This window comes from Hemitrygon akajei, chromosome 4 (assembly GCF_048418815.1).
Source record: "Hemitrygon akajei chromosome 4, sHemAka1.3, whole genome shotgun sequence".
NCBI classification, from domain to species: Eukaryota; Metazoa; Chordata; class Chondrichthyes; order Myliobatiformes; family Dasyatidae; genus Hemitrygon; species Hemitrygon akajei.
In genome coordinates, this window is record NC_133127.1 from 120,104,183 (window position 1) to 120,338,542 (window position 234,360).

A 234,360-nucleotide genomic window follows, 5' to 3' on the forward strand; every position below is an offset into this window, starting at 1 on the left:
AAATATCTGCTGTTCTCCTTTTTTTGATGCTGGTTATATTTTCCTCGGGTAGATGGAGCTCATCAGCCTGGGAAGGCAGTCCATCTAAGAGAAGGGAAACTCTGATTTCAAACCTCTGCTGCCTTGCGGCCATACCCACTCACGGGAAAGGCTTCGGGAGTAAACCCTGAGGACAAATCTAGAGCTGGAGTCTCTAAGGCAGTCCGTCATTGCCTTCAACCTCGCTCTGGCAACTGCTGCAACAACACTGGTACCAAGCTGTATCAGCCCTTGCCCTTCCCTTGGACAACATCGGTGGCGTGGAGAGGGGAGACTTGCTGCTTGGGCAATTGCTGGTCTTCCATACAATCTTGCCCAGGCCTGCGCCTTGGAAACCATTCCAGGCGCAGATCCATGGTCTTGCGAGACTAATGGATGCCACTATATATCTTCCTCAGACAATGATTCCCCTTCATAAATCCATGCTGACTTTGCTTGATATAATTATGATTTTCCAAATGTGCTGCAATTACTTCCTTAGTAATTGCTTCTTACAATTCTTCAACAATAGATGTTAGGTTAATGCAAAGCTGATGTTAAAATTGTGAATACTGATGTAAATTTAACCCTGAATAGAGTAAGAGGTATTGAGTTAGATATGTCTGCCTTTTGATTTGTGTGGGTGCTCAAAGTACTATGGTTTATTTTTACTAACTCCTTGATTATATATTTACTGACTTGCTACAATCACCAAGCGATTATTCCCATGGATTAGAGAGATTACAATGCTGTACCATAAATCAAAGTGGAAAGAAGTTCACTTAACTTTAATTACAGTTGAGATGCTGAAGGAGCCATTAGCTATGCATCATACAATCTTTTGGTTAGTTTAATTAGGGATTCATAACTCAGATGATTTTTTATGAGGTTGAATATAAGTACGTGTTTATTTGAAGCCACAAAAAAAAACTTTTGCCAGGATCTTACAGAATCAACTAGTTTTTAAGACAGAAATATGGGATTGGAGGATCAAATTCAACCTGAGGAAAGAGCTAACTGCTTCACATAAGCTTTGAGCTTCTATTAAAGCAGATAATGCTGTATAGAGGGCAATTACTTATAAAGTCTCTTGAAATTCACTTCATGACTTGTTTTGCACTATCTGTACTAATCTGGATGGAGGCTTCAGTGGAACTGTCAGTAAGTTCTATGATACTGCAAAAATTTATACTGATTTTAAACTATTGATGAGAGAAAAAAAACAACTAAAGTCAAATCAATTTTGTGAATGTGGGAACAGGCCCATGACTGAGAGATGACATTAGGTGTTGACCAATGTACAGTTAAAATAATAAATGATTTAGTCTGCATTCATGTGGATAGACTATTTGAATTAGATAGTTCACAGAGACCCAGGAGATTTTCACATGATAGAATTAGATTAGATGGTAGGTTTTCTATTTTCAGAATGTCATCAACCTTGTGTACTGAGTGAAGATACATTGCAAACTCTATGAAAGAATGTCTGAAATCTCCCAACTCTCCTACCATGTTGAGGATAAAACCTCAATTCATTAATTTACCAGACAGAACTATTCAAAAGGTACTGGTTGAGTGAAGATGATTTTCAGAGAAGATAAATATCTATTTTAAAACTTTTTTTTACAAGGATAGTCAATTGAGTAGCTACACTGGTTTTATTAATTCATATCAAACTTTTAGGCAAGTCATTATATGATTCATTACATGATTTGCATCTCTACCAAGTCACAGCAATTATCTAATCAGATACATTTTGGCACGACCACCTTCAGTGTTCAATCATTTTGTTAAAAGGATCCTGGGTTTACATATCTATGATTCAATCTACTTGTTTCTTGAATTGATTATTATGTGAAGAATAAAAAATCTTGAAATTGGTCTTAAACTTGCCTGTCACAAATATGAACTCACGACTGTCATTGATCTCTTGTATCTCAATTTAAATGAATTCTGCAAATTTACAATTTTAATTCACTTCATTATTTTCCATATATATTCACTTCTCGTGTGCCTCTTTTTACAGTTTGCACACTCTTCAACAACGATAACTTACATTTACAATATCAGCAGTAAAGAAATCCCAAAAATACTTCATAGGAGTAATAGAAAATAAAAATGTAGCCACAGGCACATTGGAGTGGTGACCAGATACTTACTCAAAGTGGTAGATTTTAAGTAATGTTCTAAAGAATAACAGAAAAGAAAGGGGTCTTAAAATGATTAAAGGAATTCAAAAGCCTGAAATTCTGGCAGATGAAAGCACAGTCATCAACAGGGAAGCAGATAAATTTTGGGGTGACCAAGAAGCCCGAAGTGAAAAAGTGTAGTTATCTCTCAGAGCTAGAAAGTTGGATGAGCTAAAACTGAAATGAAGGTGTGAGACAGTAGAAAAATTTGAAAATGATTGAGGACATCTTAAGAGCAGACATTAACATATACAGTAATCATCATTATAAGTAATTTAATAATGGGTGAATAAAACATTATTATATTAACTCCTAAATGATTACTTGTCTCTTTTGAGAAACAGATTGATTTTCTTTGAACTGGTGCTCATCCCATAATATCTGTTTTATGCCCCCGCAGTCAATTTTCAATGTCCTTCAGTGCTGCTAATTTAATTAAGAATTTTTTATTGAAATAGACAACAAATAACAAGAAAAGGGCATATAGATTTTGTTTTGGATTAGCATTCACACATCCTTGAGAATTCAAATAATTAATGTCAGCTATGCTCATCTGATCAAATCATACCTGATGAACTACTTAACTGTTCTTTATTAAGAAGTCTTTGGTAGTGTCACTGAACTGTTAATTAAAAAACCTAGACAAATATCTGACAAAGATGAGTTTAACATGGATAATTACTGTTAAACAATGATTCGGCTTTCTAAAGCAGGAAATAGAAAGTTGATATTAAAAATGACCATGGAACTGTCAGGTTGTCAAAACAATACAAACTGTTTCACTATTGTTTTCTTAGGGGCAAATTTGCTCTTCATATCTTATTGACTTATATGTGAGTCCATTCTCAATTCACCATTTACAGTACCTCTTAGTTCCCCTCCAGGGTTGCAGAGAGAACCATTCAGTTTTATGGAGGACGATGCCATCTTCTCAAACAAAACCAAATATAGCCAACAAATACTAGCAATGTTTATACCCTGCATGAAAAAAATATTGGTATTATTATATATCTCTGGATTTCATTGCATAGTGCAATACTTTTATGTACAGAATTGTGTATGAACATCTTTTGCCAGATGTTATCAATATTTCCATGAGTAATGTAAAGAAATTAGTTTTCTGATACACAGTTGCTGGGAAGCAGATGGTTGCATACAGTAACATAAACAATTTGTGATCAATGTCACTATTGCTGCACTTTCTGTTCCCTCACAATGGCTGCCATCAAACACTTGTATACTGTATTTGATGAAGGTACACTTCAATATTTTTAAAAGACCAATCACAGCTTTGATCAAGATATTTGAAATGGCTGCAATGGAAATGACTTCAACCAAGTTGCATTTTCCTTTGTATGAGCTTTACCCTCAGGATTTCAACGGCACAATCCTGTCCAGTGTTCCTGCCTTCAATGGTACAAGATCCAATTGACTCAGACATGCAGGATTTCTTCTTCTCAAGGACCATAACAGATAGATGCTGAGTTGATATGTTCTCTTGGTGTGGTATCTTCTCAAAATAGATGATCGATTCTTCAGGGAAGAAGTGAGAAAAGATTTCTACTTGCAAGTAGTGGTTAATGTTTGAAATTTACCACCTAAGATGGCTGGGGAGTCTTAGTCACTGAGTGTATTGAAGGCAGACATTGATAGATTTTTAAGATTAAGGAAATTAATGGCTATGGGATGAGTGAAGGAAAGTAACATTGAGGAGAAAAAGATGGCCATGATTATATTGAATGATGGAGTGGGCAGAAGAGGTTCAATGTCCTCTCTTGCTTCTAGATGTTCATGTTATGTTCTCATGGTTGTTAGCCGCAACAATCCCATCACACCTGCACCACCCCTCCCCATCTCAGCTCAAAGATGAATACATGAAACATCCTGTTACATATGGTCACTTTCAATAATGCTTGGTTCACCACCACGTAAGTTGTTACACATTGTTGACAGATGAGTTTAATTACTTTATGACTTCACATTAAATTAGTGAGGGCCTTCTTCCTGCAGAGTACAGCTTTAACATGTGTCTCATGCATAGAAGTACTTGTAGCCATAATATTTATGAACTATTGTGGAGAATGGACAAGTGCATATTCAGTGGCATGTGTTAAATGGTATTACCCCTATTCTACTCTCATCTCTAGTAGATTCAGTTTCAAATATATCCCTTTGCATAAGTAATCATTAGAAAATAGGTGTCAAAAAGGTTGAAGGGTTCTTCATTATTGTATATTTCTTTTGAGCATCAGTGCTTATGCGGGCACAAATGCAACCATAGCAGCTCTTGTGATGAGCTGAAAGCTGGTACTCCACTTAATAATCAAACTGGTCATACACCTTTACTTTACTGACAGATCTATCACTTTGATTGCACAACAAGGGGTGCCTCTCTCAGTTTGCCCATGTGGATCTTATTTTTGCAGAGAGAGAGAGAGAGTGTCTCTCTCTCTCTCTCAATCTCTCTCTCTGATGGAGCATATCTTGCTCTTTCTGCTGCAGAATGACAATGGTACAACCATTGACGGTTACTGAACAGCAGGAGACCATTCACCCCACTGATCTCTGGCTGCTCTTTGCAAAACAATCTAAAACTAATTGTGCTCTCCTCCTTCAATCCTTGATCATCTTCTTTCTTAAATATAAATCCAATTTTCCCTTCTAAAGCTTAAAAGTACTCTGTGCTCTACTTGCAATTTGAACAAATAATTTTCAAACTAGATTTCCATATCTCTGATGGGTCAGAATTCTGTGACATTCTGTGACACAGAATTTAATGAAGGATTCCCTTATGATAATGGTTAACCCCTCTTGACTTGCAAGGGTTGGAGCAATTGCTTCAGGAAGTTTTTTTGCAAGTCATAGAGATCTACAGCACAGAAACAGGATATTTGACCCATTGAACCCCCTCTGATCATCACCCACCATATGCACTAGTCCTACATTAACACAAAGTACACTGCAGATGCTGTGGTCAAATCAAGACGTACAAAAGCTGGATGAACTCAGCAGGTCAGGCAACATCCGTTGAGATTCAACAGATGCTGCCCGACCTGCTGAGTTCATCCAGCTTTTTTGTACGTCCTACATTAACCCTACTTTTGATCTTCTCACAATCTAAGCATCTCCCACCCTGCCCCCCCCCATCCCAATATTCTACCACTCACCTATATACTAAGGGCAATTTACAGTGACCAATTAACCTACCAAACTGCATGTGGTAAAAAAGCACCACACCCAAAAGAAACCCACTTGGTCCCATGGGGAATGTGCAACCTCCACATAGACAATACCCAAGGACAGGATTGAACCCTGGACTCTGTCATTGTGAGACAGTGACTCAACAAGCATTGCCACTAAGACTAGGTAGCTTAATGTTCCTCAAACCAGTGTAAGGAGTCACCTGGGATTTTGCACTAGTTTGGGCTTGTTTAGCAACTTTGGGAAAACCTTGCTTCAACTGTGTTCCAGATTGGAGCCCTTTGCTAATACATGTGGCCCTTTGCTAATGATTGACTGTTCAAGGTGCTGCAGCTATTAGAGCTACAATTTGCTCCTCTCAATAGACAGTCTCTATTCACTCATCCCAATCAGCTGAAGCAGTTCTAAGTGTGGGAGTTTTAAAAATAATTTTCTCAATTCTATGATGTTAAAACTATTCAATGATTATTTTTGGTCCATTTCAAAGTGCGAATGTGATGATCTAATGCCATGTTCTATCTTTGGTTAGCCTGCAATGATTTGACTGCCATTATTTATTTTTTGGAGGGTGAGTTTCATTTGGTATATGGGATTATATCAGAATGGTGAGCCTAGTCTGTGTGGAGTTCATGAATAATTTAATTATGGATCTGATATCACTGTTGCTCTTGTGGTACCTTAATAATGCTACTAATCTATTGGAGGAGGGGTTGCTGGAACACTGATATACCATCAAAATCCCTTTGAAAATTGGTTCCTAATGGTATGATGGCAGATATCCAAATTTTCACTGCAGTCTGAAATGTTGAATACCATTTGCCAATGCTGCAGTGAAAGCTACAAAATAGTTGGATCTACAGATTTTGAAATGAGATTGCCCACTATCCTTCATGCTGGAAAGAATGGACTATAGGCTCTCTGCAAAGCCCTGAGCAAGTTAGGATCCATGGTCTCACGCCAGATGGCAATTCACACATGCTTGACAATGCATCAGCATTTTAATGTGTACACCCCATAGTTACATCAAAGTTCCAAACCAGGTTTTCTGTCAGGAACGCGGCCGGATGGACCCAAACGCAGGACGCAGACACTGAAGTACTAGGGGGAGGACAGGATGGGGATGCCATGGCATTTAAGGGTAGAGCTGGGGTTCAGGTCGATAGAGTGTCAGGCAGGCAGAGCGGAGCGGGCTCCCAGAGTCCAGGCAGGCAGACAGATTCCTCATGGCGGGCCGCATGGATCCCTGGCTGGGCCGCCTCCCAGGTGGAAAACAGGGAGGCCTGGGCCAGTTGCGGACACCTGGGCAGGTGCGGGGCACAACCCTTAGGGAGCAATAGGTGGAGGGGGCAGAACCCCCGCTGGGCAGCGGCAGTCCAGCCGGATCCACCTGACGGAGGCAACGGGTAGGAAGCTGGGTCCAGGGTAAGCAGCAAAACTACAGTGATCCACCGGGTACATTGGTAAATTGGAAAAGTCAACTGACAGCATGGCAGCACAAGCAAGGAGAATAAGGTGGAACAGCGGGACCAGCGCACAGGAGGACAACCAGGGTAGGACAGGATTCCGAGCAGGGCAGAACAGGATACAGAACAAAACGACCACCCGCCTGGTCCCAGTCCCAAGGCCCCTTATAAACACCTGCAGCTCAATGAGTTACAGGCATGCCTCCTTGAGTCAGGAGGGTCCTAACTAGATCACGGGTGACGGGAGGGACAACTGCAGGACCCGGAGTCCGGAGCCCTCGGACCGGATCGAGACCCGGAACGCGGATTCCAGACCAGACCGGACCCTGACATTTTCTGAAGCAGAACCCACTAATGCCTGACCTCTGAAAAAAATTGTCCATCCTCTTATCTTGTTAAATTATAACTCAAGGTTGCAAATGCCCTTGAATTGTATTTAGCCAAGACCAACATCTATGTTACCTGTACTGAAATGAATTTACCATGATTTGGTGGCTGTACATTTCTAGGTGGGAGTTCTTGACTATCTGTAAGATAAAAGGCATCAGGACAGGACTACCTTGTGGGAAGGTGAGTCAAGTAGGTAGTCTGGGATAAGCTCATCTCCAGGTTTTACACAAAGAGTTAGTGGGATGAGAGAGAAGTTAGAAATGGAGACATTAGAGAGGATTAGATATGAGCATGCAATCATCGAAAATTCTCTCCATCTTTGCTAGTCTTAGCTATTCAAGTGGCCAGCATATTAAAGTGTTCAAATGTGGTAAACATGTAATTTTCTTTTCAGAAATGAGACAGATTAACATTAGCGAGTATTTCCTAATCTCACTGGATGATGTCAGACCAATATTTTAATGGCTGCCAGATTGTAGAAGCAGTGAGATTTGAATATGGGTCCTGGAGAAGTAATGACCTGCCTGTGAGTGTGCAGTTTGTTAGTTGTCTGGACTGTTGGAATCTGAGGCTAGGTATGCTATGGGGATACATGTCATGCAGCAGTGAGTAGAACTAGTAATATAACTGTTAAAGGTGGAATTTCATGATTTCTTTACTGACCTTGACAGTGTATGTGAAATCATGGTCTTTTTTGTGAAACATATGAAACACCCCCGTTTCCTTGGCTACATAAATCTAGGGAAGACAACCTCCAGCCTCAAGGCGTGTTTGATCCCACCCCAAACCTCGGTTCATGTGGATGCTGTGTCATTTGCTACCCTGCTACAAATTACTGCCACGATAAAACAGACAGTACACTGCATACGATTAAAGGAATTATATTTATGAATCTTAACTGAAGGGTTAGTAAAGAATAACAAAAAGAAAAGGGCCTATTCTAATTAAACAGTCAAATATGCACAAGTTGAGGATCATCTTGAACTCTGTCACTCACGCGTTGCGCCCTCAGTCCACATGAAAGCACACACCACCTTTCGAATGTCGCTTGCAATCCATCTCGAACAAACGGGTCTCCTACCAATCGCATGCTACGACCAGTTCTCCCTAGCGTCTTCTTTCTGCATCTCCTCTGGAACAAAACAAAGCCTAAGCCCAACCTTATTGTCCTTCAGCAAGAAGATCTCCGGCTAATTGAATGGTACACATTCCACATCATCCCTTATCTTCAACACTAACCCAAACAGGCTGAAAACAGAACAGCAGCTCTTACAGAGCTTCTGAATGAAATACCTACAGCATAACAGTAAAGGTGTGAACCAGGGCATAACGCATATTACATCTATGATGCTTTGCTCCTTTCAGTGATCTCATTTATGATCTTCCCCCACTACTACTAACTGGTTTCCTGCAAGTTAAAAAAAAAAAATATCTCACCTTCATCTACTAATGCAAGCGGGGTGAGCTCTCAGGGTTCCCATAATCAGCCTATTCCAGCAAGCTTCAGCTAGCACCTCCTCTATTATTGCTGAAGTTCAGGTTCAATGCTAGCTGCCTTGAATTTGTGCTACTGTGGATCTTTGCCCAGGTCAGCAATAGCACAGCTGACTGGATACCGAAATTGTCGTAATAGGATTGGAGGGGAAATTTTGTAGTAGCCTGCACAGGATCAAACAGGCACACAGTAATGAAATGGTTTGATCCTGTGCAGGATATCACAAAATTTTCAGGTGATTGTAGCATGATAATCACAGTGTATATTTTCCAGTGCTGTCAGATTTAATCCCTAAATCAGACAGGAAAGGGACAAAACAAAATTAATCAAATAAAAGCCCTGAAAGCAAGAATTTTTAGAGAAAGGACAGAAAAATTATTTAGTTCAATTAGTTCAATTGAGATCGTATTGGAAAAATTATTATTATTTGAAGGTATTCCACATTATTCTTTATTAATTTAACTTTTGTAATAATTTGCTTAATAAGACCATAAAACCATAAGACAGGAGCAGACTTAGGCCATTCAGCAGATTGAGTCTGATCATGGCTGGTTTATTTTCCCTCTTTACCTCATTCAAAGTTCTAAGTGAATTTATTATCTAAGTACATGCTGTATATGTCACCAAGTACAACCCTGAGATTTATTTTCTTCTGGGGATTCACGGTAAGTACAAAGAAACACAATAGAATCAATGAAAGACCACACACAACAAGATGTACAAACAAACAATGTGCGAAAGACACCAGACTATGTAAGTGCATAAAGAAAAAAACAAACAAAATAATAATAAAAATAGATAAGCAATAAGAATGGAGAACATGAGATGAAGAGTCCTTGAAAGTGAGTCCTTATTTGTGGGAACAGTTCAGAGTTTGGGTGAGTGAAGTTGAGTGAATCTATCCCCTCTGTTTCAAAAGCATGATGGTTGAGGGCAATAACTGTTCATAAATCCGGTGGTGTGGAGTTTCCTCTACCTCCTTCCTGATGGTGGGGAGAACTTTGCTTGTGCAACACACACAGAATGCTGGAGGAATTCAGCAGGCCAGGCAGCATCTATGAAAAAGAGTACAAAGTCAATGTATCGGGCCAAGACCCTTCATCAGGACTGGAACAAAAAATGAGAAGTTGGTGGGTGGGGGGGAGGGGAGGAAGAAGTACAAGGCAATAGGTGATTTGTGAAAACAGGAGAGGAAGGGGATGAAGTAAAGAGCTGGGAAGCTGATAGGTGAAAGAGATAAAAGGCTGGAGAAGGGGGAATCTGAGAGGAGAGGGTAGAAGACCATGGAAGAAAGGGGAAGTGGTGATGGGCATGTAAGGAGATTAGATGAGAGAGGAAATGGAAATGACAAGGGGGGGGGGGGGCAATTACCAGACGTTTGAGAAATTGATGTCCTTGCCATCAAGTTGGAGGCTCCCCAGAGAGAACAAAGAAGTTGCTCTTCCAGCCAGAGTGTGGCCTCATTGCAGCAGTAGAGGAGGCCATGGATTGACGTTAAACGGGAATGGGATGTAGAATTGAAGTAAGTGGCCATCGGGAGATCCCTCTCTTTCTGGCAGATGGAGCATAGGAGCTTGGAGAAGTGGTCTCCCAATCTACGTCTGGTCTCACCAATTTACAGGAGGCCACACCGGGAGCACCATACACAGTACATGACCCCAACAGACTCACAGGTGAAGTGCCACCTTACCTAAACGGATTAGTTGGGGCCCTAAATGGTAGTGAGGGAGGAGGTGTAGGGGCAGTTGTGGCACTTGTTCCGCTTGCAAGGATAAGTACCAGGAGGGAGATCAGTGCGGAGGAATGAATGGACAGGGGAGTCGCATAGGGAGTGATCCCTGCAGAAAGCAGAGATTGGGGGTGGGGAAGGGAAAGATGTGATTGGTGGTAATACCCCGATGGAGATGGCGGAAGTTACAGAGAATTATGTGCTGACTTTACAGTGATGGACTGGGCTTTATCCACCACTCTTTGAAAGCTGTTCTGTTCAAAGACATTGGTGTTCCCTTAGCAACCAGTCAGTATACTCTTAACCATGCATCTGTAGAAGTTTGTCAGAGTTTTTGATGACATGCCATATCTTCACAAATTTCTAACAAAAACAGAGGGGCTGCTGGACTTTTTTTTTGTAATGGTACTTACAGTAGAGTAGAGCTACTAGGACTTGATGTTTCAATCCCATTGATAAAGTTGGCACTCTCGATGTTGGCAGTAGGCTTGGAGTGGTGACGAGATCATCGGGGTCATCAGGTGGGCACCCTCCTTTTTTGATGTTTCGTTGATAAGCCCACAACATCTCCAGAGGGCTCAACGGTGCTACCTGGCATCCCAGATACACTCCCCTCAGTTCCATACCCTCCTGTCTTCATCTTGCAGCCCAGTTGTCTTTCCTTTTAATCCAAATCCAATTGCTGCTTTCTTCTGCTGCATTTGACAAGGACTTGATTGCTTGTTGGAGGGAGACACCCTTCACCCCCACCTTCTTCTATAGACTGGTCGTAGATGTAGCAATGAATCCCCTGCATCCCACTTCTACAGGGAAAATCTCGGTCTTCCAGCCATTCTGATCAGCTTCAGTTGCCAGTTCAGAGTACTTGGTCTTTTTCCTCTCATAAGCTTCTTCAACGCCATCTTCCCATGGTACTGTCAATTCCACAACATACGCCAGCTTGGCTGTTGTGGACCACAGGACTATGTCTGGCCGAAGTGTTGTAGCCGCAATGTCTGGGGGAAACACAAGCTTTTTCTCCAAGTCCACGTCCATTTTCCAATCCCGAGCAACATGCAGAATGCTTATATCATTTGATGTTACTTGATGCTCTGGAGGTTGGCCTGCTGGTACAAATCGTGTAATGTGGATATTTCCTGCCGATGTACACACAGTATATGCTGGACCCAGGACAGATCATTTGAAATGATAATACCTAGAAATTTAAAGTTGCTGACCCTCTCCACCTCTGATCCCCTGATGAGGACAGGACCTTATGGACCTTTGGTTTCCTCCTCCTGCAGTCAGTAATCAGCTGTTTTGATGACATTGGTTAGGAGGTTGTTGGAGGAGGAGGAGGCACTCGGCCAGATTTTCCATCTCCCTCCTATTTGCAAATTGTCACCGCCTTTGATGCGGCCAGCAACAGTGGTGACATCAGCAAATGTAAATGTAGCATTGGAGTTGTGCTTAGCCTTACAGTTATTAGTATAAAGTATAAAGCATTCTCCTACCTTCTTCCTGTAACCGTTGACACCCTTACTAATCAAGAATCTATCAGCTTTCGCTTCAAATGTATCCATTGACTTGGCCTTCACTACCTTCTGTGGCAATGAGTTTATATTATTCACTATAGTCAATATATCAAGGAAAGGATCTCAAGTTTAGACAGAAATCTATTCTCAAAAATACATATGTTATTACTAGCCTCCACATGAAAGCACTATTAGAAATTGGACACTTTATAGGCAGTTACTGGTAAGCAAAGGATTCCATAAGAAGAATTTAGAACAATACAATATAGTAATAATATATATAATATTTATAATATAATACTGGAAAATACACAAAAATTATTCAATACAGTACAATTCCGATTGTACTGGGGAAAGGCATATACAGTACACTCTTTTGCCCAGCCAATACACCCGAGTCCAACGCAAATCCATCATTTACATTGCTTAAGCCTTATATAGTTTTAATCAGAGTATTTATAAATATCTCCTTCCATTCAAACTGTCAGTGGCTAATGTTTGAACTCTTGATAATGTTAGACCCATTGTTCCCTTCTTAATTTTAGATTTATTGTTATCTGAGATTATTTTGGACCTACTTTACCCAGAATGATTTGAGACCAATATCCAAACTTGACTGTAAAAGACTTCTTCTGAATTGTATTGCATCCATTGTTACCGGCATTATTTTAGACATATTGACCCATCATTGTCCTGGGTCATTTTAGAGCCATTGTTTGATTGTCATTTTGAATGACTTTAGAGCCATTGTTATACTGAACTAGTTTGAGTTTGTTATATAGTTGGATTGAGATGGCATTAAAGTGTAATCGTTAGTTTGGGTGCACAGTAGACAAGCCCTGTCTGGGTGCCAGCTTCGATGGAAGGAAGGATCATGATTTTCCTACAGTCCATTTGTAATAGGAGATACAGTCACCACAGAATACTTGCCGTATATTTTTACCATTTAACTACTGTGCCATACCACAGCCAAAGTATTGTCTACACACAGCCAGCAGGATTTGCTTCTTTATTTGGGGAGTGGGTTCCTATTTCCAGGCCCCATTTTCTGGAAGAAATATTAAATCTCCCTACTATTTTTATTAGGAGCAAAATACTGTGTAGTATCCAGATCACTGTTCATTTCTCAAATAATAATCCTAAAATAGATGGCCCTGGAAATTTTGCAAGAAAATAAATATGTTAAAATTATCTCATAAGAAGGTGTCATGAACTAAGCCATTTGTTCAGCCTCTAATCTGCTTCTGTAGCCCCGGTATTTCTGTGGCTAGCCTACCTTGAGGTTTTGGTCAGTGGTAACACCCAGGATATTGAAGGTATACTGTCATTTGTTGGAGATGGTTATTTCCCAGGCAAGTTCACTTGTGGAGGAGCTGTTTATAGAATTGAACATTGTGCGATCATCGTCCTGCATCTACACACTTGATCTTGTGATGGATGAAAGGTCTTTAATGAAACAGTTAACCATGTTTGGTTTTGCAATAAGAAACTGCATGGATGACTTGGGATTGGGATGATTATATTCAGCATCCACAGTGGTCTTCCAATGGGCAAGGTACAAATTCAAGTACTGGAATGCTTTTCACTTGGTACCCAGGAGAGGAACCATCTCCCAGCACTGCTTCAGTATTGGCTCAGGCAGAGGCAGCTGCTGAATTAACATCAGCTCTTTGGCTTGAATCTGCTTAGAATCATGAATTATGTTTAGAAGCAGATTTAAAAAAAATGTTGCATCATTTCATTGTTGTTTGTGAGAACCTGCTATGTGGAAATTTGATAAAGCATTTTCCAGGTTAAATATATTAAGTGATGGGGAACTAATTGTCTGGCCAGTCAGCATCTATGGAAAAGAACACAGTCCACGTTTCGGGCCGAGACCCTTCATCAGGACTGGAAAATAAAAAGATGAGAAGTCAGAGTAAGGAAGTGAGGGGAGGGGAGGAGGAACCACGAGGTGATTGCTGAAACCAAGAGGGGGGAAAGGAGGAGGGGTGAAGTAAAGAGCTCGGAAGTTGATTGGGTGAAAGGGATACAGGGCTGGAGACAGGGGAATCTAATAGGAGAGGATAGGAGGCCAAGTAAGAAAGAAAAGGGGGGGTGGAGCACCAGAGGGAGGTGATGGGCAGGCAAGGAGATAACATGAGAGGGAAATGGTAAGGGTGAAGGAAGGGGTCATTACCGGAAGTTTGAGAAATCAATGTTCATGCCATCAGGTTGGAGGCTATCCAGACGGAATATAAGGTGCTGCTCCTCCAACCTGAGTGTGGCTTCATCGCGACAGTAGGAGGCCACGGACTGATATACCTGCAAGGGACCTGCCTGTTACTTTATCCTCTGCCAGATCCACAATCTCAATCACCGGTTCGTTGACTTTCCCATGTCCTGCAAGGATCGGAAGATCGCCCACAGAACCTGATGTCTCCATCGCCAGTGGGCACGGACATCTCCAGACTACGACTCCTGCTGCTGACCTCAATGGCTCTAACAATCCCGAGAAGAAAAAAAACCTGGACTCCACTGCTATCAATGCAGGTTCCAACGACCTGGGACAGCTCCTAAGTGCCAATTGCACAACTTCCACCTTCGACTCCAGCCTTGACCTCCAGGCCACTGGAACCCCTGTCTCCCCTTCCCCCACCACTATTCTGCGATCCCATCTCTCTCAGGTCCCTCCGCCAGCTCTTGGGCCCTCAGAGACTCCATCTTCCTCTCACCCCACCATCCCTGAACACTCCAAAACTCCCTTCCCTTCAGACACTACCAAACCCTTTCCCCCCTCCAATCCCAGCTACCATCCACACCGGTTCTTCACCATTCTCTCTGACCTTCCCCTCTCTGAGACAGAACGTTCTGTCCTTAGGAAGGGCCTCACTTTTGTCCCCCTGTGCCCACACTTCAGTGAGTTCAGCGCCTGCCACGAGGCTGAGCTCTTATTCCGCCACCTCCGTCTCCGAGCCTATTTCATTGGCAAGGACTCTCCATCCCACACCAATGACCACTTCTCCCATCTTCAACCCTCAATGCTTCTCCTCTTCCTGGACACCCTGCTCTGGATCTTTTCATTGCCAGCTGCCAATGGGACATTAACCATCTCAACTTCACCACTCCTCTCTCCATTTCCAACCTCACTCCTTTCAAACACACTGCTCTCTGCACTAATCCTAACCTCACCATCAAACCCGCAGGTAAAGGAGGTGCTGTAGTAGTCTGGCGGACTGACCTCTACCTTGCCAAGGCCTAGAGACAACTGTCAGATACCTCCTCTCACATACCACTTGAACAGGATCCCACTAAGGAGCACCAGGCCATTGTCTCCCACACCATCACCAACCTTATTGACTCTGGAGATCTCCACCAACCTCATAGCTCCCACACCCCACACCTCCCATTTCTACCTCCTATCCAACATCCACAAACCTGCTTGTCCAGATAGGTCCATTGTTTCAGCTTGTTCCTGCCCCACTGAACTCGTATCTACATACCTTGACTTTGTTTTATCCCCCCAGTTCAGTCCCTTCCCACCGACATCCATGACACTTCACATGCTCTTGATCTTTTCGATGATTTCAAGCTCCCTTGCCCCGATCATCTAATTTTTACTATGGATGTCCATTCTCTATACACCTCCAACCCCCACAAGGAAATCTCAAAGCTCTCCGCTTCTTTCTGGATACCAGACCCAACCGGTTCTGCTCCACCACCATTGTCCTCTGTCCAATGGAACTTGTCCTCAATAATTTTTCATTTGGCTCCTCCCACTTCCTTCCAACAAAAGGTGTATCCATGGGCACTCGCGTGGGTCCCAGCTATGCCTGCCTTTTTGTCAACTATGTGGAACAAGCCTACACTGGTTTTACTCCCCAACTTTTCCTATGCTACATCAACAACTGCATTGGTGCTGCTTCCTGCACACATGTGGAGTTCATTGACTTCATCAACTTTGCCTCCAACTTCCACCCTAACCTCAAATTTACCATTTCCGTCACCTCCCTTCCCTTTCTTGATCTCTCTGTCTCTATCTCTAGAGACAGCTTATCTACTGGTGTCTATTACAAACTCAATGATTCTCACTGCTACCTGGACTATGCCTCTTCTCAACCTGTAACCTGTAGAAATGCCATCCCCGTCTATCAATTCTTTCCTCTCTGCTGCATTTGCTCTCAGGTTGAGGCATTTCATTCTCAAACTAATGAGATGTCCTTTGTTTAAGAAAGAGGTTTCCCTTCCTCCATCATCAACACTGCCTTCAACCTCATCTCTTCTATTCTCTTCTATTTCACACACGTCTGCCCTCACCCCACTCTCCTGCCTCCACACCAAGGATAGGGTTCCTCTTGTCCTTACCTTCTACCCCACCAGCCTTCATGTCCAGCATGTATTTCTCCGTGACTTCCACAATCTCCAGTGGGATCCCACCACCAAGCACATTTTTCCCTCCCCCCCCAACTTCCTGCTTTCCGCAGTAAGAGACCCTACGAGACTCCCTTGTCCATTCAACTCTCCCTACTGATCTCCCTCCTGGTACTTATCCTTACAAGCGGAATGAATGCTACACCTGCCCCTACACCTCCTCCCTCACTACCATTCAGGACCCTAAACAGTCCTTCCAGGTGAGATGACACTTCACCTGTGAGTCTGTTGGGGTCATACATTGTATCCAGTGCTCCTGGTGTCCCTCTTGGATATCGATGAGACGCGAGACAGATTGGGAGATGGCTTTGTTGAACTCCATTGCTCCATCCGCCAGAACAAGCAGGATCCCCCAGTGGGCACCAATTGAAATTCCACTTCACATTCCCATTCTGACATGTCCATCCATGGCCTCCTTTACTGCCGTGATGAGGCCTCACTCATGGTGGAGGAGCAACACTTTGTATTTGCCTGGGTTGCCTCCAACCTGATGGCATGAACATCGATTTCTCAAACGCTCGGTGATGTCCCCCTCTCCTTCAGCATTCCCATTCCTATTTCCCTCTCTCACCTGATCTCCCTACCTGTCTAGTACCTTCCTCTGGTGTTCTTCCCCCTTTTTCTTTCTTCCATGACCTTCTGTCCTGTCCTATCAGATTCCCCCCTCCCCAGCCCCATATCTCTTTCACCATTCGACTTCCCAGCTCCTTGCTTCACCCTTCCTCCCTTCCCCCATTTCACCCATCACCTTGTATTTCTTCCTCCCCTCCCCCCACTTTTTTACTCTGACTTAGACCTGATGAAGGGTCTCAGCCTGAAACTTCAACTGTACATTTTTCCATAGGTGCTGCCTGGCCTGCTGAATTCCTTCTGCATTTTTTGTGTGCGTTGCTTGGATTTCCAGCATCTGCAGATTTTCTCTTGTTATTCAATATTTGTCTAATAGGTTCCACCTCAGTTTCAAAATATCTGTAGGAAGTTAGTCTGTACATGCTCTCTAAGGAGAGTAGAGCTATTAATTTAAAGACAAAGGGTGGAGCCAATCACAGCAGTACCAGATAATGGACAGCACATGATCTGAAGCCCAGTCCTCCACTTGCTACACCTACGTTTCATTCGTAAACAATTGAAGTCAGTGAACAGCAAATTGGCTGAACCAATGAGACCATGTTTATTTCCTTCAGGGTACCAGCAGAAGAGTTGAGATCTGCTGTACATGTTGATGGGAATGGGTAGATTTAGAATACACTGTGATTAATTATCTCTTCCTTCTCTGCCAGCAGTGGGGATGAAAATTTAACAAAATTAATGTTAAGTTTTCCATTGCAAATTTACTTACCTACACCGTGTCTCCAGTAATATATCTGATTTCACTTACAATATTTTGAGATTGCTCTATTTCTCCTTCCATTTCCGAAGTGTATGCATTTGAGTCTCTAACTCTTTTGCTTCTATACTCCTTTTTTAAGTTTTATCATCTGGTTTACATGTCTTTCCCTATTTCTCTTCCTCTACTGTTCTTTACTGTGCTAAATATCATAAAAATCTATGAGTTACATGCTTTAGGAAATATAGTTGGTGTGCTTGGTTGTGTAGATGCTATTATTGTCGTGGCAATGCTGCCTCTTTGATGGTACATCTGTTAATAGTTCTATATGTTGCCTGTTAATACTGTATATAATTGTTGACTGTTCATACATCTGACTTTCTTTGCATGAATGAATGCTGTTATTTCATCATTGGTACAAGGGCCTACTTGAGAATTTACATTGCTCTGTTGGCTATGTGAAAAATAAAATGATATGTTTGGAGTTATATATCAGTTTTTTTGAGTTGTTTATTTTATAAAGTAGGGAAATATGACAGGTAATTTGCATGCAGTGAAGACCTGTAGAAAGTACCCAGACAAATGACTAGGCAGCCTGCAATAGTGGCATTTGCTGAGGGATAAATCTTACTAATGAAGAGAGCTTCCCTTCATCTGATGGCAATGTAGAATCTTTATCATTTCAAGGACTGATTTTGACTGACAGTACTGCCCTCAGTCAGGAGTGTATTGAAATATCAACCTTGATTATGTGTTCAAGTATAAGAGTGCAAGATGAACTGATGACCTTCTGATTTAAAGTTGAAACTGCAGGCACCGATTCAAAATTATTTTTTTACTCTGACATAGAGATGACTTAAGAAGCCAGAAATCTTTGACCCTGCTGTAAGTGCTAGAATCAGAATGCCTCATCACTACTGTTAATGAATTAAAAGTCAATGAGAGGTTCAACAATTTAAATAATGCTGGCAAGTTCTATTCAAAGGTGATTGCAATTGGAACAAAGTTCAGATTTCCTATTCTATATTCTGATGTTACTGACTTTTCCAATAACCTTGTCTCCTTTTCAATACCTTGGAAAGAAGTCAAGGTTTAGAGAAGGTGAAGAATATATTTTATGGAAATGGTTCCTGAGGTGCAGACTTCAATTATGAGGATAGACAGCAAAATCTAGGATGGTTCTCCGTGGACTAAAGGTGGTAGAAATGATATCTAATACAGTTATTTAAAACCATTAAGGTTATAGACAGGGTTGGAAGAGAAAAATTGGTGGAAGACTCAGTAACTAAGGGACGTAGAATTAAGTTGAAAAAAGAGCAATAAAAGTATTTTTTCTACCCAGTGAATGATTAGGTTTAGAATGCTCAAACAGTAGTCATGTGGCAGTATATTCTACTGTTGCATTCATAAAGGAGCTGGACAAGAATCTGAAATTGTCAGGACTACGGGAAGAGGGCAGGAAGAGGGACTAGTTAGATTGTTCTTATAGAGCTGGTATGAATTTGACACTCATGAGGAAGTATCTAGTCAAATTTTCTGAATGACGTAGAACAACTTGGAAGTGAACAATATCAATATCATAGTTCACAAAATACAATGGCAATATGCTGAAAACAAATTGATTCGTAATTTAGTTTCTTGACATTTTCCCTTGTAGAAGATATCAGAGGATCTAAATTTCTGTCATGGACAAGTACACTCTTGATTAATATTTATCATGCAGTCAAAAACCATCAAAAACTAATTACTGCTTCCCAGAAACCTGCAGGATAAGCAGTGAAGATAAATTCCTCACTGGGATAGTTCAGGCCATAGCACCAATTTGAGCACTGAACATAATATCCACAGCTACTTTATCGAATCCTTCAGATTAGGATATTATGTGAAAGAATTATTTGTAGGGTTTTGCAAAGATGAGGAGTAAAAGAATGATAGGACACACTGCACTAAATTAGCTAATTACATTGGTTTATTGTTGTCATATGTACCAGAATACATTGGAAAACTGGCCTTGCAAACTGTTCACACAGATCAGACCATTACACAGTTCATTGAGACAGAGTAAGGTAAGCCAGTGACAATGCAGAATAAAGTGTAGCAGCTACAGAGAAAGTGCAGTGCAGGTAAACAATAAGGTGCAGGATGACGACAATGAGGTCAAGCGTCTATTTTATCATACTAGGAAACTATTCCTAACAGTGAGGTGAAAGCTGTCCATGAGCTTTCAGGTTTTTATACTCTACCTTCTTCTTGTTGCAAGAGGGGAGAATAGAGGATGTCAGAAGTTCATTTGGTCACCCACAATGATCATGTACCCCCTTTTTCACCACATTTACACCATTAGTAACTGAAGAACTTGTGGCTTCCCCTTGCTACCTGTTTACAATGGGCTCCTGATTGAATTACTACCTGCTAATTATGCAGAAATTCTGACAAATTTAATAAAAAAATAAATCAATAAAAATGCTTTAGAATTTTCACCCTGTGACTAAATAAGGCCAAGGGATTATAATAGCAACAGCAGCACACAATATAATACCCTCTCCACCTGTCCACCTCCTTTGAGTCGAGCCGCTCCTAGGTTCATAACCACCTTGGCAGGGAGAGGAACATCAATCCTCTGCCTCAGTAGTCAACCAGCTGGCATCCGCTGGTGACTAGTTACAGTGCCCTTGGGGACTGGGAGATATTACTTTAAAGGTAAAATTCTTTTAGCCATTAACAACCAGATTTACTGTTTTTCCCTTTGATCAGCTGTATACACTATCTCCACACTACCTCTCCTATCTGGTATCTGTGTCAGCTGCTGGATACCAAAAACAAATTTACAAAGATACAAGATAGAATGTTTACAGTTTTCAATTACCTTCCAAGTAGGCAGAATTTCAATGTTACAATATGTTCCACTTATAATGGGTGTTCACTTCAATAGGGTTTTAGGTGAAACAGTAACTTCAATAAAATTACATATTCTAAATGGAGTTGCATTTCAGGTATCAGCTACGGAAAATAAAAGTTTAGAACATTGCTACATTTTGACATGAAATACCATGGATAAGTAAATATATCCTTAAGGCATACAGGAGAGTTTCCAAATGTTGAATTTTTGTTTATCTAGTTGAAGTGCTCTTTCAAATGGCTTTCAACTTAATAACTCCTGACTATTAGCATTTTAAAGGTGTTTGGTACAACCTTGACATACAGAGGCTTGCTGATTGCTGTATGGTGAATATCTTAGATGTAGACAGTGAAAAACCTCAGGGGGTTAGAGGAGAAAAGACACAATTAATGATTAACAATCCTCTCTCCTCTCTCCCACTCCCACTTGGACATTACAGAACCCTTATTCCTTTATGGCTTGCTGAGATATTGTTATTAGTCAATTTTTGATATTCTGAATCACAAATTGCCCGTGTTCTACTTTAATTGTCCCAGTAATATCAATGCATTTGACCCCCCTTCCTTCAAAGGATTGCATCCTCATGTGATTGAAGCTTTGAGTTCAAGCAACACATACAAAATGTTGGCAAAACTCAGCAGGCCAGGCATCATCTACGGAAAAGAGTAAACAGTCAACATTTTGGTCTGAGAAGCTACATCCGGACTGAAAAGGAAGAGGAGAAGTCAGAGGGGGAGGGGAGGGAGAAGTACAAGATGATAGGGTCAAGGGTCTTGGCCCAAAGTGTCAATTGTTTACTTTTTTCCATCGATGCTGCCTGGCCTGCTGAGTCCCTTCAGCACTTTGTGTGTGCTGCCTGGATTTCCAGCATCTGCAGATTTTCTTGTGTTTGTGAAGCTTTGAATTCTCCCAATCCTGCTGAGGTAATATTTTGTGTACTAGCCTTCTTACCTCAGGCTGGGGCAAGCCTTCTATAATGTTTGCCAATAGATTCAGCCAGTCTTTTCCATCCGTTTCTGGCCCGGATTCCACGTCAGCTCACGCATAACGAGCAGAGGTGTCACAAGCTGAATAATGATGGAATTCTAGTCCACGAACAATTGTCAGTCTTCAACCCAATATGCTACTGTGATGAGTCATCACTCCCTGAGAGATCTTCTTATCAGTGATTTTTATTATCTTGCGTCAGAGTGTAATAATGCTTTTATGACTGGTTAACTCAATTCAGTACTGTACATGGCATTCTTGTAAGGATGAAATCTCCTGTATGAGCCACACAATATAACTTAACTATTCTGGCCTCTCTACTGTCGTCAGACTCACCTGATGATGTGAACACGTGTCTAGTGAAACCTGTGTTCAGAGCTTTCCAAGTTAAACTGGAGAAAGACCAGCAAACAGTCCCAATGTACAGTATCTGGTCAGTTGTATTGCCTCCTGAGCTGGTGTTCTGAGTACATGTTGTCACATGGTATTCATGTTCCACTTTCCTTCTGTAGGCTCACCTTACAAGGAAGCGCTGGCCTGTAGTTATGGTCAGTGATAAGGATCCTGGTCCCACTCATTGATGGTAAATGCTCCATTATATTGTCAAGGCAGGGATTTAAGCAAGGCACACAAAATGCTGGAGGAGCTCGGCAGGTCAGGCAGCATCTATGAAAATGAAACAAATAGTCAAAGTTTCAGGCCAAAACCCTTCTTCAGGACTGGAAAGGAAGGGGAAAGATGCCGGAACAAAAAGGTGGGGGGAAGGGGAAAGAGAAAGCTAAGTGATAAGTGAAGCTGGGTGGGTAGGAAAGATAACGGGCTGGAGAAGAAGGAATCTGATAAGAGAGGAGAGTGGACCACAGGAGAAAGGAAGGAGAAAGGGACCCATAGGGAGGTGGTAGGCAGGTGAGAGGAGGTAAGGGGCCAGAGTGGGAAATAGAAGAAGAGGGGAGGGGGAGGGAGGAGAAGGAGAAATTAATATTCATGCCAAGAGGTTGGAGGCTGCCCAGACAGAATATAAGATGTTATTCCTCCATCCTGAGGGTGGCCATATCTTGGCACAAAAGGAGGCCATGGACCGACATGTCAGAATGGGAATGGGAATTGGACTTAAAATGTATGGCCACCAGGAAGTACCACTTTTGATGGATGAACCGCTGGCACTTGATGAAGAAGTCCCCAATTTACAATGGTCTCACCAGTGTAGAAGAGGACACATCAGGAACATCGGACTCAATAGACAATCCCAGCAGATTCACAGGTAAAGTGTTGCCTCACCTTGAAAGACCGTTTGGGGTACAGAGTGGAGGTGAGAGTGGAGGTGAATGGCCACGTGTAGCACTTAGGCTGCTTGTAGGGATAAGTGCCAGTAGGGAGAAAGTGGGGAGGGATGAATGGACAAGAGAATCACGGAGGGAGTGATCCCTGAGGAAAGGGATCATGGTACTCCACCCACTCTCCAGTGGAGCATGTGCTATATTGTCATCACTGCTTTTTAACTTACTAGTTATGTTCTTATGCTGATAGATTCAGTCCAATTAGACAATACTCCTCTGGTACTAGAAACTTTTTAACTGGCCACCTATTGTTAATATGATCTTATTTGTACCAAGTTTAGACTATTGTAGGGAGAGTAATAATATTTTTAAACAATTAGTTAAATAATCTCCATTAATCCTGTTTAGAGGAAGTGTCTTATCCCTCACTACTCTCATACTGTTTAGGAATTCTGATGGTCACCTTACTGCATCCTCTGTCACATCTTTCCTTCCCTGGAACATCTTCCATGACCATATTTTTCTTAGTTGGGCTAGGACCCTGAAATAATATGTATTTACCCAACCTGGTGGCTTACTCACCTGACTTACAGGTCAAGCTGGAACACCATTAAGCTCTATCAGTTGTTCTTTAAATGGATTACATCTGGTTGGCCCTGTTTGAAATATCTGTTTGAAATTTGTGGTTGTTATTGTTCTATGGTTGAATGAGAGACTGCTTCCCTGAAGACATTCCACCAAAAAAAAGATTAAATCTTCCTCCACATTATCATCTTCACAATCCCACATAATAAATGCATATGATCAATTTGCTTTGGTAGATCGACTGCATACAGCATCCAGTTTTGTTCAGAATACCATTGTGCCCCTTTCAAACACCACTACCCCCACACAGCTCACCAGCATCCTCCATTCTATGGAGATTAGCTGGAGCCAGTTTAGGGAATTTCATGAGACTGAAATTTCCTTGTGGTGTTAACTGATTTAATACTTCCATAACTTTTTCACATGATTGTCCTAACTTACCTCTACTACCTGTTTCACATTTAATGTAGGGACCAGGAAAGGTGTTGGAGTACACATGGGATCTCATTGTTACCAATTCATTTTGAGAGTACTTCATGCCCTGTATTTTTCTGATTCCTATCCCAAATACTATACCTCATCCAATTTATTGAATTGTCCTTCCAACCTTTTAGGAGGGCTAGATTCTAGACCCTCTATGCTCCCTCTCTAATCGCCGATCACTGCAGGTTCTGAACCATGAGCCACTTACAATCCATGCCTAATAATTCCCGAGTAGCCTGCAAAAGCCAGCTGGTAGAATGGCTTTACTGGGCTGACTCTGAGGAGATCACTCCCTGGACCTGTAACTTTATCATCCACTTCACTGCGACTGTTTTGTAGATCACTGCTTCCACCCATGTCGTGACTTATGAACCAGCCATGAAGGCCTCCATCAGTCAGAGTTGACCATGGCTATTGTGTTCTAGCTCTCTAGATACACAAGGCTGCACATTACGACACGGAGAGCAAACTGTTGCCCATGAGATAAGTAACCCCGCTGCACGCCCCTGATGAACCCAAGGGAATGGGAGACACCGATACAGTTCGGTACCAGCAGTGTCACAGGAGTTGCCAGTCAGCATTGAACTCAATGTAGAACTGCCTTAGGGCCTCCAGCTCTGGATTTTTTCCTCGGGGTTTACTCCCAAAGCCTTCCTCATAAGTGGAGATAGCTGCGAGGCAGCGGAGGTTTGAGATCAGAGTTTTCCTTCTCGTAGTTAAGCTGCGGACCACGGCTTACGGGCCTCGTCTATTTGTTTGTTTGTTTGTTTATTTATTGGGTACCCCCTATACCCAATACAGTGCCCACTGAGTCTATGTTCGTGTCTTCTGTTGCTGTAACCCATCCATTTCAGGATTTGATGTGTTGTGCATTCAGAGATGCTCTTCTGCACACCACCATTGTAACACATGTTTATTTGAGTTACTGTCACCTTCCTGTCAGCTTGAACCAGTCTGGCCATTCTCCTATGAATTCTCTCATTAACAAGGCATTTTCATCCACATTATTGTTCCTCGCAGGGTGTTTTTCATTTTTTACACCATTCTCTGTAAACTCTAGAGATTATTGTGCATGAAAATCCCAGGGGAACTGGCTGTTTCTGAGATATTCAAACCACCCGGTCTGGCACCAACAATCATTATACAGTCAAAGTCATTCAGATCACATTTCCTCCCCATTCTGATGTTTGGTCTGAACAACAACTGAACCACCATGCACTTATGCATGGAGTTGCTGGAACATGATTGGATGATTAGGTATTTATATTATCAAGGTATAAGGTATATTATCATATATACAGATGTACCTTAATAAAATGGCCACGAAGTGTATATCTGTTTATATTACCTGGCTTAGAAGTTGGCAAAACACAATAAAATCATGCAGGATGAATGTAAGGTCTCAACCCAAAACACTGACAATTCCTTTTCCTCTACAATTGAGTTTCTCTAGTTTCTTTGTGATTCAATGAATGATTCGAATGCTATAAATTCTTTATATATATCACCTTATCAAAACAAGCAGGCATATGTTCATTTATTGCCTCCTGATTCCTCTCACCATCCATACAAGCTGACATCTCCTACAACTGTCAAAGCTTGACTGCACCTCTCTCTGTTTGAATTTTTGTGCAATAATCAGAATCAGGTTTAATTATCACTGGCATACGTCATGAAATTTGTTGTTTTGCAGCAGCAGTACAATGCAATACATATTAATAATACTATAAATCACAATAAGAAGTACGTATCAAAATCAAATAAATAAATGAAATAAGTGGTGCAAAAAGAAAGGGGGAAATCAAGGAGAAAAAATACAGAGGTAGTGTTTTTGGTTTCATTGCCCATTCAGAATCTGATGGTGGAGGGGAAGAGTTTGTTCCTGAAGTGTTGAGTGTGTGTCTTCGGGCACTGTACCCCCTCCTTTGATGGTAGCAATGAAGAAGAGGGCATATGTTAGGTGATGGGGGTCTTTAGTGAGGGATGCTGCCTTTTTGTTCTTTAGGAAGTAATGCCCTTTATTAACTGGATGCAAACTGTATGTTACAAAGTCACAATTTTGAATTATATTCCAAGTGGTCAGACACAACTTCAGTTGTTACAAAGGGGTTACTCTTAAAACAGGGTTTCATGTCAGTTTCAGAGATGAAGTCAAGTTCAGTAGATTTGCATATTCACAATAGGACTTCATTTCAGGTGGGAATTAAACAAAACTGTCCCCCCTCCCCCCCCCCCCCCGCCGTCCCGCTGTAGTGAAATCTCACCTATTGTGTGAACTGTATATTGACATGAAATGTGACGTGTAAAGAAACAAATCTTTCAAGCGTATGATGTTATTTCCAACTGAAGTTTTTTTTTGCTTATCTTGTATACTCTTTCTGATGGTTGGCATTTGTTAGCATTTCCAAAGACAAGAGCTACAAGACACATATAGCCTTGCTGATTACTCCGATAGGCTTGTGGATAGTTATAAACAGAGGGTTAGAGAAGAAAAGGCATAGTTAAACATTAGTAAATACATATCTGTCTCTCCTCTATTTTTACATCTTGTCCAAATACCATACTTGATGTCATGTCATCCTGTGATGTTAAACATTTGGTTAATTTATTGATCTGTTAGCTGCAAACTGCTTCTACATTAGCTTCTTGGGTCCATCTCTCCAAATTCAGTTTGCATCTTTTCCTCTAAATACGACTACCCAAGTGTTGAATGTCTACCAGATGGTTTTTGTCAAATCATGTTTTCTGCTCCAATTACATGAAAAAAGAATTGATTTTATAGTGGGAAGAGGGGTATGAAGTATTATTTTTAATGGGAACAGAAAGTGCTGCAAATACTCAGCAGGTAATGCAACTTGTGTGGAGAAAAATAATTAGCACTTCATTACAATGATCATTGATCAGTTCTGCTTCTCTCTCACTAGAATGCTGTCTAACCTGTAGAGTATTTCCAGCACTTTCTGATTTTCTTTCAAATTCCTGGCTTCTACAGTTTCATTTTAAAGTGATTTGTGTCGTGAAGTTAGTCTCGCTCAATTACCTGTGAATGTTCCCCAACTATACCGTAGCGAGAGGTACAAGGAGATCTCAGAGATACTCTTCCTTAAATTGGAGTGAAGAAATCTGCTGCTTTCACAAAGACTGACTGCTGGTGTCCCCGTGGATTAGCCGCAGGAGCACACTCTTGGATTCAGTTGAAGATTACTACCAGCAGATGTCCAGCTGAGGACAGGTCAGTAAACTTCATGCTGACTGACCCCATACCAGCCCTCATTTTGTGCAACCTGCTTCAGCAGGTCACTCCTCACAGCCATCGCACACGTAAGGTGCAAGCTTTCATCTTCCTCAGAGCTTCGTCCACCTTTTCACAGTCATCATTTGCTCTCATCCCTCCATCCATTGCTATTGCTCACTCCCAGGATTATATAATCCGATGTGTCAATTGGGCTGGAGGGAGCCAGAGATGGGCCTCTGGAGATCTCACAGCTAACAACTGCAGATGTGGATGTATTGGAAACCAGGGCTGTCTCCATCCTAACTGACTTTAAAGCGAGGGTGGGGAATATCTACCAGGAACAGAATAAAAGATAATGTATATGGGTCTTCTAAGGCTCAATTTTGTTGACTTGATTTTAGCACTGATAGCCTGCAAGTAGTAATCATTCATTTTCTTTTTACCAGGGCTCTTGGAAGAGGAACAGGACTTTCTGAATCTCTGCAACAGTGACTATTCAGAGGAGCTGGTTCCTTCAGTGGATGCACTATCATAGGATTTGTGCCTACCAAGCACCATCTTATATGCTCACAGCTTCAGTGGAACCAGTTAGGCAGTTAGCTGGTGACTCATACCTCACAAGTGAGCAAGAACCACCAAGAATATCTCTGGAAAATCCACATCAGAGAATGTAGCCTCTTCAAACTACACTCTGGTGAACAGTTGCTGAACCCTCAAGCTGTTGATCATGATGGATCATGAATGAACAGCAACAGAGGATGTGTTCATTCCAACATGTTCACTGTGATTGTAAGGAGGATGGAAATATTCACTTCAGTCAGTGGTGGGATGATACCGCAGATACACAAAATCGATCTTCTTGCATGGATAAGGTGGCAAAATGTGCAGAATTAGCCCTGGCTTTCAAATAAGCCATTACATATCCTAACCAAGGAGAGATTTGGAATGCGAACCTGTTTGCCAACTTCTGAATAGCTTATGCCTTTCCCTAGGCTCTGTAACATCTCACCTAACTGGAATTGATTTATTATTATCACAATGTGCCAAGATAGAGCAAAAAGCTTGACTTGCACTCTGTTCATACAGATCAATTCATTACATAGAGATTCATTTAGTATAAGGGTAAACAATAACAAAATGAGAATAGAGTGTAAAGCTACTGAAAAATGCAGTACAAATAAACAATAAATTGCAAGATCATGGCAAGGTAGTTTCTGAGGTCAAAAGCATATCTTATCATACTAGGGAATGATTCAATAGTCTTAAAGCAGCAGGGTAGAGCTAAGCCTGGCTGCTTTACTGAGACAGTGAGAAATATGGACAGAGTCCATGGAGGAGAGGCTGGTTTTCATCATGTGCTGAATTGTGTCCACAACTCTTTTGCAGTTGGCCATACCAAACCAAGACTCATCTAGATAGGATGCTTTCTAAAGTGCAATGATAAAAATTGGTAGGGGTCAATAGGGACATGTCAAATTTCATTATCCTACTGAGAAAGTAGAGACATTGCTAAGGTTTCTTTGCTAGGAGTCCATGTAGTTGGATCAGGACTGGCTGTGGGTGATGTTTACTTCTAGGCCCTTGAAGCTCTCAACCTCAGAGTGGAGTGTTAGTTGTGAAATGCAGTTCATCTCTGAGAGGAATGATGGTGAGTCAGAACATGGAAGTGACTCCTCACAAAGCAATTCCATTTCTTATCACCTGCTCACTGCGCTCACCCAGCCCCTATCTCATTCAGTACCTGGCAAGTTGCCTCTTAATGGTCCAAATGGCTCTGAATAGAGCAGGGGGGTGCAGACTTTGTGGAAGTTTTACAGCTTCAAATCACAGAGCGTGAACTTCAATGCAATTTGATAGAGCAGTGTTGTAACCATATTCCCTCTATACCTACTGAAGTCATACAAGATGAACAAAGGCACAGGAGCCAGAAGTTTTCAAAGAGCAAGACACACTCGAGTATAGAGAGGATGTCATTTTATGAGTCTTATATTTTAATGTGCAAACAGCTTGCCGCAAAAGAATCTGCACCTTGGAACTACCTTACCTGTCATAAAGAGCTTTGGAAGTGTCCCAAAATGAGGAAGTACACATTCTCTGAGTAAGATTTGATAAAAGCTATTGCTTTGTATCCTCTCTCAACTTGCCCATCCTTCATTTGTGTATATCAACTTAGTTCAACATATTGATTCAAAAGAGACTGCAGATACTGGAATCGGGAATATGAAAAAAAAACAGAACACTGGAAGAACTCATGGAGTCAAGAAGGTTCTCTGGGGCAAAAGGTATAAGTCATCCCAGGTGCAAGCAGCTGGAGACTGATTTATCGGCAGATGGAAGCAGATGGGAAAGGGGGAATGTGAGAATGGGAAGATGAACAAGTGGGAAAAGGGAAATAAGTGCACAGGCAAGTGTGTGGCAAAAGAACACTAGGGAAGTGGGTTATCCGAAACTGGAAAGTTCAATGTTAACACCCTTTCAGTAGTAAACTGAGGTGAACTCTTCCATCTCTTTTCCATCCAGTTTCACTTATCACCAGCCAGCTTCTTTCTCACGTCCAATGAGTTCCACCTACCCAACATCTCCTCCACTTTTCAGCTAATAGCTTCTATCCCACACCACCCTAAAACTACTATATGTTGACCATCTTTCTTCTTCTCTCTTGGTCCTGATACAGTGGCTTGGCCCAAAATGTTGACTTGTACCTTTTGCCTCCACAGATGCCTGTCTTCCAGTGTTCTCATTCTAGTTTGACACATGCTGATTTGATGACTGAGTATCATGAGCTGAAAAGGATCTTTGTTTGTGGCAAGCACAAGGAGGGAGGTGCAGCAGAATCTGTAATGTACATCTGGGCATCTGGTTGATGTGGTATTGGAGGTAGGGGTGATATTAAACTGGACGTTGCATAGGGTAACTGGAACATAGGCTGCAATGTGAGTAGCAAAGACTCTACTGGTTTGGTTACCTTGTTCTTCATGATACTTTTTCCTCTGCCTCAGGCTCCATCTATCAATACTTCCCATGCTTCATTCTTCATGGATGAAATGGTTTCACTGGATTCTCATTCGACAATATTTTGCAAAGCAGCCTGGATGCTGTCACCACAGGGCATTTCCTGAGCTGTCCGGAAGCATGAGCAGTGTCTTCAGCATGCTGGCCATTTCCCCACTGACTGTATGGCAGGAGCACTTTTCACTGCATGTTTTGTTTTTGGTGGGTCCAAAAATGTCTCAGTATCAGCCAGCTCATGGAATTATTGTGCCCATCTTAAGAAATGTCCACATTGAAGCCCATTCTGAGCATAAATCCTCGTGGGTCATGTAGGGAAGACCAGTTTGTCTGCTGTGTTTAATCGATGATTTCCTCCATTCACAAGAAGGGAATAGGCCAGCCTGAGGTCCAAGCCTGAGCAGTCATTTCCAGCACCAGTCACTCCAGCCAAAGCACCATTGCATGCCCTTGGAAATAAACAATCAGTAAGTATTTGGATGCTGCCAAGTGACAGTACTCTTTTTCTCTTGTGGGATACAGGCATTGTTAGCAGAGGTAGTTTTTATCTCCTGTCCTTAACTACCTTTGGAAAATGATTATGAGCTCCTTTATTGAATTGCTGTAGTCTGTGTGTTCATGGTCAGGAAGCATCATTAAGTTGTGAGCTCCAGGATTTTAAACCAAGCAGTGATGTAGTAATGGTGATATATTTTCTAGTCAGTATTTTCTGTAACTTAGAGTTGAAGTTACACGTTGTGACAATCCCATGTGTCTGCTGCTTTTGTCTTTCTAGATAATGGGGATCATGGGTTTGTGAAGTTCAATGGAAGGAAACTCAGCCTGTTGGCACAGATTAAGTAGGAATATGGACTGCAGCCACAGTGAAATCTTGGTGAAAAGAATGAAGACTTAGGTTGGTGAGCTACTTAAAGGCTCTTGGAGTTGTATTCATTGAAACAAGTGGAGAGTATTATATCAGACTCCAGGCTTGTTTCTGGTAAACGAATCAGGAAGTGCATCACTTGCATAGGATACCCTGTCCCCGTAGCCACAATCGTATGTAAATGGTTAATTTAAATTTCTAATCAGTGGTCACCCTCAAGCTTTTGATGTTAGCAGACAAGGCAATGAGCATAGAACACAACAGCACAGTACAAACCACTTGGCCAATGATGTTGTGCCAAACATTTAACCCACTCTGAGATCAATGTAATAATTCCTCCCTGCATACATCTTGATTTTTCTGTCATCCATGTGCCCATCTAAGAGTCTCTTAAATGTATCTGCCTCTACCACTACCCTTGGCAGGCATCCCATGCACCCACCACTCTCTGTAAAGAACTTGTATCTTTCCTGTAATAAGGCGAACAGAACTGAACACATCCACTGCCTCTCCTTTGTCCACCCTGCTAGTTATTTCCTCAAAAAATTCTAACAGATTTGTCAGGCCAGATTTCTCCTTACAGAAACCATGTTGACTTTGACTTACTTTATCATTTGTCTTCAAGTACCTCAAAACCTCATCCTTAATAATAGACTCCAACACTTTCACAACCACTGAGGTTAGGCTAACTGGACTATAATTTCCTTTCTTTTGCCTTCCTTCCTTAAAGAATGAATGATATTTGCAATCTCCCAGTCCTCCAGGACCATGCCAGAATCAAGTGATTCTTGAAAGATCATGACCAATGGATCCGTTATCTCTTCATCAACCTCTCTCAGGACTCTGGGATGTAGTCCGTCTGGCCCAGGTGACATCCACCTTATATGATCTTCCAGTTTGCTGAACACTTTTTCCTTTGTAATACCAATGACACTCACTCCTGCTCACTGACTCTCACAGACCTCTGGTACACTGCTAGTGTTGTCCACAGTGAAGACAGATGCAAAGTACCCATTAAGTTCATCTACCATTTCTTTGTCCCCATTACTACTTCACTAGCAACATTTTCCAGTGGTCCAAGATCAACTGTTACCTCCCTTTTATGCTTTATATAACTGAAAAAATCTTTTGGTATCCTACTTTATATTACTGACACGTCTGCCCTCATATTTCATATTTTCTCTTATAGCTTTTTTAGTTGCTTTTTGTTGCATTTTAAAAGCTTCCCAATCATCCAATTTTCAACTCACTTTTGCTACCTTTTAATACCCTTTCCTTGGCTTTTATGCAGTCCTTAATTTCCCTTGTCAGCCACGGTTGGCTACCCCTGCCATTTGAGAACTTCTTCCTCTGTGAGACATATCAATTCTGATCCTTGTGAACTATTCCCAGAAACTTTAGTCACCTCTGTTCTGCCATCATCCCTGCCAGTATCCTCCTCCAATCCACCTGGGCAAGCTGCTCTCTCATGCCTCTGTAATTCCCTTTATTCCATTGCGATACTGATAAGGTGACTTGTGCTTCTCCCTCTCAAACTGCATTATGAATTCAATCATGTTATGATCACTACCTCCTATGAGTTCCTTTACATTAAGCTCCCTAATAAGATCTAGGTTATTACACAACACCCAATTTAAGATAGCCTTTCCCTAAATAGGCTCAAACACAAGCTGCTCTAAAAAGCCACCTCACAGGCATTCAACAAATCTCCTCTCTTGCAATCTGACACCAACCTGATTTTCTCAATCCCCTTGCATATTGAAGTCCCCCATTACCATTGTTCCATTACCATTATTATGTGCCTTTTCCAGCTCCCTTTGCAATCTCAACCCCACATCTTGGCTACTACTTGGAGGCCTATATATGATTTCCATAATGGCTTTTTTCACCCTTGCAGTTTCTTAACTCCACCCACAAAGATTCGACATTCTCAGACCCTATGTCACCTTTTCCTAAAAATGTAATTACATCTTTTACCAATAGAGCCAACCACCGCCTATGCCTTCCTGCCTGTCCTTTTGATACAAAGTACATCCTTTGATGTTAAGCTCCCAAGTATGGCGGCCTTTCAGCCACGATTCAGTGATGCCCACAACATCATAACGACCAGTCTCTAATTCCTCCACAAGTTCGTCACCTTATTCTGAATTCTACGTGCATCTAAATACAGCCCCTTTAGTCCTGCATTCTTTGTTCTTATGAATTTTGCTGCTGTAGTACAATTTAACTCTCTTGCTGTGTCTGCATTTATACCCAGCCATTGGCTTCTTACATTCATGTTACACCCATCATCTCCTTGTAAACCTGTTGGTTAATCCTCAGCTCTATCATAATGGTTCCCATCCCCCTGCCATGATAATTTAAACCACTACCAAAAGCTCTAGTAAATCTGTCCACAAGAATATTGGTCCCCCTTGGATTCAAGTGCAATCTGTCCCTTTTGTACAGGCCCCACCTGCCTGAGAAGAGGTCTCAATGATCCAGAGATCTAAATCCCTGACCCCGACTCCAAATCTTCAGCCATACATTTATCTGCCACCTTATTCTATTCCTATCCTCTCTGTCGCATGGCACAGGCAGTAATCCTGAGATTACTACCTTTGAGGTCCTGCTTCTCAGCTTCCTTCCTAACTCTGTGTGTTCTTTTTTCAGGACTTCCTCCTTTTTTTCTGCCTATGTCATTGGTACTAATATGTACCACAACTTCTGGCTGCTTACCCTGCCTTTACAGGATATTGTGGACGCGTCCAGAAATATCTTGGACCCCGGCACCTGAGAGGCAAACTACCATCCATGTTTCCTTTTCACATCCACCGAATTACCTATCTGTCTCCTTGACTATGGAGTCCCCTATTACTGCTGCCATCCTCTTCATTTCCCTACCCTTCTGAGACACAGGGTGAGACGTATTGCCAGAGGCAGAGCCACTTTTGCTTCCCCCAGGAAGGTCCCACCCCCAACAGTACTCTAAGTGGAGTACTTATTGTTGAGGGGTATGGCCACAGGGGTGCTCTCCACTATCTGATGTTCTCTCTTCCTTCTCCTGACTGTCACCCATTTAGCTGTGTCCTGTATCCTTGGGGTAACTGACTTCCTGTAGCTCCTGTCTATCACTGCTTCACTTTCCTAACAAGCTGAAGGTCATCAAGCTGCAGCTCCAGTTCCCTAACATGGTCTATGAGGAGCAGCATCTCAATGCAGCTGGTGCAGATGTGGCCATCGGGGAGGCTAGGAGTCTCCAGGAAATCCCACATCTGACACCCTGTATAGAACACTGGCTCCATGTACATTCCCACTGTTCTCTCTAGAGCTGAATAAGAAATAAGGAATGAACTTACCTAGCCTCCATCTGTTTTTGCTGAAGCCTTGCTGAGCCAAAGCCTTACCACTCTGACTCAGACAGCGACCACTCCCACAATGACTGCTCCACTAAGCAGTATCCCTCTTTTATAGAGACTGGATTTTTAAAAGCTCTTTTGTCGGACCTGTGCGGAAATGCTCCTGTTCCGTCTGTGCAGTACTCTAATCAATGACTCCCATCATTTTCCAGTGGTCTGATAACTACTCTTGCCTCTCTTTTACTCTTTATATATCTGAAAAAACTTTTTGTGCCTTCTTTGATAGTATTGGCTAACTTACCTTCATATTTCATCTTTTCCCTCCTTATCAATTTTTTAGTTGCCTTCAGATGTTTTTTAAAAGCTTTCCAATCTTCTAACTTCCCTCACTTTTGCCTTTATGTTGGCTTTGACTTCACTTGTCCATCTTGGTTATGTCATCCTCTCTTTAGAATACTTCTTTGTCTTTGGGATGTATCTATCCTGCACCTTTCAAGTTGCTCCCAGAAATTTCAGCCATTGTTACTTGCCTTCATCACTGCTAGTGTCTCCTTCAGATCAACTTTGGGCAGCTCCTCTCTCATATCTCTGTAAATACTGATACATTTGATCATAATCTAATAAAATTCACCCTGCAATTTGAGAGGGAGCAGATAAGTCAAATGTGTCAAGGTTTACCCCACTGCAAGATACTGATACTTTTGACTTTAGCTTCTCCCTCTCAAATTGCAGGGTGAATTCTATTATATTATGATCACTGTCTCCTAAGAGTTAATTTGCCTTAAGCTCCCGGATCAAATCTGGTTCATTACACGACATCCAATCCAGAATAGCTGATCTCCTAGTGGGCTCAACCACAAGCTGCTCTAAAAAGCCATCTCACAGGCATTTGTCTAATTCTCTCTTTTTGGATCCAAAATCAGCACCAACCTGATTTTTCCAAATCTACCTTCACGTTAAAATACCCCATCACTATCATAACCTTGTCCTTTTGACATGCATTTTCTATCTTCCACTGCAACTTGTAGCCCACATCATGTTACTGTTCAAAGGCCTGTATATTACGCATATCAAAGTGTTTTTACTCTTGCAGTTTCTTAACTCTACGCACAATGATTTGACATCTTCCAATTCTATGTCACCTCTTTCCAAGAATTTGATTTCATTTATTTTACCAACAGAGCCACCCCACCCCTGTACCTACCTGTTTCTCCTTTCAATACTTGGATGTTGAGCTCCCAACTATAACCTTCTTTCAGCCATGACTCTGTGATGACCGCTACACCATACCTGCCAATCTCTAAATGTGCTACAAGATCATCTACCTTATTCCATATACTGTGTTCATTCAAATAAATTACCTTCAGTCCTGATTTCATTACCCTTTTTGCTTTTGTCATCCTGTTACACTGCAACTCATCCCACTAACCACAATTTTGCCCCTATTTCTTCCTGACAGTCTCACAACACACTGCCTCTGCTGGTATATCAACTGTCCCATCCTCAGCCCTATCACTCAGTTTCCCATCCCCTGCCAAATTAGCTTAAACTCATAGATGCTGCCTGGCCTGTTGAGTTCCTCCAGCATTTGCTTGGATTTCCAGCATCTGCAGATTCTGTCTTGTTTGTGATTAAACCTTCCCTGTGAGTTCAAGTTCCCCAGAAGAGATCTCAATGATTCAAAAATCTGAAATCCTGTCCTCTGCACCAGTTCCTAAGCCACACATTTATCTGTCAGATTATACTATTCTTGCCTTCTCTGGTGCATGACTCAAGCAGCATTCCAGAGATGACTACCCCGGAAGTCCTGCTTCCTTCCTGGATACACCTGAAAAATTCTGCTCCATCCAAACCTTTTACAGTAAATAGGTACCAATCAATACCAGGGATGTTGAAGTGTCCCATGATGGGTCTCTCTTCCTGCCATTACAGACATTTACACTACATGCTGCATCTGCAAAGCAAACAGCATTATGAAGGACCCCATTCACCCCTCATACAAACTCTTCTCCCTCCTACCGTCGGGGAAAAGTCACCGAAGCATTCAGGCTCCCACGACCAGACTATGTAACAGTTTCTTCCCCCAAGCTATCAGACTCCTCAACACCCAGAGCCTGGATTGACACCTTATTGCCCTATTGTCTTGTTTATTATTTATGGTAATACCTGCACTGTTTTGTGCACTTTATGCAGTCATGTGTAGGTCTGTAGTCTAGTGTAGTTTTTTTCTGTGTTGTTTTTTACGTAGCTCTGTCTAGTTTTTGTACTGTGTCATGTAACACCATGGTCCTGAAAAAACGTTGTCTCCTTTTTACTATGTACTGTACCAGTAGTTATGGTCAAAATGACAAAAAAACGACTTGACTTGATAACAACCCAGTTATTTTAGCACATTTCCAAAATCTGCCTCCCAGTCTGTTTTTTTTGCTATGTGGTGGGGGAGGATGCTGGGTTTATAGAATACTCCCAACAGAGTGATTGCTCCCATCCTGTTTCTGACTTACTCATGCTCTGACTTAGCAGACAATCCCTCCACAATGCCCATCTTTTTCAGCAGCTGTGATACTATCCCTGATTACCAATGCCGCTCCCTCACCTATTTTACCTCTCTCCCTGTTATTTTTGAAACAACTAAACATCGCAGAACATCCAGCATCCATTCCTGTCCTCGTGATTGTCAGTCCTCCATAATAGCTACAGCATCATAGTTCCGTGTACTGATCCATGCTCTAGGTTCATCTCCCTTCTTCCTGATACTTCTTGCATTAAAATAGACACAATTTAACCCATCCAACAGACTGCAATTTTGCCCTATCAATTGTCTATCCTTCCACACAGTCTCTCTACATGCTGCATCTACCTATGTACCAACTGCTCCATCACTTGCTTTCCATCTCCCTGCCAAACTAGTTTAAACCCTCCCAAGCAGCTCTAGCAAAACTGCCCACAAGGACTTGAACCTGAACCCTCAAGTTCAGGTGTAACCTGTCACTTTTATTCAGGTCATACCAGAAGAGATAACAGAGACCCACGAATCTGAAACCCTGTCCTCTGCACCAATTCCTCACCCACACATTCAGCTATTCTTATGATCACTGGCATGCGGCACAGTCAGCAATTTAGTGATTACTACCTTTGATGTGCTGCTTTTCAGCTGCTACTTAGCTCAATGTATTCTCTCTAGGATCTCATCCCCTTCCCTACCTTCTGTATGTCCTTGGTAAGTATATGCACCATGACTTCTGGCCCACCACCCCCACCTCTAGAATGCTGTGGACCTGATCCAAAAGGTCCCCCAACCTGGCACCTGGGAGGCAACATACTACCCGGATGTCTCTTTCACACCCACAGGATCTCCTGTCTGATCCCCTAAATATTGAATCTTCTATCACCACTGTACTCCTCTTCTCCTTCCACTTCTCTTCTGAGCCACAGACCAGATTCCGGGCCAGGAACCTGCTTGCTGCAGCTTTCCCAGCAACCCTCCCCTCCCCCCCCCCCACCCCAAACAGTATCCAAAGTGGATATAGGAGGGATCAGCTACATTTGGACTGTCCTTTCCACCTCCTGTAACTCAGGGGTGACTACATCACTGTAGATCTTACCTATTTCTTCATCATTCTTCTGTATGAGCCGGAGGTCCTCCAGCTGTAGCTCCAGTTCTCTAAAGCAGACTGAATGAACTGCAGCTGGATACACTTCACGCAGATGTAGAGGTCTCACAGAATTGCCACATCTGGCATGAAGAACACACCACTGTCCATGAACCCATATTTACTGCACTGGCTATGCACTAATAGACTAAGAAAGACAGAAAGAAACCCATCAGAAACTTACCTAGCTTTGTTGTTTCTAAAGCCAATGCCTGAAACCCTCCACTCCAACACTGTCCTCTCCCACAACGGCTGCTCTCCTTACATCTAACTTATTTTTACTGGCCTCTGCCAATTGCCTAATAAATCATGATAACTGCAGCCCACTGAAAAGTCTCAAAAGGCTCCAATCTCCTCTTAAATCTCATGATGCCTCACCAGAACAAGAAACTGTTCACAATGACTGAAGCCACCAGAAAGTCCCAAAAGGACTTGCTAACTTTTAAAATCTCGTGCTGACTCTGCTCCAAACAAGCAACTGTACCCAATGTCTGAATTTCACCTGTCCCAGTGGATAGCACTGAACTTGAAATAAGTTAGACTGTCTTGTTGGAGATGATTATTGCCTGGATGTTTATGGCATATGTGTTGCTTGCCACTGATGGGACTTGGTCTTGAATGTATTTCCTTCAGGACCTTGGAAAAACCTAGAGACAATGATGTTGAATTGGGTAGTGCTATTGATAGCCATTGGCAGCAGCTGGCCACCAGGTCTGGCAGAGGCTCATCTTCCAGGAAGTACAAGTGTCCGTGACAAACTGTATTTCAAGAAGCACGACTATTCTAATAGTCCATGGAAACTTCATCTTTATGCTTTGTGTTGCAAGTGCTTGTCTCCTCCAAGATTCGACCTGAAATTAGTATTGTTGACATGTTGTTCCGTCAATGAGAACTTGTAGTTGTAGTCATTTTGTTAATGTGGGTAGTAAATATTGATCTGAATTTTTAACAACACCATCAATTTCTGTTGTATTCTGTCCTTGGTATGAATGGAGATTTTCACAACATCCAGGAAATTTGAGCTGCCCATAAATTTAAATGCCTTAAAATATTGAGGTATTAATTGATGAAGATTTGTTAATGGGCAATCACATTCTTAGTTCAAGATTATTATAGAGGCAGACTAATATGCCAGTTTAGTGCAGAGGCTGATGATCTTACTCAGCTTTGATTGATGTTCATATTCTTGGCAGCTTCAGCCCTATGCCCCAATCTAAACCGGGTGTGGGTTTTGTAACAAAGAATCAATGTTGCATCGATCGGATGTGTGAGTGTTGCTATGTCAGAACAGTGATGATATTTTTGTTTGAACAGAGAGCTGTCAGGCGTTTACTGCTTGAAAAATGTCTGGCAGCTCTTGGTCTGTATTCCCTGGAGTTCAGGAGAATGAGGGGGGATCTCATAGAAACATTTCGAATGTTAAAAGGCCTAAACAGATTATGGCAAAGTTATTTCCCACTGTAGGGGTGTCTAGGACAAGAGGGCACAACTTCAGGATTGAAAGATGTCCATTTAGAACAGAGATGCAGAGAAATTACTTTAGTCAGAGGGTGGTAAATCTGTGGAATTTGTTGCCATGAGTGGCTGTGGAGGCCAAGTCATTGGGTATATTTAAGACAGAGATTGACAGGTTCTTGATTAGCCAGGACATCAAAGGGTATAGAGAGAAGGCAGGGGAGTGGGGATGACTGGAAAAATGGGATCAGCCCATGATTGAATGGCAGAGCAGACTCGATGGGCCAAATGGCCTACTTCTGCTCCTATATCTTGTCTTGTTTATTGCACAGAAACAGACATTTGGCCCAACTTTTCTAATCACTTGGACATGCTCCACTAAGCCTTCTAGCATCCTTATTCAACTATATTTTACCGAGGTACAGTACCTTTTAATTCTTTTCTCCCTCATTTCCATTACATTAATTTTAAATTCATGTATAATGGTTACCATTCTTAACTATTCCTTATAGTAGCAAGTTCCATAATCTAACTCTTCCTGAGTTTCCTATTGAATTTATTAGTGAGTATTTTTAACCAGAACTGTTTACCTCCAACCCTCAGGATAGAAACGCTGGCCTTTGTTTGCTCTTTCTTGCTTGTATTAATTACTGCTTTCAGTTATTTATCTACGGTAGTACAACTGTACCCCTAGGAACTTTTGCTTGCTTCAAACATCACACTAAATGGTCATAATTAAAATTAGGTGTTCCTTTCTTCAGAAGTATGTATATTGTTTAACTGTGTCATGTTTCTGCACTGGCAAGTGAGATGACTGTTATTTTGCTGTTTAGTTTTCTCTGTTATGGAATTGGGAATACAGTCTATTTTTCTCAGTTTTGGTGTGTCAGTTCTCTGGCTTTTGAGTGCCTGTTGTTCTGCGCAAGTGTGTGAGTGATAATATTTTAAAATTGCTGGTGTTTTGTTTTACTTTGTAAGTGATTTAAAAATCAATGGTCAATAAATTGGATCATAGAGACTGTTTTTCGAATCTATGCAATTGCAACTGTATTTAACCCGCACTATGCAGGCATTTCAGAGTCAAATCGTGGTAATGGTGCATCAGATTGAAAGCTACCTTTGTAATCAACAATCAACACAATGACTATTTTGTGATGATTCTCATTATCTCATCCCTTCAGAATCCTAAAACTTGTCATTTAACCTCTCAGCCATGTATTTCCTTATGATCTTGCCCACAATCCCTTACTCAGTTGATCATTTGTGCACTTTGTACAATTTCAGTCATTTTTTTGTTGGATAATTATCAAATTTAGATATAATCCAAACTGCACCAGCATTTTGCAGACTGCTGGTTTATCTCAATTATTTAGCGTATTGATCTTTTCTTACATTCCAGCATCAGACTTGTTTTATTTCATGCTAATGAGAAACACTGTGACTGCTGCAACTTGTCAGCGAGAGCTGTGAGGGTGATCTTGGACTGAGCACCACTCACTGGGTCACAGGAAGCTCTGCAGATGCTGGAAATCAAGGCAACACACACAAAATGCAGGAGGAACTCAGAAGGTCAGGCAACATCTATGGAAAAGAGTAAACAGTTCACATTTCGGGGCTGAGACCCACAGAACCTGTTTACTCCTTTTACATCATCAAAGTGATGATGTTCTAGATCAGAGGTTCCCAACCTGGGGTCCACGGCCTCCTCGGTTAATGGTAAGGCTCCATGGCATAAAGAAGAATTGGGAACCATTGTTCTAGAAACCGATTCTGTTTGCCTGTGTGAGTTATGTTATTTAAAGATCTGTGCTGTTCAGTACAAGTGTATGTATGGTGATATTCTAGGTTCAAGTCTGTGAAAGGCAGTATTCTGGGTTCAGTATTCCAGACAGATGTGGCAGAGGAATTACGTCAGGGGACAGCATTCTGTACAGGTCTGTGAGAAGCAATGTTCTGGGAGTCAGCATTCTGTTTTGGTGTGTGAGAGGACATACTCTAGGAGTCAGTAATCTGTACAGTTATGTGGGTGATGGCTTTCAGAATCAGTGTTGCTTGTTCTTTTTAGAATTCTTCTAGATTTGGTGTTGATCTCTTTGATATTGTGAATTCTGTCATTTTAGTTCAGTTCGAGTGCAAGAATTCTGTTATTTTGGAGTTGATAATGTGGTGAACTACATATACCTGTCTGGACTGCTCCTGTGGTTCCTCCCACAGACCTCTGTATAAAGGCGACTGAGGCCTGTTGCCCAGCCTCATTTCCCCAGGATGTAGTGTTGTTCATTCTTCCAGTCAATAAAAGCCGATACCTCGCTTCCTACATCTCAGAGTGAGTTATTGATGGTGCATCAGATGGGCAGAGATGAATTGCTGGAAAATTAAAGAGAAAGTTCTACTTTGTTCATGATCTAGCTTCATGGTGGTTGCGTGATACAATAAATATGGAGTTGATTAACAATTGAAGTAGCCAATCTCCTTAAAATGCATGTCAACAAATTCAGAAGAGAGCCGAGGACAACCTTTGTGAAATATGGATCCAGAGTTACTTACACTCCTAAGCATATTATGCAGACCATTTGTAAACCTGAAACTTCCCATTTAAGTACCACAAAATATTATTTTATAGAAGAAAACTAGTTAATTGCTTTTGAGTAATTCCACCATTCCCCTTGGGAACCCTTTGAGAATCTATTCTATCAGTTACCATTCATTTTCTAGAGATTATCCCTATTTAAATACTGACTGTGTTTTCTGGTTCTGCTATTTAGGACAAGGTGAACTATCAGCACTCTATTTATAATTCTATAAACAGCACTTAACTTCAGTTTTCTATTTTCCACTTAGAGCATAATCAATTTCCATAACAATCCAATCTTTTTATTGACTGGATTGTTTGACTTTTCCTTTTCCATGTGCTCTCAGCAGTTTTAGTATGTTTTCCTATGTTATAAATAAAAGTGGATATTATTGTTAGTCCACTTGAGCAGATATTCTACAGTGTTCCTGGGCTGCCCCATTTTTTTCCAGCTCAAAGCTCTGTTTCCCGCATCTGATTTGCTTACTGATTGCTGATGAGCAAAGATGTAATTGCATTGATTTACTGTCAATGAAAAAAAAGGCCAAATCAGTTTTTTCTGTTCTCAATATTTTATTACAATCCCTGCTTAGATTTTAGTTAGTCAATATAAGTAGTCCTGTGACTAGGATTAAATCAGGGTTTGCTAGGTGATGCAGCTTCCAGGGCCAGAAGGGTCTAGTCTACACTGCATCACAATAAATAAAATTTCATTGTCAACTTGTGAAGCATTTTGTATTTTACTTTAGTGAACTTAATTTTTCACCTGTCCGCCCAGTTCCGAAGTATATTCAAAAATCACAAAGCTTTAGATAGAGGAAATCCGAAATAAAAGCAGAAAATTCTGGAAACACTAAATGGGCAAACAGCATCTGTAAAAAAAAGTAACAGTTTCTCTTTCCCCAGATCCTACAGCACCTCTCGGTATTTCCTGCATTTTCTGTTTTTATCCGAAGTATATTCAATCCTCTGGTAGTTTTCCTGTTTAGCATCTGAATGTCACCTTCACTGGCTCTGTATCATCTGCAAATTTAGCCAGTGTGCTTGTAGCTTCTAGCTCCTGACTTTTTCAAAAATATTAAACGAAGGTTCCAAAACCATTGTGGCATCTCAATGATAGCATTCTTCTAGGCTGCTTTTGATCCATGTAACACAACATAATGGGTTCTAATGCTCAAGCAATTACTTATCCATTGTTAAATATTTCCACTGATTCCCGCTTTCTTTATTTTCAGTACCAGCTTGTCCAGAGGAACAGTGTCCAAGACCTTACTGAATTCCAAGTATACTTCAACCACAGCCTTACCCCGATCAAGCTCCTTGTCACATCCTGAAAGAAAACCAGTAAGTTAGATTGGAAAGTCTTTCCCTTCATAAGTCCATAATGGATTATTTTATGTCTACATTGTTTTGCCCGGGAGATATGACTGTGGAAGCAGTGTATTTCAATCAGTTATGTGAGTACTGTTGTTAAGATACTGTTTTACTCTACCTAGTTATGTGGGTGATGTAACGTTGATATAAGAGTTACTGGATTTAGTTGTGTGACTTGTTTCGGACTCTGAATTGTTCTTGTTGGACATATGAGTGATGTTCCCTATAGGCTTGAAAGATATTACTCTGGAGATGGTGCTCCTCTTTTTCCAGTATATATAAGGACTGGTGTTAATTTTCAGTCAGTGTTTATCGTTATTTTAGGATTGCTTTAGACATATTTTAGTATAGGTTTAGCAACCTAACTTGTTTGCTGAGCAGGGAGTGAGTGTTGTTATTCAGCATTGCTTTTTCTCTACAGTGGGGGTGTGAAAGGTATTATTTTTTCTCTCTGTGTGTGTGTGTGTGTGTGTGTGTGTGTGTGTGTGTGTGTGTGTGTGTGTGTGTGTGTGTGTGTGTGTGTGTGAGAGAGAGAGTGTGTGTGTGTGTGTGTGTGTGTGTGTAGCTTTGTCTTTTTTGTAGGTATGAATTGTTGTGTATTTAATATTTTCATATTATTTGAGTAATCATGTATATATATATATTTGATCAAGCATTTTTGTTCATTTAAATAATTGATTATGGGTTATATCTACAAATATATGAATTGTATACAACATTATGCTAGCACATTATAGGTGCATGCATCGCTTAAAGTAAAAACACAAATTAAGGCTCACATCTCTCGACTCTCTTGTTTTCCTTTGAATTAGTTTAAGGTTTCGGAATTACAAAACATAACAGTGGTGACAAGTTATTTTTAAAATGAACCCAAGATGGCTACTGACCTGTTGAAGAGCAGTGAGACATTCAAGTTTTTAAAAAAGCACAGTGAAAAACAGTTGAGTTAATAAAAAGAGCAGCATATGTTCTTCAAAAGGGAAGGCACGATCAAATTTTTAAAAAGGCAGAAAATGGGAGATTTCATGGGTTCAAAAACAGTGAGTACCGGGTAACAATAATCATAAAAAAAAGAGCAGAAGTGGTTGCCTACATCGGAAAGATATACATGTTCAATTGCTCAGCTGGGAACTAGCTCATATATACTGAGCTAATTGAACAGTTTATTTTGAAGCAAATGAAACAGCCTATGAGAAATGAGTACTAATTTTCCTAACGCATACAATTTCTTCAAAGTTTAACTGCCCTAACCAAACCAGCAGACATGAGCTTTGCTGACACTGTGAAAGTAATGAGTGTACATTTAGAACCAGGCCATTGTTTATTGCAGAACACTTTAGGTTTCATAAGCAGAATCAAAAGGAAAAGATGTCCATTTCAGTGTATGTGGCCTAATTGAAGAGATTGAGCATTGTCATTTCAATGGTGTGATTAATGATACACTAAGATACCATTTAGTTTGTGGAATCTTACAAGAAAGCATTCAAAAACAGCTCCTAACTGAAGCACAACTTACACTTAAGCGAGCAGTTGAAATTGCTGCATCAATGGAAACAGCAGACGGAGACACAATTAAGTTGCAATCAGGAATGAAAGGAAGCATGAATGTGATTGCAATATCTAAACAGAAACCAGTTTGGCCAAACAAATTGTGATACACTCATAGCAGGGGCTCACATACACAAGGTCAATGTAGATTTAAAAGTGAAACTTGCAGAAAATGCAACAAAGTAGAACTCATTCCAAGAGTATGTCAGGCAGACAACAATAAATGAACTGCATAGGGAAGAAAAAAAGCTAAAATATCAATTTGCAATTTCCAAAAGAGTACAGATCTGCATGTTAATAAAAAAAATCTGATAATGATGAGAGTGACATGGGACTGCCCAGCTTTGAGATTTACCATGTGAAAACTGACTTGAAACAAGAAATATGACTTACACCAGAAGTGAATAGCAAATTAATTAAAATGGAATTGGACACTGGTTTGGCTGTTTCATTCATTCCACAAAATAAGTTTGAATGTCATTTCCAAGATACTGAACTGAAGCCTGCAGATATCGAACTAAAGAACTTATACTGAAGAAAAGATAACTCCTGTGGGAATGTCATTTGTAACAGTGAAATACAGCAACCAACAGGTCACATTGGACAGTATGCAGTAAAAAGAGGAGGGCCAACATTGTGAGGATGTGATTGGCTGAGACAATTACAACTTGATTGGAAATCCATCCACAATTTGCATGACAGATCTCCTACAATAAATTCAACTGAAAGTGAATTCAGAAAGGTACTGGATGATGCCACAAGTGTCTCCATGCTGTACACCATAAACAGTTGCCCAACAGAGGAAAAACAGGTATTGGTGCTAATCTCTGCCTCTGGCTGGAAAGCATATTGGGCCAAGGAAAGAGCACGATGAAAGAGAGTTCAAGGACCTTCGGATTTTGCGGGTATAAAGAATCAGAATTTACTCTGTGTGCTTCAAGGTTATTGCATGAACTTCAAGTGGGAGATAAAAAGCTGTTTGTAAATGTAGATGCAAAGACCAAAGCCCAGCTGAATGAATGGAAGGCATAGAAGGCCAACAAGAAAGGACTCAATGGAGATACGAAAATAGAGGGTTCATCAGATTGTGTTGTAGATGAGGAAACCAAGAGGAGAGATCAGATCGTAAAGGGAGAAATAGAAGGATTATTAAGAGAATACTGCAGTAAACTAAATGGACCTTCCCAAGATCAAGATGCACAAACTAATCAGAAGAGAAAGAAAAGGAGGGAGATAAACAGAGAGCAACAAGACAGGACCATGCTGTCAGAACCACTTCTTGCAATCTCAGAATCAACTCCTACAACCGCCATGGAGGAGTCGCCAGAACCTGAGATTGTTTCCACAGCCGCAAGTCTCACCCGCCAAGCAGAGTGATCCCCATGTCAGGAAAGTTGTTATCCCACAAGAATAAGAAAACCTCCCCAATAATTCAATATTTCAGCCTGAATGAGCACTTTAAACTTTACTATGCGAAACTTTAAAGTAAAGATGTCTATATAGCAGTCGCATTATAGAGTATACATTCTATATTGATTTGGAGTTTATAATTAAGCAGGAAGGAGTGCTATGTATTTAATATTTCAGGGATATCTGAGTAATCTTGTAAACATATTTGATTAAGCATTCTTGTTCATTTAAATAATTCATTATGGGTTATTATGTATAGATATGTAAATTGCATATATCATCACTCTACCATGTGATACATAGGTGCTTCACTTAAAGTAAAAACACAAACTAAGTCTTGCATCTCTCAGCTCTCTTGTTATATTTTGAATCAGTTTAATGTTCTAGAGTTACAAAACAGAACATAAATGTTTCTATGATGAAGCTAGAATTGAAGCTACCCAGATTACAAAAGAGGAATGGAGGATAGCTAATGCTCCGTTGTTCAAGAAAGGCTCTAAGAATAAGCTGGGGAATTACAGGCCAGTGCGCCTGACATCAGTAGTGGGTAAATTATTGGAAGATATTCTAGGGGATAGGATATAAGTATTTGGATAAACAGGACTTGATTAGGGTTAGCCAACATGGCTTTGTGCATGATAAGTCATGTTTGACTAATCTTATTGAGTTTTTGAAGGAGGTTACCAGGAAAGGTGATGAAGTAAAGATAATAGACATTGTCTACGTGGACTCTAACAAGGCCTTTGACAAGGTCCCACATGGGAGGTTGGTCAAGAATGCCAGCTGCTTAGCATTCAGGATGAAGTAGTAAATTGGATTTAACATTGACTTACTGGGAGAAGCCAGGGAGTGATAGTAGATGACTGACTGACTCTCTGACTGGAAGCCTGTGTCTAGTGGACTGTTGCAGGGATCAGTGCTGGGTCCTTGTTGTTTATCATCTGTATTAATGATTTGGATGATAATGTGGTAAACTGGATCAGCAAATTTGCTGATGACATGAATATCGAGGGCTCAGTGGACAACAATGTAACATATCTAAGCTTGCAGTGGGAGCTGGACCAGCTGAAAAAAATGGGCTGATACATGGTGGATGAAATTTAATTCAGACATGTGTGAGGTTGCAGTTTGGAAGGACAAACCAGGGTACAGCTTGCACAGTGAATGGCAGGACACTGAGGAGTGTGATACAGCAAAGGGATCTCAGAATACAGATTCATAAATCCTTGAAAGTGGCATCACAGGTAGATGGGATCGTAAAGAGAACTTTTGACACATTGCCTTCATAGATCAGTGTGTTGAGTACAGGAGTTGGGATGTGATGTTAAAATTGTATAAGACATTGGCGATGCTAAATTTCTGTGTAGTTCTAAAGTTCAAAGAGCATTTATTATCAAAGTATGTATACATTATACAACCTTGAGATTCATCTCCCAACAGGCATCCATAAAACAAAGAAACCTAGAAGAACTGTATATTAAAAAAAGACTGTCGATCACCAAATGTGCAGAGAGAAAAAAAAAACACATCATGCTCATAAAAAAGAACCCATAAAAGAAAAGGTTCCCATATATTGAAAAAATACTTTCAAACACCCAATGTGCAGAGAGAAAAATAGCATTCTGAACCGGAGTCCGCAAGAGAGTCCTATAGTTCAGAAGAGTTCAGCACAGAGCCGAGCAAACTTTATAGAGCAACGATCTGATCCGGTCCATCCTTCGCCTTTGGCCTCAACACCCTGACCTTTTCAATCTAGTCCTGCTCTAAAATCGATGTTCAAACATTGGGTTCAATCTCCTCAATACACTCTGGGACCTGGTTACCTACCTACAGGAAATATATCATTAAGAGTGGAGGAGTACAGAAACAATTTAGATGTTGGTGGGACCTGGGTTATAGGACGGGGCTGAATAGGTTTGGATTTTTTCCCTGGAGTGTAGGAGAATGAGGTGAAATTTGATAGTGATACAAAGAACTATGAGATGCATAGCTAGAGTAAATAAAAGCAGGCTTTTCCCACTGAGTTGGGGCGAGCAAGAAATAGAGGACGTAGTGTAGGTTCAGGGTGAGTGTGAATTTGATAATTCTGATGTCACTGCTATTTTGATGTTTGGAATTAGTTTGGACGTGGTATTGGCTTCTCACTCACTGTAAGTCTTCCAACCAAATTTGATGTTTCCCTGTTTGGGTGTAAACACTGGAACTGACATGGCTCAATTTGTTAATTAATTCTTATTGTTGATTTGTTCCATCGGGAAATGTTCAAACAACTCAATGGGCTGAATGGCCTAGTTCTACTCCTATGTCCTGTGGAGTATTCTGATGCTGGAGTTTATGTTTTTCTTTAAATGTGAATGCTAATATTACTGAGTTAGTGTTGATTTAAGTCTTTTAGTTATGCAGAGTAACTGGTACAGTCTTTGGTCCAGAGTTGGCTTTGCTTAACCTGGCCATATCTAGTTCTCATGCTGTGGTGTTCACTAGTCTGAGATATTCTAGAACTGGGCTAGTGTTGTGTGGTTACACTGGAGTTCATGCTCTTTTCTTGCTGCTCATGGTGTTAAGCTGAAGATTCTGTTGCTCATATTGTGTGTATGCATTATTCTGAAATAAATGTTGCTTTATTTGCATGAATAGTTTTATTGTGACTTGCAAGTTATGCTGTTTGGAAACAAATGCAGTTGTTCTGAAGCCAAATTTTCTTTGTGTGCCATTATTGGTAAACTGGAGTTCCTTATGGTATTTTGGAGGTGAATGCCATTATTCTGGAGTTTGCGCTACTTTCGCAATGAGAACATCTTTTATTCTAGAGTTGTGTTTGACTTGCTCGACTGTGAATACCATTTTTCTGGAAAAGTGACTTGGTTCTTGGGTGAATGCTGGTGGTGTTCTCTTTGAGGAAGAGCCAGTGTGTTATTCTGATTGTTGTTTTCAGTATGTTATGATATTTTGGCATAGATTTTGCCTTGTTCAGTTATATGTGTTATTTTGGAATTGGTAAGGCTGTTACCAGTGTGCATAGTTAATACGCTTAATGGAGCTTTGTGAATACTGTTATTCTGGATTGATGATTCCCAATTTGGGGTCCACGTTAGTATTTTAGATTTGGCCTTGTGTTTAGATATACAGTAACTACTAATCTGGAATCATTGCTATTTTTGATGTTGTTTCTGAAGTGCTGTAGTGAAATTGGAATTGTGTTTGAGCTGTCTGAATGTCTAAGAGAGGTTATTTACTATTTCCATTTGGGTGTACCCTGCCATTATTGAGGAGCTGCTATGGGTTCATACTGTAGCTTTCAGCATGGACAAGTACTTTTAATCTGGAGCTTGTCTTGCTCAGTGTGAGGATGGATATTGTTACTGTGAAGTTTGTGATGTTCAGTGTGAGGATGGATATTGTTATTGTGGAGTTTGTGTTGTACTTTTGTCTTACTGACCAGGTTGTTGCTGCAGCACCACTCCACTAGTTGGCATATCTCACTCCTGTACGCCCTGTCATCACCACCTGAGATTCTACCAACAATGGTTGTATCATCAGCAAATTTATAGATGGTATTTGAGATTTGCCTAGCCACACAGTCATGTGTATATATAGAGTAGAGCAAGGGGCTAAGCACACACCCCTGAGGTGCACCAGTATTGATCGTCAGTGAGGAGGAGATGTTATCACCAAACCGGACAGATTGTGGTCTTCCGGTTTACAAGTTGAGGATCCAGTTGTAGAGGGAGGTACAGAGGCCCAAGTTCTACAACTTCTCAATCAGAATTGTGGGAATGATGGTATTAAATGCTGAGCTATAATCAATGAACAGCATCCTGACCTAGGTGTTTGTGTTGTCCAGGTGGTCTAAAGCCATGTGAAGAGCCATTGACCTATTGTGGCAATAGGCAAATTGCAATGGGTCCAAGTCCTTGCTGAGGCAGGAGTTCAGTCTAGTCATGACCAACCTTTCAAAGCAGCTCACATTATTCTTCTGAGGTACTGGTATAATTTTTGCCTTTTTGAAGCAAGTGGGAACTTCCACCCGTAGCAGTGAGAGGTTGAATATGTCCTTGAATACTCCCCCAATTGGTTGGCATAGGTTTACAGAGCCTTACCAGATACTCCATCAGGACCTTTGCCTTGCAAGGGTTCACTCTCTTTAAAGACAGCCTAATATCAGCCTCTGAAACAGAGATCACAGGGTCATCAGGTGGAGTGATCATTACTTTGTATGGGTGAGTCAATATTATTCCGAAATAGAAACTGCTTGTTGGAAATTGTTGCTGCTCTAATGGATTTGTGTTTCCTTGTCCTGCTGTTCATATCAATCTCATGTAGCTAGCTTTCATTGCATTGTGTTTCTATGATTGGGTGTGGCTCTGAGTGACTATTATCATTAGTTGCCATTGATTTGATTAGATTGGTAAAACTATTATTTCCAGGGTGGTTAGCTTGCTTCATACCTTAATGTGATGTGGGCAACATGGTGAGGGTCACCATTAAATACTCCTGAGAATTAGATGAGGAGTTGCCTTCATGAACCACTTCAGAATCAGAATCAGGTTTATTATCACTGACACCAGGTTTACTAACACTGACTCTGATTCTGAAGTGGATCATGAAGGCAGCTCCTGATCTAATTCTCAGGAGAATTTACCGGCGGCCCTCACCACGTATGGAGTGGGGCTGAGGAGGGGAAAACGAATCAGCATGATTGAATGGCAGAGCAAACTCGATCGGCCAAATGGCCTAATTCTGTTCCTATGTCTAATGGTGTGAAATTTGTTGTTATATGTATATAATTAAATAAGTAGTACAAAAATAGTAAGGTAGTGTACATGGGATCATTGTCCACTCAGAAATCTGATGGTGGGAAGGAAAAAGCTGCTCCTAAAACATTGAGTGCATGTCTTCAGGCTTTTGTACCCCCACTCTGAAGGTAGTGTTATGCCTGCAGCCCCTTCCTTTGTGAGAATCGCAAGATCACTGTTGGGTTGGGTCAGGGGGCCCAGGAAACGAGAGAGAGACGTGCGGAATGTCTCGTTCCCCCGGCGATGTAAAGCTACGGGACACGGCCATTGTCTCCGGAAGGCAAATTTGTGGATTGGAGACTATGCTACGCGAACGCCCTCAGGCAAAGTGGGCTGGTTGAGGGAGGGATTGCATCACCCCCAACCTGATTGACATCTGCGACCCTGCGAGTCAGGATAAAAGAGGGTCTGTGGGAACAGCCCCTCAGACGCACCAGAAGAAACGCTAGCGATCCCATAATAGCGGGAAGCCATTTGAAGGAGGCCACGTGCGTTCAGTTCCGTTGCCTGGGCCTGGTGGCTGGTACCACGGAAAATGGCTTTTAGCTAACAACGGGGAAACCAACTCCCCCGACTCAAAGGATTGGCATCATAAAAGACCTGGGCAAGTTTAAACTGTCTCTCTCTTAAACCCAAAACGCTGCAGCTTGAACAAACTAACAGTGACTGTTATATTTCCATCGGACAATACATTATCCCCTAGACAACGATAGAGCTATTTCTTATTGATTATTATTATACCCGCGTTTTTAGATTTAGTATTGACAACGTATATTATCTGTCTGTATGTTTGCATTAATCTTATTTTTGTGCCCCTTTATCAATAAATACTTTTAAAAATAGTACCATCATACTTCAACGGACCTTTCTATCTTTGCTGGTAAGTGACCCAGTTACGGGGTATGTAACAGTAGTAATTGGGGCACGTCCTGGGTGGAGGGAGTCCTTAATGATGGATGCCACCTTTTTCAGGCATCACATTTCAAAGATGCTCTTGATGGCTAATGTCCATGTTGGAGCCAGCTGAGTTCAAAACCCCCTGCAGCTCTTTCCCAGTCCTGTGCTCCTCCAAGCAGATGGTGAAGCAGCCAGTTAGAATGTCCTCCATGGAATAATGCAGAAATTTACTTAGGTCTTTGGTGTCGTACCTCAGCCGCTGCTATGCATTCTTCATAATTGCATCAATATGTTGGGCCCAGAATAGATCTTCAGAGACGTTGACACCCAGGAACTTGAAACTGCTCTCCCTTTCCACTGCTGATCACTGAATGAGGCCTGGTGTGTGTTCCCTTGATTTCCCCTTCCTGAAGTCCACAATTAATTCCTTGGTCTTACTGACATTGAGCGCAAGGTTGTTGTGAATTATTCAACCAGCTGATCTATTTCAATCCTATGTGCCTCCTCATCATTTTAGCCTTTTCAATAAAGCTACTACCACAGCAGAGTTAACTAGGTACCCAAGTAGAATACTAAATCCAAACGCAGAATCCTCAGTTGTTGCATGGACCAGCTCCTCATCCTGTGGCATCACCTGAGCTGCCAGAGGCAGTATGGGAGAGAACAGAGGCATGGCAACAGTCTGGAATCCACACTGGGATAGGGGCTGCACTCTAGTGTTCACTCTTGGGAAGACAAGCTGTATTCCCTTTTTTCTTGAGGCTGACATAGCACAAGACAAGCTGATTTGCCTTCATCTGCGGCAGAACCAGTGTGAGATGAGGAACTGCTGCATACTTGTTCTTACAGAAATATGGCTCCAGGAAAATATCACATGCACCATCAATCTTCAGACGATGCTACTCAGGGACTTGTGCTAATATTATTTTTTTGTGACTATGTGCTGAGTGTTGTGTGTGACTGCATGTACTGTGTTTTGCACCTTGACCCCAGATTTTGCTGTATACATCTGTATGGTTGAATGGCAGTTAAACTTGAACTTGATACATTGAATGAATCAGCCCCAGAGTAACTGTAATTTGTCTCAGTGACAGTAAAGGAATAAACACGTATTTAATGATTTAGGGGGAAAATTGTAGGTATTAATATTCCCATATGATTTTCCTTCTAGCCAATAGAAGTTGTTTGGGTTATGGTAGGGGTTGTGAAAATGATTAAACAGGATGCTCAGTGTAGCTTTGTTTCACGACTCTGGCGTGTGTTAATTTCCAGTGTTCTAAAATTGCTGCTAATCAGTTTGATCTATGGGCACTTGTTGGCTTGATTTTTTTTGTTCAGTTATGTACTGTGTCCTGCTATTGTTAGAGTTACACTTTTCTGATTAATGCGTTTTGGATTTGGAGTGACTTTCTAACGTTGTGAATCTCAGTGTGATGCATTTTTGCTGCTGTATTCTGGAACATGATTGGCCATTGTGAAACTGCATGGCCAGATATTCTCTCACGCGTACTTTTATATTGTTAACTGATGCGAATGCTTTGATATTTAATCATGGACAACTCCAAAACTTGGTGTGCAGTGGTAAATACTGTACTATTCATGTGTATCATCTTCAAAAGCCTCTCTCCATGACTTCCAAGTATAGAGGTTGGAAGAGAGTGTTAGCATGATTGTATGGAAAGGCTGAGAGACTATGGTTGGGGTCACATGAGGGAGTCAGGGGTCTCATTGTGAGTGGAGGAAACTGGGAGCTTGAGGAGAGACCCACTGTGGGAAATAATCTGGGGTATGATGGTTGAGAAAGAAAACTATCGTGAACGGATAGGCAATTGAGCTCAGGGAGACTGAGGAAAAGTTTGGGTAAGAGTTTGAGGAGGAAGTCAGAACACCAAGGGGAGCAACAAGAAAATCAGAGAAGTGATCAATGGGTGGTGACAATAACATCCAAAGGACTGAAAGGATACAGGCAGAAAGTGTAAAATGGTTGTGAGCAGCTACAGGTAGGAAGTCAAAGCATAAACTCAGACAAAGCAGCGCAAGACCACACACTCCCTGGGACTTCCCTGGAAAGGAATGGGTTTGTATACTCTATTCATACCTTATTTCAAGACCCAGCAGTCTATCAACCATTGGTTTTAAACGATGACACCACCAGACCTCACTGGACATACTGTATATCATGTGTATCATGAAGTAAGTACCTATTTACTTATATTGTTTCATATAGGGTCAGGGTGCAAAGTGATCACCAGTTGAGTGGAATACAGAACCAGGACTGCTCATCCATGACATGGTTTGGAATCTAATCACAGCAATAATGTAGTTTAAATCCAGAATATCAACGAGTATTGGAGATGGGGACTATGAACTTTGGATTATCTAAAATCTTTTATTCATGCAGTCTTTATGAAAGGAAATTTTTCATGCATGCCAAATCTAGCCAATATATGACCTCTGACCCTAAGCCATGTGGTTGCCTTGTAATTGTCTCCTGATCTGGCTGACTAACCCACACAATTAACAGAGCAGTTAGTACTAGATATTATTTACTGACCTTAACAATGACAAGTACATGAAATTATAAAAACTTTTCCAGAGATGGATGCTTTGTTTAGGTGCTAATGTTATTATTATGGAGTGGCTGTTGCTCTGACATTCTTGACTACAGGATGTGCTACTGATCTGGAAAATCAAGACCTCGATATAACATTGTAATTGAGAGATTACTTGGCTTCTCACCCCGGTTACGTGCAACTTCCACCCCAGAAACGGAGAAACTGACCTGACTTTGTAACACAGTACATTTTATCTGCTATGCAACTGATTTTGTCAGCACTCAGTCAACATTGAGTACTTTTATCATATGTACCAGTTAACTGAAGGACAGTCCCCCATTTGGCTCATGCCATTTTTGTGTGATATTCTACCATATATATATATACATATATATATGATTTATAATCCCACAGCATCAGGTCTTAGCTGGAGCATTACAGAATGTTATTTAAAGAGCTCGTCTTTATTTGGACCGCTGCTGGGGAAATTAGCATTGTGTTCTCACCAGAAATGTTTAGTTGTAGCTTATCTTCACCCACTTGTATTCTTGTCCTTTGGATATAACGAGCAGCATTCGAATAGCTTGGGCTATTTTCTATATCTATTCATGACACCTGTTGGTAAATGTGCATAGTTAGACCCCTAAATGTTTTTGGACTTTCACGGCTTCCAGCTTTTCATCATACAGCAAATACTCAGCTCTATCCTTCCTAATGTCACTTTTACCACTGTTTTATCCGTACATTTTTATGAATTTCAGAGCACCACATGTCATTATGCCATTAACAAAATCAGATATAAGGTTGTCTTTGCTACCACCTGATTGTTTTTGAATATTTTGGTACCATAAATCCTTGTGAGCTCCAGTAGTCACGCCCTAGCAAATGGATTTTTCCATCTTGTTGCTTAGCTAATTTCCCAGTCTGATCAATGGTGTTTTATTCAAATAGATGAATTTCAAATTAACTAATATGCAGCATATCACAAAATGCCTGGAAGACCAAATAAATAACACCAATATATATTCCCCGTTTCATTGATTTGGTCAACTCTTCAAAAACGTTGATCAGTTTCATCAGATGAATCTTATACTCTTTATAAGTTCATGCTCAATCTTTAATGAGTTGAACATTCTTTTCCATCATTAGTTGTAAACTTCTGTGACTGTGACTCTCATATCACTTATTCCAAGTGTGAATTCTGCTATTACTTTGCTTGGATGTGAATCGGAAGCTCTGAAATACTGCGTGCAAATTTTGAGTGAGAATGATGGTATTATGGAGCAAGCTTCGTTCTCTTGTGATGTTTGCACTATTACTCCAGGTTGGTTTTCTATCTCCATAATGAATTTGTTCACTTATGGAATGTAGGCTGCTGTTACTTTACTATGTTCAAGTTTATTTCAGAAAGATTGTTGCTAATGTGAGTAGGATTCCTTTTTATTTAAAACATGTATAACTCTGTTCTGGCATAAAAGCTGATAAACTAGAACTGGTGATTGCTTTATTTGTTATTGTGATGTAGGTGTGTGTTGCTAATGCAACCCTCTCACCAGGGCTCATATACAAACTTGGCTTGTTAGGTAACTGTTAACAGCCACATGATTCAGCGGTGGCAAGGCCACCTTTCATAAGCAATATACGTCTAGGGTCGATATGATTTGGGTTCCACCAAACAGGAAAGTTGGGATGTTCTGATTAAGGAACAGTGCTTGTAGTGAATGCTGTATAAATACTGCCCCATGTATAGTTAACGGTCACCAAGAATGACAATCGTACACCAACTTAAAATTATAAAGGAAGTATATTTACCAATTGTCAACTTTATCACTGTTAACAGGAAAAAAGGAAGATAAAAAAGTTGATTACAGTGAAGCTAGTGCAATGTGCACATAAACGTTGCAGCTTATTTCTGAGTTAGTCGGGAGTATTGCTGCACTCTCACGCTGAACCCATGTTTTATGTGAAAGACACGAGCCACAGTTTGAAGTTCCCTCGAAGACCATTTGAATGAATTGGCTAAGTCAGGAGTATTGGCACTTCCTCCCTGGAACAAAGCCCTTCTTGCAAAGGGGTCTCTCCTTCAAATGGCATTCATCTTCCCTTGTGCCTTGCTCTACAGCTCCCACCTACACCAACCCCCACCCCCCCTCAAATGTTCTATGGCATCCCACTGAGCAGAAAGTTACAACATGATACCAAGCCAACCCCGATTGGCTGACACAACATTACTAAGTTGGACAATATGGCTCCTTACCTTTAACCAAAGCCAAAACACTCTTTCCAGCAGGACACATTGCTTTTGCAGAGAACTGCTAAAATACAAATACCTCACAGCATAGCAGTAGAAATTTTAACACTTAGGAAAGTGTTTTATTTCAGATTTGGTCTAACATTTTCTGGATGTGTACTTTCAGTCAGGTGTTAAGGCATATGTTATTATACAATGGTTAGTGTTGTTCTTTTTATGCCCAGGAGTAAATGCTGTCATTCTTTAGTTTGTAGTTCCACTAACATGCAGATAAGGCCTCCTCATGTTAGTGATATACTGAAAGGTTTTTTTATTCCTGTTGTTCTACATTTGCTCTTGCTACATGGATACTTTTGATGTTATTCTGAGGCGAGGGTTGCTCTGTTTCAGTTGTGCACTCAGCCCTTCCATCAGGCTGGTTGCTGGTTAGCAACCATATGACTTTTCTTAGAGAACCATATCTGTGGATTTGTCCACTGATATATCATATAAATGCTGAAGTCCACATTGCACTGGTTTGTTCAGGGGCATTAATTTGGCAATTGAGCAAAAGAATAGGAATATTAAGTGCACCAGCAGGAACTGAAGTTCTTGAGGCTGGGTTAAGTCCTTTACTTGGTGTGTCTCTCGTGGTACTCTCAGTAGTTGTGGGAGGAGGAGTGTTGGGGGTGGTGGAGTGAACACAAGAACATATAAAATAAGAGCAGGAGTAGGCAATCTAGTCCATTGAGCCTGCTCTGTCATTCACTAAGATCATGGCTGACATGATGAGGGACTCAGCTCCATCTCCCTGCCTCTTCCCATAACCGTGAAGTCCACTGCTTTGCAAAACTCTGTTTTCAATACTGTAGAGTTATTGAGGTAGCCTCTACTGTTTCCCTGGAAAAATGAAATACAACAGCACTAATTTACAATTAGGCTTTACAATTCTACCGCCAGGACTTAAGAACTTTTTAAAAGCTATTATTAATGCTTTTTGAGATAGTGATTTAGATGCATATCATATTTTTTACTGAGTTAAGTATTGTATGTAATTAGTTTTGCTACAACAAGTGTATGGGACATTGGAAAAAAGTTGAATTTCCCCATGGGGATGAATAAAGTATCTATCTATCTATCTATCTAAAAGACTTGCATATTGCCCTTGATTGGTCGAGAGAGACTTTTGTGTAAACAAACTCTCCAGAGAAATAGACAAAGAAAAATGTCCCATAGACATGTTGAACATCATGGTTCTGAGAAAGTGGTTAATTTATGAGCTGTAATCTCTCCAATGCCAAATAAACAGACTGAGAGAATTAATATTTTAAAAGCAAAAATTCTCAGGAGTTAGGAAGGGTTTTGTGGTGGGGTTAAGGAAGGACAAACACTGAAAGGAAAAGAAAGGCATGTACAGTAACTGCATTGTGCTCTCATGCTCTCAAACTTTATCATAGTGCTATATCTGCAAAGCATTGGCCCCAACCCTCTTGATGCAACACTCCATCAATAACCTTTCAGTAAGCGTGCGTATCTGAGTTAATGGAAAAAAAAGCTGAAGTTTCCTTCCACTCACAGAGCTGTTGCATGACTATTGACTGGCAATTATGATTCCTGAAGCAACTTGCATGCTATTCATTTCTTTTGCTCCAGGTGGAATGTTGGTTGAGCATTGGGTGCAACCAATTTTCAGTGTTAATGCTGAAGGCATCTATTTGCTCTGTTTTTGTAGGAGAAGGCTGTAGGAGTGGGTGAGGGGAAGCTGAATGACTTCGTGCAAACCCATCAAGGTAAGTGTAACTTCAATCACTTCTACTAGCTAACATCTACCTCTCACTCAGTGACCAACAGGAGATCATGTTTTACTGCAATCTATAATCATGATCTCATTCATCTGCACAGAGCTTGGGCTGCATTCCCTCTGCTCATCTGTGTTCCCTTTCTCTTTGTGTAGGAGTCTCACAAGAGGAAGCTGGAAGCAGAAAGGAAAATGAAGCATGCCCATTGCAAGCACCCCAGATTTCACAAGCACCAGTCACAGGCATATCATTTTTAGGACAATCAAACAAGGGAGTTAGGGGGGAAACACAAGGCAAGATACTTGCTAAAACAGGATCAAGTGAAGGTGAAAGCAGAGGAGCAGGGATAGTTGGGACACTTGAGCAGCTGTTATAGGGTCCACTTCTCCCACCCTTACACGGAATGCTCACTGAACCGCACTATCGAATCAGCAGAAGCTCGTGCAGTCTATTGGGAATTTTGATGGAACGTTGGAAAATGTGGATATGTCTGATACCCAGAGTTTGCAGAGCCCACACAGAGAAAGTGGAAAATCCATGGTACCATGTGTAATGATAGTGGCCCTCTCACCACCACCACTCCTGTATCCAACCTTTCCCAATTGCTCCCTCCAAACAATGAATGCTGATGGTGTTTTACTCGTCAGTGTTGCTACTGCTGCATATGCTTGCGTCCAAATTTACTGATGTGCTTCTTTCCATTTTACAGGGAGTTCTCTTTAGCAGAGATTTTTAATGGGTTGCTTTATTAATAGCAGACAAGGATCTATTTCTACAGAGTTTAAAGGACCTCTGAAGACTATGGTATTACATGAAGTGAGATAGATAAGGGCCTGACATCTTGGGGTGACAATCTATCTATCTATACCTGACAGATCATCTCCTCAGAGGAGATAAGGGAGACCTGTACAGAAAGCAAATGATTGAATGGAGTGGCAGGACCTCAATCTCCAACATGAACACAGCAGCCACATAACAATTCAGTGGTTCCCCACTGGGAAATTAAAATGAGACACAACACCTGCATCCTTCCTGGAAGATAGCTTGAGATTAAAATGTATATGACAAATATTTTACACTGTTCAATGAGCAAAAGCAGAGGTGATGCAAATATTAATGCAGTTTTGTATGGATCTGTAGAATAACGTGCATCTTTTTCAGAGTGCCTGACTAAGGTTTCTTGAGATAAATAGCCCATATGTATGTCGGCATTGCAAATAGATGTGTAGGGTTGGCCATGAATGTTTTGGGACAGGATGCACATTCAGAATCCGGTACAATAAAGTGAAAGTATTTAACTGTTCATAAAGAAACTTGAAGAATGTAGAAAAAGGAACCTGAAGAATAACTGAAAACTCTGTTAAACAGTTCTTGTTGCACCATTTCAACTGATAATGTGTCATCCTTGGCTAACTCTTCTTCCTCTGTATGCTGTAGCCAAGGCTGTCAACCTGCCTTGCTGTATGTTTGGCTGGTTCTCCAGAATCCTGAGAGAGCCATGTGCCTCACTGCACTTTGTTGCTACTTTGGTAAGGGGATATCGGACTGTTCTTCTTATCCAGTGTAGTAAAGTTTGTCCTTGTCCCCCAGTGATTGCTATTCCATTTGGGTTTGGTGCATCACTGGAAAAACCAGTTTATCCCCTTTCAAAAAACTGTTCCAGTTTTTGATGAAGATTCTCTAAGAATCAGAATCAGAACTGCATCAAGCTAAGGAAGGTGGATGATGGGACGGAACTTCGAAGACGTAGTTTACATATACAGGATGCCTTTATCCTTCCAGTTTGTGCAGGTCACAGACATGGGAGGCAGTGTTTATAAGAAGCCTTGCAGAGTTGCTGTCATGCATCTTGTATGTGATACTTCTGCAGCCATAATGCAACAGGGCTGAAAGAATGACGCCTGGACTCTGTAAATTACTTATGACATTGAGCTGTGTTACACAGTCTAAGTATTGTGTTCTCTCTCCACTGAGACACTGATGGATTTGAAACATTATGGCCATAGTAGTGCTTGGTGTTTGATGTCTAATTAAAAATCAACCACAGTCTTAGGAACAAACTAGTGAAAGTGGTCGGCCCATTAAAGTCATATGCTTCATTCTATAGATAGATAGATAGATAGATAGATACTTTATTCATCCCCATGGGGAAATTCAACTTTTTTCCAATGTCCCATACACTTGTTGTAGCAAAACTAATTACATACAATACTTAACTCAGTAAAAAATATGATATGCATCTAAATCACTATCTCAAAAAGCATTAATAATAGCTTTTAAAAAGTTCTTAAGTCCTGGCGGTAGAATTGTAAAGCCTAATGGCATTGGGGAGTATTGACCTCTTCATCCTGTCTGAGGAGCATTGCATCGATAGTAACCTGTCGCTGAAACTGCTTCTCTGTCTCTGGATGGTGCTATGTAGAGGATGTTCAGAGTTATCCATAATTGACCGTAGCCTACTCAGCGCCCTTCGTTCAGCTACCGATGTTAAACTCTCCAATACTTTGCCCACAACAGAGCCCGCCTTCCTTACCAGCTTATTAAGACGTGAGGCGTCCCTCTTCTTAATGCTTCCTCCCCAACACGCCACCACAAAGAAGAGGGCGCTCTCCACAACTGACCTATAGAACATCTTCAGCATCTCACTACAGACATTGAATGACGCCAACCTTCTAAGGAAGTACAGTCGACTCTGTGCCTTCCTGCACAAGGCATCTGTGTTGACAGTCCAGTCTAGCTTTTCGTCTAACTGTACTCCCAGATACTTGTAGGTCTTAACCTGCTCCACACATTCTCCATTAATGATCACTGGCTCCATATGAGGCCTAGATCTCCTAAAGTCCACCACCATCTCCTTGGTCTTGGTGATATTGAGACGCAGGTAGTTTGAGTTGCACCATATCACAAAGTCCTGTATCAGTTTCCTATACTCCTCCTCCTGTCCATTCCTGACACACCCCACTATGGCCGTGTCATCAGCGAACTTCTGCACATGGCAGGACTCCGAGTTATATTGGAAGTCTGATGTGTACAGGGTGAACAGGACCGGAGAGAGTACGGTTCCCTGCGGCGCTCCTGTGCTGCTGACCACCGTGTCAGACCTACAGTCTCCCAACCACACATACTGAGGTCTATCTGTCAAGTAGTCCACTATCCAATCCACCATGTGTGAATTCTTCCTCTACTTCCTAAGTCAGTGAAACTACAAGAAAGCTAATGGGAAACCCATGCTAGCACTGTGCCTGCAGTAAGGAAACTGTTCATATTCAGGCTTTATAGCAACAACAGCAGAATAAAGCCACTGACAATACTGCCTGGTGCTTTGATGGTCTGTCACTCAGCTGGAAACAGTTGTCTGAATGTCGGTCTTCCAGAATTCACAATTTTTTAAAACACTTCTGGTGCACATCTCAACCAATCCTTATTTTATACGGCTCAGCATATGAAGAATGGGACTCACCGTCAACTGGGAGGTAAGGGAGGGGTAGATTTCCAAAGGTTAGCTTGCATCTCCTCAGATAATCTGTAAGGGCAAAATATGTACTTTAGCTTCAGAAATGATACTAAGTCAATGAAAAATCTCCTAACCCTGCAACTGTAAAGACTGTATGGAAACACTAGATATGCAAGAGATGATGTTTTTGCATTTGGGTCTGTATTATTTGACAGTATTTTATTGTAAGGCCAATGGTAATGTAGTGCTGTTGCTGCTCTGTTGTACAAATATGTTTGGTTTATCTGAGCTCTTTTTGTGAATGAGCATTTATTCTCTTGGACTAGTGTACTAGTACAGTTTGCTTATCACCATGTTCTTTGATCACGAGGACAGCACCATTGTGCCCTCCTTGGAGTATGAATGCTGTTGGTGTCGCATTGAACTATTTTTGGTTTATGGATGCTGAGTACTTTCATGTTAGAGCTGCTGAAGCTGTATTTGGCAAATCTCGTCTACTGCCAGTCTGTCATTCTGTTATCCTTCCCCTGTGTCAACTTAAAATATATTGCTCATGTTAAAAACAGAATATAACAACATGGAATTGAACTTCAGGGTACAATGAATGTACATTACCATAACAAGTATTTAGCATGTTTCAGAGACAAATTGGTAACCTTGAATCTTAAATAATCTTTGTTAGCATTTGCAAATCCTTTTGCGTTATGTGAAAATAGTTTTCCATAATGACCAATGAAATCATCTGCAAATGCTACAAATAAAAGTGCTGTTGATTGACTCTGAAGTAACTCTTCTCCATAACCTTACTCAGTTTCTCATTATCCAAATTCCTTGTTCCATAAACATCAGCCATTTTACATTTGTTTGTCTCATATCCCCTATTAATCAAATGCCGACGGATAATGCAGATAGTTTGGAATAAACAAGAACACTGGGGCTCTCTTTCTTTGTCTAGAATATTTATGTAATTGAATGTCACAGGCCTAGACATAAAGGAGTTTAATTTGTTCTCAACCATGTGAAATTATGGTTTAGATACATTTTGGGAATTAATACTATATATCGGCTTATTACCAAGTTTTATCCATTCTCCTGAAACCTGAGGACTTGCACCATGACCTGATGATATTTTGCAGTTTCTGTATTTACTATGGCTTGCACAAGCATGACTTATGAGTGAATAATACCTGTGAAAGTAAAAATAATGGGCTGTAAAAATCTTATTCATTTATTTTATTTGTTTCCAGATACAGTACAGTGCAGAACAGGCCCTTTTGCCTAGCAACCCACCTATTTAACACTAACTTAATCACAGAACAATTTACAATGACCAATTAACTACTAACCGGGCGTCTTTGGACTGTGGGAGGAAACCGGAGCACCCGGAGGAAAACCCACACGGTCACTGGGAGAACATACAAACGGCGCCAGAATTGAACTTTGAACTCCCAACACCTCGAGCTGTAATAGCATTGAGCTACCGTAGCACCACAAGTAATTAGATAGTACCAAATAATTGCCCAAAGCATGAACATGCTGGGAAAGATGAATAAATTTATAAGTGATGTATAGATACATTGATTTAGTCATAGAAAAATGCTAGTTCTCTCCTTTTATTTCATCTTGAAAACACTTAATAATCCATTGACGTCAATTCCTCATTTCTTGCTGCTAAGTTTGCAGTAAATCAGCATCACTATATAGTCCCAGTCTCTGAGTTTATTTGTGGTATTTTGTTCATTTTAAAGTCAGATTTATGTGACGTGAAGAAGCCTGCATTTTAGTCATCTTATTCACCTGTCAGATCTTATGGATCATAGTTTCAAAAGAATCATAATTGAAAAGAGCACACAAATTAATGACATAAATAGTATGAAATACAGTGTGGTGTCACTCACAGAGGAATGCAGTGACAAGCTGCAGAGGATTATAACATGTGAAGTCTTGAACCTAAAACTTGATTGATGCCATTTCCAGTTTAACAGGAAAAATACACACCAAGCTGTGCAGTCTGGGAACATGAGTGCAGACACACGTTTCCTATTTCCCAAAAGAACAACAGCAGGTGATGCCAAAGCTAGTTAAAGGAATATCCAGAACTTACTTTGAAACAGTTCATTTCCATTTCCAGATAGGGAGCTATTTAACCCCCCTTTTCAAAAAGTATATGTCTTGGACTTGGAGTCACCTAAGGCTCTGGAAACTTTGTTTTATGGACTGAAGAGCTGTTCCCTGGCTGTTTGGAGACCCAGAGAATCAATTAGACTTAAAAGAAAGGGCGAGGAATGAAAGTTAATATAATAATAAGACCATAAGATATAGGTGTAGCAGTAGGCCATTTGGCCCATCGAGTCTGCTCTGACATTTCATCACAGCTGATCCATTTTTCCTCTCAGCCCCAATCTCCTGCCCTCTGCCCTTGTCCCTTCATGCCCTGACCAATTAAGAATCTATCAACCACTTCCTTAAATATACATTAGGACTTGTCCTCCACAGCTGCCTGTGACAATGAATTCCACAGGTTATGAGGTACAAATGATATGTGTGTATAATGAAGCCCTGGGTTTCATACTTTGAGCATGAACTAGAGATGAAAGTGGAAAGATAAAATGAAAATAGTTAGCCTATACAGTATGAGTAGTCTTCACATCATCATCTCCAACTCTTTGAGACTTTCTTTTGCCAAGACTGTTAATAGAGTCTAAGTTTGTAATATAGTGAGAATTTTTACTGTTCTTGAAATCCTCTCTAAATGGAAACAGAAAATTGTGTGCCCTGTTTATGAGTTATTGAAGAGAGTGAGGTAGTTGAAATTAATGTAAGGCTGAGAGATATAGGCAATAGTGGGTATCAAGTTATGAGTGAAAGCTGAAGGATGATAGTGAGTGAGTGAGTCTAATAAATTCAAAAACTCGAGTAGAACCCTTAGAACTTTGTGTGAAGTGTGGTATGACAAGACAGCCATTTCTAAAATGCTTCCTTTATACTTAGTGGTATAATTACATAAGAATATTGTTATTCAGATAGTATAAAGACAAAACGTGTTTACTGTGTAAGCATCCATCAAGTAGCCATCAAAAAGATTTATTTTGTGCAAACAGATTTTCAAAAAATCATATGCTCTCTCTCTCTATTTCTCCATCTCTGTCTATCTCAATCTCTTTCACTGTCTCTTTTCACATTTACAGAGGTCTTGATATCTCATTCTGGGATGTCAAATCTTGAGTCCATTTCAGGGTAGGTGGACCAAGGGTGCCACTACAGTACAACTACCTTGTCCTGTTCAAGTAAGTGGCCATTCTGCTTGTAGTATGGCTACACTTTCCTGACCATCTGATATTTTGGCTTGCATTCTGGGGGTGCTCCAGCCAACTGTACGCAACCATCATTCTGCAGCTAAGAGTTGAAGACTGGTCCAATACTAGCTGTAATTAATTTGAAAGAAGCAATATCTGCCACAATGTCAGGAAGACCAAGGAGATGATTACTTACTTCAGGAAGAGGAAACCAGAGGTCCGTGAGCCAGTCCTCAATGGCAGATCAGAGATGGAGAGGGACAGCAGCTTTAAATTCTTCGGTGTTATCATTTCAGAGGGTCCAGCACCAAGTTCCATTACAAAGAAACCACAGCAGCACGTCTACTTTCTTAGAAATGTGAAAGATTTGGCACACTAAAACTCTGACATATTTCTATAGCAGATTACTTCAAGAGTGGATAGTTAGATACAATCAATTTAGCTCTTTAAGACATAAGGCTATAAAGTCCTTTCCATCATATTAAGCTGCAATTCTGACAAAAAGTGCCACTGGAGTTAGGTAAGTTATATAAATCTCCCTTGGATAAAAATAAGATCTTAACACATGGGACCCAGAGTACATTCTAGCTGCATTTTAGTAAACACTCAAAAATCCCACATGTCCTGTTACTCACAAGAGATTCTGCAGATGCTGGAAATATTGAGCAACTCACATAAAGTGCTGGAGGAACCCAGCAAATTAGGTAGCATCTTCCCCCTCGCCTCATCTCACTGATCACCTGCCAGCTTTTACTCCACCCCTTCCCACCAGCTGTTTAGTCTTGTTTCTACCCTCTTCCTTTTCTGTCCTGACGAAGGGTCTTCAGCTGAAACATTGACTGTTTATTCCACGCCAGCATTTTGTGTGTGATGTTCTAATATTCACTGAGGTAATATCAATGCTCTCTCTTTTTTTGTCAAGAAGTCTGCATGTTTTTGTAGTCATTTTTGCCATATCACCATAAGACACAATGAGACCCCAGGTTCTGTATTAAGAACAAAAAATATTTTTGACTTTATAACTCCAGTTACTCAAGGAGGAAATGCTTGGCACCGCTGTAGGATGTGGTGGTACCTGGGGGTGCACCTGGATGACAGACTTGAGTGGAGCACCAACACAGAGGCTGTGCACAAGAAGGGCCAGAGTTGCCTCTGCTTCCAGAGGAGACTGAGGTCCTTTGGAGTATGCAGGCCTCTCCTTCACATGTGCCACCAGTCTGTTGTCACCAGCACAATCTTCTATGCGGTGGTGTGCTGAGGCAACGGCGTCAAAACATTTGATGCCAACAGGCTCAATAAACTGATAAGAAAGGCTGGCTCATTTTTAGGAGTCAAACTGGACACACTGAAGGCTGTGGTAGAACAAAGAACCCTAAGGAAAATCCTGGCAATTCTGGACAATGTTTCTCACCCTCTGCACGCCACCTTGGCTGAACAGAACAGACATTTTGTAATAGCCTAAGACAACTGCGCTGCTCCACGGAGTGCTATATGAAGTCATTCTTACCCTTGACCATTAGTCTCTATGATGAGTTAACCTATAACCAGGGAAGTGATGACCACCACCTCCCCCCCCCCCCCCCCCCGGTTAGACTGTTAGTAGTAACTTATTTTTTTATTCTTTCTACTTCTCTTCTAATATTTATATCTGTGCACTTGTAATGCTACTGTGACACTGTAATTTCCTTTGGGATTTATAAAGTATCTACTATCTATCTAGGAAGAAGAATGACTTCTCCTTTGTCTTATCTTGAATTTTATTGTCACTACTAGAAAATTGGAATTCCTGAGTGTCAGTGTTCCTAACCTCTCTCTTGGCAACTACCTTATTGTTTTTCTACATTGTTCTAGCTATTGCCGGCAGATCTTAGTATATGGCAATGATCATCACAAAATACAAACTTCCACTCTCAATGTCAGCCTGACACTTATTATCCAGCCCCAGGTACCAACAAAGTGTAACGAAAAATATTTTGCATAGGTAATTAGACATGCCTGAAGAAACCATTTATAGGGGAAATGTGACTAATTGCAAAACTATTTCAAAGTGCTCACTACAGCACAAGATCTATTTATCCACTGTCTGATTTTATAAACTACTTAGTAATGAAATGTAGTGCAATATAATATTAGTCTACATGCTAATATTGGCCAAAGCTGAGGAATGTAGTTGGAGTAATTTCAAACTGGAAGGGAAGTTATCTTTATTGCAGAGTTTGTTCGAATGTTAGGTTAACCACACTCTAATTACTGTACTACAGTGTAGACACAAAGGCAGTGGAAAGCATTCAGATTATGACAAAATTGCCAACACCAGATTTTAGACTCCCTGTATATAGAAAACACCACTGCTCGTAGTTACTGTGAGTCTCACTTGAGTAGTTTAGCTGCTCTCTCAATCAATGTGGAAATTGCTGCCTTCAGTTGGTTTCCCATATGCTCAAACATCATGATTAAGTGTATTACTGAAGACCACTGACTGATTTTGGCAGACCAAATGTTTTCCAGCAAGCTAACTGATACTTAAAAATTTTCTCTTTCTCCATAAGTGAAATGGATTTTAAAATTCCTTCATTCTTCCCATTTTTTCAAAAATGCAGTTAAATTATATTATGTATAAAAATGTTGGAGAACACTGCCAAACAATTTTCAGGATGACAATACCTCTTTGATTTAAGTGTCAAATAAAAAACTGTTGATTTAATCTGCACCAAAGAACAAAGGACATTTTGAAATGGTAGATAGTAAAAGACCAAGATCTATTTGTGTAAATGTTAGCATTATATTATCAATGGTGATATGAGACTTGACAGTTATGGGGACAGAGAGCAATTCTGTGGGTGCAATGAAGAAGCAGAATGGTGTGTTACCTTCCAGCTGCTAAGGTTGAGGATGCCTCAGCACAGCTGCAGAAGACTCTCAAGAGGGAGAGTAAGCAGCCAGAAGTATTGGTGCACATTGGCACCAATGACATAGGTAGAAAGCAAGACGAGGTCATGTGCAGTGAGTATAGGGAGTTAAGGAAGAGGCTGAAGATCAGGACCCCGAAGGTAGTGATCTCTGGATTACTCCCAGTACCATGTGCTAGTCAGAGCAGGAACAGGATGATAGTATAGATGGAGAAGTGGCTGAGGAAGTGGTGCAAGGAGCAGGATTTCTGCTTTCTGGATCATTGGGATCTCCTTTGGAGAAGGTATGATCTGTACAAAAAGGACAGGTTACACCTGAATTTGAGGGGGGATGAATATCCTTGCAGGTAGGTTCACTAGAGCTGTTTGGGAGGGCTTAAACTATGTTGGCATGGAGATGGGAACCAGGGTGATAGGGCAGAGGATGGGGCAATTGCTGTACAAGTCAATGCAGTGTGTCATGAGATTGTGAGGAAGGAGAGGCAGATGATAGGGTAAAGTTGCAGTCAGTGGAATGAGCTGAAATGTAACATGGAGGCAAAATCAAAAAGGGTGATAAATACAGAATTGAAGGTGTTATGTTTGAATGAACACAGTATATTGAACAAGGTAGATAATCTTGTAGCACATTTAGAGATTGGCAGGTATGACAGTGTGGGCGTCATTGAGTCATGGCTGAAAGAAGATCATAGTTGGGGGCTTACATCCAAAGATACACATTGTATCTAAAGAACAGGCAGGTAGGCAGAGGGAATAGGGTGGCTTAATTGGTAAAAAATTAAATCAAATCCTTTGAAAGAAGTGACATTGGATCCTTGTGGGTAGACTTAAGGAACTGCAAGGGTCAAAATACCCTGATGGAAGTTATAACAGTAGCCAGGATGTGGGAAGTAAATTTCAATGGGAAATAGAAAAGCCACGTAATAAGGGCAATGTTACAATAGTCATGGGGAATTTCAATATTCACATGGATTGGAAAAATTGGGTCGGAACTAGATTCTAAGAGAAAGAATTTGTAGATTGCCTACAAGATGCCTTTTACTGCAGCTTGTGGTTGAGCGCATTAGGAGAAAGGAAATTCTGGACTGGGTGTTGTGTAATAAAGATTTGATTAGGCAGGTTAACGTAACATGATAGAATTCACCCTGCAGATTGAGAAGGAGAAGATAAAATCAGGTGTGTCAGTGTTATAGTGGAGTAAAGGAAATTACAGAAAGGACCTGGCCAAAGTTGATTGGAAGGGAACACTAGCATGGATGATGGCAGAATAGCAATAGATGGTGTTTCTGGGGGCAATTCGGAAGGCGCATGATAGGTACATCCCAAAGATGAAGAAGTATTCTGAAGGGAGATAAAACAACTGTGGCTGATAAGAGAAATCAAAGATAACATAAATGGAAAAAAGAGGGAATATAGCAAAAATTAGTAGGAATTTTGAGGATTGGGAAGCTATTAAAAACTAGCAGAAGGCAACTAAAAAAACCATAAGGAGAGAAAAAAATAAATATGAAGGTAAGCTAGCCAATAATATCAAAGACGATACCAAAAGCTTTTCAGATATATATGGAATAAAAGAAACGTTGAGTGTGGATATTAGATCACTGGAAAATGATGCTGGAGAGGCAATAATGGGGGATAAAGAAATGGCAGACTAACTTAATAAGTATTTTGTATTAATCTTCACTGTGGAAGACACTAGCAGAATGCTAGAAATGTGAGTGTTGGGGTGGGAGTGAGTGTTGTTGCTATTATTAAGGAGAATGTGCTTGGGAAACTAAAAGCTCTGAAGTCAGATAGGTCAAGTGGACAAAGTGGACTACACCCCAGGGTTCTGAAAGAGAAATTAGTAATGAGCTTTCAAGAATCACTCAATTCTGGAATGACTCTAGAAGACTGGAAAATTGCAAATGTCACTCCACTCTTTAAGAAGGGTGGGAGGCAGAAAAAAGGAAATAATAGCCCAGTTAGCCTGATTTCAGTGGTTTGGAAGATGCTGGAGTCCATTATTAAGGATGAAGTTTTGGGATGCTTGGAGGCACATGATAAAAGTCGGGTTTGTTGCCTTAAGGAGATACCATGCCTGTCAAATATGTTGGGATTTTTTGAGGAAATAACAGGCAGGATAGATAAAGAAGAACTGAAGGATCTTGCTTACTTGGACATATAGAAGTCCTTTGACAAGGTGCCACACATGAGGTTACTTAACAAGGTAAGAGCCCGTAGGATTACAGGAAAGATACGAGCATGGATAAAACACGAGGAAATCTGCAGATGCTGGAAATTCAAGCAACACACACAAAATGCTGGTGGAATGCAGCAGGCCAGGCAGCATCTATAGGGAGAAGCGCTGTCGATGTTTCAGGCCGAGACCCTTCATCAGGACTAATTGAAAAGCAAGATAGTAAGAGATTTGAAAGTGGGAGGGGGAGGGGGAAATGCGAAATGATAGGAGAAGACCGGAGGGGGTGGGGTGAAGCTGAGAGCTGGAAAGGTGATTGGCGAAAGGGATACAGAGCTGGAGAAGGGAAAGGATCATGGGACGGGAGGCCTAGGGAGAAAAAAGGGGGGAGGGGAGCACCAGAGGGAGATAGAGAATGGGCAGAGTGATAGGCAGAGAGAGACAGAAAAAAAGAGGAGGAAAAAATAAATATATCAGGGTAAGAAGGGGAGGAGGGGCATTAATGGAAGTTAGAGAAGTCAATGTTCATGCCATCAGGTTGGAGGCTACCCAGCCAGTATATAAGGTGTTGTTCCCCCAACCTGAGTGTGGCTTCATCTTGACAGTAGAAGAGGCCATGGATAGACATATCAGAATGGGAATGGGATGTGGAATTAAAATGTGTGGCTGCTGGGAGATCCTGCTTTCTCTGGCGGACAGAGCGGAGGTGTTCGGCGAAAGCATGGATAGAAGATTGGCTGACTGACAGGGGGTAAGGAGTCGGAATCAAGAGGGCCTATTCTGGTTGGCTGCTGGTGACTGGTAGTGGTACACAAGGTTCAGTATTAGGACCACTTCTTTTCATGTTCTATGTATGGATGACAGAATTGATGGAGTGTGGCCAAGTTTGCAGTCAATATGAAGATAGGTGGTGTTGAGGAAGCAGAGTCTGAGAAGCATGTGAACAGATTGGGAGAATGGGCAAACAAGTGGCAGATGGAATATAGCATAGAGGGGTGTGTTGTCATGCATTTTGGTAGAAGGAATAAAGGCATCTACTATTTTCTATGCCAATGATATTCCATGATCTCAAAAGAATAAGTAAAAATATATTTCCTTCATTTCCTGACATTATTCCAAAAGAAGATAATTTGCATCTGTTGTCATTCTTATCTTTCTCTTTGAATCTCATTAAAGTTGGATGAGTTTCGAAAGAAATGGATAAAAATGAAATGTTTTCTTTAGCCACACATTCAAAGGGAGAAATGGATTACTTCACAAAACATAGGAGACTTTAATAAGATGATAACCATTTGTTGCTGGGATTGGATCCAATAAAAGTTTGGATCCTTCATTCTGACACTGTTACCCATTGTCTTCACTTTGAGCCATTAACAAAGACATTCAAGTTATGCCAGAATTTTGAGAGGTAGCACAAATGGTTCCATGATTGAAATAGAAGATGCAAGTGCAATCAAAATCAGAGAACCCTTTTCCAGCAAACGTCTTTATTGTCAGAAATGAAGCTGGTTATAACTGTTGGAATAAATCATCTCAACCATTTTTAGTGGAGTTTCTCAATAATGTATCCCTATTCAACTGACAGCTGCTTCATCACTAAACTCTCTCCATGTCAGGGTGAAAAGTGGGGATGTGTGCGGACAGTGTGTTTTCCACTGCCACGCTGGGGAAAGACACTCACTCTCCATACTCCAGGAGAGGAGATTTTTCCTCATTAAAAACTCAGGAAAAAAAGGAGCAGGATTAGGTTACCCAGCTCCTCAATCCAGCCCCACAATGTAATATGATTATGGTTGATCTATGCTGCTATCAACCTTCAATTCCTCAATCTTTCTTTTCTCTATCTTCACCTTAAAAATATCTCATGGTGTAACCCCCATCATCCTCAAGGGCAGAGTATTCCACAGATTCACTGTCCTCTGATAAAACAGGTTTTAAATGACCAGCCCACATTTTGTAACTATATCCTGTTGTCTGTGACTCTCCAACTGATGAGAACATCACTGCATCTGCCATGTCAAGTACACTTTTGAATTGAATTGAATGACCTTTATTGTCATTATACATAGGTACAATGAAACTGTTTGGCTTCCTCTCAGGCAATCAAACAAAGAGGTAGATAAAAACAAGACAGTAATAGAAAAACAGTATTAAATAGATAAGTCGCAGAAAATAAGTTGCAGCAGCACCAGAATATCACAGTAATGCACACTTAGGACCTAGTATGCTCAAACAAGGTAACCCCTCATTTATCTAAACTCCAAGGAACACAGATCCAAACTCTCTAGTCTTGTTTGCATAGTAAATCTCTTTTGGATAACAAGGTGACAAAAACCAGCATAGTGTTCCAGGTGAGGACTCACCAATACCTATACAACTGTGACAAAATCTCCCTAATTTTAAACTCCAATCCCTTTGCAATAACAGCTAAATTCCCATTTGTCTTCTTAACTGCTGGCTGAATCTGCCTGCTAACCTGTTGTGATTTATGCATCTAGATCACTTGGTACTTCACCACTTCCATTCTTTCCCGGGGGTATCCAGACCTAGGGCCTATGGTGGGGGTCCATTGCATTAAAAAGGGTGGGAATCTCTGCTCAAGGTAGTAATCTGCCTTTTGACTTTTCTTACTGAAGTTCATTGGTCTCACACTTCTCCACATTAAATGTCATTTGTCAGATTTTCACCCAATCACTCCAACTATGCAGAAAAACAATGTCCTCAACACCACCTATTTTTGTACCATTGGTTAACTTGGAAACCTTGCATTTCATTTCTTCTTCCAGGTCATTAATGTCAATAGTAAACAATTGAGGGCCAAGACTCAACCCTGCATATTCTGCAGGTTACAGTACATCCAGCCTGAAAAGGATTCAATCCAAATCACCGTTTACAGTGCAACACTGAATAAGTCCATCATGCACTTGTCAAATACCTTTTGGAAATCTAAATATTTTATATCTATGGGTTCCCCTCTATTACCTCTTACATCCTTAAATAAGTTTGTCAAACACGATTTACCATTCATAAACCCATAATGATTAGATTTGATTACATTCACCTCACAGATGTGGGCTGAACAATCATTGGATTTTTCTGGCTTTTCCGTGTGTGTGCGGTCATCAACTACAGGTATATTCTTTACAGAGGCATCCCCTGACAACCTTCCACCAACAGCACCTGTTTATTGGCTTCTGTGGTCTTCCATGGTTTCTCTGGTCCTCATGTTGACACTGCTCTTCTGAGATGTGTTCAGTTTCTCTGCTCGCTCTAGGCATACTCATTCTCCCAAATCCACTGACTCACTAGCAACACTCTGCTGTATTGGCAGAATGTTGCTTGGACAGTGGCATGTTCCTTTAAAACCTGGTTGTGAACAGTTCATGTACTATGTAATGTTGTAACAGAGAGAACCTGAAATGTACCAAGGTTCAATGTTATTATCAAAGTACATATCTGTCACCATATACAACCCTGAGATTCATTTTCTTGTGGGCATAATCAACAAATCTATAGAATAGTAATTATAACAGGATCAATGAAAGATTAACCAGAGTGCAGAAGACAACAAACTGTGCAAATGAAAATATAAATAAATAACAGGAACATGAGATAACAACATAGAGTCCTTAAAGTGAGATCATTGGTTGTGGGAAAATTTCAATAATGGGGCAGGTAAGTGTAGTTATTCCCTTTGATTCAAGAGCCTGAAGGTTGTTCTTGAACCTGGTGGTGCAAGTCCTGAGGCTCTTGTAACTTCTACCTGCTGCCAGCAATGAGAGGAGAGCATGACCTGGGTGGTAGGGATCTCTGATGAGGGAAATGGGGAGAGCAGAGTGAACCTTGTACATCAGGTTCTTGATTTCTATTTCATATTCATAGCAATATTAGGGTGACCCAGTAACATTGGTCAAAACTAATAACAAGATTATATTTCCAAGCTAAGATAGGTTATAGTTTAGGGGAGCTCACAGCTTGTATCATTGCCATGCCTCCATTCGTCCTTCTAATTTGTTGAAATATTAAGCTACCTAAGATGCCTGAGCTTAATGCTGGAATACTTTTACAAATGCTTCACATTGACAATGGCTGAGTAAGTGAATGTTTAGAGTAGTGGTACCAATTGACCTGCAACATTGACTCTGTTACTCTCTGCATAGATGCTGCCTGACCTATTAAATATCTCACCATTTTCAGTTTTTATATTACATTATCAACATCAATAGTTTTTTTGTTCCTATTACTACTTGTCTGCAATTGTTAAAACACATTTCTAGTCCTGCATTTCCATTCATTCATTGTTGCTGGATCCATATACAGTAATTCCTTACCCACCAATGCTGTAAGTGGAGTTTCTGCAGGACTGTAACAAAATTCAAAGTTCAAAATAAATTTATTATTATGCATATGTTACTATATACTACCTTGAGATCCATTTCCCTGCAACCACTTAGAAGAAATAAAACAAAATTTTACAAAAAGAAACTATAGATAAACGGACAAAGAGTGACAATCACCAATGCACAAAAGAAGACAAACTGTGCAAGTAAATACTGGGAACATGAGTTGTAAAGGGACCTTGAAAGTAAGTCTGTAGACCATAGAATCAGTTCAGAGTAGCGGTGAACGAAGTTATCCATGCCAGCTCTGGAGGCTCATGGTAATAACTGCTCATGAACCTGGTGGTGTGGGACCGAAAGCTCCTCTACCTCCTATCCAATGGTAGTAGCAAGAGGACTTGGCCTGGATGGTGGAGATCTTTGATGATGGATGCTGCTTCCTTCTGGCGGCACTCCATGTAAATGTACTCAATAGTGGGGAGGGCTTCAGCTATGATGAACTGGGCTGTATCCATCACTTTCTGTAGGCTTTTCCATTCCTGGTTACTGGTGTTCCCACACCATGCTGTGATACAACCAGTTCACTATGTATTCATAGAAGTTAAGCAAAGTTTTTGGTGCAAACTTGTAAGAAAATTGAGGTGCTGCCATGCCTTCTTTGCAATGAGACTATGTGCTGGACCCAAGAGATATCCCTTGATACAAACGTTAAGGAATTTAAAGCCACTGACCCTCTCCACCTTCATTCCCAAACAAGGACTGGCTCATGGATCTCCAGTTCCTTCCTCTTGTAGTCAATTATTAGCTGCTTGGTTTTGCTGATGTTGAGTGAGATGTTGTTGTGGTACTACTCAAGCAGATATTCAATCTCCCTCCTATATGCCACCACTTTTGATTCGGATAATGACAGTGATTTTGTCAACAAACTTCAATACAACATTGGAGCTGTAGTTAAGCATAATTTGAGTAAAGCATGTGGCCATCCAGTGCACTTGTGCTCATGGTGAGTGTGGAAGAGATGTTGTTGCTATTCTGTACTAAGTAGGGTCTGTCAGGGAGGAAATTAAGGTACCAGTCGTACAGGGAGGTACCAAGCCCAGGTTTTGGAGCTTTGTGATGAGTTTTAAGGGGATGATAGTGTTGAGTATAAACTGCTAACGGAAAGAAACTCACCTCCAACTTCCAGAGAGCGATTAGGGAAACATAATAAATGTAGACCTTACCAATAATACACAAATCTTCTAAATTAATTTTCAAAAGGCTGCCATTCTTCAGAATCAGTATCATGTTTAATATCACAGGCATATGTCATGAAATGTGTTGTTTTGTGGCAACAGTACATCATAATACACAATTAAAAAGCCTAAAAATTGCAATGTATATATAAAATGAAATAGTATTGCAAAAACAGAACAAAGACAAAGAAAAAAAAGGTAGTGTACATGAGTTCATTGCCAATTCAGAAATTTGATGGTGGAGGGGAAGAAGCTGCTCCTGAAACATTGAGAGTGGGTCTTCAGGCTCCTGCACCTCCTCCTTGATGGCAACAATGAGAAGGGGGCAAGTCTTGTGTGATGGGGATCTTAAATGATGAATGTCACCTTTTTGAAGCACCAACCTTTTAAGATATCCTTGATGTTGGGGAAGCTAGTGCCCATGATGGAGCTGGCTGGGTTTGTTATTTGCTGCAGCTTTTTCCATTCCTGTGCAGTGGCCCCTCTATACTAGGTGGGATGCCACCAGTTAGACTGCTCTCCAGGCACATCTGTAGAAATTTGTGAGACCCTTTGGTGACATACGAAGTCTCCTCAAGACCCGAATGAAATATAGCCACTGTCAAGCCTTCTTTGTGATTGCCTCAATATGTTGGACCCAGGATAGATCTTCAGAGATGTTGACACCCAGGAATTTGAAACTGCTTACATTTTCCATTGCTGTTTCCTCAATGAGCAATGCTTTATTAATGAGGTTTTCGCAGAGTCAGAAAGCTGTGAAAAGTGCTGTATGAGTCCAAGTTCCTTCTCTTGTTTACATTCAATTATCTATGTCCTGATAAAATCTTCTTTAAGTGTAGAAACTGGCATTGTGGCAGGATATGTATAGTATCTCAACACTTGAGGGAATGGGAATTTAGTGTTTGGAAACTTTTCAGACAAATACTTTGGAATAACTTTTCATTTATAAGTTCATGCTATGATGAATAGAAATATGTAATATAAAAATAGCTCACTGTGACAGCAAGAGTCTGAAGCATTTATCAAATTGTCAAAATTAATAATTCATGGACCCTTTCAAAAGTCATCATTGCTCAGTTTTCACACAGAAGAATGATGACTGCAGTTGGACCATCACTCATTAAGATGCATCCATATCAGCTTGTCTTTGCTATTAACTTAGTGTGAATCCTTACCGTTAACTGGCAATTTTCAGTCATTCTTATAGATATGTTGTGCAAAAAAGCACAAGCAGCATCTCCAAATTTAAACTTCAAGCCTTTTCAAAACTGAGTGAATGGACCATTTAAATAAGACTTCCCATCTGTTACTCCTACTTCCCTGACATATCTTGATGGAGGCCAGTAGGATACATGATCCAAAGAGATGAAGGGAGATGACAATAATTATTCTGTGATAACCTTTGTTATGCTTGGGGAATAGAAATACTTCTGTAGGCTTTACCAGAATGCCTTTTGTCCTATGCTCTTAATCTTAGCCCTGATCATATCCAGGAAACATACACCAACATTGTAATGTAGCTTTAAGCATAGAAATATGCTATTGATAGTGTATTTTTGTGTGTGCTTGCTGCAATCCTGTTGAACAGCAGAATCATCTAGTGTCTGTTATTTTCAAATAATCAAATAGCTTCACAGATATTCGGTTTTACACCAAGAGCTTAGAAAGTCAACATGTAAATATTGTATCTGGTATGGGGGGTGGGTTACTGCATGGGATCAAAGTAAGCTGCAGAGTTAGAAAATTAGTCAGCTCCATCATGAGTACCAGCCTCCGTAGTATCCAAGACATCTTCAAGGAACAGTGCCTCAAAAAGGCCATATCCATCATTTAGGACCCCCATCACCCAGGACATGCCCCCTTCTCACTGTTACCATCAGGAAGGAGGTACAGAAGCCTGAATCACACTCAGGAACAGCTTCTTCCCCTCTGTCATCTGATTTCTGAATGGACACTGAACCCATGAATACTCCCTCAGTACTTTTAAAAAAATTCTGTTTTTGCACTACTTATCTTAACTTCTTAATATACATATATATATATTTATTGTAATTCAGTTTTTTCTATATTTTTCATGTATTGCATTGTACTGCTGCCACAAAGTTACAAATTTCACAATGTTTGCTGATGGTTATTAAACCTGATTCTGATTTTGCAATTCTACATTACATATTTTGGATTTATTTGCATATCTCAATGTATTCAAGAAGACATTACACCCACTTGCTCATTCCCAAGTTAACTAATGGGATTTTCCTCCTGACTTATGTTCTCACTCACAAATTAGTAGATCCTGTTACTACCATTAAAATGGGAGTCACAGGTATAATTGTGTGGAAAGTTAAACATGATGTATCAATGTAGTACAATTGTATTAATTTACCATCAGAAGAATGAAGTTATGGTTTCAGATAGAAATGAATGGGGTCATGTCGTCCTGATAGGCAAAAGAAAGTGTTTGGATGAAACAACTGGTTAAATATTAGAAATAATTCCAGAGGCCCTAATTTCACAGTCTATTTAAGATTCTTCCTAAATATTACATTGGTTGATTGCCCTGAAATGTCAATCATTTTACAACCCTGAAGTGAGATGCAGAGAATAAAAGTTGTCAAGTTTTGCTGCAACTGAATTAAACTTTGGTCAGACGTTTGGTATATTGGGTGCAGAAGAGGTTTACCAGGATGTTGCTTGGATTGAACAATATTAGCTATAAGGAGAGGTTAGACAAACCTGGACTGTTTGCTCTGAAGTATCACAGGACGAGGAGTGACCTGATAAGAAATATATATAACTATGAGAATCTTAGATAGGGTACATATTCAGAGTCACTTTCCCAGGATGGAAATATCAAATGCTAGGGAACGTGAAAAGGAAACATTTTAAAGAAGATTTCTGAGGCAAGTTTGTTTACTCAGAGACTGGTAGATCCCTGAAATGCACTTCTAGAAGTGGTGGAAATATATGTCAGCAATTTTAAGATGCATGTAGGCAGGTACAAGAATAGGCGGAGAATAGAAGGATATAGACCATCTGCAAGCATGAATTAAATTAAGATGGTTGGCACAGACAGCATCGAGCAAAGGTTCTGTTCCAGTGTTGTACTGTTAGATGTTCTATGATCTATTAATCTCACTTTTCTATAAGGACTTCCTAATTTCCTGCTCTAATTCTAATAACCGGAAGTAGTATAATATCTGGGAGTAGTATAACAGGTAAGAATATTTTCTTAGGATTAATACCAACTCCTGACTATCAAAACCTGCATTGCCATATTGTTGTCACATGCTTTGACTTTTTGTAGAATATTCAAGTGGCCTTCTAATGAAAGGAAATGGCAAACCTGAATCTGTAGTAACACACTCACCCATGTATGTAGATAATATCCACACCCCAGTCCAAATCTCACAGCTCCTCCACTGGATTCAGATAAGTTCTAACCAATCCTCTTTCGCACTCATCACGATTGCATGTGTACACTACAGATATATTATCCAGTGCCAAGTAACCTAAAAATAGCCCCAAATCTGTAAGAACCTTTTCACCCAATGAAAGATCTGTAAACTAGCCCCTCCACCCCCTCCCAGATGTGTCTGCTGAGCCAACTGAAACTTTCAAGACTGACATTGATAGACCTTTTTATTTATTAAGGATAGGAAGAGAAAGGTGAGCAAGTGAAGACGAGGTAGAGTTCAGCAGCGGATTGGTAGAGCAGTTTGAACGCTGAATGCTCTATTTTGTATCTTTATTCCTAAGCATTTGTCCTTTTACTGAACAAAACACACCTTACACAGCAGATAATGAATCCCAGTTTTTCCCCATATAGGCGCCTGAGCATATGTTGAACTTGTGTGAAATTTTTCTCTCTGGTATTCAAACCAGTGAATTATCCTGTTTATTTTAACAGTGCAATGATTTACAGGCTAATTAACTGCTTAAATTTAAATATTGGAAACACTTCATGAAATGTGACTTATCAAATTTGCAGCAGATGTTATAAACCTTAAATTCAGATGACTTTTTTTTAGGAACAAATGTTACAAAATGTTAAATGATAAAAAATAAGCCAATCACAAATATATGCCCTGGATAGATAGCAGAGTACACTACAGGGAACCTGAAGGCTGTCCGTGGTATTCTTCTCTCCCATCTTCTTTAATCTTAGGCAAATGTTAACTTGAAGCTTACTATTACATTCATAAGCTTCAAAAAGCTAAACCAAACATATTAAACATGTACTTAATGAATATCTGTTATGAAGTATTTTCATTGACTTTGTTCAGAATCTATTTTATTTTAATTTCCACATATCAAAGTACAGGGCCCAGGTCCAAGAGCAAGGCATGACTTGAAGCTTGGCTGACTTAAGTGCCAGGTTGGATTGAAAAGGTCAGGGTTTTGGAGCCAGAGCAGAGGGATGGGCTGGTGTTTAGCTCGCTGCTCTGTGAGGTCGACTCGTCTCTGTGCTGATCAAAGGCTACGGTCTGCAAGTAACGGGCTCCTGGACCAGCTGCAGTGACGACTGGCTTCGTGGCTGTGGACTCACTTTCGTGAACTTCAGTTCTGAGAGCTATTTGCTTACTTTTATTGTTTGCACAATGTTTTTTTATTGCATGTTCGATGTTCAGCACAGCATTGTGGGTCGAAGTACCTGTATTGTGGTGTAGGTTTTCTATGTTTGACGGACTGTGTTTTAATGGGTTCTTTGGCTGCCTGTAAGGAGACAAATCTCAAAGTTGTATGTAGTATACATACTTCGATTAAAAAATGTACTTTGAGCTTTAAACTCAGAAAGATGATTGATATTGAACACCCAACCCTAAATGCCCTGGAGAAAGCTGCTGCTGTCTGGAATCATTTACAGTCTGTACTCTGTTAACGTAGGGAGCACTTTGGTACTTATTGATCAACAATGAAGGAACAGAGATAGATTTACAAGTCAGGAAGGGATTTGAAGTAGTGAAACACCCGTATTCTCTCTCCTTCTAGATCAGCGCTTCCCAACCTGGGGTCCACAGACACCTCAGTTAATGGTAGGGGTTCATGACACAAAAAAGATTGAGAACCCCTGTTCTAGATGATAGAGACTGGAAGTTTGTAAAGTGTTATTGAAGCAGCATTGTTGGGATTGTTCCTGTACATTGTAACAATAGTGGTGGTGGGGGGCGTAGCAGGAGAGTGGATAGTGTGTATGGAGTGCTGCTTTGCCTGGACAATATTGAAAGTCTTAAGTATTTATGGACCTGATCTAACTCAGACTTATGTATTGAAGATTGTGGAACAATTTTGAAAAATCAGGAAGTGAGTCTGCCCCTTTCCTCCAGCTATTGGTCTAGATTTGATTTTAATAGGTACAGGAGTATTAACAGATTTGATACGTGCCTTTTATATGTCAAGCAAATGTTTTGGATTTTTTTTCATTGCCATAAGTTATTCTGTCATTAATGATATCCAGAAGTTGTTGGATTTGAAAGTTACACTTATTTCCTTTTGGTGGGAACATATTTGCTCTGTTTATTTTGTGTGGGATTAATCTTTAATAACAAAGCTCTCATTGCAAATTATTACATCCAGTTTCATATTTGCAGAGTTGTATTTTGGGGAAGAACATACAAAATGCTGGAGGATGCCAATGAATCAGACAGCTACTTTGAGGAAAATGCTTCAATTTTTCCTTGTGTATTTAGATCTGCAGTTCCCCTTTGAGAGTAATCTCTATTTAATAAATGCATCATAAAGTTTATCTCAATGTAATATGATTAATTTTGTAATTAGTAATCTTGTTAGTAATTTTGTAGTCAGCATACAGAGAGGAGGTGCAGCAGCTAACAGACTAGTGCAGAGCCAACAACCTGTCTCTGAATGTGAACAAGAGATGGTTGTTGACTTCAAGAGGGCACAGAGCAACCACTCTCCACTGAACATCGACGACTCCTCGGTAAAGATAGTTAAGAGCACCAAATTTCTTGGTGTTCACCTGGCGGAGAATCTCACCTGGCCCCTCAACATCAGCTCCATAGCAAAGAAAGCCCAGCAATGTCTCTACTTTCTGAGAAGGCTGAGGAAAGTCCATCTCCCACCCCCCATCTTCATCACATTCTACAGAGGATGTATTGAGCGCAGCTGCATCACTGCCTGGTTCGGAAATTGCACCATCTCTGATCGCAAGACCCCGCAGCAGATAGTGAGGTCAACTGAGATCATCGGGGTCTCTCTTCCTGCCATTATGGATATTTACACTACACGCTGCATCTGCAAAGCAAACAGCATTATGAAGGACCCCATGCACCCCTCATACAAACTCTTCTCCCTCCTGCCATCTGGGAAAAGGCACCGAAGCATTTGGGCTCTCACGACCAAACCATGTAATAGTTTCTTCCCCCAAGCCATCAGACTCCTCAATAACCAGAGTCTGGACTGACACCAACTTATTGCCCTCTATTTATTGTAACGTCTGCACTATTTTGTGCACTTTATGCAGTCCTGGGTAGATCTGAGTCCAGTGTAGTTTTTTTCTGTGTTGTTTTTACGTAGTTCAGTGTAGTTTTTGTACTGTTTCATGTAGCACCATGGTCCTGAAAAACATTGTTTTGTTTTTACTGTGTACTGTACCAGCAGTCATGGTTAAATGACAATAAAAAGTGACTTGACTTGTGACATCATGCACCATTTTATTTTCCTGACACAAGTCAAGTGCATACATCCCACCCTTGCCATTACCCCAAACACAACCTCAACCAAACCCAACACTAAACACCCAATTTCTATCATTCCGGGGCTTTCTTCAGACTTACTCAGTCCAGCTTTTGCAAGTTATTTGTTTCAAACAATAGCAAATTTCTCTCTCCATTTCAGTTTTGTTTATTCTCAACATCCCCCTTTCTCTCATCCTCTCCCTCACCTTTTTTTTTAAACACAACACTGGCTCTCAGTTTTTTAATCCCCTTTCCTCCCATCCTCTCTCTCACTTTCTCTATTATCTATCATTCTTTTATCTATGGAGAAAAATAGACAGTCGACATTTCAGGTCGAGATTTTTCATCTGGACGGGGAAATAGTCCAAATAAGGAGGTGACGGGAAGGAGAAGAACTAATAAGGACAAAAGTGAATCCAGTTGATGAAGTGTGATGGGCAGATGGAGGAGTGAAGTGAAAATAGCAAAAGAGACCGGAAGGTGACAGGTGGAGTCAACAAAGGGTACAGGTGACAGAATATGATGGTAAAGTAAGGTGGAGCATGGGATCAGATAAGGGAGATGGTTGGCCACATAGGAACAGTGGGTGGAGTGAGCTCAGTGGAAGGATAGGCAGATGGAGGAGGGGGAGGAGGGAAAAGAAACAGGGTGATGGGCAAGGGTGGCTGCAGTGGAGTTAAACTTTAAATGTCAATCAATGAAAAACATCCCTGTTTAGGGACATGATTTCTATTGTATAGCTTATAAAATCATTCTATTACCAGATTGATTATCTAGGCTTGTGACTCATTTTTCCTCCCTTGGTAAATATTTAAAAGTTTAACAAAAATAAATTTGTCATAATGTCTTTTTGACTGTATTGCTAGGCAACAGATAGTGAAGATTTTATCATAATTATTCTATGCATTATATAGACTGTGGTGGGTTCAGATTTCCCTCATTTATCTTTATCATGAATCCTATGATTTGTCATTTTGGGATAGACAGAGAGGTGTGCTATGTGCAAAATCATCTACTTTGTTAGAGAGTCAATGTCTTGGCCACAAGAAGGCTGGTTACTGGTTACAGATATAAAACATCTAATTTTAGTGGGTACAGGAAAGTTTCTCACAAAATTGAGTTCCATGAATGTTTACTGTCTGTGCTCTGAAATCTTACTAATGAAATCACTCAAATGTATAATTTGAGTTTTGGGCCAAGGTGAATCATGAAGCACGCTCCCTGCCGCTTCTCCAGTACTCTTAGTTAGGAAAGACAGTGCATTACTCATTTTTAAATTATTTTGGGGGACCACTCATTTCAATTTACTACCTCTCCCCCACCCTCATCCAATCTTCTGTACTGGTTTCAATATCCACAAAGTGCAGCACTTTAGAATGGAGAAGCAGAGAGTGAGATAAGATGTGGTTTCTACAATGATGAGAGATGTGGAAGTACTGAACTGGAGTATAAAATTAATGAGCCGCCAGAAAGCTTGGAGGTGAGAAGATCAGTGGTAATAATGAATTCTTTAATAATCATTTATAAAATTAGCTATCCGCATTAAATAGATGTTGCTGAACATTGCTAAAAGCAGGTTAATGTTTCACATCAATGATCTATGATCAAAACCAAGAAAAGTTAGGGATGCAAACATGAGGAAATCTGCAGATGCTGGAAATTCAAACAACACACAGAAAATGCTGGTGGAACACAGCAGGCCAGGCAGCATCTATAGGGAGAAGCACAGTCGACGTTTCGGGCCGAGACCCTTCGTCAGGACAGGGATAATGCATTTGCAGTAAACGCTCAAGTTTTAAGTTTGTGAATAACGATAGACCTTGACATTACCATAGAAGCACTAAATTGGTGGAGAACAGATTATGACAGAAGCTGGGGAAGTGTACAATGCCTGAAATACATCTTATGGAAATGTTTGTTTGAAGATGAACTTTAATTTAAAAAATAAATTACAAAAAAAAGAGAATGTTGCTATCAAGAAAGACCACGTCTGACATGATAGCTGCTTAAAAAAAAACAAGCTGATTCGAGTCCTGCCGAAGGGTTTCGGCTGCACTTTTTCCCCATAATGCTGTCTGGCCTGCTGAATTCCTCCAGCATTGTGTGAGTGTGTGTGTTGCTCGGATTTCCAGCATCCGCAGATTTCCTCTTGCTTGTGATTAGGGCTCAAATCCGCCATGTACCAGTGAGGACCAAGGATGTGGATGGCAAGGTAACGGAACTTTAATTAAGGAGAGAAAGGGTGAATTTTGTCAAAAAGGAAAAGAAAATATATATGTGACAGAGCAGGCTGGAAACTCTAATTCTGCCGCTAAGCTTGCCCCTTTGCCCGGGTAGTCACTCCTCGTCCTGTCCCCGGTTGTTCACACTTCAGCCTCCCTGGGAGTTCCCCATCTACACACCCCACAATAAAACAACCGTTAATCAATACAATCCCTTCAGTTACCGTGTTCTACGGGTTTATAACATAAAAATGAGGATCTAGACACCAACTTTCCCAACACTTTCATTTATTTTCACTCACCCCTTTACATCGGTTTGCAGACAGAACGGCCCCGAAAGACCCAGGGGACAGTTTGAGGTGTCCTAAAATAATGCCTGAATTGGTGGGAGCAGGCGCACCACAGCCTACATAGGTAACACCACTGGTGGGGGGGACATCATTCTGTTATATTCATCTGAGCATGTGGACACTGATCTGTGGGTTTAACTAAGGCATTTGTTGTGGAATAACACTATAGAGTGTTAGAATCCCAATTTAAAATGATCCAATTCTGCATCTGATATAATTATTATGGTCTGGTCATGTGATTATTCTCTCCCCCTGCCCCAGACCAACAGTAGAATGCCCCGGTCCTTCTAGGATGTAAACACAGGAAATGGCGGAGGAATGCAGCGGGCCCGGCAGTGTCTATGGGGAAAGTACAGTCGGCAGGACTGGAGAGAGAGAAAATAGATTTAAACCCCCAGTCTGGCTTTGCTACAGAGGTGTGGAGGTTGTATTTGATGGTTGGTGAATAGTTATATTGAAAAGTGTTATGAAAAAGCGTCTGTATATTTGTAAATTTTTGTACATGCATGTTTGTTTTCATTTACCTAGTTGTAAATACTTTCTGCTTCGCAGTTTCTGCACTTTTTTCACCTAGTACTAAATAAAACCACTTGTACTAACTCCGGTTCCGGCTTATCTGTTTATTTTTTAACTGGTGACCCTCGTTCGGCACCCTTACCCACACTTGATAGTGAGGTGTCGCAATATGTAAGATTTAGAAAGCTAAAATTAGACTTGACTCTTGAGAAATGTAAGTAGGAAAAATCAAGCAGGAGCCCAAAGTGGTCAAGAAATGTTCTTGGAAAGTCAGACAGAAGAGAATCCAAAGGCATTTTATACTTACATTAAAAACGACAGGAAAACTGCGGAGCTTTTAGGACCACTCAAGGAGAAGGAATGGAATTTATGCATGGAACCAGAGCATAGGGGCAAGGTACTAAATGAGTACTTTGTGCCAGTCTCCACCAGGGATATGTGGGATACTATCAGTAATGTGAGGCATACTAAGGTGCTGTGGAATTTTGAGAGCAGAAGGAAGTGGCACTGGGTGTCTTGAAGGTTATTAAAGTGGGTAAATTCTTAAGACCAGAGGGTATATATCCAAGGTTCTTGAGAGAAGCAAAAGAAGAGTTTGCTGGTTTCTTGACAAAGATCTTTGTATCTTCACTAATAACTGGTTTGGCCCCAGAGGACTTGAGAGTAAACAATGAATACCAACACAACGCTGGAAGAACTCAGCAGGTCAGGCAGCATCCGTGAGAAAAGAGTTGTTCCTTTGTTCAAGAAGGGAAATAGAGTAATCAAGGAAATTCTAGGGCAGTGAGCCTCACAACAGAATGTCGGAAGCCACTGAGAGCTGTCAGAAGCATAGGGATGGGATTTAGGTGCATTTGAAACACCATGGCCATGATTAGGGTCAGTCAGCATGGGTTTGTGTGGGGAAGGACATGTCTTACAAATTTTGCTGATTTCTTTCAGGAGGTGATGAAAATGATTGTTGAAGGTAGGACAGTGAACATCATCTACATGGACTTTGATAACTTACTTCATGGTAAGATGATTCACAGATATAGATGCACGAGATCCAGGATGAATTGCAAGTTTGGATTCAGAATTGGCTTGGCCATAGAAGACAGATTGCAGTGGTGGAAAGGTGGCTGGAAGTTTGTGACCAGTGGTATTCCACTGAGACCTTTGTTAGAAATTACAATGAGCTGGATGAATATCAACACAGTGTTGGTAAAGAAAGGGGGAAAGGCAGAGAGCGGGGGGGGATCAAAGGGAAAAGTTCACAAAGGAGAACAGGGGAGAGTGAAAGGTGGAAGCATTAGTGGAACCACTTGAGAAAGGGCGGTAAAATATACAAGGCTGCAAAAAATATATAAGCAGGAGCTTGCTCCTGAACCACCATTCAATAAGGTCTATTATTAATTTGTTTTTCAAAGGCCCTTTCCTGAATTCTCCCCTTGAATCATTAAGCATTCAAAACTGTAGCAATCTCGGTCTTGAATGCACTCGGTGTCTGATCCTTCACAGCCCACTTGGGTAGAAATTTCTGGAAGAAAATTAACTCTGCTGTCTTCAGTCCTGGATGTTGGACCCCTTCTCTGAGACTGTGACCTCTATCTTAAGAGCATCTTCCCTGCACTTGCCTAGTAATCAGTTTCAGTGAGATTATCTTTCAATCTTTTGTACTCTAGGCAGACTGCTTAATCTCCTTGCGGACAATCCATTCATCCCCAGAAAGCAAGCTGGTGAACTTATGAGTGGTGTCCAGATTTGGACATGATATTCCACCACATCCCAATCAAGGTAAATGTAAGGATAAATAAATATTCCTTGCATATGTTCAGAATATGTATTCATTACATTGAAGAGAAATATTGCTAAAGTTTTCCATAGATGTAATAAGGATCCATTTTAGAGTGTGATTCTCAGAACTGGATTTAATGCAGAACAAATATTTCTGATGTCATGCATTCTCATAGACAATTACAAGTACTTGGTGGCAGAATTGTGTTGAATTGGCACTGTTATTGAGTGGCAAGCTGTGGGTCTGTGTTATCAACTTCCCTTTAGGATCATGAGTGAATGAGGAGAGAGGAATCAATAGATGAGTTAATGATCAGTTACAATAGAAACTGGTATGGGCTCAGAGCGCGTTGTACCTAAAAGAACTTGAAAATGTATCGCTGTGTTAATAAAATTGTCAGCCTTTCTTTTTTGAAACCTATTTAAACTCCAGTTTAACTACTATTGGAAACCAGTTTTCTTCCTCTCATTACCATTGTGGCCAAACCTACCAAATAGTTCTGCCTAAAAAAACAAGCAATAATTACAAATTGGTGGAAAAAAATGACTCCTTTCAAAAATTAGAAACAAATACAAATCTGTGAAATCTTTATTCCTCACACTCCAGCCTCAATGATGGATATATATTCAAATTCCTAGATCCTACTCCCTGTAATCTCCTCCTTAAACCTTGCTTCCTTCACCTCCTTTGAGACCATCGTTAAAATCTGCTACTTTTGACCAACCTTAAAATGTTAACTAAAGTTTGTGCCTGTGAAATCAATTATAAAGTTCTGAATTGATCAAGCGGTTGATTAGGTAGCAGAAAAAAAAGTAAGGAGAAAAGGTGTGCATCAGTTTAAGAGGAAGTGACACATGGTGCCCACAGACATCAATGGTTGAGTTTCAGCAAGTTCACTGTGTTTAGCTGTGTCTTGGATAATAATATTGAACTCTGTAAATGACCAAAAACCTGCCTTTGAACTCAGGGAATCACGAAGTGCCTTAGAGCCAGTAAAGAATGGACTAATTGTAATTGCTGTTGCAATGTGGTGAAATTGCACACACCAAATTGCCCTAGGTAGCACTGTGATAACAATCAGGAGAGCAGACTTAGTGATGTTGATTGAAGAATAAAAATTGTTTACCTTTGGATAACTTTAAAATCTTTAACATTGGACCTTTTAAGTTGACTTAGTATGTTTGTCATGTCTGTAATGTATTGTGCTGCTGCTGGAGAAAGTAAATTTTCATGGCATTTGTACCATGTATATGTATGCTTATGACAGTAAACTTGACCTGAGAAACATAGTAAATCCTTAGTTTGTTATCCTGAACAAAAGACTATATGACAATGCAGGACCCCCCCCACTGCTAAACTAGAATATGTTGTAGTTTTTTGCCAGAATCTATATCATTGTAGCTTTGAGTTGAAAGTGCACTGACTGAGCCATGGCTGGAGCACTCTTCAGTTTGGAAGAAGAGCAACTAGTACAGAGGAATGCGTCAAACTGCCGAGGATTAATATTTGAAGACAAAATTGCGACAATCAGTTTTATATGAAGCTACACTTCATGGAACAAAATATTCACAAGATTCAGTCCATGGCACCATACTTCTGTATTAATTCACAATGAAACTAGATGGCAAATATCTCTGGGTCGCTCTGGAAAGTTGACATCAATGTAGTTTCCATGGCAGTAGTATATATAATGTTGTAGCGGCGTGCTACGCGCAGCGCTGAAATTACGACACGGAGTCGGTAAACTGCAACCACGGAATAACTTTATTTCAAAAACACAGTCTTGCTTTAAAGCCTGTCTCCCCCCACTCGATACTTCGAGAGGCACGTAACTGAAACTCCTTGAGGCTATGTATCTTTGTCTCTGGCTCTGGCTAATTGTCAGCCGGTTCGAGTGTGCTAGTAATTGGGTCACCACATAACCCCCCCCCCCAGAACCGGCGGTACACCCCCCAATGTCCACAGTCTGGGCCGGGCCCTGTTTGGGAGGTCGGCCTCTGCGCCGCGGTGCCGGAAACTCAACCGGTTGCGCCAAGTCCACGTGGGCCGGTTTGAGTCGGTCCACCGTGAAAACCTCCTCTCTCCCCCCAACGTCCAGCACGAACGTGGACCCGTCGTTTCTGATCACCGTAAACGGCCCCTCGTAGGGCCGTTGCAGCGGTGGCCGATGCCCGCCCCGGCGTACAAACACAAACTTACAGTTCTGCAGATCTTTGGGTACGCAGGTCGGGTGCTGCCCATGCTGCGAAGTGGGCATGGGGGCCAGGGCACCGAGTCTCTCGCGTAGTCTGCCCAGGACCGCTGCGGGTTCTTCCTCTCGCCCCCGTGGGGCTGGTATGAACTCCCCGGGAACGACCAGGGGCGCGCCGTACACCAACTCGGCCGACGAAGTGTGCAGATCGTCTTTGGGCGCCGTGCGGACGCCGAGCAGGACCCAGGGAAGCTCGTCCGCCCAGTTAGCTCCTCGCAGGCGCGCCATGAGAGCCGACTTCAGGTGGCGGTGGAAACGCTCCACCAGTCCGTTCGACTGTGGGTGGTAGGCAGTGGTGTGGTGCAGCTGAGTCCCCAACAGGTTGGCCATCGCTGACCAGAGGCTGGAGGTGAACTGGGCGCCTCTGTTGGAGGTAATGTGGGCCGGGACACCAAAGCGGGACACCCAGGTGGCGATCAGCGCCCGGGCGCAAGATTCGGAGGTGGTGTCGGTGAGCGGGACCGCCTCTGGCCATCTTGTGAACCTGTCCACGATAGTCAGGAGGTGCCGCGCCCCGCGTGACACTGGCAGGGGGCCCACGATATCCACATGAATGTGGTCGAAACGCTGGTGGGTGGGGTGGAACTGCTGCGGCGGGGCCTTGGTGTGTCGCTGCACCTTGGCCGTCTGGCAGTGCAGGCACGTTCTGGCCCAGTCACAGACCTGCTTGCGGAGTCCGTGCCAAACGAACCTGCTGGAGACCATCCGGACGGTAGTGCGGATGGAGGGGTGGGCCAAGTTATGAATGGAGTCGAACACACGTCGTTGCCAAGGTGCCGGGACGACGGGGCGGGGCTGGCCGGTGGCGACGTCACAGAGTAGGGTCCTCTCACCTGGGCCTACGGGGAGGTCCTGGAGCTGCAAACCGGAGACTGCGGTTCTGTAACACGGGATCTCCTCATCTGCCAACTGTGCCTCAACCAGTGCCTCAAAGTCTACCCCTTGGGAAAGGGCGTGAATGTTAGGGCGAGAGAGCGCATCCGCCACGACATTGTCCTTACCCGAGACGTGCCGGACGTCCGTCGTGTATTCAGAGATGCAGGACAGATGGCGCTGCTGGCGGGACGACCAGGGATCGAACACCTTTGTGAATGTAAAGGTAAGCGGTTTGTGGTCCGTGAACGCGGTGAAGGGCCTACCTTCTAAGAAGTACCTGAAATGCCGGATTGCCAGGTATAGCGCCAACAGCTCCCGGTCGAAAGCACTGTATTTGAGCTCGGGTGGCCGCAGGTTTTTGCTGAAAAACGCCAGAGGTTGCCAGCGGCCCACGATGAGCTGCTCCAGTACCCCACCGACTGTCGTCTTAGAGGCGTCCACCGTGAGGGCAGTAGGGACGTCCATTCTGGGGTGCACTAGCATCGTGGCATTCGCCAAGGCATCCTTCGTTTGAATGAAAGCGGCGGCGGACACCTCGTCCCAGGTAATGTCCTTGCCCGGACCGGACAGCAAGGCGAACAGGGGGCACATGATCCGGGCAGCTGAAGGGAGGAAGCGGTGGTAGAAATTGACCATACCTACGAATTCCTGAAGGCCTTTGATCGTGGTGGGTCGGGGGAAATGGCGGACCGCATCTACCTTAGCGGGCAGAGGGGTTGCCCCGTCTTTAGTAATCCTGTGGCCCAGGAAGTCAATGGTGTCGAGCCCGAACTGGCATTTGGCCAGGTTGATCGTTAGACCGTAGTCACTCAGCCGGGCAAAGAGCTGTCGGAGGTGGGACAGATGCTCCTGACGACTGCTGCTGGCTATGAGGATGTCGTCCAAATAGATGAATGCGAAGTCCAGGTCGCGTCCCACCGCGTCCATCAACCGCTGGAACGTCTGTGCGGCATTCTTCAGGCCGAACGGCATGCGGAGGAACTCGAAAAGGCCGAACAGGGTGATGAGAGCCGTTTTGGGGATGTCGTCCGGATGCATCGGGATTTGATGGTATCCGCGGATTAGGTCTACCTTGGAGAAGATCTGCGCGCCGTGCAGGTTGGCTGCAAAGTCCTGAATGTGTGGCACAGGGTAGCGGTCCGGTGTTGTAGCCTCGTTCAGCCTGCGGTAGTTGCCGCACGGTCTCCAGCCCCCTGTCGCCTTGGGCACCATGTGCAGGGGGGAGGCCCATGGGCTGTCGGACCGCCGAATTATCCCCAATTCCTCCATCCGCGTGAACTCCTCCTTCGCCAGTCGGAGCTTGTCCGGGGGAAGCCGCCGAGCGCGGGCATGGAGGGGTGGTCCCTGGGTCAGGATGTGGTGCTGTACATCGTGTCGGGGCATGACTGCCGTGAACTGTAGTGCCAGAACTGATGGGAAATCCGCCAGGACCCTGGTGAAGTCGTTGCTGGACAGCGTGATGGAGCCAAGGTGAGGGGCTGGCAACTGGGCTGCACCCAGGGGGAATGTCTGAAAGGTCTCGGCGTGAACCAGTCTCTTCCTGGGCAGGTCGACCAGTAGGCTGTGAGCCCGCAAGAAATCCGCACCCAGAAGCGGTTGGGCTATGGCGGCCAGTGTGAAGTCCCACGTAAACTTGCTGGAGTTGAGCTGTAGCTGCACCGGATGGGTGCCATAAGTCCTTATGGTGCTGCCGTTCGCGGCCCGTAGGGGGGGACCCGGCGCCCTGCTGCGGGTGTCGTAACTCGTCGGAGGTATGACGCTGATCTCGGCACCGGTGTCGACCAAAAACCGGCGTCCCGACTGTTTGTCCCAGACATACAGGAGGCTATCCCGATGGCCAGCCGTCGTAGCCATCAGCGACGGCTGGCCCTGGCGTTTCCCGGGAACTGGCAAGGCGGGCGACAATGGCGGGCATCTGCGCCCCACCGCTGGTGGTAGAAACACCAGTGTTCGTTGGGCTCCACACCCCGGCCTCTGGGTTTAGCGGGCTCTGCGGCCGGGCCTGGACTGGTTTGCCGCTGGGAGCGTGGCCGGGTGAGCTGTGCGATGGACGCCCCACTCACCTTCTTGGCGTTCCACAGCGCGTCCGCCCGGGCTACCACCTTCCGGGGGTCACTGAAATCCGCGTCGGACAGCGGCAGGCGTATGTCCTCGGGCAGCTGCTCCAGGAAAGCCTGCTCAAACATGAGGCAGGGTGTGTGCCCGTCGGCCAGAATTAACATCTCATTCATTAAAGCCGATGGAGGTCTGTCTCCCAAACCATCCAGGTGCAGTAAACGGGCAGCTCGCTCGCGGCGGGAGAGCCCGAAAGTCCTTATGAGCAGGGCTTTGAATTCCGTGTACTTGCCGTCCGCCGGGGGAGACTGTACGAACTCCGCGACCTGGACCGCTGTGTCCTGGTCGAGGGAGCTCACCACGTAGTAGTAACGGGTGTCCTCTGAGGTTATTTGCCAAACATGGAATTGGGCTTCTGCTTGCTGAAACCATAGGTGAGGTCGTAGCGTCCAGAAGCTTGGCAGCTTCAAGGAAACCGTGTTAACAAACGCAGCGTCTGCCATCTCCGGTCCAAAAAAAATGGTTGGACCGTCGGGGTCACCAATGTAGCGGCGTGCTACACGCAGCGCTGAAATTACGACACGGAGTCGGTAAACTGCAACCACGGAATAACTTTATTTCAAAAACACAGTCTTGCTTTAAAGCCTGTCTCCCCCCACTCGATACTTCGAGAGGCACGTAACTGAAACTCCTTGAGGCTATGTATCTTTGTCTTTGGCTCTGGCTAATTGTCAGCCGGTTCGAGTGTGCTAGTAATTGGGTCGCCACAATGCCACCATTCTGATACAACACCCCAATGGATCTTTACAGAGGAACTTGGATCATATTGTTCCTTGGTGGTATCGTATATCAAACCTAGGCCACTCTCATCCATCAGCAGAGCGCCTGATAGGAACACCTGCTGAGACATTATCTGCTTTCACCTCTGTTGGATTACAGAAAGCCCTCACCTCCTCTCCATTGATCACCTGTTCCCTGACATTCCCAACCCTGTAAACTGTCTGGGAAATCTGCCAGTTAGATCCTTGACCACATGTCAGTATAGATGCACAAACTGTGGTGTGTGAAGGTTTCTTTAGTGTTTCTGCAAGTACTACCATTCTAGTCAGAGATCACAACAGAAATTCCTTAATTGAAGATAGTAATTCTCAAGCTAAACTGCAATGTTTACTTCAAAAATGCATTGAGATTATGTCACGTGGTGTCCTCAGTTCTTAAAGGTATGTTTACACTCACAGAATGTGCATTACTAATACTAGATTATTATAAACTTATTAAATTATACTAATTTAAATTCCTCAGCTTTCTTACCCTAGCCATGATTTTTGCACCTAGAAATTGGTTGTTACCTCAAAAGCCGCATTACTCAGGAGTCAACTAAAAATGGTATTTGTTCAGCGTTATTAGTAAATTGTAAAGAGCACACGTTCCAAAGCGTGGGTTTCGGGAGAGAAGCTCGGATATGGGTGAAATCCTGATATTTATTAGGAAGTCGAATCAGCAGGCAGGGGTGTGGCAGTCGACATGAACTGGAATTACCCTTTGGTGGAGGTGTGGTCAGTGGCGGGCAGAGTGCATTTGGACAGTGTAAGTTCTGAGTCAGCAGGTCAGGCAATACGGAGGGACAAGGTGAGTGTATAACAACATGGGTTAGAGGATTTTCACTAAAGGGGAGTGAGTTACATAGATGCATTATAGGGGATATACCTGGTTCCAGCACAGGCTAGAGATTCTTTAGATCATACAGAAATAATAACAGACACAGTGTTACCTGCCTGTCTAGGAATGGTCTTTGACTGGTGTGGGTCATACACATGTGTTAAAAGATTATGTAGTCTCTATCCAGGCATCCAATGCATTGTTATCGGACATTGCTATGCATTTTCAGTTCCTCTGTGTATCAGCACATAATGTACACAGATAAATCATCAGCAGTGTGAACTATATGACGTTCCCATTCTCAATGGCATTTCATTTCTTATTGACACAGTATGGTATTATAATGAATGAATGGAGCTAACATAAGATCATTAGGCTGAAGGCGTGAATAGACAACAATGCCCCTCAATTTCATACTCATCTTCTACCTCCCATGCACTGTACCGACACTGATCATGAGGAAACACATCTCTGAAGTTTTACTTTTTATATAAATTAATTTCTTTGTAAAGATGACATCAACGGTAGGTATTTGGGAAGTACAAGCTGAGGGGAAATAACAGCAGACTAATTGTGCAATATAATTAACAGAAACAGGTTGGGTTCCTTCATGGTAAACTGCATTTAGACACTAGTGTTAATACAGAGTGAAACCTTAAGTCCAGTTAGAGTACTGTTCCCATGAGCCTATGAACCTGAATAGATTCTATTATTTTCTGCTAATTTAGGTCTGCATTTCTTATTACAACAGAAACAAGAATGTACCACTTTGTAAAAAAGCAACTGCTATCTTATGCCATATTTTATACTGGAGCGAATAAAGCTGCTGGAGATGAAATGTTAATTCTTGGACTGTTTGTTGCACTTCGCTGTGAAAATACTGGTGCATAGAATTTGACTTTTTATGCCTCAAAATGTGTGATACACAAACGAATTTCTATGAAATTCTGACATGTAATGCCAAGAGAATTCCTGCCCAAAAATTGGGATCCAGAGATCTCTACTGTATATTTGAAGCAACTTTTGTCAATTTCATTCACATATGTGTGGCTCAATTGGTCTGCAGGCCAAATGAGGAGAAACAGTTCTCCACTTACAAGAGCACCAGCCTTTACATGATTTAGAAGAGATTTTCCTAAGGAACTCCTAGGCCAGCGCTGGACTCGGATGGGTTCCCATTAAGTGATTTAGTCACCATCAGGTCTCATTCTGCCTCCATTCCAATGATTATGACTCCCAGCATTTCCTCAGCCTAATTTCTGAAATCCTTAGCCAGGTAATGCCCACCACACGCACGCTACATTGGCCACTGACCATTTCATACCAATTTTTGTATTTTGGTCTCCTTTTCAACCAACAATTTCATGCCCCTCCTCATCCCTGAACAATTCCTCTAAGTTGACCCTCACTCTGATCATTTGACCCTCCTCCCCAACCCCCGCGACAGCTCTGTACTTACCTGATTTGCTTCAGCTCACGGGAAAGGCTTTGGGTTTGTGCACAAGTGGCACAGAAATTAAACTCATGTGCCAGCTGCACTGTAGCTACTCGTTTGCTTTTTGCGAGTGCTGACAAAATTCTAGTTCAATTGTAAGGGAGAGAGATTGGCTATATTAAAGGAGAATTGTCACTGATAACAGAGCTGCATTTGCAGTGTTGATCACCCTCTGCTCTCTTAATTGCAGCACTGCATAATTCATCAACTGGGCAGGTTTTCCAGCTTCATTTCTTTTCTAGATGGCTGGTACACTCACTCCATCTGTTGGATTTCCAAAAGGACTTACAGATCTTACCCCCTTTGTTCTCTGCATTTTCCCTTGCCTTAACTATTTGACTCCATAATGGGCCACATTATTATCTAGATAGAGAAGTTCTTGGATGACAGCAGACAAGAATGCTGTGCAAGAGGAATGAGCATTGCCATGCATTTACCCAGAACATGATAGTTAAAAGATGTATAGTACATATATCTTATTTCAATTTCAATATTTGTGCACATACAAGCTCGTTTTGCCTGGTTTCTTTGCGTTTTTGCAGCTTGAGCTGGTATGCGAGGTTTTGGGCCTGCTCCAGCTACTCCGGGGTTCGGATCTGAGGATTCAATATGGCTCAGAATGTTGTTCACTTCAATTGTTTGTGTGATTTGTGTTCTTTTTTTTCTTGCTCATGCACATTGGGTGTTGGTCTTTTTTTTTGTTTAATTGGGTTCTTTCGGGTTTCTTGCTTTGTGGCTACCTGTAAGCAAACAAACCTGAAGGTTGTATAATTTTATATATTCTATGATAAATGTACTTTGAATCTTTGATAGAAGTCTTTGACTCTGCAGCTGCTGTCTGACTGACTGGGTCCCTCCAGCAGTTTTATTTTTGTTTGAGAAACTGATTTACTGGATTTCCCAATGCAGAGATTTCAGAGAATTACTGGGAGGTTCATTTCATGTGAATTCTAGGTGTAAAGCAAAAACTGAGATTTGAAACTTGAGGAGGAGCAAATGAGGGAACAGATGGCTGAATGGATTACAAATCTCTTCAGTTTTTTTTGGAATTAAAATGTTAATTTTGAAATAAATCAGCTGATAGCTTATCCAGGATATAAATTATCAAAGAAAATTTTGAGTGCTGAAGAAATCTAAAAGTAAAAATTGATTGAATTGTCTGAAATATTTAGCCCAGCTGATAACTTATAAGCTACGCTATTTGAGATTGATGCCTCTGGTAATGGTTGGTACCATCTGCTTACATTAGTCAATAGCTACCTGTGTCAGATTTGATCAGTGTAAATAGTATTTCATTTGACGAAAAAAGAGAAAATGTATTTCATAGCTCTCCACTCCAGAAGAATGAGAGCACGTATTGTGACTAAAATAACTCTTCCTTTCACTTTTCAGAACATCTTCAGTTGTTTACATTATAGGTTAAGTCAAGAGAAGTCAAATTTATTGTTATACGGTGACAAAATATAGTGAGGTACAGGTACAATGATAAGCTTACTTGCAGCAGTGTTATTGACACATATTAGTTATTTAATTTCCTGTGCTACATACAAAAAGATTTCTTCCATGAAAACCAGAAAAGAAAATTGTGACTTTCTGCATTGAATTAGGAAGACGTTGGTAGAAAGTTGGACCAGATCACAATTTGCAAGAATTCTTATTAGGTAATATTTCCTAGTGATTATTGGGCTCTTCTGTGATGAAATACTCTAGGAGGCTGGTCATGAAACATCAACTCCTACCTGAAGAGTGACTTGGATCCCTCCAATTTGCCAACTGTTAAACAGCTCAACAGCTGTTCATTGACTCTTCACTCAGTTATGGAATATCTGTACAGTGAAGGGGCATGCATCAGAACGCTCAGCATTCAACACCTTCATCCCCTCGAAACTAACCAATAAGCTCCAAGACTGGGCCTTGATACCTCTTTGTGTAACTGGGTCCTCGATTTCCTCACTTGCAGATCCCAGTCAGTACAGATCAGCCACAACATCTTCTCTGCAATCAATATTAGGACAGGTGCAATGCAAAGCTGTGTGCTTAGTCATTCCCCACTCATTTCATCCTTATGACTGTGAGGCTAAGTACAGCTCCAATGTCATATTTAGGTTTTCTGACAACAGCTCTGTTGTTGGTCGACTGTCGGCATATGGGTGAAAATCTGGTTGAATGACACCACAATAACAACCTCTCTCTCAGATTCAGCAAAACCAATGAACTGATTGCTAACTACAGGAGGAAGAAACCAGAGGTCCATGAGCCAGTCTTTATCAGGTTATCGGATGTGAAGACTCGGTCACTTTAAATTCCTTGGCAATATCATACAGAGGGTCTGTCCTGGGACCGGCATAAAGTGACATTTCAAAGGAGGCATGGCAGCACCTGTACGTACTAAGCACAGTGACGAGTATTTTGACTGGTTGTATCATAGGCTGGTATGGAAATACCAATGCACAAGAATGGAAAGACCTACAAAACATGGTGGATACATGTAAAGCCCTCCCCACCAGCTTGCATATTGTGTGGAGTGCTGTCACAGGAAAGCAGCATCCATCACCAATGGCCCCCACTATCCAGGCCATGCTCTCTTCTCATAGCTGCCATTGGGAAGGAAGTATAGGACCCATAGGTCCCACAGCAGAAGATTCAGAAACACTTATTACCCTTCAACTGCTAGGCTCCTAAACCAGCATGGATAACTTCACTCACCTCAACACTGAACTGATTCTACAACCTATGGACTCACTTCCAAGGATTTTACACGGCATGTTGGCAGTATTGTTTGTTCATTTGCTGAATGTATGCTTTATTTGTTTTTTTTTTGTTTGCACAGTTTGTTTCCTTTGCAGATTGGTTGTTTGTTAGTCTTTGTGTGTAGTTTTTCATGGATTTTATTGCCTTTCTTTGTTCTATTGTGAATGCCTGTTTTGATAATAAATTTGAACTTTGAACTTTATTAAGTTAGCTATTTGGAAGACAGTAATTCATTTAGTAGGCACACAAGACTCCCTGTTTATTTCCCAGGGTATAACTGTTGAGAATATTCTTCGCTTTCTGCATGGATCACTTGTTCATTCATCCGTCCCCACCAGTCTCCATCCTGGCACTCATCCCTGCCAGCGACACTTGCCTGTTCACCTCCATTCGGGACCCCAAACAGTCCTTCCAGGTGAGGCAACACTTCACCTGCCAATCTGTTGTATCCAGTGCTCCTGATGCAGCCTCTTCTGCGTAGGTGAAATCCGATGTAAGCTGGAGGAGCACTTTGTCGAGGACCTCCACTCCATTTGCCAAAAGCGGAATTTCCTGGTGGCAAATCTTTTTTATTGCCTATCCCCATTCCAGTTCTGATGTGTCGGTCCGTGGGCTCCTCTTCTGTCACAACAAGGCCATTCTCAGGTTGGAGGAGCGATACCTCATGTTCTGTGTAAGTAGCCTCCAACCTGATGGCATGAACTTTGATTTCTCCTTCCTTACCTGCCTATCATCTCCCCTGCTGCCCTCCGTCTTCCCTTTCTCCCATGGTCCACTCTCCTCTCATCAGATTCCTCCTTCTCCAGCCCTTTACCTTTCCCACACCCCAGACTTCACCTATCACCTAGCTTGCTCTCCTTCCCATCTTCCCCACCTTTTCAAGCACCACAACCCTATAATCTTCATGCACCATTTAAACTGTGATACCAGATTGCAAATTATATTTTATCCCCATCCAAATATTGGGACACAAATTCTCCCATAGTGACCTGATCTATTGTTTCTCTCTGATGAATCTACTATTCCGCAGTCTCTCATATGCCTAACCCATGATTATTCCCCTTCCATTTCCTGACATGGCAATCTTAAGATCCACCTTTTCACTCTCGCACCTTCTGACATGATCTTAGATGCCACCCCAACCAGAATTTGGGCTATGACTAATGATCCTCAGCCCTGACCTCCAAAAGGAGTATCTGATGGTATGATTCTGCTTTGGATTTTGAGTATAATTACCATTTTCAGCAGAATTACCATTTTCAACTGAATCGCCATTCAGTTTGCTGTGCCAAATGCATACCTCATTGTACACTGCAGCAATTCCAGGCACATATTCTCTGCTGTACTCAGATCAGAATTTCAAAACCATACAACATCATCTCTTCTCCTTTCTGTAAGAAGTAGGGTCACAGTTGTACCCGGCAATTCATAAGACTAATGATGTGGCCTGAGAAAATGAAATGGTTTTGATCTGAAAGCTGTGAAGATTCACAAGAGAACACATTAAATGATGAACAATTATTCTGATGGATTAAAAGTACAGAACAAAATAAAAGAATAGAATTTAAATAGCTCAGGCATCTATTCTGTAAGGGTGAAAACAGTTAATTAGGAAATTTGGCAGTCCAATCAAATAAGCATTTTAAGGAAGAATTTTCAAACCTGCGACCTGAAGCATTAATAAAACAATGGAAAGCTGTAGAACTTCATCCAACATGTCATTTAAAATTAAAGTAAAATGATAAGATAAATCAAACAGCCTTATAATCTCTAAATTTAATTAGTTGGATAATTACTTGGAAGCTAATATATTTCCAATTAATGTATCACAAGTAACTTTGGTCTTCAATGGTTGATGCTTTATATATAAATCACAATTTATGAATCTCAAATCTAATGAATTTGACTTTTTAATGAAGTGTACCATTTATTGTGACCCTCTTGGAGGAGTGGTTGATAAAATTAGTTTTTCAACAGTAAACATAAAGACAAGAGATGCTGGAAATCCAAAGCAACACACACAAAATGTTGGGGGAACTCAGCAGGTCAGGCAGTATCTATGCTGTTACGTATCCCGTAACTGGATCACTTACCAGCAAAGATAGAGAGGTCCGCTGAAGTCTGATGGTACCATTTTCAAACATTTTTATTTATAAAGGGGCACAAAAGTAAGGTTAATACAAACATTCAGAAACCATAAGTCGTCAATACTCAATCTAAAGCGCAGGTATAGTAATAACCAATAAGAAATAAACTCTATCGTTGTCTAGGGGTAATGTATATATTGTCCGCTGTATATCTGAAAGTCTCTTGTGGTCACTGCAGTTCCACTAGCTGCCGTCTGTTGTGGTGTCGCGTTGGTGCACTTTTGTTAGAAAGAGAGAGAGAGATAGAGATTGAATGAAACAGTTACCCGACAGGGTTTCCAACCTTTAGGAGTTTGGTTCGTCGAAGTCTCGTTGGGAAATGGACGCTCATTTGTGGCCTCCCCTGTAGCTAAGCCGTTCTTCCGTGGTGAGGTCGCCAATCCCAGGCAAGGAAAAGACGCACACGAACCCCACCACCGGCTGTCGCTATCAAAACGCTGTCGCAGGATTTCTAGCGTGTCTTCTGGTGCATCTGAAGGGGTCGTCCCCCCCAGACCCTCCTTTATACTTCCTCACGAGATCGCAGGTGTCAATCTCTCTCTCAACCAGCCCACTTTGCCCAAGGGCTTTACACGTGGTCTTCATGAGACAATAGCCAGGGTCGCTTTATTCTGCTTCCCGGTGGAACGTGGTCTTCAGCACGTCTCCCTCTCTCTCCCATTTCCTGTGGCTGTTCAGCACGTCTCTCTCCCTCTTGGGTCTTTGACCCCCCCCCCCTTCACTAGGGCTCTTGCGATTCTCGCAAAGGAGGGGGCTGGTATCATAACACCTCCTCTCTTAAACGTTTTTTACCAGCGGTTAAAAAAAAACAGTGGTATAGAGTCTTACAGGATTTCTTTTTTTTTTACCTACCACCATACACAAACTTTTCTTTTCACAGAGTACTACTGTTATACATTCAAGTCAGTACCTAAACAGTTAACGATTACAGTGTCCCTTTCTTTAATATCTTAACATCGCGTACCGTACTGAAAATCTTGTAGCATCAGACTTCAATTAACCGTCGCCTCTTTTCCGGGGAGTCCCCCCGTGGGGAACTTGAGTAATTTGGCGTGGTGAACTCCCGCCCGTCTCGTTCATCGGGGTCATCTTATCAACACCACTTCGACCATTTCCACCCCATTCTGTAATGTTACCCAGGCGGCTAGCCCTTTTGTCAGGACCATGCAGGCTGATGGGTTTCCGTTCGAACCTTTCCCTCAGGTCGCATTTAAATTTCGGCTCTTGAATAACAACAGCGTGTGGGGCACCTTTATATTCCAAATCAACCTGTAACCGATGCGCAGGCACCGTGTTCCCAAGCCCTCGTTTCTGTAGCTTGGTTGCTTCTTCTGACACCAATCTAACCTTTAAATTTTCTTCATTCGATTTGGGAGCTACAAACTTCCCGTTCCCTTCAATAATGATGTTTATTCCCCCATGGTCGAGTTCCACTTTAAGGTTCACCACCCCTTCGTGTACCAACACCTGGGAACTCTCCCTTCCCCAATTACCAGGGTTAACCCTGTCTTCACTGAACCCAGTCCATCTGACCCACAGTCCTTTTCAACTGACTCAAATACCTCAGACCTTTTCTGAGCTCCATTACTAGGTTCAGTACCACGTGCATCCACATCTTGGACACACTCAAATGGGACATCGGCCTCTTCCAGGCTTTCAATACCCGTACCCTTTTCAAATTCTAACTTCCCCTGATCCTCTCAGTTCCTCTCTGGGCAACTCCCTTCCGGAGTAAACTCAACCCTGCGGGCTGAACCAACCTCGTCTGCCAACCCAGCAGACCTCTCCAAGGTAATGGCATCCTTTTCATCTAGGACTGCCTTCATCTCATTCTTGGGAACACCTTGATAACTCTCAACTTCTTCAAACAGGGCTGCCACCCCCAACAGATCATCTATGTCCAACTCTGGACCTTTTAACAGCTTTTTCCATCTCTCATCTTTGTTTCCTACCTCTAGGACCTTTCTCTTCGCTAAGGGTAGATCTCGCTCCTCTCCCTTAACCCCTTTCACATTACTACTCTTCGGTTTACCACCCTTAGAACCCTCGTGGTACAGGGTCGGTAGGACCGTCTCGGCCAAATCAATACTGGCCAGATTTAAACTGCTCGCTTTCTCAGCTGCCTTTTTCGACAGGCTGCGAATGCTCGCGCCTGTGGTACAGACTGGAGATGCGAGGGGCGGGGCTGCAATCCTCACAGGCTGTTTGAGCCGTGTCCAAACCTGCCCCCCGGCTAAATCATTTCCGAGGAGGACGTCCGCGTCAGTTCTCGGGAATTCTGCTGGCACCCCTATTTCGACTGGTCCAGATACCAGCTCACAATCCATAATTACCTGATGTAGGGGCACCATTTCTATTCTTGTACCTATCCCCTTCACGGCGACCATTCCCCTTCTCCGACCGAAATCTAGTATCTCACGGCGGATCAACGACAGCTCTGCCCCAGTGTCTCGCCAGATTCGGACGGGAATGGGTGGGTCTCCCCCCTTCACGGACATGGTTCCGGGTGACAGCCAAGTCTCTGACCCTTCTCGTACTCTGTCTACCCGGGGCTCTCTCATCGATTTACTGATTACCACGGCACACCCGATAGGGACCGCTGCTCTCCCTTTTCCTGACTCCTTTCTCGGAGCAAAACACCTAGAGGCAATATGTCCTCCCTTCCCACAATTAAAACAGGTCAAGCCCGGAAATCTCGGGCCGCTTGGCCTTTCTCCCTTAACACACTTTGTAACAACGCCACCCACTGCTCTTTGAGCCACTTTTGATTTACTGCCACCTTTTCAAAAAGCAAGAAATAACTATCAACATCCGACTCTTCGAATGGAGATACTACCCTCAACTCCCGACTAACATTAAACCTCTCCTCTCGATCTAACCCTAGATCTCTTCGCTCTTTCTTTAACTTCTCCACCTCCAAGTCATGTTCCCTCTGTTCTCGTCTCTCCTCATACTCTCTTTGCTTTTCAGCTTGTTTGTTCTCTTTCTCGGCTCGTTCCCTCTCTTTCTCGGCTACTTCTAGCTCTTTTAGCTGAATTTCATGCTGTCTTTGCTTTTCAGCTTGGCTCCCTTTCACCTCTAACTCCTTTATGTGGAACACCTGCTCCCTTTCTATCTCTCTCTCAGCCGCTTCCAGCTGCTTCATTTTAAGTTCATGTTCCAACTTTAATTTCTCCAACTCTAGCTGATCCATTCCACTCGCTGGTACTTTTTCAGGGATATTTTCCAAGACCCCAGCTTCAAACACGTTCCTCCCAATGTAGATAGATAGATAGATACTTTATTCATCCCCATGGGGAAATTCAACTTTTTTTCCAATGTCCCATACACTTGTTGTAGCAGAACTAATTACATACAATACTTAACTCAGTAAAAAAAATATGATATGCATCTAAATCACCGTCTCAAAAAGCATTAATAGCTTTTAAAAAGTTCTTAAGTCCTGGAGGTAGAATTGTAAAGCCTAATGGCATTGGGGAGTATTGACCTCTTCATCCTGTCTGAGGAGCATTGCATTGATAGTGACCTGTCACTGAAACTGCTTCTCTGTCTCTGGATGGTGCTATGTAGAGGATGTTCAGAGTTTTCCATAATTGACCGTAGCCTACTCAGCGCCCTTCGCTCAGCTACCGATATTAAACTCTCCAGTACTTTGCCCACGACAGAGCCCGCCTTACTTACCAGCTTATTAAGACGTGAGGCGTCCCTCTTCTTAATGCTTCCTCCCCAACACGCCACCACAAAGAAGAGGGCGCTCTCCACAACTGACCTATAGAACATCTTCAGCATCTCACTACAGACATTGAATGACGCCAACCTTCTTAGGAAGTACAGTCGACTCTGTGCCTTCCTGCACAAGGCATCTGTGTTGGCAGTCCAGTCTAGCTTCTCGTCTAACTGTACTCCCAGATACTTGTAGGTCTTAACCTGCTCCACACATTCTCCATTAATGATCACTGGCTCCATATGAGGCCTAGATCTCCTAAAGTCCACCACCAACTCCTTGGTCTTGGTGATATTGAGACGCAGGTAGTTTGAGTTGCACCATATCACAAAGTCCTGTATCAGTTTCCTATACTCCTCCTCCTGTCCAGTCCTGACACACCCCACTATGGCCGTGTCATCAGCGAACTCCTGCACATGGCAGGACTCCGAGTTATATTGGAAGTCTGATGTGTACAGGGTGAACAGGACCGGAGAGAGTACGGTTCCCTGCGGCGCCCCTGTGCTGCTGACCACCGTGTCAGACCTACAGTCTCCCAACCGCACATACTGAGGTCTATCTGTCAAGTAGTCCGCTATCCAATCCACCATGTGAGAGTCTACTCCCATCTCCGTTAGTTTGTGCCTTAAGATCTTGGGCTGGATGGTGTTAAAGGCACTGGAGAAGTCAAGGAATGTAATCCTCACAGCACAACTGACCCCCTCTAGGTGAGAAAGTGATTTGTGCAGCAAATACGTGATAGCATCCTCCACTCCCACCTTCTCCTTATACGCAAACTGAAGAGGATCCTGGGCGTGCCTGGTTTGTGGCCTCAGATTCTGTAATACCGAGTTATGGCCCCTCGCACCTCCTGCTTTTGCATGGACGACCTCACTTCTGCAAGGTCCAATCCCTTCACCAAATTTAACAAGTCTGATTTGGTGGCCGCCTCTAGCGCCTCCACAGTCGGGTTTTTCATAAATTCATCCACGTCCATCTTTGCTGGTTTCCTGTCTGGCTACCCGCGTACCAGATCCAAATTTTTTTCTTTTTTTTTTGACTTACAAACCCAATTCACTGCCCTCCCAATTTTGTTTTCAAATCTCGAGACGAGGCACCCACGTTGTTACGTATCCCGTAACTGGATCACTTACCAGCAAATATAGAGAGGTCCGCTGAAGTCTGATGGTACCATTTTCAAACGTTTTTATTTATAAAGGGACACAAAAGTAAGGTTAATACAAACATTCAGAAACCATAAGTCGTCAATACTCAATCTAAAGCGCAGGTATAGTAATAACCAATAAGAAATAAACTCTATCGTTGTCTAGGGGTAATGTATATATTGTCCGCTGTATATCTGAAAGTCTCTTGTGGTCACTGCAGTTCCACTAGCTGCCGTCTGTTGTGGTGTCGCGTTGGTGCACTTTTGTTAGAAAGAGAGAGAGAGATAGAGATTGAATGAAACAGTTACCCGACAGGGTTTCCAACCTTTAGGAGTTTGGTTCGTCGAAGTCTCGTTGGGAAATGGACGCTCATTTGTGGCCTCCCCTGTAGCTAAGCCGTTCTTCCGTGGTGAGGTCGCCAATCCCAGGCAAGGAAAAGACGCACACGAACCCCACCACCGGCTGTCGCTATCAAAATGCTGTCGCAGGATTTCCAGCGTGTCTTCTGGTGCATCTGAAGGGGTCGTCCCCCCCAGAACCTCCTTTATACTTCCTCACGAGATCGCAGGTGTCAATCTCTCTCTCAACCAGCCCACTTTGCCCGAGGGCTTTACATGTGGTCTTCATGAGACAATAGCCAGGGTCGCTTTATTCTGCTTCCCGGTGGAATGTGGTCTTCAGCACGTCTCCCTCTCTCTCCCATTTCCTGTGGCTGTTCAGCACGTCTCTCTCCCTCTTGGGTCATTGACCCCCCCCCCCTTCACTAGGGCTCTTGTGATTCTCGCAAAGGAGGGGGCTGGTATCATAACAATGCAAATGAATAAACTGTTGCCATTTCGGGCCGAGACCCTTCATTGGAACTGGAAAGGAAGAAGGAAGGAGGAAGAAGCCAGAATAAGATGGTTGGGAGATGGAGGAGGACAAGCTAGAAGGTGATAGGTGAAGCCAGGTGGGTGGGAGAAGGGTTGAAGTAAGAAGCTAGGAGGTGATAAGTGGAAAAGGCAAAGGACTGCAGAAGAAAGAATCTGATATGAGGAGAGTGAATCAAGGGAGAAGAAGAAGGATGAGGGGCAGCAGGGAGAGGTGGTAGGCATGTGAGGAGAGGAGGTAAGAGTCCAAAGTGGGGAAATGAAGAAGAGGGAAGGGGGAAGTGAAAAAAAAAACCCCGAAGTTGGAGAAATGGATGATCATGCCATTAGGTTGGAGGCTACCTAGACAGAAATAGACGTGTTGCTCCTCCAAACTGACAGTGGCACAAGAGGGGCCCATAGACCGACATGTCAGAATGGGAATAGGGATAGGAATTGAAATTGTTGACCACTGGGAAATTCCATTTATGGTGGATGGAGTGGAGGCTGCTCGACAAAGTGATTCCCCAAACCTACAATCAGGTCTCACCAACACAGAAGAGACCGCTCTGGGAACACCAGATACAGTAGACAACATCAACAGATTTGCATACAAAGTGTTACCTCACCTGGAAGGACTGTTTGTGGCCATGAATGGCAATTGTAGCTCTTCTGCTGCATGCAGGGGTAATTGCCTGGGAGGATATTAATCAGAGGGGATGCATGGATAAGGGAATCATGGAGGGAATAACCCCTGGAGAAGCTGGAGTATGTGGGGGAAGTAAACATGTGCTTGGTGGTAGGGACCTGTTGATGCGCTGAATGATGTATTGGATGCAGAGGCTCATGGAGTGGTAGCTAAAGAACTCTATCACTGTTAAGATGATGGAAAGATGGGCTGAGCGCAAATGTCCAGGAAATGGAGGAGATGCAGGTGAGGGCAGCATCAATGGTGGAGGAAAGGAAACCTCATCCTTTGAAGAAGGAGAACACCTCTGATACCCTGGAAAGGAAAGCCTCGTTCTGGGAACAGATGCAACAAAGACAAAGGAACTAAGAAAAGGGATTGGCATTTTTACAGGGGACAGGATGGGAAGACAAATGCTCAAGATAGTTTTGGGAATTGGAACTGGAAGGTTTATAAAAGATATCAGTAGATAATTTGACCAGTGATGGAGAAATGAGAGAGTGGAGTCAGAAATGGACCAAGTGAATTTAAAGGTAGGGTAGAAGATGGAGGCAAAGTTGATGAAATTGATGAGATAAGCATGGATGCTTGAAGCAGTTGTCAATCTGGTGCAGAAAGAGTTGGAGTGTATTACCAGGGAAGTTTTGGAACATAGTCTGTTCCATGTAGACAACAAAAAGGCAGGCATAGCTGGGTCCCATGCAGGTGCCCATGGCTACCCCTTGAGTCTGAAAAAAGTGGGAGGATCCAAAAGAGAAATTGTAGAGAGTGAGGACCAGTTCCACCAGATGGAGAAGAATGGAAGTGGAGGGGACCTGGTTGAGTCTGCTGTCAGGAAAGATAGCGGAGAGCTTTAAGGCTTTCTTGATGGGGGATAGAAGTATATAGGCACAGCACACCCATGGTGGAAATTATGTGATCAGGGCCAGGGAATTGAAAGTTGCTGAGGAGATTGAGAACAATTCGATTTTCAGCTTTAGTAAAATACATTGGCTTGAATTGTTTACATTTCTTCCCAACTGTGTAACTAACATTGCCAAAAGTGAATTATTCCATTATAAATTCTTGAAATCTTCAGAGATTCACAACATTTAATGCCTTTATTTGATTCATGCAGTTTAACCATTTCTGTAAAATATTTAAAAATTGTTGCATTGAAAGATCAATACTTTATGCACAGGTAAAATAGATCATTGTTAAAATGTTACCTGGTTTCACTTAATACAGTATCATCAATTGTGCATATTTTTGACAATGGCACTTGGGGAACTAAACAACATAGATATCAGTTTGAATTTTATTTTCAAATAAGAATCTTGGCTGAAGTTACAATATTTTGATATTTAAAACGAAAACTCTTTTTTGTTTGTATGATGCCCAAAATAAATAAATAAAATTGCAGTTGTTCCTGAAGCAAGATGCTGCACAAAACATGTGTATGTTGTCACTCAGGATATATTCCCAATATCTCTGGAGAAGGGAGTCCACACTGCTGTCAAAGAGTGTCTTTCATTGCATTACTGCTAAAGGAACAACTACAAGACAATGAAGAATGAGAGATATATGAGAAGGATATGAAAGAGCAGGGTGAGCTGTCTCAACAGCTATCACCTAGTGGTATTCACATCTACTGTGATGAAGTGCATTGAGAGGTTGGTCACGACCAGAATCAACTCCTGCCTAAGGAAGGACTTGGACCCACTGCAATTTGCCTTTCGCCACAATAGGTTGACAGCAGATAAAATCTCACTGACTCTCCACTCAGCCTTGGGTCACCTGGACAATAGTAAGACCTGCTTTTTATTGATTACAGCTCAGTGTTCAACACAGTCATACCCTCAGTACCAATCTACAAGCTCCAATACTTGGGCCTCTATAACTCTCTCTGCAACTGAACCCTTGACTTCTTCACCGGGAGACCACAGTCTGGTGTGAATCAGAAATAACATATTTTCCTTGCTGACAATCAACACTGGCGCACCTCAAGGATGCATGTTTAGCCCACTGCTCTACTCTCTGCTCTGTACACCCACGGCTCAAACACCATCTATAAATTTGCCAATGAGATGACTATTTTTGGCAGAGTATCAGATGGTAATTAGATGTACAGGAGCGAGAGAGATCAGCTGGTTGGATGGTGTTGCAGCAACAGCCTTGCACTCAATGTCAGTAAGATCAAGGACTTCACGAATGGGAAGTCAAGGGAATGCATACCAGTACTCATCGAGGGATCAGAAACGGAAAGTATAGCTTTTTAAAGTTCTTGGGTATCAACTTCTCTGAGGATCTATCCTGGGAGCAACATATTGCTGCGACTACAAAGAAGGCACACCAGCAGCTGTATTTCATTAGGATGTTGAGGAGACTTTGTATGTCACCGAAGATCCTCACAGATTTCTGCAGATGTACTGAGGAGAGTATTCTGACTGGCTGCATTACTATCTGGTATGGAGGATTGGAAAAAGCTGCAGAAAGTTATAAACTCAGCCAGCTCCATCATGGGCACCAGCCTCCCCAGCATCGAGGATACCTTCAAAAGGCCTTCAATATCCATCATCAACGAGCCCCATTCCTCATCAAGGAATTCCCTCTTCTCAATGTTACCACCATGGAAGTGGTACTGAAGCCTTAAAAAAAACACACTCAGGACCAGCTTCTTTCCCTCTGTCATCAGATCTCTTTATGAACACATGAATCAAATCTCAGTATTTTTTTCTCTTTTTTCACACTACTTACTTAGTTTATTTTTATATATACAGTGCTTATTGTAATTTATAGTTTTTATTACGTTTTGCAATGTACTGCTGCTGCAAAACTCATTCTCAATCTTTTCCACACTAACTAAAATGTTCATTTTCTTCCCTTTGATGCTGAGCTGGGTATTTCCAGTAATGCACTTTTAACAGATTTCTGATATCTACTGTATTTTTTTCTGGGAAGATATGAAGTATGTATTTTCATTGAATGAAGACAATAAGACAAAATGTTATTCTGGCTTTATTGCTTTATTTTCTGCTTAAAGTATTGGCATTACTAGAAGGCCAGTGTTTACTGGCCATCTCAAGTTAGCCTTAAGAAGGCAGTTTTAGGAAATACTGATAGTTGTTTGCTAGCAGGCCAGTTCATGGTAGAATGAGATTGGAAAAACATTGCTGTAGGATTCAAGTTGCATACTTGCAAATTCCCCTCATGACCTAGTTTGCTTTTAGGAAAAGTTTAGCAATCAATTTTACTGATGCCAGATGGTTCTCCCTATTTCCAGAGTTTTTTCAAGCTAAATTCAAATCTCAAAATCCCATGATGGTGTTTGAACTCTTATCCTTGGTATCATTAATTCAGCCCCGTAAAACCTTAAGTGTCTAGAATACTGGCACATGCTGAAGTAGACACTATTAACCCTTCATATAATGAAACAATGATAATCTTACTGCCTTAGTATGGTACACATACAGTATCAATCAAGTTATGTTTGAGGTGTCCTTGGCCCATCTCTATTCTCCTGCTGGATTAATGGCCTGCATTATAATAAAAATCTCCATTTTCAATAGAAGCATACTAATCAGAGGAAAATGTAAAATCTAATGTTAGCTGATCCTGTGGGTGGTACTGGGGTTCGCCATATTCTTCAATATATTTGGTAGAACTAGACAAAAGTATTGTGCTGTTGACAGTATGGGACTGCACCTTGTCTGTTGACATCCTGGTTCTCTAGTACAGCAGAATCACTGAACAATACGTATTGTTCATATTCTCATTACTCTGATTGTGATTCCCTTACTCCACTGAAGGAGACCTCTATACCTGCTCTCAGAGTGTTCCCAATTCCCCCTTGTTATCTCTGTTGTCTGTTCTTTCACTAGCTCATCAGCTCTAACCCAGTTCTTCTACAACCCACTGAAACTAGTGCAATTTAGAGTAACCATTTAACCTTCATGTCTTTAGACTGTGGGAGGAAGCTCCACACAGATAGCACCCAAGATTAAGATCAAATTCAGGCTATTGAAGCTGTGCAACTGCAGCTTTTATTGCTCCACCAACTACTCCAGTTCACTGACTAGCAAAGGTGAACTGCACTCCAGATACTTAGATACCTCTTTTCTGTTTTCATCACAATTGATTGGTTAAGGACTGGCTTTAGATAAAATGTTAAAGCCCAATCAATTAACAATATCTCCTGAATATTCCTTCATATATATTATAGTTCATGAATTGGGTCCTTAGATTGGATGGAAAAGGTCTAGGTGATGACTCCTTCTGTTTTTCCTCTCTTATGATCTCCATGACCAGTGTTGCATTTCTTTTTAATGGTCATTCAAGACATGTTGGCTTTGCAGGCTAATCCAACATTTAACTCCCCATCCCTAATTGCTCTTAAGATGGTGGTGAGCTGTTTTCTTGAATCATTGCAGTCCTTTAGGGATAGCTATGTGCACAATGCTGTTGCGAGGAAAGCTCCAGGATTTTGATCCTAAGACAATGAAGGAATGTTAAAATATATGCTTTTCAGGTCAGGATGGTGTGTGTCATGGAGGCAGCTTCCAAGTGATGGCTTTCTTTCTTTTTCAATCTTTTTATTAGTATTAAAAATATTATGAACAAAATACAGTTAATATATTAATAAAGGGATTACAAGCATACAAATTCCCATTACACATGAAGGAATACATAAGCAATGAATACAGTATAAATAAGTTTTCCCAAAACATGAACCATATAGTATATATATGAACAAGGTAAATCTAGATATTTCATAATATATAATATATAAAAAAGAAAAAGAAAAAAATATATATGCAAAATTACTAACCTACTAATCTAATATCTAAGGGAAAAAAAGAAAACAAAAAAAAGAGAAAAAACTAAAGAAAAAGAGAAAAAAAAGGGCTGTTTATAATATCTCACAAGAATACATAAACATCAATGTCGTCAACTCCGATCCTCTCAACATACATACAATTAAAGCTGAAAAAACCAATAAGCTTGGCACAGGGCCATATTACATCATGTGAAAATATTGAATAAATGGTCTCCATATCTTTTCAAATTTAATAGAAGTATCAAATACAGCACTTCTAATTTTTTCTAAATTTAGACATATCATAGTTTGAGAAAGCCAATGAAATACCGTGGGAGGATTAATTTCCTTCCAATTCAACAAAATAGATCTTCTAGCCATCAAAGTGAGAAAAGCAATCATTCGACAGGCGGAAGGAGATAAATGGAGTGAGTCCATCATCGGTAAACCAAAAATTGCGGTAATAGGATGGGGTTGTAAATCGATGTTCAGTACCGGAAGTGATGGTTTTCTATACTCTTGCAGTTCTTATCCTTCTAGCCGGTAGAGGTGATGAGTTTGGAGGTGCTGTCTAAGGAGTGCTGGTGAGCTGCAGTTCATCCAGTAGATGGTACAATTGCTGCTACTTTGCATGGGTGGTGAAGTGAAGTGAATTAATGGCTGTGGATGGGGTGCCTATTAAGCAGACTGTGTGTCCTACACAATGTCGAGTCCCTTGAGTGTTGAAGCTGCGCTCATCCAGACAATTGCTGAGTAACCCATCCCACTCTAGACTTGATCCTTGTAGATGGCAGTCAGGCTGTGGGGGTATTAAGAGGTGAGTTACTTGCTATCCTTTAAGTTGGGCCAAATACAAAGGAAGTAAGGTTTGTAGAAAAACATCCTTGACTGTGAGCTCCCTATAGAGTAAGCACTGGGACTGCGGGGACCAGTGAAGTACTTAAGGCCCTTTACGTAACATGGAATGAAGATTGTTTATTGAGTAGTATGCTCTTGACTAGGATTAAGTTCACATATGAATAAAAATTAATATTGCATTTATTAGTAACATCATAAGGATAAATGTCATCCCAAAACTATAATTATAAGTGCTAACAAACAGAAAATTAAGATTGAATTTATCTCTGAGCATTTGGAGATCCAGAAAAAAAATCACAATTTTACTCTCATAATAAGTCTGCTGGGGGGTCTCAGCAGGCAGCAGGAGGAGAGAAATTATTGATATTTCAGGTCAAAACTCTGCATTAGAATTCCTTACATCCCCAGGGATGCTGCTCAACACACTGAGCTCCCAGCAGATTGTGTGTTGCTCCAGATCCCAACATCTGCAGTGTCTTTTGTTTCCTCTTGAATGTGGAGTTTGGCTGAAATCCCTAATGTATCAATCAGAAGCAAACTGTGAGTTGTATCAGAAATTAACAAGAGAAGCTTACAATTATCCTTACGTTAGGAAGCCACAAGGACTGTCAACTTGACCTCTATTGGCAGGCAATGCAGTGAAGGCGTATGCATAAGACTGTATTGAAGACTGGAGATCAGAGATCTGTGACAACAAAGTGTACAGTTTGTTGTTAGTCCTTTAAAAAGCACAGTTCTAGAAGAAACTGGGTAGGTAAATTCTGACTATTAATAAGAAATTGTTCTTTTAACATCAGTGAGGTTAAAAATGTCACTACAGAAGTAGTTTGCATATAGCATCACTGTTGGGGAAAAGGTGCTCTCTATAATAAGATCAGCAGATGTCAGCTTTTTGGTGTTCTATATAGGTGCTATGATGTTAGCTGAAGCCAAATATACTCAATGGTCACTTAACTAGGTACCTTCTGGCCACTGAGTCTTCTGCTGCTGTAGCCCATCCACTTCAAGTTTCAACATGTGTGTTCAGAGATGCTCTTCTGCACATCAATGTTGTAGTGCATGGTTATTTGCGTTACTGTTGCCTTCCTGTCAGCTTGAATCATTCTGGCCATTCTCTTCTGACCTCTCTCATTCGCAAGGTGTTTTTGCCCTCAGAACTGATGCTCACTGGATGTTTTCCTTTTTTGTTTTTTTGCACCGTTCTCTGTGAATTCCAGAGACTGTTGAATGTGAAGATCTCAGGAGATCCGTTTCTGAGATACTCCCCTTTTCTACAGCACCTCGCTCTGCAGCTGCATCCTTGACTTTCACATTGGGAGACCAGAGACAGTAACATCTCCTCCTCGTTGACAAACAACACTGGCATACCTCAATGATGGGTGCTTAGCCACTGCACTAATCTCTCTTCAGCCACGACTGTGTGGCTAGGCACAGCTGAAATGCTATCCGTAAATTTGCCGATGACACCACTATTGTTGGCAGAATTTCAGGTGGTGGCGAGGAGGCATACAGAAGTAAAATAGATCAGGTGGCTGAGTGTTATTGAAACAATGTCCTTGCACTGAACATCAGCCAGTCCTGTCGACTTCAGGAAGGAGAAGTTGAGGGAACACACATCAGTCCTCATCAAGGGATCAGCTGTGGAAAGGTGAGTAATTTCAGGTTCCTAGCCATCAACAGCTCAGGATCTATTCTGGGGCCAAAACATTGGTGCAGTTATAAAGAAGGCACAGCAGCAGCTATATTTCATTAGGAGTTTGAGGAGACTTGGTATGTCCCCAAAACCTCTTGCAAATTTCTATAGAGGTACTGTGAGATCATTCTGACGAGTTTCATCACCGTCTGGTATGGAGGAGTCATTACACAGGATCAGAAAAAGCTGTAGAAGGTTTCAAACTCAGTCAGTTCCATCACGGGCACGAGCGTTCCCAGTATCGAGGATGTCTCCAAATGGTGATGCATTAAGAAGGCAGTGTTCATCATTAATAACCCCCATTACCCAAGAAGTACCCTCTTCTCACTGCTACCATCAAGGAGAAGGTACAGGAGCCTAAAGGCACACACTCAACATTTCAGAAACAATTCTTTCCCCACTGTCATCAGATTTCTGAATGGACAACTGAGGATCTTAATGTAAGGAAACATTATATAAAAATTACTGTGGTTGGCCTGGGAGCTGTACTGGACTTGATGGACCAAATGACTTTCAGCCATGTTGTAAGGAAATATAAAATATGAAATTACAAGAGGCTCTGTGGAATTCAACAAATACTTCTTTGACAACAACTCCTAATCTGCAACCTAAAAGGGCAAGACAAGGCTGAAAGCACCACTGACTGCATGCAATCTTCGCTCCATTTCACACACCATTCCTACTTTAAAATTTATTACCAATGCTGGGTCAGACCATTGGATCTCCCTTAGTTAAACCAACATGTTTTCACCACGTGGATAGAAATTAACCATCAGCCTCTCAGAACAGCTACTAATGGCAACAAATACAAAGCTGTGATAAACACATCTAATGCAAACAGGAAAATCTATGAATATGAGTTATTGTAATCATTATGCAGACTGGGTGAATATAATTGGCAAACTAGCTTAATGTTCATGATATGTATTTGAGGCAGTCAATGAACAAATTAAGGAACAGGATGTCTTGATTTTTTTTTAAATGAACAATGAGACTGGTTAACTTCTAACCTTAGAGCAGAGTTTTCTGGGCATGAGCTCACAATTTAATGGAATATCATACCAAGTTTGAGACTAATGTGATTAATGCTAAAATTCAGACTTTTCCAATGGATCTTGTTTAATTTTAACAAATCCGCTTTAAAGATTATGAGACATACAATACCTTAAGAGGAAGGGAGAATAAATCAAATGGCTTCTTTAAGGGAAAATGACAAACATTGAAAAAGATTTAAACAATTACTTTTAATTGTACTATACCAGCATTCAGGATTATTTGTTCCTTTGTATTTTTTTTTATCTCAAGAAATGATTGATAAAGAGATCGGAGATCAGTTAAAGATGATATTTATCAATGAATAGCGGTAGGGTGGGATGATCTGATAGATCAAGTATCCCTGTTTTTTTCTTTATGGTGTAATGTTATTATAAAGCAGCTTTGTGATACTGACTCAGTTAAACTAATACGGAGTAACAACAATGGTCTATTTGTGTTTTATTTACTGTGGTGTTCATGTTCAAATCAAGGCATAATCACCATCAAGCTGATGAATTCAGGGATATCACACACCACATTTATTCAAAATATATTATCTGTTAATGGGGCCAAAAAGCTTTAGTTGGCAATGGTTTCTTTGAAGTGCTTGATGTAATTTAATTTTAAAGTTCAGTATAAATATAACATCCCTTTGTATCTCAATGGAATCTGAAAGCCACCCAATGGCATATTTAGTGTGTGGTGGTTATTTACTCCGTGGATATGATGAACTGTTTGTTGATGTGCTATCTGTTTCTGTATGTCCATCTCCATACAGTATTTGATACTAATAACAACCATGAATAGACCAGTATCATCAAATATAGTTATGCCATAAATTTATACAGTGGCAAGGTGCCTTTCTCATCCAAGGGACTTTGGGGTGTGGAATGTTGGGAAGAAACTACAGTAAAATGAATAATTTCTAGCTTGCCATTTAATTATCACTGCTCCTCTCCTTTGCATATGCAAAAACAACTACCGGTAACATAAGTCAGCCCTGACAATGGAAATGACAAGAATGTCGAACAAGGAAGAACATTTGGGATATCTTAGCTCTGCCATCAAGTAAGAGAACTCAGCAGTGAGCCATCCCAAACTCTGGGTGAATCTAGAATTGCTCTTACATTTTTACCTGCAGTCAACTTGTACAAAATCTCTTTCTGACAAAAATTACCTTTCACTTTTTTTGAGGGCCATCCACTTTGTCTTAGTATTATGGTTTATTTTGAAATTTACTGATCTTCATTTCCTTCCCTATGCTGTTTATTTTGTTTGAATTTTGGAAAGGTCCTTTTCAATTCCTGTTTCTTAAGATTTCACTTTGGCCTTGGATCTGCTGTAGCCAGCCTGGAGTCACACTTACACAACATTTCCAAGCCAGCATAATTACTTTGTGGTTTTTAGCCAAAATCACCCGTAGGCCTCAAAGTGTATCATCCACTAAATAACTCTCTAGCGTGATATAGTCACCCATTTTGCATTATTAATCAGTATTCATCACTAATGAGATGAATTCAATGCTGAAAAGTCATCCCTGTAATATCTCGCCTACAGATTTGGTGACTACATTCATACTACTCATAGAACTTCAGTCTTGGCAATTATTTTTTGATGTGTCAGATTCTGCTAAGAAACTTACATTTACTAGACAATTAATCTTCAAATTAACTTTTTTTTATTTTTTACACAGTTTTACACAGTTCCTTCTGATTTATTTTCTTCCCTTTGGTCTGGCATTATCTGTGATATGGCACCTTATGCTTGTTTTAGATCAATAAAGTAGGTTTGTGCTGAACCTGGTGCATCATGTCAGTGTACAGAGAAGCCACTCACAGTCTTTAAGGATCTTGGCACTAGGGTGGGATGTAAAGCAATTTTAAGATTGATGCAAAGTAGAAAAAAAATGGGAGCACATTGCCTGACCTGCTGAGTTCCTCCAGCATTTTGTGTGTGTAGTTGGAAAAAAATTTGCTTTTATTTTTGGACTTAGCTAATTGGAGAAGAAGTGGCATGTGTGTGATGTTTTCTGAAGATCTGGCTATTATAAGTCCAGGATTCGTTTTTGTTTGCACTTTTATCAATTTGAAACTTTGTTTACATGTTGCAAAAATCTACAATAGTTCCAATCCAAGAGTGTGAATATTATATATGATGATTCTATTTTCAAGATTCCCATATGATTGTGAATCTCTATATGTTATTAAGGAGCTTGAAGGTAAAAATATTGAGCTAGATAACATGGGGAATTTCACTTCCTTAAGCAAGTACCATGGGAAATTTTAAGACTATCTTAGTAAATATAAAGGGTCTCAACATTTCCTTGGCACAATTCTGAAGCAAAAGGTCCCATATTGTTAAAAATCTGTCTGATCTGGAATAATAGACCAAAATTGCACAATTCCTGGGAGTCTTAGTGTCTGTTGGGAAACTTGGCTCCTGATTTTTTGGCTATACTTTCATTTGCTCAAGCAGTTTTCTTTCAAACAGGTGACCCTACTCCCATCCTTCATCACAGAAATGAAAATGCCATGTTCAAAACCATTTTCAGCATGATTTTGAATCTCACTGAAAATCTATAAGAATTTTTCATATTCCTGAAATAACTGGAAAAATCAACCAACTTTTTTTAGCAACTTCATTTCCTGAAACTTTTCTATTTAAAGGTTCTTTTTCTCCCCTCAGTGATTTGTAAATTCCCCATCCTCAAATGCAGCCTTTCATGGATGCCTGGACTGCTTTGCATTTTCAGGTCAAGTCATGCTTGCATTCATTTTCCTTGCCTCAGGATCATTCCAGGCTTCTTCTACTGATCCCTGAATGATTTCATAGCTTGTTGGTGTAAAAGGGTGGTTAACCAAATTCAATATTCAAAGAAAGAAGAATGAATATATTTTTACCCTCAAGGAATGGGGAAAAGAGCATGAGGATTTGTTAGAAGTTCAAGCTTCCACAACGTGTAGGCATTGGTAGGCTGCACCCATGTGGAAACAGTGCTTACAGAGATGTTCCTTTCAAGTTCTTCCCAGTGGAGGAGACCATGGTTGTTGTGGTCAGCTTGCACAAAGACCATGCCTCCAAGGAGTCCTTTCTTTACCAGCCTCATCAGATCCCCTGGGAGGCCCCCAAATCCTCCACCTGACCCCTCATTATTAGTGATTCCTTTTTAGGTAGCAATATGGATCAATAATTTCATGTACAACACATTAAGAGCCATATGCTGAAATCTGAGCTGCTGGACCAAATGTCGGCAGCTGTGAGAACTTATTAAAAGAGTGCTGAAGCTCACACTTGAGGAAATCCCACATAACTGAAGACTTCAGTCTTTATGAATTTTTTACATATGATGTTGATTGAAAACGTATCAACATAATGCTTGCGTTTAACAGTGCTTTATCGTTTCTGCTGCACCAAAGTATGGGCATTCAGTGCATGATGATATCATCACTGATGGATCCACAGCTGTCTAATCAATCAGTTCAGTGATGACCTATCATTAATTATCAGAATTTTGAATTGGTGCTTCTGGTAAATTTATCTAACTCTGTGCCTTCTTTGATTCTTCTGTTTGTGTTGAAAATTAACTTTAAAGAAATGAGCACAACAGGTAGTAGACAGATGAAACCATTACAGAATGATTTGACTTCTGTCTGAATTGTAAATCAATAGCAATACCTCCTGAGGTGTCACTCGTTTGAGTTTTTGCAGCATGAGGCAATGAACTGACTACAATTTATTCGTACACACTGAAATGTTTTTTTCTGTGTTAAAGGTGGTAAAATATATTGATGCATATCAATACCTCATTTCTGGTGAAGTCTCATTGCTGTGTCTGGGATTTTATTTATTTGTCAGGGTAGGTCAATGGACAAGACCTACTCAAGACAGACGCCAAGCAGCATTGCATAATATAGAAAAAAAATGACACTTCATTTTATCTTGTTAATCTTTTAGTTCCCCAGGTTGAAATATTCACTGACCACTACAATCCTTGCTACCTATTTAGGTCATACAGTATATCATTGTGGATATGCCTGTGATCAGCAGCTTTGGGATTCTAACGACAGGTTTTGCTGCACTCTTATGTCTGAATGTGTCTCTCCACTTTCCTCTGTTCCTTTCAAGTATATTTCACTTTTTTCTCTCTCTGCTTCAGGTTTCTCTGTTACTCCTTTTCAGTCTCTGTTGTTCTCTTTTTTCTAATCTCTTTCTACATCCATTTGTCCACTTCTCTTCTTTCAGATTCTCATGCATCTTTTCCTCTACTTTTCATTTCTTTGTTCTGATCCTGGAAGATAATCATGAGTAATTGTTTTGCTGGTAAGTTAAGTACAGGAAACTGAACTGCCCTTTGGTGGTAGGCAGAACAACCAACCCTCTTTCAAGAAGCTTGTGGGTGTATACATCAACAAAGGGCACTACCAGAGGCACAAAAAGCATGAGAGTGTTTCCTTCAAACCACAACAAGCTTATCAGTATTAAAACAAAAGCCCAAGATCACTAACTCCATTGATTGACATCCCCCCCCCCCACCAAAAACTGACTATTAATCTTTTCATAATCTTTCAATTTACTCCGTCAACCACCTATCTGCCACCTCTGCTGTGATCTGATTCTCTTCATCTGTCCAGTTTTTAGCTCCCTTCCAATTTGGTCCAACCGGCAAATGTCCGGGTCATCTCACTCTCTGGTCTAGACCCAACTGTGCTGCCATTGCTCATCCTTAGCCATCCTGAATCCACATTCTAGCCACTGCCCACCAATCTCCCACACTACCAAGACACCTGTCCCACTCCCCACAATCCTCTGCCATCTCCACAATGTCTATCTTCATTAGACATTACCCCATCATCAAGAGAATTTTCCTGAACATGCAGCAGCCAAGCATTTAAATCGTGTGGCCTCCAGATGAGTTAATAAGGAAGCCAAGGAGTTAGAACTGTGTGCTGTTTTGTGAAGCCCATTTAGTATACCAATCTATATAAAAATTTTGGTAACATCACTTATGCATGTATAGTTTGCAATATTTGGTCTGGAATCAGAAATAAATTAAAAGTTCTCTCAGGCTCCATTATAGCATGATGCATGAAGGTTTACAATGACAGTGAACTCATGTAGGTGTTCCAAAGGCTTAAAATGGTGATTTTCACTGTTTTCTCAGAAATTCAACAGCACCGCAGACTGATGCTATGATTAATCCAGTCTCATAGGCAATGCCAGTATACTTAGTGATTGGAAATACTTTTGGAAAGATATAGATGATTTCAAATTTGTGATTATGATGTAAGATGGCAGATCTCAGAAGGTCAGTTTGTGCTTCATGTCTTGATGTTTGAGACATATTTATCACTAAAAAGTTATTACCTGAAGAAATATTTCAGCAAGATAGAGGGAGATAGGCTCAAGGCACATTATTACATAGCACTAATATTGTGTTTTACTCTCAGGGACTTTGTTGAAGGATTGGGATCTCATTTTGCCTGTCAAAGTATGAAATTGGATCAACAGATATATTGATAGCTAAACGAATTGAGTTTCTGGGTTGGAGAGTCCATTCCAGTTTCAACTAACAATGCATTTCTTGATCAAGAGAAATTATGACCATTTGCAGCTGCTGCCTACAAATTCCATCCAATCAAGAAGTGCCTTTCTGACCTCACTGTGTAGACACACAGTGTCTATTGTTCTGATCTTAAATAAGTGTTTAAACTGGACATTTGATGAGCATCTGTAAGTTTGTAAATGGATAGAGAAAATAAAAAGAAGCATTCACTCTTTGAGCAAACACGAGGAAATCTGCAGATGCTGGAATTTTAAACAACACACACAAAATGCTGGTGGAACACAGCAGGCCAGGCAGCACAGGTCAGGACGAAGGGTCTCGGCCCAAAACGTCGACAGTGCTTCTCCTTATAGATGCTGCCTGTCCTGCTGTGTTCCACCAGCATTTTGTGTGTGTTATTCACTCTTTGAGATTGTGTTAAGGCATCAAGCATAAAACACGAAGACAGTGAGAAAGAACATGCATATTTGTACATGGCTGAATTATGATGATGGTATTGATTTATTAATAGATAAGTTGTTCTTAATGATGTTGTGCCTGTCTGAGATTGAGAATGAATTGGGTGCTTCAGCAAGGTATTTATGGGCAAGAAAATGTATGATCACATTAAGCAAAGTCATGTTCTTGAAATATTTTATTCTGGCAACATGGCTGCAGTAAAACAATGGCAGTAATTGACTTTATCACCTGAGCTAAATACTGTAAAATACTGTAGAGGCATAAGAGATCCCAAAAGATTGAATGATTTAAGAAAGAGTGTGCAGAAAGAATTGGAAACTAGAGAAAATCTGCAGATGCTGGAAATCCGAGCAACAGACACAAAATGCTGGAGGAAATCAGCAGGCCAGGTAGCATCTATGGAAAAGAGTACAGTTGATGTTTCGGGCCAAGACCATTCGACAGGACTGGAGGAAAAATGCTGAGGAGTGGATTTAAAAGATACGGGGACGGGAGAGAGAAATGCAAGGTGATAGGAGAAACCTGGAGGGGGAGGGATGAAGTAAAAAGCTGGGAAGTTGGCTGGTGAAAGAGACAGACCATGGAAGAAAGAAAAGTGGGGAGGATCACCAGAAGGAGGCAATGACCAGCAAGGAGATGAGGTGAGAGAGGGAATGGGGAATGGTGAAGGAGAGAGAGGGGGTGGGGGCACAACTGGAAGTTTGAGAAATCTATATTCATGCCATCTGGCTGGAGGCTACCAAACGGAATATAAGGTGTTGTTCCTCCAACCTAAGTGTGGCCTTATCCCGACAGCAGAATGGACATATCGGAGTGGGAATGGGAAGTGGAATTAAAATGGGTGGCCACTGGGAGATCCCACTTTTTCTGATATATGGAGCATAGATGCTAGGTGAAGTGGTCTCCCAATCTACGCCAAGTCTCAGTGATATATAGGGAACCACACTGGGAGCACCAGACACAGTATATGACCCCAACAGACTCACAGGTGATGTGTCGCCTCGCCTGGAAGGACTGTTTAGGGCCCTGAATGGTAGTGAGGGAGGAGGTGTAGGGACAGGTGTAGCACTTGTTCTGTTCGCAAGGAGAAGGAAAGATAACATCAGGAGGGAGATCAGTGGGAAGGGAAGAATGGACAAGGGAGTTACATAGGGATGTGATCCCTACAGAAAGCAGTAAGTGGGGGGGAGGGGGTTGCAGGGGGAGATGTGTTTGGTGGTGGGATCCTGTTGGAGATGGCAGAAAGTTCGGAGATTAATGATGTGCTGGATGTGGAGGCTGGTGGGGTGGTAGGTGAGGACAATAGGAACCCTATCACTGGTAGGGTGGCGGGAGGATGGGGTAAGAGCAGATGAATGTGAAATGAAAGAGATGATGTTGAGGGCAATGTTGATGCTGGAGGAAGGGAAGCCCGTTTCTCCTTTGTTCTAGATTGAAAAGCCTCATCCTGAGAGCAGATACAGTGGAGATGAAGGAATTGAGAGAAGGGGGTGACATTTTAACAAGTAACAGAGTGGGAAGAGGTATAGTCGAGGTAGCTATGAAAGTCTGTGGGTCTATAATCGATATCGGTGGATAAGCTGTTTCCGGTGATAGAGACAGAGTGCTCAAGGAAGGGAAGGGAAGTGTCGGAAATGGATCAGGTAAATTCGAGCACAGGGTGGAAGTTGAAGGCAAAGTGGATGAAGTCGACAAGTTCAGCATGGATGCAGGAAGCAGCACCAATGCAGTCATCGACATAGCATAGGAAAAGTGCGGGAGGTCACCAGTCTAGGCTTGGAACATAGACATTTCCATATAGCTGACAAAAAGGCAGGTATAGCTGGGACCCATGCGAGTGCTTGTGGCTACACCTCTTGTTTGAGGAGCCAAAGGAGAAACTATTTAGAGTGAGGATAAGTTCAACCAGGTGGAGGAGAGGTCTGGTGTCCAGAAAAAAATAGAGAGCTTTGAGGCCTACCTAGCGGGGATGGAGATGTAAAGGGACTGGATATCCATAGTAAAAATAAGATGATGGGGGCCAGGGAACTTGAAATCATTGAAAAGATCCAGAGTGTGTGAAGTGTCACGGATGAAGGTAGGAAGGGACTGAACTAGAACTAGATAAAACAGAGTCGAGGTATGCAGATATGAACAAGCAGAAACAATGGGTCTACCTGGGCAAGCAGGTTTGTGGATCTTGGGTAGGAAGTAGAAAAGGGAGGTGTGGGGTGCAGGAACTATGAAGTTGGTAGCGGTGGATGGGAGAAGGATTGGATTTATTAAGCTTATAACAATTTTATAGGAACAAGAGCTTCCTCATAGCAGATCCTGAAAATGTGTCTCCTTCAGGGAAGCCTGGAATTGGGCTCCTATTGTAAAATTCCAGAGTGGATTCTCTCCCTCATCTTCTTCCTCTTCTGTTTGTGCTTGTCCCAATGAGAGATTCCACCAGGCTGGTCTTACTTCATCTCAGCAGAAAAATGACTGATCTTGTCTGATAGCCAATTTATACAGGGTAGACCATAATGGAGTAATAGACAATCCTGGTAAATGTGATAAAGCAGTGCAGACAGCAAGCTGTCACCTACATCAGCCTTACTGCGGTTTCCACTGAGTTTCTGCTGGTAGGCTGTGTTTGGCATAGTGGCGTAGCTCAGCTGGTTCGTTTGGCCCTTCAAACAGAATGAGCAGACATTTGAACGGAGCCCAAAAAGCAATCCCCATGACAGTGTGGTCCTTGAAAGATGGGAGGTTGTGATGGCTCAGAATAAATTATCATTGAGAACTGTAACAGACGATGCTCCTTTCCTGACAGATTATCCAAAGCTCCTGTAAATTAGAACCATCTGAAATTTCTGCTGATCCCAGGCCAAGTGTCTAATTCCTTGTCCTGAGGATATGCTTTTTAATTCAAAATCCGCAAGTTTGCAGCTACAGTCTCCAGGCACCTATCCTACCAGTTCCTCTCTGAATTTTCAATGTCTTGATAGGTCATCAAGAAATGAATGTGTTAATTGCACTTTAATAATAATAAACATAGAATATCTGTATCCCACAAAGGAAATATTTAAAGGGATCAAACTATTCCTGCATACTATACAACATCTTATTGTTTATTGCTTTTTAAATCAATAAATTGTAGGTTTGAAATATTTTATTTTTCCCTCTTTTAATCCTACCTTTTCCTTTGTTTATTTCTTTTTCTGTACCTGATGGCTTTCAAATCTAGTCACATTCTCCCTTATCACTTTGTTACCTTCTGAATCTTAAAATCTCATTAGTTTAGGATATAGATTGATAGTTCTGTTCTTCACTAATGGGACTTTAATGGACCATTGCCTTTGACACCTCACTAACAGCTCACAATGCCAGCATGTTATACACAGACGTCTTGACTTTGATAATGCAGGTGAAGTTCTTAATGACATACTTTCTGAGGTCTTACAAAATTTGGTCCAATATTTTAAATCTTGTTTTGCATCATCCATAGTATTGTATTTTCTGTGACATTTGGTTGCGCCATCTTCGTTTGGTGTTATTGATTCCGTTAAGATGTTGACAGAGATTGGGGTTTGTTTCTTGAAGGTATTGATTCCTATAGGGCTGCAGTTGACTGTAAGTGCTTTGGGAAATAGAATGCTGGTTCGAGTTCCATTATCTTGCTTTTATTTACAGGCTATTTGTAGTAGTTTTACCCTTATTTGAGGTGCAGGAAGTTTTGATTTTTATCATTAAAATCATTTATTCATCTTGACTCTTACTAATTTAAGTGTTTGACTTGTCATTGTTTTCAGGACTGTAGTTTTAAAGGTCCCTGTCCAGTAGCAATGAGCGGGTTGAGATGCAGTACATTTTATGTCTTGTGATAAATTTTACACTGTTTTATGCATTAATTTTACACAGCATTGGAGTCAATGAAGCAGAAAATGACAAACCCATGCAGTTCTGAATGGGAAAGGGGTGAGGTGAAAATTGATTTGTGGCTGTTGCTGGAAAGGAGCATATTCCCACTGAAGAAGGTGTCAAATGGCATGTATTCTCAATCACAGATTGATCTGTCTTAACATGTGTTCCTCTTTCATCATTTCTGTTTAATTTCTGTTCTTTTTAATACTCCTCACTCCCCACTATAATTAACAGCCTAGTGCCTGCAAATCCATCTGTCCACTTTAATTGTTACATATCTACTGGTTGACCATTCTGTTCAGTTGAACAAGTTCAGCAAAGTTCAGGAATTGCTATGAACATTGCAAGGACTGCATCAGGCTGAAAGGAAACTTCATTAAACAACCTTGCAACCCAGATAAAGGCAGTCATCTTACTCTGCACTTAATGAAGTGTTACGTATCCCATAACTGGGTCACTTACCAGCAAAGATAGAGAGGTCCATTGAAGTCTGATGGTACTATTTTTAAAAGTCTTTATTTATAAAGGGGCACAAAAATAAGATTAATACAAATATTCAGATAATATATGTCGTCAATACTCAATCTAAACGCGCGGGTATAATCATAATCATCCATAAGAAATAGCTCTATCGGTTGTCTAGGGGTTACTGTATTGTCCGATGGAAAACTAAAAGTCAATTGTCATTCAAGATGCAGCTTTCTTTTGGGTTGTAGAGAGAGACAGTCTTAAACTTGCCCGGGTCTTTTGATGAGGCCAATTCGTTGAGTCGGGGGAGTTGGTTCCCCGTTGTTAGTTCAAAAATCATTTTCCGTGGTACCAGCCACCGGTCTCCAGGCAAGGGAACCAAACGCACGTGGCTTCCTTCAAATGGCTTCCCGCTATTACAGGATTGCTAGCGTTTCTTCTGGTGCATCTGAGGGGGCTGTTCCTACAGCCCCTCTTTTATCCTGACTTGCAGGGTTGAAGATGTCAATTAGGTTGGGGGATGATGCAATCTCTCTCTCAACCAGCCCACTTTGCCCGAGGGCTTGCACGTAGCATAGTCCCCAATCCACAAATGTGTCTCCAAGAGACAATGGCCAATGTTGCGTTATTTTGCATCGCCGGGGAACGAGGCATTCGGCACGTCTCTCTTCCATTTCCTGGGTCCACTGACCCAACCCACTAGTGCTCTTGCGATTCTCACAAAGGAGGAGGCTGCGGGCATAACAGAAGTAGCAGACATGAAGGACATATTATCCTTTTACTACCCATAATAGCCATATCCAATACTTGTTTTTTCACAGGAAATTCAATACTTGGAAATGTTGAAATGTGCTTTTGTCAGGTAGGAGTTGTTAGGGTGCTCTAAGTCACATATGTTTATATTAGTTTAAGCATACTATTAATCTTCCATCTTTTTTGAATATACTTCAAAAGGTTTAGATGGGTCAGAATTTATTTGATCTGTTCAGGAAGAATTTCTAACACAATATGTAGACAGGAAAACTTAGAGGAGAGGCCATACTGGATCTAGTGCTCTGCAGTGAACTAGGTTAGGTGTCAGACCTCTCATTGGGTGAGCATTTCTGTGACAGTGATCACAACTTCCTGAACCTCCTGAACTCCCAGAAGATGGTCCTTCAAGCATCATCCACCATAACCTTGGAAAGTGATAGGAGCAGACAGTATGGGAAAGTAATTAAATGGGGGATTGGTGAATCATGATGCTATTAGGCAGAAACTTGGGATTGGACATTGGGAATGGACGTACCCAGGTAATTGCACTACAGAAATGTGGATGTCATTTAGTGAGCACTTGCATGGGGTTCTGCATAGGGTTGTCCTGTTGTGGCAGAGTGACAAGAAATGTGGAACATCTAGTCTCAAGAGGAAGAAGGAAATTTACTTAATGATCAGAGATAGGGCTCTAGAGAGTTACTAGGTAACTAGGGAAGAGCTTAAGAATGGACTTAGGAGAGCTAGAAGGGAACATGAAAAGGCTTTAGCAAACAGGATTAATGAAAACCACAAGGCTTTCTACACATGTGTGAAGAACAGGTGGGTGACGAGAGTGAAGGTAGGACTGATTAGGGAATGAAGAGGAAATGTGCCTGGAGTCAGAGGAGGTAGGGGAAGTCCTTAATGAATACCTTGATTCAGTATTCACCAGTAAGATGGACGTTGACATTTGAGAGGGCAGCATAAAGCCGGCTGATATGGTGGAACATGGTGATGACACTGAAAGACAATGTGCTGAAACTTTTGAAAAACATTAGGATAGATAAGTACTTGGGGCCGGACTGAATGTACCCCAAGTTACTACAGGAAAGTAGGGAAGGGATTGCTGCACTTTTGGCAATGACTGTTGCATCCTCACTGGCCACAGGAGTAATACCTGAAGACTGGAGAATGGCATATGTCATTCCTTCGTTCAAGAAAGGTAATAGGGATAGACAGTGAGTCTTACATCAGATGGCGGAAAACTATGGAAAAGAATCTAAGAGACAGGATTTACAAGCATTTTGAGAAACATAGTCTGATTAGGGAAAGTCAACATGGATAGTGCAAGCCGGTCATACCTTATGAGAAATGAGTTGGAATAAATATAGAATTACAGACCAATGAGGCATAATTCAATGATGAGCAAGTTATTGGAGAAAATTCTTAGAGATAAGATTTACAAGCATTTGGAGAAGCAATGTCAGCTTAGTTTTTTAAGGGGCAGGTCTCACCTTACAAGCCTTACTAAATTGTTTGAAGATGTTGCAAAGCACAAAGTTCTTGATTAAAATAGACCATGTAAGTTGTGTATATGGATTTTAGTACGTTGTTTGATATTGTTTCCCATAGTATCCCTATTACCATTCAGACGGCCAGGAGGCATAGGATGCAGAGAAATTTGTCTGTGTGGATTCAAAATTGGCTTGTCCATAGAAAGCAGACAGAATGTATTCTGCCTAATGGTTGGTAACCATTGGTGTTCCACAGGGATCTGCTCTGGGACCCCTACTCTTTGTGATTTTTATAAATGGCTTAGATGTGAAAATAGAAAGGTGAGTTAGTAAGTTTGCAGATAGCACATAGGTTTATGGTGTTGTGGATAGTGTGGAAGGTTGTCCTAGGTTACTTTGGGACATTGACAGGATGCAGAGCTGGGCTGAGAGTGGCAGGTGGAGTTCAACCTGGAAAAGTGTGAAGTGATACACTTTGGAAGGTCGAACTTGAAGACAACATACAAGATTAGTGGGAGGATTCTTAGCAGTGTGGGGGAACAGAGGGATCCTGGGGTCCACATCTACAGGTGGCTCAATGTTGCCGTGCAAGTGGATAGAGGTGTTAAGGTGAATGGTATGTTGCTCTTCATTAGTCAGGCTTGAGTTCAGGAGCTGCGGGGTAATGTTGCAGGTCCATAAAATTCTGGTTAGACCACACTTAGAATAATGTGCTCAGTTCTTGATCGCTTCATTATAGGACGATGTGGAAGCTACAGAGAGGGTGCAGAGGAGACTAACCATAATGCTGCCTGGATCAGAGAGAATGCCTTTAGAGGATAGGTCGAATGAGTGAAGAGGATAAGAGGTGATGTGATAGAGGTATGGATCGAGTGGATGGCCAGAAACTTTAGCACAGGGCTAATACTTGGGGGCATCATTATAAGGTGATTGGAGGAAAGTATAGGAGCGATTTCTGAGTTAAGTATTTTTACAGAGAGTGGTGGGTGCATGGAATACCCTGCCTGGAACTGTTCTGGTGGTATGGCATTTTATACTAATGCATTTTTGGCTGATGGTAGCTGCAAAAATATGGAATGCACCAGATGATGGGAATTTTTGATGATAGATATTGCTCTTTGAGGCAATACCTCATATAGATACTACCAGTGGTAGGGAGGGATATGCCCATAATGCATTGCATTGAGTCCACTTCTCTCTGCAGCTTCTTATATTCCTGCACATTTGAATTGCTGTACCTGGCCATGATGCTACCAATCAGGATACTTTCAACAGTACAAATAAATTACTAATTCATATAAGCTCTGCATTTAAGCTTTCAGTGACCACCATATAATTTAGCCTGATCAGGTAAGATGAGCTTTTATGTTTGTTTGTTCATTATGTGTCGTGTCATATGACATGGTCGATCATGGTCTTTCCATGATCATGAATGTTCTTGGAAAATTTTGCAGAATTGGTTCGCCATTGCATTCTTCTGGGCAGTGTCTTTAAAAGATGGGTAACCCCAGCCATTATCAATACTGTTCAGAAATTGTCTGCTTGGCGTTAGTGGTCGCACAGCCAGTACTTGTGATTGGCACCAGATGCTCACATGAACATCCACCACCTGCATCCATGGCTTCACAGGATCCTGATTGGGCGTGCTAAACAGGTACTACACCTTGCCCAAGCGTGACCTGCAGGCTAACAGAGGAAAGGAGTGCCTTTGGTAGAGACATATCTACACACTGCCACCCAGAGCTTTTACGTAGTTGCTAAGAATTCATATTGCTAAGGATCCCAGGAGAGAACTTCAGTAAATAGTTTGTAAAACTATTTTCATTTTATATCGATCATCATAAACTATTTATGAGCCAAAAGCCACAAAGTATGATTCATTTACATCAAAGTACAGTTTTCAGCCTGGTAAAGCGAGCACATCACATTTACAGTATTCCCCTCCAGTTCTGGTGTGCCTGACTGCATTCAAATCTAGTGTGATTGACCTAAGCTAACTGCAGTCCCTCAGGTTTCAACGTGTACACAGAAAATTAAAGTACACCTCTGACTTTTTTTGCAAACTGCTTTATACAAATTCAGCTGATGGTTTGAAATCAGAAGTCATACTGTCTTTATACAAATCTCTATCTTTGTGTTATAAAGTTGAACATAGTGTATACTTTTTTCTCCCACACGAGTTGCCCATTAGTTTGAAAGGACAAAACTGATCACATTGCAACCAACTTATTTATAAATAGTTTACAGAGATGTAATGGTATAGTGACTTTGCAATAATTTCTGCACATACTGTATGATCTTATTTGTGCCTTTATAGATTGCTTCTAGTTTCAAAAGGAACATAATCTGTATAAAAGCTTAATATTGCTGTGTTTTACTTTACTGTGCAGTTATGGTATAAAGAAAAATTCTAATGTTCCATGAAGAAACAGTCTGCATGGATATCTTGTTAAAATCTTTTTGCTGCACTCCTACACTTTATAAGTAGTCACTAAGATTAAGTCACTTTGCATTCAACAAAATGTATAATTGGGGAAAAAATGTGCATTGAAGTGAGAAACTGTTGGATATTGTTATTACTGATATGTATCCTTGATTGAATATTCAAAAGGCATCATTATTATTACTGCTGTTTCTCAAGCTGCTTGAATATATTAATACATAAAGGAGAATGCAAAAACAGTTCCACAGTCAGTGAAGTCAAACAGCTTCTTTCCCTCTGCCATTAGATTTCTGAATGGTTCATGAACTCATAAACACTACCTCATTATTCCTTTTTTGGGCACTATTTATTTACTTCTGCACTTTATAGTAATTTCCTATCTTTTCACTGTACTGCAGTCACAAAACAACAAATTTCACATCATTCAAGTCAATGGTAAGTCCTAATTCCAAAGATGATAGCTTGACATAGAAGAAAAGCATCTGATTTTGGTACTCATTTTCATGCATCACCAGAACCAGTTGGCAAGGAGTTAAGTACTGATTCATGAGAGCAGGCTTTTTGTTAAAAAACCTTGCAGTCTGTGGTTCATTTCAGCATTCTTCTGATATCTGAGAGCCTGTACCAATGTTGTTCAATGGCGGAATCCCAGCTGATGTATAAATTGAGCACAATGCAATGATATTTGTGTCCATACTCTTCTTCCCTCTTTTGTGTTTATCTGGGGAAAGAGCAAAGGCATTTTCAATGGACAGGGGGATCGTTGAATTACCTTTTAATTCTTCTTGTGGCTTAAGGTATAGCTGTATTGTTAATTAGCATTTGGATAAGGCATTAACCTGAATTTCCATTTGCATTCTTAGGTAGATATAAGAGTCCATAGCACCACTTCTCAGAAAATCAGAATTAATCTAGTAACCACATGAACAGCAGTCCCACCCATCCTTCTCTGTCCCTCCACTTGACACCATTCCCCTCATATCCCCCTCAATCAACATCTAAACCCATAAAATCAAAGTGATGGAGAAACTCAGCCTGTCAGACAGCATCTGTGGACAGAGACACACTGACTGCACAAGGTAAATCCTGATCAGATCAAGGGATGTGAGAAAGTTAAAGAGCAATGTTAAATATCAGAGAAGTTGAAAGGGACAGAGGAAACAAAAGAAAATGGATTAGCTGGTGGCACTTCCTGTGCACAAAATATTCACCTTTACATTTCGAAAGGAAATTACATTTGAAATGTGCTTCACCAGCAGAAGGTGCTGAAAGACATCAAAAGGTCATCGAATGAATGCAAACTTGTTCTTCTTTTATAGGTTTTGCTTTGCCGAAGTCTATGAGAGTGTGTACTCTAGAATGTCGGTTGCAGGATACAGAGAGGATTGCAACTTCGGACCTCTGCATTCCTAATAAGATATCAGCAGCAGAGTAGTTGAATTTTCCCAGGATACAAGATGGGGTTATGCACAGAAATCTTAAAATGAGGGTTTCAGTAGCAATGAGCTGAAGTTGGTGAATAGTCAATGTAAATGCAAAACATTTGTTTCTGGAAAAGATTAATGAACAGAAGGCCAATTCAGAGTGAAAGTCAGCTAAGCCTCAAACAGTAACTGGGTCTATGGCTTGGAAGTCGGGAATTGAAGATGATGGATTCAAACTACCCAGTATTTAATGAGAGGATAGTTCTGTTTATTTAGTATAATAAAGAGGGTTCAAATGAAGGTGCATTTATATGCCTGAAGAGCAACCAATAATTTGAGTAAAATCAATCGGGTTATACCTGGCAAGAACAGAAACCCTAAATCTGTTAATAGATGTTAGTAATCGAGGCTACATCATCCAAAAAGTAACATAAAGACACCATTAAAGATTTGTTCTCTCTCTCTCTATCTCTCTATCAATCTCTATCTCTAATGGTTGCAGGGTGACCAGGGTAGGGAATAAAATGTTACAAGGTATGTGTTTTTGAGGAAAAGGTAGGCAAAGCATAAAAGGAAGCAGGACATGATTGATCATAAAGAATGAGGTAAAATTCATAGTAGGAAAGGATTGTGCCAAGAAAATCCAAATGTAGAATCACTATTGCAGGAATTAAGAAACTACAATGTGGGGAAAGCATTGATGCAAATGGTTTGTGAACTCCTTAACATCATCATATCTAGACCCAGGGAGTCAATTACTTCCTCTGCAAATGGATCCTTGGCTTCCTGACTAATAGACGCAATCAGTAAGGATAGGCAGCAACAACTCCACGATGATTATCGTCAACACTGGTGTCCCACAAAGCTGTGTCCTCAGCACCCTATCCCTCAATATCAGAAAAACAGAAGAGCTGGTCATTGACTTCAGGAAGGGTGTAGTGCACGTACTGTTGTCTACATTGCCAATAGCTTGTCCTGGCCCAAACATGTTGAAGACTTGGCCCAGAAAGGTCACCACTGCCTTCACTTCTTCAGGAGGCTGAACAAGTTTGGCATGTCTTCCAGTTTATTCAGCATGACAAGCAACATAATTAAAGATCCCACCACCCCAGAAATTCTCTCTTCTCCTATCTTCCATTGGGCTGAAGATACAAAAGCCTGAAAGCATATACCACCAGGCGCAAGGATAGCTTTACCCCAATGTTTTAAAACTATTGAGTGGTTCCACAGAACAATAAAATTACCTTACTATCCAATTATGATCTTGTGCTTTATTTACCTGCACTGTACTTACTCTGTAGTGGCAACACTTTATTCTGCATTGTTACTGGTTTCCTTTGTTCTAACTCAATGCACTGTGTAATAATTTGATCTTCATAAACAGTATGTAAGACAAGCTTTTTGCAGTATCTTGGTACATGTGACAGTAATAAACTGAATCTAATTCCAATTCTAATTTTAGATAAATTATAAATCTGCAAATTAAAGGAATGTTTAAAGCAATTCAATAATCCTGGGGACTTCCAACTGGGCAAACTAAATCAAGCAATATAGAGGATAAATTTATGAAATGCACTTGAGATAATTTATAGAACAATATATTGGGGAAATAACAAGGAAACAGGCTATTTTAGATCTGATATATATAATATAGGACCAGATTAATTAGTGATCAACTCATTAATTATAATGTGTCAGCACATTTTCTATACAAAGTGTATTTATTTCCCCATGAATGATAATGATACCCACAGTTCTTCCACACCTCAGTCACGATCCCTCTTTAACCCTAAAGTATCCAGCCAATACTGAGTATTGAAAGAGCAGTAATTTCCTCCAGGTATATTCTGGGAGGATGAAAACCATCAACCTTGTCCTGTTCTACAGGAGGAATGGAGACAGGCTAACCCCTATAGAGATCAATGGATCTGGGGTTGAGAGGGTGAGCAGCTTTAAGTTCCTCAGCATACACGTCACCGAGGATCTCACGTGGTCTGTACATACGTGCTGTGAGGTAAAAAAGGCACAACAGCCCTTCTTTCACCTCAGGTAGTTGAAGAAGTTGGGTATGGGCCTCCAAATCCTAAGAACTTTCTAGAGGGGCACATTTGAGAGCATCCAGACTGGCTGCATCGCTGCCTGGTATGGGAACTGTACTTCCCTCAATCACAAGACTCTGCAGAGAGTGGTGTGGACAGCCCAGCGCATTTGTAGATGTGAACTTCCCACTGTTCAGGACATTTACAAAGGACAGGTGTGTAAAAAGGACCTGAAGGATCATTGGGGACCCAAGTCACCCCAACCACAAACTGTTCCAGCTGCTACCGTCCGGGGAATGGTACCGCAGTATAAAAGCCAGGACCAATAGGCTCTGGGACAGCTTCTTCCACCAGGCCATCAAACTGATTAAATCATGCTGATACAACTGTATTTCTATGTTATATTAACTGTCCTGTTGTACATACTATTTATTATAAATTACTTATTGCACATTTAGACCGAGATGTAAAGATTTTTACTCCTCATGTATATGAAGAACATAAGAAATAAAGTCAATTCAATTAAACTCCTTCGTGAATATAGTCTAAGGCTAAACTAGACTGTATGCAAGTTCAGCATTATATTTTGTTCAGAGGTTTGAACTACCTGTCTACCTCATCATTTAGATCCCATATTCCCACCTATGTAGTCATTCAATGTCCAGCACAAATATTGCAAATGCATTCTTCCTTGCATTTGGCATTCTATTCCAACTCACTCTCTCATTATATAAGACAAACTTAAAGTACTTTATTGCTGGTGTCCAGTTTACCCACAATGCACCTTTGCTCAATGACTTAATTGATTCTCGGTTTAACGTTGCTCATCCTTTTTAAATCCCTTTGTGGCTTCACACCTCATAATTAAATTTTCTCAATTCCTATGGTCCTCATTAGCTATTACATACTGTATCTCAGTAATAAACAAATGTGTGCATACATACTCTGCTCATTCATCTGCTGACCTTTTGAGCATTCTTTTAGCCAGTCATGCCTTATGGTTGGGGGAGAATAATAATGTGGGAAGATTAAAAGGTTTGGTGTAAAAATGTGTGTTTGATTTTTGACCTACACCAAAGAGCCTGCCTTCATGCTACAGTCTATCTCTCTCTGACTCAGTGAGTTTCAGTGGTAACTGTTCACACAAATTCCTTTCCTAAACTATCTGCCTTTCTATCTTTCCACCATCTGCACTAACATCTACTCTGTGGCTCGATGTCAATCTTTCCTTGATGATGGTCCTGTGGGGCATTCTGCTGCACAATAACGAATTGTGATTATTGCTCTTGGCCATTTAGGGGGGAAAAGTCAAAGATAACATGTGGATGTAGCAAACAGTAAGGAAACCAAATGGATTGCCAGCCTTGACAACAAGGATTGGGAGATTATGATAAGAGAGCATTCCTGTAACAAAAAGAGCTTGTTGAGGTTATTTATAAAATACTGTATACAGTTCGTTCTCCTTCCCTAATGTATGATATCAAAGTTCATATACAACTTTGAGATTCATCTTGTAGGCAGCCACTAAACAAAGAAACACAATAGAATCCACAAAACCTGATGCACCATCAATAACTCTCAGAGACGGGAGGCCAACGATAGGCTTTTATTAGCAGCAATAGAATCCACAAAACCCGATACAACCAAGACCAATTGATGCACCATCAATAACTCTCGGAGACGGGAGGCCAGCGATAGGCTTTTATTAGCAGCAAAATGGAGCACAGCATCTCAGAGACTGAGGGGGGAGCAGTGCCTCCAATCGCCTTTATACAGGGGTCTGTGGGAGGAGCCACAGGAGCAGTCAGCAGAGGGACGTGTCCAGATAGGTATTCATAGTTTACCACACCAACAAACACTCAAAGTGCAAAAAAGAAGAAATTGTGGAAACAATTTTAAAAAATTAAACAAACAATTCAGAGAACACAAACCACAGAGTCCTTGAAAGTGAGCCCACAACTGCGAAGCCACCTTAGCACGAGGTGAGTGAAGCCCGTCCAGGAGTTTGACAGCTACAGGGAAAAACCACTTACGAACCTGGCAGTGTGGAACCCAAGATCCCTACACTAGTGTAAATTAATTCTTATTATCAGAGCACTCTCCAATGAGGATAAACTGAATAGAAGCTGCTTATTGCTTATAAGAGAGACAACAATCTCATCAAACTGAGGTCTTAAGAGCTTGAAAGGGTAGATAGTGAGAGTTCCTTTCCTTGCCTAGGGTATACAAACCAGGACATGTTCGTTTAAGAATAAGAAAGTAGTAACTTAATGGATGACTTTGTTTTTCTAATTTAGAAGTGGTAACTGTCAGGGATTGTTAAATTCTGAAATTATTAAATGTTCATACAAGGTAATTAGAGGATGTGAGGAAAGAACAGGAGAATGAAGTCGACACAGAAGGTCAGCTGTGATCTTACTGACTCAAAAAAAGGGATGCTCGAGAGCTATTCGCAATCTTATTAGGAGGGTTTAAATTTGTGTGATGTAGGGTGGGACCTAACGATGAGAAAGACTAAACAAATCTACAGGTTAAAGTAAGCAAGTCTGGTAAGGACGGTCAAGACAGGGAGCATGGAAGGCCTGATAAGCTAAGTTTCATTTATTTTAATGCAAAAGGCTTCATAGTTATGGCAGATAAACACAGACAGTACTGTGCAAAAGTCTTAGGCACTTAGCTAAGACTTAGCTATATGTGTATAGCTAGGTGCCCAAGACTTTTGCACAGTACTGTAGTAATTTTTTGTATTGCACTGTTCTGCTTCCACATAAAAAGATATCATGACAGATGTGAGTGATGGTAAACCTGATTCTGATATGGATCTCTATTGTGGACTGAGAGTTGGGAGGTGGGAAGGGGACAGGGACAGGGTTGGGAAAAGAAGGAAGTGTGAAGGGAGCAGGAAGCTCCAGAGGGACATTCTGTAATGATCAATAAACCAACGGTTTGGAATCTAATGATGTCTCAGGGCTGGGTGTGTCTACACCCTGCCCCTGCACTCCTTGTCTGCTACCTGCCCCACAAATCCTCCTGTTGTACTCTACCCCCAGATTTACAAACTTGCTCTCTGCTCCACGTTGACGAATATAGTACTGAGCAAAAGTCTTAGGCACCTTAGCTATAGGTATGTGTCTAAAACTTTTTCACGGTATGGGAGCTTGGATCAGCACAAAGATTTTGATATTATAGCTGTTACAGAAACAGAGCTGAGGTCTGGGTAAGCTCAATGTTCCGGAGAACCACTGGTCAGGTGTGACAGAGGTGGAGGTAAGGAAAGAAAGATTAGCTTTATTTGTCCATGTACATCAAAACATACAGTGAAATGCACCGTTTTACATCGAATCAAATCAATGAGTATTGTGTTGGGCAGTCCGCAAGCATCACCGGGCTTCTGGTGCCAACATAGCATGCCCACAACTCACTAACCCTAACCATACATCTTTGCTTTTATGGACTGTGGGAGGAAACTGCGGCACCCAGAGGAAACCCACATGGCCTCAAGGAGAACATACACAGTGGCAGAAATTGAACACCGATTGGTGATCGCTAGTGCTGTAATAACAACACGCTAACCACTACATGACTATGCCAGAGGGGGAATCACACTAACAGTTCTGGAGAAACTATGTCTGTATTAAAGATGACCCTAGAGCCAAGTCCAACAAGGTCATGTGGGTGAAACTTAAAACTGATTTATACTTGTGCAAATGGGCTATGCCATAGGCCTGATTTTCACTTCTTTTCTTTTTAAATCTTTTTATTAATTTTTAAGCAAACATAAATGAAACATGAATACAGAGAGTTTGAGAGTACATAGTTAATAGTTTAAATAGACATTCAAATATATGATAATCAATATATAATAACCTCCCAAACTCATAGTATTTATGAACAAAAGAAATTTTTTAAAAACCCCAGAATAAGAGAGAAAAAAACACTAACCAACATGGGCCATTGCATAATGTTAAATATATACAGTAGTGCCAATAACTCTGAACCTCCATCCAAATAATTAAGGATAATAAAAGTGAGGTTTAGGAAAAGACAATTTAACTCATATGAAAATGTTGAATAAATGGTCTCCAAGTTTCTTCAAATTTAACTGAAGGATCAAAGACAACACTTCTAATTTTTTCTAAACTCAAACAAGAGATAGTTTGAGAAAACCACTGAAATATAGTTGGATTAATTTGTTTCCAATTCAATAAAATAGATCTTCTAGCCATTAATGTAACAAATGCAATCATTCGTCGAGATGAGGGGGATAAACGACTATTATCCACCATTGGTAAACCAAAAATTGCATTAATAGGATGCGGTTGGGGATTGATATTCAGAACTGTTGAAATAATACTGAAAATATCTTTCCAGTAATTTTGCAAACAAGGACAAGACCAAAACATATGGATCAATGAAGCAACATCAGAATGACATCTGTCACAGGTTGGATTAACATAAGAATAAAATCGAGCAAGTTTATCCTTAGACATGTGAGCTCTATGTACAACCTTAAATTGTATTAGGGCATGTTTAGCACAAATAGAAGAAGAATTGACTAATTGTAAAATTTTCTCCCATTGCTCAGTGGATATAAGACAATAAAGTTCTTTTTCCCATTCCTTCTTAATTTTTTCTGATACTTCTGGCTGTATTTTCATGATCATATTATAAATGACAGCTACTAAACCCTATTGACAAGGATTCAGAGCTAAAATTCTTTCAGTAATGTCCGATGGACATAGTTTCGGAAAAGACTGTAACTCATTATTCAAAAAATTTCTAACTTGCAAATATCTAAAAAAATGAGTTTTAGGTAAATTATATTTATTAGATAGCTGTTCAAAGGACATAAATCTATCATCTACAAATAGATCACGAAAACATGTTATACCTTTTGTTTTCCATAAAACAAAGGCTTGATCCATAAAAGAGGGCCGAAAAAGTAAGTTAGATAGTATAGGGCTTGATAAGATGAACTTATTCAAGTCAAAAAATTTACGAAATTGAAACCAAATTCACAATGTATGTTTAACTATAGGATTAGTTATTTGTTTATTCAATTTAGATAAAGAAAAAGGAAGTGAAAATCCTAAAATTGAAAACAATGAAAAGTCTTGTACAGATTTACATTCCAAATTTACCCATTGTGGGTAATCGACTGCTATAGTCAATTCTTGTGTCCAAAATATTAAATATCGTATACTAACTGCCCAGTAGTAAAATCTCAAATTTGGCAAAGCCAAACCGCCCTCCTTCTTAGGCTTCTGTAAATATTTTTTGCCTAGTCTAGGATTTTTATTCTGCCACAGATAGGAAGATATTTTGGAGTCAATAATATCAAAAAAAGATTTAGGAATAAAAATTGGTAATGCTTGAAATAAATATAAGAATTTGGGTAATATCATCATCTTAATAGCATTAATTCGACCAACCAATGACAAAGATAATGGAGACCACCTGGTAACAAGTTGCTTAATTTGGTCAATTAAAGGTAAGAAATTAACTTTAAATAAATCTTTATGTTTTTTGGTAATTTTAATACCCAAATAAGTAAAATAATCTGTGACAACTTTAAATGGTAAATGTTTATAAATTGGAACTTGCATATTTAATGGAAATAATTTGCTCTTATTAAAATTCAATTTATAACCAGAAAAGTTACTAAACTGAGCAAGCAAGGACAAAATAGCAGGAATAGATCTCTCAGGGTCGGATATGTATAGTAACAAATCATCAGCATATAATGATAACTTATACGTCCCTTCCCCACGAGTAATACCCAAAATATTAGGTGATTCACGAATGGCTATAGCTAAAGGTTCCAAAACAATGTCAAATAGTAAAGGACTTAAAGGACAGCCTTGCCTTGTACCATGGAATAACTGAAAGAAAGGAGATCTTTGATTATTGGTAAAGACCGAAGCCAAGGGTTTATAGTATATTAATTTAATCCATGATATAAATTTTGAACTAAAATTAAAATGCTGCAATGTATTAAATAAATATGGTCATTCAACTCTGTCAAATGCTTTTTCAGCATCTAAGGAAATGACACATTCTGGTATTTTAGGTGAAGGAGTATAAGTAATATTAATTAATTTTCTAATGTTAAAAGATAAGTAGCGGTTTTTAATAAATCCAGTCTGATCTTCAGAAATAATTTGAGGTAATATATTTTCTAATCTAGTAGCCAAAATTTTACTAAAAATCTTAAAATCCGTATTCAGCAAGGATATAGGCTGATAGGATGCACATTCAGTAGGGTCTTTATCTTTTTTAAGAATTAGAGGCTTCATAAAAAGATTGTGGCAATTTGCCTATAATTAACACATCTTTGAAAATTTTACAAAGCCAAGGAGAAAGTATAGAGGAAAAGGATTTTAAAAATTCTACAGTATAACCATCCGGACCAGGAGCTTTACCGGAATTCATTGAAAAAATAGCCTTTTTTATTTCAGTTTCCGTAATAGGTGTATCTAGGAATATACTATCCTCTACTGTTAATTTTGGAATATTCAATTTTCTTAAAAATTCATCTATTATAGAAGAATCCTCAACAAATTCTGATTGATATAAAGAATTATAAAAATCTTGAAAGGCTTTATTTATCTCTTTATGGTCGATCGTCAGAGTGCCATCTTGTTTACGAATCCTAGTAATCTGTCGTTTAACTGAAGCAGTTTTCAATTGATTAGCCAATAATTTGCCAGACTTATCTTCATGTACATAAAACTGGGTTCTAGATTTAATTAACTGATTTTCAATTGAAGAGGATAATAACAAACTATGCTCCATTTGAAGTTCCACTCTTTCTTTATAAAGTTCTTTGCTGGGGGTCACTGAATAAATCTTATCAATTGCTTTGATTTTATCAACCAATGTTAATATTTTAGAATTAGTTTGTTTCCTAACTCCAGCAGAGTATGAAATAATCTGTCCACGAATAAATGCTTTAAAAGTGTCCCATAAAATTCCACTAGAGATCTCTGCTGTAGAATTTGTTGAGAAAAACAAATCAATTTGTTGTTTAATAAAATTAACAAAGTCTAAGTCCTGCAATAAAATAGAGTTGAACCTCCAAGATTTAGCATTAGTAGATGAGTCCATTGTCTTAATAGATAGCTTCAAAGGTGCATGGTCAGAAATGGTAATGGAGTCATACTTACAATCGAATAACATCTGTAAGTAAATGGTGATCAATGAAAAAGTAATCAATTCTTGAATAATTATGATAAACATGAGAAAAGTATGAAAACTCTTTGTCATTGGGGTGTAAAAAATGCCAAATTGCGGAAATTGCAGAATCTGATTTTCACTTCTGCGTAGGCTCTACGCTGCAGCGAGCATGTGTTGGTGTGCGCCAAAACGCTAGTTGGCGATGGGGTTTCTACGCCACTGTGTTGAGTTTCTTTGTGAGAGATATGGACGAGGAAATGCATTTCAAACATTTTCGCATGTTGGCAGGTAGATTTGACGATTTGGTTCATCTATTTTCATTGGTGTACAGACATGGCAGAGAAGAAGCAACTGGAAATGCGTAGGAGCAAATGCAAGTGGACCAATCACAGTTGTTGCAGTCTATGTCACCACAATGCGTGAGTTGCTGTTTTGGGAAGGTGCGCATCACCCTACGGCGTAGATGCGACGCAGAAGTATAAATCAGGCTTTAGGAACAAAAAAGGAAAATTACTTTTATAGTATTAGACTGTAAGAAAATACCTGTAGGGAAATCACAGAAGCTGTAGGAATAATAAGGTTGTAATAGTAGGTGATTTTAACTTCCTGAACATTGACTGGCTTCATATGATGAGATTAGAATTCATTAAGTATTTCCAGGAAAGTTTCTAGTCTTTCTAGAGAAGGGGCTACGCTTGATCTCCTCTTAGGAAATGTCAGTAAAATGAGTGTCATGTCAGTGGGGAAGAGTTTGGTTGTAAAAGATATGATTAGTCAACAAGTTGAAGTCCTAAATTAGGGGAAGGCTAATTTCGATGCATCAGCCAGAAATGCATAAACTTTGATAGCATGGGTATTTTTGTAGGTAAAGGGACATCTGGCAAGGAGAGCTGAGAGCTTTTAAAAGTGAGATAAGAAGAGTTCAGGGCCAGAAAGGTTATTAGGATTAGGGACCCTTTGCTGATGAGGAATATTGAGCTGCTGATTGGGAAAAATGAAAGAAGCACATGCTGTATGTATCAGACACAGAGATAAAAGGGGATTTGGAAATGGAACAGGAGTTTGCAAGGACAGTGAAATTAAATTTCATTTGTTTGAGGAAGGAAGTGATAATGGGTGAGGACAGGAAGGACATTTGGGTGGGTGGTAGATTGATTGTAATAGGTTTGAAAGAGCAGGAGCCAGGTATTATCAGACTAGGTGAGATGTGAAAAGCCATGATGGGAAATATAGCAAGAGAGAATCATGGATTGTGAGCCTAGTGTATTGCTGCTGGGAAGAAGACAAATGCCAAACTGAAGAAATCGTCTTTGTGATCAGAGAGCTATTCATTTCCTTGCACTTGAAAGGCATGGAAGAAACACAAGCTTAACAAAAGTGATTGTATTTCAGAAGATAAACTGGGAGAGTTCTCCTGAAATAGTTTTGACAGAGCAATTCAGTGCCTAATATTTATTTATATAAGGAAAACTGAGATTACTAAATTACGAATAAGGTCACAAAAATACAAACTGTTTTCCCCATTTTATGTATCATAATTTCACTAGAAGTTATTTGGAAGATCAGAGGATTATGTTAAAGCTGTTTTTCTGTAATGTCTATGGGGTTTCTACCATGATAATGATAATAAATTTTCATATTTACTGGTGAGAAGCTGATTATCCTGGGCTCAAAGTTTTACAGTAAGTAACCATTCCATGGTGAAATGGCTCTGACTTCACTTTTGGTATGATAATAAGCTGAAAATAGCTTATTTACAAAAATAAATATGTTGATAACATGTTGATAGAGAAAATGTTGTTGATGTAAAAATTGTTTATCCCTTCACCGTGCAGATTGATGTTTCAGTAAAGGAGCACCCTCTGCAGGCCATACGTTGCAGATTAATCCCCCATTTAGCAATAGCAAAGCAAAAGTCTGTGGATTCTCACAATTATTACAGCATAAAATACTCAGCAAGTCAAGCAGCCCCACTGGAGGTGAAAATAAGATTTCAATTCAATGACCTTTCATCATTTTTAAGATCAAATAGAAGTCAAATATATGTTAAATGACACTAAAGAAGGGGGATTTGAGACAACAAAGCGAGCAACTGTTACAGGGTTGAGACAGACTGAATGACTCAAGTGGTGTTATTGACAAAAAGAGAGTGGTGAAAGCTTACCCGATCTGTTTACAGAAAGAGATAAGTGAAAATACAAGAGAAAGAAAATATAATAATGCTGGAACTGAGAGATTTAAAAAAATACCCCTTTTGCTGGAATTTCCTCCTTTTCTCACCAACATTCACATTTTTTTGCTATTTAGCCGCATATTCCAAACAAGTGTGGATATTTTCTAATCCAAGAGCCATTTTTTGTAACATGATTTTGTAAAGCTCTTTTCCGTTTCTCTATTTCCAGAGAACATTTGGATGCATTGTTTTTAATCATATATATTAAGTGAACTTTACAATTTGAATATGAACATAAAGCCAGTATTTCATGACCCATTCAAACATAAAAGGTCACTTGTGTTTTTGAAATCCCAGCCACTTTAGTTTAGAGCTGTTTCATAAAAAAAAGTATTTGGCTAGCTATCTACAATACAGAACTCCGTGCAATGATGCCCATGTTAAATTGAGATGATTTATCATATCAGACACTTAGCTGCCATCCCATCATTATGACATTTAATGACACAATTAAACCAAATTAGAGCAACAATCAAGCTGAAATATCACACATGAGGAACCAGGGTTATCAATTGTTTTTATCCAGTAAATGTCACAAAAAATTTTCTTGTCCTTCCATGCCTGACCTTCAGGGTGGCAAGTGGCAAAATCACTTTTGCCAGGAAATGCAGTCACGTAGTCTTGGATTTTAAATGCTGTGCAATTAATTTCATGTTTAGAATCAAAACATAGTCAGGGGTTAATTGCACATTCTGTACAGTATATGGACCTGATTGGCAGCTTCTGTGTGCATGACTTGTCAGTGTCAGCAGCATGTAAAATTTATTATCAGAGTACCTACATGTCGCCACATACAATCTTGAGATTCTTCTTTCTGTGGGCATATGGATTGCACGTCAATTCCAACGCACTAACTTATATGAAATTGAGTTGTGTAAATATAACCAACATTCAATGTGAACCATGCAGAGGAATGCTAATCCCAAGGAGAGGGATAAACTCTGCTAAGGGCCAATAAGTAGCAAGTAACATCTGTGCACAGATGTGCAAGGTAATGACCATCTGTCACAAGAGAAGCTCACCATTTACCCTTGACATTCAGTGACATCTCCTCATCATCAGCAGCCTATGGGTTCCTATTAACTCAACTATATCAGTCAAATAAACATCTGCTGATCAGAGCCTGAGTATCCAATCTTATTCATGTCCCAAAGTCTTTTCATTATCAACAAAGCGGAAGTCAAGTGCTTGAGGTAATCCTCTCTACTTGCCTGGAAAAGTTAGCTCCAACAACACTCAGGAGGTTCAGTGCAATCCAGGGTAAATCATCATCCCATCACCCAGGAAACCATAGACCACTGAGTCATCCCTCAGTGGTTGGTAAGTTGATGGTGAAGATCCGGAGAAGCATAATATGATTAGGAATAGTCACCGTGGCTTTGTCAAAGGCAGGTCATGCCTTATGAGCCTGACTGAATTTTTTGAGAATGTGGCTAAACACATTGATGAAGGTAGAGCAGTAGATGTAGTGTATATGGATTTCAGCAAGGCATTTGATAAGGTACCCCATGCAAGGCTTATTGAGAAAGTAAGGAGGCATGGGATCCAGGGGAACATTGGCCCGAAACGTCGACAGTGCTTCTCCCTATAGATGCTGCCTGGCCTGCTGTGTTCCACCAGCATTTTGTGTGTGTTGTTGTTTGAATTTCCAGCATCTGTAGGTTTCCTCGTGTTTGTGCTTTACAAGGATGTTGCCTGGATTGGAGAGCATGCCTTACAAGAATAGGTTGAGTGAACTTGGCCTGTTCTCCTTGGAGCAATGGAGGATGAGAGGTGACCTGACAGGTGTACAAGATGATGAGAGGCATTGATCGTGTGGATAGTCAGAAGCTTTTTTTCAGGGATGAAATGGCTAACATGAGAGGGCACAGTTCTAAGGTGTTTGGAAGTAGGTACAAAGGGGATATTAGGAGTAAGTTTTTTACACAGAGAGTGGTGAATGCGTGGAATGGGCTGCCAGTGATGGTGGTGGAGGCGGATACGATAGGGTCTTTTAAGAGACTCCTGGACAGGTACATGGAGCTTAGAAAAATAGAGGGCTATGAATAACCCTAGGTAATTTCTAAGGTAAGTACATGTTCCGCACAGCATTGTGGGCCGAAGGGCCTGTATTGTGCTGTAGGTTTTCCATTTTTCTATGTAGATACTCACACTATCCACTGCTAAGGTATCATGGCTACAAAATGTACCATTCACAGTCAGTTATCTTGTGTACTTGGACAACATCCCTAACTTTCCCTGACTTCACCATCCAGAACAACAAGGGTAGCATCACGAATCTGTGGATATGACAAATTCTGTGGGAACCAGACAATAGCCCGTCTGTCCTGCCAATATCCAGAATGTCCTATTTATAAAAAAACAAGAGCAAATCCATTCTGGCTAATTTACACCACAAACAGCCTACTCTCAATCATCAGCAAAATGATAGAGACAGTCGTAAAAATTGTTATGAAGTAGTGCTTCTTCAGCAATATTCTGCTTACCCTTGCCCAGTCTGGGTTTGGCCAGGTGCTTTCCCTCTGGCTGTCATTTCACTCAAGTAGAGACCAAAAATGTGGAAGACTGAGGGGAGGTTTGATAGAGGTATACAAAATTATGAGGGGTATAGATAGTGTAAATACAAGCAGGCTTTTTCCACTGAGGTTGGGTAGGACTGGAACCAGCAGTCATGGGTTAAGGGTGAAAGGCGAGAAATGTAAGGGGAACATGAGAGGAAACTTCTTTACTCAGAGGGTTGTGAGAGCTGCTAGCGTAAGTGGTGCACACAAGCTCGATTTCAATTTATAAGAGAGGTTTGGATAGGTACGTGGATGGTAGGGGTTTGGAGGGCTATGGTCCCGGTGCAGGTTGATGGGATTGTTCTGCTTGGACTAGATGGCCTGAAGGGCCTATTTTTGGTGCTGTCTTTTTCTATGGCTCTATGACTCTCAAGAGCTAAATGTGAGGTGTAGTGAGACTAACTTCCCTTGATATCAAGGCAGCATTTGACTAAGAGTGATACAGTGCCCTGGTAAAACTGAAGTTAATAGGTATCAGGAAAAATCCTCTTCTGCTTGGAATCATTCCTCGTATAAAGGTCGTTGGTTGTTTGAGTTCTTCATTGCAGCCCAGGCCATCACTGTATGTGTTCTTCAAGACTGCACTTTAGACCGAAGCACAGCTGCATTATCATGCCCCCTCTCATTGATACTGTCGGGAAGTTACTCAGTAACTCAGCAACAGTTTCTTCCCATCTGCCATCCAACTAAATTGACATTGGAACCCATGAACACTACCTCACCTTTTTATTTCTGTCTTTGAATTACTATTCTTAATTTAACTATTTAATATACATATGGTATATATAATTAATGTAATTCATTTATTTATGTTTTTCTGTATATTTATTATGTATTGCATTGTACTGCTGCCACTAAGTTAACAAATTTCATTACCAAATTTTACTACCAGTGATAGTAAACCTGATTTTGATTCAGATTCTGATCAATGACTTCCTCTCTGCCCAAATATCAGAAATGTGGATGTTTGCTGATTCTGCACCAAATTCAGTTCTATTCACAGCTCCTCAGTAAATGGTTCATTTATTCATGTAGTAAGGCATAGACACCATTCAGACATGAGCAGGTAGGTGACAAGTAATGTACGCTCCACAAACTTTGATGGCACTACAATGTTCTAAAGGAGCGGTGTACAAGCAGTTCCACCATCCTCTGCATCCATGATGTGGCAGTTGCTTCAAGGGGACAAGGAAGTATTCAGACAAATTGCTGAAATGCCAAAAAATAAACTAGAAATTGCTGTTGTTGCATTTCACTCCAGGAAAATGATTTCCAGCTGTATGAAAAGAACTGAAATTAATTGAGGCCACAAACCAGGCACGCCCGGGATCCTCTTCAGTTTGCGTATAAGGAGAAGGTGGGAGTGGAGGATGCTATCACGTATTTGCTGCACAAATCCCTCTCTCACCTGGATGGGGTCAGTGGTGCTGTGAGGATTACATTCCTGGACTTCTCTAGTGCCTTTAACACCATCCAGCCCAAGATCTTAAGGCACAAACTAACGGAGATGGGAGTAGACTCTCACATGGTGGATTGGATAGTGGACTACTTGACAGATAGACCTCAGTATGTGCGGTTGGGAGACTGTAGGTCTGACACGGTGGTCAGCAGCACAGGAGCGCCGCAGGGGACCGTGCTCTCTCCGGTCCTGTTCAACCTGTACACATCAGACTTCCAATATAATTCGGAGTCCTGCCATGTGCAGAAGTTCGCTGATGACACGGCCATAGTGGGGTGTGTCAGGAATGGACAGGAGGAAGAGTATAGGAAACTGATACAGGACTTTGTGATATGGTGCAACTCAAACTACCTGCGTCTCAATATCACCAAGACCAAGGAGATGGTGGTGGACTTTAGGAGATCTAGGCCTCATATGGAGCCAGTGATCATTAATGGAGAATGTGTGGAGCAGGTTAAGACCTACAAGTATCTGGGAGTACAGTTAGATGAGAAGCTAGACTGGACTGCCAACACAGATGCCTTGTGCAGGAAGGCACAGAGTCGACTGTACTTCCTTAGAAGGTTGGCATCATTCAATGTTTGTAGTGAGATGCTGAAGATGTTCTATAGGTCAGTTGTGGAGAGCGCCCTCTTCTTTGTGGTGGCGTGTTGGGGAGGCAGCATTAAGAAGAGGGATGCCTCACGTCTTAATAAGCTGGTAAGGAAGGCGGGCTCTGTCGTGGGCAAAGTACTGGAGAGTATAACATTGGTAGCAGAGCGAAGGGCGCTGAGTAGGCTACGGTCAATTATGGAAAACTCTGAACATCCTCTACATAGCACCATCCAGAGACAGAGAAGCAGTTTCAGCGACAGGTTGCTATCGATGCAATGCTCCTCAGACAGGATGAAGAGATCAATACTCCCCAATGCCTTTCGGCTTTACAATTCAACCGCCAGGAGTAAGATATGTTAAAGTGCCGGGGTTAGGACTCAATGTATTTAAGTAAACTACTTAAGAACTTTTTAAAAGCTATTATTAATGCTTTTTGAGAGGGTGATTTTAGATGCATATCATATTTTTACTGAGTTAAGTATTGTATGTATATAGTTTTGCTACAATAAGTGTGTGGGACATTGGAAAAAATGTTGAATTTCCCCATGGGGATGAATAAAGTATCTATCTATCTATCTATCTATCTATCTAACTAAAGTTCAGGCAAGTGCATCTTTTTAATCAAAGATCAAAAGCAGAATAGAGTACTGAAAGAATCATAGATGCCTACTACTGACGTTAGTAGAAATCCTCCATTTTATGTCAACATCAAAGCAGCAACAATTTTCACTGTGTCACTCTTTGAAAATCATGTGTACGTTCCAAGAGACTAATAATCCCACACTACACCTTGGTTAGCTACAGATCTAAAATTCTAATTCATCATAATTTTTTAAATTTATAAGGTCCCTTTCATGTTGTAAGATATCCAGAGCTATCTCCTGGAAATGTAATCAGGCAAAAATTGGCACTGAAGCCAAAGGAGGAAATTTAGGGGTATGTGATGAATGGCTTGGTTTGGAAATTGAATGGATTAGTTTAAGAAGGTAATTGTAGAACTTACAACAGAATAGATAAAGGCATAGCTTCCAATTGAGGCCACGAAAAATAAGTAATGGATCTAAGTTTTTGGAGAGCATCAGCTTGGAAGAAGTTAAATGGGCAAAGAAGAGGGAAGGCAGGGAATTGATGGAATGCATTTTAAATGTGAGTTGTTGATGGATTGGAAGCCAATAGTGGTCTCATATCCTGTGAAAGTTCTTTTTTTCTTCTTACCTCCAAGGTTTGAATGCTGATAACAGTTCCCACTTCTGTGGTTTGAGATTTTAGACTGAGGTTTGATCTATCTTGCAGTTTTGGATCAAAACAAACAATAAATGTATTTGTTTAATTTACTTGTATAGCAATGACCAATAGAATTAATTTGCACAAGTGTGATTTATTTGTTTTAATGATGATGGAAACAACTTCATACCAATCATGAACTTGCCTAATGTAACCATCACAGGAAGAGAAATTTAAATAGTGTACACTGTATTTCGAATTATGAATTAAAAGTCGGAATTTCAGCACCATTAGTAACACCTCTTATTGATCACCCATTGCTGCTCTTAAGGAGGTAGTTATGGACTTACTTCATGAATTATTGCAGTGTATGAAGTAATGTACCTCACCTAGAAGAAATTTAATGATTTAGGCTCAGTGGCAAAGAGGGTAGTGTTTACCCTCACGGAATGTTGTGCGAGTTGAAGAGTAAACTTGGGGGTGAATGCAACATCCACCCTTGTCCTTTCAGTGAGGGAAGGATATCAATTATTTGCACCAATCTGTAGCTTCTTTACTGAGCCGATAAGAAACACTCCTAAAAATTCAATTTGAAGGAGGGTCCTGGCCCGAAACTTTGTCTGTTTATTCATTTTCATAGATGGTGTCTGACCTGCTGAGTTCCTCCAGCGTTTTGTGTGTGTGTTGCAAAAATTTCTATTGATTATTTGAAAGGAAAAACTGTATGTTTATAGTAATAATATAAGGTGTAAGAAAAAAGTCAGCAGTGAAGGTAAGAATAGAATGAATTGGCAGATGAATGGGTTATACCAGAAGTTAGGGGGAGACAATATCCTTGTGGGCAGGTTGGCTGGAGCTGGTGGGAGGCTTTAAACTAGCTTGGTAGGAGAAGGGAGCCAGAGTGATAGGTCAGAGGATGGACCTGTTGCTGCAAAGGTAAATGCAACATGAGAGAGATTGTGAGAAAAGATGGGCAGTAGATAGGGCATAGCTGCAGTCAGGTTGGATGGGTTGAAATGTGTTTATTTAAACGTAAGAAGTATCAGGAACAAGGGTGATGAACATAGGGCATGAAGCAGTACACGGAACGATGATGTTGTGGCTGTTCCAGAGACTTGGCTGACACAAGGGCAGGAATTGCTGCTGGATATTCCAGGTTTGAGACATTTCAAAAGGGACAGGGTGGAGGAGTGGCATTGATAATTAGGGATAGTATCACAGCTGAAGAAAGGGAGGATGTAATGGAAGGATTGTCTGCTGAATCAGTGTGGATCAGAAACAGGAAGGGAGCAATCACTCTGTTGGGAATATTCGCTGAACTACCTCACCCTCAATAGCAACAGAGACACTGAGGAGCAGATCAGGAGGCTAACTTTAAGGAGGTGCAAAAGGACTTAGAAGGAGTGGATTGGGACAATTTGTTTTATGGGAAGGATGTAATAGAGAAACGGAGATCATTTAAAGGTGAAATTTTGAGGGTACAGAATCTTTATGTTCCTGTTAGGTTGAAAGGAAAGGCTAAAAGTTTGAGAGCGCCATGGTTTTCAAGGGATATTGGAAACTTGGTTCGGAAAAAGAGGGAGATCTATAATAAATATAGGAGTAAATGAGGTGCTTGAGGAATATAAAGAATGTAAAAAGAATCTTAAGAAAGAAATTAGAAAAGCTAAAGGAAGATACGAGGTTGCTTTGGCAAGTAAGGTGAAAATAAATCCAAAGGGTTTCTACAGTTATATTAACAGCAAAAGGATAGTGAGGGATAAAATTGGTCCCTTAGAGAATTAGAGTGGATTGCTATGTGTGGAGCCGAAAGAGATGGTGGAGGTTTTGAACAATTTCTTTTCTTCGGTATTCACTAAGGAGAAGGATATTGAATTGTGTAAGGTAAGGGAAACAATTAGGGAAGTTATGGAAGCTATGACAATTAAAGAGGAGGAAGTACTGGCACTTTTAAGGAATATAAAAGTGGATAAATCTCTGGGTCCTGACAGGATATTCCCTAGGACCTTGAGGGATGTTGGTGTAGAAATAGCAAGGGCTCTGAAGAAATATTTCAAATGTCATTAGAAACAGCGATGGTGCCGGAGGATTGGCGTATTACTCATGTGGTTCCATTGTTCTAAGGGTTCTAAGAGTAAACCTAGCAATTATCGGCCTGTAAGTTTGTCGTCAGTGGTGGGTAAATTAATGGAAAGTATTCTTAGAGATGGTATATATAATTATCTGGATAGACAGGGTCTGATTAGGAATAGTCAACATGGATTTGTGCATGGAAGGTCATGTTTGACAAATCTTATTGAATTTTTTGAAGAGGTTATGAGGAAAGTTGACGAGGGTAAAGCTGTGGATGTTGTCTATATGTTGTCTATATACAACATAAGGCCTCTGACAAGGTTCCACATGGAAGGTTAGTTAGGAAGGTTTAATCGTTAGGTATTAATATTGAAGTAGTAAAATGGATTCAACGGTGGCTGGATGGGAGATGCCAGAGAGTAGTGGTGGATAACTGTTTGTCAGGTTGAAGGCTGGTGACTAGTGATGTGCCTCAGGGATCTGTACTGGGTCCAATGTTGTTTGTCATATACATTAATGATCTGGATGATGGGGTGGTAAATTGGATTAGTAAGTATGCAGATGATACTAAGGTAGGTGGCGTTGTGGATAATGAAGTACGTTTTCAAAGCTTGCAGAGAGATTTAGGCCAGTTAGAAGAGTGGGCTGAACGATGGCAGATGGAGTTTAATGCTGATAAGTGTGAGGTGCTACATTTTGGTTGGAATAATCCAAATAGGACATACATGGTAAATGGTAGGGCATTGAAGGACGCAGTAGAACAGAGTGATCTAGGAATAATGGTGCATAGTTCCCTGAAGGTGCAATCTCATGTGGATAGGGTGGTGAAGAAAGCTTTTGGTATGCTGACCTTTATAAATCAGAGCATTGAGTATAGGAGTTGGGATGTCATGTTAAAATTGTACAAGGCATTGGTAAGGCCGAATTTAGAGTATTGTGTACAGTTCTGGTCACCGAATTATAGGAAAGATATCAACAAAATAGAGAGAGTACAGAGAAGATTTACCAGAATGTTACCTGGGTTTCAGCACCTAAGTTACAGGGAAAGGCTGGACAAGTTAGGTCTTTATTTTTTGGAGCGTAGAAGGTTGAGGGGGGACTTGATAGAGGTATTTAAAATAATGAGGGGGATAGATCGAGTTGACATGGATAGGCTTTTTCCATTGAGAGTAGGGGAGATTCAAACAAGAGGACATGATTTGAGAGTTAGAGGGCAAAAGTTTAAGGGTACACAAGGGGGAATTTCTTTACTCAGAGAGTGGTAGCTGTGTGGAATGAGCTTCCAGTAGAAGTGGTAGAGGCAAGTTCGGTATTGTCATTTAAAGTAAAATTGGATAGGTATATGGACAGGAAAGGAATGGAGGGTAATGGACTGAGTGCGGGCCACTGGGACTAGGTGAGTGTAAGCGTCGGCACGGACTAGAAGGGCAGAGATGGCCTGTTTCCGTGCTGTAATTGTTATATGGTTATATATAGGAGGCAGATTTGGGAATGTTGCATGAATAACAGGTTTGTTGTCATGGGTGACAATATGTGGACAGGCCGGCTACAGGAGTGGCCATACTGGATCTAGTACAAGGCAATGAACCTGATCAGGTGACAGATCCCTGATTTTGGTGACAGTGACTACAGCTCCCTGACCATTAGTACAGCCTTGTACAGGGATAGAAGCCGACAGTATGGAAAATAATTTTTTCACACTTCACATTGCTAAGGATCTTGCCATTAACCTTGTACTCCGCCTGCAAGTTCCACATTCAAAGTGTATCATTTCACACTTTATCTGTTACCTTTCTTGAACAAAAGAATTACCGGAAGGATGCAGAAGTTTCAGAGATATTTACCAGGATATTGGCCATGCTGCCTGAATTAGAGGGCAAGTCTTATGAGGAAATGTTGAGCAAACTAGGGTCTTTTATCTCTTTGGAGCAAAGAAGAATGAGAGGTGGCTTGATAGAGGTGTATAAAATGATAAGAGGCATAAAGTAAACAGCCAGTGTCTTTTTCCTGGGGCAGAAATAGCTAATACAAGAGAACATAACTTTAAGGTGATTGGAGGGATGTATAGGGGGAATGCCAGAGGTAGGTTTTTTTACATAGAGGGTATAGTAAGTGCATGGAACACACTGCTAAGGGTGGTGGTAGAGGCAAATATGTTAGGGACATATAAGAGACCCGTAGAAGTGCAGATGGATGAAAGAAAAAATGGGGTTTATGTGGGAGGGAAGCATTTGATTGACTTTGGAGGAGGTTAAAAGGTTGGCACAACATAGTAGCCAAAAGGCCTATACTGTGCTGTACTGTTCTATGTTCTATGTTCCCCATTCCTTTCCTCAAGCCTAGTGTTTGCACTTCGATCCTTTGATCTGTAATGGACCTGACTGCCTCAACACCCCGATCCTGTAGTATCCAAGGCCATTCTGCCACCCAAATTGATAGCTGAGCTCTTCCAGTGCTCTGATTCAAACTTCAAACCCACAGGGGCCCTGATGTTCTAATTCCCCAGTTTCTTTTCATTGCCTGATGTTCCAAGTTGCATTGTCTTCTAAGGCCCCAACTCCTGAGGCCTTGAATCTTCATCCTTCCCTCAATCACCTACACTGCCACTATTTCCAATTGCAGTTCTCAATCTTCTTTGAAGACCATTTCCAACCACCAAAACCCTTTCTGGCCACTTACCACCTGGCCTCAGGTCTGTGCCCTTGTCCTTCCGCTGATGGATCTTTTCCCTACACTAAACCCTGAACTAGACCTCTGTTCTGAGCAGCGCATTTTCATTAACAAGAAGTGCAGCTCATGTCAGTAATTTCAATAAGGTCTGCACCAGAAGGCCCACAGCCATTAATCATTACCATTTTGCACATCCATTTGAATGCTGCTGTTGTTCATCCAAAGCAGATATACCATCGTTGTGATGTACTGATCTTGTCATTAACATCTGTCATACATATGACAGTTTTGAGGTTGTTCTATGATATTGGCTTGGAATTTACAGTAAGAAGTAAAAGCTGTAGCTTATCAACACTGAATGTTATAATGGAAGAAGTCTGACAGCAATACGTAACGATGCACATGCATCACTAAACACTTAAATCCATTACTTACCGCCATGATCCCCTGCTTCTCTGCAGACTGGCTGTTGTCATTTCCTTCAGTGTAATCTACTCTAATCAGTGACTGAGACATTAAAGACCCAATTTTGCAGCAATATGAGGGAGAAAATGGTAATGTTTGCTGTTCATTTTACAAAATTAAAAGAAACGTAGTGATTTTCAGAATTGTGCCGAAAAACTGACATTACTATTATCAATTCAGCACACTTCTGCAGAATTCAGCCTTCTGCAGAATCAAACTGATATTATTTTACGCTATTTACTATTAAAGCCATATACTGCACTGTATATCATGAAAACTTCATGCTTACTGACATAAACTTTTGTTTTAAATGGTGAAGTAAGCCATATTTATTGATTAGTAAATAATCAGTTTATAAAGCAACAAACACAAAATGTTGGTGGAACGCAGCAGGCCAGGCAGCATCTATAGGAAGAAGTACAGTCGACGTTTCGGGCTGAGACCCTTCATCATGCTTGAATTTCCAGCATCTGCAGATTTCCTCGTGTTTGCATTTAAAAAATCAGTTTATGAAAGTCACTTTATCCAACTTTGAATAATTCAAATGAATAACAGACTTTAAAACATTAGTATACGAATGTTGGAATTCTTTATAATGCTGGAAAAAGTTATTTACAATTGCAAACACAAGGAAATCTGCAGATGCTGGAAATTCAAACACACGCAAAATGCTGGTGGAACGCAGCAGGCCAGGCAGCATCTATAAGGAGAAGTACTGTCGACGTTTGTCAGGATGAAGGGTCTCGGCCCAAAACGTCAACAGTGCTTCTCCTTATAGATACTGCCTGGCCTGCAGTGTTCCACCAGCATTTTGTGTGTGTTATTTACAATTGCAATTTGGTTTCTCCTTGATTGTGAGAATACCAGATCACAATTGGCTTGCTTCATGCTTTTGATTGCTTTGTACTGTAGCTCTAAGATATCAGAGGCCCCATTGAACTGACATCTGACACTAGCTGGTATGGAAAAAGAGGAACGCTTACCCGCAGATCTCACTGAAGCTATGTTGCAATGTTTTCTGAGGTCGAAAGCAAGTTTGGTCTCTGCCCATTCATTCTAAACATGATTTTTGCATGATGTACAATTGTGTTTTAAGGCCTTGCTAAGAATAATTACTGCATAACAAACTGCCTGGTCCTGTGTGCGATTGAACTGACGTTCTCTCAAATAAATATTTCAATATCCCTTACATGTTTAAAATAACTTTGGTTTTTATTTTTCTAGTTTGTTACCTTAACAGCTACCATAATTCTGTGTGTTTGTACTCTGTAAGATATTTTTAAAATATATGATTTTTACATCCTGGTTTGCAGATTGTGACAATTCCACTTGAATTTTATTTGTGGTGGGTACCAATTCCTGCACCTATTAAATGAAATAGGTATTTCTCAATACTTAATTGCATCAGAGAGCTTCTGATTTACTTCATGGTTCAGGTAGCACTGTTACAGGGGCCTGCACTTACAGTCTTGCCACTGGAGCACCACATGTATTGCTTTTTATATTGATCAATGCAAGAAATGTGTATGCAGTGTATAAAACCAATCATCTCTTGGAAAAGCAATTGATATTATTGACATAGTTTTGCTTTATTCCAAACACTTACGGCACCAGTGAACAATGCTACCAAGGGTGACATCCTCTGGATGTTTCACAAAGTTACTTCTTTCACTTCTTTTACATCTTTTTTCACAAACATGGTTCTGCTGCTGTTGGAGGCTGTGGTCTACAGTTTGGTGGTGTGTTTTTGGGCCAATTGAGCAATCTGGCACTTTCATGTCTACGCAAGGGCTCCATAAGGCTGCAAGCAAAGTACAAGGCCTGAAGGCCAAGAGGCTTGGAGACGGGGTGTGAGTCTTTGATCAACTCCATTTCTTACTGATCTCGCTGATTAAAGCACAGTGGAAGATTAAAATCATGGAGGCAGATGTGGAAGGCATTCAGCACTGTCTACCAGCCTGTTGTTCTCTGCTCCTGAGGGAAGGTCCCTGCGTTCAAATAGTCTCTCTCTCTCCTTCGATGCTGTTGGAGGATGGTGCCAGAGCAAGTTTAATCAACGTGGTTTGTGGATCAGACTCTGTAATTCACATTATGATGTGTTTCTGGGTTCTGGTCTTTCCTTTTTTTTTTGTAGTTGCTGTTTTGGGTTATTTTGAATCAGGGTGGCCTGCGGATAATGAACACTGAGCTGAACTGAAATATGTCTGAACTCATTGAATTTTGTGTTTTAAGTTCTGTAGTTTAGCTCATTTATGTTGTTGCCATTTGCACGGTTTGTGTTTTTTTTTGCACGTGGGGAGGAGTTGATGTTTTTCTTTGAATGGGTTCCATTGTTTTGTGGCTATCTGTTGGAAAGAGTACTCTCAGGGTTGTATGCTACATATGTACTTTGATGATAAATGTACTTTGAATCTTTGAATTTGGGTAATTTGTTCCAATTTGAAAATCAAAAACTGTAGACACCATGTATCTGAAAAAAAGAGAAAATGAATGAAACATTCAGCAGACCGGGAAGCATCTATGGGAATATAAATAAAGCTAATTTACATATCTGATGAAGGGTCTTTGGCCTGGAATATTGTCTAGGTTCCTCTTTCCATAAGTCCTGACTGACCTGCTGAATGTTTCCAAATTTTTCTGTTTTTGTTTCCATTCCCAAGTTCCCTAGACACCTGAAGATCCATTCTAATCGGTAAATTAGTTTATTATTGTTACTTGTATTGAGGTACAACTGAAAACTGTTTTGCATGCCACCCATACAGATATTTCTTCATATCAGTACATTAAAGCAGTACAAGGGAGTAATGGAATGCAGAATATAGTATTGCAGTTACAGAGAAAGTGAATTACAAGGAGGCAATAAGGTGCAAGGCCATGACAAGGTAGATTGTGAGGTCAAGAGTCCATCTTATCATATATGAGGTCTATTCTTTGGACTTAATATATAGAATAGAAGCTATACTTGAGCCTGGTGGTACATGTTTTCTGGATTTTGTATCTTCTGTCCGATGAGAGAGGGGAGAAGAAAGTATGTCTAGGATGGGTGAGGTCAACACGGACAGAGTCCATGGAGAAAGGTTACATTTTGTGAATTGCTGAGGTGTGTCCATAACATGCAGTTTCTTGTGGTCTCAGGCAGAATAATTGTAATACCAAGCTATGATATATCCAGGTAATTTGTTTTCAATTATGCATTTATGAAAATTGGTGAAGATCGATGAAGTCATGTCAAATTTCTTTAGCCTTCTGAGGAAATAGAGGCACTGGTGAGTTTTTCTGACCATGCCGTCTACATAATTGAACCAGGATAGGCTATTGTTGATGAGGTAAAGCTAAAAGTAATTGCACAAACCATATGTAAATGCAAGAGCAGCACAGTCATGCAACAGGTAGTGGTTCAACTGATACAGGTTCAATGCCGACCTCCAGCATTGCCTGAGTGGAGTTTGCATATTGTCCCTCTGTCTGCAGAGGTTTCCACTAGCTTCTTGGTTTCCTTGCAAGTCCCAAAGATGTCCTGATTGTCAGGTTAATTGACAACCATAAGTTAGCCCTGTTGTAGGTGGATGGTATGAAAATCAGGCTGGAGTTAATGGGCACGTGAGAGAGAATGGGTTATAAGAAAATGGGTGGAGAATAGGAATGAAGAGATTCCTCTAATAACATCAAAAACCAGATGGGCAGAATGGCATCCTTCTATATTGTATGAAACAATAAAATGAATATTAACTTAAAACTGCCTCGTGCACCAGAAAGTACAAGAACCCATATCATTATTATTTCATTGGAGTTTCTGAATCCAAAATCGCTGCAAAATTCTCATGAACTGGGGGTCATAACTTAGGAATAATTTTTTGCATTGCCTTATCTTCAGCTGTGTTAATACTTCTCACATACCAAAGCCTTTAACTAAGGCAGCTCTGACAACTTATTTAAAAGCACAAGCATGCCTATGGAATGGTAGAAAACCATCACTATACAGTCAGCCCTCCGTATCCGCGGGTTCCACATCCACAGATTCAGCCAACCGCGGATCGAGAAAACCCGGAAGTTCTCTCTCCAGCACTCGTTGTTTGAGCATGTACTAACTATTTTTTTCTTGTCATTATTCCCTAAACAATACAGCATAACAACTATTTACATAGCACTTACATTGTATTAGGTACTATAAGTAATCTAGAGATGATTTAGAAGTACAGGCAGTCCCCGGGTTATGAATGAGTTCCGTTCCTGAGTCCGTCTTTAAGTTGGATTTGAAGTCAGAACAGGTGCATCCGGTATCATTTAACATCAGTTAGTCAAATGTTTGTCTTTGTATATAGTATACATTTTTACCTTTCTATGCATATAAAACACTTAAGAAACATGTGTATTTCAATAATTAAACCACTGCTTTGCTTAGTAATAATTGTGGCTTTCATTGGGGCAGGGCCTTCACATGCTCCATTAAATTGTTCCAATCGTTGACCGACTGCAGCCTAACGCTTTTCCGATGACCGATAGTGTTTCACCTCTTTCTGATCGCTTTATTATTTCCACTTTATTTTCAAACGTGATCGTGATTATTTTCGTGAACAGGAACACTGCGGATTCAGAGCTGCGCCGGGTCCTAAAGACCACTGCACCGAAACAGGTTAAATAAGGTCCGAGGTTCTGTTTGGTATCCACGTGGGGTCCTGGAACCAATCCCCCATGGATAAGGAGGGCCCACTGTACTTTTATTTTTCTCAGTGACATCACTTGTGTTTCTTTTCTTCCCTGATGTTTTTGCTCTCTGATGGGATGTTATTGCCGTTAGTATTGGGAACTGAAGACCTTCCATTTGAATCATTCAAATCCTGGAATTGTTGTGTTACTCTAATATTATTGTGTTTCATAGCAACAAAAATATAAAAAAAAGATTAAAGCAGATTGGCTTTGTAACATTGAATCAAAATATCTCAGGATCTTAAAATCACTACACACATAAATTGAAGAAAAGTGTTTTTAACATGAAAATTAAAAAGTGACATTTAGAATTTTTTTGGTGTTCTGTGTTTCAAAGTATTGTATTTGTGGCATTGATATGCCAATCTTTAATTAAACAAATTATTTCTTAATTTACACAAGTAAATCGTAATCTCCTGTCATAGCAAGATTCCGGGTATTAAGCCACAAGAATTTTAAAAGTCCCAAGTTTATACCAAACTTTTATCTATTCGTCAAAATAGTTAGATTTTTAGACTTAGTGAGCTGAGCAATTTCCTTTTGTGCCAAAACTATGTTAGGTTTCTATGACTTTCAATGAACGCTTATTACTGCCTATCCAAGACTACTCTTAACTACCCAAATTACTGTGGAAGATATTGGCCATGTGTACGACAGACCAAATCAAAATAACAGATTTTTTTTTTAATATTTTGGCCAGCAGACAGTTTCACTTTTGCCGTTATTAGGATTTTCATTTCTAGTTCTAAACTAAACATCTTTGTAAGAATGATGAAACTCACCCTTTCTAGATTATGAGAGTAACAACCACACCAATTTACACCCAAGTTGCTTAGCATCATAAAACACAGCAATTTCAGGACAAAATGAAACTAAACCCTTGGCTGGAGCAGAGAAACATCATTCAGTGATGCTGTGCCTCATATGAAGCGTATAATTTACAACTTAATCCCACTCTGCTCCTGATCTATAGAAATAACACTGCCACTATCATATCATGCATTTAACTGTACCAAGCGTGGATAAATTTCATTATGTGATGCACTCTGTGGACAGCCGGATGGCATTCCTCACGTGCCGTTTTCCAAGCGTGTAATCATTTTCTCACTGCCATCTCTGCGAATCAGAAAACCATCCTGTTACTTCCTCTCATGAAAAAACAATTGTCCTCTTGTCATAACTGATCTGTCATTACTGAAATAAGCAGCATTAGCCATTGATTTTAACAATTTTATTCACTTTTATTAAGTACATCTGTTAGGCATCTTAAAGCACAGATATGAATATCCCATTCTTAGTTTAGCTGGACTTTATTCTCAATAGGAAGGAGTGCTGATCTTTAATGATTTCGAGCTTTCAAGTAATGCCAAGAGGAAGGTTAATTTGCAAACTACTTCTGATACTTCATAAGATGGATAATTTGCAACTGAATTGAAAGCACAAGGTGCTATTCAGCCACAGATCAGCAACCAGCTGACCCTTGAGAGGAGCGCCAAAGAAAACTGGAAAGGCCAACACACTCTCCTCAGAACCCATGGAGCTTCATCTTTCTCCCTGTAAAATAACTGTCAGATTCAAAACCACGGATATCCTTCAGAAAGAGATGCAATTAAAGTATCTTCAGCAATGCCAAAGCAGCAGTTTTGGAGCAGATGGTCACAGGACTTTATTAAGCTAAAGTGGTCAGTGATGGATCTGGCTTGGGACATGTATTGACTTTGAGGCAATAACCAACAGCAATTAGTGATCTAGAGAACAGTTGAAATCTGATTAGCTCTCTCTAGGTAATAAGATAAATATTCTTAAATTGTAGGTGCCGTTGGGTGTATGTAATCGCTGTCAATGGAAAAATCTGTAATTGGTCACTGAGCAAAATTCTTAGTTTGATCATTCAGGGAAATCATAAGTATCTATTTTATGCAGATATGTAGGACTGATACTCGTAATCAGTGGCAAAGGAAGTGCATTTGCTGCTGACCTTAACGATGCCTAACCACAAAGATGGGTTAAGTGGTGTTGGTTTCCCCTTTCCCAATTGATTTGCAGCTTGCTGGAGCTTACTGACAGCCAACAGCATCAATCAAGCTGAGCGACCAATCAGATTGAAAAATTTCCCCTGACATCAAATAAAGAGTTAAAATACACTCTTTTTTAACTTTATAAATATTTTGCAATCAAAAAGACTGGGATAAAGGCAGAAGCTGAAATACAAAAGATCAATTGTATCTTGTTCAAAAAACTTAATATTTTAATGGCTTTTAGAGTGAGAAAGGTGAGTAAGTAGTTGTCAGATTGCTGAGAAGACTGAAACAGGGCGCCCTCTGGAGGACTAAAGCTTCAATGAAAACAATTTCCACATGTGCGGCTTGGTTGCAGTCTCATAAGACAATGAAGATTACACCATCATTACACTGCAAATTCTGAATCTGACCTGTAACAATTCATGTACTATCTTTAAAGTTCCAAACAGAGAAGGAAAATTATAGTTATCTCATTAATGGGTTTGTTCAGAGTATTATCTAAAAAAAGAGAGTAAATGTAGAGTTAAAGTGCTTTTTTGAACCGTGTATTTATATCAGAAGGGACATCATGAACTAAATTATTGCTCAGATGATTACTTACTGTTCTCTTAATATTTTTGAAGATATTGTGGTCTGAGATTTCAAGGAATGCTAATAAAAAGTGGTTATACTGAATTACAACAAAAGAATTACCTGAATACAATCTTTCATCCAAATGTTTTAGCCTGATATTAATTGTTTTGGGAGAAAATCTAAACCCAGTAACTAATAAGCATTTTTATATTGAAAGAATTCTTTTGTGAGGGAGCACAAAGAATATCTAATCATTTTTAAGTGGGCCTGGGCCAGAATATTGGGATTACTCCAGTTTGCTGCAGTGACAGCCTCCCCTGCTTCGTCGTCAGCAGAGTGACACATTGGGAACATCTGGAAAAATCTTTACTTGCAGATCCTCTCAATTTAGAATTGGACTTCAAAATGGATGTTGTTTATTATCATCACTCGTACCAGGTACAGTGTAAAGCCAGTCTTGCATACTGCTCTTACAGGTCAAATCATTACATGGTGCACTGAGGTAGAACGAGGTAACAGAATAACAATAGTACTGAGAGGGTGGAATTACATACAGAAAAGCTTGAGATATATGATTGATTGAGAGAAGGCCTTTTTGGAAAAGAAGAAGAAAATCAGAAATGTGCAAATCTGTGGCATCATTGGCTATGATATTAACAGGGGATCCCTGGCTTATGGAAGATCTGATTTATGGAAATCTGATCTTACATAAATACTCCTAGAATCAGACTTTGGATACTTTTCCAGAATATCTTCACCAGGAAGCAATGCAGAGGTCACCCTCAGAGACCAGAAGAACAATTTATGTCAGGAGCCTGGGGACATGAGTGAGTAGGACATGAAGGCTAGAGAGATCTGCTGATATTCTGGAAAACGTTGGTATCAGGAAGGAGGAGGTTCTGGAAATACTGAGCCACATTGGGGCCAGGTGGAATCTATACCCAGGGTGCTAAGGGTAGCAAGAGGGGAGATTACTGAGACTCAGGCTACATCCACACTGCACTGGATAAATCCATAACCGAAGCTTTTTCTCTTTGTTTTTACCCTTCGTCCTCACTAAAATGGTGTTTTCGTCCCCCGAAACCGGAGCTTCTCAGAAACGCTGTCCAAGGTGTGTACTTTTGAAAATGCTGCTTGGGCAGATCAGTGTGGACAGGGTATCCGGAGAAATCTGAAAACGCTGTCAGGCAGCAGCGTGCCATTTCATTGTTTTCCTGAACGCAACCCCCCACACAATCTAAAAATTTCAGAACAGACGGCGATGAGACTGAAGCCAGAAGAGTTAGAAATGTACTCACCAAATACTTTGACCCATAACTTACTGAATAAATAAGGATACTCACTTTGCCCTGTTTTCTGTCCTTGCTCGTATGAAGGTGGTTTACCTATTTATGCAAGTACTTCTCTGACCATAGATGTATAACAGCCTAATGTAACATTGTATGGAAATACAAGGTAACACTGAAACAGACATGGTTTACACATTTAACAAGGTGCTTTATTAATGCTACAGAGTTAGTCAGTTTTTCAATATTCGTTGTCAACCTGTTCATACTATTTGTGAACTTCCTGTCGGTTGCCTCCATACGCTCCAGTATTTGTATTTTTACTTTTAAGTCCTCCTGCGTGAGAGCCAACAGCTCCCCGTTGTTTAAGTTTTTCTAGTCTATAACTGCACAAACGCTCACTTTCACAGCGAGATTCGACACCAAACATGTCGCTTGTTTTCGGTAGATGTGTCCTGTGCATGCGCAGTAGGAGGAGATTTGCCGAAATCTCCGTTTCAATGTGGACGGAGATTCTTTTAAAAATGCATAGTGTGGATGCCGATCGTTTTTACGCGAAACCAGCGTTTTCAAAATTATCCAGTCTAGTGTGGATGTAGCCTCAGATAGAGATTTTTTTTTTGCACCTTGTTAGACATGGGCGAGGTGCCAAACACTGGAGAAAAGCTAACGCTGTCCCTTTGTTCCAAAACAGCAGTAAGTATAAGCCTGGAAACTACAGGATGGCGAGCCTTTCATCAGCAGTAGGGAAATTGTTGGAAAGATTCTGAGGGACAGGATTTATGTCAGATTGGAAAGGCAGCATGGTTGAAATTATCTATATGTACAGATAATGGAAGATTTTTCACAAGGTCTGTGTGGTAGTCTGCTCCAGAAAGATAAGGCAAAAGTGATCTGAGGTGTGTTGGCAAACATCTAGTTAAGTACATCAGCACTGGAAGCTGAGGTGTCTATTCTTACTGAAAATCTGTGACAAATAGTAGTTGGGACCTTTGTTGTTTTATACATAAATGATTTGGATAAGGATATAGGGGATATGATTATAAGTTTGTAGATGAAAATTGGTGGAGTTGCCAATAGTGAAGAAACATGTTTAAAGTGGGACATAGATCAGCTGTAAAGTTGAGAAGAGAGGTGATAGATGAAGTTTAGTCCAAACAAGTTTGAGGTAATGCTCCTTAGGAAGTCACATACATCTTAGGAAATTGATGTTCAGGGAGACTTTAGGTGCAAGTCCATAGATCCCTGAAATTGGATCAAACAGTGAAAAAAGGTATGCAGATATACATAACATTGGTTAGGCCACAGTTAGAGTATTGCATTGACTTCTGGTCAGGTCATCGTTCTACTGGAAGGACGTGGTAGCATCGGACAGAGGCGATTCACCAGGATATTGCCTGGACTGAAGAGTTGAAGAGATTGGATAGGCTAGGTGTTTGTCATTAGAAGATAGGAGACTACGGGCAGATTTTACAGAGGTTTATAAAATTAGAAGGTGCATAATAAGATAAGTAGTCAGAATATTATTCCCAATGCAGCAGAGTCTAGAGCATAAGTTTCAGGAGAGAGGGAAGAAATTGGTAGGAGATCTGAGATGTTGGTTTTTCCACAGAAAGGATAGCAAATATCTCAAATGTGCTGTCTAAGACAATAGTGGAGGCAAGTATGCTTGTAATCTTTAAAAGGCATTTTGACAGGTACTTGGATATGAAAGGAAAAGAAGGATACAGGCCTAATGCAGGCAAAGTGGATTAGTGTAGATAGGATTCATGGTCACCCTGGATGAAGTAGCATAAGGGCCCATTTCTTTTTTTTTTGTAATTTATTTTTTATTGAAAAGGGACCATTTCTGTGGTGTACATCTCCATGATAATATACAGTATTAGCAACTTGCTCCACATACTGGCCTCCGTGGCAGGCTTCATTCTATCTTGGGTGCTGGAATTCCGGCACAGAAAGTTCCTGCATTTCAGTCAATTTTAAGGGTAATGTGGATGCCTCATTCCTCATGAGTGATGAGGAAAAGAGTTTCTCTTGGCAGAATAATGGTAGGAAACTAAAGGAATGCCAAAACATTCAGCGTTGGGTCAATGTTTCTTGCACTTTCAGCATCTGTCAGCTACTTAGACTGTTACAATAAGAAACACAGAAAATAGATATACAGTGGCTTAATGATTCTCAGGACATCAGAAAGCCCTTAATAGGCAGTGAATTAACTTTCAATATAGTCCCTGCTTAAATCAAAGAAATAACTCAGAGACTATCTGCGCTCAATATCCTAGAAAAATAAGAAAATAACCTGTAAGCTGTAAATTGAAATGGTACCTTCTCTATAGAATAGCACTACTTGAGTTGTAGCATGTCCTTTACACAGGGCACCTCTCACAGTGGTGCTCTCCCTCACTGCAGTATTAAAGTAACAACTTAGGTTGTATGACTAAATATGCCAACTTCTAACTTAAAGATAAAAATGATATTATGAACCAAAATTATTGATCAAATTTTCAGAAAAACTCTTTATTCATCCTGAAACATTCTTCTATCTATTAATTTGCTTAAAAAAAAAAGGGGGAGAAACTGGCAAAATTGTTATTGAACATCAAACTGATTTTCTTTCTTGTGTGTGACCTATAGGATATAAAACAGTGGTGTCTGGAAATTAGAGTTCAATGTTTTGGTGCTGCCTATGATGTTAATATCTAATGCGAACTAAAAAGTTCTTCGCAATCAGGTGATAGTGCAATTATGTGCTAAAAATGACTCCTGTTGTTCCATTTGGACCTCTATCCATATAAGATCTAACATATAAAGAGGCTTTCAGGAAAGAGAAGCAGAATAAAGGGTGTAAAGGTACTAAGGTAGAAGGGCTAAAGTGCATGTACTTCAATGCAAGAAGCATCAGGAACAAAGATGATGAACTGAGAGCTTGGATACATACATGGAATTATGATGTAGTGGCCATTACAGAGACCTGGCTGGCACCAGGGCAGGAATGGATTCTCAATATTCCTGGATTTCAGTGTTTTAAAAGGGATGGGAGGGGGGGAGGGGACGAGGGGTGGCATTACTGGTCTGGGATACTATTACAGCTACAGAAAGGGTGGGTAATGTAGCAGGATCCTCTTTTGAGTCAGTATGGGTGGAAGTCAGGAACAGGAAGGGAGCAGTTTCTCTACTGGGGGTATTCTATAGGCCCTCTGGTAGCAGCAGAGATACCGAGGAACAGATTGGGAGGCAGATTTTGGAAAGGTGCAAAAATAACAGGGTTGTTATCATGGGTGACTTTAACTTCCCTAATATTGATTGGCACCTGATTAGTTCCAATGGTTTAGACGGGGCAGAGTTTGTTAAGTGTGTCCAGGACAGATTCCTGTCACAGTATGTTGACAGGCCAATTAGGGGGAATGCCATACTAGATCTAGTATTAGGTAGCCAACTGGGTCAGGTCACAAATCTCTCAGTGGGTGAGCATCTGGGGGACAGTGATCACCGCTCCCTGACCTTTAGCATTATCATGGAAAAGAATAGAATCAGAGAGGACAGGAAAATTTTTAATTGGGGAAAGGCAAATTATGAGACTATAAGGCTAGAACTTGTGGGTGTGAATTGGGATGATATTTTTGCATGGAAATGTACTATGGACGTGGTCGATGTTTAGGGATCTCTTGCAGGATGTTAGGGATAAATTTGTCACGGTGAGGAAGATAAAGAATGGTAGGGTGAAGGAACCATAGGTGACAAATGAGGTGGAAAATCTAGTCAGGTGGAAGAAGGCAGCATACATGAGGTTTAGGAAGCAAGGATCAGATGGAGCTATTGAGGAATATAGGGTAGCAAGAAAGGAGCTTAAGAAGTACATTTTTACATTCTACATGGTCTTGTTCTAAAATTCAGCCTTTTTGGACAAATTTAAGACTTTTACTGGAACAAATTACGGGAATACAACTTCCTCATAATCCAATATTACTTTTACTAGGTGATATTGAAGGGATAAAACCGAAACTCAAACTAAATAAATATCAGAAAGAATTCATAAAAATTGCACTGGCAGTAGCCAAAAAGGCTATTGCAGTTACTTGGAAATCGGATACATATTTAAGTATAGATTGTTGGAAGAAAGAAATATATGGCTGTATTCCATTAGAGAAAATTACTTGTAATTTAAGAGATAAATATGAAACATTTTTGAAAATTTGGTGCCCTTATTTACAAAAGACAGGATTAAATATATAGGTGCTCTGAAGATGAAACAATTGGTTACTTGGGGAAATAAATAAATATATATACTAAAGTTATTAAGAACTCCATGGAGCATGTGGAGATCTTCCAACAACCAGGCACTCTTTCTTTTTTTTTCTTTCTTACTTTCTCTTTTTTTTATATAGGGAAGTTAGGGGGGAGGGGTTAGGGGGAGGGGTTAAGGGGAGGGGGGAAGGGATATATACATTTTTTTTCCACTCTTGTAATTACTTAAAAATGCAATTAAATTTAAAAAAAATTAAAAAAGAAGTGGCTGAGGAGAGCAAGAAGGGGGCATGAGAAGGCCTTAGCGAGTTGGGTAAAGGAAGACCCCAAGGCATTTTTCAATTATGTGAAGAACAAAAGGATGACAGGAGTGAAGCTAGGACCGATTAGAGATAAAGGTGGGAAGATGTGCCTGGAGGCTGCGGAAGTGAGTGATATCCTCAATGAATACTTCTCTTCAGTATTCACCAATGAGAGGGAAATTGATGACGGTGAGGACAATATGAGTGAGGTTGAATTTCTGGAGCATGTTGATATTAAGGGAGAGGAGATGTTGGAGTTGTTAAAATATATTAGGATGGGTAAGTCCCCGGGGCCTGATGGAATATTCCCCAGGCTGCTCCACGAGGCGAGGGAAGAGATTGCTGAGCCTCTGGCTAGGATCTTTATGTCCTTGTTGTCCACAGGAATGGTACCGGAGGATTGGAGGGAGGTGAATGTTGTCCCCTTGTTCAAAAAAAGGTAGTAGGGATAGTCCAGGTAATTATAGACCAGTGAGCCTTACGTCTGTTGGAAAAGATTCTTAGAGATAGGATCTATGGGCATTTAGAGAATCATGCTCTGATCAGGGACAGTCAGCATGGCTTTGTGAAGGGCAGATCATGCCTAACAAGCTTGGTAGATTTCTTTGAGGAGGTGACCAGGCATATAGATGAGGGTAGTGCAGTGGATGTGATCTACATGGATTTTAGTAAGGCATTTGATAAGGTTCCACACGGTAGGCTTATTCAGAAAGTCAGAAGGCATGGGATCTAGGGAAGTTTGGCCAGATGGATTCAGAATTGGCTTGCCTGCAGAAAGCAGAGGGTTGTGGTGGAGGGAGTACATTTGGATTGGAGGGTTGTGACTAGTGGTGTCCCACAAGGATTGGTTCTGGGACCCCTACTTTTCGTGATTTTTATTAACGACCTGGATGTGGGAGTAGAAGGGTGCATTGTCAAGTTTGCAGATGACACAAGGGTTAGTGGTGTTGTGGATAGTGTAGAGGATTGTCGAAGATTGCGGACAGACATTGATAGGATGCAGAAGTGGGCTGAGAAGTGGCAGATGGAGTTCAACCTGGAGAAGTATGAAGTGGTACACTTTGCAAGGACGAACTCCAAGGCAGAGTACAAAGTAAATGGCAGGATACTTGGTAGTGTGGAGGAGCAGAGGGATCTGGGGGTACATGTCCACAGATCCCTGAAAGTTGCCTCACAGGTAGATAGGGTAGTTAAGAAAGCTTATGGGGTGTTAGCTTTCATAAGTCAAGGGATAGAGTTTAAGAGTCGCGAGGTAATTATGCAGCTCTATAAAACTCTGGTTAGGCCACACTTGGAGTACTGTGTCCAGTTCTGGTCGCCTCACTCTAGGAAGGATGTGGAAGCATTGGAAAGGGTACAGAGGAGATTTACCAGGATGCTGCCTGGTTTAGAGAGTATGCATTATGATCAGAGATTAAGGGAGCTAGGGCTTTACTCTTTGGAGAGGAGGATGAGAGGAGACATGATAGAGGTGTACAAGATATTAAGAGGAATAGATAGAGTGGACAGCCAGTGCCTCTTCCCCAGGACACCACTGCTCAGTACAAGAGGACATGGCTTTAAGGTAAGGGGTGGGAAGTTCAAGGGGGATATTAGAGGAAGGTTTTTTACTCAGAGAGTGGTTGGTGCGTGGAATGCACTGCCTGAGTCAGTGATGGAGGCAGATAGACTAGTGAAATTTAAGAGACTACTAGACAGGTATATGGAGGAATTTAAGGTGGGGGGGGAGTTATATGGGAGACATGGTTTAAGGGTCGGCACAATATTGTGGCGCAAAGGGCCTGTACTGTGCTGTACTATTCTATGTTCTATGAATAAGAGGTGTTTTTCCTCCAACCTGAGAGTGGCCTCATTGTGGCAGTAGAGGAGGCCATAGACCAAAATATAGGAATGGGAATGGAGATTGGAATTAAAATGGTAGGCCACCAGGAATTCTGCTTTTTTCAGATGGAATGAAATTGCTCGACAAAGTGGTCTTCCAATCTACGTTAGGTCTCACCAATGCAGAGGAGTCCGCATCAAGAAGATCAGATAGAGTAGATGAACCTAAAAGATTTGCAGCTGAAGTGTTGCCTCACCTAGGTGGACTGTTTGGGGCCCTGAACAGAGCTGAGGGAGGAGGTGAATGAGGAAGCACAGCACTTCTTCCATTTGCAGGGATACATACCAGGAGGGAGATTACTGAGGAGGAGGAAATTGACAAGGGAATCACAGAGGGAGTGATCCCTATAGAAAGTGGAGAATGGGGAGAGGTAAAGATGTGTTAATCAAACTTAAGATGCTTTGCCCATGGCCAGCAACAGAAAGGATTTGCATGACATGAAGAAAATGTGTAGAAATAGGTATTGTGACTGTAACTGTCTCCACTGCTGTCCTTAAACCAATGAACGTGTTCAATTGACTCCAATGCATGGCCCCAGTAACAGTAAGGTACTAGTTTATCATTCTGGAGGACATTACAACATGATGCAATGAAGTTCATAACATAAAGATATTGCAACCACCAGGGTATCTAAGTACCACGCTGGCACAGACAGATTGATCATGGAAATACGAGAATTGCCAAAGCTGTGAGTGGCATTTCACATTGCTTAACCAATCTGCTTGTGCTTTAGTGCTTAATAAACAAGCATCAGAGGCTGTACGAAAATCTACTGATTTGTTTGGCAGATGTAGAAATATTTACCATGTACCGATGCAGGGCTAATCTTAAACACACTTAAGGAGCCCAGAAATACCTGGGCCGATTTCCCAAGTGTTGCCGACAACCAGAAAACGCTTGCTGTCACAATTATGCAAAGTACCTTGTGAATAAAATATAGTGAATATAGTGAATAGATGTTAATTTCAAAAATACTGTGTTATTGGTTTTATGTACAGGAAACTAGAAGCACAATATTCAAGGACATCAGCTCATATTATCTTGCTTGTTCACTCAACGGTTATCTGAATATATTTTCAGTCGCTTGTTTTGTTATTATCTGTCTCCCGAAGGTGAATTTTGAATCACATAATTTTATGCCAAGATTGAAAACAATTCATTCACATTTTAGTATTAAATTACCTACTTTAGTCACTGATGTTTCATAAATTAGTTTTTATATGACTGAAGGAAGTGGATCTTGTTGTATTTGATGAGCTTCTTACCATGCTTTATTCTAAGGCTGCAAAATAGTTTTAATCAGTGCAATGAATACTGATTTACTTCTTCTTGATACCAGGGTTGTCCATTCGGGCACTAACAACCCATAACACAAAGAATCTGGTACTTAATAGTGCAAGCAACCTCACCAAATCAGCACTTCCATCACCACATCTGGAGTACTTAAAATGATCCTCAATGACGAGCACATATTGGTCATTGATCTGAAATTCAGGGATTCAAGGGGACATCATTAATTAATTGAAATGAAGGAATAAATTCTGTTCATAGAGGGCCATAGCTGGGCCTGAGCTGTGGTCTCCAGTTATTCCTTTAGCTATCTACCAGGATTGGCACAAATGGTTGACTTGGTGGCTCTTCCACAAGGAGATGGAGCAGCCCGCAGAGCAGGGCAGCCTGATAAATAGATCTCCCCAGCTCAAGTCTTCATGTACCAGCTGGCCCAACTGACAGATCAATGTTTTTGAAGACGTAAAAAAAAGCTGGATGAACTCAGCAGGTCGGGGAGCAGTCAATGTTTCGGGTCGAGACTCTTCGTCAGAACTAAAGAAGGAGGGGGCAGGGGCCCTATAAAGAAGGTGGGGGGAGGGTGGAAAACCAATCAGAGGAAAGATCAAGGGGTGGGGGAGGGGAAGCAGGGAGGGGATAGGCAGGAGAGGTGAAGAAGGAATCTAAGGGTAAAGCACTATGGGTAGTAGAAGAAGGCAGAGTCATGAGAGGTGATAGGCAGCTAGAAGAGGAGACAGAGTGAAGGTGGGATGGGAGAAGGGAGAGGGAGGGAATTACCGGAAGTTGGAGAATTCGATGTTCATGCCAAGGGGCTGGAGACTACCCAGACGGTATATGAGATGTTGTTCCTCCAACCGAAGTTTGGCCTCATCATGGCAATAGAGGAGGCCATGTATGGACATATCCGAATGGGAATGTGAAGGAGAGTTGATGTGAGTGGCAACCAGGAGATCCTGTCTGTTGTGGCGGACGGAGCGTAGGTGCTCGACGAAGTGGTCCCCCAATCTGCGTCGGGTCTTGCCGATGTAGAGGAGGCTGCACCGGGAGCACCGGATGCAATAGAGTACCCCAACAGACTCACAAGTGAAGTGTTGCCCCACCTGGAAGGATTGTTTGGGGCCCTGAATGGTGGTAAGAGAGGAGGTGTAGGTGCAGGTATAGCACTTACGCTTGCAGGGATAATGTTTTTAAAGACTACATTTTTAAGGTAAGACAGAGATGCTGTATGTTTCACTCTTCAGGTACAGTGACATCTGGACTTATCTGCCTATAACAGAAACTCGTGTAGACAAAGAAATCAGTCAATGCTTCCCATTGGCAATGCCTCCTCAGATGTGGGGAGAGTTTACAGTTTTAAAAGCAGAGTTTATGGAAAGGAGTGAGGTGCAAGACAAATACCCATATAGAGATCAGTTTAGACCTATCAGGCTGGTGACGAGTACCTACCAGTAGTGAAGCATCTTAATGTAATTGGGTGAGAAGAGGTCACAAGCATGACAATGGAAAGCAAGGTTGCAAAGTGCCTTGAGAGAAGATAAGATCTGGTTCCTCTAGTTCACGTTGGGCTTCAGGAAAGGTCAAAATGGGAGTGGGATGCAACAGGAAGCTTTGGATCACCCCTGTGGACTGAGGACAGGTGAGATCACCCAATCTGCTTTTGGTTAATACTTGTACTCCTTATCTCCTGATCTTCCTGAACCTCTATGGGATCTTGTTACATCTCACACCACCCCTCTCCCCACCCCCCCAGCTGTGCTTGAAAGCTCCAATCCCTTTGTACTCCTTTAGTTCTGAGGAACGATTGCTGACCTAAAATAGTGGGCAATTTCTCTTCTAGATGCTGTTTAACTGGTTGAGTTCTTCCTGCATTTATATTTTTGTTTCAAATTCCAACATCTGCAGTTTTATTTGGTTTCCAATATTGGCCCATAATAGGTGTCATTGGTAGGTGAGTGATGCAATCAATTGTTTGGAGCTGTGTGGGAACCCACTCTACAATTGTTCAGAGGAGGGATTTGAATCGCACAAAATGCTGGAGGAACTCAGCAGGTCACGCAGCATCTATGGAAAAGAGTAAACAGTCAATGTTTTGGGCCAAAACCCTTAATCAGGACTGATGAAAGGTCTCGGCCCGAAACATCAACTGCTTGCTCTTTTCCATAGACGTTGCCTGGCCTGCTGATTTCATCCAGCATTTTGGGTGTGTTACTTTGATTTCCTGCATCTGCAGATCTTCTCTTACTTTTGAATCATTTTCCTGCCTGTCACAGCACAGATAAAGAAATTAAACTCAACAGCATCAGAAATGCATACAGGAATAGGGCAAGTTGTATTTTAGGCTCTCTCTAATATTCAGCAAGATCAGGTCTAATCCAATATCTCATGCCATGTTTCTGAACCAGTCTTCATACTTTGTGACATACTGTATCCCTCAATTCCCTTTGTGTCTACAAATTGATCAATCCAAGCCTTGTGTATACAGGTTGAACGGCGTATTAGTCTGGGGAATAACAGCAAACTGTTTATCATTTTTATCAAAGCCACAACCTGTGAAACACTCCCCCATATTGTGTGGCACTACAGATCATAGCTGCAGTCTATTGATATAGATGGGATGCAAAACATGATTTCCTTTTCCCTTTCATTTTTTCTCCACTGCAAATTTCCTCTGTATGAACTTAATGGGATAGATGCAGGACTTTTCTGCACTTAAGGCTGTCTGAATAGAAATCTCAATTTTATAGCTATTGAGAACGTAGCTATAAAATTGTGCTCCCATACTCCTCCGCATGAAGATTCTCTGCCTGAAACATCAACTGTTTACTCTTTTCCATAGATGCAGGCTGGCCTGCTGAGTTCCTCCAGAATTTTGTGTGTGTTCCTTTGATTTCCAGCATCTGCAAATTCTCTCTTGTTTGAGAAAATATCTTCCTGCATCAGAAAAAGCTAATCACACCACAGCAGATGAATTGGCTGGTGAGGATTTTTCATGCACTAAGAAATTTCCAAAACACATTATCTAATAAATTGGAGAATACCGGTAGCAATAGTACATCAGATATTACTTACTTCAAACCCTCCTCCTTCTTTAATGAAAGGCAGATTACAAAGCTTCCAAAGATTATGATCAGGCTTCTCATCCCATTAGCAGTAAAGGATAGAGATGCACATAGAAATAAATATGAAATTGCATAGGATACTGCTTCCCACCTTAAAATCATAACTATAGAGAATTTTGAAATAAGGTATAAATGTGCTTCTACTAACATGCTCAAACGGGTCCATCCAAGGTTAAAATATGACTACACTGATAATTCAGTTAAAGTTTATACCTTTGATATGACTTGGTTAGAATCTTATCATTTTGAGTATGAGTCATAAAGTCACGTTGCAGCTCAATACAACTTTGATTAGGCCACACTCAGGTGTGATTCTGGTTGCCCAATACGGGAAGGATGTGGAGCTGTTGGAAAGAGTCCAAAGGAGTTTTACCAGGATGTTGCCTAGATACGAGGGTGTCAGTTGAAAGAAGAGTTGAAGAAATTTGAGTTGCTTTCTCTAAAGTGTTGGTGGCTGAGTGCGGGGGGGGGGGGGGGGACTTGATAGAAATTTGTTATTAAAATTACGAGTAGCATGAATAGGGTCAAAGTTTTTTTTTTCTCTCTGAGTCAAACTGCCAGATACTAGTGGGCATGTGTTTAAGACAAAAAGGAAAAGGTTTATAGATTCACAGGGCAAGTTAGACAGTCACATGATTATGCAGAGAATGGAAGGACTGGATCATGTACAGGCAGATGAGATTCAGTTTAATTTGATATGATGTTTCTGAGCTGTACTGTTCTATGTTCTATTCTTTGACCTCAGAAACAAAGCAAGTTGAGTTAGGAATTATTTTTCACATTGGATTTATTTACTTCATTCATAAAATGTGTTTACATAGAACATAAAATATTGCCCAGCATATGACCATGACCTTCAGTCCACAACCTTGTACAGGACTAATGAAGCTTTTGATGCCTAATTGCACTAATCACTGAGCCGTCATACCTGTCCATTCTCTTGATCTAATCTCAGAGAAAACTAATTGAAAGAAAAATGCAATTAAGAAGGAAGTTTGAGAAGTACAAATCCCAGAGTTCCACTCATCTGTTTTGGTCATGCTCCTGTATTCCCTAAAACCCTCTTTTCATACAAAAGTTCCTACTTTTATTTATCATGATTCCTTGATCATACCATCTAATGCAACTGTTATGAATGCAGCAGCAATGAATATGAAACTCAGACAGGGTTTAAAACAAATCCCAAGATTTATTAACCTCTGCTCAAAACTTAGAAAAGTAAACAAACGACTAACTTAACCGGAAGTTAACAGTTAGGCAGCACAAACATTCAAACTTAGAAACTGTTCTTAACGAGTTCTCATCCAAGCACAAAGTGATAAATTCAAAAGTCTCTAAGTTCTCTAACTTCTGTTAATGTGAACATTGACTTTTCTAACTTCCGTTAATGCCCCTCCTCCCCTCCTTACCCCATCCTTGATATATTTTGTTTTTCCCCCCTCCTTTTTTTTCTCTCTTTCTGCCCATTACTCTGCCTGTTCTCCATCTCCCTCTGGTGCTCCCCTCCCCCTTTCTTTCTCCCTAGGCTTCCCGTCCCATGATCCTTTCCCTTCTCTAGCTCTGTATCCCTTTTGCCAATCACCTTTCCGGCTCTCAGCTCCACCCCACCCCCTCCAGCCTTCTCCTATCATTTTGCATTTTCCCCTCCCCCTCCTACTTTCAAATCTCTTACTATCTTGCCTTTTTGTTAGTCCTGATGAAGGGTCTCGGCCCAAAATGTTGACAGTGCTTCTCCCTATAGATGCTGCCTGGCCTGCTCCGTTCCACCAGCATTTTGTGTGTTTTGCTTAAATTTCCAGCATCTGCAGATTTCCTCGTGAATTCAAAAGTCCATGTGATTTATGGACTTCCCCGAAACAAACGATTCCTTCGAAGTATCAATGATCTGCCGATCCCACAGCCGGGAGATGCCTTGTTCGAAGAAATCACGAGGAAATAAAAGGAACTGACCTTTTGACTGGAGGGTGGTCACTGCACAAACCTTCCTGATCTTGCAGGGGTTCAACTCAAATATGCATGCCACAATTCCTGAACGAAGTAAGTAAAAAGTCAATCATTCCCAAGAGGCTGAACGACATTAACTTTATCCAATCCTTTGAACTCTGATAACTCCAGTAATGCCTTCACTCTCCGATACTGGACTGTAAGGGAAAAATAAACGTGCAACAAACAAAACCGGTGGAGCCTCCACACCTCCGACCAGCAACAACAATGTTGTATCAAAAATAAAAATGAGAACTCCGTCACAAACCGCAGCTTGGTTTAAATACTGTTTGGAACATGCCATCACGCGACATAACATCACCCCACGGTCGTAAGACAATTACATCATCCCACTGTCCCATTTCAAACTGTGAGCATGTAACACAACACAGACAAAATGCTGGAGGAACACCATCCAAAGCAACACAAACAAGATGCTGGAGGAACTCTGTAGGTCAGGTAGCATCTATGGAAAGGAATAAACAGTCAATGTTTCAGGCCGGGACTTTTCATCATAACATCTCAAGCTGCCTTTGTGCTCCCATTGTCTTGAGCACATTAAATGCATTGAAGTCCTGACAATTGCAACTGCTTGGCTTCCTTCCTGCTCTACTGCCTCCCCTAATTACCTCAGACAAAAGCCCCTTCATTTACAATTACACTTTCAAACATCTGCCAATGCTTTCAGAAACAAGGAAGATGATTGATGGCGTGCTGAGGGATATTTTTGCACTTTTGTTAGCCACAGATCAGGTTAACTAATGAAGTTAATTAATGTTGCTCTATTTAAGAAGGGCAGCAGGATAAGATGGGTAAATGCAGACTGGTGACATGTCAGATGTAGGGAAATTATTGGAGAGTGGGCACCATGGTAGTGAAGGGATTAGCTCAAGGTTATTACAGCTTGGTATGTCGGAGTTAGGAGTTTGATTCTGACATCGTCTGTGAGGAGTCTGTACATCCTACCTGTGAAATGTGTGGGTTTTCCCCAGGTGCTCCAGTCTCCTCCCACAGTCCAAGGACGCACCACTTAGTATGTTAATTGGTCATTGTCAATCGTCCTATGGTTAAGCTAGGATTAAGTCAAAGATTTCTAGGTGGTGCAGTTCGAAGGGCTCAAGAGGAGGTATTGTGCGATGTGCCTTAAATTAATAAAGGGACTGGATCTATGTCCATACAGAAAGAAAGTGACATATATAGGAGTTCAAAGATTGTTTTTTTTTTCTGATTGAAAGCCTGTAACTACTGGTATACCTCAGGAATCATTGTTGTAATATTTGCTGTTTCATATACACATATATAACCATATAACAATTACAGCACGGAAACAGGCCATCTCGGCCCTTCTAGTCTGTGCCGAACGCTTATTGTCACCTAGTCCCACCGACCTGCATTCAGCCCATAACTCTCCGTTCCTTTCCTGTCCATATATCTATCCAATTTTTTTTAAATGACAATATCAAATACATGTCTGCATATACAAACGTATTTAAGGCAAGAGGATTGAGCTTTAAAGGGGCTTTGAGAGGAAGTTTTCCTTCATCATATGAAGAAAGTATGATGAATTCTGAGGCTTATATCTGCTGGGAATGAAAGGAACAAGATGGAGCGATTGAGACCTGAGGTCCTGAAAGAAATATGAAAATATAGAAAGAATTGTATTGAATTTCCTGCTCTTTCCCCATTGCCCTGTATCTTTTCACCTCAAGCTCATATAGGAGCAGAATTATGCCATTCATCAAGTTGTTACTCAACTCAGTTATGACTAATTTTATTTCAACTCTAATCTTCTGCCTTCTCTCTGCAACACTTAATGCCCTTTTAAATCAAGAACCTATTAATCTTTGCCTTAAATGCACCCAATCACTCCATCACCACTGTGGCAATGAATTCCACAGATTCACCACCCTTTTGCTGCAAAAAAATTCTTTTCATCTCAGTTTTAAAAGGTTGTCCCTTTATTCTAAGCCCATGCCCTGGGTTTCTAATCCCTCCTGCTAATGGAAACACCCTCTCTATGTCCACATCTGACAGTATCTAATAGGTTTCAATGAAATCTCCCCTCATCCTTCTGAACTCCTTTGGATAAAGGCTCAGTTATATTAAATGTTCCTTTCAGGTTAAGCCTTTAAATCCTGGGATCATTCCTGTGAACCTCTCTAGGACCAGTACCTCTTTCCTTAGATACAGGACTCAGAACTGCTCACAATCATCCAAATGTGTTCTAACTAACACCTAATGAAGCCTTTACATTCTGGTCTTCCTGAAATGAATGCCAGCATTGCATTTGCCTCCTTTACTACCGACTCAACCTGCAAGTTCATCTTGAAATAGGCATCCTAAACTCGGACTCCTAAGTCCCTTTGCACTTCCAATTTCAGAAATCTTTTCAGACTTAGAAGATACTCTACACCTTTATTCCTCCTACTAAAGTGCATAATTCTACACTACCCGATGCCATATTCCATCTGTAACTTCTTTCACCACTCTCACAACTTGTCCAAATGTTTGCAGATTACCTGACCCTATGGCACTAACTGTCCCTCTATCTATTTTGGCCATAATTGCATCAGTTGCTTCATTCAGCTCGTTAGTGAAAAGTTCCAGTTCCAACACTGACCCCTGTGGCACTTCAATAATCAGTGGCAATCATCCTGATTCCCACACTTATTCCCACACTTCGACCTGCCAGTCGGCTAATCTGTCCATGCCAGTACCTTACTTCTAACTTCAAGAGCTCTTATATAGTTCAACAGTCTTGTGTGCGGCACCTTTAAAATGCAAGTAAATAACATCCATTTTCCTTTGCCTAACCTGCTTTTTAACCCCTCAAAGACTTCAAGCGTATTTGTCGGACAAGATCTCCCTTTACTAGAACTGTGATAACTTTGCCCTATTTTATCCTGTACTTCCAAGTGCTCAAATTTTGATCCTTAATAAAGAACATAAAAATCTTCCAACCCTAAAGTTCAAACTAACTGGCCTAAATTTCCTTGTCTTTTACCTCCCCCTTTTCTTAAATAGATGTGTCACATTTATAATTTTCAGTTTGCTGGGACTCTCCCTATCTCTAATGATTCTAGAAAGATCACTAATAGTTCCTCCACATTCTTATTAGTTAACTCTTACGGAAACTTAGGGTGAAGTCAAGCCTTTCAACTTCCCCAGCACCTTCTCCTTAGTAATGGAACAACACTCACCTCTGTCGTTGTCTCTCTTGAACTTCTGGTTTGTTACTGGAATCCACCACTGTGAAGACTGACACAAAGTATTTATTTTGTTCCTTGTCATTTCTCTGCTCCTCATTAATACTTCTTCAGCTTCATTTTAAAGCAATGGAATATCCACTTCAGCCACAGCCATAGAGACAGTGCAAAGGAGATTTACAAGGATGTTGCCTGGATTGGAGAGCATGTCTTAATAGAATAGGTTGAGTGAACTTGGCCTTTTCCCCTTGGAGCGACGGAGGATGAGAGGTAACCTGATAGAGGTGTACAAGATGATGAGAGGCATTGATCGCGTGAATAGTCAGAGGCTTTTTCCCAGGGCTGAAATGGCTAGCACGAGAGGGCACAGTTTTAAGGTGCTTGGGAACAGGTACAGAGGAGATGTCAGGGGTAAGGTCTTTTACGCAGAGAGTGGTGAGTGTGTGAAATGATCTGCCGGTAACGTGGTGGAGGCGGATATGATAGGGTCTTTTAAGTGATTCCTGGATAGATACATGGAGTTTAGAAAAATAGAGGTCTATGGTAACCCCAGGTAATTTCTAAGGTAAGGACATGTTCGGCACAGCTTTGTGAACCGAAGGGCCTGTATTGTGCTGTAGGTTTTCTATGTTCTATGTTTGCTTTGCTGTTTCTTTGGCAAATGCCTTGTGCACTGCTCCTCTGTTTTCACCCTGTGCACTGTTGCTGCTCCTCTGTTTTCACCCTGTGCACTGTTGTGCCTGCTCTGTTTTCACCCTGTGCACTGTTGTGCCTCCTCTGTTTTCACCCTGTGCACTGTTGCTGCTCCTCTGTTTTCACCCTGTGCACTGTTGTGCCTGCTCTGTTTTCACCCTGTGCACTGTTGCTGCTCCTCTGTTTTCACCCTGTGCACTGTTGTGCCTGCTCTGTTTTCACCCTGTGCACTGTTGTGCCTGCTCTGTTTTCACCCTGTGCACTGTTGCTGCTCCTCTGTTTTCACCCTGTGCACTGTTGCTGCTCCTCTGTTTTCACCCTGTGCACTGTTGTGCCTCCTCTGTTTTCACCCTGTGCACTGTTGTGCCTGCTCTGTTTTCACCCTGTGCACTGTTGCTGCTCCTCTGTTTTCACCCTGTGCACTGTTGTGCCTGCTCTGTTTTCACCCTGTGCACTGTTGCTGCTCTTCTGTTTTCACCCTGTGCACTGTTGTGCCTGCTCTGTTTTCACCCTGTGCACTGTTGCTGCTCCTCTGTTTTCACCCTGTGCATTGTTGTGCCTGCTCTGTTTTCACCCTGTGCACTGTTGCTGCTCCTCTGTTTTCACCCTGTGCACTGTTGTGCCTGCTCTGTTTTCACCCTGTGCACTGTTGCTGCTCCTCTGTTTTCACCCTGTGCACTGTTGTGCCTGCTCTGTTTTCACCCTGTGCACTGTTGCTGCTCCTCTGTTTTCACCCTGTGCACTGTTGTGCCTGCTCTGTTTTCACCCTGTGCACTGTTGTGCCTGCTCTGTTTTCACCCTGTGCACTGTTGCTGCTCCTCTGTTTTCACCCTGTGCACTGTTGTGCCTGCTCTGTTTTCACCCTGTGCACTGTTGCTGCTCCTCTGTTTTCACCCTGTGCACTGTTGTGCCTGCTCTGTTTTCACCCTGTGCACTGTTGTGCCTGCTCTGTTTTCACCCTGTGCACTGTTGCTGCTCCTCTGTTTTCACCCTGTGCACTGTTGTGCCTGCTCTGTTTTCACCCTGTGCACTGTTGTGCCTCCTCTGTTTTCACCCTGTGCACTGTTGTGCCTGCTCTGTTTTCACCCTGTGCACTGTTGTGCCTGCTCTGTTTTCACCCTGTGCACTGTTGTGCCTCCTCTGTTTTCACCCTGTGCACTGTTGCTGCTCCTCTGTTTTCACCCTGTGCACTGTTGTGCCTGCTCTGTTTTCACCCTGTGCACTGTTGCTGCTCCTCTGTTTTCACCCTGTGCACTGTTGTGCCTGCTCTGTTTTCACCCTGTGCACTGTTGTGCCTGCTCTGTTTTCACCCTGTGCACTGTTGTGCCTCCTCTGTTTTCACCCTGTGCACTGTTGCTGCTCCTCTGTTTTCACCCTGTGCACTGTTGTGCCTGCTCTGTTTTCACCCTGTGCACTGTTGCTGCTCCTCTGTTTTCACCCTGTGCACTGTTGTGCCTGCTCTGTTTTCACCCTGTGCACTGTTGCTGCTCCTCTGTTTTCACCCTGTGCACTGTTGTGCCTCCTCTGTTTTCACCCTGTGCACTGTTGCTGCTCCTCTGTTTTCACCCTGTGCACTGTTGTGCCTGCTCTGTTTTCACCCTGTGCACTGTTGCTGCTCCTCTGTTTTCACCCTGTGCACTGTTGTGCCTGCTCTGTTTTCACCCTGTGCACTGTTGTGCCTCCTCTGTTTTCACCCTGTGCACTGTTGTGCACTGCTCCTCTGTTTTCACCCTGTGCACTGTTGCTGCTCCTCTGTTTTCACCCTGTGCACTGTTGTGCCTGCTCTGTTTTCACCCTGTGCACTGTTGTGCCTCCTCTGTTTTCACCCTGTGCACTGTTGCTGCTCCTCTGTTTTCACCCTGTGCACTGTTGTGCCTCCTCTGTTTTCACCCTGTGCACTGTTGTGCCTGCTCTGTTTTCACCCTGTGCACTGTTGCTGCTCCTCTGTTTTCACCCTGTGCACTGTTGTGCCTGCTCTGTTTTCACCCTGTGCACTGTTGTGCCTGCTCTGTTTTCACCCTGTGCACTGTTGCTGCTCCTCTGTTTTCACCCTGTGCACTGTTGTGCCTGCTCTGTTTTCACCCTGTGCACTGTTGCTGCTCCTCTGTTTTCACCCTGTGCACTGTTGTGCCTGCTCTGTTTTCACCCTGTGCACTGTTGTGCCTGCTCTGTTTTCACCCTGTGCACTGTTGCTGCTCCTCTGTTTTCACCCTGTGCACTGTTGTGCCTGCTCTGTTTTCACCCTGTGCACTGTTGTGCCTCCTCTGTTTTCACCCTGTGCACTGTTGCTGCTCCTCTGTTTTCACCCTGTGCACTGTTGTGCCTGCTCTGTTTTCACCCTGTGCACTGTTGTGCCTGCTCTGTTTTCACCCTGTGCACTGTTGCTGCTCCTCTGTTTTCACCCTGTGCACTGTTGTGCCTGCTCTGTTTTCACCCTGTGCACTGTTGCTGCTCCTCTGTTTTCACCCTGTGCACTGTTGTGCCTGCTCTGTTTTCACCCTGTGCACTGTTGCTGCTCCTCTGTTTTCACCCTGTGCACTGTTGTGCCTGCTCTGTTTTCACCCTGTGCACTGTTGTGCCTGCTCTGTTTTCACCCTGTGCACTGTTGCTGCTCCTCTGTTTTCACCCTGTGCACTGTTGTGCCTGCTCTGTTTTCACCCTGTGCACTGTTGCTGCTCCTCTGTTTTCACCCTGTGCACTGTTGTGCCTACTCTGTTTTCACCCTGTGCACTGTTGTGCCTGCTCTGTTTTCACCCTGTGCACTGTTGTGCCTACTCTGTTTTCACCCTGTGCACTGTTGTGCCTGCTCTGTGCAGCTCCTTACTTGTGCCTGTGTGATCTCTGCTGCCCTACGCATATTCACAGCCTTTTCCAGCATCTAATCTTTTTCACGCAACCATCTTTCTCCAAAACCATTATCCAGGGTTCTGCAAGCTATTCTGTCTCTTACTATTGAGTCTCACAAATCTCCAAACTCACAAGACTTACTCAGTTTGAGAAGCTCAACTAAGTATTGGTCAAAGCTGACACCTTGTTTCTGGTCTCAGGAAAAGAACTTGTATTCTCAATCATGATGCTTTTACCTGCAACAAAATACTCCTCAAATGTTGTCATCAGAATGGCCAGTGTAAAAGCTGTCTCGTCAATGTGAAAGCTGTTATAGATGTCCAAGGTATCTTTGCCAATTACTTGTAGAAAGATGGACGCTTTAAATTTTTCATCAGTCTCTCCTGCTCCACTGGCAGCTACATATTTATTGAATCACTGTTTGAAGCGTTTCCAGTTATCCATTAGTTTGCCAGTGAACTGCATTCACCCCCTGACCACTTGCCTGTCTTTTTGATAAGATGTGTACACTTGGATGTTTAGCTCCCAGACCTGATTTACTTTCAGTCACAGCATTGCACCCACCAATTTGACTCTGCAATGTAAAGTAATTTATCTTGTTACATATTCAGATGCATTCAGATACAGCCTTCTCGGATGTATATTCACTGCTTCTCTTCTCCTGTTGCCTAAAGTTAGATTTCTGAACTCTGTCCCTTAAGTTAGTGTGGTAACTTTTAATAACATCTTCTGGACTCTGCTTCCTATCCTCAATCCTCCACACCATTTAACCTCCCTCCCTTGCCATACTACCACTGCCACAGGCCTACCCTTCCCATGTCTGTTTAGTTTAAAGCCCCATCTACAGCCCTAATGTTGTGATTCACAAGGACTCTGATTCCAGCATGATTTGAGTGGAACCTGTTCTATCACAACAGCTCCCTCATTGCCCAGTACTGGTGCCAGCAACAAATAAATTCAAACCCACATTTCCCATGCCAGTTTCTGAGCTATGAACTTACCTCTTTAATCTTGACTCCGTGCCATTCAGCTCATACTCAAGTAGTAATCTAGAGAATACTTAATGATAAAGATACACTCAGTGCCCACCTTATGAGATACATCTGTTCATTAATGCAAATATCTAATCAGCTAATCATGTGGCAGAAACACATTGCATAAAAACATGCAGACATAGTCAAGAGGTTCAGTTGTTGTTCAGACCAAACATCAGAATGGGGAAGAAATGTGATCTAAGTGACCTTGACCACGGAATAATAGTTGGCGCCAGTTTGGGTAATTTGAGCATCTCAGATTTTCACGTAGAACAGTCTCCAGAGATTACAGAGAATGGCACGCTAACCATAAAATATCCAGTGAGTGGCAGTTCTGTTGGCGAAAACACGTTGTTACTGAGAGAAGACAGAAGAGAATGGCCAGAGTTGTTCAAGCTGACAGGAAGGCAACAGAAACTTAAATAGCCAGATGTTACAACATTGGTGTGCAGAAGAGCATCTCTGAACACATCATACATTGAATGTTGAAGTGGACGGACTACAGCAGCAAAAGACCATGAGCGTACTCTCAGTGGTCACTTTATTAGGTACAGGAGGCACCTTATAAAATGACCACTGTCTGCATGTTTTGGTGTTACTACTGGACCACCGTTAAAGACAATTCATATTGACTCACTGGGTTAGAACATGCTGACAATTTTCCCATTGATTCCAATTTTGACTGCTGACAATCAGCTACTTAATTAGTTCAAACTCATATTTCCAAGGGCATGCTATGAAATTCGAAAGCCTGGAACATGCTGATAGGTTTCAAAAGCTACAGTTATCTGTTTGCTCCTTGCTGGGTTTCCCTGGCATTAAAGCTGATCTGAAACCTAAAGAAATTCAGTTGAAGATTGTAAGCTTGCAGGTTTGGTGGGGGAGAAAATACAAGGGTACTTTCTGAATTATTTTGTTTTGCTTTGTGCACTTAATTTTGTAGTTTATATACATCTAATTATTTTCAGAAGCATCAAAAACCTATTAAAGTGACAGCTGATCGAGAACTGTCCTGTGCTTTATCAGCTATTTCGGTTATCAGAGTGTGACCTTTGCCCTTTTCCACCTGACACCTTTGGACACCACTGTTCAGTGTATTCAGTCATTGTGTTTTAAAAGATTTCTCATTGTCACCTCTGGTTCTTTTGTCAGTCACCTTAAATTTGGAACTACTGAAAAATGTTACAGATGAGCATATGAATTTAAAACTCCAGAAATCAGCCTGTCACCTGTTCCACCTTTAGTAAGATCATACCTGATCTCCTTATATCCTCCACTCCACATTCTTGTCTACTTGCTGTAACCTTCCATCTCTTTGTTAATTAAGTATCTGTCTATTTCAGTCTCTAAGATGCTGTTTCACTGCTGTTTGAGAGAGAAAGTTCCTAAGAGTCATGCTTGGTCATAGAAAAAATGTTTTTGTCTCTCATATCACAAATGGGCAATCCCTTATTTTACAACATAGTTCTAGAATCTCTTGCATGCAGAAACATTCTCTCCGCAACCCCCTATCAAGCTTTTCAATATATTTTATGTTTCAATGACCCCTCTCATTTCTCCAAACTCCAGCAGATGCAATCAGACCTATCTAATCTTTCTTCATAAAAACCTACCCATTGCAGATAATCGTCCTGTAAACCATTTCTGAACTGCTTCCAACACTTAAACATCCTTCCTTAGAGTTGAAGAAAAACGTTATACAGAGTTCTCAGGAGGTGGTCTCACAATTTCCGATATCCTCCCTACATTTGTAAAGCATTTCCCAAGCAATAAACAATAAATTCAATTTATTTTCCTAATTGCTTTCTGTACTGCATACTAATCTATTGTGAGACAAAGACTCGGTTCCCCTGCATCTCCCAGATCTGAAATCTCTCCTCATTTACATATTATTACTTGCATTTTCATGCAAAACTGGATGATTTCACATTTCCCCATGTTACACCTCAGATCTTAAGGCAAATGAGAAAAATGCTGGAAATATTCAGCCCTTGCCAATCCTGAAGAAGGGTCTTGACCGAAACGTCAACTGTTTATTCCTTTCCATAGAAGCTGTCCGACCTGTTGGGTTCCTCCAGTGTTTTGTGTGTGTTGCTCTGGATTTCCTGCATCTGCAGACTTTTTTGTGTTCATGGAAATGTTCAGTAGGTCAGGCAACATTTGTGAAAGAGCAACGGTTTGAAAACCCTTAATGAGAACTAGCAAGGAAACAAAAGTTTAAAGCAGCTGCAAGGTGGGGGAGAAGGATAAATATCTTTGATAGGGTGAAATCATGGTTGCCATGGAAATAAGCTGTAAACATGGTTGTCTGGTCAATGAGTGAATGGGAGCAGTTAAGAGAGTGAGAATGTAGAGACGCAAGAACATCATAAAATGCAGGCTTTGCAAAACACAGAGCAGGAAGACATTACCAACAGGTCAGCGTGGTCATATCATCCACTCCCAGAGGAAATAAAAGAAGAAGAGGGAGGCATGGTAGTGTAGTGGTGAGCACATCACTGTACACTACCAGGGACCTGCGTTCAATTCCTGCTACTGCCTGTAAGGAGTTTGCATATTCTCTCCCCTAACAGCGTGGGTTTCCGGTTCCCTGCCACAGTTCAAAGGTGTACAGGTTGGTAGGTGAACTGCTGATTGTAAATCATACCATGATTAGGCCAGGAGGAGTAAGTCAGAGAATTACTGGGCAGTGTGTCTCAAAGGTCCAGATTGGCCTATTCCATGCTGTATCTCAATAAAATAAATAAATAAATCTATATATATATATAAAAACTAAGAAGCTGAGCCAATATCACAGATGGATAAGTGATATTGACAGAAATTAAGTTATCTAAAATTGTAGAATTCGATATTAAATTCAGAAGGCTGTAGCATCCCAGGCAGAAGAGCTGTTCCTAAAGCTGCATTGGTCCTCATTGTTACAGAACACTTGCAGATTTCTACAGATGTACTGTAGAGAGCATTCTAACTGGTGCATCATCATCTGGTATGAGGGGGGGGAGTGTGGGAGGCACTGCACAGGATCGGAAAAAGCTGCAGAAAGTTGTAAACTCAGTCAGCTTCATCATTGGTTCTAGCCTCCCCAGCAAAGAGGACACATTCGAAAGGTCAGCATGCTCATAAGTCAGCATCCATTGTAAAGGACCCACATCACCCAGGATATGCCCCATTCTCGTTGCTGCCATCAAGGAGGAGCAGGAGCCTGAAGACACACACTTAATGTTTCATGAACAGCTTTTTCCCTTCTGCCATCAGATTTCTGAATGGACAATGAATCCATCAACACTACCTCAGTATTTTGCCCTCTCTTTTTGCACCACTTATTTACATTTTAATATATACTTGTGATTTATATTTTTCAATATGTACTGCAATGTACTGCTGCCGCAAAACAACGTATTTCACAACCTGTGCCAGTGATATTAAACTTGATTCTGATTCTACAGATCAGTTTCTAGGGTGGAGGATTAAGCTGGCAAGCAGTGGATGCTCAGGATTGTCCCTGTGGACTGAACAGGAGATAGTTAGATCCACATCACAATTTACTTTCACTGCCTCCTGTCAGCATCACAAGTATGCATACTCTCAGTGTCTTCATCATTTGTAAGAAGTAAAGGACACTGTGGCACTCCAATTGTTACATCTTGGTAACCAAAAATATTACACTTCTTACACGTCCTCTGTTTTCTGATAGCTGACCAATTCTCTATCTGCTCTCTTGCACCATAAGGTTTTATTTTCTGCAATAATTTTTGTTGTGGCATCTTACTGCTTTCTGAATTTCAATATAGAATATTCATCAATTCCCATTTTATTCACTACATAGGTTACTATTTTAGAGAACTCTGGAAAAATTGGTCGTATGTGATTTTTCCATTAACAAAACCAAGCAGACTTTGCCTGATTACCTTGATTTTTTTCTTTGTGTCCTGTTATAATGTCTTTAATAATATCTTTTAATATTTCTCCTTAATTTTGCTATTAATCCTTTCTTAAATTTAATTTCCTCCTCCTATCTTTTCCTGCTCTTAAGAATACAGCAGTCTACAAATGAAAATTGTCCCCTAGTCCTGTGAAGTGTATAAATCTATGTGGTGCTGGCTTTCAAGTGGCTCACAGAATGGAGAGATATGGATATTGTGTAGGCTAGTTTAGGTAAGCATTTAATTACTAGCTTAATTAGTTCAGGAGAATGTCATGGGTTGGAGCCTTTCTTGTGCTCGACTTTTCTAAGCTCAATGTGTTCAGAGGCTTGCTATCCTTCCTAGCTTTGAATACTGGGACCTAACCAGACTTTATAAAATTTTTACACAACTTCCTTATGTTGGCATTCTACCTTCAATTAATAAAGCCAAACATATTGTGTGCTGCCTTGAACTTCCCTTTCATTACATTCTCTCTATCGCCATATCAGTAACAAGGTCCTTGCATGCCATCTATCTAATTGTAGTCACTCATGTATATGAGTGCTGCAGCAGGATGTACCATTGATGATCTCAGCTTTGTTAATAACCACATACCTGCTTCTAAGTGTACATTGATAAGTACTGTAATTCATCCATTGATTTCCTCTGTACCTTCACCTTAGTTCTGGATAAGCTGATTTTTATTTATTGTTGTTACATTTGTAAGGTTATAAGATTGACGTCATTAAACTTTGCCATTCACACCATGCCTTCACCATTCTCACTCATGAAGACTTGTTCAATACTGAGCTAAACCTCTAACCACAAATCATCTCAAATACAAATTTCTTGACTTAGGCCTCAACATCATTATCCATCTGCTCGTCTGCTTCATTACACAGACACCTAACCACATCTCATCCATTAATTTTTTGTAAACTGTGTGATGCACCATCAATAACTCTCGGAGACGGGAGGCGAACAATAGGCTTTTATTAGCTGCAAGAAACGACCACGCAACATCCTGGAGACTGAGGGGGGAGCAGTGCCTCCAACCGCCTTTATACAGGGGTCTGTGGGAGGAGCCACAGGAGCAGTCAGCAGAGGGGCGTGTCCAGACAGGTATATGTAGTTCACCACACTGTGACCCCTATCTGGTCTCGCACAATGGTGAACTCACCTGTCACTTTTCCCCTTGCTGATCTACTTTATCCCCTGTTCTCTTAAGTTTCCAATTTATTATTCTCACATTCAGCCTTCATGGCGTCTTTGACTTCCAGTCTGAACTTTCTCAGCGTACGTTCCATTGCTCTAAATCTGAAATCTTCTGCATTCCCTTCCATTTTAATCCAACAGTGGCAGCAGCTCATTTTCAAATCCCAGTTGGTTCCCATATCCTCCCAAAGCCCACTCCACCTATCTGCCTCTATTCTCTAACAGTCTTATCTCCACCTGACGTCATTGCACTTATTTATGTCTACCTCTGAGAAGTGCGTTAAATGTTTTCTACATTGAAATAGCTATATATGTGATTGTCAGTTTTTGTTGTGGGTTCGACTATAGTTAATATTAAACTTTAGAAAGGAACTGATGTGCAATCCCTCTCTATAATGTATAATTCCTTATGCCCAAAGAATAATAGCATGCCAGCTCTGTTATTATTCCCAACCCATATTATCAGATTTAAAAATCGGTTTTAATTGATGGTGATTTGATGGCTGACATCATAAATGGAAGTCATATAATAGCAAGTCTATCAGATTAACGAAGCAATGAGCCAATGTTTGTGATGATGGCTATATTTTCATTTTGCTACCTAGCAACCATCCATTAAAATCAATCATAACTCGCAGTAGGGCAAATTACAAAATCTTCTCCACTGGTAAAACCTAATGTTCTGAATCCTGATAGCTTCACTTAAGTGGAAAATTCCTTCAGTCATATTGAAATCAGAATGTAACTTGTTCCCACTTGTAGAGTTACAGAGTGAGTCAATCAAATGGACAGAATGCTATCCTTCTGCTCATCCACTAAAAAGCATATTTGTGTTGCCATTACGTGAAAAAGTAATGAGCACAAAAATATGGTTCAATTACCTTCTGCACCCTAATTAACTGGGTTGAACCTGCAACCACATGTGCTTTCCATTCCAAATACCACCTCAATAAAGTTACTCTGCTTTCTCCAGTGACTGAACCTCCTTATTCCTGATTTTGTAACCTCTTCATTATAATGTTTCAGTGCTCTCTGAGTTAGTCATAATCACCAACTCCCACTCTCCTACCCACCTAAACACCAACCTTCATCTTCCTCATTGATTGATTTGAAGTTCATCCAAAAGTTCATCTTCCTGGAAGTTCCCTTTCACTCTTCTCCCTGAGTTTGTGTCCCTTAAACTTAAAAATCTTGTACTTGTGTTCAAACTTCCCTGTATCCATGCACTGCACTGTCACTGTAATCAGGTCTGACCTTTGAAATCTTTGTATGTGTCTATTTCTGCACTCTTGTTCACCTCCCATCTCATCCAACTCACTATCAACGGTTGTGCCTTCATCTACCTCAACCCTCTGCTCTAAGATAGGCTCCCTATATCTCCACCTCTCTCCATCCTTATAGTGTAATCCCTGTAATTTTGCCCTTCACCAAATACTTGGTCAAATGCCAATAGCTTCTTTCAGAGATTATTATCAATCATTCTCTGATTATGTTTCCAGAAAGCACCTTGTGATGCTTCACTGTAAAAGTGGCTATATAAATGCAAGTTGTGTTTTCTTTCTTCACTACTACAATAACTATATAGTGCTACTGGGGACAGGATGAGATCAAGTAGAGCAGGATAACTTTTTATACAGAAAATAATTAATGGAGTGAAATATTTTAAGACACTTTACCGAGAGATGATCTCACAAAAATGGAGACAAATGTCTCTGTCTGAAAATGAAACACATTTAGTCCTGTGTGACACAACACCATTAATTCCAATGGTGTACTGATGTTTATTGGGGTCTATGTGGAGTTTGCAAAGTTTTGTTCCCCATGTCAGATATTCAGTTGGCTACTGAAAATTATTACTAGTCCATTTTGGTACCTAGCAACCATCCATTAAAATCAATCATAACTCGCAGTAGGGCAAATTACAAAATCAGAAGGATCAGAAGGGGTTGGTGGATTTCTGAGGGAGAATAGATTACAGGGGAATGAGACTGATGGGCAGTGCAGTATTCAACTTAAGACCATAAGACACAGGTGCAGAATTAGGACATTTGGGCCAATCGAGTCTGCTCTGCCATTCAATCATACTGATCCCTTTTCCCCTCCTCAGCCCCACTCCCTGGCCTTCTCCCCGTAACCTTTGATGCTGTGGCAAATCAAGGACCTATCAATGTCTGCCTTAAATACATCCCAACAACCTGGTCTCCACAGCTGCCTGTGGTAACAAGTTCCACAACCCTCTAGCTAAAGAAATTTCTCCTCATCTCTGTTTTAAATGGACACTCTCTATCATGAGGCTGTGCCCTCTTGCCCTAGACTCCCCCACCAGGAGAAACATCTTTTCCACATCTACTCTGCCTAAGCCTCTCAACATTCAAAATGTTTCAATGAGATCCTCCCTCATCCTTCTAGATTCCAGTGAATAGAGATCCAGAACCATCAAACGTTCCTCATATGATAATCCTTTTATTCCTGGAATTATCCTTGTGAACCTCCTCTGGACGCTTTCCAATGCCAGCACATCTTTCCTTAGATAAGGAGCCCAGAACTGTTCACAATATTCAAGGTGAGGCCTCATGTGCCTTATCAAGCCTCAGCATCACATTCCTGCACTTATATTCTAGACCTCTTGAAATAAATGCTAACATTGCATTTGCCTTCCTCACCACTGACTCATCTGCAAGTTAACCATTAGGGTATTCTGCACAAGGACTCCCAGGTCCCTTTGCTTCTCAGATTTTTGGATTTTCTCCCCATTTAGAAAATAGTCTGCACATTTATTTTTTAACCAAAGTACATGACCATGCATTTTACAACATTGTAGTTCATTTGCCAATTTTCTTACCCATTCTCCTAATCTATCTAAATCCTTCTGCAACCTTCTTGTTTCCTCAACACTACCTGCCCCTCTACTAATCTTCATATCATCTGTGATCTTGGCCACAAAGCCATCTATTCCATCATCTAAATTATTGATATATACCTTACAGAGCTACTGCCTCTCAGCCCCAGAGACCGGGTTCATTTCTAACCTCTAGTGCTGGCGAATGACTAGAGTTTGCTTGTTCTTTCTATTACTGTAGGAGTTTCTGTTGGAAACTCCCAAAGGCAAGCAGGTTGATGGTTTAGTTAGTTATTGTAAATTGGTCCTAGTGCATAGTTGAGTTGATGAAAATGCGAGAGTTGAAGGGAATATTGAGGTTACAAGGATAATTAATGGTGACCTGGATGCTTGACATTTCGTAAGGAAATATGGAATTATGGAAATAATCTGAGAGCTGGCATGGGATCAATGGTCTCAATGATCTCCCTCAAAAGTTGTAAGAAAATAAGAGAAGTACGTTGTGGGAGGCACTCATTTGAACATGCGTGAAATGGCATTTTTCCTATTCTCTGCGATTTTTTTGATATTCTATATTGTCCACCAATTAATTATTAATTTTTCTTTAGAACTGTAATATAGCCAATGCCATTATGACAACAGCAACACAAAATCAATGTGGAAAATATTTAATTTAGGATTACCAGCTAGAAAGATAATAAAGTTTGGTGATATGCTTGCACCTTTCTTGAAAAACATTCAACATTGCAACATACTCACGGACCTCTGGAAAGCTGTACTTATAACCATTGAAAGCAGAGAAACAACATTTGAAAGGTGTTGAGAGCCTCCAATGCATTCACTGAGAGCACAAAAGAGGCCCTGTATAAGTTGCAGAACCTTGCATACTCCCCACCCACCTGTCACATCACCCACAAAAGCAGAGTGGAAGCAAATCAGCCTTGAGCTAAGTAGAAGGTAGGACACTTTAATTCCCACTGCTGCCTGGAAGGACTTTGTACATTTGTGGATTTCCTCTGGTTGCTCCAGTTTCCTCCCACAGTCCAAAGACGGTGAGTATGTTAGTTGGCCATTGTAAGTTGTCCCATGATTAGGCTAGAGTTAAATTAAGGGATTGCTGGGCATGGCTCAAAGAACAGGAAAAGCCTATTTAGTGCTGTGTCCTATGTTCCCTTCCAAGCTGTGCGCGTGTGTGCACGCACACACATTTTTCAACCAGAGCACAACGGAAATTAATGTGCGCACAAAAGGTTAGTTATTACTTATTATTACTTTACTTTATTGTCGCCGAACAATTGATACTAGAGCATACAATCATCACAGCGATATTTGATTCTGTGCTTCGCGGGCCCTGGAGTACAAATCAATAGTAAATATAATAAAAATTTAAATTATAAATCATAAATAGAAAATAGAAAAGGGTAAGTAAGGCAGTGCAAAAAAAAAACCGAGAGACAGGTCCGGATATTTGGAAGGTAAGGCCCAGATCCGGGTCAGGATCCGTTCAGCAGTCTTATCACAGCTGGAAAAAAGCTGATCCCAAATCTGGCTGTACTAGTCTTCAAGTTCCTGAACCTTCTCCCTAAAATAATGTAGTTACCTAAAATAATGTTGTAATTAATAATTATACTTATTGAAAATAATCTTTTAGCTAAATATTTCTGTAAACTAGTTTGTCGGTTTTTAAAATACAGTGCCACAATGCACATCACTAATTTACGTCACCTCACCTTTCCTGTTCCAGTTTGTACAGCTGCATTATGGCAGCAGACATCTTTGACGGACAGTGTTCATATCATAAATTTCACATTTGGCGATGAACAATTTAATGCCTTATGTCTAAAATATCATGATTTTCTTGCTGAAAATACTGTAATAGTTAGACAGTTTAATGATTTCAAATTTTCCGTACAAGAAAAAATTAAATCCAAACTGATTTCAAACTTTGCTCAAATGGTGGCATTTGTACTTCAAAATGAACAGTTTTGCAACCTTGCACAGTTGACGGACATTGGGGGAATCTTTCTTGCGTCTAGTGCGGACTGTGAGCGAGGTTTTAGCCTAATGAATCAACTCAAAAACAAGCTGAGAAACCATCTAGGTGAATATAATTTGGATATGTTAATGAGAATCAAAAGCTATCAATTGGATGGAAGTTCTATTAGTCTAGATAGAGTTTACAAAGAATGGGTAAATGCCAAAGACAGGAGAGAGAAAAAAATAACTGAGTGACTTAAATATGTATGTTATTTTGTTGTTATTCTGTGCAGTTTTATGTCATATTTTGTATATCTACATAAACTGTGCCATGTGTACATTCAGTGAGCTCATACTTTTGTCACAGGAAAAAAAATCTGCACAACCTAAGATTTTTGCGCACACTGACTACTAAAAATTAGAGGGACCATTGGCTGTATCTCAACTAATTAATAAATTTAATTTAATTTAATTTAATCGGTTGTAGTTGTTACATAGTAACCATTGGCTAGAATACCACAGGAAATTCCTTTCTTTTTCATTAAATTTACCTTCCCTGATCTTTAATGGTGAATTTAGAAAATTTAACTTAATTTTACCTTCTTATCCAAAAGCAATAGCTTTGACAGTGTAGCAATGAAATGCCAGCCTTAATCATCTGTTCAACTCTCTTTGGCAGAGCTAACACCTCAGCCTTCTGACTCAGGCATAGATACTGACTCAAAGCGTTCATGGCTGCTGTTTTTCACTGGGACTATGCATGTTTTAAAATAAAATTAAGTTTCTGGACAAGTAGCAGTGAAGTCCAAGGCAAAACATGACTTTCAACTCCTTTGGAACAGCATTTCAAGATAAAGATTATCTGAAGAACTGTTGTTTTATGATGAGTGAGTCAGGACGTAGAAGCAAAATTGCTAAAAATAATCAACAGGTCAGGGGACGTGGGGAGAGACAAACAAAACTGACTTTTCAGGTCCATGGCCTTTAATCAAAATCCGGTCATTTCTGTGGCCTTTTATCAGAAGTCAATGCCTAATTTTATGGCATGCTAAGATTTTAACAGTGCAATGGTGTTCTTGATACTCAATAGTATGAAAGCAAATGAGAAAATCATCTTTTGTGGTGGAACGGATCCAAAAGGGTGACCCAGAGTCAGCTGCTTAAGTGTCCATTCATTACTATTTATCAATTTCATTTACCAGCTAGAATTTACAGTTGTGATATCTTGACTTGATTCATGATTTAAACTTGGGCAGACTGAGAGAAATTTAATGGCATGGAAGCTTCCCCTTCCACTGAATAAGTTGGACTATTCATTCTCCCTTGGTGTGGCCATTAGCGGTATAAGGTAATGGAAAGATTGAACAAAATAATCAGGGGCTTTTAAAAAGTTAATAAAGAGAAATCATTTCTACTGGCATTAGCTATGAGAGAGCATAACTTTAAACTAATTGGCAACAAATAAAGGGGAGAACCATGTGATATGTATGCATACCTAAGGGCCTAAAAAGCTTACCGTCTCCCATGAAAGCAGATCACAGGTGAGGGAGCTACCAGCAAAACCACATCATGGATTATTTAATGCAAAGAGGAGCTTCCACGAACTAATGTTCACACATTTTCATATCTAATTACTATTGTCACATTTACCTCCTCATTCTATGAAATTTAGCTTTTCAATCCCAAATTCATCTGACCTGTAAAGGTGTCACTAAGTAAAAACACTTTCTGATGCTTCCTATTTACAACAAAATGTCAAATTATAAAACTCCAACCATATTGCCTTTCCTTTACATCAGAATCCCACTGTGCCAGTGCTATCTTGCTAGCAAAACTAAACTGAAATACAGAACATTTTGGGGAGAATATTTCACTGCTCTTGAAAGCTGTTGAAATTTGAATAATTAATATGAATGCCTTATCATGTAAATTGTAAAAATGCAAGAAACTAATAATAAGAGTTTGTCACTTTTTCCATTAATCCCTAACTGTGCTTGATTACTAAGAGTCTCACTATCCTGAAACACTTATCTTCAGTTCATGTATTTGACTTTGTTGCTTCAGCTTGAAGGAAGCAACAAGAAGTAACATTTAACTGGATAAACTTCAATAAATGTTAGTAGACATAATTTCAGTAATTTTTTTCTTGGATAATAAACTGGGTATAAAGAGGTCAACCACACGTTAAGCAAGTTTCCTAGCTTTAATGTAATTTGATTTCAATGAGTTTATCCAAGGTCACTCATCATACACAATCCTTCTGGAGGTTGTCCATGAGCTAGAGGGAATGACTACGCACCTAACCTTGGATTCAGCTTAGTGAAAAGGCATAGAAAAAGAATGTGAATACACAGAGTTAGAATATCACCCAGAATTCAGGATGAATTCCTCAGATGCACTTAGCAAGCAAAAGAACTGTTCCTTTGTTCTTTTATGATTCAGAGTCTCTTTGGATAACTTGAGGACTCTGGTTATTTGCTTATTGTAATGTACATAATGTGCACTTGCCTGTGTTCCTTACTTTAACCATGAGTTATCCAGAATTGACAGAGAAACAGTTAAAGTAGGTTAGCTCAGAAACACTCAGAAGTTAACTTGAACATGTGCAGCTGAGTTTTTGAACTTTGCGTAATTACGTGTACATGCACAGTGTAAACATAAGATACTCCTGCTTCGTCTATGTGTTGGAATGTGGCGATGATTTTAACCAACAGGTCCATGGCCATCCCAGTACTGTCTCGTGTTAGGAAAGGCTGTGCAATTGTCCCATTCTTTTCTCAATCATTCTTACCAAAATGTGTCACTTTACTTCCAATTGTTGGCGTGAAAATAACCTGCAGGACAAATGGGAAACCTTAATCTGTATCACTTCCACTACAGAATGTAGAGTATTCCAATCTCTGACACTGAACTGTATTTCCAGGGTGCTGTTAATCCTGCTGAGGATATCAGTACATGAAGGACAAGATCTCAAATTTTAATAGTCTACTGTAGAGTAATGATCCCTGTGTCCATCTGCTTTAGTAATGTGTACTACTCAAAGCAAACACATCAAAGTACTACAAGTTACACCTGCAATGTCGCCATGTCTACTGGCAGGATAAGTGAACCAAAATCAGCTGTAGGCAAATATGTCCAGCATCAAGATTCTAGTTACAATCAGTCATATTTACATCCAGTACCTGATGCCTGAAATGGAGATGTGCCTCCAAATTTTGACATGGTAAGAGACTACCGGGAGATCAGAAGAAATGATTCACAGAAGCTCTCAAAGTCTTACCCTAAATCTATGTCTTTGAGTTCTTGATTCTCTAATCCTGGGAAAAAGATGATGCAAATTCACTAACTATGCTCCTTGTGAAAACTGTGTCCCTTGATCCTGGAAACCTCCTTGTAAGTCTCCTCTGCACTCCTTCCAGCTAAACACAATATCCAAAAGCAGACTCTCAGGCATCTCAAACATCTGCAACGTAACATCTATACTCAGTGCCATGACTGATGAAGAGCGGTGTGACAAAATCTCAGTGTGACTAACTCTCCCTGGATCCCATGAGATCCACTTACTGTTGGTGCAGAATTTGCCTGTTCTTCCCGTTGACTTCATGGGTTTTATTTCCAGGTGCTGCAGTTTTCTTCCACATCCCAGAGGTGTGGTGTGGGTTGGTAGATTAGCCAGCCACATGAGTTGTCCCTTTTGTGCATCATAGCCACAGGAACTTGAGGGGTTTGTTTGGGAATGGGGGCAGCAGGGTGGCAAAGAGCCTGTTTCCGTAATCCCTCTCCCTTTCCCTCTCTCTCTGATTTTCTGAGCTGATAATATTTGTTTATTAAGTAATTATTTTGATTTATCAGCTTTCCTTCATCACAAACTTGCCTCCTACTGGCACTGCAAAGTTGGTGTTATCCAGTAAAGTCTTTGTCTGTACTGGAACTCTGCTCTGTTCTGAAATATCCAACTTCCTGGACCCTGTTCTTTAGTATGAGTGAAAGGTTGAGGCTAACAGTTCTGTAAATGGCTTGATATGAGTATTATAACTTGTAAATCTGATCTGGGTGCGCTGGAGTATTTTTGCATTATTTTCCATTTAAAGCACATCTTTTCAACTGGGTTTAAATTTTCTGACCAATATAATCACCTACAACAACTGGCAGTTCTATCAGCCAACTGTTGTGATGCACAGAGTGTCTCACCTGAATATGTTTTCACAGTCTTCATCAGCGATGCTGAAGTGTACATAATTAGATCTGTATTGTCACCTATGCTCATGCCAATGCACTTAACCATATTTTGTCTTGAAACCTTACTGCGTTCCACTTTTGCCACTAGTGGTGCAAATGCCACATAAGCACAATTCTCAATTTTTCAAATTCTTTTCAATTCTGGTGAGAATTGATCTTATTTATTTTGTAATTATTGGTAGCATTCAATGAAGCAATCTGATTCCAGAACACAGGGAACAATGCATGAATAAAAAGAATTAAAATACAACATTGCAAGCAGACAATTGAGATTTAATTTTGGACTTCTTCGTTGTTTAATATTTCACCACATAATTAGTGTGAGACTTGCATTGTAAGCCCCTCTTTGCTTCTACAGCAGTTGCGTGCTGAAGCAAATAAGTACTATTATTACATATTGAACTTACAAAAGCTTAAATGATGCAGTAATTATTTTTTCTCTAAGAAATATTGATTAAATACTTGCTGGCAGATAGAATGTTACATTTAATTTACATTTGCTTTACATTTTTAAATAGTTTTTCTTTTAGTAGGGAGATTTCTAATTGTGCAGCAATGGAAGCTGGTGGCATCTTACATCAGACTGTTAGGGGTGGTAAGTATGCTGCTTCACCTGCTGTGCAGGGTCCGAATGCGTCCAAACATAGTCCATAGAAACAATAGTGAATTTCTCAAGGGATTGTAAGAGGTAAATGACAAGAGTTGCTATTGAAAAGCTGGAATATGCAGCATCAATTACTTGTATCTTAAAGTGGCTTTGAACTGTCACTTAGCCTGTGTGTAATTGTGTGTGCATACATGTGGACCCATGCTCCTGTGCATTTGTTTCCATGTTAGTTGTCTCATTTTCTGCCTTTTGTCAAAAATTGTTAAGGGATCTGCAGCAAGATTATATGTACATCTTCAAGGAGCAGTTCCTCGGAAAGGCAGCATCCATTATTAAGGACCCCCATGACACAGGACGTGCCCTCTCCTCACTGTTACCATCAGGAAGGAGGTACAGAAGCCTGAAGGCACACACTGCATGATTCAGGAACAGCTTCTTCCCCTCTGCCATCCAATTTCTGAATAGACATTGAACCCATGAACACTACCTCACTTTTGTTATTTCTGTGTTGGCACTGTTTGCAATCTATTTAATACACATACACACTTACTTTAATTGATATAGATATTTTTTCTTTCTATATTTTCATGTATTGCATTGTACTGCTGCTGCTAAGTTAGCAAACTTCATGACACCTGTCGTTGATAATAAACCTTATTCTGATTTCGATTGCAGATGTACAGGAGAGTGATGAAAGTAAAGCCAATGTCAGTATTCAAAAAGGAGCAAGATAAATGGCTGAAGGAAATGGAGCTAGGGTGGAGATAAGAGGAGAAATTGGGAATTTGATTGCTAGTAGTGTGACACACAGCAACCTGAAAGTAGGGCAGATTTGTACAGTGCTGCCAGTCTGCTGTTACGTAGAAAGAAAAAATGACCTGGATTGTCTTCTTTTGAGCTGAGAGGATCAAGGATCATACAGACAGTTAATATTTGAAGGGTTTTGGTAGAGTAAACAAAATAATTTACAAAGTTGGTTAGGCTTGTAATTGTGCAACACAAATTTAACATATTGGTCAAGACACAAGATGATATGGAAAAATAAGTTTCTGATCTGAATCACTGTGATCTGGAATGCACTGGAAACACAGTGACAGCAGATACAAAAAAATAAAATTTCATAATTAATTTAATTTATTAAATTAAGGATCTTGTGGCTACAGGCAAGGAGTGAGATTGTGGGGCTAATTGGTATGTTGTTTCAAAAAACCAGCACTGTCTGAGGCATTATTTGCTGTCTCATCACAACACAGTGGTGGAGGCGGATACGATTGGATCTTTTAAGAGACTCCTGGATAGGTACATGAAGCTTAGAAAAATAGAGGGCTATGGGTAACCCTAGGTAATTTCTAAGGTAGGGACATGTTCAGCACAGGTTTGTGGGCCGAAGGGCCTGTATTGTGCTGTAGGTTTTCCATGTTTCTATCTCAGAATCAGAATCAGGTTTAATATTACTGGCATATGTTGTGAAATTTGTAAAATTTGCAGCAGCAGTACAATGCAATACATGATAAATGTAGAAAAAATGAATTACAGTCATTACATATGTATATTAAATAGTAAAGTTAAAATAAGTAGTGCAGAAATCAAAATTTAAAAAAGTAATGAGGTAGTGTTTATGGGTTCAATCTACATTTAGAAATTGGATGGCCGAGAGTAAGAAGCTGTTCCTGGATCTTAAGGTTTCTGTATGGTAAGAAAGAGAAGAGGACATGTCTTGGGGTGGTGGTGGTGGAGCCAAACGCCCTTTCTCTCTGCTAATTCCATATTCTAATTATTCTCTGCAATCATACGCATTCTCTTTATTACTGCTATCTACTTCCTGATTCTGTGTTTAGAATTGTGCCTCTTTGTGCTACAAGAGAGAATAGATTTGTTATCATCAAATCTGTTTATCATTTGAAACACCTCAGCTTTTTAATCTCAAGGGTAAGCACATCTAGTGTGAAATATCAAGTTCATGACATTAGATAGCAGGTGAAAATTAGAGCTTATATTTTGTTAATTGTACAGTGTGATACTGCTCTTAATTGTCCAGTTGGGACACTCACTCTGTAGTTTGCTGCCTCATCACAATTCTGAAACAAAACTGTTAAACTGTCAAATACTACCATCTAACGTGGAGAAAAGGTATTACATCTTCTGTCATCAAAATCGAAAATGCTAACAGGTCAGATCATGTCTGTGGGAAGAGAAAAACAGTTCATGATTCAAATCGAAGCCCCTTCATCAAATATATGTTGCCTATATATTGCCTAGGTCCTGAATCTTATTGATTAGCTTTGATGGGGAGATAGTATTGAATGCCAAGTTGTAGTCAATAAATCCTGATGAATGCTCTTCACTACCCAGATGTTCCAAGGTTGAGTGAAGAGCCAATGAGATGGTATCTACTGTTTATCTGTTGCTCTGGTAGGCAAATTGGAGTGGATTCAGGTCACTTCTCAGGTAGTAGGTGATATGTTTCATCACCAACCTTTCAAAGCACTTCATCACAGTAGATGTAAGTGCAACTGGACAATAGTCATTGAGGCAGGTTCTCACATTCTGAGACTGGAGTATAATTGAATCCTGCTTGAATCAGGTGGGGGCCTCAGACTGCCGAAGTGAGAGGTTAAAGATGTTGGTGAATGCTGCAGCCAGTTGATCAGCACAGGTCTTTAGTACTTGTCAGGTACCCTGTCTGAGTCAGATCTGTTCCCTTCAGGGCAGAGATGATGAGGAATTTCTCTATCCAGAGTGTGGTGAATCTGTGGAATTCACTGCCACAGACAGCTGTGGAGGCAAAGTGACAGGGTATATTTAACGCGGAGGCTGATATGTGCTTGATTAGTAAGGGCATCAAAGGTTGTGGGGAGAAGACAGGAGAAAGTGGTTGAGAGGGATAATAAATCAGCCATGATAGAATAGTGCAGCAGTTTTGATGGACCGAATGGTAAAATTCTGCTCCTATGTCTTATGGTCTTATCATCTTAAATTGGTTAGATGAGCAGAATATAGTTGTGTGGATATGTTTTCATTTGACAGTGAAGAAGATCATTTGAGCCTAACAGGTCTATATGGCTCTCAGAGCACTCCCACAATTCTGTCTCCATGTGACCTCTTCCCTCTCACGTGTTCTTCAACCCCACTCAGATATTCCTACTACTCAATTATACTAAGAGTAGTTTGCTGAAGCCAAATAATCTACCGAACAGCATGTTGACTGTGATAATGAAAAAATAGCAAGAAAGTTTCAAAAGCAAATCTTGTTCTTGAGTATATAAGAGGAAATTAAATCAATAAAACATAAGCATTAGCACTGGGGATTAGGATCAATTACATGTGGAATGTTCTGATTGATTTGTAGCCAGATCAAACCCTTTTGTTCCACTTTAATGGAACAGATTGTTGTCATGTCTCCTAGCTCAGTCTACTCTCTAGTGGACAGTGGGTAAAACATTCTTATACCAACAAAGAGTTTGTTTGTTATCTGTCTTTGATCAGACAGCCCTTTGAAAATATCCATGCAGTTACATTTGAAAGGCATGAGCAAAGCACTCAGATGTTGGAAACAATACAAGGAAATGTCTCACAACTGTTGTCCAAGATTAAAGTGTTGAGTGGAAGGTGGAGATCTTCTGCTATTAAAACTGGGATGAAAGAGTCCGAGCCTAACCCAATTATTTACTTCTATTATTTACTTCTATTATTTACTTCTGAACATCCTCTACATAGCACCATCCAGAGACAGAGAAGCAGTTTCAGCGACAGGTTACTATCGATGCAATGCTCCTCAGACAGGATGAAGAGGTCAATACTCCCCAATGCCATTAGGCTTTACAATTCTACCGCCAGGACTTAAGAACTTTTTTAAAAGCTATTATTAATGCTTTTTGAGATAGTGATTTAGATGCATATCATATTTTTTACTGGGTTAAGTATTGTATGTAATTAGTTTTGCTACAACAAGTGTATGGGACATTGGAAAAAAGTTGAATTTCCCCATGGGGATGAATAAAGTATCTATCTATCTATCTATCTATCTATTAGCTCTGTACCCACTGAACAACTTAAACAGCCAATCCTACAGCCTACAGCCTATATGGCTATTGATCAATCCCTGGTGGACCACCTCAGATCACAGATATGCTGATCCAGTCCCAAGCAAAACCACCAAATCCTGATCCTTCCCCCAATGATCACAGCTAACTATCGACTGCCCCTCACCACCAGTTCTGTCTGTCATCAACTCTTTACAGTTAACGCATCACTCATGAGTAAACCTTGACCTCCTCAGAAAATTCTAACTATATTGTCTACCCTAAGCCTTTCTCCCTGGGTGATAGCTGCAATGTTTTTAACTGCGTAAAATATAGTTAGACATGGGTTCAGACACTGAGCAAGAACTAGGGAATTTACAGGGGTTAGAGCAGGGGTTCCCAACCTGGGGTCCCTGGACCTCTCAGTTAATGGTAAGGCTCCATGGCCCATAAAGGTTGGGAACCGTTGGGTTAGAGGGAGTTGAAGAGTTGAGCTTTGAAGATGAGAGTGGATATGCAAGTTGTAGTGAAACAAAAATAAAGCAACTGCAGGGAGCTACATCTTGGTGCATTTGACAGTAAGAAACCAACAGGGGAGCAGGTGAAGTTCAGTCATGAAGGATCAGGAGTCGCTATTAAGAAGTAGACTACAGCAGGTTTTCAAAAAAGAAATTAGAGAGGAATTCATAAAGTCAGGCAAGTGTAGTACAGTGAAATAATAAAAAGCAATGTCATTGACAGCTAGGGTTAAGAATACAAGCACAATACTTCTGCACGAGTTTAGGTAGCTTCTTTAGAAACGTTGATGCCAGTAGTGAAGGTGGCTAAATTACAGAAGTGTACCCAAATGTTACCATGTGGATATGCTAATGGTCAGATTTGAAACTAAATTGGAATAAGTTTGTGCACCTATTCTGCCATTTCCTTTATCATTATTTCCAGAGGCACACTCAGATAGCATCCAGTACTCTCTAGTAAGTACATTCTGGTGTTATGCAGTTCCATTTTAGGTTCAAAAAGATCTGAGTAATGGATGCTCATAGATCTGTTGTTCACTCCATCAATGGTTTCTGCATTCCTGAAGATAATAGGATTCTCCAGGGCTAAGCTTTTTACAGCTTTCTAATCATCTTTAAATGTTTCAGGAAAATTAACAACTGTTAGAAAGCCTCAGTAGCTTTGACAGGATATGAACTTTAACTCCAGGCTCTGCCTGCTGCTGAAGACTGCTGGTACACTCTAAGCCAGTGTACCAGCAGCACATTAACTGAAGCCAAGTCACTGCTGAGCATAAGTGTGGATGGACAGCAAGTTTAAATGGAGAGCTGAATCCATATTGATTTGTGTGAAATCAGTCATAAAGTGCCGAGTGAGCAAAAGTTAATTGACAACTAGGCTTCAATGGAAAAGAATGCTTAACACTCAGAGGAAACGGGCTGTCAATGTATTACTGTACTTTTGCCAAAGACCATTTCCAACCCGATGCCAATGAATGTAAAAGCAGATAATTACATGGCCAGTGATTTATACCGCTCCGTGACAGGAAAGGATTTCCAGTTGCCAATAAATGTAATGGCAGGAAAGAGGTGATGTTTCAAAGTTCCAAGTGCATTTATTATCAAAGTATGTATACATTATACAACTTTGAGATTTGTCTCCCAACAGGCAGCCATGGAACAGAGAAACCCAAAATAATCCATTAAAAAAGGACTGTCAAGCACCCAATGTGTAGAGAGAAAACAATAACAAATCATGTAAACACAAGCGAATAGAGTTCAGAACTGAAGTTCACAGAGAGTCTATCCCCAGACGCTTAGTTCAGCACAGAGCGGAGCGGAGAGCTGAACTGGCCTGGCCCTCTCCTGGGGCCCCAACACCCTGACCTTTTCAATCTGGCCCGGTGCCTAGATCGTCGTCTAAAAATCATTACAATATTAGAATCTGGGCACAACATCTCTATGTTCTGAATGCTTTGCAGTCGATAAAGAAAGTACCGAGAATTACCAATGTAACGCCCTGGTTCATATTTTTACTGTTATGTTGTACGTATTTAATTTTGGCAGTTCTGTAAGAGCATCTTGTTTTCTGTTTGTTTGGGTTACTGCTGAAGATAAGGGATGATGTGGAATGTGTGCCATCCAGTTAGCGGGAGGTTTTCTTGTTGAGGGACAATAAGTTTGGTCTTGGGCTTTTGTTTAAAATGGAGATGAAGAGAGAAGACGCTGGGGAGAACCGGTCATAGGATACGATCAGTGGGAGAACCATTTGTTCGAGATGGATTGCGAGCGATATTCGGAAGGTGGTGTGGGCATCACACTGATGAGGACCCAGCTCATGAGTGACAGAGAGGTTCAAGATGAGCTCCAACTTGTGCACATTTGACTGTTTATTTAGAATGGGCCCTTTTCTTTTTGTTATTCTTTACTAGCCCTTTAGTTAAGTTAAGATTCATAAATATAATTCCTTTAATCGTATGCACTGTACTGTCTGTTATTTTGTGGCACCAATTTGCAACAGGGTAGGGAATTACACAGCATCTACACAAACAGGGTGTTTGGGGTGGGGTCACATCTCAATCTCACAAGTTTGGCAGAGCCAGAAGTTGTCTTCCCTGAACTTACGCAGCCAAGGAAACCGGGGTGTTTCACCAATACAAGCTGAAAATACTTTTTGACCCCTATTCTCCATACCAGCACTTTAATTTCCTTTTACTTTGCTGTCTCATTTGCATTATTTATTTTATTGTAATTTATAGTAATTTTTATGTCTTGATTCTAGTTCCCTTCCGTGTCTTGAACATTTGTGTCATTTGCTCAGCTTCTGCCTTCTCTTTCCGAGGGTCCTGTTACCGTTGCACTGAACTTCCCAACGGGAATTCCTTGAGTGTGTTACACTAAGAATAAACTCCAGACAAATCAGGCTATGTCTGAGACTTGGTGTTGCCAGCTGCCATGAGACGATTACAATATATTGTTTCTAAAGGAGGCTGTAGCAGCAGTTATCATCATATCAGGCCAGGCTATCAGGTGGGAAAGTGGGTGGGGGGGGGGCTCCTTTCTCAAAAGACCTCAGTAGGATAAAGTAGTTGAAGAGATCGAGAAAGAGGAATGCTTAAATAGCAAGGGAACGTTCTAGTGCTGAGAAATTTATGGTAAAGAGCAGAAGCTTTGCACCTGTGAAATATGTTCACTGTTGTAGGAAACACAGAGCCACAATTATAAACATAGCAAGGCATAGCAAATTGTAAATAGCAGTGTGATCATTCAGATAGTTTTAAATGATTTTTGTTGAGGGATAACTATTGACAAGTAAAGGTGAGAATTACCTTGTCCTTCTTCAGAAAAGGTGGTAGCAGGATTTTTTCATCCAGAAAGGACAGACAAGCTCTAATGTTATGTGTTATATTGGAGAAGAGGCACCTCCAACGTGCAATATTGTATTACACCTTCATCAGAAGCGAGTAGAACGTGACTTTGGTTCATTGCACTGCTAGTACATGGCCCCGTAACTGAGAGATGAGAACGATACTACAGGATATAGTCTTATACCAGGGTTCCCAACCTTTTTAATGCCATGGACCAATACCATTAAGCAAGGGGTCAGTGGACCCCAGGTTGGGAACCCCTGTGACTTAGATAATCTTCCAATGGTTACCATAAAGTCACCTGAACCTCATTTGTGCTGTTGTACACAATCATCGACTCCGTTTTGACACACTCAGATGGCAAGCCATTGTCACCTTGTTCACTGAAGCAATGAAGGTTTTGCACTCAACATCCACAAGAAAATGGGCTTCCAGCAACCCACTCCTACCGTACCCCACTGCCCTCTGACAATAAAGATTCATAGTGAAATACTGGAAATCGTAAACCCCTTCCCTTACTTCACAAGCCATCTCTCAGTGAAGGCAGGCATTAATAGTTAAATTTGTCACCTCTTTTAGCCATTTGATTGTAAGAGGAAAGGAGTATTTGAAGATCAAGACTCAGACCTAGATTCACAAACTGGGTTTAGGGCACCACCACAAATGATCTGTAGGATGGCTGCAGTGTGAACTCCTTTCACAACTGTGCTGCTGCTGGATTGTAATAAGAGTTTTACAGTAAACGCTAGTGCAACACAACAAGGTTGAAACTCATGTAAACATTTATTTACAATTTAAATCCATTTTATTCATCATATGTGACTTTTTCATTCTTTTCAATTTACTTTAGTGAGTGCTTTTAATTCCTGCTCACTCTGTCCCATGTTTTATCTTTACAGACTGTCTACAAAGCCTGGTTATGTTCCCAGTACTTTGAAGCCACACAGTTTCACTGTAGTTCCAGAATTCCATGCAAGCAGTATTGTTCAGAGGTCCAGACCAGGTGTCCATTCATATTACCAGACAATAAAGACCTTGTCTATGGTGGATCACCAAGTTTCCTCTGTGCAGGTGAGTAGTCTGATGTATAGTACAGCATTTAAGTGAGTAAGTATGTCAAAGCATCTTTAATGCAAGTGATTGCAATTATAAACCTCTGTTCAATGTATGTTTCAGTATACGCATTATAATCTCTATGCAAATTATCTACCTCCTTATAAGTTTGTTTCATACATGATTTCCATAGGAGTGTCACATTGGCATTGTTATCTTTTTTATGTTTGACTAATAGAGGGCTATGGGTAAGCCTAGTCATTTCTAAGGTAGGGACATGTTCGGCACAGCTTTGTGGGCTGAAGGGCCTGTATTGTGCTGTAGATTTTCTGTTTCTAGTTGCAATGGAATTCATGACAGGACATTTTCTGGAAGGACGGATTTGGTTTTGAGAGAGAAAAAAAAACAAGTCTGCTTATTTGTAACTGCCTGAAAAGCTAGGAGATGGGAAGAGGGGAATACTGGAAAATCAGTGTTACCTTTGATCCCAGCAAGCTGACAAAGCCACTTATAAGTGAAAGGCGCTTGACATGAAAATGGACTGCAAACAGAAAAGCACCAGACTGCGTCTGGTTGAGTACAGGAGATAAATGAAAAGAAAAACAAATACAGGCTACAAAAGCAAACTCATTATTGGGAGTTAGATAGAGACAGTGGGGGTGGGGAAGGAGTATAGGGGTGCTGAAATTTAAAAAAATACAAAGCAAGCAGCTTCTGAGAAGCAGGTCAGACGATCCATCCTATAGTGCTGTGGGCAACTCCAATACAACATGATCAGTGTCTAGCAGGATAATATTGAATCAGTATAATGAACAAAATTAATTATAATCTTCTCATGTGTACCAATAATTAACAGTCAGCAATAAGTTTGTTGATCTTTGCTAAGTTATTACAAAATGTAAATAATAAATTTCTTGGAAATCTGAAACCTGGAGAAATGTGGCACAGAACCATAATTTTCTGGCATTGAGACCTTGGGACTCAGTCTGTTGCTGTGGCTCAGAAGAGAAGAGAGGTGAAGAGGACTGCAGTGGTGATGGGAGACTCCACAGTCAGAGGGACAGAGTTGAGATTCTGTGGGTGCGATAGAGATACGCAGGTGGCATGTTGCCTCCCAGGTACCAGGGTCAGGAATGAGTCAGATTGGGTCCACAACAATCTAAAGGGTGAGGGTGAGCAGCCAGAAGTCTTGGTATATTAGCACCAGTGACATAGGCAGACAAGATGAGGAGGTCCTGAAGAGAGATTTTAGGTAGAAAGCTGAAAAATCGGACCTCCGGGGTTAATAATCTCTGGATTGTTGCCCTTACCACACACCATTGAGGGTATGAATAGGATGATTTAGCAGGTGAATGAGTGGTTGAGGAACTGGTTTAGGGAACAGAGGCTCAGATTTATGGATCATTGGGATCTCTTCTGGGGAAGGAACAATCTGCACAAAAGTGGCAAGTTACTCCTGAACCCAAGGGGAACCAACATCCTTGTGGGCAGGCCCGAAATGTCAACTATTTACTCTTTTCTATAGAAGCTGCCTGGCCTGCTGAGTTCCTCCAGCATTTTGTGTGTGTTGATTTCTAGCATCTACAGATCTTCTCTTCCTTACAGGCAGGTTTGCTAGAGCTGGGAACTGGTGCTGAAGATAAGGTTTACAAACAGAGGCAGTCTGCAGTGAGACATCTAGCAAGGGGAGGCTGTTGATGAGACAGAATTGCAGTCAACAGGATGAATTGCAATGTAAAAGGTGGACAAAATCGAAAAGGGTGAATACAGGACTGAAGGTGTTATATTTGAATGTGCACAATAAGTGGAATAAGGTAGAGGAACTTGTAGCACAGTTACAGATTGACACATTTGGTGCTGAATCGTGACTGAAAAAAAAGATTATAGCTGGGAACAAGGATACATTAGCAGAATGCCAGAAGTTGGAGAATGTCAGGGGGCAGAAGTGTGGAAAGTTGCTATTACTAGTGAGAAGATTCCTGGGAATATGAAAGGTCTGAAGGTAGATACTGTAAGTCACCTGGAGCAGATGGTATACACTACAGGATTCTGAACGAGGTAGCTGAAAAGATTAAGGAGGCATTTGTACTGATCATTCAAGAATCACTAGATTCTGGAATGGTTCCAGGGGACTAAAAAATTGCAACTGCCACTCCACTCTTCAAGAAGAGAGAGAGGCAGAAGAAAGGAAACTATAGGCCAGTTCATCTGACCTTAGTGGGTTGGAAGATATTGGGGTCAATTGTTAAGGATGAGGTTATGGAGTACCTGGTGACACAGGACAAGATAGGACAAAGGTATGTTTTTGGCCTAAAACATCAACAATAGACTTTTCCATAGATGCTGCCTGGCCTGCTGAGTTCCTCCAGCATTTTGTGTGTATTGCTTGGATTTTCATCATCTGCAGATTTTCTCTTGTTTAATCTTGTCTGATGAACCTTTCAGAATTCTTTGAGGAGATTGCAAGTAGGATAGGTAAAGGGGATGCAGTGAATGTTGAATATTGGTTTTACAGGAAAGATACCAGCATGGATAAAGCAGTGGCAGATTGGAAGGAGGCGAAGAGTAGGAATAAAAGGAGCCTTTTCTGGTTGGCTACCAATGACGAGTGGTGTTCTACAGAGGACTATATTGGGACTACTTTTTATGTTATATGTCAATGACTTGGATGACAGAATTGATGGCTTTGTGGCCAAGTTTGTGGATGACATGAAGATAGGTGGAGAGGCAGGTAGTTTTGAGGAAGTAGATGAACTATAGAAGTACTTAGACAGATTAGGAGAATGGGCAAAGAAATAGCAGATGGAATACAGAGTTGGGAAATGTATGGATATGCACTTTGGTTGAAGAAATAAAAGGGTCTCTTATTTTTTAGAGAGAAAATTCAAAAATCTGAGGTATGAATGGGTTTGCAAGTCCTTGTGCAGGATTCCTTGATGGTTAATTTTCAGATTGAATTGATACTGAGGAAGGTAAATGCAAGGTTAGCATTCATTTCAAGAGAACTAGAATATAAAAGCAATGATCTAATGTTGAGGCTTTATAAGACACTGGTGAGACCTTACTTGGAGTATTGTGAGCAATTTTGGGCTCTTATCTAAGAATGATGTGCTGACATTGGTGAGGATTCATAGGAGGTTCACAACAAAGATTCTGGGTTTGAATGGCTTGTCATATGAAGAGCGTTTGATGGCTCTGGGCCTGTACTCACTAGAATTCGGTGACCTCATTGAAACCTATCAATTGTTGAAAGGCCTCAATAAAATGGATCTGGAGAGGATTTTTCCTATGGTGTAGGAAGCTAAGACCAGAGGACACAACCTCAGAATAGAGGGATGTCATTTTGGAATGGAGATGAGAAGGAATTTCTTTAACCAGAGAATGGTGAATCTGTGGAATTCATCTTCACAGGCGGCTGTGGAGGCCAAGTCTTTATGTATATTTAAGGCAGAACTTGATAGTTTCTTGATTAGTCAGGACATGAAGGGATACAGGGAGAAGGCAGGAGAAGCATGGCAGAGCATGATGAAATTGCAGAGCAGACTCGATTGGCCAAATGGGTCTAATTCTGCTCCTTTATCTTACGGTTGTATGGTCTTAAAACAATCTGCACTTCAACGATGTAACAAATTCGTCTAAGTCCAAGCAGTCAGTTTGGTTGCCTTCATCTATTTAATGATGAATTTACAAGATATTTTGCTATTCTCCTCAACAATAAGTAATTTGAAATGTAATTAACCAATACTCTGAACTCTGTTGTTTGGATTGCATATCTTTGCGCTATCCTTTCATGAAAGGAAGCAGTTGAATATCTTGATATCAGGCAGCAGTTACATAAGGATTTCAAGTAAGAAAATAAACAATAAAATGTGCCTCAATTATTACAAATGTTTGGAGAAGAGTATTAAATAAGAATGTGGGAATTGGAAACATAAATTTTCATATCTCTGGTTCAATCTATTATTCAACAGAGAAATACTTCACATAGTATTCTAGATGAGATCTCTCCAATGATTTAGAAAACTTAATCATTCCCTTTTTCTACCTAGTTCAAGCCTATCAGTCTTTCCCACTGCATCCATCTTCCCAGTAAATCATTTTAGCCACTTTTATTCCCCTTTTTTTGGGGGAGTCTTTCAAGATTGAGGTTGACTTGCTTCCACGCCAGTTCTGAAGTAGTGGGATAAGGCCATTTGGCAAAGGTGGGTAGTTTAGAGGGTGATACTATCCTTCCACAATATATGTTGGGCTCCTGTGGAATTTGTTGCCATGGATGGCTGTACAGGCCAAGTCATTGGATGTATTTCAGATAGAATTAGAGTTCTTGATTGGTAAGGGGATTATGGGTTACAGGGGGAACACCAGAGAATATGTTTAGAACAAAAATTAGTCATGACTGAATGGTGAAGCAGGCTTAATGAGCTGGAGGGCCTAATTCCACACCTATATTTTATAGTCTAATAGATGGTGTAATTTGGACCAGAGAGTCAGCAACATAATTGAATCAAGTGCTCCCATGCTATTCACAGAATCACAGCTGAAGAGTTCTTCAGTATTGGCCCCAGACGCTGACTGTTTATTCGTTTTCATAGATGCTGCCTGACCTGCTGAGGTCCTCCTGCATTTTGTGTGTGTCATGTGCTAGTACTGACTGCATATCTGTCTATGACTTCATCTGTACTTTTGGAACTCAGCAGTATACGCCCTCCTGAGAGTATTGAGCATATATGATTCTGACAGCATTGAAGACTCTGCACTTGCTTGGTTATCAGCGAGTTGACAGACCTTCTTCATGCTTTCCACCCACCATACGTTGTTTGGGTCTAGGTACTTTTGGCCTTGGTCCTCAGATGCCCATAAAGCTCTGTCTTTTCTCTTGATGCTCCGTGAAGCTTCCACTCCAGTGACATCTTTCATTCGCCATTAATTAGCTTCTGGAACTTATAGCCATGTTCATCTTCATCAAATTAGTCTTGGCTTGTTCTGGTAGAAAAACCCAACATTTTCTTCACAAGTTCTAATTGTGGTGGCTCTCAAAGCCATTGACAAATTATGAGACTCTGTGTTAGTTCAAAGTCATCAGATTATTTGTGAGGTGCTGCCTGAGGAGACCTATCCTTTAGGGTTGCTTGAGGTGTAGGACTTTGTGAATAAAACATGACAGAGTTATTTCATGTGCCTAACAAAAGCCACAGCTCTTTACTTCCATTACAAAATAAACCAGAAGCAGTCACCTTTCACTAATGTTATGACATCAGACATTGTATCTTAAAGTGGACACAACGACTCAATAGGAGTGTTTGTGAATGATGTATATATGTCATCTGTCACCCATTACATTACTCTACAGAGGCCTTCAACATTGATTTTATTGTGCCAAAGTTTTTTTTTCCTGCCATCATCGATCATCTGCTTTCCACTGCTGAACAACCTTCTCGCAGCTATCTTTCTATGATCTTCCTGTTCCTGGTCTAGTGCTGAACTGGGCCAGCTTCACCATGCACACCACTTGTTCCTCTCTCCAAAGCCAAATCCTGCCACTACCAGGGTCATTCGAGGAGGTAAAGGTAATCTCTATGCAATCCTCTCTCTGTCCTACAACCCTGCATTCTATAACCAGAATAAAATTCTAGGTTTTGATCCCATCAGAGTGTGCAATGATCATTTCAGATGACTCTTATGCAGTTTGTCTTCTGCTTACTGTCAATTAATTTTGCCTGCCTTCCAGGTTCTTGCTGATGTTGATGTTTACAACTATGTTTCAAATCTCCTCTTTATGAACCGATCCTGTCCTCTTAATTCTGGATCCATCCAAATCCTGCTGATAAAACCATACTTTTTATCACCAGTGATAGGATATTATCACTTCTTTCTGGTCAGACATTGACACCACTCCAATTAATTTACATTTTCAAGTGCCTTGTCTATCTCTCTTGACTGTTCCATCTTCCTTTGCTTTCTTGTTCTTTTCTTTGAATAAATCCTAAGCTCCCAGATGTTGGTTGCTTTCCTCACAAATCATCTTCTCGCTCCAAGGTTCAGCAGTTTTGGAGAAGATGTCACCAGTATATTTACTATAGAGGTGCTGTATCTTCTTCACCATCACTGATCTATCTAAACCTTCTTTAGGCTTCCTGACAGGCATGCAGCCAGCCTTGCAGTCTTTTTGTTTGTGGCCTGGAAGCAGTTTCCAAAATTGTTCACGTCCTATTATTACCTTACTTGCTGGTTTCCCAGCCGTTACACTGTCTCCTAGGGCTTCCTACCCACCAGACCTAAAGTACCATGGTCAATCGTTTGATCTAGGTAGATTGTTAAAAATAGGGTCCTCACTTCCATCACTGAGGAAGTCATTGCTAATTGTTTCACATTGGTGCGGAGATGTCTGGTGAACAAATAACATTAATTATATCCTAAATATCACACGAGTGAGACTCAATTTAGAGTGTTATATTTTGAAATATTTGGAATTATTTCAGAGGTTTCATAGCTGCCATGAACTGTTCCACTGTCTATGGTTACCAACCCAATAAATTATCAATATAAGACCATAAGACATAGGAGAAGAATTGGGCTATTCAGCCCATCAAGTTTGCTTTGCCATTCCATCATGGCCGATTTATTGTCTCTCTCAGCACCATTCTCCTGCCTTCTCCCTGTAACTTTGGTGCCCCGACTAATCAATAACCTCTCAATCTTCTCTTTAAATATACCCAATGACTTGGCCTCCACAGTCCTCTGTGGCAATCAATTCACAAATTCACCACCCACTCGCTGAAGAAATTCCTGCTTGTCTGTGTTCTAAAGGGACAGCCTGTTCTGAGGCTGTGCCCTCTGATCCTGGAATCACCACCAGAAACATCCTCTCTGTGTCCTCTTCATCTAAGCCTATCAATATTTGTTAGGTTTCAATGAGATCCCCTTCATTCTTCTAAGCTCCAGCGAGTACAGGCCCATAACCATGAAACGCTGCTTATATGTTAACCCTTTCATTCCCTCCTCTGGAAGGTTCACAGGAATGATCCTGGAAATGAAAGGGTTAACGTATGAGGAGGGAATTGCCTGGAAGTCTCCTTCAATACCTCTCAGTTTAGAGCTTGTCTTTCAGGTGCCAGTAACGCTGTCGTTTTATTATCCTTGCCTGCATCTTCATGTCATGAATATGCAATAATTTCTTTATATTTAATGTTTTTAGAAATGTTAAATTTTGTTTACCTGAAGTCTGTACATTCATGTTCTCGTTGATTTATACAGTTAGTGAGCTCGTAAGCTTATACGGTTGCATGAACTCGTGGGATTCTGAAAGTTTGGTGCTTAATCTGTGATACAGTACAGCAAGAAAACTTCATTTAAATATTCAGTCTTTGTTTCTAAACAGGGCTGTCCAACAATCATCCAACTAACGCTGAGCCAGAATGCTGTGATGTCAGATGGAAGACCCATAATGCAGCTTCAAATGAAAGATCTAAAGGGACAAGAGGAACAAGCAAGCCAGCGCCATGTCACAGGTCATCACTGACTTCATCAACAGCATCAAGACTGTGTAACACTAGACTCAAGTTGTATGTTCTGGTACTCATTCTATTGCATACCATAGTGACGGCATCTACGACGCAGATTAGTACTGGATTGGGCTCTGAAGGGCTGGCTGCTTGGGAAGATAACTCAACCAGTGATGAGTAGGAACTTGCTCTGGTTTTTGATTTTCACACTACGGACCCCATGTTCAAAGGACCACAGTTGAAGCTGATAGAAATTGGATACGTTATCCTCAAAATCACACCATGCCAGATCATCTGGGTGACTGAAATATACACGTGAGACAAACTCATATGAAGGATATTACAAACAGGCTTTCACAGACTGAAAGACTGCAACAAAAGACTAAAGATTATACCATTTTATACAAGTGTTTTAATGTTTAGACTTTTCCTTTGTTGAACTAGTTACTACAGACCTTTGGGTTCCTGGAACAAATTCTCTATACTAAATTCTATGTGTATTTCTACTCATAGCGTGCCTCCACCAGTAGGTTTTCTCATGTTACATTCTATAGGTTTACAGTAAGGCAAAAAATTGAAAAATCAACATAAGACAACAGATATTAACTTCCTTTCTCCCATGCTAAAGCTCCTTGTTGCTTTTTCAGATGAAGCATTCACAAATTGGTCTGGTCTACTCAATATTAAGTGAAAAGATCAAACCAACCTATATTCCATGTGATATACACCTGCCTCCGCCAGTGCTCCCTACCCTGCTGAATGGAACAAAGTAAGCCGGGGACGTGAAGCTTCCCACTAATTCAGTGCTTTTTACAGCTATGACGATGTCACTGAATCGTTAACAGCTTTCCCAGGTTTACTCTCTCTTTTTAGCAAGATGAGCAGCCATACAGTACAAAGCTAATTACATAAAACATTTAAATGCATAATCTTAGATAATGTAGAGTTGCATGCTTTTTGCTGTTGTTGGATAAACAATTCTCTTCCTAGACATTAATGAAAATTGGAGTTCTACAGATCATTTCAATGCAACAGAAGATAAAATGGTGAAGACTTCACTAGGTAGCTGATGAAAATACCTGAAGGCCAACTGATGCTGCAATCACCAAAATTAAAGTAACAATCAACTTTTCAGTGCATATGGTGTTCACAGATTTAGTTGCTACGAGTAATAATCTTTTGAAACCAAACCGGTAATTCCATATAATAGTGGTACAAACTGCATATTTTAGGAAGTTTTGTTATAAAGAGAAGCAAAGTGTAGGTTAACAGTTACTTTTAATGTCATGATCCATAAGCAAGTATTTTTGTTTAAAGGATGATCCTTTTCCACGGAGTGACACCTTTTAAAAAATTACTATTGCTACAGTTCACTAGTATCTTCTGATTCACCAAGTATCTGTTGAAAAAATGTGCAAGTAATTCAGTAATTCCCACATATGAGGGAAGCTTTGAGCATCTTGGCTTGTGAGTATAGATAATTATCATGACTACGACCCCTTTTTAAAATGTGACCTTTGTTGTTTCATTTTCACAGTTAGATTTGGTGCATTTACCAATGTAACTCCATATTACTACGATGAGAAAATTGCCTTTTCTGTTGGTTTCAACCCAGTTCACTTCTCTTCCTAGAAATTAATGAAAATTGAATCTATTTAGTTTTGATCTTTCAATTTAAGCTACTTTGTTTAGAGTCCTCATCCTCTCTTTGCCTTAGCCAGTGCCTAAAGTGGGTGAATGGTACTTCACTGTGAACTCTAAAGCACTAGGAAGAGTGAATTATATATTTTCAGAGAAGAATGCAAAATCATTAACTGGTTAAGTTTCCTAATTAATGTCTGACCACAATAGAAATATTTCTCCTATATTTATTGAAGGTTCTCGAAAAAAGGTTTCTTTTCTCAAGTATCTATCCTTTCTGACCTCAGAGTTCAATAGATTGGAAGTCAATCTGCCTTTACATTTTAAACCATTTGTACAATACTCGCCCATAATTTACATAATGAAACACATTATGCATTATCAACAATTGACCACAGCAAACTGCATTTTTAAAAGCTTGCCTCTGTTTGCATTGAAGTTTATTTTCTAGGATTCTTAGTGTTAGACCCAGCTATGAATCCTATCAAAATTTCCTGGTGTGTTTTTTTTTTGCTTGTGTTGTCCATGAAACACAGTCAGTGAGGAAAATATACTTATTTTTAATTATCATACAATGACTGAATTATTGCCGAGAAGCTTACGCGCACTAAGGTGGATGTGTGAGATAGATGCATTGGTAACACACCAGTCACAATCAACTGTATGGCCAGTTCGGACAGCTCCAGCTACATCTATGCCCAGTGCTATTACAGAGGCTGATTCGGGTAATCATAGACCCCTCACTTATTTTAACTTTTGCTTGCCTGCATAGTGGTGGGGAGAGCCATCAGAACCTTGTAGTTTGAATGCTGAGAGGTGGGAGGATTAGTTAGGGGATCCTCAGAGTAGGTTGGGGAAGAGTAATGAGGGGGGTAAAGAACAGGCCGTAGTGGATTTAAAGGGCAAGGGGCTGCATACCATTGGATTCAATAAGATAGATAGATAGATAGATAGATAGATACTTTATTCATCCCCATGGGGAAATTCAACTTTTTTTCCAATGTCCCATACACTTGTTGTAGGAAAAGGGTTGGGATAGGTCAATGGATTCAATAGAATGGACAGCTAGCCCTGGCAGATTTACTGAGAAGCTGGTGGAATGGAGGAATAGTGGGGGGAGGGGGGTGGGATTGGCAAATAGATTTATAGGATAGGGGTAGAGGGCAAGGAAGGTGAAATTGATTACCAGCAAATTCATGTGGGGGATTGGGACAAGATACAATGGGCAGGGAATTCAGGAACTAAAAGTTTCAATGGGAGGATGCAACCCTGGCCTCAGGCAATGGCCGTGTCATGGAGTTGGTAACAAGGTGGGGTCTGAGACGGGGAGTGTCAGGGAAAAGGTGATGAGAAATAAACCACTTATCTGCAGGCCTCCCAATACATTGCTATGAAAGGAAGGTCGTTTTGGCTCAGAGGTAAAATATCAGTGTGAATGAGTTTAGCCACTGAATTCCCATGAAGCTGTGTTACAGAGCAAAGTTTGCAATGGGTTGATGGCTCTAAATTACATGGGGCCAACTGACTGCTAGCATTTCCAGGTCAATCCAGTGAAGACCAGAACGTTGGGAATCCAACCCTCAAAGATTATGGTCTTTGTCATCTGTTCACCCACCCAAAAATAATGGTCTGACATAACATGCGGCAGGATTCTGCTTGGTCTTTATAATGCAAATGTATCAGAAACCAGACACATGAACTTCCAGTGACGGGAGTCCCCACTGATTTTGGTCCAGTTTGTGCCTGATACATTAGCGAATGATTGTGTCTTGTGAGGTGAACCGAGGTGGTGGAGATGGGAAGGTTATATTTTCAGCATGCAATAATTGTTATAAGATTTTTGTATAAGCATGGCCAGGATGGTGTTTAACACCCTATTGTTAAATACACAAACCAGCCCCCAATACATTCTGAGATTGAGGTGAGACTGATAAATCAAACTTTATACTTTACAGTGTTGTATGCTTGTAAAAAAAATCACTCCTTGTAGTTTTCCATACAAGACATTGACTCAATGTCTTCTAAACAAGGTTATTGTTACTGCTACAATACAAAGATTCATTGTTATTTTTCAAATAAATTCCTGCAATTAAAAAGAATAATGATGGCATTTTAAAGTGGAACAGAATAAAATAATGGTTCTGAAAAGTGTGGTTCAGGGTAGAAAGATGATGGTTAAATTTAAAGTCTTTTTTTTAGTAAGTAGATTATTGTTAATGTTCATCAAGAAGATTATTAATAAACACTCATCCATAATGGGAGCTGAGTAAAAATAAAAGATATCAACAATGCTTCTTCCAGTGTTCCATAACTAAAGACTCACATTTGAAGATTTCCTTGATACTTAAAGTAAATAAGTTATTTGGGAACATACAAAATGTACCCACTTCTCAGAAAGTATGATACTTTTGAAAGAAAGTCGCTGACTGTTTAGTCAATGGAAATATATTTTTGGATGGATTATGATATTTACAGCCTGAATATCATTTTGGTTTATTTGCCATTTCCTCTCGGAGATTGCTCCACGTGTACTAAGCAAAGTTTTATTCCATTGTATTTGCAAATATTGTTCTAAAGAAAATGTTTAATCAGTTGGTTACCGTTTTTATCCAGTTATTGAGTCGTAATGTTCCTCCTTTTGTCAAATCCTGTTCCTTGAACAATTTGTTACAATGTTGTACTTTGAAAAGGAACACATCTAAGGGCTATTTTTCAAATTGTACGCAACTACATTTCATGTACTTGAATAATCTGGCTCTTTTGCCATATTTAATGAAGGACAAAGAGGTCATGTTTTCACTTGATTTATTAAGAATTAGTAAATTCCATCAGAAACTATTTCCACTGTTGTGTGGGCTGGTAAACAGATATTGTAAACTTGAAAATAATTAGAAAAAAGACCAGAGGGAAAGTGCATTTTTTTTAAATTACTTAGTTGTTTGCTCTTGGATGCACCACTCATCACAGTGGCAAATGCAAATTTGATAGTAACTTTAAAATAGGTTTTGGAGATTTACTTTTGATGATATTACATTGATGGGGAAATACTAAAGGAGTAGAACAAATGGATCTCTCTTTCAAAGATCTAGAACAGCACGATAGGCCAAATGGCCTTTTTCAGTGCTCTTTGACTTGTTCTGAGAAACTATCCATCACTTAATTGGACCAGAGCAATACTAACTTTCACTATCATGGTTCAGTTCATTTTCACTGGGTCTTAGTTTCCCTTGAATGAGATTAAGTTATCTATATGTGAAAATGTTAGATTCATTGGAAATATCACAGGTTAATAAGATGTTTGCAAAAAATGTAGATATAAATTTATTATTTCAAGTTACAACAAATGTTGCATAAAAATTTGTACCTTAAATATGCAAAGAGGTCACTCGTCCTTAGAAACAAATAGAATAGTGTTCTGTTCACTTTCAAAATGATGTAATTTAGAGCTACTTCTTTGACACAGTCTGTGGCAACTATTAATAAAAATATTCAAGTTTATTCTGTATGGTGTAATGAAAATGGTGACCTTCGGAATGCAAAGAATATATTGTTTAGCTAGCACTGAATAAAAACAATGAAACTTCATTAAAACATATTGTAGCAGTAGCTCAGAGGTTGAGAGTCCTTTTTCACAGTTTTTTAATCAATTGAGTGTTCAGTCAGACAAGATCAAAATATATTAAAACACAAAATCTCTTGGTATTTTTGTAAATGTCATTACAAGCTCCCTTTGAATGAAATTAGAAGTATTTCTGTCGTGGTAGTATACTTTGTTAGATTTGGGTACATTTCATAAATACACACAGAGCTGGTGATTTCTGTATACAGAAATAAATTTAAAATGACAAACAATTATAAATTATTGGATAAGAAAATTTACATAAAGAAGAACAAAGAACATGATGCTGTTAATTTTTAAGTTAATTCGGAACAATGAAATTAGATTTTGTATATTTAAACCTAAGCAATTGCTTCCAACCCAAATGATTATGAAGCAACAGTTTTGCATTTTGTTCTGACTACTACAATAATAAACAGTTTTGCAAATGAAATTGTATTAAAAATCCTTCAGTGATGTGTGAATGTGATTTTATTCAAATACTCTAAATGAATGGACTCTGGAATCAATTATTTTTTAGAACAGAAAATTGATCATTGAGAAGGACAATAAAATGAACTGAACAAATCTCATTCTGCAGAAGTCATAGCATTATCATTGGAACCTTATCCATGATAGAAACTGGCCCAGAATTTGTGAATTTATAAAGCATATTATTGTCAATGTGCAAAATTCTTAGCAATTAATACTAAGAAAAACTTTTCATATGTTGTCGATTATCTCAAAGCATTAAATAATTTAAACATTCTGTTAATGTTATAACACTCATCACCAACACATTGATAAAAATGGTTAAATCTTTTTCAAAGATGTGTCAAGAAACTTGATTTAACTAATCAAGTATTAAAGCTACATCTTCAGAAATTTGCTGAAAAATTCAAAGCCTTAAATTTTTTTGAGGGAGGCATTAGTTCCCATAATCTGCCAATGCTCCCCTTGCTAATTCACACTTATGGCAGTTTGTAGTACAAAATTAATTGAAGATGATGAGGAAATTCCTTGTAGTGTTATGCCTTATTGCAATAAATTCTGGGGTATTGTTACATGAATTAACATGTATCAGGGAATGTCATGTGATTATGCAACAAGCTAGTATTACAAATATAAAAGGAGTACCATATTCCAGCAATACAAATAGATTAAATTTGTCCCTGAGGATTTGCCCAATTATTTGAATATTTTTCAGCAACAGAAGTTTATAAGCACCAGCATAAAGTCAAACTCAGTTTGCTGCTGCCTACCTGACATAAACCTGAAGGAAACAAATAAAGCGTTTGGATCATTTAGGGCTGTGTTAGTAGGATGGTTATCACCAAGACTTCTATACCTTCAATTGCTGAGAGATTCACTCATGTAGCACAGTTTATTTAAATGCTATCTGATCAAAAATGCACTCTTCCAAAACTGAAATATTAATGTAACCATTCTTGCTTGTTTTGTGTCATTTTGGAAATTCATTTAGGCCATTCCTGCCCATTCTATCCTTTGATCTCTCACCCATCTAATTATGTTTGATCTTAATAAAGGTGAACAGCACTGGCAAAAATGCAAACAGCCAATGTTCCCTCTAACTTTTAGTAGTCAGTGTGCGCAAAAATCTTATGTTGTGCAATTTTTTTTCCTGTGACAAAAGTATGTGCACACTGAATGTACACATGGCACAGTTTATATAGGTTTACAAAATATTTGTCATGAAACTGCACAGAATAACAACAAAATAACATACATATTTAAGTCACTCAGTTATTTTTTCTCTCTCCTGTCTTTGGCATTTACCCATTCTTTGTAAACTCTATCTAGACTAATAGAACTTCCAACCAATTGATAGCTTTTGATTCTCATTAACATATCCAAATGACATTCACCTAAACAGTTTCTCAGCTTGTTTTTGAGTTGATTCATTAGGCTAAAACCTTGCTCACAGTCCGTGCTAGACGTAAGAAAGGTTCCCCCAATGTCCGTCAAATGTGCAAGGTCGCAAAACTGTTCATTTTGAAGTACAAATGCCACCATTTGAGCAAAGTTTGAAATCAGTTTGGATTTAATGTTTTCTTGCACGGAAAATTGGAAAGCATTAAACTGTCTAATTATTACAGTATTGTCAGCTAGAAAATCATATAACCATATAATAACCATATAACAATCACAGCACAGAAACAGGCCATTCCGGCCCTCCTAGTCCGTGCCGAACTCTTAATCTCACCTAGTCCCACCTACCCGCACTCAGCCCATAACCCTCCACTCCTTTCCTATCCATATACCTATCCAATTTTACCTTAAATGACACAACTGAACTGGCCTCTACTACTTCTACAGGAAGCTCATTCCACACAGCTATCACTCTCTGAGTAAAGAAATACCCCCTCGTGTTTCCCTTAAACTTTTGCCCCCTAACTCTCAAATCATGTCCTCTCGTTTGAATCTCCCCTACTCTCAATGGAAACAGCCTATTCACGTCAACTCTATCTATCCCTCTCAACATTTTAAATACCTCGATCAAATCCCCCCTCAACCTTCTACGCTCCAATGAATAGAGACCTAACTTGTTCAACCTTTCTCTGTAACTTAAGTGCTGAAACCCAGGTAACATCCTAGTAAATTGTCTCTGCACTCTCTCTAATTTATTGATATCTTTCCTATAATTCGGTGACCAGAACTGTACACAATATTCCAAATTTGGCCTTACCAATGCCTTGTACAATTTTACCAATGCCTTGTACAAATATTTTAGACATTTTAGACTTTGATCTCCTCTGGGTTTGGTTGTTTTCGCTCTTGCTCATCTGCACTCAACCGTAACATGCGTAGCACTCATGTAACGAGTAATGATCGGTTCTGTTGCCTGAGCTTTTGTATACCATCCAAATGCAATTTACTTGCCAAATGCTGCTTCAAAAAGTCAAGTTTCCAAATATCATCCCACTTCTTTCCACTAGCAAATTCTCCAGCAACTTTCGCATCACGACAATACAAACAGATAACAATTTCTGAATCATACATAAGTATTTCTCATAGCTGAATATTCATGACCTCATGAGCTTTTGGTGTAGCAGTTTCTACTATTTTGTTAAGCACTCAACTTTAAACAAATTTGCAGTTCTTTTGCACTTCACGCCCTTCGCTGCTTTGGAATTTGACATAGTGAATCAATATTTTTTCAATAAAAACTTAGCTATCTACAAGATTTGAAACAGATCTTTGTAAACTTTACAATATGAACACTGTCCGCCAAAGATGGCTGCTGCCATGATGCAGCTGTACAAACCGGAACAGAAAAGGTGAAGTGACATAAATTAGTGACGTGCATTGTGGTATTTGAAAAGTCGACTAACTAGTTAACAGAAACATTTAGCTAAAAGATTATTTTCAGTAAGTATAATTATTAAATACTACATTATTTTAGGTAACTAACGTTTTGTGCGCTGGTTGAAAAATGTATGTGCACGCACACATGCGCACAGCTTAGAGGGAACATAACTAACAGATATTTTATTCAGTAACAGCTCTAGCTCCACACTAGCACGTGCAACCAGCTCACGGCTTTCAGCTTGACCTGAGCACACGCAAGCAACTCCCCAATGCCACTTCCGGTTCCGGGTGCACAGCCCACATTGTACACTGGAAATGAAATTCTTTATTATGTACGCACATAATAACTCATCTTCCCCCCTTTAAAGAAAAAACAAGCAATACTATGTCCTCATAAACCTGCAAGAAACAATAATGCTATCCTATAAAGATATTTACATTAACTTCAATTGTAATGAGAAAATGGAGTCACTTATTCACTCTGGAACTCACAATCAGTCACTGAAGTGGATTGATGATCCATTTTGGTCTGCTTTTTGTTTCCACAAATGTCTTGCTTTCATTTGTTGCATTAATATGTGTGTCTTTTTGAGAGCTCTGATCAACATGTTCATTTCTTTCACATCCTGCTGCCAAGATCCTATCTATTGTCTCTGTTCCCGTTCTTTCCATGTGACTACAATTCGCTCCATGTGCCTCATAATGGAGCTCCAGACTACATCCATCTTTGCACAAGTTCCAACTGAGTCTGTCTCAATTTACAGAGCTCCTTCGGTGGGCTGTGTATCGTAGATAGCAACTTCTGTTGATTTGGGTTGAACTGTTGTTGTTGATCTGATCTTTGGGTCAGTGTGGTCTCCCCATCTTCCTTTTTATCTTTTCTGTTCAACTTTGGAGACAATCGTGGAGATATGTGACCTCCAGTCTTTAACTGGAAGTCGATGAGAGACAGATTTTGAACTATAGCTCCATGGTGTGGAAGGAAGACTGACGACTTCCTCATCATGATCACTCCATTCAGCAATGCATCCTGACCATCATGCTGGTGTAGCAGGTATGGATGTCTCTGGAGGGTGCAGTTCTTGTGCTTCTCCTGCAGAACCTCTCTGGAGCTCTCGTGGATGCTGTTACGAGTTTCGAGTTACATCCAGTTAAGATTCTGAGCCCCTCAAAGACATCTGCATACTTTTCCATGTGTGTAGTGTTGTCATTTTTGGTCTCCGAAGCCAATACGAACATGCACTTAGATCTAATATTGGCTGTACTCTCTTTTCTACATCAGTAGCTGTGCACTTAGGTGTTGCCACTTGTATTTGAAGGTCACTATACAGCCCCTTTTACTGGAATGTTCTCTTCAGCATAGCCTGTCACTTTTAGCTTCACTGGCTGAACCTTGCTTTGAGAGTCTTGTAATCATCCACCGATAACAGATTCACCTGGGCTCCGGTGCCAAGCTTGGATGGAATTACTGTCTCATTCACAGTCACTGGAACAATCCATTCTGTTTACTAGCACCAGTAGACTGTATGAATCTACAAAGACTTCCTCCATTTCCTCAGCAACCATATGCACCTTTCTCTTGGTAAACTCAGCTTTGCAGCACTTTGCAAAATGATTCTTCTTCCCACAATTATTGCAGGACTTTCCGTAAGCAGGACATATCTTTAAGATGTGCCTACCTCCACATTTGTTGCATTTGCTCTTTGAGCTTACCTCTTGGCTTTGCTGTTGCATTTTTAAATGCCTTCTGCTCTTCCCCTCTGTTGTCAGAGCAGGCTCTGTGCAGCTCCTTGTCTTCTGACCGTGCGGTCTCTGATGCCCTGCACATATCCATAGCCTTTTCCAGTGTCATATCCTTTTCAGACCCATTATCCTCAAAATATTTTGTCTTGAGCTGGAGAGTCTTTAAAATCTCCAAACTCTCAGGACTTCCTCAGTGTGTGAAGCTCAACTAAATATTGATCAAAGCTGACACCTTGTTTCTGGTCACAGGAAAAGAACTTATATCTTTCAAACACTGTGTTTTTACTTGAGACAGAATATTCCTCAAATTTTGTCATCAGAGTAAGACCATAAGATATAGGAGCAGAAGTAGGCCATTCAGCCCATCGAGTCTGCTCCATCATTCAATCACGGCTGATCCAATTCTTCCCCATTCCCTTGCTTTCACCCCATACCCTTTGATGCCCTGGCTAATCAAGAACCTATCTATCTATGCCTTAAATACACCCAGTGACTTGGCCTCCACAGCTGCTCATGGTAACAAATCCCACAGATTTACCACCCTCTGACTAAAGTAATTTCTCTGCATCTCAGTTCTAAAAGGAAGTTCTTCAATCCTGAAGTCGTGCCCTCCTGTCCTAGAATCCCCTACCATGGGAAATAACATTGCCATATCTAATCTGTTTAGGCCTTTTAACATTCGGAATGTTTCTATGAGATCCGCCCCTTATTCTCCTGAACTCCAGGGAATACAGCCCAAGAGCTGCCAGACGTTCCTCATAAGGTAACCCTCTCATTCCTGGAATCATTCTCGTGAATCTTCTCTGAGCCCTCTCCAATGTCAGTATATCCTATCTAAAATAAGGAGCCCAAGACTGAACACAATACTCCAAGTATGGTCTCATGAGTGCCTTATAGAGCCTCAACATCACAACCCTGCTCTTATATTCTATACCTCTAGAATTGAATGCAAATATTACATTTGCCTTCTTCACAATTGACTCAACCTGAAGATTAACCTTAAGGGTATTTACCCCATCTACCTACAAAGTTCAAAGTAAATTTGTTATCAAAGTATATAAATGTCACCATATACAACCCTGAGATTAATTTTCATGTAGGCATACTCAGCAAATTTATCATAGAGTAATAACCATAATAGAATCAATGGAAAGCCACACCAACTTGGGTATTCAACCATACAAAAAGAGAGAAATAATAAATAAATAAATAAATAAATAAATAAATAAATAAATAAATAAATAAATAAATAAATAAGCGATAAATATTGAGAACATGCGATGAAGAGCTCTTGAAAGTGAGTTAATAGATTGTGGGAACATTTTGGTGATGGGATAAGAGAAGCTGAGTGAAATTAACCTTTTGATTCAAGGGTCTGATGTTTTAAGTTTAATGACTATTTCTGAAACTGGGTGTGTGAGTCCTGAGGCTCCTGTACCTTCTTCCTGATGGCAGCAGTGAGTGAGAAGAAACCATGAGCTGGGTGGTGGGGCTCCTGATGTTGGATGCTGCTTTCCTGCTACAATATTTCATGTAGATGTGCTCAATGGTGAGGTGGGCTTTACCCGTGATGGACTAGGCCCCATCCACTACTTCTTGTAGGATTTTCCATTCAAGGTCTTGGTGTTTCCATACCAGACTGTGATGCAGCCAGTCAATATACTCTCCACTATATATCTACAAAAATTTGTCAAAATTTGAGGTGTCACACCAGATCTTCAGAAACTCCTAAGGAAGTAAGGGCATTACCGTGCTTTCATTGTAATTGAACTTACATGCTGGGACCAGGACAGGTCCTCTGAAATGATAACACTGACAATTAAACGTCGCCGGCCCTCTCCAACTCTGATCCTCCGAAGAGGGCTGACTTATGGACCTCTGGCTTCCTTCTCCTGAAGTCACTAATCAGTTCCTTGCTCTAGCTGACAATGAGTAAGAGTTTACTGTTGTGAAACCACTCAACCAGACTTTCAATATCCCTCATATACCCAGATTTGTCACCACCGTTAATTTGGCCAATGACAGTGGTGTCATCAGCAAACCTGAATAAGGTATTGAATCTGTACTTAGCCTCACAGTTGTTAACTATAAAGTGGGTAGAGCTGGGGGGTAAGCCTTGTGGTGCACCTGTGGAGGAGAGGTTGTTGCCAATCAGAACTGACTGGGTTCTGCAACTGAGGATATTGAAGATCCAATTGCACAAGGAGGTATTGAAGCCAAGGTCTTCAATCTTATTGATTAGTTTTGAGTAGATTAGCTAGAACGGTTTTCTCATTGGTAATCAAGTTAACTATAAACAGTGGTGGATAGACAAGAATAAAAGTAAGTGAGTTAGATGAGATTGGAAAGAGAGTGGAGGAGCATGCATAGGCCAGCTAGTGAGAGGGACAAGGAGAGGCAGATTGCCTCTCTCATTATCACAAAGGTAACTGTGAATCTGGTAAACAATGCACAGAAACCTGGAACCTGATGGGATAGGTTTCCTTGAAAAGTGGGCACTCATTTAAGGTACAACAACATATTCAAGGACAACTTTGGTGAAAATCATCGAACTAAAATATTAATTCTGTTTCTCTCTATATATGGTGACCAGGTGTACATAGTTCCTGGCCTACTGAGTAGTTCCAGCATTATTTCAAATTTTCAATAGCTGCAGTTCTTACTTTTTAACAGATTCAAAGACACTGGAGAGGAATAGAAGGTTGGAATTGAGCTAGAGGTTTCTAAGAACAGATGACCTTGTGACCAAGTCTGCGGATTATTCAAAGGTAAGTGGAGGGACAGGTAGTGTTGGGGAAAATTCAGTTATTATGATGGGAAGTTAGAGGTGCAGACTGACTAAAGGCGGCATTGTAACATAGTATTTAGGCCAGTCACTTCACAGTGCCAGTGATCACTGATCGAAGCATGATTCCCGCCACTGTCTAAAGGAGTTTGAACATTCTCCCCATGACCGTATGAATTTCCTCCAGGTGATCTGGTTTCCTCCCACATTCCTAAGGCGTATGGTTAGGGCAGGGTTTATGAGTTATGGGCATACTACGTTGGTGCTAGAAAGTGCTGTAGTTCCTTTTACCAACCTGAAGCAAGCTTTCAAAGTACAGGAGAGCAGGATTCAAGCTTTTCTGTTGTATGCTACATGCTGTTCAGTTTCACGATCAGCTTTTGCCAAGAGATGTACAGCAAAGAAGAAACAAGGAAGGAAGGAAGGATAGAAGCAGCAAAGGGAGCCACATTCCAGCTGGATAGACAAACAATCACTCTTCAGAGAATACTTTTAATAAACATAATTGTAACTTTCATTCTACAATCACTCTTACCCTATCTTGCTAATGATGTTGATCACCATATTTCTTATGATGATAAAAATAAACAAATTATATCAGAATTCTGACTATTTTTCTACTTTATGTCCTGACAAAAAACATCAATTATCATCCAAGAGCTTTCCCTGCGTGTTTGTCCTTCACCTGTGTAGTTATTCCTTACAATGCTGCAACAGTGTGACTGATGAATGGCTGCAGACTTGCTGAAGAGAAAGCCACAGATGGTCTTGGAGAATGGTGTTATGCCGTTGGCCCCCTCCTTTGTGAAAATCGCAAGAACTCTAGTTAAGGGGGGGTCAACTGACCCAAGAGAGAGAGACGTGCGGAAGACCACGTTCTCCCAAGAAGCAGAATAAAGGTGACTTTGACTATTGTCTCATGGAGACCACGTGAAAAGCCCTCGGGCAAAGTGGGCTGGTTGAGAGAGAGATCGCATTACCTGCAACTTGATTGACACCTGCGATCCCGTGAAGAAGTATAAAGGCGGGTCTGAGGGGAGGACCCTCAGAAGCACCCAGACGCACCCAGTAGACACGAGATCGATTCCCGTGGGAGCGGGACGCCATTTTGAAGGAAGCCACGTGCGGTAGATTCCGAATTTGAATCTGTGGCTAAAACCAACGAAAGACTGCTTTTAAACAACAACGGGGAAGTCTGCTCCCCTGGTTCCAAGGATTTGCTCTGCCAAGACGACGGGCAAGTGTGTATCTTTTCTAAGTCGTCTCTCTCTCTCTCTCTACAACGTGAAAATCCCAGCGGTTCCCAAAAGGAAAAGCCGGCAAACTTCTGAGTGACTCTTTATATTTCCGTTGGACTCAGTATTAACCCCTAGACAACTGTAGAGCTTATTTCTGATTGATTATGGTTACACCGGTGTTTTAGATTGAGTTTTGACGACGTGTATGATCTGAATGTTTTGTATTAACCATACGTTTGTGCCCTTGTTGAATAAAACGTTTGAAAATAGTAGCATCCGACTCAGCTGATCCATCTATCTTTGCTGGTAAGTTACCTGGTTACGGGGTTTACGTAACAATGGCTTTGTGGCAGGAAACTGAGAACAGAGTGGCTATAGAGATTCTGGATGTATTGATTATAACCTTCCAAAAGTCCTTAGATTCTTATGGATATCAGCATCTATTACTTAAAAAACATTAGAAACAATTATTTACAAATGATGTTATTTTTGAAAGGGATAATCTGATGTAGAAGAGTCAGTATAGCTTCATGAAGGAGAAATCATGTTTGCCAGATTGAGTTCCTTGTGAAAGAAACATCAAGATCCAATGGAGGAGAACCAGTAGATATAATAACTTTGGATTGGTGTCAAACTGAAGCTTAATGGAAGGATAAGAACTCATGGTATTGGTTATAACATGGATGGAAGATTGGCTGATGAGTCATGACAAAGGGATCATTTACCATTTGGCAACCTGTATCAATGAAATATTACAGAAATCAGTACTGGGACTAGAGTTTTTTACTTGTTTGCAATGCCCATCAATCATTTATTTACACTTATTCTATATTAATTCCAGATTTTATTCTACCCACATTCTCATCAATACCTCCGTATTCTACCGAGGCCTCCAATGGTCAGTGTTGCATCCTAGCTGTCCAGATACACAATCTGGGGCTGAACAATATGGAGAACAACCTGTTGCCTGTGTAGCAAGCTCCCCCTCTCCACACATCTGATGAACCCAAAGGAACGGCAGAGACCAATACAGTTTGGCACCAGCAGTGTCACAAGGGTTGCCAGTCAGCGTTGAGCTCAATGTAGGACTGCTTTAGGAACTCCAGCTCTAGATTTTACTCCAGAAGCCTTCCCCATGAGTGGGTATAGCCACAAGGCAGCAGAGGTTTGACATCAGTTTTCCTTCTTCTAAGTGAGCTGCCAACCACGGCTGACAATCTCCATCTGCCCAAAGCGACTGGTTTTAAGATGCCAGTAACCCACCTTTGCCCCTTCTCCTGTCAGTAGAAATGGCTTAGTAACTAAGCAACATGTGAAGGTCAGGAGCTTGTCTTGGTTGTCAGAGGCTATTTGAGACACACACCACTGAGCATTTAGTAGGCAGTGGGAGCTTAACTCCATTACCACCCTCGGGTATGATAACCTTAAGCAACCAGAGATTCTACCACTCACCTGCAAACTAAGGACAATTTATATTAGCCAATGGGAGGAAACGTGGAATCATTTGGAACCACGTAGTCACAGGAAGAGCATGCAAGCTCCGCATAGACAGCACCCAAGTTCAGGATTGAATCTAGTCTTCTGGCACTGTGAAGCAGCAGCTTTACTAACTGCACCTCTCTGCGGTCCTTTCAGTTAATTGTAGTTGGAAATATACCAAAAGGGAAATCTTATTCCAACTATACAAGGCATGAATAGGACCACATCAGGTGTTCTGTACATGGTTTAATCCCTTATTTCAGGAAAGATATAGTTTAATATTAGGCCATTCAGTGAAGACTCATTGGGATCAATGTAGGTCCGGAGGCATTGTTTTATGAGGAAAGATAAAACAGGTCAGGTGTGCAATGACTAGAGCTTGGATGGATGAAAGGCAAGCAGGGTAATTGCCAGGAATATGTTTAACTTCATGAGATCATTTAGGAATGAAGAGCATAGTCTCAGAATGAGGAAGCATCCATTTACTTTTGGGATGATAAGGACTTTCTTCTCTCAAAGGGCTGTGAATTCCTTGCTCCAGAAGCCTGAATCCTTGAAGATATTCGGAATGAGGGTATCAAGAAGTATAGGGAAAGGACAGGAAGGTGGACTAAAGGTAGATCAACCAAGATCTTGCTGATAGGTGGAGCATGGTCAAGGGACAAAGGATCTAGTATTGTTCAATTTCTTATGATCTTATGTGTTTTCATCTGTTTGTCTTGTTGCTAATCTATGATTTGTCTAGGTTGTGCTTTTCAGGTTTGCAAAATAAGAGAATCATTAACACACTGATTGTGATAAATGAACTTCAGTGTTGCCAGGTAATATACTAATTAATCTCTCTAATACACAATTCCTACAAAAATAAATGATACAGATCCATTTCCAAACCAATGAAAATATTTAGACCTCTGTGCAGTTTTATGACAGTGCCCTTAACAGTCAACAAAGAATTAGCAGACCATAGACTTGCAGACATGGATTCCATTGAGTGGGCTAACTCTCAGAAGATGCTGCAAAAATACAGTAAATGGAGTGTAACATGGTGCCAAGGATAATTGAAGAGTCCTCAACATTTGGGTGCAAGCTGTTCCACATCTGCTCAGCTGGAACAGCTTGAAGGGACTATTAAAAAGAGAATCAAAGTTCAGTAAATTTATTATCAAAGTACGTGTGCATCACCATATACTACTCTGAGATTCATCTTCATTATACCCAGTGAGACATAGTCTAAGCAAGTTAGAAGAGTAAGTATGCTTCTTAAACTGGAGCATCTTCTGAGAGTTAGCCCACTCAATGGAATCCATGTCTGCAAGTCTATGGTCTACTAATTCTTTGTTGACTGTTAGAGGCACTGTGATAAAACTGCACAGAGGTTTAAGTATTTTCATTGGTTTGGAAATGGATCTGTATCATTTATTTTTGCAGGCATTGAGAGAAGAACAAAGAAATACAATAGAATCAGTGACAAACTACACACAAACATCAACAAGCAATGTGAAAAAGAAGACAAACTGGGCAAAAACAAAATAATAAATAAACAAACAAATAACACTGAGAACCTGAGTTGTAGAGTCTTTGAGAGTGAGTCCAGGAGGTGCGGAATCAGTTCAGTGTTGATATGAGTGACGTTATCCCCATTGGTTCAGGAGGATGATGGTTGAAGGGTAAGAACACAATAATAGAATTTGCAGAAATTCTCCAAGTATTGTTCAATCATGGATACTTTTCACAATTCCACGGTAAATGTACATCCCCTGGTCATCGCTTTAAATAAATTTAGTGTCTTCATCACATGCCACCTGATTTACTGTAACCGAGCAGTCAATCATTTTCCCCTTTCAGGGATAACAGCGCCCAAAAAAAGACATCAGTCATTGAGAACCAAAGATGGATCAATACAGATTATAAAATGAATGTATTATGGGCAGGAAACTTCAGAGACAGATACACTCGGAGAATAGTTTCTTCTTTAGGTCTTCACTCATATTCCCGCAGCACACACACACAAAATGCTGGAGGAGCTCAGCAGGCCAGGCAGCATCTATGGAAAAGAATACAGTCAACATCCTTGCATGCAGGCAAATTGTGATTTTCTCCTGCTTAGATAACTTCAGTAAATAGGCAGTTCATGAGATTTTTGGAGATCATTGATCGACACCATGCTGAAGGCTAATAATTCATGGAGACAGATAATTCATGTGTTAGTAGCCCAGGAGAGGGACAAGAAGAAGGGAGATTGGAACATATAAAGCTTCCCTTTATCCCTCTAATGTTAATATTGGATTCTGTGTAGACACCAATGGTGGACCAAGGGTTTTCAGGAGTTCCCCAGCATTTATGCTAAACAACCTTCTCTCAGATGGTTTCACAATCCTCACTCTTTTAATGGAGATATTATGGATGTGATGAAGAAAGATGAAAGCAATTATTTACTTCAGAAATAATTGTGTTGAATGTGATACTTCAGTTGCTTAAGTGTTGTATGTTTAGAGTGACATTTTAATTTTGAACCATTTTTAAATATATTAATTTTATTTATAATTTTTTTTACATTTTTCCTGATATCTGAAACTTGCAGAGCATTGAAAATCTTTGACCTGTTTCTTCACCACTGAAGCTGCAGACATGGCTTTGGAGTGGGTGAAATTTTATTAGAGCTTTTGAATCCTAATTTGGCTTTGGCATGGTTCAAGTTCAATTTGTTCAGCTCCAGTATTGTGAAAAACATGATTATTTTTCCAGACGTAGGCAAGATAATTCACAATATTTAAGTAATTAATGCAGAAGGTGGTCCATTCTTGATAATACCTCGGCTATTTTTCCCAAGTTTGTCCAACTTGGATAGGCACATGGATGAAAGAAAAATGGAGGGTTATGGGTTTCGTATTAGGGAAGGATTAGATTGATTGCAGAGTATGTTAAAAATTTGACACTACATCGTAGGCTGAAGAGCCAATACTGCCTGTTCTAATTATCCGTGAACAGGTCATGTGCTTCCTTCCCACTAGGGGGCTCAATAAGATCAATCTCCTTTGCAGGCAGTTCTAAAAACAAATCTATAACACAGAGTAGAAACTCTATTATACACATCTTACTTTTTCTAAACCGAGTGTGTACTCTACAAGAGCGAAGGAAAAGTAGCATTCAAGGGTCCCTCTTCAAAATACACTAACCAAATATGACAAAATGGAGCCTTAAGCACAGTACCTCAAGTCAAGATAATGATTTGCTTTTTTTGTCACATGTACATCGAGACATCAAAACATACAGTAAAATGTGTCATTTGCGTTAAGGACCAACACAGTCAGTAGATATGCTGCCATGTGTCACCATGTGAATCCCACTTTGAATAGGATGTGAGATACGAAGCAGGCATTTCCACCAAACAAGAGGAAAGTGCTCAGCCGTAGAATACTGACGGTACATGTGTGAAGGCCTGAGAGGATGATGGTGGGGGCTATGGAACTGGAAGGTCCTGGGTTTGCCTGGCCTGTACCTCTCGGAGTTACAGTGTATTGCTGCAGGAGCACCATCCATCTTCCAGCCTTGGTGGGGGTCCTGCTGTAGTCAGGAAATGAGCATGTTCGAAAGGGAACTGCAGTACTCCATCTCCTGCACAGTCCAACGGTGCAGACCCAAAGGACACAAGCTTAGGCAAAATGAACTGGATGGATGGCATGTAGAGGGACATTTTTAGTTACCAGTGAACTGTTTGGATTTGGACTCTTGCCTGAGTAGATGGTGGAAACAAATTCAGTTTTAACAGTTAAAGAGTACATGTTTCAATTTAACCTGCCCCAGGTGCAGGTAACAGAGATGTTCAGGAGCAAACACAAGGCCATCTCACAGAATGCTGAGCCCAATATCAAGGTCATTTCAAATTCCCTTGTCTCCCAAGACATGTGCCAATGTTTCCTCTAAAATTCATATCTGTTTTCCAACAAAATC

General features: G+C 40.8%; 1 protein-coding gene and 2 long non-coding RNA genes across 4 annotated transcripts; 1 reads left to right on the forward strand and 2 right to left on the reverse strand.

Moving 5' to 3' along the window:
- Positions 1 to 42,728: 42,728 nt before the first annotated feature.
- LOC140726612 (uncharacterized) lies at positions 42,729 to 79,594 on the reverse strand. Its single transcript, XR_012098680.1, has 4 exons — positions 79,484 to 79,594; positions 62,164 to 62,226; positions 55,181 to 55,289; positions 42,729 to 43,424 (listed from the first exon to the last, which is right to left on the reverse strand). It is a non-coding gene; the product is annotated as an uncharacterized lncRNA (long non-coding RNA).
- LOC140726610 (NALCN channel auxiliary factor 1-like) lies at positions 43,336 to 217,335 on the forward strand. Of its 2 annotated transcripts, none has more exons than XM_073043207.1 (4): positions 43,336 to 43,438; positions 58,637 to 58,694; positions 206,940 to 207,111; positions 214,472 to 217,335. In XM_073043207.1, exons 2-4 carry the CDS (start codon positions 58,671 to 58,673, stop codon positions 214,774 to 214,776), a joined length of 501 nt encoding a protein of 166 aa, XP_072899308.1. In that variant the 5' UTR covers positions 43,336 to 43,438; positions 58,637 to 58,670; the 3' UTR covers positions 214,777 to 217,335. The 2 variants fall into 2 exon arrangements, 1 of the variants encoding a protein (XP_072899308.1); XR_012098678.1 differs by lacking the exons at positions 43,336 to 43,438; positions 58,637 to 58,694 and adding exons at positions 85,691 to 85,820; positions 87,564 to 87,675.
- LOC140726611 (uncharacterized) lies at positions 79,848 to 85,390 on the reverse strand. The gene is made up of 2 exons (XR_012098679.1): positions 85,336 to 85,390; positions 79,848 to 82,691 (listed from the first exon to the last, which is right to left on the reverse strand). It is a non-coding gene; the product is annotated as an uncharacterized lncRNA (long non-coding RNA).
- Positions 217,336 to 234,360: the final 17,025 nt, after the last annotated feature.

Coding starts and splice junctions, on each gene's coding strand:
- LOC140726610 (XM_073043207.1), top strand. CDS start 58,671: ATGACTTCGTGCAAACCCATCAAG. Junction 58,695..206,939: donor CTTCGTGCAAACCCATCAAG/GTAAGTGTAACT, acceptor TTATCTTTACAG/ACTGTCTACAAAGCCTGGTT. Junction 207,112..214,471: donor ACCAAGTTTCCTCTGTGCAG/GTGAGTAGTCTG, acceptor GTTTCTAAACAG/GGCTGTCCAACAATCATCCA.